Here is a 288,358-nt window from a genome sequence, read left to right as displayed (position 1 = left end):
ATTTGCTGCAAAAAGACAAAGTACTGTTGCGTTATAAGTGATGTATGTTTTGGAAATAGTGACCTGTTGACTGGGATACATGGTGAAAAATGTTGTTGACACATTAACAGCCCACAAGCAATATAGAGTGTGGGTTGCTCTTGCAGGACAAATTGCGCAGGGAGCTGCACTACACATGACATGTTTTAAATGCACTGAAATAAGTGGTTATATTCTGGCAGTGGTACAACAGAATGAAAAATCTGTGTGTGATAAGACAGCACAAAGATTTAGTGAGTTGCGGGTTCTTTTGAAAGATCGCACATTGCATTGGAGTGAGTTTGTGAAGCCAAACTACAAGGTTACGAGGAAAAAGAAAAATGTATGCCTTTACAAAGACATTTTGCAAAATTACATGGAGTAGAATCTGATGACAAGAAATGTGTCTCCTTTGAAAATAAGACTCTTGCTGTGCAGAGCTTGTGCCTTGAAGATAACTTGGACTGTCTTGGGCGAGGTGCGCTAAAGAAAAGAAAAACTGTTGGAGGAAGGCAGGAAAGCAAAATGCCGCGCTCCTGTTCAGTAAAATGGTGTTTATAAAAGCTGGCAGATATGGGAGCTTTTCTGAGTTGCTGAAGCAGTGCAGGAAACAGTGAATCTGAATGAACTGTCTGAAACGATTGCCTTCCATTGAAGCCCCAGTTTAAGAGTTATAGGCAAAGAGATAAACAATGACATTCCTGCATTGCATCCCCTGTGAGAGACACCGTCAGTGTGAGCAAAGACTGAGGAGGGGGGTGCAAAGACAGAATGCTGAAACAGAACTGAAGGCAATAATTGCTGTGAGTGAGAAGATGAAAAAGAGCGCAATCTACCTTACACATGCTGATGTACGCATGCTTTCTGACACTGGCATGCAATAACAGAGCTGATCAGAAGTAAAGAATTTGCCCAGCATCAACACTGGAAGGAAAACAAATGCTGCATGCAGAATGGCAGTCTGGACACATCGCATCTGAACATTTTGGGAACCTGTGCATCTGTGAATGGGCTAAGAAAAGACAGCTGCCCATTTCAAGAGACATTGCCGTGCGAGCTGCATCCCCATGCGCCATGTGATGTGATGTGAAGTGAAGAGACATTGCCGTGCAAGCTGCATCCCAGTAGTCCATATGATGTGAACTGAAGTAAAGCGCTGTGCACTGGAGAAGAAACCTCTAGGCGCTTTAAGAAGTGAAAATACACAGCTGGCAAAAATGCAAGCTACATTGCCAGGGCTGGAGTAACTGACAAAGACATTATGGCGTTCCAGATGGAAGCAAAACTGACAACGGTAGCCGTTTTGCAAGAAACAACATGCAGAGCGGGGCTTTGGAGTATAACATGAACACTGCACATTAGCCATGATCCAGAAGCTTCACGGCTTAGTGCAAGAATGAATGATTTGTTGAAGCAAATAAAGAAACTGACTTAGACTATCGCGCTCAAAGGGGTGGCCCAAGAAATCAGCAGACACCCTTTGGGACAATGACAAGTGGAAAACCAGAGGCTTGAAAGACACTAGCTGTATGGAGAAAAATAAACAAAGCTGCTTGTGCAACTGCAGGCGGTATTGGACTGAAGGACTTTACCTTTGAAATATGGAGTGATGCCAGCAGGGCAACCTAAATCAAGATCATGAGACACTGGAAGCAAGTTGGCACCTGGCATTCGTGATCGCTTTGGTAAAAAAGAAAAGCATTGATCCATTGAGAAGTGCGACCTGGGTACTTATTATATGGCTTTTGTAAAATCACAGATCAGTCTGAAGTACCATTGACCAACTATGATCGCATTGCACAAATGTGTTTGTGATTAGGCAGTTACACCCTGTATGGTTGAGTGCAAATAATCCCCCAGTAACACAAAGAAGGGTGACCAATAATTGTGGTAGCAATGATAAAGTGTGTAGTTACCTGATGAGCCTTCTGAAGGTGGGGGTGGTGTTAAGGGAAGGGGGTGGATAACGCTGATATTGTAGTTTTGATGACATCCTGACGTGAATAACAATGACATTGTACTTTTGATGAAATCCTAACATTTCTTTTTGTATTTTGCCTAGGCAAAAAACCAAGACAGTTGCGTGCCATGATTGGGGTAGATGTGTGCAATTTGCGGGTGACACTGATCAGTCAAGCAGACGCATTCTCAGAGAAAGCGAGTCACTGCGAGATGATATGTGAACTTTGAACCTGTCCTGCACCGTACTCAATGCTGCTAACATGCATGACGTATGAGGACATTTGTTCTGCAACCTACGAGAAGTGTCCAACAGAGTAATAACTTTTGCTGAACTGACACGGTGCAGACTTGGCTAGTTATCAAACATTTGATGCTGCACATTCAAATGATTCAGTTGCTGGAAATAACCTGGTTGATATGTTTTGCATTTTTTGTTTAAAGGACAATGGGTTGTGGACTGTGACATCATGCACCACAAACAGCTGTGTGACACCGCACTTGAATGCTAACACATTGAAAAATGGTTTTTAAATGCATTTTTGAGATGAATCTGAAAAAACGAAATGTTTTGCTCTTCCAACTTAATTGCTTTAACCAAAGATATTTTGCCTTTTCTAAAACTACTACGTTGCACGCAGGCAGGAAAATGATTCATGAATTGTTGGGGCAGCAGGATTATGCAAGCAGGAGCGTAATATATTTTGAGATAAAATGAGTGCGCACACCAAAGTTAGCTGTGCGTAGGTTAAGGTTCTTAATTTGTAGAATTGTGCCACTACCTGGAGACCCTGAAACTTACCTTAACTGGAGCTCTGTTTACAGACCGGCACTGCAAGTCGCTCCTCGACTCTTGCCGCCGCCAGCCGTGCCACACGCTTCCTGGAGGAGACGGAGCCACGCACGGCACGTGATCTATCACGTGACTTTGGGAACAGCCAAAAGACACAGGCTGCCTCCCGCTCCGTGAATTGTGGCACTACCTGGAGACCCTGAAACTTACCTTAACTGGAGCTCTGTTTACAGACCGGCACTGCGAGTCGCTCCTCGACTTTTGCCGCCGCCAGCCGTGCCACACGCTTCCTGGAGGAGGCGGAGCCACGCACAGCACGTGATCTAACACGTGACTTCGGGAACAGCCAAAAGACACAGGCTGCCTCCCGCTCCGTGAATTGTGCCGCTACCTGGAGACCCTGAAACTTACCTTAACTGGAGCTCTGTTTACAGACCGGCACTGCGAGTCGCTCCTCGACTCTTGCCGCCGCCAGCCGTGCCACACACTTCCTGGAGGAGGTGGAGCCACGCACGGCACGTGATCTATCACGTGACTTCGGGAACAGCCAAAAGACACAGGCTGCCTCCCGCTCCGTGAATTGTGCCACTACCTGGAGACCCTGAAACTTACCTTAACTGGAGCTCTGTTTACAGACCGGCTCTGCGAGTCGCTCCTCGACTCTTGCCGCCGCCAGCCGTGCCACACGCTTCCTGGAGGAGCCGCAGCCGTGCACGGCACGTGATCTATCACGTGACTTCGGGAACAGCCAAAAGACACAGGCTACCACCCTTGCGGCGTTAAGCCCGACAGGGGTGAAGGGCGCTGACTGTTTTGTGACTGTTTGGTGCTGTGGCGCTACTCTCAACTTGGAACTTGAGGAGGTGAGCTATTCATAATATAAACCTATAAACACAGTGTTTCGGTGTGCTTTTGCTCTTACACATTGGGGAATCTGATTCAATCGAAGCGAGACAGTACATACACGGCTGTACCTATTTCTCCATCACTACCTCTCTTAAGAAGAAGGGTGATTAAAACCCACCAAAACCCATGGCCAAAACCAGGCAGAACAAAACTCGATATAACCTACGTAAAGGCCAAGAAGGGCCTAGGGACCTTCTACTGCAGAAAGATAATAAGAATATCAATCCTACAGAGGAGGTGGGTAGATTGATTAAAGGGACTATTCCAGCTATGTTTGGGAAAATCCACACCAAGGCAACTATCGCTGGGGATAAACCAGGAACGGAAGCCAGTAATTTTCAACCGCCATTCCAACATAATAACAGTATCTCCTTGGATAATACTAATTTTAATGATATTGACAATAACTCTCTTTTAGATCTATGCTTATCAATTCAAAAATCAATGGCCCCATTAAACAATCCCCCTACTGTATCCAACGATTGTCCACTTGTGATTGAGGCACAGGTTCTAAACGCAGCCCAGGGGGGGCAGAAAAAGCCTGGGAGACTTACTAGCCAAAGACAACCAGGCAACTCAACATCAAATCTATCGGGCTCTTTTCCTATGCGCCCCTCCTCTATTTCCTCAGTGGTGTTGTCAGAGGAACGGCTATCAACTTCCCCAAATCTCTATATAAGCTCTGAAGATCCGGAACGTATGGACAAAGGAGACAGTGGAAACTCCGAAGTCTGTAACAACCTAGCCATCATAGATCGGTTGCCAGACATTTGGTCGAAAAAAATTGGTCGACTGGACACCCATAGATCAGCAAGCCTCAGTGGCATCTCTTCAATTTGCTATGAAAATACTGCTAAAACTATGCGGGAGGATCCACGCAAACTTGATAATACAGCTGGGGTTACCTAATCCTATCATTCCCAAGGGGCAAGATCTACCTAACCAACATCCCCTTAATGGAGATGAGGGACTGGATCCACAGATGGCACCCGACAATCTAGATAAATCTACAGAGAAAGCCTTGGCAATACCTCTGACAAAAAAAAGCGGCGTCAACAAAGACGCCTAGCCTCAAAAAATTTGGTGGCTGAAATAGCCTCCCCTTTACCTGCCACCAACGTCCCAGCAACATGTGCTAAAAAATCAAAACGCAAGAAGCAAAAAACCAAGAAAAATGCTAAGAAAGGAATGAGGACCCTAACAAGTTGGATCATCCCGGATATATCACAGGAAATCACCAGCACGATTATAGAGGACCCGAACTCTGACCTCTCTACTAGCTTAGCTGAAGTGGACACTATATGTTCGCACCAAGATGGGAAGCATAAAGTGGACAACAAGGGACCTCCTAATCCACTGGAAACAACAGAAATCGATATTCCTAATACAAGTAAAATATGCATCATCAAAAACCTAAATCAAAAGAAGAAGGACAAGTGGCTGACAAGAACGGAGGTTTTGAATAAACTGCATTTGATTCCACAATTGCGGGTAATCCGTTCGGAGGACTTCTCTTTTGTGGAACCACTTACTGTATGCAACCCCAATGTGACAACCCTCCATTGTTGTGTCCTGGCATCTGCTCAATTGATTTGATCTCATAAACAATGTCAGGTGGGGGTGGAAGTAGACGCGTGTAAAGAGAAGAAAGATCCCTTACTTCCAAGTGCTGAGCCATCGGCAGCCCCAAATAAGAGTGGTATACCCACTCAAAAAACGGGAAAGAATGTACAGATGTCAGATATCCAAAATACACTGAAATAGCTGGCAGATTCGCTGCCTATAGTTTTACAACAATCATGAGATCAAACCCTGCTAAGTTGGAATACACATGGTCATCAGCATTTTCTTACCAACAAGGGCTCTCTATCAATGATAGGTAAATATCCCATCTTTCTATTACAAGACACGTGGCTGCTGCAGCAGACAGCCATGGACGGGTATACTATTTATCACACCCTTGCGAACAAAGGCATATGGGGACGACCTTATGGGGGCCTAGCTATAGGGATATCCAATAAGTTGAAAAGTAGAATGATCCCAGTGGATAGTGACTATCTGTGTGCTGCTGCTTTGACCCTCAGGATTAAAGCGAGATGGGAAGGAATATTATTAATAAACATATATAATCCCCCGGGCGCAAAGCATAGAGAAAGTATACAAGATACCCTGCATAATCTCTTAAGTGATTGGAATTTAACCAACGGTAGAGATTTTGTAATTTTGGCCGGGGACCTAAATTGTAGAATCAACAGTGGTGGTGGTACAAGTAACAATCAGCTTCTAACAAGCAATAGTATATAGAATCAGGCTTTTACGGATATAGAGGGGATGTGCTGGAGGGGCTTCTTTGAATGCTGGGACCTTGAAATAATTAATGGTCGTACTAGAAACGATAGCCCTGGTAAATTCACATGGAAGAATGGAAGCAGCGAGAGCACCTTAGACTATATCTATACTAGTGTAGAGATTGCGTTTATTGTTAAAGATATGAAGGTGAGCGAATACAAATGGAGTGATCATGACCCCTGATATCATTGGGACACAGCCACCCTGATGCTGCATTTGTAAATTTGGGAGACCTCGTAATTAATCATTCCCTAAATCGCATTTCCTGGTCAACGAATAATATTCTAAAGGCCACAAGGGCGTCCGAAGAGTGGGGTATCGAACAATTAAATATGTTTATGCAAAAGTCACCGGAACAAATAGAAAACTGGATAAGTAAGTTCTGAGTTACACGGTTCTCGTAAAATGGGCCTGATGGTGGGCAAGGCTTCAAACGAATTAAAATATGACCGTGCGATCAGAGATAGGAAACGCAAGCTTAGAGGAGACATGAGGTATATAAGAAATGGCCCTGATCCCAAAAAGGTGATTGCTCTCAAAATAAGAAAGCTGAAGACCACCTACCAAATATGGTTAAAAAACACAAGGAAGGTAGAGAGGTGGCAACCTACAGTCAGAACATTATGTGGTAAGAACACTCGCAAAATTTGGTCCATATTGGGGAAGGCGAAAGGGAAAACCCTACCCAGTATGGTTAATCCTATAGGATGTGATAAATGGATCTCCTTTTTGGAAACGAGAAACACTGGGAGCTGCCGTGGGACTTATATTCCCAAGGCTAGCAAACCCCCTATTCCCCCATTCTCTGTTTCTTTGGAGGATCTACAGATAAGAATTAAGGCTTTAAACACCTCACGAGCCCCAGGGCCTAATGGCCTTTCTAATATGGTGCTGAGGAGTAATCCCCTTTTTTGGGCAAACCTCTTGAAAATATTGTTTGATAAGGTACTGCATGAAGGTTGTATACCGACATCTTGGCAGGCAGCCATCATCATACCTGTCTTAAAGAAAGGTAGCAGGTCCGATCCTATGAACTACCGGCTCTTATCTATGCTGGATTGCTCTGGGAAACTGTTTGCAGCACTTATTTTGAAAGAATTGCTAACATGGGTAGAGAAAGCTGGGATCTTAGATCAATTCCAAAGTGGTTTTAGAGCAGGCTACTCTATTTCCAACAATATATTTATTATGAATACTCTGAGAAATAAGGCTCTGTCTCGTTCAAATCCCCCTGTATATGCACTATATATAGATTTTAAGGTGGCTTTTGACTCGGTCAATCGCTTCCTTCTATGGAACAAATTGAGGATTCTGGGCTGCCCTGAACCTCTATTGTATTACTTGGAGCTATTACATTCAAATAATACTGTTCAAGTTAGGTTGGACAATTTGGGTTTGGTGACTAAACCCATCCCCCAGAGCCGAGGAGTAAAGCAAGGATGTGTCACTGCCCCAACATTGTACAACTTGTTTATTTCAGATATACCCAAATGTCTCCTAGGGATTAATAACTGTCCCCCTAAAATAGGTTCCTGCCACTGCCCACTTCTAGCTTATGCAGACGATTTGGTGATCATGGATCACACTTTTAGTGGCATCCTGAGATCAGCCAAACAGCTATGGCGTTATGCAGAAAGCAATGAATTAGTCATTAACAATAGTAAAACTAAGCTGTTGTTATACACTGTAGGTAGAGTGGCTAGACCAAGAATGATGATGGGATCGATCGGAATTGAATATACGTATATGTATAGATATTTGGGGGTAGAGTTTGATAATAAAGGAAACTACTTCACTTGCATCCAAGGGAGCAAAACAAAAGCTGCCCAACTTACAGCTTTAGTCTATAAATTCACACGAGAGCAATGTGGATTCTCAATATGGGCAGCACGTCAGTTATATATTCAATGTTTGGCTCCTATGGTGACGTATGGTTTAGACCCACTGATAAATATGAACTTAGGATGGCTACAACTGATAGAGGGTAAGTTCTGGAGAAAAATCCTCGGCCTTCCACAGTGTATCGAGCTAGGAATCTTTTCCCTTAGAGCCATGGTATTAAGAAAGAGGATGGAATTCCATATCAGACTTAATAATAAACCAACAAACAATCTATTACTGACGATCAGGGAAGATTGTGCGGCTGGTAGACAGGCTAAATTTGAAAATCAGATTCGGTCTTTGACTGAAGAAATCAGCTGGTCACCTGAATGGGGCCGGGAAAATGAAGTCCTGATAACCAGCATACGCAATCGCCTCAACCTGTGGGATTGGCAGAATAATTTTAATCATTTTAATAGTCTGAAAAGCTATAGCTTCATTCTATTTGTGCTATATACCTATGGAAAGGCACAACTCTATCTAAATCAGTGCCCATCAGAACATCTGAGGCGGTTTATTCTATTAATGCGCCTCAATCATCTACCGGTTCTATCTACCCAGGGCCCTGAACTGGGGCTAAGCCTAGCAGAAAGATATTGCAGGATTTGTGATCTCCCTACTAAACCTGAGACGGCTCGACACGTGTTGACGAGTTGTTGCAGGATGAGAACAGAGTACATTAAGTATCTGGGTGAATTTGTTCATAATACAGACTATATGGGCCAGGCAGATTTTTGGAAGCAGTGTGTTAACACATATAATCCTAAATTGCATTTAGCACTTTTTCAGGTTTGGCGAGTGGCAGTTGCTCTCATGAAATTAAACTCAAGCGGGTCTTTCCCCGATAAGTAATGACATTTTTGTTGTGCAAGTATGAAATGTTTTATTTTAATTATGAATTTGAATAGGATGTTTCCTCATTTCTTTTAGATCTTGACCCGAATCCATATACAAATTAATTATTTAGAAATCGTATCAAGGATTATATCAAGATTTGGAATTGTACTGTATTTTATTGTATTGTATTGTATTCTTGCATTTTAGATATTTGATGTTAATATATGTGTAAAGTTTTTTACATTTGTTTAAAACTGTATCACATTAATGAATAATAATAATAATAATGTGTAGTAATGCTGCCAAGTGTGTGAGCTCTAATTTGAGATGGTAATCTTTGAAACACTGGATACTTTTACAGCCAGCCTTAAGGCGGGTAAATGAAACCATGACTGACTTGATGTTTGATTTTATGACACATAGTGTGACATGTTTTTTTGTTAAACCAACCAGTTTCATGTTTCTGTAGGGACGGCTGTCTCCAGCACACTAATGCAAAAAGTCACCTTTTGATTGTAGACATTTAGAATAATTACTTGGAAAAGCGCTACAAATGAGTATCCACATGGAATTGCTAGCGCACTGGCCTGGCACATTGTCGGGCATCTTTTGTCACTGACTCATATGACTGGTGCTTATGAAATCCTAGGCCCAAATGTTTCAGTGAATGGATCCAACGATTTGTTTTTCTGGCCAAGAACTGCAGCAAGTGTTCTCGCCAAGATTTTATGGACTATAATTTGACTAAATGCATTTTACACAATGTTATGATGAAACAGCCACTGCCGGATGGTAGTATGGTGTTTGTAGCTAAAACTAATATTGTATATGGTAGGCATCCCACTTGGAGAAGGGTATTCTCCAAGTCACACAAGGTAGAAACTGTGAACATGCTAGATTTCCCAGTAGTAAGGCAACATTTAAATTGTAGGCTGGTAATGCACACCTCTATTTTTACAGTGATACACTTAGACATAGATTTATCACGAGGCAATGTTTCCTTAGTACTACCAAGCTGCTACAAATAGAGTCAATTTCTATGGCCCATCACCAAAGTGCGCGTAGCTAGGGAACTAGATTCATTAATTGCGGGAGCAGCGGGGAGTAACAGGAGCTTTATATGATTTTGACATAGAAACTGTGCACAATAAGCTAGCCACTATGGGTTCTGATGCCAGCTCTGCTATAAAACTTCTGGCCTAGTGGGGCCCATTGATACGCCCAACACTGCTACAAGTATTGGCAACCACTGGAGATGGCAGACTTTTAGGTATGAAGAAATGTTTTCTGCCATATGGCATGTCAACAAGACTGCTAAATACACATGATGCATTTTATGGTAAACATTGTTTAATCAGCAGGTGTTGGCTTTTCGCTCCGAGTGGGGGCGGCCATCCTCAACCCACTGGCACACAGAGCTACAGTTACCAGAAAACATATGGATCAAATTGCTTGCTTTTGATTGCATGAATAACACATGCCATGCTTTAATGCAAATTAGTAGAATTGTTTTTATTTAGATAACCTGGTGCCATGGGTTCACCTTGCTCATGAAATTAGATGGTTTCTGGTTGGGTTCCACATACATGGGGGAAGTGTCTAATCACACAGCCCATAGTCACGTTTCAATGCCCTGGGATCAGGGGGAGGGTAAGCCCTTAGAGTGAAAGGCTGCCAGGTTTAGAATTGGTAACCATACATAAATGCAATAGTGCATTGTAGATTAGACTACACGGGATTGCCTTGACATTCTAACTGCATGCTGCTTTTTAACTGACAATCAGTTATACAATAATTATTTAGGTATTTTTGTGTAGGCCAGGTTTTGGCTAGAGTAAATGTCCATGTTCACTTTGTATAGGTATTTTTGTGTAGGCCAGGTTTTGGCAAGGGTATATGTCACTGTTCACTTTGTGTACATGTTTGTTTAGGTAGTATTTTAACAAACCTTGCATGCCACGCTGACTAACCGCTAGAAGATAGTTTGCTTAAACCTCTTGCAAAGCCCCAAGGTCTTTATCGATGCACTACATACTATGTTGATGGGTATTAGCCAGCATTGTCGCACACACTTTGAATAGGGGTGGAGTGTAGTGATACACAAAATTGCAAATTTGCCAATCAGGGCTTTAGATGACAGCATTAGCCGCTGAAAGCCAATAGTTTATTCAAAGTATGTGCCAAAAATGCTGACAGTAGTCTGGTGTAGCACCTCCGTTACGCAGTAGTGAGCTACAAGGAATATGCAGGCCTAGTAGGAGTGGTAGGTCACATTATGCATTGTAGATAGACAGGCAGGGTGAAGGCCCCAGTTCTGTAGCTAATAGACATTATTGGAGTGTTTGGAACATTATGGCACCTATATAGCGCTTAGATAGCCAATCTTAAGCACTATGAACACTAAGCCATGAGTGCATGCCTTTTAGAGCTTGCTCACATAGGGTTAATTCATCTCGACTTCTCTTAGAATATTCTGCCTTTCTAACTGTAACCCTGCATGGCTTCGTAAACAAATCCTCATTTCTCTGGGAAGGCACTGATAAGTCATTCCTGAGTTTTCGCGCAGATGGGCTCCAAGCAGGGAGGGGCACAGAAAAGGAGCACAGTGGAAATTCACAGAGTTGGGTTTTTCCATGAGCAAGCCTATATTTTGCACAAGGAAAGTTCTGGAACTGTGCGTCATGGACTGACAGGACGAGATTATAAAAATGCATGCCCACATGACTCAGGTGGGAGATCGATCTGTGGACTTGGTTCGAGCAAAATCGAGTGTCAGGAACCTGCTGCTCTGTTGGCACCCTTCAGCGCTGTCCTCTGAGCAGGGCTGGCTACAGCTAGCTTATGAGGGCCAGGGTCTCCCAGTGCTGATTGAAGGGGCGTAAGACTGTGTTTCTCTATGTTTTTCTAAGTTCTATGTTTCTCTATATTTTGCATTTCTCTAAGTTTTGTATTTTGTAATCTTCTCTAACTTGAATCCCAAGATGTTGCTGAAATGGGTAATTTTTGCTCTCAAGGGCTGGTCCCGAGGAAGATTTTCCCAATATCAAGACACCAAGCCTCAATGGTGCGGCCCTCCTGTGGCACTGTGAACAGAGGCTGACGAGACCTGAGCCGCAAGATCCTAGACCCAGAAAAGGACCAGACATATGGTCCGGGCAAGCACAACGGATTGGAGCACAGGGTGTGCACGCATTGAGGACTACGACTCCCCCCTGCTAAGGAAGCCAAACAAAGGGGAGTGCACCCCGGAGAGGCAATCACACTGCCTGGTGCTCCACCTGGGCAGTAACAATGAAGCCCAGTTGCAGAGACAGGGGCCACCTGGGAGCACCCCTGCCCCAGGCTGCATAAAACAAGATACTGCATCACTGCTGCCACAGCAAGCGACTGGGCAACATACTGAGCATGTCAGAACCCACGCCAGCCCCAAAACCCTTGTGCCACGCACAGGACAAGACCCTTGATAACCCTGGGCACAAACTGCACTCTTCCCACCTTCAAACAGCTACCAACACCACAGCTGCGAAACCCAACAGAGAAATTGCAAAATGCCAGATAAACAGCGCAGAAGCAAAGCCAAACAGACCAGCATGGAAACTTAGGCTTGCAAGAGCGAAAATTGCCCACACACCTCTACAGACACCAGTGCAAAGCAGTCAGACCTGCAGACACAGCGCCAAGAAGATGCCCCCATCCTAGCGGCGATCGCAGCACTAAATTCTGCGCGAGAGCACAAAATGGACGCAGTAATTGTGGACGTGAGCCTACTACACCAGGATGTACAGGCTTTGGCAGACAGAATGGGTACCGCAGAACAACAATTGCAGGAATATTAGCAGCGCCCAAACCCAAATCTCGAACATGCTTGGGAGAATACAAACCTTACAACACAGAGCTGAGGATGCGGAAGGAGGAGCCCGAAGAAACAACATTCGCTTAATGGGTCTACCAGAGGGAGAGGAGGGCAGGGACACCACTGACTACATTGAAAACCTGCTGTTACAGGAAGTCGGCTCTGGCATGCTGTCACAGGACTTCACAGTAGAAAGGGCCCACAGATCCTTGACCAAGAGACCCCTTCCAGGTGCCCCACCGAGGCCTATGATAGCCAAAATCATTAACTTTAAAGACAGAGAAAAGATCCTCCCTTTTTCATGAGAAGGTGGCATAATCGCTAGAAATTCCTCGAGGCTGGTGATCTACCCTGACTATACGGAACTTGTACAAAAGCGCGAGGCGATGTTTGGCCTGACAAAGGAGCGTCTCAGGAAAGTGTACCTGCAATACATGATGTTATACCCAGCCAAGTTAAAAGTGCTACATAACGGAAAATCCTACTTCTTCGAGACCACCGATGAAGCCCACTCCTGGTTGGACAAGCAGGGCATACCTCAACTGGCGGCTAGGCATAACAATGACAACACAACGGAGCACCAAACCATGACGACAAGCACCATGGGGCCCCAGCCAAAAAAGCTGACCCTCACGATTGACAAGATATGAAGACTGACATGCCCAAGCAGTGGGAGGCAGAGAACGGGAACCTCTCACACAGGTATCAGCTGCCCGACAGCTGCCACTGCAAGCAACCCCAAGACGTTTGACAAAGTTTAGATGCCAGTTAGAAGGCATTGTGCTGCTGCACGCCTCTTTGAGGAAGATGGAACTGCGCAAGTAAAGCAGCTGAGCCTGAACAATTTTAAAAATGTTTTTAAATTTCTTTATTGTTTTTTTATGAACAACAACAAACACATAACATACAAACAACTTTAACATAGATGGCTTATTGGCAATTCATACGGATCTTGTCTTTCCATTGTGGTTTCATAGTTTTCCCAGCGACCATATCAGTTCGGTCTGGACCTCCCGTGGAGTCGAGCACCAGGTCTGGTACGCAAAATGTTCTATTCTTGGGCTTCGTGCTGGCCTTACTATTTCACCCATGGATCCTCTATATCCGAGGGATCTTCAGGGTTTCCTTCCTCAGGGTGGCCAAAGAGGTCTTGTATTAGTGTGTTCCATGCAAACAACTTGTGCGCAGTTTCACCTTCCCCTCTTGTCACTGCTCTTGCCCACACCACTGTCTCTGCCTGCGCCCACTTCTGAAGGTCTGACCACCATGCCACCACACGCGGACCCTACTTTGACTTCCATGTCATTGCTATCCGTCTCTTGGCCAGTATATTTATCAAATCTTTCTCATGCTTACCCCCTCTCGAGAAGAGGCCCAGTAGGTACTTTTCGGGATGTTGTGCCTGGATTCGAAGTCCACTTCCTGCTATCTTGAGTCTGATCCCGTCCCAGAACTCCTGTATCACTGGGCAGGACCAGAACATGTGTACCATGTCCGCTTCTTCCGACGAGCAGCGGGGGCACCCGCTCTGAGCCCCTGTATGGACTTTATTAATCTTTTTGGGTGTGAGATACGCTCTATGCGTTACGTAAAGCTGCGCCTGCCTAAACCTTGCATTTCTGGATACCTTTTTTGAGTATCGTAAGGCCCTAGTCCATTCTTGATCGCTGAGGGGCCTCCCCAACTCCTCCTCCCAACGCTGCCTCGTGTGTTGTTCCTGTGGGTCCTTGGCCTTCAGTCGCTGTTCGTTCAACCTAGAAGTTGTGTGCGTTCCCTCTGCAATGTCATACCATACATCTAATGCTGTTTCCTCGTCCTGGTCTTCCCAATCTGGCCATCTTCCCGTGATGTTTCTCAGCATGCCGGTATATAGGATGAATTGACCCATATGTATTTCGTATTCATCTACCATTTCGTGGAAGTCCGCCCACCTTCCCTCCCTTCTCAGGTCTCCAATTTATGCTACCCCTTTACCTTCCCAGTGTGCTCGGTATGTTGCTAATGTATTTGTGTTCCCTCCCAGGAGACCCACTAGTGGGATTTGCGTTGACTGCGGATCCTTTTACTCCTTGGAGTTTCCACACTCTTTTCCATAAGTCCACTGCAATGTTAAGCATGTTCGGCAGGGTTCTGAGCCGGGGTCTATAGAGCCATAGTATTTCCCTTAGGTAATACTGTTTCAATGCAGGTTGGAAAATACGAGTGTCTATTGTTTCGTCTTCCCCAGCCATTTTACTGCAAATTGCAGCTGCCCCACTAAACAGTACTTCTCAAAGTCCGGTAGTCTGATACCCCCTTCTTTGTAGTCCTTCTGCAGGGTCCTTATTGCGATCCTATTTCCCCCCCCCCCATGGGAATGAGCGCGTTATTGTATTTAGTTTGGTGAAAAAGGCCCTGGGTTTGTTGTATGGGATGTTCGTGAGGAAGTATAGTGGGGCAGCACCACCATTTTCAGGAGGGCTGCTCTTCCCATCATTCCCAGTGGTAGTGTCCCCCAGAAAGTCATTGACCGCTGCGTTCTATCTAGAGCGACGAGCGTGTTGGATGCATGGGTATCAATGGTATTATGATGTATCCCTATACCCAAATATTTAAAGGTGCGGGGCGCCCACGTCAGACCCAAGTCCGGCAAACAATGGGGGGGGCGTGTTTCAGTCCTGCCAAGGGGAAAGGCAGGGACTTCTCTTTATTAATCGCTATGCCCGAAAGCCTAGTGTACGCCCCGATCGCCTCTAGGAGGCAGGGTAGGTTAGTGGTTGGCTCGCGTACGAATAGGAGCATATTGTCCGCGTATAGCGTAATTTGGTGGAGCACCCCATCTATGTCCAGTCCGGTGTCTCTATATTCTGCTCTAAGGAATACCGCAAATGGCTCTAGAGCCAGGATATATAACATTGGCGATAGCGGGCACCCCTGCTTGGTTCCCCTGTGTATCTTCCACTCCTCGGAAATGAATCGCCCCGTTTTCACCCTTGCTCTGGGTTCCCTGTATAGTAACCTGATCCATCGAGGTACCCCTGCCCGATACCAAAGTGGGCGAGTACACCCATCAGCCATTCCCAACGCACAGAATTGAAAGCTTTGACAGCATCCAAAGACACTATTACACTCTCGTCTTGCAGTCGATTTGTCTCATCTATCACATGGTGAAGTTTGCGGAGTTTCCAGGACGTGTTCCTTCCCGGAACGTAGCCCGTTTGGTCCGGGTCGATCAGCGTGGGTATTACCTGTTTTAAGCGGTTGGCCAGGACCGCTGTTAATATTTTGCCATCCCGATTAATAAGGGATATTGGCCTATAGGAGGCGCATTTCCTGGGGGGCTTCCCTGTTTTGAGAATCGGGACAATTATCGATTCCAACAGGCTTGTCGGGGGACGCATGGTCTCGTATGCGTCTTGGAATGTCTCAAGCAATTTCGGGGCAATGGCGCTCTTGTACGTCTTGTAGAATTCCCCCGGAAGCCCATCCGGGCCCAGGGTTTTGCCGGTGGGAAGCTCTGCGATCACCATCTCTATTTCTTCCACCGTGAGGGGTGCATCCAGCAGCTGGGCCTGTTCCTCTTCCAGCCTCGGCAACCCTATTTCTACCAGTGCATATGTTATGTCCTCCGGGTCTATTTCCGGATTCGGGGTGTACAGTTGCTCATAAAAACACGAAAACATTGCGTTAATGTGCCCTTGGTCCCTGATCTCTGCCCCGGTGTGATCTTCTAACACCGTTATGGGATCTTTTTTATTCTCTTGTCTGGTAAGCCAGGCCAGGAGCCTGCTAGGTGTATCCCCTTCCGCGTGTAACCGCTGTAGGTACCTCCCATAGTTTAGCCTCCCTAGTTTTTCCCAGAGCAACATACATTCAGTCCGCAGCTCTATCAGCTCTACAGGTTCCTCCCCCTCTAGTCCCGCTCGTTGTTCTCTCAATTCAATCACCCTCTCAAGTTCATTCAATTCCCTCATGGTCGCCCTCGTCAATCCTCCTGTTTTGCCTATTGCCGCTCCCCTTATTACCACCTTGAATGCGTCCCATAATACGGCGCCACTCTCAACACTGCCCTCGTTTTGCTCAAAATAATCATCGATCACCTCGCGGAGGTGTTCCTCAAACTCACCCTCCCTCCGGGCCTCTGCTCGAAGTCGCCACGTTGGGATAGGGGCTTTCCTATTGGTGTGTGCCCATGTCGCCACTACAGGGGCATGATCAGAGAGTGTGCGTGCTTTAATGGTGATTCCCGTGATATCTTATAGTGATTCCCTGCCCGCGAGTATGTAGTCTATACGTGTAAATGTTCCATGTGGTGCGCTGTAGTGTGTATAACGCCTCCCTTCCCCGTGTACCTGCCTCCATACGTCTTCTAGCTGTAGCTGGTCCAGTATCCTACACAGTTCTTTGGCTGGAGGCGCCGGCTTCTTGTATTTATTATCAGATCTGTCGAGGAGGGGATTCAAGGTGTAGTTGAAGTCGCCGGCCCAGATGAACGTCGCCTCCCTATATTGCGCTAACTTGGGCGCTAGCTTTCTGAAGAAGTCAGTTGCATCAGTATTTGGTGCGTAGGTGTTGACCAGGCATACCTCCTTGTTTTCTAGCATGCCGTGCACCAATACCAGCAGTCCCTCTGTGTCGGTCTCCTGCTTGAGTAGCTGGAATGGGACCCCCAGGGCAATCCATATTAATACACCTCGTGCGTAACTTGAATATGTGGCGCTGTAAATCTGTCCTCCCCATTTCTTGTCCACCTTGGCCTGCCTGTCTCTTGTGAGGTGTGTCTCCTGTAACATCGCTATCTTGATTTTCATCCGGTTTAGCCAGGCATAAACCATAAGTCTCTTGACATACGCATTGAGTCCTCTCACATTCCAGGTGGCTATCGTCAGTTCATCCGGTTCCATGAACTCCTTTTTTTGCTTGGCTTCCTTGTCCCACTGCCATGTCCTTGGACCCTGCGCTTTATTCCTCTCGTGCCCATCTCCCTCGGTGTCCTGGTCGCGAATCTATGCCTCTTGATGCAGCGGCTGCTGCTGTCACATGGGTCCTGTCCCATGTTGCTCTGGTCGCTTATTGTCTGTATTATTTCAGTGTTCTTTACAATAGTCCTTCCGTAGTTTGTGCCTTGTAAAGCCCATTCACTCCATTCAACGTCCATAACTTCAACAAAAACTGAAAAACTAACGCCCAGCCACCATCCCCCTGCTCGGGCTCCGCCGCTTCTCTCGCCATGCTCCTGTAATGGGCGCAGACTCACCGCAGCGTGATGCCTTAAAACTGACATCCAAACTGATAGTTCATTCTTCTCGGGGGCGCCGCTTCTCTCAGCCAATGCAGCTAGAGTGGGGCCGATTGCTCCTCCATGCTTACTGCTAGCTTCATTTAACTTGCCTAATGCTTATTTTCTTGTTCCAGGCTGCCTTGGTTACTTCTCATCGGGGTCTATTTCCAGGATTATTAGCATTTCTCTGCCTTAACTGGGGGAAGCCTTGTGAGTCCATCCAACTGTGGGCTTCTTCAGTGGAGTCGAAAAAACATGTTTTGCCTTGGTGTATCACCTTGAGTTTAGAGGGGAACAGGAGCATGTATTGATTTCCCCCCCTCCTTCAGAACGCTAGTATTTTCTCCCTGTCTTTGTAGTTCATGATCCTAGGAATCATCGCTCTTGTGGGAGCACCCGGTTGGGGTCTTCCAATCAGGGCTCTTTGTGCCCTTTCTACCACAAAGCGCTGGGATAGTGCACCTACTCCGACCTCCTGGAGGAGCATGCTCTCAACGTATTCAGTGGGGTCTTTACCCTCCTCACCTTCCAGAATTCCAATTATGCGGATGTTGTTCCTCCGTGCTCTCCCCTCTGCGTCTTCTGCCCTCCTTTCTAGAACCTTAATTCTCTGTAGTACCGCTGACATCTGTGTCTGCGTTACCGCAACCCCTGCCGTATTTTGCTGCACCTGCTGTTCCGTCGCCGTCACTCTTTCTGTTAGGTTCCTCGCATCCTGGCGGAGAAGGCCCACATCTACCATTACTGTATCCAGTTTATTTTCTAGAGATGCTTTCAGGGCCCCGATTGCTGTGTCCATTTTGTTTTCGAGTGATTCTTTCATAGAGGCGATTGCTTCCAGTATCGTGCCTTCATTGGCGGGTTCCATTGGGCACGACGTGTCATCCGCGGCTGCTGCTTTGTCCGCCGACGGCGACAGTTTATGTCCGAATGCCATTGTAAAAGTCTCCATGCTTAGTTGCTTGGTTTTCCCCTCCGCTTTCTTGTTCGGGATCGCGGGGGAGCCGCCCTCTGCCTGCGTCGCCAGTACCGGTCTTGGCTGCGCTCCACGTGCCGTAGCCCTTGCTTCTTCCGCCGCCCTGCTCCCGGTGTTTTACGGGTCTCTCCTTATATTGGGTTTATTGCACTCTTCCGGCGGATGTATTCGTTAGGCCCTCACTGCGGGCGTCGGTTCGGGTTCAGGCCTTCCCGTGCCTGCTGCGTATGTCGCCTCACCGTGTCAGGGGCCTTCCCGCTTCCACCGGCCGATCTCTGTCACGGGGTTGACTCAGGCTCGGGTCTACCCCGCACTGGTTTCTTTGTTATGCACGTGATGTGTCCCTCTCCTGTGGATTAACCGGTTCATTCTGTATTACGCGGCTGGGGTCCTCCCACAGCTCGCGCGTCCGCCATTTTGATTTCGCAGGGCGATTCCCCTCCGGCGGTCTATCTCCTTTTCCACCGCCCGGTTTCCTCCGCGGGCTTTGCCGGGTGGGCAGCAGGTGTTCCTGTCTCTGTGGGGAGACTTTGGCGGTCTTCTGGAACCAATTTATGCTAGTTTTTATCGGATTCTGTCAGGATCGCTCCGGAGCTCCTCGGCAGCGCGTCTCACTACATCGGCCGCCAAGCCATGCCCCCTGATATGATAGTTTATTTATAATTTATTTATATAGCGCCAATACACAATGTTGAAGTTTGTTTGTTGACAGTTGAAGTGGAGGCAGGAAGATACATCCTCAACAAAGAGCAGACATGGGTCACACTCTAAGCCATGGAGCTGGTCAGACCTACCCAGTACCTTACAGTGCAATTGCAGGGAACACAAGGGTAAATCCTGAGGTCAGCAAATACACCGGGGATCACTGAGGGGAGAATAACTGACAGCGAATATGAGGAAACAGGCAGGCCCATGGGAAGAAGACACAGGCCCTTGGACGGACTGCAGTGACACGTCTTGAAGGTACAATCAGTCATATGGAACGTAAGGGGACTAAATAACTATGTTAAATGATTACGAGTGTACACATGGTTGAACAAAATGAAAGTGAAAGTAGCCTTGCTGCAAGAAACACAGTCCATCATCACAAGAAAATGGGCGGTAAAGTATATGGATCAACCTATTCTATCTACACGAGAGGAGTGCTGATGTGGGTAGCCCCCAATGTCCCCTTCCAACTCCTAGAAGTCAACAAAGACAGAGAAGGAAGGCTGGTGATACTACATGGCCTACTCAAAAATAGAGACATGTGCCTGGTAAACAACTATGCACCCAACCAAGATGCCACCTGGTTTTTCAGATCATTGGGCCCCCAAATCTCACCATACAGGGGAGCGACATACATTGGGATAGGGATTTAAAATGTACACTCAGTCGGCTGCTAGACAGATCAGACACCAAATTCAGGAAGCCAGCCCCACCAGCGAAAACCTTAAAAACCCTCCTGAGCCATTTTAGTCTGGCCAATGTCCTGGAGGGAAAAGCACGGTGAGAACCGTGGCAAGGAAAAATGCTGAAGTGTCCTCCAATCGCACTGTGGTCGCTCTGTGGACTATGGACCACAGTGCGATTGGAGGACACTTCGGAATGAGGTGGGATTGAACCCATGACTTCTAATTTCTCTGCATTATGCTGTCATACACGAACATGAAAGTGGCCTGGATTTGAAAAAGGCATTTTTCCTTGCCGGAACACATGTCATCCAATAAGGATATAACACTGGAAACTTTTCAATAAATAAGAAAATACTCAAGCAATTTGCTCAAGATGTCTTCATTATCCTATGGCGCACCAACCATTGTATGTTTACCCAACCACTATTAATAGTAAATTTACTATTCGGCCGAATACCGAATAGTTGCCCAAAAGTATCCAGCCGGAGCCGAATAGTGACCGAATAGTAGATTAATACTGGAAATGTGTCAAGATATGAATAACAAGCCAAAATGGTTGGCGTTGCCATTGCTTGTTCTAACAGGACTTCAGTGAAGGACATGCATACTGCTTATAAATAGATCATAGCTTTAGAAGGGGAGTTTTATTATTGATTGCTTTTGTTGCCCAATAAGAAGTTCAGTAGGGAACTGGGGCTATGTGGGAGTTTTTCAGTCGAAAACGTTCCATCACAAGTCAATTACTTAAACATCTGCATATTGGAATAAGCACTGCTATATTAGCAAAGAAACCAATTAAAAACGGATTGTTGAAAAGTGCCCAATGCGCTGGTCACAGTCCTCAGTGTCTTCCCAGTGCTGGCTGTTGAAGTGGGCCTGTCATCTGGCTCCTATTGCGCTCCCCTTTTTGTTCCTGCCCAGTGCTCGGCTAGGGGAGGGAGGTATGCCCAGCTTTGATGGTCGCCATGCCGTGGGGGTAGTTGTGACACAAGGGCCTTCATTTAAAGGCATGGTCTAGTAAACATTTGTATTGTCCCTACGGGTCGGCCATGTTTTTTTAAGCCTAAGTGGCTCGATTTTAGAAAACTTTCCTATGGACCTTACCCGAGTTTTCGTCCATTAAACGCACGCGAAAACAAGCACCAGGGATCCGCCATTTTCTGATAATCCTATCTTTTCCCCCATCGCCCTGGCTGACCTGCTTTTGGGGCACTAAATCAATTCCCCCGCTCCTGAGCCTGTCATCAGCAGACTCGTACCGCCCATTTCCCAAAGCCAAAGCACGTCTCGTGTCAACATTCGCTGCGCTTCAGCTAATGACGTATCGCCATGGAAATGGCAGGACGCCTCTTTCCTCAATAAGTATAAACAGACCGTTTCACAACACACAGCAGCAGATTTTCGATTCCATTCCTCTCTCTGTGTTACTTTGAGTATTCTGTGACTCGTTTCAGTGCTCTGGTCAGCTACCTTCGCCGCTTGTAGCCCGTGTGAACAGATACTAGTACCACCGCTATAAATTATTTTAGTTTGTTTAACACACAATGGCTACAATAATGCCCTACATGTACGAGCCGGAGTATACCGAGGAGGAACTACTGGAAAGGGAAGCATGCGAAAATGATGGGGATTCGGACGGCAGTTGGCAGGACGAATCAACAGATGAAGAGCCTGGGCCTAGTCGAATGGACGGCGTCTCCACCTGGTGCACATGCAATCGGTGCGAGCTAATGCCAACTGAGGACGAGAACTGCTGCTGCCGAGAAAACTCAGGATGCCTGGCCTACATTTTGGAAGGCGAGCCACGACCGCAATGCATCACCGAGCTGCCAGACTTCAGGGCAGCCTGCCTCACACGGGCCGTGTTGAGAATAATGATGGTGCTTATGCACGAACTTCGCGCAACTGTTCGTCCTCGTAATCCAAGTAACGAGTAAGTATACTCTGCTTGTCATGCCACTCCTATTTCATGTTCTTCTACTATATCCAAAATTACATCTAAATATCATTGTAACGCATGTAAGTCGTTCAATAGTGTGCATTGTCTAGATAGCATTTGTCCGTGCAGAATGCCATTAGTTACAAGAATTGTCATTGGCAACAAACGTTTATTAAACTTATCTTGGTCATTTAAAAACAGTTTGTTTCATTCATTTTCACAGGTGGTACAGGCTGGTGGCCTATCGTTCCTTTACATGGTGGCTCCACGGGAGGCTTGGGCACCGCGTTCGAAGAGTGATACCTGCCTGTGCCGTTCGTGCCATTAGAGAAATGTTCCCGAGTGACAGCGGTCAGTACAGGGGATTTTCTCTCGCTGTGCTGCAACCTGAACTGTACAATGTTTAAAGTCTTGTATTTTTGTGTCATCAAAATAAGATACAAAATAAAACACCACATATATTTTAACAACAGTTGTTTCGATTTTTTAAATGAATCAAGTGTGTCTCCATTCAAGGATGGACGTCAGACATCTGTGCTCCGAATGGGTGAAGGTCTGGTCGCTGTGAAGCAGGGTGGTCACTATCTATCTAAGCTAACATAACATATTCTCGATAATGCATGCACTAAATAACACTTGTTCAAAGTCTTTCAGTGGGTTATGTCTCTATAAAAGTCACACATATGTCTATACTAAAAATTACCATTGGATTATACAGGCCTTGGGTCTTGACCACTATAATACACCGGTTGAAGTGTGGGTCTGTGCTCACAAGAATCTCCGGTATGTGGCATTTTTTATTGATAAGCAACGATATACTATCATTGATTTAAAGACGATATACTATATATTGATATAAAGGCGGTGCGCGCTGGCATGGGGGCTGTCAGGGGCGCAAAAGGCCAAGGTGCCAAACTACATGTACACTTCAAAAGGTATCCCATGCCAAGGGGCCATCGGTCACATGGCCTCCTCAGACCCGGTGTCTCCAGCCAGGCCTCCCCTTGAAGCAGGCCGCCCCCCTGCAATCCACATAAGTGTGTCTCCATTCAGCATTCTTCCTGTGCCTTATCTGCACGCCCCAGGCCCATCCATCCCACCCCCCTGTATCAAAGGCGGTTTGCGCCGGTGGATGCGCGCTGGCATAGGGGCCTGTCAGGGGCGTGAAAGGCCAAGGTGCCAAACTACATGTAAACTTCAAAAGGTGTCCCACGCCAAGGGGCCATCGGTCACATGGCCTCCTCAGACCCTGTGTCTCCAGCCAGGCCTCCCCTTGAAGCAGGACGCCCCCCTGCAATCCACATAAGTGTGTCTCCATTCAGCAGTCTTCCTGTACCTTATCTGCACGCCCCAGGCCCATCCATCCCACCCCCCTGTATCAAAGGTGGTTCGCGGTGATGGATGCTCACTGGCATGGGGGGCTGTCAGGGGTGCGAAAGGCCAAGGTGCCAAACTACATATACACTTCAAAAGGTGTCCCACGCCAAGGGGCCATCGGTCACATGGCCTCCTCAGACCCCGTGTCTCCAGCCAGGCCTCCCCTTGAAGCAGGCCGCCCCCTTGCAATCCACATAAGTGTGTCTCCATTCAGCAGTCTTCCTGTGCCTTATCTGCACGCCCCAGGCCCATCCATCCCACCCCCCTGTATCAAAGGATCAAAGGCGGTTCGCGCCGGTGGATGCGCGCTGGCATGGGGGGCTGTCAGGGGCGTGAAAGGCCAAGGTGCCAAACTACATGTACACTTCAAAAGGTGTCCCACGCCAAGGGGCCATCGGTCACATGGCCTCCTCAGACCCTGTGTCTCCAGCCAGGCCCCCCCCTTGAAACAGGCCGCCCCCCTGCAATCCATATAAGTGTGTCTCCATTCAGCAGTCTTCTTGTGCCTTAACTGCACGCCCCAGGCCCATCCATCCCACCCCCCTGTATCAAAGGCGGTTAGCGCCGGTGGATGCGCGCTGGCATGGGGGGCTGTCAGGGGCGCGAAAGGCCAAGGTGCCAAACTACATGTACACTTCAAAAGGTGTCCCACGCTAAGGAAGGGGTCATCGGTCACATGGCCTCCTCAGACCCCGTGTCTCCAGCCAGGCCTCCCCTTGAAGCAGGCCGCCCCCCTAAGACCACGACATACATACGTCATTCATTCACAAACACACCCCTGTTTCGAATACTTTATAAACCACTTGATATGTCTCATGAGAACATCTTTGTGCTTTGCAAGTCAACTCCTGAACGTGTTACCTGGCAACCACTGAGATCTACGCTAATCTGCTCGTCGTCGTGCTATCCGTGAACTTCTGTGACCGCTTAGAGCAAACCCATCAGTGTGCTACCTGTGGCCACCCACCTATTCTCCTGCAACATACTGCTCTGCTTGCTGAATCCAACTGTTTGTTGGTCAAGGTAAGGCCATGTATCCTAGTCATATTTCGCAGATTTTTAAATTTCTATCCATTTGCGAGTTGAGTACACAATAGTGCTAGGTTCATTGGTCTCATTGCTATTGACTTGAGTTTCCATTGCTATGCTATCAATAGATCTATTTATTTTCATCTGTGTCTATTGTCATCGAATTGCACCCTTCGGGGGTCCAGTCTATAATGTAAGCATGTTTCCTTCTCGTGCAATATAGAACATCCAAGGGATGAGTCACATGTTCAGTTTTTAGTCACATCATTTATACATTTCTGCAACTTATGCAAATACTAAGCCGCACATAATGAACTGGTATAGTTCCTGCGACCAAAACAAACCTTGCATTGATCATTGTATGATTCATTTACTTTTGTATCAAATCTTTATTCTTGAAGATTGTATAATAATGTTGATATTTACTTTTCAGATTTATCAACAATGCCTGCCTGTTAGATTAGCGGTTGCCCTTCGAAGACCCATGCTAAATCTGAGGCACTACAATGCATGTATTCCCGAAAACTGTTGATCGAATAAGAGAATGGGTCAGACAGTGCGGATATCCACTGGATGAGCTGGAAAGTAGAGTCCAACAAGTCTTACAGGACAAGAGGGGTGATCGATACCGCCTCTGCATCCGGCACTTTTCCTTGGACATGTACACAACATCTTGGGTAACAAAGAAGAATAAACGGCGAACGACACGGAAATTGCTCGAAAACGCTATTCCCACTCTATTCGTCCACATTCCGTCACTGGTGAGTCACGTGTCCGGATTTAGCTTTAGGCCTTGCGGTAGTGTGTAGGTATCCGAACGGATTAATTGATATTGTAGGTGTTCTATCCCTTGTAATAATTTCGATATTGATATGAGTATATAGTTTTTTGAATAATGACATTTACCAATATATTCTTTTTCGATTTCATAACCCACAAACGCAATGTATATATATGGGAACAGGGAACTGTGCTGTATTGAGCATTTTACAAGTATTCTGTCGCCTTACATGGCTATTTTTAATATTGGCATTTCATTATCAATAATTAATTTACCTTTACAACTTCTTGACTATCCCTTGAATCTGAAGCAAGAACATTCTACATCCTTGACGTGGTCGCAGTTATCAACCACTTCTAGCGCGTATCAGGTAATCGTACTAGGCTAATCCGCTACAGACTTGTTTTATGCATGTCAAGTAATATTTTTATTTTATCGTGTAATCATTTTACCGAATGTTTGGTTAGTGCTTTCCAATTGATATACACCTTAGTTATCGTCCACTGGTGTTTGTTTTCAGTTATAATTAGTGTTATCCATAATAATGCAAGTACTGTCTTTCAGGGAGATGCTGAAGCGTCCGCCACATCTACAACATTTCTAGATGTTCTTCAACAGCAGGAGGTATGGATACTGACAGCTCCATCGAGCGTCATCATCACAGCTGGAATTCTTGTCGTTTGATTGTTCTACACAATGTTTCATTCGTGGTTAGCCGTTGATATGTACCTGTGCTGTCGACCCCAGGTGTGTGTTATTGTCAGGTACTGTCAGGTTGGAGTGACATATTCTTTACATACAGTTTCATATACTCACTTACATTGGGTCAGGGGAGACACATATTTAGTATAGAAAGGTTTTAGGAAGTTATTATGGGTTATATTTTTTATACAGCCAATTTTGCCCTTAACCTTCATTGCAGTCTATGGAGATTGCCCCAAGCCAAGATGGAGGTTCTCAGTCTAAATTCTGATTGGCTGGAGATTGTTTATAGGGAGGACAATGAACATTCTAAACTGCCTTTCATCGTCCTAGCCCAGCTGAGAGGTCGTGTGCCTTGTTGCTCCTGCTTAACTTTGTCAAGGGTGACAAGTTTCTAGCGGTTGAGCGGAAGATCTGATAGTATAACAGGTGTCATGTTTGGAGTTTGGTGGAGACACAGGACAGGAGTCAGAAACTTCCATTTATTCTGAGAAAAGAAGTTTTCAAGTCTTATTCAAGATAAGTGACTTTCCAGATTTGTTGAACTTGTAAAAAGGTTATATGTATCTATGGGACTGAAATCAAATCTGTATCTAAAAAGATTGAAGCGCATACGTTTGTTTTTATCGCTACATGTCAAATCAAACTAGCGCGAGAGTTTTTTGTCCGTTACTTTTCGCCCGCGCGTGTGTCTCTGCGCGTGAGAGTGAAGCGCGAGCGTGTACTTTGGACTCGCGGTTACTGTTCGTTTACGCAAGGGGTTTTTTTCCGCGTGATAATATAAGCGCGTGTGTATGTTGCGCGTGTACGTATTAATTCGTAAATTGGACATTAGCGCAAGTGCGTTTTACCCGCGAATTGAGTCGTCAGCGCGTGTGCGTATTTCCCGCGACTTGGAGGAAAGCGCGTGTAATTTTTATCGCGTTTTGGACATTAGCGCGAGTGCGTTTTACCCGCAAATTGAGTCGTCAGCGCGTGTGCATGTTTCCCGCGACTTGGAGGAAAGCGCGTGTAATTTTTATCGCGTCTTGGATTTCAGCGCAAGTGCGTTTTACCCGCTAATTGAATCGTCAGCGCGTGTACGTGTTTCCCGCGACTTGGAGGAAAGCGAGTGAAATTTATATCGCGTCTTGGACTTTAGCGTGAGTGCGTTTTTACACGTGTGCGTATTTCCCGCGATTTGGAGAAAAAGCGCGGGATTTTTTTTTCTTCCCGTGGTTTCTGGATTTCCACGTGAAGATTCCAGCGCAAGTTAAATTCGTTCTTGAGAAAAAGACTCTCTACAAAGAAAATATTAAAAACAAATACCAGAACTAAAAAGAACTTCATAAATCTTACTTGAAGACCTTGTTCAAGAATCTTTGATTTGAGCAGACTAACTACAAAGTTAATTTACATTCATGGACCTACTGAGAAGGCTGAATTATCTATAAGATTCTGGTCCACAAGTAAGGAAGTCTTGTCTGCTTTTCACTTCTCTGGGCATTCTGAAGAGAAGAACCAGGTATGGTTTTTAAACTATTTTGATTAAGAATTTAGATTTTAAGGTTAGTATAGGAACCCATGAGTAATGAGGAATATTGCATGTTTATGTTTTAACTATAGGTGAAGAACCAGCGAGTTGATAGCTTCCAGCCTGGTGTTTGTTTCTTTGTCCCTTCCCCCTTTCCCCTAAAAGTGAGGTAAACTGAGCAGTTATATTTATGTCAGCTCAGAGTGCCACATTTTGGGTGGATTGTCGGGGGTTCAGCAGCTTCTGCAGACACCAGGTTCTCAGCATGACAGTTATGTTTTCACTATTGTAATCCTCACTAATGCAAGTACTATGTTTCAGGCAGTTGATGGAGCGTCAACCCCTGCACTTGATGCAGAGCCTGACATTCAAGTAAATCCAGGGGAAGTGGAAGCGGGACCATGCGTATACAAATTGGCGCAACAGCTTTCAGAAGTGCGCACTACATTTGCAACATCCATAGATATTCTTCCGCAGCATGAGTTATGGATAATGACAGCTCCATCATACGTTATCATATAAAGTGATTCCATTTGCTATACTTTCTTCCCTATTAACGCAAGTGCTGTGTTTCAGGGAGACTACGAAGCTTCCACTACAATCACAACATCCAATTTAGATGATGCAGATGTAAATAAATCGGAGAAATAAGTCGATGAAATGTGATCATATTTAGATTTTCCTTGATTCTTTTGGACAATGCATCATTTGCGGTTATCTCTTTATATGTACCTGTGCGTTCGACCCCAAGTGTGTGTTATGTTTCCAATATTGAAAACCATACTAATCCAAGTACTGTGTTTCAGGGAGACGACGGAGCTTCCACCACAATCACAACATCTCATTTAGATGATGCAGATGTAAAGGAATCGTTGAAATAAGTCGATGAAATGTGATCATATTTGGATTTTCCTTGATTCTTTTGGACAATGCATCATTTGTGGTTATCTCTTTATTTGTACCTGTGCCGTCGACCCCAAGTGTGTGTTGTGTTTCCAATATTGAAAAGCATACTAATGCAAGTACTGTGTTTCAGGGAGATGCGGATGCCTCCTCTCCAATACAACCATTCATGGCAGTCCATGCAGAGCCAGAGGTATGGATACTGACAGTTCCATCGAAATAGATCATCACTGGTCGAATACTTGTCCTTTGATTGTTGCACACAATGTTTAAATTGTGTTTGGCTATTGAGATGTACCTGTGTGTTCGTCCTCACGTGTGTTTTATGCTAACAATATTTTGATACATAGTAATGAAAGTACTATGTTTCAGGGAGACGATGGAGCCTCATTCCGTGCTGTCTATGCGGATACAGAAAATATAGTCGTTGCAGCGCAAGAGGAAGGGAGGACATGCGGAAACTAATCGGAGCTACAGCGTGCAGATGTTGAAGGTCGAGTCAAAAAAGTTGCAAAGAAAAAAAAACAAAAAAAGGTTAGTTACAAACAGTTCATAACTTTAAAAAAATGTTTGTGCTGGGGACTATTTTATGTTTTTTTTCAGTCAATTCTACTACACTCAATCTTGTGTTTAAACTGAACATCCCTTTTCTAATCTCTCCTCCAGTTACCCTTGGGTGTCAGAACTATACACACACAGACAGTGAAGCGAATGAGAGATGTGGCTTGCCAGACCGTGTACACTATGGAGGAACTATTAATTGAGGCGAGGTGTGTTCAGGCTCGAGATGCTCATGTCCAATGGCCAGAACATGAATTAACTGTGTTTGGAGACTACAGCAAAGTTGCATTGGACCATGGCTACAGTGCGACCGCACCACCACAAGAAGATGTTATTGAATGTATTGAAGATAGCTCTGAAGTAGTTGCAGATCAATTTACACAATCTACGCCCGCCAAAAATTTGCCACCAAAAAACCTGTCGACATTGTTGTGTTCTCCCATCAATGTTGAAGTAATAGATGTCGAAATGACAGAGAATGAACCAGCCGCAGCATCCATAGACGCATCAGAACTTGATATCAGCGATATTACTTTCCAATGTGTTGAAATCTCCACAACGTCACAGGCCGAAACAACGTTGACGCAGGATGACAGTCTAATGAAAGAGAGCAAATACATTGTATTCGACAGTTGTTTGATGGATATTATAAGTATGCTGAAATGTGTGCATTCCATTAGAGGGAAAGCATGTGGGAAGCCATTGATTAATGTGACTCATCAAATAAAAGGCAGTAACGTCAAAATAAATGCCGCCTGTAGATTAAATCATAGGTTCTCATGGTCTGCACAACCGATGCTGGGGAAACTGCCAGCAGGCAATATACTGTGTGCAGCTGCATTACTTTTTAGTGGCTCCAGTTTTAGAAAGTTAGAGGCTTTCTTTCAGTTTGTGGGACTCCATTTCATTTCTAAAGCGCTGTACTACATGTACCAACGTGATTATCTGTTTCCGGCCATTAGTGATGCTTGGAAATATTGAACAATTGTCTCTAGCAAGAACATTCAAAGGGAAACGATTCAGGCTAGCCGGCGAATGACAGTGCGACAGCCCTGGATTTTCTGCCAAGTACTGCACCTACCACTTTCAGGACATGGATAGTAAGAAAATTGTGAGTTTGGTGGTCGTGCAGGTAACACAATGCACATCGTCAGTGGCCATGGAGAAACTAGGATTTATAAAATCAGTGGAATATCTACAATCAAGGGGAATGCACATCGACCTCATAGCCACGGATAGACACGTTTCAATTGCCAAGACAATGAGAGAGCAGTTCCCACATGTTAAACATCAATTTGACGTATGGCTTCTTGCTAAATCAATCAATAAGAAAATCTCGGCTGCAGGGAAAAAAAAAGGTTTTGAAAGTATTTTGCAGTGGTCATATTCTATCACCAACCATCTTTGGTGGAGCTCAAAAACTTGTGAGGGGTCAGTGAAAATACAACTTGAAAAATGGCGGTCACTGATGCACCACTGTACCAACGTTCACCGCTGGACAGCAAATGAACATTTCCACCAATTTGAACATGGCCCTTTGTCCCCAGAGGAGGCACGAAGAAGAAGTGGTTGATTCCATCTTCACCGACACACAAAGCCATTGAGAAGATTGTTTTCGACAAAACTCTATCAAGAGATTTGAGAGGACTGACAGAATTCTGTCACACAGGAGATTTGGAGGTGTTCCACAATATGGGCCTAAAGTACAGGCCAAAGCGCTTGCATTTTAGCTTTCGGGGCATGAAACATCGCACTCTACTAGCGGTCTTGGCCCATAACAGCAATGTCGGACGTGAACAATCTAGGACTAGGGGTAAAGTAAGGATGCCTCGCTACACTAAGGTGTTTTCAAAACGAAGTAAGCAATGGGTGATCAAACCAGTCTATGATGAAATGCAGTTCGACTTTGTGAAAGGCCTTATTGTTGCTGTGTTAGATAAGCACAGATATGGAATTTTGGACGTTTCTGTGCAGAGCAGTGATCCATTGCCACCGAACATTGAGACTGTGCCATGCCCACCTGAAGCACAGCTGATTGTGAAGTACAAATCCCGGTTTAAATAATTGCAATACGATTGTCTTTTTGTAAATAAATGTTATTGTACAGTGTACCTGTAAACCTAACCCCTACCTTCACCATCATGGGTGGCGAACAAGCTGGGTGTCATCTTTGAATTCTCTCTATTCACCTCACATATGTGTATGTATATATTTTTCTCATGGCTCATCTCATGTAAATGTAAATGCTGCGCACTGTTAACGGAGGGGAGGCTTGCGTATTGCAAATAATAAAACAAACAATAAATCTCACTTTTAACTCAACTCCTGTGGTACTTTATACTTTCCCTGACCTTCCGCCAAAAATTAAATGTCTCAATTTGGGCTGCAAAGCTCGCAGACAACGGGGACAAAATTGGGGCACTTAGAACGCGCCAGCGAAGCGGGCCGTGGCATTCGGGAGAGAAGCCAGTTCGCATTTGCACATTGAGGCGCACTACATAGACGGATTCTAAACTTCAAATTCTCACAGATGCCTATACTACGTGATGTTGCAAATAAAGAATGTGAAGGACAGCGCCCAGATGAGGCCCACAAGTCGCACTGGAAGTATAAGGGTCTATTGTTTTTTGACCTTGAGACAGGGACCATGCCGAAAGAACTACATTTGAAGGGAGTGCGCAATAACGTAAGAGACGATAAGGCAGGAAATTCAGAAACTAGACCGAGTTTCATTTTAGTTCAGTATACGAAAAATCGTTGTCAAGAGCACGGTCCGTTTTACAGACTGCATTACGAAGAGACACAATGGAAATTTAAAATATAATGTTAGTAAATCTTTACACGCTTTTATACCGGAATGAAGATTTAATGAATGGATGCATGAATAAATGAATGAATGAAGAGCTAGGAAAAGCAAGTAAAACGTGTTCGTAGTGGGCACATGGGCATGCAGGTCCACTGGTCTCACCAATCTCGGTCCTTGGCCCAGCCACTTTTCCCTGTACTGCCTACCTGCACTACAGGACTGTCTCTGTATCCTTCAGCCCCTTCTCCCGGCATTTACCTTGCACTTGCCACCAGCTGGCCCTATTATTTAATTTGTATTCAACTAACCATGTACAGCCCTTCTCCATGCGCGATCAGAACGACACCTGGCTTAGTAGGATCGTTGTCTGTCTGCCCTTGTTCCCCACCTGCCTCGTCACGCCTAGAAACACTTGAGTATAGGCGCGTTACAAATGCCATATCATATATCATATCATTCCTCACACATGTAGACTAACTGTCGTTTATCATTGTGTGTTGGCCTCGATTTATTTCGTTACTTTTCGCATTGATTTTAGAGCCGAACATACTCCATTGAACTATCCTTGCAAGCAAATAGTTTCTGATCGGCTGTAATAAATAAAATAAGTAATATTAATTAAGATCGGCTGGCTAGACTAATTATATTTTTTTTGTTTTCATAACAGGTATTTGCTCCCCTTCTGCTACTGCCATCGGTTTGAGACACCAGCAGATGGCTTTTACAGTAGACACCTGCAGCTTCGTGTGAACTACTGGAGCACACTGACAATTTTATGGGACGATCGCCAAGGGCCCACATGCCCTTATGCTGTACTAGTGGCTAGAAGCAACATATCAACCTTTACGATGGACTAGTTCCTAGTTGATGGAACAGCCTTTCGGTTCACCGTGCTTCCAAAGTGCTTCTTTTAACGAAAAGCAACATCCTGTGTACCATCGCGGATACAGATAAAATAAAATAAATGGCTTTCGGACTTCATATGGCAATTGCTGAATATTCTCTAAACATTTAATGTAAAATACATGTACTTTACCAAATGTACCGTGTTGCTGTTTGATTTTAAAGTAAAGTATCATATTCCGAATTGTGGCACGCTGTGTTGTGAGATTGTCTGTGTTGGTTTCCGGGTTCTGTGTGGAGTCGCGTAGAAGACGACTGGGCGCGATTGCCTACGCAGCACAGTAACGTCACGGAGAGAGGCGGGGAATATGAATGTTTTGATAATGTCAGGCTCAGGGGCGGGGGAATTGATTTAGTGCCGCAAAAGCAGGTCAGCCAGGGCGATGGGGGAAAGATAGGATTATCAGAAAATGGCGGCTCCCTGGTGCTGGTTTTCGTGTGCGTTTAATGGACGAAAACTCGGGTAAGGTCCATAGGAAGGTTTTCTAAAATCGAGCCACTTAGGCTTAAAAAAACATGGCCGACCCGTAGGGACAATAAACATTTTTACTAGACCATGCCTTTAATGTACGGCTCGCGGTTTAGGAACTGAAAATAAAAATGAAAAAAGGAGAGGCTCTCAGGTCGCGGTAAGCATAGTCCAACATGACCGTGATGGTGGGAGAGTACCATTTATGATGGGGCCCTATGTCCTTAACCGAAGTCCTGTTAAAAACAAACATTGGCAAAGCCAACAGTGTTGTTTTGTGTATAAGTATTAGATATTTGCCCAGCACTGCTATTACATGCCAAGGTACACACACAATTTTGCACATGCTACCATAAATGGTCAGTTAATAGCACTAGGATGGTGCCTGACAAGTGCCTTTCCCACGCCTACACAAAAGCCTAAAACTCTTGACATTGCCAGTGCTGGTTTATTAGACACTTTTGTAAATTGGCTGGGGATACACCTAACAAATTGTCGTTCTGTTAATAATGTCTACATACAGTGTATGTCTTTGTTTCCCCAGGCCAGCAGCATGTGCAGGAGCATTGCCCTCGCCGCCGCTCTGAGGGAGAGGGGCGAGAGTAAGTAACCGACTTCAACATGGCACACCGCAGCGTGAACTGCAACATCATAGCAAGAGAAGGCTGACCGAAGCGATAGATCCACAATCAACAGAAGTTGGAAACATAGAGGCTGACATCACCCCAGCCCATCCGGCATCATCACTCTGCGGTATATCATGCCAGAAACTGTCATGAAGGAGGAAAATGGACATAATTCATTACCAGCTGAACAATCATGGAGGCAGCTGGCCCCCGCATCGTATCCCCCACTGATTGCTTAAAGGTCCCAGCTTTCCAGCATTGCCGGTTGCAGCTACAACATAGCATTGTACAAGCGCTGTGGATAAAGGCACTCTGCGGGTTAGCCTCCCCAACCCCTCCAGCCACATCGCGGATGCACCAGCTGGGTCTGAACAAGCTCAGATGGGGAATAATTTCAAAAACACTCGAGAATTCCACACCAGCAAAGTGAACGGCCACAAATGCACCTTTCTTGTGGACTTTTGGCACGCAGCTGACAGGACTAGTGTATGGACCATCTTCTGCGCACCAGAAGCCCACTCTGCATGAAACTTTTCTCGATTCCATTCACTGAGGACATTGGGCGCAGCAACAGCTAACAAAGCCCACCAAAGGCTGCATGAGCAAGAAGAAAAGCCACGCAAAGTGCTAGGCTGGGCACGGACAGCTGCAATAGCAGCTGCAGCTGATCTTGGGCACCAACGGTGCAAGACGGGGTGAAATTAACTTTTAAATCCCATGATTGCGGAGCGGTGGTGCTAGTTTACACATTGGATTGTGGGAGCCTCCTACACACCCCGAAAGAAAGCAGTGTAGAGCGGAAAGAGGGAAGCGCAGAAGCCCCAGTTCCGGCAACAACGTGGCAGATTGAGAAAGCCGAGTGACTGCCTCTTCGCCAACACTGCAGGCACTTTTGGTGAATCAGCCGGCTGACAAGCAGCGTCCTGAAATAACCTTTGTCAAAGAAATGTGAGCAGACACCAGTGCCTACCTGTCTCAGGCTCTGAGCGATTTGAGGGGGATGAACAAGAGCCATTGTTTAATGTCAGGTAGAAAACAGCCTCATCAATTCAAAATGTAAAGTGGAACAGTGGGAAGGGTGGTGCGTGGCAGTATCTCCCATCGCTTTTGTTGGTGCCTGCAGGCTATGCAGGCTATGCAAACTGCATGCCTTCATCCTGTGCCTTGTCAGTAATGAAGTTCTGCATAATGCAACAAAGGGAATTCATGTGCTTTCTGCAGCTCAGGGTCACGCTTGAGTGCCAAAGGGTACTGCTCCCAGGCGCCCCTCACCCCCCACCACCACCTTTCTCCTTCCTGTTAAATCCCATTGGGCCTCATTACACGGACGGCGGTAAGGGTTAACGGTCACCGTTAATGGCAACGGTGACCGTTAACCCTTACCGCCGTACTACGAGGTCCCTTTGCGGGTTGGAGGATTTAACGCCTGCTTCTTGCAGGCGTTAAAATCCAACCCGCTAAGGGACCTCGGAGCTAATTACGGCACCCCAAAATTGCAGTGGCGTAATTAGCGCCTTCCCCATTTCCATAGAGCCCTATGGGGCAGAAATGGGAATGGGGAAGGGCAATGGCGGAAAGGGGATTTACCGCCCCTCCAACCTTGGAATGGGGCGGTAAATCCCCTTTCCGCCAAGGCGGTGCCGGTATTTTAACGGCATGAGCCATGGCGCTAATAGCGCCATGGCTCACCGCCTACCGTGTAATGAGGCCCATTGTCTTGGACTGTTACTTAAGGAGGATGAGCTCTGTTCCATTCAATGTAAGGCAATTGCACCATCTTGTGGACAGCAGAAAATGTTTCCAACCAAGAACTAGGGGTGTAATCAACTTCGGCTTTGAGTAAGATTGCAGTAACTATTCTGCCGAATGCTGAATAGCTGATTTCAGCCGAACATCGGCAGAATAGTTACTCGAAGCCGAAGTTCGGTACACCCCTAGTCAATGTAGATGTAAGCTGTGACTCTGCCCAGGTTGACATCCAGACTGAGGTCTGTGTGCTAAAACGAAAAAGGTGCCAAGGAAAGTGATAAAGTGGAAGAATGGGAAAACTCAGGGAGACCCAAACATAGATTTACTCCCAATATGTAGAGGAATTAAAACATAAGGGTGAGTGATAGTGATTGTTGGGATGAATGTTTAGCAGTCAGTGTTTTGACAAGAATAAACATAATCAAAAGAAAGGATCAGAGCTTCCTTTATTGTCCAGCAGAGCTTCCAGGGAGGCCATTACTGGTGTAATGGAGGTATTACGTTAAGTGATATTGTGGATGTGTGATGGTATTAAGGTGTGTGCAAAAATTCCTAGGATTGTTGGGGGCTACTAACCAGATAACGATATTGGATCTCCGACGGAGGTGTCAGAGCCAGGAATTGGTTGCGTGCAGACTGAGTGCTGGAAAACATAAAAGGAGAGTTTAACAAAAAAGGATATGATACAATAAGTAATTTATAACTTGCCTGTACACGTGTTTCTAGGTGAGAGAAGGGAGGCTATGGAGGGAACACGAGAACAAACGATCATACTAGGCCTTGTGTCATTCAGATTGTGCAAGGGCAGAATGTAAAGTGCAGGGGAAGGGGTGGAGGAAGTGCAAGGGGGGAGGAAGGGGAAGTGCAAACAGGGCAGCATTGCTCTGAGTAAGTGGAGCCAGGACAGCGCGGCTCTGGGTAAGTGCAAGGAGGTGAGGAACTGTAGAGGTTACAGTTACAGCCCCTAGTGTGCGAGAGGCCCAGCCAGAGGCAATGCAGGGGTGACCAGTCAGGAGGAGCCAGGTACCCAGTGAGACTCTGAGGGTAACCCAGCAACCAGTCAGCACAGCAGACAGGAAGCTTAGCAGGAGAGGGAGGGAAAACTGAACAGAAAAGGAAGGTTTTGAGCTGCTTCTGGAAAAATAGGTGGTCTGGCTCAAGTTTGAGAGGGTCGGGGAGGCCATTCCAGAGGTAGGCACCTGCAAAGGAAAGTGATCTGCCCCCTACTCTCTGCCTGGGGAAGCGCCTGACCCTCAGATAGTTGGAGGCAGCAGAGAGAAGGGCTGGCTCGAGGCGGAAGGTATTTAGGAAGAGAGTGTTGAATGTAATTTAATTTTGCATTTTTAAAGTGCTCACACAGCCCGGGGGCATTGAGGCGCTGTTACAGGAATATGTCTCTTATTTGCATATGTATAATGCGCTTCATACCTGGAGGTTTTTAAGCACGGACCAGGGGATCGAACCTGTGTTGCTTTGTGTCATCTTGTTTCCAAGGTGAGCACGTTGCTGCTGAGCTAGTGTGGGCCCAGGCCCCAGAAAGCCTTGTGGACGATGCAGAGGGTCTTGCACTTGATCCTTGCTGCTTCCGCGAGCCAGTGGAGAGATTTCAGAGCTGGAGAGATACAGTGCCTTGGCTTGAGACCAAGGATAAATCTTGCAGTCCTGTTCTGGATTAGTTGCATAGGGCGTAGTATAGAGGAAGGCAGATTAAGAAAGAGGCTGTTACATTAGTCCAGCATAGAGAGAACCAGGGCTCTGGAGTCAATGAGCTTCTGGGGGAATATGAGAAGAGGAGAAGTACCTCTGAGGAGGTGCAGCTGGAAGTGGCCCTTCTTGGAAAGGCCTGTGATGTGAGGAGAGTGTAGTCGAAGATGACACCAATGTTTTTTGCCTCACAGGAAGGCGAAGGAAGAGGGCCCCTGGAGGGCGGCCAGAGTGAGAGAAGGAAAGCGGGAGCAGGGGTCCAGATGAAAAGGATCTCTGTTTTACTAGCCTTAAGGCAGAGATCAATTGAGGCACACCAATCCTGAATCACGGATAGACATTCTGGAATGTGCAAGAGAGAAGGCATGAGGGAGGCAGAAAGAGAGCTGCGTGTCATCCGCACAACACTGAAAGTTAGAGCAGAAGGTGGAGATAAGGTGGGACAGAGGGGACACGTAGAGATTAAAGAGCAAGGGAGAGAGGTTAGAGCCCTGGGGAACACCACATGTGCAAAGAGAGGTGGTGGAGAGAAAGGACCCAAGTTGGACCTGGAGGGGTCGGTCCAGGTGGAAAGAGGTCAGCCACTCCAGGGCTTGGTCTGTGATGCTCAGATTCTCACAGAGTCGGTTGATCAGGTTGGTGTGATTGACCATGTCGAAAGCAGAGGCAAGGTCAAGGAGGATGAGAACAGAAGGGGTGCTGGTGTCGAGATAGGAGAGCAGATCTTCATGGGTGTTCAGGAGAGCAGTTTCCGTGCCTTTGGCTGCTCTGAAGCCAGACTGGTGTTCATGGAGACAGCCAACAGTTTCAGTATGGCGAATAAGCTGGGAGCTTTTCCTGAAGTTTGCCCAGGAACGGAGTGATAAAGATTGGGCAATAGTTGGCCAGACGGGTAGGATCGGCAGAAGGCTTTTTAAGGAGTGGGTGCAGAAGGTAGTGCTTGAGGAGAGAGGGGAAAGCACCAGTGGCGAGAGAGTGATTGCAGAAATCAGCCAAGGCTAGAGCACAGGTGTCAATGTGGTCATTGATGGTTCCAGAGCAGCACGGCAGCACCTGTTTGGACGACAGTTACATAGATCACACTTCTCTAGAAACATTGTCCGGTGTTATCAGAGAGAAAGAGGAGAAAGGCAGAGGAGAGGGAAAGGTGGCCGGAGGGGGGCTGAGAGAGGTGGAGGGAGAGGAAGAGGAGATATAGGACAGGATGTCCTGAGTTTCAGTAGTGAAGTGTGAAACCAGGGCTGTACAGATGGCCTGGGAGGTAACAGGAGACGGGGAGACTGCAGAAGGGTTGGCCAGCTCCTTGCAGATTTTAAAGAGTTAGGCAATGTTGTTAGGGGCTGCAGAGACACATGCTTGGATGCATACGCTCTTCTTGGACAGGACAGAGAGTCTGTATTGCCTTTAGAGCAGGCAGCAGGCCAGTTTGTCAGAGAATGACCCAAAGCCCTCCTCTTCCTCTCCGCCACCCTGCACTTGCGTTTCTGAGGGGCAAGATCGGAGTCATTCACTTGGAGGTTGCTTTCGTATGGATTCTCATGGCAGGGGCAAGGATGTCCAGAGTGTTGGAGATGGCATTATGCGGATTAGAGAGGACAGCATCAGGGTGTGAGTCCGTCTCAGGAGTAGGAGGAGCAGAGAAGGTGAGGCAAAGGCATCAACTGGCACACGCTTCATGGGCCGAATGACCAAGAAGGTAGGTGGCTGTGCTGGGGTGGGCTTTGACTGGGGGATAGAGAGTGTCAGGTGAGACGACAGAAGAAAGTGGTCAGTCCAAGAGAGAGGAGTAGTGAGAGGATTAGAGAGAGGGATGTCTGAGGAGATGAGAACATCCAAGATGTGTCCGGCAGTGTGTGTTGGACCACAGGTTAGAATATAGAGAGTGAGAGTTGCAGAGGTTGCAGAAGAGCCCCGTGGAGGGATCAGAAGCATCCAGGTGGATTTTGAGGTCTCAGGATCACTGTAACCCCCAGAGCTCCCCAATTCTAGCAAAATCGAAATCTTGATTTGTGGCAAGACTGCACTCCTCCCTCTGGCCGCCCTCCCCATGTCCCCTCCTGCAGCATCCACCTCAGTAAAGAACCTGGGATACACCCTGAGCTCAGAACTTACACTCTCCTGGCACAGTAATACTGTCTCCAGATCATGACACTTTCACCTCTGCATTCTCAAGCAAATGTACCCCTATCTCTCCTACCCCCACAGAATCTCATCAATTCTGGCCATCATCCTCTTTCACCTAGATTACCCCAACTCCCTTTACCTAGGCACTCCTGCTTTTCAGCCCAGAAAGCTCCAACGGATCCAAAACTCTGCAGCAAGACGCCTCCTGCCCCTGTCCTCTAGAGAATGCATATCCCCTGCTCTCAGTGTGCTCCACTGACTCCCAATTAGCCGACGGGCCACTGTCAAAGCCATGTGCATCACCCACCATGTCCATCACAAGAAAGGCCTTGAATTCCTCCTACACAAACTCTCTCGCTACCAACCCAATAGAAACATCAGGTCTGGCTCTGCAGACCTCCTGGTGGTCCACCCTTTCAATTTCACCAGATTAGGAGAATCCTCCTTCTCAGTCCAAGCTGGAACGCCTTCCTTCTTGACCTCCGCCCCCTAGGGCACCATCTCACCTTCAGGAAGGCTCTCAAAATCTGGCCTTTCGCTCCAGCAGCTTGGCTTTTCCCCTCCAATTTGCGCCTACATCGTGATACCCAGACCAGGACACCTTGCCCATCCGCCCTGGTCTCGATTTGATTTGTGACTGGAAGACTACCGCTTTGGTGACTCACCCAGGACAGCCTCCCTGAGCAGATGGTTGGGGCATGTTGCACGGGGGCAGCTCCCTGGGGCGCACCCACCTTTTCTGCCCCCCTCTCCCGTTTGCACTTATATGCCCGTGGACAACGGACAGAGCAACCTACAGCGATAATCGAGTAAGGTGGTATGGGCAGGGAGCACACAATTAGCATACAAGTTCCACAGAACAGCTACCCTACTTTCCCACACGAGCCGTGGATATTCACAAGTGAGAATATAGGGATCTTGCTTACGTTATTTAGACAGTGGCACATGGATCAGTGATAAAAAACATATTTTAGTGAGCATACACATTGTTTAAAAAAACATACAAACATCTTAATAAAATACATAAAACACAATCGTTGTGTCTAACTAACACACGTAATATCCGATTGACATATGTACCTCTTCTAAATCTCTATTTCTAATTAGAGAGACAAAGGTGAGGTTAGTATTAAGGGTGCGAGGCTTATTTACAGTACATGCACACATTTTGACCCTCTCTATTTTGTGTCTACTCAAAGTGCTGTTTCTGGATCCGAGAGCACACCCATGACTCAATCTGATTTGTGGGCTCCCTCGGAACACTTGATGTTAATAACATGTGTCTCACTTCCATGTGTCTTCAAACGCGTGTTCACATGTGCGTCGGGTACTTCAATTGCTTCGTCGTGTGCAAAGTTAATTCCCCGGATCTCGTGTTCATGCAACTATCCGGTGTGTTCCTCCTACTGCGCACTGCGCTTCACGCTCAGAGTGGTAAATTGGTTTTAGCGCGTATTTGCTCTGGAGTAGAGAATTCAGCAGACTGTTCCAGCTTGCCGGACTAACGACAAGCTGTCATATATATTGTTGTATAGGCGGGGCAAGCTTTTGTTCATTCATCCTGGGTCGCATTCGAGGTGACCATTTCTATCGGGAAACTGGGCAGGGAGCACAGCCATCACTGTGCTCTGGTAAAACCCTGCCACTCCCAATTCACTACCACCTGCTCTTTACTCTTTGTTGATTTACACTGTGCTCTTTAGTTTGCCATCATACTGCCTATACAACTCTGCACTTAGAAGAGTTGTTGGGGTGAACAAGGTGTTGCGCTTGACGGGGACTGTGTGGGCAGGTAATGTTATTGCTCTTAAAGACTGTTTTGAATCTAGGTGCTTTTTTCACACAGCGAGTATTTTAAATCCAGGTGCATTTATCACACAGCTAATGTTTTGAACCTAGGGGACTTTATCTCACAGCTTATGTTTTGAACCTAGGGGCCTTTATCACACAGCTAATGTTTTGAACCTAGGGGACTTTATCACACAGCTAATGTTTTGAACCTAGGGGCCTTTATCACTCAGTAAATGTTTGAACCTAGGTGCCTTTAGCACACAGCAAATGTTTTGAACCTAGGGGCCTTTATCACTCAGTAAATGTTTGAACCTAGGTGCCTTTAGCACACAGCAAATGTTTTGTATCTAGGGGCTTTCAGGATACAGACTGCTTTTGACTCTGAGGGTTTCTAGCACACAGTGAATGTTTTGACTCTGGTGGCTTTTAGAACACAGTGAGTGCTCTGAATCTACGGGGCTTTAGGACACAAAGAATGCTTTGAGTCTAGGTGCATCGTTCACGTAGCGATTGTTTTTGAATCTGGGTGTATTAATCACACAGTGAATGTTTTGAACGTGTGTGCTTTTTCACACAGCTAGTGTCTTGAATCCAGGTGCATCTTTCACACAGCGAGTAGTTTTGAATCTAGGTGCATTGTCTGCACTGTTTTTTTTTTTATCTGGGGTGGGGCTTGTAGCCCTCGGAGAATGTTTGGAATCCAGGTACATTGTTCACACAGCGTGTGTTTGTAACTGGGCGCACTTATCACACAGTGAATGTATTGAATTCAGGTGCTTTTCACACAGCAAGTGTTTTGAATCTAGGGTCTGAGCAGACAGCGACTGTTTTTTAATCTAGGGGCCCTTAGGACACCGCACATGTTCTGATTTTAGGTGGAATTGCACCCAGTAAGTGTCCTGATTCTAGATGCATCTAATACACAGTGAATGGATTTGCACCCAGCAATTGTTTTGAATCCAGGTGTATTCAATACCCAGTGATTGCTCAATCCAGGTGGTCATACACACAGTAATTCACACATCCTGAATGCAGCTTCTGTATTGTTATTAGGAGAAAGAAGAAGGTAGCCTTTGTTTGAACCCCAGGCGAATGTAGAATTTAGCCTCGATAATGATTTCTAGATGAACCAAGAATGTACTCATTGCTTTGAATCTAAGAGTATGTAGCCAGGTAAGGAATCTAAAATAATGTGTACATTGTGCCCTATCTCGAACCCCAGCCCTTGTAAAGTGTAGACAGTGATTTTACCTGGTGACTTAGAGTGTAGCCATATTATCACTTCTAGGTAACTGTTAGAGTTAGCTGATGCATTGAGCCTGTCGCACTCCATGCATATGGAATATTAGCCGAAGGCAGGGCCACCGACCTGCACGCATCTGCCATCACACACCACTCAAAGACTTTCCGCACAACACCTCTGCCATAAGAATGCAGCTTCTGTTTACGACATGAATTTGATAGGTGGCTGCACACATAATGTCTATCCCGCGCTCACATACCCCCGCTAGACTACCTCTTACCACACATCCACATGCCAGCTCAACGTGGGTGGCTAGCAGGGACTCGGACGCCCCTTCCTACCTTTCTATTGGCCAGTATGCATACACGCATACGAGCACGCCTTCGAACTTCCCATACCTGGACTCCGCTCCCCCGAGGGCGGACAACCTACAGCGCATTGTGACCATACCAATGGTGAAAGGCTCTATGAAAATGACGTACTACTGCTACTATGTGGTCCTTTACCTGACCTGAGTGCCGCTAATGTGCATCATTTAATTATTTGGGGCGGGACAGTGCTGTGGCACCTTCCAGCTGATTCACAGCCCTTGTCGGCTTTGTACAATGCAACACATGAAAATGAAAAAACAACATAGCAAAACATGCGATATTATGGCATTACATAACTCAATGTATCATGATGTGCTCGTATAACAAATCCACTGTTATGAGCTGAAAATTGAAGGGGGTGGGATAAGTATTCATTTACACCAACATTAATTCATAGCGTAGGCATTTTGCAAGCAGCACAGAGAAGCCAATTTTAGTTAAGTCGGTCAAAATATTTGTATGTGAACAAAGTGGGACATAAACCAGAGACACAAAATAATAGGTGACTTAGAAAGGTAACATTAACCTAGGGGACGTTCAAGTGCTGTAAACTAAAGAGGAGTACTGTACCAATGTGATAAAATGACATTGTTAATCATCGCTGGAGGGAGTGGTGGGGTCAGATAGAGAGGATGGGGAGGGAGAAGGGATCTTCCCTCTTTGGCTAGTAGGTGAACTTTAGCCAAGCTTTGAAGAAATCCACTGGTGGGTTTGCTTTGATTGTGATGGGCAGTGGTTTCCAACAGAGCGGGGTGAGTAGGGAGAAGGAACGGGAGCGAGACGAGGCACGGGGAGTGGAACAGTGAAGTTGAGTGCAGATGAGGAGTAGAGGCAACAAGATGGTGAGTACTGAGCCAGTCTGGGTGGTTTGCTGGCTAGTGGCTCCTGCCTGCATGATTCTTACTGGCCCATGGCTGACCTCACGCCTGCGCATTGTGGGAGGCACGCATGGGCACCACCCCGCACATGCCTTAGTGTGATTGCATGCGCAGGTTCTGAGGTGCAGCCCAGGCCGCCGGGCGGTCATGCCTCTAAAAGGCTGTTATTCCTTCGAGCAGCGCTGACCAAATGTTATTCACTGCCAGTCAGTCATGTGGTCGTTTCAAGGGCTGTTTCCTTTGTAAGACTGGAATAGTATCAGTCAGACTTCAAGAGTGGAGTTTCTGAAAGGCCAGTCGGGTTGGTGAATAGTCAGTCACATGTCAGTCTTCTATTTGTGGATGGGCTTTTGTGAAATCTCACCTTCTCCCTGCTTCCCACTGCCTGCAGGTGTGGATAGATGCTGGCATGCATATTTTCTTTGCCTATGCCATCGGCCTAGACTGTGCCATCACAGCGCTGAGCAGCTACAACTGCTGCAAAAACGACTGCTACAAGTAAGTGCCCATTGCTGTCACCGAGACAGGATACCTCCTGGGCCAGAGCAGGAGCTGGCATAGGTAGCAATCTTAAAGTTTGAAACAAAATTAAACCTCGAAGATGGAAGTTAAAAAAACGTACCCTGTGGTATACTTTTCATTGCTATACGTGAATGTGTAAAACGTAAGTTTAACTAATGAAACGGCCTAAGAAAATAATATTTTCAATGTAAGTTTGGGGTGCTTTGGCACTTTTTGGGGACCCATGTACCAGGGATGTCATTTGGGGGATGCTAGGGATCACATGCACGACCCCTGTGGTCTCCTTTGCTACCCCTGTATTAAAATAAAACACACAAAAAATATAAGCATATTTTTTAAAACAGAAGCTCCTGGGCACAACAAAAAGCAGGGGCCCCTGCGGTGCAGGGGGCCCCGCCACACCAAGTCTCTGGTTGCCCCGACCCAGTCCTCAACCATCAGATAGAAGGCTGAGGCTTGCAGCACGGGAAGGAAGCTCTCAGTAGTGGTTGGCTTTCCTAGCTTCCTGGTTCCTGTTTGTGAGCAGCACGAAGGAGCTGAGGATGGCCTGGAGTGACGGACTGAAGCAGGTAAGAAGGTTTTTTTTTCCTTAATGTGATGTGAATTTTGCATGTGTGAATTGCGTGTTGTATGTTTGTGCTATGGGTCAGTGAGTGGTGGGTGAATGAGAAAACATGTGATAGTGTGTGTGTTTGAATGTTCTAGGTGGGTGGGTGTGTGCCTGTGTAGATAATGCTGTGAGAGTGGATTTTAGAGAAGGTGTATGCGTGAGTGGCTGGTGGGTGAATGAGTATGAATGTGATGGTGTGTTTCAATGTTCTGGATGGGTACATGTCTGTGTGGAGAATGCAGTGTGAATGTGGATGCGAGAGAAGGTGTATGGGTCATTGAGTGGTGGGTGACTGAGTAGGAATGTGATAGTGTGTGTTTGGGTGTTCTGGGTAGGTGGGTGTGTTCCTGTGTGCAGAATGCAGTGCAGGTGGACGTGAGAGGTTTATGGGTGAGTGAAGATGGCTGAAATGATGGCTGAAAGGAGAGCACCTGGAAACACGGGTGTTAGATGCATCTGAAGATCGTGTGCCATCACTTTCTGTGATGTCACTTGGGGTGGGGGTCAAATGACATCACTTCCTGTGATGTCTTCAGAGGTCAAGGGTCGTGTGGTGTCACTTCTGCTACCCCAGGCATTTTGGTGAAATGACGTCCCTGACATGTCCAGTCCTCCCTCCATGCCTCTAATTTACATTCTTCACCACATAGTCATGTGTGTGCCTAGCACATAGGAGTTCTATCTGACTAGGCTGAAGATTTATCTAGAACTGAGCACGTTATACGTCCCTGGGGAGCCGTGGGTGAAAACCCCCATCTACCCTGGTCCCGTCGGCACTCCATTATCATGGATTATAGCCCTGAAAAGGAGCACAGCCAAAGCAGGCGAGATGCAATGTTTCCTTGATGAACACCCACTTGTCTTTTAAGTGATTTTAAGCACGGATAATAAAGCTGCCACTTCCTAACTGTTGGGCAGGGGGGGCAGCCACCAGAGACGCGTAAGGGTGTGATGAAGTACCCAGGGGCCTAATCTCACAATTGGTTGGGCGGGGTAAGAAATATAGTTCAGAAATTGGGGGTGCACTCTGTCTAGGAAGATCCCACATCAATCTGCGCCTCATCCAAGAAGGCAGTAAAAGATGCCATGACAGATTGGGAAATTACTTGAAGATCAGATATTTACACAAAGGGTGAGTACATGAATGTGTGGGGCCTAGACTTGTACATGTACGAAATTGAACCCTTTTTAAAAAAAAAAAACATTTCTCTATTGCGAATTTCGATTGGGGATTTTACCATTGGTTGATTTCAGTGCATTATGGGAACGCGACAATGACCATTGCTGCCTGTTTTATTCCAGGGTTAAATGGTATTGTACAAAGTTACCTACTCCCAAAAGTTCGACCCCCAATTTTCCCCATATATATATATATATGTGGGGGGGTAAAGTGAATAAAATATGTATAGGGGTAAGGTGGGGGGTTTTGGGGGTCTCCCCCATATATATATTTGCAGAAAATTGAAAACAAAACAACAAACAACAGACTTTTGGGAGTCAAACTTTTCGGTTCAGTAAAATCACATAGATCCGGATAAACATGCGTCCTGAATCTATTTTGTTGCCCACTGTACAAACTTCCCAGACACCAAAGGATGAAAGCTTAGCTGGTTAGCTCAAAGGTGCATTAAAAAGTTAGAACCTGCACTTTACTTTGTAGATTCATCTTTTCCTATTGAGGTACGAGTGTCATAGTCACTTATAAAAGTAAATCATGGCAGGTGTGAATGAAGTTCATGCAGAAGACAGATTGCCTTTTTAGTCTATTTTATTCCCGAAGGATGTACTGGGTTGATGGAATGATTTGCCTGCATGATGTATTTGGTCTGCTAAGGGGGTTGCTGCGGGAGAATTATACATTTTTGCTTCAATAACTAATATATTTCATGTAATGTGTATGTTCTGGGATGTTATTTGGAAGTCGCCAGGGGTTGTGTGTGTGTGTGTGTAGAATGCAGTGAGAGTGGATGTAAGAGAAGGTGTACGAGTGAGTGGCTGGTGAGTGAATGAGTAGGAATGTGATAGTGCGTGTTTGAATATTCTGGGTGGAAACACGGTGTTATACCCATCTGAAGGTTGTGTGCCATCACTTCCTGTGATGGCACTTGGGGGTGGGGTCAAATTATGTCACTTCCTGTGATGCCATCAGAGGTTACGGATCATGTGATGCCACCTCTGCTACCCCTGGCATTTTAGTGAAATGACGTCCCTTCCATGTCCAGTTCTCCCTCCATGCCGCTAATTCACATTCTTCACCACATAGTTATGCGTGTTTTTTACTGTTATGGTTGTTTGCTCTCTTCATCCTGCCTATTTTTTTTTTTTACTGTTGCAGATTCTTAAACTTTTCAGTTTAAAATGTTCCTCTAAGATGTAATATTACGTCCCTGACGTGTGTATGTTGTGCTTTCATGGAACCTCTCCGAAATTAAGCTGATATGAATAATAATAACAGTAATTAATGTTAACAGTCATCATTCATGTATTGGACATAACAAAGATGGCGTGTGGCTTACGCCTGGCAACTTCTTTTAATGTAACGTCCCATGATGTCCTCGGCTATGAAAAAGTGATGTATGTATCACTGGAAGTGACATATGCATGAACAAATTAGGGGGTGCCGGACATCTGTTCTCACACTAGACCTTGCAAAACCTAGGTGCGTCCCTGTTTCTGTTGTCTTCACCGCTTACTATGTGCTTTCCCCCAAACCCTCGACCCAGGGAACAGTGGCAGAAACGGATACTTCAAAGAGCGTTGATCAATTACGTGACAGGTACCATTCAGGCTTACATAATTGTTACTCATTTTTAATTTGATAGGGCGGTTAGTCTGAGTGCAGAGGACCTTGTTTACACAGTCGATCAGAGGAGATAATCTTCTCAGGAGATCGTGACTCTACCATGAAACAATTGCGTATGGTAGTAGTGGGCTGCAGGGATGGGATTGGATTATAGGAAACTATGGATAGGTACCTGTTGGCCTCTGCACCCAGGGTCTCTTTTGTGTGGTCTCCCATTTTATTTCCAAATGTTGTCATAGAAAAGGGTTGGGCTTGCTGAAAATGTGTAATATGGGGCCACTTTGAAAATCGTTTCCAGGGCCTCTTTTGGTTCCCAGTCCACCCCCCAAAGCAAGACCATTGATAGCTTTGTAGAGTAGGAGAAGAGACTTGGGAAGGGAGTGGTTGTGCACAAAGAGCTGTCCAGCACAGTGTAGGTAGGCAGAGGTGGGGGAGGAGCTGGCTATGTGTTGGAGAGTGCGTGTCATGAAGTTGAGGATTTTGTCTAGAGGAATTTAGGGGTAGAGAGGAGGGCCAAAGATTAGGCATGAGCAGTAGTTGAGTTTGCAGAGCACGAGGTTGGAGATTACAGCTTTTGTAGAGTGGTGAGTAAGAAATGGGTGTGTTTTCCTGATGTTGAGAAGGTTAATATGAGCAGCAGAGGCAGCAGTAGTGACGAATAGTTGGAGTCAGATGTGGCTATCAAAGAGGACCCCAAGGTTACGAGCCTGGTGCGAGGGAGGAATAAGGTCATGCGGAAAGGAGATAGAAGAGGGGATGAAAGGAATGGTGTTGGAATCTGGGATAAAGACGACTTCCATTTACAAAGAGTTGATAATGTGGTAGTGGAGGGGCCCTCCAGTGACAGATTGCAGTGAGAAGCTGGGATGGAACGGGTGAAAGAGGGAAAGGAAAAAAGATTTGAGTTTAGTCAGAATAGAAGTGATTGCGAAAGCCAAAGGACTAGATAAAACGACCTAAGGCAGAGATAAAGAGCAGAGGGGTCCAAACACTGATCATTGGGGGGACATTGATAGAGAGAGGGGTGGGATCAGTGGTTTGCAAGTTCAGGATATTTATAAGCAGCAACCGTCCAGGTAGAAAGTAATCCAGGCTATAACAAATTGCAAAAACCAAGGTCCTGAAGAGTGCGAAGGGCAGCAGCATGGTTCTCAGTATTAAGTGCCTTTGAGGTCCAAAATGATGGCAATAGATGAGCGTTTGAGGTAGGGTTCATCAGAAAGAAGTTAGAGACATGCATGATATAGGTGGAGAGCACCACAGAAGCCAGATTGAAGTAGATCTCCAAACTCATCATCCTCATGTTACTTAGTGATCGGTAGAAAGGGGTAGGATTTGCAGGAGGCTGGGAAAGTTCCACGATGGAGCAAGAGTTTAAAAGAGGTGAGAGAAGCTGATTGGGACTGCATTTCTGACCATTTGGGGAGCAAACTGGTCGACTGCGGGGAAAGTTTTGCTGCAAAGGATGGGTGCTGATTTCGTAGGGGCTAAGCATTCAATGGTAGAAGTTATAGGGGAGAGGTGGTGGACAGTAAGGGGGGAGGACTGTGTCACACATTTTATAGATTTGAGAGGAAAAGTAGTAAGTCATTAGCAGGGAGTGAGGAGGCAGCAGATAATGGCTTGGTAGGTGCGAGCAAAGTGTGGAGGGCAGATGTGTTTGAGGGAGTGATTGAGAAGGGAAATTAGGTTTGTGATGTAGGAAGAAGAGGTGTGCAAAGGAGAGGGAATTTCTTTAGGCTACGAGTTGGGTGGGAGCTTGGGAATTGCACCAGAGTTGCAAGTCCTGCTGCGTATTTGTTTTGAGGGTCTGGATCTCAAAGGAGCTACGGATGGAAGCGGGAAGGTGTGCACGATACTGTTGGTCAAAGAGAGTCGCACACGCATAGTGAAAATCAAAAAAAGCATGGTCAATGGAAGAGGTATGAATAGGGGGAGAGGGCCTCACATCATCAAGATGAAGTGCAGAATCCCACCAATGAAATCATACATATATGAATATGACACGTTAATTATAAGATTGATAATGTTTAAATTGTAGTGTTTACTACATTATCGGCATCCCCAGTTTTGGTGAATTTATTCACCAGAAAGTTCTTTTTCCCTTTGTTTTTTCCTGGTTGAGTGTTATCTGGTTTCTGAGAGACGCCTCGAAATTTTAATAACGTATATTACCTTTTGATGTACAGAAGTGGTGCCCGCCCTGCCCTCTTGTATGCTTATTTCTAGTGGCATCATGGGCATTTCAAACCTCAGTGTATTGTTAAGTGGGGATATTGGCACAGCTAGCATGGACACATTTTCTTATAGTGGCATGGAAAAAGCAAATATGCGAGGGTCCTAATGTCATGATGCTTGCCATTTATTGGTGCCGTCAGCATGTACATGTTTTCTTACAGTGCCATTATGCGCAAAGCAAACATGAATGCATTCTTACGCGGGCATTCTCACATATATTGGCACGGCGTGGACACATTTTCCTACATTAGTATTGGTGATATTATGGGCAGTGCATTCTTCTGTGGAGATATTGGGATTTACTGGCGTAGCTAACAGGGACATATTTCCTGATAGTGGTGTGGGGAAGGCAAACGTGTGTTCTTATATCATGTGACTGTCCATACATTGATGCAGCCAGCATGCAGCCCTTTTCTTACAAAGCATAACCGGCTTTATTAGCAAAGCAAGCATGAGTGTATTCGTATGAAGGCTTACTGCCTGGCCATGCATTGGAGCATCCAGCGTTCACATTTTTCTTACATCTTCATTAGTGATTGTGTGTGCAAAGTCAGCATCACTGTGTTCGTAAGTGGGAATATTGGTGCAACCAGAACGGACTTGCCTTCTCACATTTGCATTACTAGGATAATGACCAAAAGCTTCATCGGGGTTCTTAATGTGGAATACTGGTATTTATAGGTGCAGCCAGCAAATACATGCTTTCTTAAAGAGGCAGCACTAGCATTATTGGGCATTACAAGGGCAGAATACTGTCTTATAATATGCCCAACAACAACATTTAAATGCAATGGAAAGGGCGTCTGCATGCTTTTGGGGACCCTGCAGTTACTTAATTGTTCCCCGCAAAAAGCGTGCTGCCAAATAAAGCACCATGTTAACCCATTATTTCGAAAAACAATTAGGGGGAGGGGCGGCACCTTTTTTGTTCAGTTGCTTAAGAATATTCGTGGGACATATTACACCCCCTCCAAATAAAAAATCACCAGCCCACTGAGTGCAAAAGGAGGTAGCCAAATGAGTTAACTGCTGGGCATCTCTGACGTTTCCCCAGCTAGCTCTGCTGCCGTTTCTTCCAAACATCAGTTTATGCACTTCCTCTTCTACTCTTTTCCCGCCCTCGTCTTTCGCTCATCCGCAGTTGCTGCTTTTTCGCGCTGCGGCCTCTACGTCGCTGCGTGGCGTGGTTGATCTCTCTCCCTGGCCTCCCACCAGTTCCGACTCCCCTCATTTTCTGCCATCCCGCTCCTGATGTGTGATGACGCCACCCCGCCACCCCTCGGGCCTCTGCGAAGTCAGCCCACGCTGCTGACTCAGGAACCGCAGGCTTCTTTGCTCTGATCAGTAAATATCAGAGGCCATTTTCATCGCAGTGAGTCATGGCTGGATGCAGTTCTCAAGGAGCCTCTGGGATACACACGACGTGATGGCCACAGATACTTATTACGCAGGCTTCTAGGTCTCCTGGCACCACTTGAAACTCATTTGCTATTATAAACACCTTTATCCGACACACCAAAGTTGACATTTCAGAGACGATGCTGCCCTTCTTTCCTAGTCATAGTTACTTTGTGGAAGGGACATCAAAAAGCCAGCATTGTTTTTCAGTGAATGCAACAATCCGAATAAAGAAAATCAATTAGGGTTTAGATTGGGCCTACAGTCATACATTTTAATACAGTTTCGTCACCATACCGACCTTCTTCATGCATTTATTAGGAGTCATGTGACATGTTCATAAGGTGGTTCCCGAACAAAGTTAGTGTGTGTGTGTGTGTGTGTGTGTGGGGGGGGGGGGTCTGTCTGTCCAGTAATAGTCAAACGGAACCTTTTTTCCTGTCAGATTGAGAAAACCTGAACTGGTGGAGCAGCTTTGACTTTTTCATGACACAGTTACTGTTTAATCCCTGGATACAGTACTCCCTGTGCATGGCCAGCACCTTGGTGGACTGATGTAACACAAGGAAGGACGTTTTGAGGGAGTGACAGAAACAGAGCTCTTTGTAGACATGCAAGTTAGTGTCTAGTTGGTTTGCTGATCGATGGTTGGATCCATAAGTGATACATGTTGCTACCTCATAAGGAAGAGGATGCGATCATTGCTAGCCTACAGAGTGCACTGATCCACAAATCCTCCTCTCCAGCACCCTGGCAGGTGATTCATTGCACTGCCTTTGTCTCGATCATCAGACAGTGTACCCAAATTGGTGGATTTTCCACTGTGCTCTACAGACTGATCGAACAAAACCTCCTTTGAGATGAAAACCTATTCTGTTTTAGTCTCGGACCTGAGTTGGTTCCCACTTCTACAGCAGAAACCATCTTACCGCAGTCACTTTCAATTTGCTTGGGCTCAACCAGTTCAGAGTCATTGCAAGATTCACTAATCTCACAAGTCCAGTGGCATGCTTGTCATAGAAAGAAAGGATCTGGACAATAGGTCCAAGGGGCTCATCAACATACTCTCAGTTCGTCTGGACCAACACTGGCATAGTGCCCGTGGGATGTGTGTGTGCAGCCACACCTTCTGTAGAGTCAGGTACCACTTCAAGTAGGTCATGCATGGATAGTTGAGTGGTGACTGACGCTTCATAACCCTTGGACCATGTTGACCTGGGGGCCATGGGTGCTGGCGTTTCCCCATGTTTCTGTGGTCAAGGGCTGAATCGGATATGGTATTGGGTGAGTTGGCCATTCAGGCCTTTCAGTGATAGGAGCATCAATCCTATGTCAGAACAGTCAACAAAAAGCGAGAGTCACTGTCCCTCCCTATGGATCACTCCATGCACATTCCAAGACAGACCAAGCTGCTGATCTACCTAATCTGACAGGTTGTTGCTGGGATATGACTACCAGATATCCCAATGTATATTACTAGTTACTCCCAGGGCGAGGTACCAGTTATGTTTGGTGTAGCATTTAAGTCTTGTAGTGACAAAATGTGATATTATTTATGGTAGGAGGCTGAGAAGGTTAGTAGGGTGCAGATTAGATGCAAAACATCAAAAAGGAGCTGTGAAGAGACCCGGGGGGCGGCGGGGCATCTAACGCACAAGCCCCCTGGAGGGGCACCATCGTGATATTGCAATCTCTGGAACAGCCACGGTTCCCAAAGGGGCCATGTAAGGCCAGCAACTTCTGCCATTCACGAAGTAGGAATTTGGTTGCGGGAAACGAGGGAGAACTGAGTAGAGTGGTGCCAGCAGCAGTGACCTGGTGAAGAGACCCCAACAGCATTGTACGCATATTATAGTGGATTCTCCAAGTCAGGATTGACAACCCAAGGAAGCCCGGAAGTGGGTCAGGAAACTGCTACCAGGCGGCCCAGGCTCCCTCACTGCAACAGGAGGGATAAAGAAAATCCTGCCCCATTTTGTGAGTAGGTGCACAACAACATACTCTGGCAGATGGGGAATGTATTGAAGGAAAAGCATACAGAGGGGCAAAGGTTGCCAGAGGGGTGAATGCATTAATATAAATGTTAGGCTTTATGATCGAAAGAGCAATGAGGATTTGTGAATGAATGAGTATGAGGATAGATGCAAAAGGATGGTGACAAAGGAGAACGGCCGCGATGAAGCAGAATGACTGTGACAAAGGTGGAGGAATGTGACAAAAAGGAGGGCTATTACAAAGGATGTGATGAGGAAGGACTATGATGAAGTACTGTGATAAAGGAGAAGTTCTGTAACGAATGAGAAGAACTGTGATGAAGGAGGGGGGTCATGGCTTGGTGGCCATGGGATAGAGTCAAGCTTCTTGGAGCTCCCGCATGATCCGATGATAGATATGATAAGCTGACACACAAAGCGAGTGAGAACTTCAGAAACCAGAGGAAAGGTGCCAGAAGGAAGAAGGCACAGCAGGAGAAAATCTGAGAAGAAACACCGGGACAGAGAGGAAGAGGGACGAGACCCGGCGCGCGCCGCCTTGCAAAATGGCGGATGCGCAGCGTAGCTAAAGAACCCCTGAGGAAGAGTCCCCGGGCAAGGGACGAGAAAGCCAGGTCAATAGCAGTGCCGAGGGAGAACAATCACAAGATGCGACTGCTCCCCAACGTTGGTGAGGGGCAGAATGTGAGCACCAGAGGTAGCTAATGGCGAGGGCCAGCTGAGGGCGAGGAGAAAGCCAGCGGAGCAGACGCCAGGCGGGGCACACCCGAGGAGACCAGCAAAGCCGGAACTGCAAGATAGGAGGAGAAGCAGAGAGCAGGACACCCGCTCATGGACGTCGCAGTGCGTGAGGCTGGTGACTCTTCCCGGGAGCCAGGTGCTGACGCTGAAGGAGGTGAAGGGAGGCCAGAGAAGAGGGACCGGGCTCGCCAGGGCGAGATAGTGACAGCACGCAACACAGGCCCCCGGACTAGAGGAGTGGTGAGACTGCCGGTGCTTCGAGGGACACACGAGGCACGGCCGTGTATCAAAATGAGAGAGGAAGAGCAGGCAATGGTGGGCACACGGCACACAGTACCCTAAACTGGAAGGTGTGGTCCCAGAAAGGCTGGGATGCCTCCAAAACGAAAACACCTGGGGGAGAGAGACATTGAGAAGCGGACCAGAGGGTCGGCGGAAGACTGCGGAGCAAGCTGCTGGGCCTCCTGTGGTTGGCCGAAGAACGGAGATGGAGCCATAGCCAGTGCGACCGAGGGCGCTGCGGCACCAGTGCTGAACCCCAGGAGGGGAAAGCCCACAGCGGGCTGCATGGATAACTACGGCATAGGAAATGGGAGGAAGCACTAGGGCAATGGAGCAGTAAACACGAGAACACGCCATCAGAGCAGACGGGGGCACTGGCTGTCCTTACAAGGCGGTGGATGGAGGCAGAAGGACCACCGACCCAGCACTGAACCCCCAGGAGCAAGGTGGGTGACATGTACAAGCCCCCTGGCGCACAATAAATAAGGGGTGTCACGCTCCCACCGGTAGATGAGACCGTGACTGGCACACCAGTGGTAGAGGAATGACTGCAGTATGGCCGCATACAACCCTGCACAAACCAGCATAGTGAGTGGGCCAAGACTCTCAGGGGCCCGGAACCAAGGCCAAGTAATACACACTAAGGCAGCGTGAGCAGAGGCCCGGCCGACACTACACCTGGGCAGATCAGGCATTGACAATAACAGCACGTACACGGCGCAGGGCACAGCCCGGGCAATCAGGAAATCGCAGCCCCAGTCAGGAGGAAAGCCTGCTAAGACCTAGACTACCTCTGGAAGATTGTCAGGAGGCCTGGGAAGGGCAAGCGCCCAGAGCTCATACAGCAGGGGGCAGGCTGCAGGATGACAGGTGGCGGGTTAAGTCAAGAGAAAGTGACCCTCACCACGGGTAAGCGGACGGGGAGTGGAGGTAAGACCTGAGAGAAGGAAGAAGTGCACGGAACAGGGGTGGAAGGAGACCCCGATGCTACCACGATGCAACGGTCCACTCAACAATGTGGAGGAGGAAGGAGGTAGTGCTGAAAGGCCAGGGCGAACCGGACCGATCAGTGGCGAGGAGCCCCACTAAAGACCTGAGCACGAAGGCGTCAAGACAGGCCATAAACAGAGAAGCCAAGCCCAAGCCAGGTAAAGGAACAATGGTAGTGGGGCAACAATAAGAGAGGGGCACCCAAGGCAGTGAACACACAACATTGACAAGCGGCCCAAGGCCCACACTAGCAGACGAGGAGGATTGTCGGTGCAAAGCAAAACAGACATTATGTGGGAGGCCACAGTCCACAGGCCCACAACCATACGTCGGCTGGCGAGAAAGAGCGAACTGGGTATCAAGACAGGGGCAAGGCCACGCCAAGATAGGGGTCTACAAGAATAGAGGCTAAGCCCAGCAGAACAGAGTAACACAGAGAGAACCAAAAAGGTGCATGAGGGCGGGCCCGAGACCCCACCGCATGTCATAAGGAGCCCCAACACAGACATCCAAGAAAAGCAGAAAGGGAGAAGGGAAAACAAACAAGTATGGAGGCGTTTTCCTGGAAAACAGACACACCCCAGGCAGAGGTGCCAGTGGCTGGCTCCAGCAAAACGGAAACTGCACAAACTGAGAAAGGGAAAGAAGAGGGACGGGTTTTAGAGGCAATAGCGGCACTGAGAACTCACTCGAATTCAAGATGGATGCAGTGATAGTGGATGTCGGCTTCTTGTGGCAAGATGTGAGGAACCTGACAGAAAGAGTCGGCACGGCAGAACAGCAGGTGCAGACTAACACAGCAAACATCTCTGCCACCCAGAGCCAAATGACAGAGGCACTAGACCGAATACGGACCCTGGAACAGAGGAGGAAGGACGCAGAAGGCAGGGCCAGACGCAACAACGTGTGCATAGTGGGACTGCCGGAAGGCGAGGAGGGCAGGGACCCCACAGCATATATAGAGAACCTCCTAATACAAGAGGTGGGAGCAGGGAACATGTCTCAGGGCTTTGTGGTGGAAAGAGTGCACAGGGCCCTAATCAGGAAACCTCGACCAGGGGCGTCCCCGAGACACAAGATAGCAAAGATCATGAACTTCAAGAACAGAGAAAAGATCTTGACATTTTCGAGAGAAGGTGGGGTCATAACAAGGAATGCTGCCAAAATAACTATACATACAGACTACACGGCCAAAGTGCAAAAGCGCAGAGCACAATATTGGCCAACGAAGGAACGTCTGAGGGCCGCCAAGATGCGATTTATGCTGCGCTACTTGGCCAAATTGAAAGTGTTACGCAACGACGGGGCGTACTTCTTTGAGACCATGGCAGGAGCCCAAGAATGGATGGACCAACAAGGAATCCCACAACTGAGAGACAGGGATGAGCGGGATAACAGGAACCCCCACCCTGATGACCCAGTAAGAAACGCAATGTATAAATGAGTGACAATTCAGAGATTCAGATCAGCAGTAAATTAAACGCGGGAGCCCGCAATCTCTGAAGCAGGCCGCCAAGACCCACAAACGAGACCCAGTCCCAGTAGAGGAACAGAATTTATGATGCCAGTTTCAAGGCATCATGCCGCAATGAGTGCACCCACAGGAGGGTGGGGAGCATCTCGCAGTGGTGGATCCTGAGTAGGGTAGTGAGGCTGGGCGTTTGTTTATAGTTGTAGGAGTTGTGTGGTTAGTTAGGTTAGGAGAAGGCAATAGTGGAGGAAGGAGTATAGACCGACCAAGACACGACAGAGGAGAAGAGGGAGAGCAATCAGAACTACGCCAGAATATGGAGAACCAGAGTGAAACACTGGGGATGAGACCCCGCACGGAATGGATACGGGAGGAGCCCACCGGGGAGGGGAAAGACCGACACCACCCTGTCGTGTGGGGTCGAGTGGGGACGGGGCCAGAAGGACCAGACACAGGCAGAATAAACCCACAGGAGCCCATGGGAATGGACGGGCACCCAAACACAGCGGACACACAGGCCTGGAGACATTAAACGAAATCACATGGAACATCAAGGGACTAAACGCATACATCAAAAGGCTGAGGGTCTATGCCTGGTTAAATAGAGCAAAGGTCCATATAGCCATGCTACATGAGACACACCTGACGGTGGATAAACAAGCAAAGATAGCCAAGAAGTGGGGAGGCCCACTATACAGCTCAACATATTCAAACTACGCAAGGGGGAGTGCTGACATGGATTGCCCCGGGGATTCTGTTTCAGCTCACAAAGCAAGAAAGAGACACGTGCTGGAAAACCGAGAGGTGTGCCTGGTGAACACGTATGCCCCCTACCATGATGCAACAGAGTTTTTCAGGACACTTACGCCCCGGCTGGCCCCATACAGAGACATATCGGTCATCTGGGCTGGGGACCTCAACTGCACATTAGACCCCCGGCTGGATAGGTCGCACACTAATAATAAGAAGCCAGCGCTGATGGCCAGAGCGCTACCGAAGATATTGGAGCAGCTCGAGCTGGAAGACATCTGGAGAGAGGTACATGGGGACACCAGGGCATACACACATTATAGCGCCCTGAACGGGACATTCACTCAAATAGATTACCTATTCATGGGCAAGGAGACATTGGGGAGTTCACCGGGGCACACATCCATGCACGGACATTGTCTGACCATGCCCCACTGGGAGTGACATGGGCACATATTAACAGGAGAGCCCCTATACCCACATGGAGACTGAGGGCAGAAACACTGTTAGATGGAGAGTTCCAGGAGTACATTCAGAGCACGATAGAAGACTATTGTGAACATAACATGGGGGGTGTGAACAGTACCAGAACAGTCTGGGAGGCACTGAAGGTGGTGGTGAGGGGGGTGGCAATAGGGAAGACGGGAGGCTTCAAGGGAGAGATCTTAGTTGAACTAGAGGGAGTAGAAAGGTCGGAAGCACGAGCAGGCGAGAGGGGAATAGAACCGGTAGATCTCCTTACTTTGAGGCAGCAGTGTATGGCTGCCTGGGAGAGACTGAGGAAGCTGGATTATGCGAACTATATACAGAGGCTACATGCAGAGGGAGACAAGCCCGGCAGGCTCCTGGCCTGGCTAACCAAAAAGGAGGGCAGGCGGGAGCCAATAAATGCAATCAAAGATAAACAGGGAGATGTGATTAGGAGCCAGGAAGGCATTAACACAGTGTTCTCGCGATTTTATGAGAAACTCTATACCCGGGTCCAGGAGGCAGAGATGGGGGACATAGCTGATGCTGTGACAGAAATCGCGCTTCCCTGACTAACGGAGGAGCAGGCCCAGATGTTGGATGCACCCCTCTCAGTGGAAGAGTTGGCGGCGGCTATTGCCCAGCTCCCAACCAGTAAATCCCGGGGGCCAGACGGGTTACCGGGTGAATTTTACAAGAAATACAAAGATATCTTGGCCCAGAAGCTGCTGGAGACACTGGAGGAAGCTTTCGAGAGGGGGGGGCTTCCGAGCAGCATGTCGGAATCAGTGATAGTACCAATACAAAATCCAGGGAAACCGCCTCTGGAGTGCGGGTCCAATAGACCAATCTCCTTGATAAACCAAGATGCCAAGATACTTACAGTGGTACTGGCCAACTGGCTCAAAAGGGTTATACCCACGCTGGTGCACCCAGACCAAATGGAGTATTTACTGGCAAGGAATACAATGTGGAATCTTGGCAGACTCCACTATGTTATAGACATCACGAACCAGGGTGAGGGGGAAAGCGCAGTGGCATCGCTAGATGCTCTGAAGGCATTTGACTCAGTGAACTGGGACTGGCTTATGGGAGTGCTCGCCCACTTTGGGATAGGTGAGGGGTTCCGGCGTTGGATTATGCTTTTATACAAAGATCCAAAGGCGAGGATGAAGACGGGCAGACATGTCTTGGAGGAGTGGAGCATAGCACGGGGCACGAAGCAGGGATGCCCGCTGTCCCCGATGTTGTACATCCTGGCCCTGGAACCATTTGCAGTCTTCCTAAGGGCGGAGTACAAGGACACAGGAATAGTTATAGAAGGGGATGTACATCAGATTTCTATCTATGCAGACGGCATGCTGCTCTATGTCCAGAATCCACTGACTCATTTGCCAGATCTGCTTGAAGCCCTGGGAGTATTTGGCAGGCTGTCGGCCGTCAACAAGGGAAAATCCTCGTTATTCCCCTTAGTGAGCCGGATAAGAGAGTCACCAGACCGGTTACCGGATTTAGGCCTCACATGGACCCCACGTACCTTTTGGATATCTAGGAGTGGATATATACCACAACATTAAAGAGACACATATGGGTAATACACAGGTGGCACTGGACAAAATAGGGAAAGCCATGAAGTTTTGGAGGACACTACCTCTGGGGATGATAGGAAGTACAGCCTTGTTAAAAATGACAGTCCTGCCCCGCCTTTTGTACTACTTCACGAACATCCCTTACTACATCACGGGGACGTTCTTTAAACAGGGCAGCACTGACCACACTACTAATAGACTAAGACTTTGAGCGGTATTACCTGGCAGCTCAGCTCCAATTTGTCGTGCAGTGGCTTGGCAACACACATCCATAGACTCAATACTATTTCGATCACCGCTGCAGCGATATTACTTGAGAGAGCTCCTGTGGATAGACACTGCCCAGTGTCTCTGTTCGGCTAAAACTCTCCCCAGCATGGTCAAGTTGGGCTGAGCCCTATGGAAAAGAGCATGGAAAACTCAAGATATGAGAGACCCCTGCTCCAGGCAAATTCCCCTTGCGGGACTGGTTGACACCCGCATCGCCAACCTGGCAATGTTCAGAACACAGTGGGAAGACAAGGGAGTAGCCCAAATAGGAGATCTGTGGCAAAATGGGCACTGGGCAGACTTCCAGACCCTGGTAAAGCAACAGGGCATACACAAGGGCCAGTTCCTAGTGTACAATAATATGGTACAGACGATAAGGAAAAGGTGGGGGATCCTAGCGGAGGACGATGAGGCTGGGGCGCCACTGGACTCATGGTACGACGCCTCTGAGGGAGGACATAGTGTCCAGGCTCTATGAACAACTACTAGGAGCTAGCAACAGGTGATAACTACAAGTATGAGGGAGAGGGAGATGGGAAGAGGAACTTCAGAAACCCTTCACAGATGAGTAATGGTACAGGGCCCTCCGGTACCCCAAGAAAGTATCTAGGAATGCATGGTTCAGACACATGCAGCTTTATCTCACACACAGAGCATATCTGACGCCGGAAAGAATGTTGAATATGGGGAGCAAACAGACTCAGAGCTGCCAGCGCTGTGAGGAGGAACAGGTGGATATAGTGCACATGTTCTGGTCATGCCCGAGAATAACAAACTTTTGGGACACCATTAAGGAAAGAGCGCTAAAGGGAGGTATCCAGATGCAAGTGTGGTCGCCAGCCTCCTATCTGCTGGGCCTGTTCCCGAGAGCAGACAAGCAGAGAACACAACTGGCAAAAATGAAAGTCTTGATGACGATATTGGCAAAACGCTGCATAGCAATGGCGTGGAATACAAGCACAAGCCCTTCGCTGCAAGGGTTTTGGGCGGACTTGAACAAATTGGCAATAGCCGAAACATCAGTTTGGACAAGGACGACACAGAGGGGAGAAGACAACAATGGGGCCAAGATAATAGCATGGAACGCACTTCTGCAGGAACTGTTTGAGAACAATACAGGAGATAGCATGAGCGAGGCAGACAAGGACGAAGGAGGTAGCTCGGAAATCACAAACCAGAAGGAGCCAGAGGAGAAGAGGCTGACCCATTTGCATCCGGATGGATTGCACAGTGTGGTGTAGAAACATCACAGACGGTGGAAGAAGAGCCCTGCCGTGGAGGGTACAGATGAGAAACGATCAGGACTCCAACGCGAATGTGCCAGTAGAAATGTGTGGTAGTTAGAATGGTTATTTGTAATGTTTTGTGTTGAAAAAGCAAATAAAAACGTTAATGAAAAAAAACTGTGATGAAGGACTGCAACAAAGCACTATGAAAATGGAGAAGGAGTATGAGGGAGGAACATTGCAACAAACAAACAAACAAACAAAGCCTGGGATGAAGGATTGTGATGAACTGTGATGAATTAGAACTGTGACAAAAGAGAATAATAATGGCTATTAACTATGATGAAGGAGAAGGACTGTGACAAAGGACTATAATGGAGAAGGACTATGACAAAGCTGAAGAACTAGGACCAAGGACTAGAAGAATGAAAGACTGGGATTTTGTATTGAGGACTGGGCTGGTAGGGAGAGGAGGGACCAGAGGGATTGGAATGACAGTCACATCCACTCAATCAGGGTGTGCCTGACACTGTCTTGTAAGGGTCAGGAACCCACCTGATTACATGAATGCTCTACAGGAAGGACACAGCAAGTCCACACATTTCGTAGCATTACACAAATCAAATCTGAACAGCTCACATACATGGTAATACTTTGGAAACATTTCAGCTATCAGCTAAAACAAAAAATGGGTACATGTGCATGCAGCACAGGCAAAGCCGGGGCAACCTCCCCTCTCAGGCACAACTCGCACAGCACGGATAGTGTCAGTTTCATTTCCAAAGAACAGCTATAGCTTGGTTGCCTGCTCCATGCAGCCTGGCAGCTCCAAAGCATATGGAGAGCTTTGCCTTCACACAATTCACTCCCCCAATCAGCAGCTCGTACCAGTGACAATGTACTTAAGAGGGGCATGTAGAGGGGGGCAGACTGTACATCCATGCCACTCTTTCTCAGGAATATCTTGCTGCTGGTCTTGAGTTTTGAGTGGAACGGCCAAATGGGACGGTAAAACCCTCACATATCTTTCTCCCTCTCACTCTTTTTCTTGCTCTATCTCACTTTCACTCACACACACTCTCTCACTGCGGCCCTCACCATCTCTCACTTGCTAACATGCTTTCTCACTAAAGGGGACATGGCCCAACAATGCAAATCTCGTATCCAAAGTGGTCAGCCTGGGGGTTAAAGGGAGTCCTACGAATACAGGACAGTCCAGCCTAGCAGCAGCACAGATGGCTCTTTGGAGCACAGGTCTACTGCAGGCTCATACCAACACCATCCCCTATGTTCAATGTTTCCCCAACAGAGCTAGTATTTGTTCTGGCCCTGCTTTTAAGTTACCATAATGTTATCATCAAATTATCACTTTTATGCAAGGGCGTTTCCAAATGTTCAGTAGTTTAATGCCTTCCACTTTAAGTTTGATGTTGGACCAGTATTTTATCTTCAGACTATTTATCAATGTAGTATGAAAGTTGCACAAATAAATATACTTCAGTTCAGGAGCAAATGCTGCAGCAAAGCTATCATCAATCAATTGTAGGGTCAGTACGCAGCGATAGCCCTTTTAGCATCTCCTAAAATGTTTTATCTAACAGGTTGTTCATGCTAAAGGTTAAGAGGAAAGGAAATGTACTGGAAGTACAACATGCGTTGGCCTCTTCTGATTCTGAGATTTAGTGGAAAAGACCATTCATTTCCTTGTTGCTGAACTGGCATGAGACACCTACCCAAACTCCCTCCTACCTGTGAGGTGTCTGCTTTGGCTGGCCACTGCTGTCCATCCTGAAATTCCACAAGGCATCTACCATGACTTTGACCGGCCTGAAGTGAGTGACCTGGATCTCACCATGTTATTCTAAGATTGGCTCCCAGAGAGTCATGTGAACAAATAATGTTACTAAAGTTTTGTTTTGAAGTCTTAATTGCCAATTCCTTCATTCCCAGAGGATCCTGTCCAACATCTTATGGTCCAGTCTGAAAATTGACGCTCCTCGTGCCTATGGCACACAGAGCCCAATCTAGTACAATATGCATAAAACGTTGTTGGGGGGGGGGGGTCTTCACTCAGTCTCTGGCTTTCCACAGCACATTCTGCTGGCAACACTCTACTTGTTTCTCCCTCAGTTTCCCACAACCAAATTCCGACTTTGTGGATGGCAGAGGTGGTGGGCCTTACATGGCCCCTTTGGGAGTCATGGCTGTTCCAGCGACTGCAACTTTCAACACTGTTGACCACTCCTCTCACCTCACTCCCCAAAACCTTGGGTTTTGCAAATTTGCTTTAGCTTGGATCACCTTCTACCTCCATGGTTGGTCCTTTACAATCTCCTGGACCTTTCAAACCTCTAAACCTAACCCTCTCCATGTACGTATGTCCCAAGAATCACTGCTTGCACCTCTGCTCCTCACCGTCTATGCCTGTGCCCTGGGAAGACTTACCTTGTCCTTTGGCTTTCACAATCATCTTTTTGCTGATTACACTCAAATGTTTGTCTTCTTCCCATCCCTCAGAACCTGCCATCTTGGAATAGATTATGAACGGTCTCAATGCAATCCGTCACTGCGTGTCTCTGCTGCCTCATGCAGAATTCTTTCAAAAGGGAAGTCCTCCTTCTCCCTGCTTCCAATGGCATCTCTTCCCTGTGCTCCCCTATTTCCTCCCACCTGGCCTTCTTGCTCCCTCACCCAATGCCCTGTGTTTCCCTCTTGATAGTTCCCTGACTGCAAAAATGCATCAGACCACCACCTCTGCTTCTTGTATTAGCCTCCTCAAAAATCAAAAAATGTGTCAATTTCCTACTTGCCAAAAACTCTAATAGGTGCCCCTGTGTTCAACAAACTTGATTACTGCTTGATTCTACTCCTTGGTCTCCCTCTCTACTCTTTCCTTCCCCTAGACAAATTACTGGCACTCTCTACAAGCTACCCAGATCATCCCCCACGTATACCTACAACACCATGCTGGCTGGCTCTCCATGCACAACCATTCCCTTTGCAAGTGCCTTCTCCTAGTTTACAGAGCTATCACTGGTGTTGCTGCCCAGTACCTGTCTGGTTGTATAATATAACCACCATCTTGTTCCTTCCTCTCCTCTGTGAAGTCATAGAAATATCTGGTATCTGATACCAATACCTGCCATATAATGCACATATCACAGCGATCCCTGGGAAATAATGGTATTAGCTGTTAGTGCATTCGATGAGAATATTCGGCAAGAGTGTGATTACCCAGGCATATGATGGCAATCTGTGGCCAGTGCTTATACAAAAGCCACACCTGTTGGTTTTAACAATACTTGTCATTTTCTGCTGAATGTACAAAGCTGACAGACAATGAGCCAGTGAGGCAGACAATTTGAGCACTGGAAAAAAGGGTACGAAACATACATGTGTATATATATATATATATAGAGAGAGAGAGAGAGAGAGAGTGAAATGGAAAGACAGAAAGACCAACAGATAGTGATAGAGTTAAATAGAAGGTGAGTTCTGCTGAGTCTGTACTGCATAGAAAGAATAGAAAGAGAACTAGAGACAACTAGAAAGAGAAAGCCGTATAGTACGTGTGCCGGAGAAGAAGAAAATTGAGTGTGTCCGGTGGAGCAACACAATAACATCACTCTGATAATATAAGCTATAAAATAAAGTTTTATTTCAAAATAACAAAATAAATATTCTAATGTACACATTTTTAAAAGAAACAAATTGCTACTGCTCTACATTTTAAAACCACACGGCCTCGTAGGAGGGCAATAAGGGCAATGGAAGGGGGCATTGTTCGGGCTCTTACTATGATGCGTGGTGGTGCAGTCATTGGCTTGTCCTGTCTCCCCCGCCCCCACCTCCTCACAGACATGAATCTCTTCCAGGGGCTCCTGCTGTAAAAGGCTTGGCAAGACACGGCCATCTTGAAGATCTAAAGACATGAATGGTCACCTCATGAATTGACCATTTAGGTCTCTTAAGTGCCCCTTAAATGGGCCCAGTTATCCCTCAGACTCATCACTAGCATGAATGTGCATTGTTTTTCTTTATTTCCCCTGCTATAGTTCTATTATTTTATTGACATACCTTTCTTCGTGCCATGAATGACTAGCTGCCTAGCTTTCCTTAAGGATCAAGCATTGGTTCCATATAACTTTTATCTGACCTGATACCTACCAAAATTAAAAACAAATAAAATATGCAAAAAAATAAATAAAAAGAGCTTACCTAATAAGATAACGTGGAAATACCTAAAGATTTCTTTGACATAGCCAGAAAAAGACAAGTCCATTCTGGAGATTCTGCTTTTTTCCTGTTGAAAAATGGCCCCGTGAAATGTATATATGAATAGAAGGTAGGTACATACACAACAGCACATCCAAATACACATTTTATAATTCAAAATCATTTTCAATTTATTAGAAATAGATAAAACACAATTAAACACAGTTAGATTAAAAAAGATTAAAATAAAGTACTTGTGACAGTACAAACTTCTAATGTAATAGCAGGAGGTCAACAATGATACAGGTATGACATCACCCAACTTCAGAATCAGACCTTGCTAAACTGTTAAGCTGAAGTTTAATCAGTAAAGATCTAGATATATCTCCAGTACACGCAATTACTAGGTCTTGCCCTGGCCACATTTGCGTTTAGAATCCCGGCCGCGAGAGAAAAAATTCAATCTCTCATGGGCAGGATTCTAAACCGCTACACGGAGCGAATCTGGCCAGGAGGTGCATGAGAGACCATGCCCAGTTATAGCCCAATGGCCAAGATGAAGAATGGTTCCGTGTGAGGCTAACTGCTTACCTACTTCACGGGTAAACGCGTCCGGGTAATCTGTCGGCCACCTACTCAATTTGGGACGAATAAACACGTCGCTGCAGTGGGTTTTTGAATTCCATCACTGCAGTGGGTTTTTGAACTCCATCACTAACCGTCTAAACTAGAGATTGTCTCCACCCCTTGCAAGTCCCCAATCAAACTCCAGTGGGGACACAAGGAGACTACTCCATCCATTTGGGAACGTGAGTCAAACTGAAGGATTCCTGATTAACCCAGTTTCTTTGTGTAGACCACCACCACTCCCAGGCGAGCGATCCTATTGTATATGCGCATTTATGGCACCTTTGGAAAGATCAATCTAGATCAACCATAAAGTCCAAGTGATTGAAAACACTATCCTCCTGAAGAAAGTTCTGAATGGAAATAGCGAACTGAAACATGTTGAGGGCAAACCTAGTAATTGCATGTACTAAAGATATATCTAGATCTTTACTAATTAAACTTCAGCTTAACAGTTTAGCAAGATCTGTTTCTGAAGTTGGCTGATATCATACCTGTATCAGTGTTGAACTCCTGCTATTACATTAGAAGTTTATAGTGTCACAAGTACTTTATTTTAAAGTTTTTTTTAATCTAACTGTGTTTAATTGTGTTTTATCTATTTCTAATAAATTGAAAATGTTTTGAATTATAAAATTTGTATTTGGATGTGCCATTGTGTATGTATCTACCTTCTATTAATATATACCCTATCCGAGCCCCCAACCCAAAAAGAGGTAGAGAAATCACTATCTTTTGTATAGTGGCTTTTGGGTTTCCTCCTATCATATATACGCTCATGAAATGTATTACACAATGAAAACCTACGCATTATACAAGGCACCAGATTTGGAAATCAGATAGTACTCCAACAGCGTCTAGTGTGTATCGCAAGCGTCAGTGGCTTGCAACGTAGTGTAGGTGCCAGAAGGTGCAGATTTAGGGGAGTATGACGGAGTGCCTACAAGGTTTTGGTTTGGGGCATTAGGAGCACATTTGATAACGTACTCATTCATAAAACCGAGCTAACAAATGTTGCAACTCATTATCATGATGGCGGCCACGATAGAACAGTGAAGGTACCCTTTGGCAAAATATATTATCCAATCGGTTGCACGTGAGCCCCTTTTTCAGTAGGTTTGAAAACTAACTCGGATAAGTGTGGTTACCAGCATTTTGGGGAATTGTAGCTCATGGTTAACTGAACGCCTCCAAGTCACCCCGTGTTCATTGTTGAACAGCAATTCTGAAAGGACTGTGCCTGCTTGGTCATAGCTTGCTTAGTTTTCAGCAAATGTTCCATTTGAGCCATTTAAGTACATACAATATAACCCACAGCATGAATTTCACACGGGGACAGAATACACAAACTCAGGATTCTCCCATTTGAGAAACAAGTCTATAATCTTAAGCAGTGTCTCCAAAGCCCCGCCTCCCTCAAATTCTGCAACAGTAATGACGCCATTATTCTATGGGACAAGGCCATGCCTCCTACAGCACCACATTTGCCCATACATTTAACAATAAAATTCTTCGGTAGGTGGAATGAGAGGTCTGAAACGCAGGCCTCTTCCCTCCGCTCTGCAACACATGGGGAACACATTACAGACAAAATTATTGCTAATTATTAGACAACTTTTCTGCAACCACCACATCCTGCATCAGTGTGCCCCTACAAACCTCCATGACTTCCGATATAGTTGTAGTGAACGAGACATGTCAACCTGGACAACCCCGGCTTAGAAACAGTGGCGAGAGCTGGATATTGAACACGTGGCAGGGCTGTTAGCTTCTTAAAAGAGCAATCACTTATTAGATAGCAAAAGTAGTCAGTTATTGCTGCTTTGTAGAATGCAGGTTACTGATTGTTTTTAGATTTTGAGTGCACCAACCCGGAGAGTTCCCTGGGATTGCAGAAGGGAAACATTGGGGTCAGGCTAATGCATTCACCCTCATAGCGCACTCGAGCTACTATCACACTCAAGCCGGTGCACCCGCTTTAGAGTAGATGGGAGCGGGTCTGCCCGATTGCTGAGGAATCTTCATGACTGTAAGCGCCGGGCTTGAGATGGATTTATAGGGTCTATGAGTGAACCTTGCAAGTAACAACGCCCCGGCGTTGTGGTAGACATTGCTCCATGTATCTTTTATGCATTGGCCGAGGGCATACACGAAGCACACCATGCATGTTCTCTATAGTGCACGTGCACTTTGGATCCAGAAAGGTGAAGCGCCATCACAATCAGGTTCTGACCTGGTCTCCACATGTACACGCAGGCAGTGGTATGTCCTGTAGCCGTCACAGAAGACTAGTGTTGCTAGAACCGCAGTTATATGGCACAGTACCACATTTCCATGGCAAATGGTCTTGTACCTTGATTGAGTATGGCATATTGATTACACATATCTAGTAACATCTAGTATTGATAACGCTCTTCATGCTGGATTCCTTCCACTTTTAAGCCCTTTAATAATCCTATTATATTCCAATTAAATGGCATTCAATTTACTGATGCTGTAGGGACGAAGTCTTTGAGGATACAAACTTGTGAAGGTCTTGCTGGGGCTATGTCGGAGGCGAGTGCTAAACCTTGGTCTATGCAACTGCTGCCCTACTCTCGGTCCTTCTATCTCTGACCACTTGCCTTATTCACTTGCACTGCCTTCATTTACTAATTTCTTAACTTGGCTCTAATATTTGCTGGACGCAAGACCTTCTGGTAGAACATCTCAATGCACTGCACATGGAGACGAGTGTCTTGATCTTTGGACTCCATGTATTTATCCCTGCTAGTTGTTCAGGGATTTGCATGGGGTCCCAATGTCACTCCTGGTCTTGGGGAAAAGCCTGTGGGGGACCCCACCAACCAGCATGCCTGTCCGGACGGATTCCTGGTTTGATGTTCTGGTAGCGGTGTCTGTGCAGACTACTCTACTTCCTTGATGTGAATAGAAAAGGTTTCCATTATCATGCTATAGTTTACCCACAGAGCCATACATCCTGTAAGGTAGTGGCCTGCAACCTTTGGCTCTCCAGATGCGCGCCTGTATAGTCAAATCTGAGCGACCATGCGAGAAATAGTCCTAAACATCTGGCGTGCCAAAGGTTGCTGAACACTGCTACAGAGCCGTCCATTTCTCTTTATCCAGATATCCCAGTACCCCATCACAACTAGAGGGCTTAGTATGGCATGCCCTGACACATGTGTCTAGCAAGAGGAGTTTAGTGGCACCATTTGCTGGTATTTTGTCCTCTGTCTTCTGCGCCAGCATCCGATCGTCCTTCCAAAGGTGAAGTCGAAGAATGGTCTCAGCAGGAGTCTTGCCATTCACCAGCTCCATTTGTTTTTATGTTCTTCGTAAGAAACAAGTGGGAATGTAAAGAAAGTAATTAAGTCAACCGGCCCTTAAATAGTAACCTGATATTAATGTGCTTACTTTAAATAGAAAACATTCTTCCTGTGACTAAGATTAAGTGCTTTTGGACAAGAGAGCGCATGTTTGTTCCCATTGGATCTCACAACAAAGGTGTGTGTGTGTGAGTGTGTGTGTGTTCAGGTGGAACTCGACCTCAGAGGTTGCCCATTTAATAGGTATTTAGTGGAACTCATGCCCACGCTGACTACCACCATCACTCCATTGGAAGCCACCTTCATACTGGGCACCTCTAATGCATATGATCTTCCCCACTAAAGAAGACACCAGAGCCACACCAGATGCCTCGCCTGACTCATAGCTTAAGTTCGTCCCTAAAAGCCACCCGACACAAGCTTGACATCACTGTGTTATTGTCCGCTGGCACCCCTCACTGGCGGCTGGTCTCTTCCTCTCCTTTGGCGCTGTTCCTTCTCATTTCCAGCATACCACTCTGCACCGCACTGGCCTGGCATCCACCCATCACAGCGTCTTCAAAGTCTAAGACAGGAACACATGAGGGAGAAGGTGACTATCCATGGAGCAACGAAGGCATGTCAAAGTCATACAACATCTCAGCGTCCAGCACATACAGAGGTAGCACACACAAGTGCCTTGCTTTCGGTAAATGGAACCTGCACACATGAATCCGTCCATGAAACACTGCAATTCAAAAGTGAACATTAATTCAACCCCAACATTTCCAGTGCGAGTTTATGTCATGTTTGACATCTTGTAACTTTAGACTCCTTGTAGTTCTCCAACATTAAAAAAACGGGCATCAGAACCAGAAGGGGGCAATCACTTAAGGAATTCCAGAAAGGAACACTAGTTAACTGTGAAAAATGCAAATAGACCAGTGTGTCTTTTATTCAAAAAGGTTTCTTCTTTTAAAAGTAAAACACAAAATTAAAGGCCAGAAAATCAATTCAAATCAGAATTTTAAGCAGACTATAATCGTACCATTTAATAGGGTTGTTCATCTACATTTTTCTTCTGATCCTTTACGTTTTATAAACATTACAGACTTGACTTGTTCCCCAATTAATTTAAAAATATGAGCACGGGCAATTCTCAGTCGCACTGCGCACAAGATTGCAATATAGGCATGTATTGCAAGTAATTGAAGAGAGATGTGGTTATAAGTCCAATGGATTTATTTGCAAAGTAGCCTGACACGTGTTTTCGAGTCTAAACTGACTCTTCATCCGAGGCTGTAAATGGGAAATGGGACCTAAGATAAATTGAATGAAGGACAGTGCCAGAAAACTCTCTCACGGCTTCGCAATTGCGGTAATTTCAGCACAGCAGGAAACGCCAAAGTGATGTGAAAGGAAGTAGGGGCTGAAATTACCGCAATTGCGAAGCCGTGAGAGAGTTTTCTGGCATGGTCCTTCATTCAATTTATCTAAGGTCCCATCTCCCATTTACAGCCTCGGATGAAGAGTCGGTTTAGACTCGAAACACGTGTCAGGCTACTTTGCAAATAAATGCATCGGACTTATAACCACATCTCTCTTCCATTACTTACAACACATGCCTATATTGCACTCTTGGGCGCAGTGCAACTGAGAATTGCCCGTGCTCTAATTATTTCCACAACAGTGGGTTGTACTTGGCAGTACTCCCACACCTCTCAGGCACCTGCAGCCTATGTGCACTCTTAATATTTATTCATACAAGCGCTGTGGTTTTGTGACTTTTCTTCCAAACCTGTGTTTTTCTTATAATTTAAAAATATAAATTTTTGAAAAATGCCTGCATATCAGAGTTGTTCACACCAAACTAATTTTGGCATAGCTGGCACATGGACCTTCAATAATCTTTATTTTAAGGTGAACATGGTGATAATGCCACTTGCAATGGCATGACATTTGCCACAATGTCATGCTATCACAAGTACGAATGTGATCTTCAGAGAGGTTTCAGTTATCCTGGCTTGAAGCAATAGCTAGAAGCACAGTGCAGTGTATACAATAAAACTACTCTCAACCTACAAGACTGTGCATGAATTGGTGATTTTATTTTTAACAAAGAGGCGACGAGGACAAAAAGAGCAATCAGCCTTCAAAATGGTACTACTTCCTGGGGAGGAATGTTCCATACTAGTGTTATCGGCGGGAAGTGGCAACAAACCTGTAAAACCAGAAATCAATGATGACCATGTGCTACTTCAAGGAATCAAGCATAAGTAAATATTTTAATTTTTATTTTTATTTATATATTCTTTTTTCTAGGTATGCAATATGACCTTGGGAAGGAACTCAAAAGGCTGTGCAAGGTCAATATAACAGAACCTATAGAATTCTGAAAGTGGTTCTCCCCAGGGGTTATTGTGAGGAAACCAAATAGTACCATTTGCATGTGTGTGGACTTGATTGTCCTAAATGCAAGCATATAGGTTGACAGACATCGCTCGCCAAACGTTAGTCAAATGCTGGAAACAACAGAGTCAGCATGAGGGTTCCCCATGATGTACCTGTCCTTTGGCATATCATTGGGGCTACACTACTCATGACATATGGCTATCACAGTCTGCCCTTTGTGCTTTCAACGGTTGGTGCAACAATTGTTTAGAGAAAAGGAAAGGACATAATTCGTTCAAAACAACAGACTGGTGACCGGAAAAAATAAAAGAGAACATGATGCAAGGAAGCAGGGGTCGCGCTAAGTGTCAAAAAGCAAAGGGTCGGGTCGGCCACCAGGGGGCGCCGGATGAAGACCTAGCTCCGCGTCGCTCCGCCAGGGCTACCTAAATCCTTCAAAATCCTGCCGTTTCTTCGGTCCCCTTGCCGACCTGCAATACATATCTCTGCAGGGGAATACACCAGCATCCCCCCCGAAAAAGCCTGGCGGAAATCGGGCCTGCCTGAGCCTCCTGCACCGTGTGAAAGCCCTGCCGGTGACAGAGTCGGCGGGAAGGAAGCGCCGCCATCGGCAGTGCCCATCAGAGCCCCGCCGGAACTACGCCTCGTGCACCAATCGATCCCCGAGGCTCCCGGGAGAGCTGCCGCGGGACCGGTGTCGTCGCCCGGCGAACTGAGAGGTGAGGACTTGCCCTACCCCTCCCACCCCGGGCCTCCGCTCCAGCCGCTGCCGCCACAGCCACCGACTGGTCCTGAACCCGGAGGGGCGCCCAATTGCACCTGGGGCCGCCTCCTCCTCCCCCCCCTGCACAGCACCCGCGCTGGCTCTCCCTCCCCGGCCTCCGCCGCGGGCGGGCCGCCTGGGTTGAGGGCTGCCCGTGGGAAAGAAACATCGAGTGCGGGGGAGGCACTCGCGGCAGCTGGAAGAGGGGGAGGGGACATCTCGGGGCGGTCGGCAACGAAGACTGAACACCAGCGGGTCGGAGCGGACCTGTTGGGGGATCGCTCCTGAACCCAGGCGTTGCACCTTGAGGTTGCCTCCTAAAAAGAAGTTCAGCCCAACTGGAATAGTGAAGGAGCTCACACCAAACACCAGGAAAAAGCACCCGCCACGCACTGGGAGAGAGGCCAAGGACTCGCCCCCGGACGCCTGGACCCAAACTTGCCATCTCGGCCGGAGTAAGCACGCCGACACATCCGACTGGCGCCACCCTCACCGCCTGCATAATCATCCCCCCCACCCCCTGAGCTACACGATAAAACATGCCCAGGGCTGGGTCACACTGGACATAAGGCCAGACTGCGCGGGCCAAGGCTCGACAGGGGGCAAAGCAACACGCTGGGAACCAGGGATAAGGCCACCAGTCGGCAATCCACCGGAGGCCACAGAAACGGATCGAAGGCCTAAGGACCCCCCAGGAGGGAACCTCCGTTCCAACGGAACACACCTGCACCCAGTGCCACCCCGATAGGGTGAGAATGGGAAAGGATCAGCCCTGCAGGGGAACGACCCAAAACAAAATAGATAAATACACGATGAGCACCCCGGCGGCTCTCCCGGACCCAACTAGTAGGGCGGACAACGAGTCAACGAAGGGGGATGCGGCCCAAACGCTGTCTCTCACCGACATCATGGCAGCAATCAACGACTCCAGAACCTCGGTAGAGACCAAAATAGACGGCTTGGCCTCCGAGGTGTCCTTTGTGAGGCAAGACTTAAGGAACCTAACTACCAGGGTTGGGGAAGCAGAACAACGAATATCTGACACCGAAGACACAGTTAAAAACCTGGGAGGCCGCCATGAACAAATGGAACGGAAAATCACCACGCTCGAAAATAGAGCTGAAGACAGTGAAGGTAGGTCCCGCCGGAATAATCTCCGCATACTCGGCCTTCCCGAGAAAGAGGAGGGGCCCTCCATGGAGCTCTTTCTGGAAGACTGGCTAGCAGACTTGATGGCTCCCAAGCAACTCTCCAAATTTTTCTCAATAGAAAGAGCACACAGAGTTCCGACGGGCAGACCAGTCCCGGGGGCCCCCTCACGAACGGTAATCGCAAAACTCATGAACTACAGGGACCGAGACACACTGCTGCACATGGCAAGGGCGACTGGCCCCATCACATACAATGGTAACCGAATTGGGTTCTTCCCCGACTATACGAGAGAGGTCCAGAAGTCGCGACAATCCTACTACTCCATTAAAAAGAAACTGTCACCCCTGGGCATTAAATACGCACTCTTCTTTCCGGCAACATTCAAAGTATACGCAACAGCAATGTTCATGTGTTCTACAACCCCTGCGAGGACTGGGAGTGGTTAGAAACACAGGTCCTCTCTACTCCATGCCCGAATAGACCGGGTGGAAGCACACCCCGCAGGCACGACGGAGACAACGACCACCCCGCTGGACAGGTCACCCCACCACGTGAAGAAGCCGGAAAACCCGGATCTCCGATCAACATGGGACACACCTGAAATTGTGCAACTACTGATCGACAGGACTAAGGAAACGGTATGAGATCCTCACAGCCGGCGGCCCTGGAGGGGCTGTGGGGGAAGTGGACAACTAACACCTCTACGCCCCCTGAGGGGGACTCTTCACTGTTAGTTCTACTTTACGTTCAGTGGTTACCTTGAACCACACGAGTTGCGGGGTAGGGTCCTTCTGACCCCTCCCCCCGCCACCGAGTTGGGGCCTCTGCCCCTTTAGTAGTTTAAATGGTTAGGGGAACAGGTACTTCTGGTTGGGGGGAAGTGCAGGGTGGGGGGAGTTTGGGGGTTTTCTTGGGGAAAGAAGGGAAAGGCCTCATGTCACAAATACCAGCAGTAATGGTCAGCAAAACAGAAACTCAGAGAAATCCTTGCATGAGATATGAGAGGGACCGAAACGTCCCCCCCACTGACCAGCATATACCCATCTACACGGACATGGCCTACGGTTCACAGGTTAGGGTTCTAGAGTTTGCACATGTAGTACACAAAATTGATCATCAAATAAGAACAGCAGAAGGGCTCAGATGTCAGTTACGCCTCAAAACGGCCGACAAAATAGAAGCACAGGAAACACACCGCATCCTTCCATATAACCCCGAACCAAGACTCATGCCGATATAACACAAAAGAGACAAATATCTCTGTTGACCTGGAAAGTAAAAGGCTTGGGGTCGGGCATGAAGCGTAAACTGGTACTTCAATACCTTAACCGCCATTCCCCAGACATTGCATTCATAACAGAAACCCACCTGATCAGTACCAATAGTGGGCTCTTTAGAAAAACAAACTACCCACACACATACCTCGCCGGGTTCTCCAGAGGTTCTAGGGGAGTCATGATCCTCCTACATAAAAGATTCTCGTTTATCACAAGGAAAGTCAAAGCAGACCCTCGGGGCAGGTTTGTGATGGTATTGGGGGAACTGTGGGGGGAGACTTGGGGCCTCGTGGCAGTGTATGCACCTCCCACGCTTACAGCGGAACTCCTTGTTGAGCTCCAAGATATGATACTAGAAGAGCAGGCGGACTCATGGGCAATAGGGGGAGATTTCAATGAGGTCATGGAGATAGCCTGGGACAGAACACACGTGGGCATCAGAGCAGCAGACACCCCGACCAAACTCTGCACCTTTGCAGAAGCTATGGGGCTATCTGACACATGGAGGGCAGCCCACCCCACAGATCGGGGCTACTCGTTCTATTCCAATGCACACCGGTCCCTATCCAGACTTGATTATATCCTCACCCCTATGAACATGGCCCATCGACTATTATCTGCAGAACTCCTGGCGAGAGGGATCTCTGACCACTCCCCCCTGTTGGTGAAACTCAAGGGTTTGACAGCAAAACAGGAACCCACCTGGCGCCTGAACACCTACTACTTAGGGATACCCGAAATACTGGAGGGGCTTGCAAATAAAACATCGGAATACTTCGACCTAAATGGGGAGGCTGTGGGCTGCCCAATAATAAGGTGGGAAGCATACAAGACCGTCATAAGGGGGGAAGCAATTTCCTTGGTGGCAGCTCACCGAAAACAGGACACCGAGGCAATCTCCGAAGCAGAGGCCCAGGTAACTAGGCGAGAGGAGAAACTCCTCGAAGAGGGAACCGAGGAGGCACATGAGGCGTTAGTAACAGCCCAAACAATCCTGAAAGACAGGGCCTTAGACAACGCCCGAACCGCCCACTGGCTGGTCCGGAGCCAGATATACGAGAGGGGAGACAAAGCCACCAAAACATTAGCCTGGCTGGAGCGTAGAGAGCAGAGTAAAGGACAAGTACGGGCCATCCAAACCCCGGACGGGGATTTACTAATGGGGGACACGGAGATTGCCGGGGAATTTGCAAACTACTACAGAGAACTATACTCCCCGCAAATACGAGAACCCCCAACAAACATCCCAAACTTTCTGGACGCGATCACGATCCCCTGCCTCTCTGAATCCCAGATAGAACAGTTAGACACAGCCATCACCGAAGACGAGGTAGGGGAAGCCCTCTCTCAACTGCAAACCGTGAAGACCCCCGGCCCCAACGGGTTCCCGGTAGAACTGTGGAAAAAACTGAGTGTAACCACAACGAAACATATGCACACCATGTTCCTCCGTAGCAGAGAACAGGGCACCCTCCCGCCAGACCTCCGAAAAACGACAATAGTGGTGATCCCCAAAGCAGGGAAACCCCCAGAGCACTGCGCCTCCTACAGGCCTATCTCTTTAATAAATGGGGAGGCCAAAATACTAGCCAGAGTCCTCGCCGGCAGACTGCTGGGGGTGATGGGATCTCTAATCCACCCAGACCAGTGTGGATTTATGCCCGGTAAGTCCACACGAATGAATCTCCGCAGGGTCCAGATTGCTCTTGATCGGGCGGACGAGATCCTGTCCCCGCTGGCCCTCCTGGCGGTGGACTTTGAGAAGGCTTTCGACACGGTGGGATGGGATGCCCTGTGGGCCATAATGGAACGCATGGGCTTTGGACAATACTTTATGTCCTGGGTTAAGCTCCTTTACTCCCTCCCCGAGGCCTCTGTAAGAGTCAATGGGAAATCATCTGCCACATTCCCGCTGAGTAGGGGGACCCCTGCTGTTTATCCTCGCCATAGAGCCTTTGGCAATCCGGTTGAGAACTGATACACAATGGACAGGGTTCACCTGGCCACGGGGCGGGGAGGAACGGGTCTCGCTGTATGCGGATGACCTTTTGATATATTTGAGCAACCCAATAATCTCCTGCCCGATAGTGACCAGAACCCTGGAGGAATACCAACACTTCATGGGGCTCCGGGTCAACACACAGAAAACAATCTACTTCCCGGTACAGGGAGGAGAGGAAGCAATCCCAGATCCCTGTCCGTACTCCGTTTCAATTCTGGGCTTCACCTACCTAGGCATAAGAATTAATAGGACACAGGAGGACTTCCCCAAACTGAACCTGCACCCGATAATGGAAAAACTGGAGAACGATGTCGCCCACTGGCACTCCTTCCCACTTTCATTACTCGGGAGGGCAGCAATTTTTAAGATGCTGGCACTCCCGAGATTTCTGTACATCCTCCAAAATGCCCCGCTCCCCATCCCGGCCACAACATTCGCAGATATCAACCGGACCCTCCGCACACTTCTCTGGGGAGGGAAACAGCCACGCATTGCCCTAAAAACGCTCTACCGCTCTGTGTGGGAAGGGGGTATAGGACTGCCCAACATTCGCACATACTACTGGGCGGCACAAGCGGGGGTGGCGAATGAATGGCTACACGGAGACCCGCTGCTACCACACATTCGAGTGGAGACAGGGGACACTGGCCCTCCCTCCCCTCTGCATATTCTATATGATAGCCCAAGGAACCTAAAAGCGGCACGGACCGGGTCCCGTCACATAAAGCGAGTTTGGAGGGAGATACATAGATACTTAGGCTGGGAAGACAGACCAACCCTGATCCAACCCCTCTGGCGTAATGCACATCAGTGAAATACAAAAAATGGGCCACTTTGAAACCTGGGAGAGGAAAGGGATTTCCACACTGGCGGACATTGTCCAGGAGGGGCGACTGATAGACTTCGAAACCCTACAGACGAGGCACGGGCTGTCACCCATGGACCGCTTTAGATACCTCCAACTCACGCACGCCATTAATACCCAATTCCCGAACCTGGCCGATATACCCACCTGCTCTCCCTTGGAAACAAACATACGCCCACAAAGTATCCCACACAAGGTACCCTCCACCCTCTATCAGGCAATTAACTCCTTTGGATCCGGGGAGCTCGTCAACCTCAGGGATAAATGGGAACAGGACCTAGGGCGACTGGAGACAGAAGAGTGGGTGGAAGCCCTGATGTCCCCGCGGGAAATTGGGATCGATGCCAAACTCCGGCTGATTCAGCTCCGAATCCTACACAGGTCTTACTATTCCAGAACGCAAATGGCCACTTGGGGGGGGGGTGACAACGCAGAATGTACCCGATGCAAAAGGGCAGAGGGTACCTTCTACCACATGTTGTGGGAATGCGGGGTGCTGCAGGAGTTTTGGACCGTGTGTTTACTCCGCCTCTCCAGAATACTTGGTACCACAATCCCGAGAGACCCTAAACTTATCCTGCTGGGTATAGGAGGCGAAACTGACCTTAATAAACACAAAAGAATATTTCTAGGAGTAGCACTTCGTGCGGGAAAGAGACTCACGGCAGCCACATGGGGCTCGGGGGACAGGATAACTATTGACAGATGGTCCAATGAAATGGACAGATGCGCCTCCCTGGAGAGGCGAATTTATAATGCAAGAGGTGCCCCCCGTAAGTTTCAGAAAATATGGGGAAAATGGGAACTATAAAATGTTAAGGCTACAACAAGGGGCAGCGGCGACGCCCTGCGCAGCCACCGGGCGGGCGGAGCGGATTCTCGACCCCCACCCTGCCCTCCCCGCCGTACCACACAGAAGTCAAGAGTTATGTTATGCACTGCTATCTACTGCGACCTTGTTGTTGGGTCTCCTAATGTCTTCTGTGTACTCACGTTGAATGTGCTACCGTCTCTTTTTTCTTTTGTTCTCTGTTCAATAAACCAATAAAAAAGATTTATAAAAAAAAAAAAGCAAAGGGTCTTACTCTCAGGTATGACAAAGCTGCATTGCTGGATGTCGGTAAAATAGCTCAGTGGGTTGCATGCTTGCTGCTGTAATCTGTGTGTGATTCGCAGGTTCGAATCCCAACATGACCAACTCAGCCTTTCATCCTCTTCAGGTCGTTAAATGAGTACCTACTTAGTTGGGTCATAGTGCATGTAAATATGTTCTATATAAAGAGATTTGGCAAAAGCGCTATATAAATAACACGTCATTATCGTTGGGTAGGAGAAGTGACATATGTGCTGAGCGAACAACACCAAAAATAATTGGGTGGACATGATGTTAAGGGTCTCGCCAGCCATAGATAAATATCAGCTACGATAATCTTTCAGCATTATCAATTATTCCAAATTTGTGGTGAACTTTGCCTTCAAGACGAGTTGTTTGAGAGAACTGATGAAAACAAACGCACAGTGAACAGTAGAATGCCTGGGGAAGTTTAATGCTCTGAGGGAAGAGACAGAGGGCCTATCTTAAGGAGTTTTGACGCGTGTTTACTTACCTACATAGCCATGACCACCAGCAACAAGCGTCTGGGAGGGGTTCTAACCCAGATTTCACACAGAAAACAAGTTACCAAAGGCTTTACAAGATGCAAACATAAATTACTATACACTAGAGTAAGAGATCCTCTGTGTTTTCTGGTGCCTGAAGCAGCACTTTTAATTCTTTAATATGGGGCTTACCTATAACAATGAAGACTGACCACAAGTTGCATAAGTGATGAATAAGATGATGTGGTTGACACACAAGCTGATGAGCTGGCGAAGAAGTCCATGGGAGTTCACCTCAGCCCCAGTAAAGGATGAGAAGTTTGAGTGGAACCTGGCAAACAGGACAGGGTGGCAGAACTTACATGGGAGGTAATGAAAGAGTGTTGGGAGGCTGTAAAATAAGAGATCCGTGAATTGAAATAAATATTGCCAGAACAGAATATATGGTAATGGGGGATTATGAGAGCGGAAATGTTAGCTCCGTGGGTAAATGTCTGAAAATGTATTAAAGGATTGCCAGAAGAAGCACACATTGTCCACAGTATGACTAAATGGAGAAGAGACACAAATTATTGATGGGCCGGGATGCACACTGATATTCAAAATCTGGTCAGAGATTGCCTGCCATGTGAGCTCAGCGAGAAGAACAAGCAGACCACATTTCAGGTTGTGGAAAATCTAAGAAAAGTTTATTCGGATGTTGCAATAGATATCATAAGCCCATTGAAGACAGTGGGACACCCAAGATCTAGTCAGATGGCTGGTGGAGTATACCTCCAACGGAATGCTATCTCCCAGAATGTGACTGAGTTCCTGTCTGCCATTTTCAATAGGGAGCCTGACGAATTAACAACAGGAAATGCAATCCAGTTCCTTTCCAATGAAATGTGAAAATTAGATAAGGGCCACAATGTAGTGCACTAGCACACAACCCTCTATCATCCCTCTACTAACGGTCTGGTGGAGTGGCTGAACAGATTCCACAAAGGGAGCAACAAGTTAGCTCTTGCAAGCTTCCTCAACTGGAAAGTGGTGCTCAAGGAAGCGTTGTGGTCGTTCAGACTCGTTCCACATTCATGTACAGGGATGAAGTGTTCGTGCTGATTCAGGGACGGAAATCAGCCAGTGAGCTCACCCGACCTGGTATAGATAAAGGAGGCAAAGTAAAGGTCGAAATGAGATTTGTTCTAGAAAGAGTTAAAAGGAACTAAGATCAAGATCCTGCTTATCATGATTAGAGAAGAGCCGCCGAGGAGTCCAGTGCAAGACATGGGCACTATTTGCAAGTGAATGATCCTAGATTTCTGTCCAAGTGTTTATCCATATTTCGTCTGCCAAAGCATGTTGCAGCCAATGCAATGCGCACCGTTAACCTAGAAAAGTGTGCAACACCATTGTGAGCAGCATGCACTCTGTTGCAGACAGCGGTGACGGTAGAAGGCACACCGCAATCAAGATTATATTTACTATTAATCCCTTTTTCTTTTCTTTACCCCATATCTCTTCCTCCTTTCTCAGGGTGCTGCAAGGGGCAGATGTTAAGGTGAGGCTGGTGTTGCTGTTACTGATAGAGTCATGCTGATCTTTAAATCTGGTTCAGTTATCCTGCCCCTAGGCAGTGGCTAGCAAAGTGACTACAATAAAACCACTATTTCACCCACCACAGTGGGTATGAAGGGGTTATTCCTAACACGCGATAGTTTAGATGGCTAGCACAGAATGTGGCAATGACATGAGCCAGCAATCATCCCCAATAATGAAAGCAGGCGTGGTGTTAACTCTGCTTGCCATATCACAGATTGCTTAGTATTTTGGCATGGATTAATGCTGCACAGGTCAGAAAGTAAGGTTTGAAAGAAAACACAATTTAATCAGAGCAAAAGTATAGATTGATTTCTGAATCTGGCAAAGGAAAGGGGAGGTAAGCGCTTAGATATACATGCACATTTGTGTAAGGAGCTGCTGAGTGGTGCTTTCATTTGAGGGGAAGGACACCTCTGGTCCTTACTGAACTCTTTTTTTTAAATTCACATATTCATAGAAATGTACAACAGAACCAACAGTGAATCCCCTTACCCCGAAAACCAAAGTCACAGAGTTAGTATTAATCCAAAAACCTGCCCCAGATATTCCCAAACCATTTCTTTTTCTTCTGATTACTCGTTCCATCTCCGCCAGTTTAAACATCTCATCCATCCACGTACGCTCCTTAGGGGAACTCGTTGACTTCCAATGTCTCAGAATCAGCTTCTTGCCCATCAAGGAGCCCCTAAACAGCCACTTCTTCTCTGCAACAGTTAAGCCTTCAACAAGTTCATCATCACCCAATATCAGCGTCACAAAATCATAATCAAGGGCTAACCCTAGCACACTGTTGAAAATAGCACATAGTTTCACCCAAAAATCTCTCACCTTGACACATTCCCACAGAATGTATTCCAACATCACGGCTCTATATGTGCACCCCCAACCTTCATCCGCATTGGTCATGCAACGTTTATGCAGGTGCTCTGCCATCCAATAGACCCTCTTCAGGATTTTGACCTGCCTGGACCTCTCCCCCAAGCTGACAGGTGAGAGAGTCACATTCCTACAGACATTCACCCAACATTCCTCAGTCATTTCATTAGGCAACCTTGCAGACCACTCCCGTAATAAAGTTGTATTGCTAGTTGCTGATAGCACAATCAATTTGTAGTACTTGCTTGCTAGATGGCCTTCCACCTCAGCTAGAGCATTCAATTGTGCACAATCAATCCCACCCATCACTGAGATCTAGCCAATTGCTTTTTGTAGAATTCAAAACGCCTGGAGTGTGCAGTGTGGAATTTGCCAGGCAGCCCACAATTAATAAAACAAAAGCCATTTCATCCGGAACCACTGAACACTCCCAAGGAACCATTCTGGCCAAAACAGCATTTTTTTCCTGTCTCTGATGGCTAGGTTGTAACAGACTGAAGAGTCAAGGCGGTTCAATGCGCTCCCTCCCAGGAGCTTCTTTTGGGAAGCCCTTTGAAATTCAGTAGCTGGCGCTGTACTTGATGGCCGCACTGATTTCATTGTTAAAACTGCCTTTGATGCCAACAGCCCATTTAAGCTTGCCTCTGCTTTAGCCCAATCATCCGGCTCTGATTCCAGTAGTGAAACCAAGTGTCTGGCCGTAAAAACCAGATGATAGGCCTGGAGATTTGGGACCCCCAGGCCTCCCCTGTCCACCGGTAACTGTAGCTTCGAAAGCCTTGCACGTGTAGGCTTACCATGCCATAAGAAATGATGTAGCAAAGTATAAAACTCCAACCACACTTTCCTACCAACAGGTAAAGGTAAGATGCCAAGGACATAAGTAATTTTGGGAGTAGAATTCATCTTTAAAGCATTAACCTTACCCCACAAGGAGAGGTTTAAAAGGTTCCATCTCTCCAGATCAATTGTTTTGACCCGATAGTAGTCCCCTCATTTTGTCTGGAACAATCTTGTCTAGCCTTACGGAACTCTTAATGCATCCCGATGCCATGCTTATAATTCACAACACAAATACGTCATAACGAAACAATTATATTGTCTCACTCCAACACACTCACGATTAAACTGGACATAGGACTTTGAAGTGGCCTTTAGGTCGCTCAAGCGCTAAATGAATTATCTACAGCATTTTGAAAACACTGCAAACGCTTCAGCAGATAGGAGAGAGCTAGCCGAATCAGCATCACAATTTACCCACTGTGCACTCCCAGAAGGCAATGCACATAGGCACTCATTGTACTCTCGAAAATGACAATGATCCCATCACCCCAAATCACCTGAAATCTGTGGTTTGCCCTGAAGACGAGGGCTCAGGCGCCCTTTTCGGTCATGAGACACCAGCCTTGCTAGGCGTAGACCCTCATCCATCAGGGTCTGCTTCAGGAGGTGCTGGCTCCATGGTCCGTGGGTGGAAAGGCTGAGGGGGCCCTCGCTGGGGTTCACTGGTGTGGGGCTGAGCCGCGGACATGACCCTGGAGCTGAAAACACATAGACTGGTTAAATGTGTGGGGGGGTAATTAAGTCATCATTTTAAGAGGGAGTAAGAGGAAGAGTGTGAATCAAATCATAGGTCATGAAGAAATACATGGGCCATAACATTCCTGAAAATTAAGCTTCATATGTAAAGGCTGGACTGGCCAAGCTAAAAGGTTTAAGATTTAAAGAATGTGTCCCTACTCAAATCAGAATCCAGGAGTGCTACTCCTCTCACGCTGCCACATGTAGAGTTCTTAATTTCAGACTGCTCCACAGTTATACAGGGGGTCTGTAACCTGCAGTTTTCCAGAAATGTTTCACTACATCTCACTTGGTTCCTCAACATTGACTAAGTGGGCTAGGGTTGATGGGAGTTGTAGTCCAAAACACCTGAAGAGCCAAATGTTGTTGGCATCTGCTTTAGGGGTTTGGGGTCTGTTGCCATAGAATGTTAAGATTCGGAAAGATAACCTTGACAATGATTTTACTATGTGTCCAGACCCTGCTCCCTTCACAACTTGTTGGGAATTTCCTGCCTAGCAAACATGGTGGGAAAAGGTTTTTTTCTCCAAAAGTTGTTGTTGCTTCAAAACCTTCTTAAGTGTGATTAAGGCACATAGCATGTGCTTCGAGGCAATGATAGGATCGATGTTGTGAAGGACAGACAGCAAGGACCTAAAGTACTGTAATGACCATAGAGGTCATTTTTCCCTTCTTCTTTATACTGCTCGTTCTACAAATGATAGAGTCAAAAGGCACCAAGAGGCGGCAACAACATATGCCGACCAGGCCTCAAGCAAAACAGCTACGTAAATGTTTCTGGCAAAATGAAGCCTTCCTTTTGGAGAATATATCCAAAGCATAATTCTTATAAAGAGAACGAGGAGTGGCACACATTGCAGCATGCACCATCCCAATATGACCACTTACCTTTGGAATGCTACAAAGAGTGTCCTTGTTCCGGTGACATGAGCAGGAAGTCTCGGAAGGAACTGAGTCCCATACATTGTATAACTTTATAAAAACCTGGTTGCCCCGAGTAACTCTAGATTGCATACTAACTCTAACTCTGAGGATGTGCTAGACCTGAGCAATCTCCTGGTTAATACATAAATCTGTGAGAACCTATCAAATGTATTGCTTGTTACGCGCCACTCGCCCAAAGGACTCAGTGTGCACATAAAACACACACAACATAACAGCAGAAGGTGGCAGTACCCGTGGAGCCAACACCCAAGTTCATACGATGAAATAAGAGGGAGGTCGAGGACTATGGGGTCTCCCAAATCGCAGAGTTAAAAAGGAATGCTTTCACCGCTTTCTTAAATTGCGTCATGCAGGAGATCACGCAAAGTGTGGAGGGAAGCGTATTCTAAACACTCTGCGCATCGAAACGTGTGTCTCCGAATCTCTTAAATTTAAAGCGCTGCTGACAAATCTTGACAACTTCATTAGAGCACAGTAGTCTCTTAATTGGGACATCTTTTAGTCGGTCTGAAAAATAGCATGGAGCATTACCGGACCTACGTTTGTGGATTAGTGTGAGGATTTTATGTGAGATCCTCTACAAAACAGGCTACAAGTGCAGGGCAATTCTTGCCTCGGATGCATGCGCCTTCCTACACAGCTCCCGAGTGGCCCTACCTGCTACATTTTGGGTGACCGGGAGTGTTTTCAAATTAGTCAGTGAAGTACCCTGCCAACAAACTATGCAGTAGTACAATTTTGAGTTAGTAAGAGCACAGGCATGATTGCTCCATTTTCCTCTAATAAATAGGGACTGATCTGTTTGAAATGTTGGATGGTATATATATGCACAAGAGGATCGCAGCAGGTAAGAGATATGCCTTTTCATGGATAGCTGGGAGTCCAAGTATACTCCTAAGGTTTTGACGGAGGAGGCAACTGGAATGATATAGTCAGCTATCTTTAAAGTTGACTATACCGGGCCCCAGCTTTTTTAGTCATGCACATCATCCTACCATTAACAATTCAGTCTTATTGTCATTCAAGGCCAAGGAGTTGAAGGTCATACAGGACTGAATCATAGTGTAAATCTGGTTAATGGCCTCAAGATCCCAGAGAGTTCAAGAACTGTGACTGCAGAACTGTCTAAGAGATCGAAAAGAGGACGTGTATATATATTGTAAAGTGTCGAGCCCTGAGGAACTCCACCCAACAGTGGGACAGGGCGAGCCTTAAACTCTCCGACTGAGACTCTATCTGACCAGGGTCCAAGAAATGATACTATCCATGCTGTTCAGGGACGTCATTTAGGGGTTGCACCAGCGACCCCTGAGGTCTCAATCCTACCTCTAAAAACAAACACATTTTTTTTTTTAAATGGAAGCTCATGGGCTGGGGCCAGCAACATGTGGCTATTTGTTTCTGGAGTGGCTGGCTTTCTTGTTCAGGCCTCTTAAAAACCGTGAGCCGTGACACTAAATAAGAAAGAATAGGAATAACAAATAATTTGTCTTTCTGCAATTCTATACAAACATTGTTAGACTCATTAAAGGTTTATTTCTAGCACACTTCAGTGGGTGAGTCACTGATGTAGTCTGTTCTTAAACACCTCGAATTCGCAATACAGCCAAAAACTTCCATCACAAGACATTCTATCCCGGTGTCCTCGGTCACTTGACAAAATCCTTGTGCATAAAAGCTTGTGTACATTGTAGAAATGTTTGACTATAGCACAAAAAGTGGCCCTTGATTTCATTGTGCCACAATGAATGCCTTGTTGTAATGTGTCTATCTTTCCTATCTCCATGGCATGCTGTTCAGGATGTTCGTTTGCATGTGCCCAGAGTACGGGATGCCGTGTGAGGCCAACCTTTGAAGCATGAAAAGTAGATCCACACAGACTTGACATGTGGCCACCTTTGCACCAGACCTGCAGATGAACTGGCCTGCTGTTAAATCTGTTAGCAGTTCAATGGTATCCACTACAGAGTGTAATTTGCTTTCTGACTTTGAGAACATTCAGACATATAATTGCTCTTTTTACTATAGCCGGCAAGATAGCTCAGTGGGTTGAGCGCTCACTGCAGCGATGTGTGTGTTATCAGCAGGTTGCAGGTTCGAATCCTTGCAAGACCAACTCAGCCTTTCATCTTTCTGAGGTTGATAAATGAGTACCAACACAGGTTGGGTGATATTTTATGTATATTAGCTCTGTATAAAGCATGTAAGCGTAAGTGCTATACAATAACACATCATTATCATTTGGCCTTTAACGTCTGCTTGCATTCACAGTAATTTGGCAATATGGGCCTTTACACACTGATATAAACAAAATATATGGTGATCCATTCTTGCATGAAATGTACATCACATTACAGTGATAATGTAACCATATTTTTCGTAGTGTACGTAGGACCAATGCTATGAGCTGCCACTTCCTGTTTTGTCAAGGGGTGAAAGGTTGTGTTGCATCGCTTCCTGTGATGTCACTTTGGGGTGGGGTCAAACAACATCACTTCCTGTGATGTCATCTGAGGTCATGGGTCGTGTGATGTCACTTGCACTACCCCTGGCATTTCAGTGAAATGACGTTGCTGATGCATCGTCTGAGCAGTTCACGATCTCGGTGAGCCTGTTAATTAACAGGCCATGGTCAGCTAGATCAAATGCATCTGAATGATCAAGTAGCATGAGCAAGGCCATGTGGCCATTCTCCACAATTCCTGAGAGGTTGGTCTTAAGATCGATTAAGGCTGTCTCAATGCCGTGCTTAGCAGGAAAGCCCGACTGCCAGCAACCAAATAGTTAGTTAACCTCAATATGCTCCTGAAGCTGAAGATATGCTACCCTGCCAAAATCTTCAAAAGCAAAGGGACGTTGGTTATGGGGCGATAGTTAATGGCCACTTCAGGATCCAGGGTTTCCTTCTATAGTAAAGGTGTGATCCATGCCGCTTTTAGGGAATTGGGCCTAAATGATGCAGAAAAGAAGGAGTTCACAATCTTAGTGATCCAAAGAATAAGGGTGTCTAAAGAATCCTTGTTCACATTAGGTGGACAGGTATCCCCCTGACAGGATGTGGGTTTCAGGATTTTCACAATTTTGTATACCTCCACCTCATGACCTGTTTGAAGGAGATCTCCAGAGGATTAGATTGCACCCTGGTATGAGACAAATAACACTCCAATATCATAAGGGAGGGGCTAGACTTGAGGCATGTTTGGCGCATTTTAATGGCTTGATGCACATCGATTTTCTTAATTAATTCGGACTGAACATTCGGACACAGATATCACTTTTTAGGAAGTCAGTTTTGGCCATCTTTCTCCCTTCCAGTTCTATCAAAATAGAAAAGAGTTCCCTCTGAACTTAATTTGGCACTTGCTATTCTGGTGTTATAATCTACCAGTTTAGCCAGGAGAATGTTTTTTTGTAGCCTGCCTTGCCTTCTCATAGGCAGTTTCGGTCTCAGGGCACTGATCTCTGTGCCAACTGCTTTTGCAGGATCTCTCAATCTTTCTATGCAGAATAACTGTCAATAAACCATGTATTTTTTTATTTTGCTCTCTGTTTTTATAGTCCTCACTCTTTCAGGCGCTAGGGTGCCTATGCACACGGAAGTTATCATCAGAAGCTGGTTGACTAATTTGCCGGTATCAATGGTAGGTGCCAAATTGGCAAACATAGGTTTAGCAAGGGCAGAACATGCCTCAATGCTACATTTTTTAAAGGTTTCTCGCCTTTTATTTTAGCCTGGCATTAGCATCCATACGCTGTAGTTTTGCTGGGAGTTGCAGATCAAAGGAGATTAAAAAGTGATCTGACCATGGGTAACGAGTGACAGTGTTCTAACGTTATATTCATTAAGCAGCAAGTAACAGCCACCATCAATCACAAAACAGCACATGATCACCCTTCCTTTCCCCTCATACCTCATCACCCGCTAAAAGCAAAACCTGCATTGGTGGGATCATCAGACTGGGCGACTACTGTCAGTATTCAAGTACTTCCAGGCTTTCATCAATCTTTGGAGAGGTAGATTCAGACAATAGGTTTTCCAAAAAGCTAATTGCTGACGCAAACACAGAAAAGTCATATCTAGAACCAGTGAAAGAGACATTCAATGTGTCTGGAAGCCCCACTGAGGCTGCAGCTTCGGCATTTCCTCTCGGGGGTCTCAGGACTTTAATACGAGCTCTCGGGGGTCTCAGGACTTTAATACGAGAAGAAGAACAGCCTGCGTCCATCAACAGATATCGCTTTGTTTAACTCGGAAGGGGGCACAGGTGTTTAATGTTTTCTGGCTTTGGGTGAGTAGTACCAGTTTGTGCGCTCAGCCCCTGGTTGAATTAGTTAGGTATTTTTTGTAGCTGACCTGTCCACATTTAATGGGGGGTATTGGCTGCATGGCTCAGTAGGGACCGATATTCACCAGTCGGTCTGATTGTTACAAAGGATGACGTTTTTTCCCACTGAGCATTTGCGTTTTCGTTGTCCCCACAGCTTTCTGAGTTATACAATAATTTGTGAGGTACACACTTGTTAGTGTCTGAATATAGGTTGCACACTTTTATTTCATATATTTTTCATTCATGTAGTTCACATAAGTTAATTCACTTTATGCTTATTCTATTGTGTTTCACAGGTATCACTATTACACAAGTAAATTCACTTTGTGTGTTCATTTATTACATTAATTGTGATTGGTGCGCTATTGCTTGATTTATTTACAAAAAACATTTCTGCCAATTACATAGGTTTGTAGACATATAAATTAGGTTATTTTCATTAATTCCTTTTCTTTTTCAAGAGAGAAAACTTCAGTGGTTCTCAATTTCAGGTAAATCCACTGTTGTGTAGAGGGTTCTGCATTCACATGGTCTGTGTCCTTTGATCTCTCAGTTGTGTATTCTTATATCAGGCATATATGTAAGCCCTGATGGCTGGTTACAGGTGTTGTTTCGCGCGTGAATGCACCTGCGCAGAGACTCTTCATTGGACTGCATAGCGACCACCAGGACCATCACATTGGTTGGTCTGGAAAGAAGTTCTATGTCAAAAGAAAGTATCTGCTCAAAGGGTTTATGCATGATAAAAGCCAGGACAAAGTGAGGACCCCACTGTTCTATACGGGCCCCATTGAACCCATTCATGCACTATACAAGAAACGGAAAACTCATAACTCCTCGCTCTGACGTCACAACAGTGAAATATAAATGTCATATTTCACAAGCGCTGGAACAGCTTCACATAGGTCCTTCTCCACACCCCGCCCTCCAACACCTCAGAGCAACCCGGGGCTTGCCTCCAGCCCGCCCATATGCACACAGGCAGTGCTGTCCCGGCAAGTGGGAAATCTCTAGAAGGAAATGACTCTACCCTTGCTCTGGAATATCTGCTAGCCAACCATATACAGAATCAAATTACATAAGGGTGACTATCAACCAAAGGGAAATATTCCACCTCGGGAATCAGAGTCACATCATAGACAACCCGAGCTTCTCTCTCATTGCCTATCAGCCATGTCTCTGAACTCCTGGGCTCAGCCATGGTGCAACGAGATGGCAGAAGCTGCCGAACCTCCTCCAGAAAGAGGTATTTCAGTCATGGAACTCTGTGGCACAGATACGAATCCCCTGTGTCTGTCATTGGTCAGGCAGGCAGTATTTCCAACACTGTGTCTTGGTAAAGTGCTTTGTGTAAGTGTGAAACATGTGTTGACATTTTTCATCGTAAACAGCATTCTCTTAAACTAAAACAGATGGTACACCAGCAACCCTGGCCTATCGCCACACAAATCAACTCAATGCTGGATGTTTTAGAATCCCTTCCAGACGTGACGGTGCCAACAGAGGTTATTCTATTTGAATGTTAATCATACTGGCTGAGTGTTTAAAAATACCCCAGCAAAAACATACCGACTTCTAGAAAATTCCACCAAGCTCCTGACTAGCGCAGACAAAGCTCATCAGATCTTCTCCCATTCCATCTACAATTATATATGTGTACCAGCTTCCTTATAAAGTAGTCCAACTGTATGAGACCCTCAATATGATGGTTCAAATTACCATCTGCCCTATTGTGAAAGTCCACAATAGCTAAGAGGATACCTTTACAGGGCTCTAAAAATACTCCTGTGCAAGCCTAACTTAAGAGTTACACACGGTTGTATCACTCACTGGTGCTAAAATAGAGTAGATTATCTTAAAGAGCCCAGTGATGAACTGGCAACAAAAAAAAAACAGTTTGTTGAATTAGATTTTCAGACTCGAACAACATTTCCAGATGAGGGTACATGGGAAACATATCAATTCAAAACTGACAACAAGGCAGAATGCCCCATAGGTACTGCATCGGCTTTGCAGCCTTCAGACCACGTATCCTAGGCCACCTCTAAAAGAGACTACATAGAGACGACCGCACGACGCTTCGAAAGCCTTTACCAGCAGCTTAGAAGCTGGAAGTTGATGGTCATCGGGGAGCAGGTAAGTGTGTGAGAGGTCCGGGGTGGGCGAAGAGGTGGCTGACGGGGTTGGTAGGAGGACCAGGTTTGCTGCGGGTACAGTACATGGGGAGTGGGGGCGTGATGGAGAGGATGTGGCAGGGAAGGGAGGGAGGTGGGGGTGTGAAAAGAATGTATAGGGAGTATGGGGACATGGGGGAAACCCTCTGATGGGCAGCAGATTCCCATACATTGCAGGTTGCTCCAAGGTAGTCTAAAAAAAGGTTGTATACGAATTGATCGTTTTACAAATGCTCGAATGACAATTGACCTTTTCACAATTGACCGAATTGTGAAGGTCAATTGTACCATATATGTGGGGGGAACCCCCCCCACAACCTCCCACCCAATGCCAAACCCCCCAAAACCCATATATATATATATATTCGGTCAATTGTGACCCTTTAAATTCGGTCAATTGTTCATTCGAACAATTGTAAACGACCAATTTCGGTAATACCTAAAAAAAGGCAGTCTTTGGAGCAATCTCCAACGAGCGGGCTAATGACCCCAAACCAATGTCTCGTCCTACACAAAAAGAAACATGCAAGACTCAACGAGACACACAAGAACACGAAGACCGACAGGTAACAGGAATAATGAAAAACAGAGGTTAGAAGGAATGGATGGGAGAACAGGTCAGGCACCCTGTGAGGAATGGCTCCTACATATTTAGTCCGGTGGTCGGTCAAAATCTCGAAGCAAAAATCTCGAATAACAAAAAGATCGAAAAAAAAATCTCAAAAAAAAAAGTCAAATTACTCTTTTTTTAATTATATATTTATTTTGGGGTCCGGGATTAAAAAAAAATGGTAAAAAACAAAAAAATGCGACTTTTTTTTTTTGACCTTTTTTTCGACCTTTTTGTTTTCGAGATTTTTCATTTCGGTTTTATCACTATAAACCATTTAGTCCATCAGACCACCGAAACAACACAAAATCACGCCACCATCCCTTTCTCCCACCATGTCACACATTCCCCTCCCCCAAATTCTTTTGAACTTTCTGGTGTTTTTCCTTTAATGGCAGATCACTTTATCATGTGACCAAACGGTATCAATTTCCACAACCCAATCACATACCTTGGGTTGGGGGCTGAACCATGCTAGACCCGTATAAGAATCCTTTTTCTGTTAACCACCACATGGATCAAAAACTGTCTGAGCCCCCAGTTCAAGTCTGCGATCACTCCGTCCCATAGCAGGGTCACTCTGCCCCATAGCTGGGTCACTTCTCCCCAAAGCAGGGTCACTCCGCCCAATAGTAGGGTCACTCCGCTCCATAGCAGGGTCACTTCCCCGCATAGCAGTGTCACTTCGCCCGATAGCAGGGTCACTACGGCCCATAGCAGGGTCACTTCCCCCATAGCAGGGTCACTCCGCCCCATAGTAGGGTCACTCCAGCCCATAGCAGGGTCACTTCCCCCCATAGCAGGGTCACTCCGCCCCATATTAGGGTCACTCTGCCCCATAGTAGGGTCACTCCGCCCCGCAGCAGGGTCACTCCGCCCTATTGCAGGGTCACTCCGCCCCATTGCAGGGTCACTTCCCCCCATAGCAGGGTCACTCCGGCCCATAGCAGGGTCACTTCCCCCCATAGCAGGGTCACTCTGCCCCATAGCAGGGTCACTTCCCCCATAGCAGGGTCACTCCGCCCCATAGCAGAGTCACTTCCCCCATAGCAGAGTCACTTCCCCCATAGCAGGGTCACTCCGCCCCATAGCAGGGTCACGCCGCCCCATAGCAGGGTCACTTCCCCCATAGCAGGGTCACACCGGCCCATAGCAAGGTCACTTCCCCCCAAAGTAGGGTCACTCCGCCCCATAGCAGGGTCACTCCGGCCCATAGCAGGGTCACTTCCCCCCATAGCAGGGTCACTCCGCCCCATAGTAGGGTCACTCCGCCCCATAGTAGGGTCACTCCGCCCCACAGCAGGGTCACTCCACCCCATTGCAGGGTCACTCCACCCCATTGCAGGGTCACTTCCCCCCATAGCATGGTCACTTCCCCCCATAGTAGGGTCACTCTGCCCCATAGCAGGGTCACTTCCCCCCATAGCAGGGTCACTTCCCCCATAGCAGGGTCACTCCGCCCCATAGCAGGGTCACGCCGCCCCATAGCAGGGTCACTTCCCCCATAGCAGGGTCACTCCGGCCCATAGCAAGGTCACTTCCCCCCAAAGCAGGGTCACTGCGCCCCACAGCAGGGTCACTCCGCCCCACAGCAGGGTCACTTCCCCCCATAGCAGGGTCACTTCCCCCCATAGCAGGGTCACTCGCCTCATAGCAGGGTCACTTCCCCCATAGCAGGGTCACTCCGACCTCATAGCAGGGTCACTCCGCTCCATAGCAGGGTCACAATTCCAACAATTAAAGGTGGCCTTCTATCTAGAGTGATATCTAACTCTCTTGATATGTCTTGCCAGAATGCTAGCACATGTGTGCAAATCCCCAAAATGTGTCTCAATGTCCTATGCAGCTTTTCACATGCCCAGGAGTACTGTGAACTATTTCCTTGCACCCTCTTTTCTGGCCGCACGCATAATAGATATATTCTCTTCTGGTACATCAAAACTAGCCATGTCAGAGGAAAGGGGTTTGAAGAGTCAATCGACACCACAAGTGAGCGAACATTCTGTAAAGGGCGGCACACACATAGCTGCACACAAACGTTCAACCGTAGTGTGTGCATGGAAGTATCTGCACAACCTGTTAATTAAAAAGTGTGTGGAACTAGAATTCTGGGTTTCTGCTAAATATTCCTGAGCTTGACCAAATAAAAGGTTTAGAAAGTGTTATACACACATCTAAAATGATTTTAATGCTTAACAACAACTACCCAGCTCTCCCGCCCCACTCATTACTCATCTCTTGCCACTCCTTCCTTATCGCAACACGTTCTGAAGTTTTTTAATTCTGTAGTTTTGGGGGCGGAATTGTGTCCAGTGATCTTCTGTTTGGAGTATTTGTCTACAATCCCCAAGGTACTCTTCCCCTGATTATCTTGTGTGTAATAGCTATATGATATGATAGGTTATTTATAACGTGCTTAATAGCCAGAAGTTTCTAAGCGCGGCCCCGGTGATCGAACCTGTGGTGCTCCGTGTCGTCTTGCTTCCATGACGAGCACATTGCCCCTGAGCTATCCACGCTCCCCACCTCCCATATCAGCGTGATTACTTAATACGTTATGAACCCATAGAGTGTGCTCTGTTTTAGCCTCTGTGTCACTTTTGTATTAGATCCAAGGTCAGGCCTGCCCCCGCCCCCAAAGGAAGTGGTCCAGATGAACTGCTAGGCCACCTTCCCTCTGTGCGTGGGCAGACGTAACCCCATACATGTTTTGACCCTTTTAGGGCTTGTAAGTGGGGTGCGGTTTGAGTGGCCAGGTTCATCGAGTGCTAAACCCTAATTTGAAGATATTCCTTCAGAGACGTAACTCTCAAGCTGGCTGCGCCAGTGGACCCAAGGATTTCTATTTATTACTTTTAGTTTTGTAGCCAGTCCACCTCTGTGGACTGGTGCATGCCTGAAATGGCCTCCTTGAGCATCTGAAGCGAACATGGCATCACAGTGTCGGCAACACTGCTACAGTTTGGGGCCTGCATGAGGCCCGTTTTGTATGTGATTACACCCGTCTGTTTTGACATTGGTAAGTTGTAAGTCAACTGGAAACTTTGGGCTTACCTGAAAAAGTGACACACAAGCATTCTCTGTGCCCCTGGCTCCAAATGATTCCTGGTAGCGGGGTCGGACTGGGGTATACAGTTGTCTCGGGCACCAATGAAAAAGTGGCCCACAGTTGCAAATGGCAATTCATTCCTTTTGGTAAAGACGGTCTGAATAGTACCCAAGGGGGAGTTCTTTTGATACAAATGTAATGCAAATTGTGCAATTTAAGGAATATTTATTCAGCTACAAAGGTCAAAACTAATAGCCGCATGGTGAAGTAATTCATCAAAGTGGCCCACATTGGCCAACAAGTGGCCCTCTTCGACCAAAAAACTGGCCCACACTAGTATTTAGTGTTTTTGGTTCGGGCATTGCCCTACAGGCCCGTCCGAGCCTGCCTGGTAGATAAAGGGATCCTAGTCAAGAGGGCATAAAATGTCTCAAGCATATGTCCTAGATAGTAGAAGCTTCCTTTCTGCTTGCATGTGCCACTGATTGCAAAGTTCCGCTGGCCTCTCGAGCTCAAGGACAGACGAGGAAAGACGAGCATGGAGTTTAGAAAAGGATTTAATGGGAGATGTGATTTGCTATGTTCACTAGAAATGTTTCCTAAAAAAAAATGCACATTTCAGTAGCTCCAAAGAAACTAACATTGCATGGCATGGGAATCGCCGCAACATAGCACCTTCATATGAGGGCCCCATTCCTCTTGCACACTGATAATGGCCTACTTATTTCTTTGTTGGGTGGATATTTTCTCCTGATCATATGGGAATAAAAGGGATTGAAAAACGAAGTAAATGATGACTATTAGAAGTGAGGAGTTCTGGCCAGAAACCCCCAAAAATGTAATTCCGAGTTGCTTTTCTAAAGTTGGTAAAGACCTGGCGGAGAAAATGCGGGAGGTGTTGGGTAATGATGACTTGCTGCCTTTTGGGTCTTCTGGGGGTTTAAACAAGAACCAGCTTTCCATCCTCTCTCACAGCAGAAGAAAGCAAGGGATGGGATTGCGGATGCAGTCACAGGGCTGATAGGAAGGTCAGATCCTGTGACACTCACAGAAATTTAGCTTCCCTCGGAGACAGCTGAGGATCCACAAGCAAATGAATCAAGAATGGTTCCACTGTACGCTTCCTAACCGGCATCCCGGCCTGTATCTCTCTGTACCCCTCTATCCACAGCCTTAAAAGACTATTCTTCTAATTGTATCCTGATTATGTTACCATATTGTCCTATTCCCTTCTTATACAGCACTTGTAGGTTTTCACCATTTAAAATTCAGCACTGTCATCCTGCCCTCTTAGCTTTTTATAATGGACAATTTGAGGAATTAAAAAGTTGACAATAGATGAAACTGTTGTGGGGTATATTTGACCCACATGAAAACTGAATTCTAGGGACTCTTGATGTCAGGTTTTTATGAGCGATGGAAGCTGACCAATAGAGTTTGAATCCACCTTTTTGCTTACAGAGATAAATGTCATAATGATATGAACATTGGGTTGGAACGTTTCTCTAGAAAATAGTCAAACTGATGTAATGGATTGTGTAAATTCTCTTTCCTCGCTTGTAAATGCTGTGTTTGGCGTGACTCTATTTGTACATAGCAAGTTTAAAGGTCGCCTTGTGACTTGTATATAGTAAAGTCGCGGTGGCGGTAGTTCCTGTACACACCACCCAACTTTAATCTACATCACTACAAAAAAGAACGCATAATGTTCCTGTGGCGTGCACTGCACAGGTACCAACAACGCAGACCCTGAGCTAACCTCATCTGCCTTAACAAATGGCTTGCTTCAGTTGGAAGCAAGAGTTTGATTAAAACAGAGCCTTGACCAAAAAAGGGGGTGATGATGATCGCAAAGAGGCTCAAAGACTGAACAATAGCTCCTTAGAATAGAAGGGGCAAATCCTGATAGTTCCGCAATTGGGGACCTCAGATTCCATAAGCGATGCACACTGATCATGACAAATGTCTACCTTGAGGAGGCGGTGGTTCACTTACACCGCCAGCCCGCCCATGCTCACCTTGGTGTTGGCCATCCATACTTTCACTGGAGAGGCTGCCGTTGTCCTCTTCTGGGTTGTGTCGGTATGAGGAGCTGTAGGGATCGGATCCGACCTGTTGCAATAACTCTGGACGCCCAGGCTCCGTCACCTAGGAAGGCAAATACATTGCATTATATATTCCAAGCAATACACTGCTGCTTTGTAGTTCCATTGTGCACATTCATAATCTGAAACGAAAATGACAAAAAATTTGAACTGGAGAGGTGTGTTTGTTCTTCTGCCGTCTAGCAATGCACCCCACGTAGCTCACAATATCGGCCACGTCGGCACTAATAAACACCTCTGTGTCAGGGACGCTGACCTTTCCTTAGCTTTATACTACAACCGCTTGTAAATCTCCCTTCTGTTTTTTACCCTCTCTCAAACATGTACACGCATACATAATTCTGAAAAAAAATTGCATTTTCAAAATTTAGGGCCGACATGATATGGAATACAAATTTTGAAAGACCAACAGGATTCAGATCAGAACTCAGGTTGTCTATATGGCGATGATGGTAACTTGGTTGGTCCGATTGGCAATGGCCACCTGACCCAGGGTAATGACCAGCAAACTTAAAGACTTCATCACTGATACTGTTATGGCCTCCAGGTTGCCAGCTTCCATCCCCATCTTGTCTTTTCCTCTACCAAAACACTCAATACCATCCTGGTTATCAACAGGCTGGATTAGTGCTCCAGTCTCATGCATCACCTGTGTACTCCTTTGACTCCTCTTGCAATAAGAAATGAACTTGATTTACTACCTGTTCCCTAGACAACCCTTCTCCTCCCCTTCATCCTTGCACACCTCTGTGCATTGCCTCCTTGTTGAGAGCCTATTAATGCAAAATTGCTCCCTGTTCAAATTCTTCCTTCTTGTGTTTATATCCATTCAAGGGTTTGCCCCCTATGCCCTATCCGGCGGAACCTGCCAACCGATGCTCACCCCCCACTCTCGCTACGCTCCCAGTCCCAAGCTCTGCTCAACCTAGCAATCACCTCGCCCGCCCTGTAATTTCTCTCACCTTCACTTCTTCGCTATCCGGCCTCCACCTCATTAGAATTAAAGGCATCCCAATACTAACTGGCATCAGGATTGCCCTTTTACCCCACTGAACGAATAAACATTTGTTGTTTATTCCCGCCAAATGTAATGTGGAACGTGGTCACTTCATTTATTGATACAAAATGTGAAACTAAAGAGAACACAATTCCCTGAGGAAGGGGAGGTTGGTCTAATTAAAAATACCAAGCGTTATAGATTGTTTGTAGTATTAATAAAAAGTTACCAATGCTAAGGTGAGCAACAATATGAGAGGGGTATCTTGTCTTAGGTCGAAGGTGCTAGAATCATAACTCACGTGGCCCATGATGGTGGCAGATGAGCCTGTGTGCTTGAGTGAAGGACTTTCCCGGGTGTGTGCTTTCATGTATGTGTGGGAGGGGGGTTCAGGGGAAGCTTCTGTGCTTTGATGAAGCATGGTTTCCAATGAGGGGTTATGCAAAACAGCAATACAATAAAAAAGTAAACTGAAATGGTTCCACCCCATCCCTAAACATCCAGGCAAGTTTTGTGTCAGGGGCGAGTGCGGTGGGGGGGAGGGAGGGGGGAGCAGTGTGATTCCATAAATATTTGTTGAGCACAAGATGGAACATTTGAAGCTTATTTTACCTCTTGTTTAATCTTTTTGGTCAAGGGTAGTATCGCGCTGCTGTCCTCAGAATGCAGTCTGAAAAGAGAAAATCTGTTAAGATTTGAAACTATGAATCACATCTTCTTTAAAAAAAATACATAGGGCCACATTCAGGAAAGGGCGGGACAGCTACCTGCGACACTAAATGGAAAAAACCGCCAAAGGAAAAATATCATTAAATATGATGTAGTTGCCAAATCTGCTTTGGTGGTGTTAGAATTAACACTCGTAGCAAATGCATGAACGCTGGCGGTAATTGTGTTATCACCAGAAATATTACATTATAGTAAAATGTGGAAACTTAAAACTAGTAATAATTTCCATCCCAAATGAGATCAGCTCTGAGCTTTTTTCATTGGTAGTGTAGGTGTGAGAATATGTATATATATATTCAGAAAACATTCAATCGCAGCTACTGCCTACTGTAATTGTAAACAGATGCATTAACGATTGAACAAAAATGTCAGAGCACAAGTGTCTGTTAAAGTGCAAAAAAGAGCCTTTAATTTTATTCTTACATAAAATCAGCAATTTAAAGTTCAATTAAAACCAACATGGACTTACATAACCGCGCATGCAGTCTTTTGCTTCTACGCCACGCATTTCAGCCCCAACACGGGGACTACAGTTAGAACACCCGCTTGTACTAGACACGTGCACCGCTTTTGTGGGAATTCTTTATTTCCAAATGTATATATCGAAACCTTTTTAAACCCACCATAACTTTCTTGGTGTTGTGAAAACATGGCCAAATGCTGCAACCACAAGGCTGTTGGGACCATTCTGCACAGATGATCTCTAATAAGGGTGAGCCCATGTATGTAGTTGTCCTGGCAGCCTTGAAAATGTCTGTCTTGGGTTGATTAAGCTATGTATAAAGTAGCACTGCCCTCTTCAACAAAGACAATTTCCTGGAGAAAAGGGTTTGCATTTGAGCAAATTTGCATACCCACAATGCCTTGCTCTTGTGGCTCAGAACTGAGGTGAACTTCCAACGATGCTACTAGGTGGCGTTGTGGAATGTGTGACTTGGCTCAAATGGACTTTCCTACTTTCACATTTCGGGTGGAAGTTTTTTTTCAAACCTTTTTAAACCCACCATAAGTTTCTTGGTGTTATATCTATCATGTTAAAATTAGCTCAAGTAATGATGGGAACGTTTTAAGTCTAAACTACCATCATTGCTACTATGCAGTGCAGTAACAATGGCCGAGCAGTTATTTACCACCGGTGAAATTTCTTCTGCATCGTAGGCCATACAGTTATAGATCAGGACTTCAGTAATTCTACACCATCCCAACAAGAATAGCAGCACGTCTCTGCTATGGTGAACAACGCTGCACAAAATGGCTATTATAGCTTAGAAATACGGTTGCCAAAGAACAGATAAGCAACTCTAATAAGGTTATCCCGCATCGCAATGCACAGCTATGCCGGCCTCCTTCATTTTCTAAAGGTGTTTATATAGCCCCAGTTTGGCGCTTAACCATTACTTCTGAGCTAAGTATAAATAACAGACGGTTTCAGCCGGCAGGGCGTTCATCAGGTTATAAGCAGAGCCGCAAATTGACAATCTCTACATGAAGAGCTTTGAGCCTTTCTGCTGTGCCCCTACATTTTTCAATTTAAGGACACCGTAACCGCACCTCAGATTTATTAATTTGTTGGTTTGTATCATGCTGCATGCAAACAAGATGCTTCAGAGCGGTGTGGATGATGAGGATAGGGTGGGGGAGGGAGAACCGGGTACAGGGAAGTGACAGAGGGGGGGAAACAAACAGTAAGCCAAAAACACAGATTTGGTACTCAAATCAGTTGAATATGTTTTACAAACCCCACAATAGGGGATGTATTCCTCCCACTGGGACATACATTTTGCAGTAGTTTTTGGATAAATAGCTATTAGTGGAAGGAAGTCAAGAACAGGTGGTCGTTGGCTAGCAGCTCAAGGAAGCCCCTTGCAGAGTGAAATCATGTCTGGGGGAACACCTTCTGGAAAAGCAAGGTGCTCAGGCTTTGCTGGCCTCGGGTGGTGGTTGGGTTCCCATCACAGGTCCTGGGGAAGGGTGCTGTAGAGTTCCGGGCCACTGGCGGTGAGCCTTTTTCCCTGAGCTTTTGCCTGCCTGAAGGGTGCTGTATCAGTGCATTTGCAAAGCTGGAACATAGGGCTAAGGATGGGTTCCATTTTTTTTTAAATAGAGTAGGTAATGTAGGTATGGCCAATGTTCCATCCCACCTTCTTCACAATGCACAGCACTTTGAATTCGATGCGGTATTATCTGGGCAGCCAATAGAGGTTGAGGAGGTCCCCTAAGGCATGATTTATTTTGTTAAGCACAGGAACCATGCAATCAGCTCTGCTTTCTATCGCCTGGCAGATTGGTGATGCATTCTCTGGAAAGCCGCTGCATATCATATAAAAAATGTTAAGGGCATAGTGCACGAGAAAGGGTTTGGCGCCGTGCTAGTCCAGTTTTAAAATCAAGCACTATCCAGGTTTTGATACCTTTTATTGTACTAACAAAATATTATGTTAAGATGGTAGCTCAATAAGCTTTAACAATTGGATTTTGCTTGAAGGCATAGTGTAAACGTGTAGAGCAAAACCAGGCACAATCACCTTTACTTTTCAGTATTACGCTGCGTCATTTCAAAAGTTAAATACCGCCTGCAAATTTCGCTTTTCAAATGGCACTTACTAGTGGATTCCTATATGCTACATGCAATGTGTTTGCTACACGGGTGCTAAACGGAGGCAGATTCCATAGAAATCCATTCATTTTGTGCCTGCATGAAAATTACAAGCACATCAAAAATTAAGTTATGTAACCTCTGCTTTGTGCCCCTTCTCCGCTGTGGATATTAGCATTGGAAAATGTACTGCAGCGGAAAAAAGTGCTTTTACGATCTTATTTTCTGCACCGCCCACTATAAAATAACCCGTATTGTGTTGCCCTGTTCCTGGTATCATTGGACTAGTGCCAATAGGTTCACGGTCTTTGACCTCTTAAGTCCACCTCATGACCTCTGTGTTTTTTCTACACCATGTTTGGATTTTATGCCTGCATACATATGAAGGGTGACCTTTTTGCATTTGGGAAAAAATCACTGGGTTTTGTAAAGAATTCCCAACTCAGTGATTTTGCACATTAAAAACGATGTGCACGAAGCAATCTACCAAATATATCCGCTTAATGAAGTCATTAATTGTGCCGGATGACTTCAGGTCAGTTTGTCCAGGCCCTACCGTCATTCAGGCTCAACTTTGAATGGTCTACCCAAATCCTCCTTTGATAGCTTACTGGGGGTGCTTCATTCTGTCTTGGCAGGCAAAGAACGATGGTGTGGAGGGTTGCCCACAGCAATGCCAGAGGTTTAAGATTAATTCAAAATCTTCCAGCTATCACCTCTTTTGTTTTGCTGTAGTCCCCCGAGTGGGACGAGAATGCCCAGACGTGGGTCCCATGCTTGCTGGGCCTAGAGACCCAAGCATCTCCTCACTGATGAGGCCCAACAAGGCTGAAACATGTTTGGGGATGCATGTGGTCTCGTGCAGAAGGGATGTCACCAAGCAGTTCGGGCAGGACTGCCCTTTTTGGGGTGGGACCAAGCCTGATTTGCATATGGTCTTTCCTCTTCTGTAATGGCTTGGCATGCGAAGAACAATGGTCTGGCAGCTTGCGCAGAGCAATGTCAGAGGTTAAGATGAATTCTAAGCCTTCCAACCACCAGCCCTTTGTTTTGCTGGTGCTTCATTCTGTAACCAGGCTGGGCTCTGGAATCAGGAGGTTTTCACTACTACTCCAGGTACACAGGTAACACTAGTTGCTGGCCAGGACTGAACACTGGTCACTGGTGGCACAAACCTAAAATCCCTGCGGGAATATCAGGTTGCGCATCCAGAACATGATGCATCTGGAAGAACAAAACGATCAAAAGAATACTTCAAGCAAAGAGGTAAGAAGTCTCCACAGAGGCTCGCCACCCATTCCCAGGAATCCCAAACACACCAAACTAATTATATTTTCCATCCAATCTGCTGATGAACTTGGTTAACATCCAATGCAGAACCTTAATCCAGAGAGAGTGGCTTGTGCGTGCGCGGGTTTGGATGTGTATGTGTTGCAGAATGTGTTTCTTGCAGTGTGCGTTTGTGGCCTCGCGCAAAGGAATCTGTGTATATGTGTACCATCTATGACGGATCACTGAATGAAAACGAGAAGTAAATATTCAGTTTTAAAGTATTTATTTTGAAGCTGAAAAGGGGTGTTTCTCATTCTTTCAGGGTGTCAGTGAGACCGCACTTCCTCTCGCCTTCCATCAGTGCTTTTTAGTCCAGAACTTCCACGTGTCTTAGGCATTTCTTCCATGGGAAGATAGCACAGGGGCATCACGCTCGCCTTGGAAGCAAGACGATGCAGAGCAACACAGGTTCCATCCCCAAGTCTGTGCTTAGAAACCTCTGGGTATTAAGTGTGTTATAAATACATAAGTATAGAGTGCCCGTTTCTTTGCCTCCCTTCCATTCTAGTATCCCTATCATTGACCAGTTTCTTAGGCAAATGTTATCCTCTTCACTCCATGTAGGAGGTGGGCTTTGCCAACTTCCCAGTTGTGAGACTCCAACCATCTCAAGGACTTTATCATCCCTCTCAGGATGGACCGCAGCATCTGTGAGACTCCACCAGAGTCATGGCTTTTTTCAGCCCTGTCAGGTTGTAGGGTAGGAGTCTCAATGTTTTGTTCGACTCCCTCTGGGATTTGGGGTAGGTGTGGTACCACATGCAGTCTCAAGTGTTTCTTCAGCTTTTTGTAGGGGTGAGAGTCCACAGTCTCTTTGGCAGTCTGCATATTCTCATCAGGCTCCCAAAAGGATCCCCAACTCGAGCGCCAAATCCAGTTGCCTAGCAAACTGAAACAGCATTGCAGAGTCCCCTGCTGGCGTTCTCTGGTCCGGAACTGCACCAAACCCTTCCTCCTCTTGTTCTCGCACTGGGCTATTCCCAGCCTCGACCTTTGGGGGCTCCCTGATTGGATTTGTGGTCTTCAAGCAGATGCTGCTGTCTCCTAGGGCCAATGGGTGTGATGTCACAAAGGGAGGCGGAGACAGGGAGGGCTAAACCCCCTGTTATGTTAACGTGGAGTTGTAGAGCACTGTGTCCTTTACACCAGGACACCACATGGAGCGGTAATCAAAGTCTAAGCAAAGGCGATCAACTACTAGCTAAGGTGTGCACAGTGTCTGAAGCAGTTTAAAAGTTTTGACTCAACAGGAAGGTTTTTTGTAACTTCCAGAATGTCAAAGGATCCTTTGTGATGTTTAGCACCTTTGGGATCGAATTCCTTAGCTTAGCTGTGGTATATGCAGGGGCCTTGCCACCAAGCAGTGTTCTGTGTACTTTAGAAAGCAAGAGACTATCCGAGTGCTCCGAACCTAGGCTGGCCAGATTTTAAAGAGGGACAACCGGGAGGACCCACAACACAACAGAAGGACTACCCCCTCAGCCGCTCGATGTGAAACCCCGTCCCCACCCCCTTCATCACCCCACTTCCTTCTCCCCCTACCTGCACCCAATCCCACAGTATTTTGACTGCGGATGCAATCATGTTCCTTGTAAAGAGGTTTTTGCTCTGATTGATATGAAAGGCCTTGCCCCTGTTTATTCCCCAATCGGTCTCGCAAGGGGTTAATGCCTTTAGATGCTTCCTGAAAGGCTGGAGGTTCGAGACCGTGAAAATTCTGTTAATATTTAGATGTTTATTTAGTTTATAATTGTTGCAGAGCAAGGTGTCAGCCTCCTTTGCCCCCAAACAACGGGACTGGATTCTTAAATTAAAAAAAACTCTGGGCACTGGGGGACAGAGAGACAAATTCCGGGCCAGCCCTGGCAAAAAGGGGACGTCTGGTCACCCTAACCAAACCTAGACAGCGTGTGGGCTGATAACAGGGCCGGCCTTAGGGCAGGGCGGGCTGGGCGACCGCCCGGAGCGCCATGCCCCGAGGGCACTATTTGCCCCCTGCGGGAGAAGGCGTAGAAGGCAGCTTTTGTTATTAAATGCCCCTGCGGCGGCCGGCACATTTAATAACAATAGGGTGCTGATGCTTTGCATCAGCACCATATTCAGATTACCTCCCCGCTCCAACGCAGGAGCGAGGCGGTTAGCATTGGAATTGGGAGCTCATGCATTAGCGTGAGCGTCCTATTCCAGTGATCAACTCCCTACCAGGCGCTGGAGCGGGGAGTTAGAAAGAAAATGTGGCGCTCCTTCCCCCACACCCCATCCCTCACCGCGCCAATTCTTTAACGGCGCTGCCTCCGCTAAGGCCGGCCCTGGCTGGTACAATTAAAATTTTGACCTAATAAGTTCTGGTTCCTTTTTGCTGATTGCCTTATGGACTATAGATTGGGCCTTAAATTCGACACGAGCTGCAGCCAGAGGAGGATGGAGGGCATGCCCGGGGAAATATGTTCACTTTCCTTTAGTCTCAAAAGCATTTGGGCTGCAACTTTCTGGATCCTTGCAAGCTCTGCAGCTTGTACGTGGGAAGGCCCGCGCATGCGCCGTTAGCGTAGTCCACATGTGACAGAACTATTGGCAGGTCCGCTTGCACCCTGCACGGAAAGTAAGGCACGGAAAGTAAGGAAGGGAAAGATGTGTCGAAGACATTTTATTTATTTTTTATATGTGTATGTTATTGCCCTTTTACAAGCGCTTCATTGCGAGCAAGCCACTTCAAAGCATAAAATACATACATTAAGGAAACCTCTCTTAAAAGACACCTAGACCCGCCTTTTCGATGTCCCCTTCAGCCATGGCATACAAGCTCCAGTCTTCTCTCTTACTCTGCCGCGTGGGGCAACTCCGTCGTTCACGAGACTGCGCCTCTGTGCGTGGTTGTCTCACCACCCTCAGAGCAGAGGGGCAGGTGCGGTGTTCCGTTGCCACGCCCATGATGCCACTTATCACCGAGGCCTGACTCAACCCCAAACTTCATGGCGCCAGCCTGCAGACAGTGTACAGGGCTGGTGCTATGGCAGGCAAGACAGCATAAACGCAGTGTGAGTTAAAGCAGCATTTTGCCGCTCTAACTAACATTTTGCACATTTAGGCAATAGCCTAACCTTGCCTAGTGATAGCACCGGCCCTGCAGTGAGACCGCACTTCCTCTAGCCACCCATCAGTGCTTTTTAGTCCAGGCTTTTCTTCCACGGGAGGCAATGGGGAGTATCTGCTCCAGGGCAAATGCTAATGACACGAGATCTCATACAAAAAAGGGCTGTTCCGCTCCACAGTCTAGGTGAGTTTGTATGTGTGTATGTGCTTTGCATAGAGTGACCCTAGCTAGAGAGCAACAGAGTGTTTGTACGAGAACCGTTTCTGGTGTGTGGGTGTTGTTTGCTGTTCCCAGAGACTGTGCTGTTTGAACTCTGCATGCTGTGGCACACGGCAGGTAGCTATTGCACGTGCTCATTGAAGTGTATTGTCTTGTGGAACCTGCAGCTAATCGGGCTTATGCCTGGTGTCCTCAGCCACGGGTTCTATTTGTGTTGCTGACAAACTAATTCAAGCAGCTGCAAAGGAGAGTTCTTAAATCGAAGTCATTCATGCAGTGAAGGATAAGGCACAAGGAGAGCTGTTGAAGCATGGCTCACAGAACAGGCAGCGGGTACGGCAGTCATCTTAGCAGTGAACGCCCCTCTTCCCTTTGTCTCCACCCCCCACTTCCTCCCATTCTAATGAATGTGTCCCACGGGAATTCCGTGTTCTGTTGGGTACAAGGCTGCAATGAGCATTAGCAAGGTCCAGTTCCACTGTCATTGTGCACGTACCCGGCATCTCACATGAGGGGGATTTTCTTTCAGGATGTGATAGCTTTTAATTCCACGAAGCGCTGAACCCCCCTGTCCCCCACGCACCCTCAGCAGCACACGCATGCAAAACATGGGCTGCTGAATGTTGGCGTAAAAGGACAAGCATTGAGATTTTCATGACCAACCTCCTTCACTTGCCCTTGATGCAAACAAAGCAGAAGCATGATTTCTTTCCTGCACTCCGTTGTGTGGTCAGACTTACGCCCAACGAATCGCACTAGCTTCTAAACTGGGCCTTGGCGATTCTCTGTTTGCTACGCTGTTCCCAAGAAGTTCCACTTCCAATATGGCGCTTGTAGTTTTGCTTTTACCTTTCCATGCGTTGGCCGACTTGTATGCAAAGTGCTACTGATGACAAGCAGGCAGGGTTAGGTGAGACACTTGGCAAGTTCAGTGAGTGAAATCATCGGTTTGCACCACTTAAACCGGACCCTTCTTCAGCAGAGCTGTAGGGTTTGGTGAGGGCTGGTTGCTATTTTTTGAATTGAGAAAACTCCATTTGAGTTTATGTGTGGAGGGCATAGATATGTTGATGAGGCCCTCTGAATGCAGCTGGGCTAGGCTAAAATCTTGCTGTTGGTCCATTCAACTTTCAAAAAGATGTGTAGGTTAAATGTGGAGACTAAAACACACTGAAACACTTGCAAAGCTCATCTCATGGTCTACCAACGTATGTCATCTTCCACCGGTCTCTAGGGTCATAAACCATGGGCCTATCATGTATACTCTAGTCAGATGGAATCTGTGCACATTGCGGATAATGTGAGCTGCAGTTTGACATTTCCATCACACTACCCTCTGGGTTTCTCTAATATAGCGTTAAGCACCCGTTCCAAGGGTTGGAAGGTGCTAACGGTCGGGGCCAGAGCAAAGCAAGGGCATTTAACAAAAGCCCATGGATGTTGAAACTCGTTCCAGCCCTTGGATCAGCACCCCAGGATTCCAATTCAGAAACACGGGGTGCTAAGAAAATTGCATTTTCATTCAACAAATGGGATGTCCCTGGTGTCCCGTTAATTAAATGAAAATACTGTTTGAAGATGGCTGCTATGGATATGAAAGGTGGGGCTCGAAATGGAGCCCCTCTTCCATTTCCATGACGGTGACAGAGCGGCAGCAGAAGCGTGGTGCAGCAGAGGGACCGCCTATGAAAAGAAGTACGTGGGGAGATGGGGTGAAGGGAACAGTAAAAAAAAAAAAGATAGGGCATGGTGGGAGGAAGATGGCGCTTTAGGGCAGGGGAAGCAGCCTCCAGGTTCCATGTAACGCAGGCTGAGATTAGCAGTTTTCTGCCCAAGATCCAATGAACCCGATTGGCTGCTCCCCCACCCCGGGTGCTAATATGCTATATTCGCAAAGGTACAGCAGGAAAGTACTGTTTGTCCATATAGCTCAGGCAGACTGGGTGTCCCAGAACCAGACCATCTTATTTAGAGTCAACTTCATTGTTTTACATTTCTGAGCCCTATCAGTTTGTGGAAAAATACTTGACGTTTTGATGTCACTGTGGCCTAGATCTTCCCAAATCCAGGTTTAATAGTTGGAATTATATCATATTTGTATGTACACCGCTTCATGTTCGACTCTTCCCACTTCTAAGTGGTGTAAAAATAGGTGTTATTACTACCAAATGTGATAGTACTTAATTTATCAATCTCAGAAGCATGAAGGGCAGATTCATCCCTGCTGAGATACGAACCTTGGAAAGTGCAGGCTGGCCCATGTCCGAGTTTAACGTTCAACTTCCTGAGCTATCCAATGACAGCACAGTATGCTTCTTTAAGGACAAACCAGTCCTATGAAGGTAGAGTTTCTATTTCAAATAGTCTGGTCAATTCCAGTGAATCGGAATTTGAGAATTTAGTTGAATCTGAAACCTTAGTGAGATTATGCCTGGTCACAGTTATCAGAAAACCTTCATTGATCAGATTTCGTATTTCTGGACTCGATCTTCAGATCGCGGGGAATGGGCCCCATACTTGTTTTGTTACCGTTTACAGGAATTATTGACCTGGCAATATTCAACTTTGCTCCCATTTGAACGGCTATGATTGTGTGCAACCATGTGGTGTGATCATTGAAGGTTTTCCGATAACTGTGGCTTGTCCTTACAGAAGCATCTACTTTGAATCCTGATTCAGGTCTTGAAAACGTCCAGTGGGTCGAAACACATGTCGGCTGTTCACAATTTGGAATAAATACTATACTATTCTGAAATTATTTGTCCTAGCATATCATATTTCAGATGATTAACACAATTATAACCTAATTTTCCTTGAGCGCAATTCACCTTCCCACACCCATAATCTTTTGTATATATTTCACCATCTGCAATCAATGTCTGATCAATGATATCCGAAACATACCATGCATTTGCATATGATTCCATCATGCCATGATGTTTCGTGTTAGTGAAGTCACCTATAATGACGCTAACCTAAAGTTTGTTTTATCATTAGAATTTGCACTATATTTGGGACATTTACGTAAGCAAGGATTGATGTGTGTTACGTAAGCAAGGATTGATGTGTTTATTTTATTGGTTTGAGTTACCGTGTGCATTTGAAGTCCATTACCATTCTTGGTGTCTGCACTTAGTGTTTTGGGTTCCTTGGAAATGTGATGCTTATGTGCATTTGCACTTTATATATAACTTCCTGAGGGAGACATCTGAGGGTCACAGGAGTCCGTTGCATCAAGTGCACTTGCACCATTTGTACTTTATTGCTTTTTGCACATGCGTGTTCGTTTTATTGATAGAGTGTATTTAATTACACGATGCAGGGCTGGATATCTTATCATCCTGTAAATATGGTTGGCGCCTTTTTAACATTTTAACATCCGAGCACATGCATTTGTACTTTATTTGATTTTAGATCTATGATGATGTATATATGGTATGTATTTTATGCATTATTGTACATGTACATTTGTTTTACATCCATTATCGATGCAACAGCCTATTAATGTAAGCCAAGACATTGTTTCATTGTCAGCACTTGCACTTTATTCAGGGCACTTGTGTACACATGGTCTCATGCATGAATATTATTGGTTGGAGGCATTGCATGCAATTGCAGTTTATCCCTATCTTTGGCGCATCTGTATGTCTGATCTCCTCAGGGTGTTACTTGAGGGTTATAGGAGCCGGTTGAATTATGTGCTCTTGCACTTTATTGCCTATTGCACTTGCGTCTTATGCTTCTAGGGTGCAGGTCTGCATATATTTTTTTCAGTTTATATATCTCTGCAGCCTGGAAGTATCACTGGTGTTTCTTCTGCATTACTGCACACGCGTTTGCCCTTAATATGAATTTCAGATCTATGACGATGCTCCGTGTTTCATGCCTAAATGGTCTGACCCCAATTTTAATTGTGGAGCCACTTGGAGATGCATCATTTGGCAGAGTATATGTATGATGTGCCATATGGAACAGTAGGTGTCCATCACTGTAAGATTGCTGCCTTGTATGACATGTTTATGTATACAGGGGTTGAGGACCATGAACATCAAAAAGGAAAGGACCATCACACTTATATATTGGTCATGATTGTTTGCATTTGTGACTTGGACGAAGCCCGGGTAGGGCAAAACGCATTGTCATTGGGGGACCTCCCTCCTGCTTCTTGTTTTTGGCTTTGTCTCTAATAAATCGAATCACTGCACAAGAACTATGGTGTATGGAGCTGTGTGTGCCATTGAGGGTTTTCCCTGTGTTGTCATATATATATATATAAATATGTATGTGTGTGTGTATATATATATATATATATATATATAGAGAGAGAGAGAGAAAGAGAGAAAGAGAAAGAGCTGACTTTTTTTAATGTTATCATCAAATGTAAGTGCCCACCCACCAGATATTACTCCCGGACAGACCACTGTTCTGCCCCCCCAACCCATCTGGTGGCCATGTACCAAATGAGAAATACCTACAAAATAACTCCTCTGGGCACCCTTACTCCTGAAAACTAGATAAGGCAGTTGGAGGCGGAAGGTCACAGACAGGAATGAGTTCAGAGAACATGCAAAAAGCAGGCCGTCCAAGTACGCTGCATAGAGTCCAGGTCGCAGGGAGGCGATCTCTGTATCCATAACAGCCGAAAAAGAGGCAGCTGTCATTCTCCTTTTGTAGCCGGCGGCCCTCTGACATGCGTACATAAGGTCTGGGGCGTTCGGTCACAGACCCAGGGCAGATCTTCTAAGCAGCCTGGATTCTCCTTCGACCCTAAGTGGTGACGTATACAGGAAGAAACTTCTGCAAGACTAGTGGGCATGAACACAGCCCCCACTGTTGTGGGGATTTTCTCATAGGCATCAAAGACAGACCAGGTTCCTTTATCAACAAAAATCAACAAGAATATATATGGAAACTCCTTCACAGAAAGGCTTAGGAATACAACCCTGCTTTAACCCATATGCTCTTCAGAGAAAAGATGCTCAGCTTGACATATGGACACCAAGGGTATTGAGCCCACGTCGTGCAGGTAGGTCCCTTCTTTGAACAGGAAGCATGTGCCTGGGAGTGGAGACTTTGTATTCTGGAAAGGACAGGTCATTTGAAACACAAGGCTGTGGAGGTACCTATTCGGCCTGGTCTGTCAGAAGCCCTGTTGACCAGGTCAGGGGCATAGGAGACCCATAAAATCTTGGGGGACAGGGGACACCTTGGGACTTTTCTTTTTTTATTTATTTATTGTTTTTTAGTGAAAGAACTCGACTTGTCGCAAAATTAAAATAGCAGTACGTATTAAATCACATATATATATGTTTAGCTCTTATCTCCACTTCCTCTGTATCTCTCATTGACCCCCTACACCTTTGTTGGTATTTCCTCCTCCTTCTTCCTATAGTTCGTTTCACTCTCCACTTCACCACTCCTTTTCTTCTTTCCCATGTCCTTTGCCTCACTTCTTTTATTTTATGCCTCCGCCTTACTGTTCATCTCTGCCCCTTCACACCCACGATACTCCTCCTTCTCTACCACCTCATCTGTAGCCTGCTCACTGCACCTGCACACATTAGTCTGCACTATCTATGCCTCACTATGCTCCCACACCAATCCCAACCAACATCGTGTCATTTGTTTTATAACCCAGCGGGCTGTTCTGTTGCCATCTTGACACTTGAGTGCATGATTACTTTAATCTGGGCTGCGCGTTGGCACATTGTCCTGCCAGCGGGACACCTTTCCCGTTGGGAACCCTCATTGAGGTGCCGAACCAGGGAGGTGTCCCACTGACAAATGTCCCGGTCTGGCTCCTAGAAGAGCCGGGGGGGGGGCAGCTTGCCCCTGTTACCCCACACCCCACTCGGTATGTCATTGGGCATCCGTCGTCTGTGGGCAAATGTTAGGAGTCAGGACACATTCTCGGGTCTTACATGAAAACATATCTCAGGTGAACATGATATATTTAGTTTTTTTGTTTTATTTAGGTTTTGGAAACACGCAAAACTTGCACAGTTTCGGAGCGTAGTGTGTGCACGAGGATAGGTATGGCATAGGCCAGTGAAGCAGAGGAGTAGCCAGGATAGCATGAGCAGGGTGCACCTGGCAAACTATAGAAAAAGCCCTATTTTCAGTTTTTGCTTGGAGGGAGATGACCTGTGAGGCGGGACACACAGTTTCTAGTGGTTGTGTGGGAACATGTATCCACCCAATGACTGCCTATGAACATGCGGTATGCAGTGATACAAAAGCGGCAAAAATGTCACCTGTACAAAGAAATCGCTGCAAAAATGCTGTGGTTTGACCCATTAAAGGTGTACCCCATTACACCATTTAAGGGGGCTGTGGGCTGCAGGGGTGTCCCCCGCTACCTTTAAATGGTATAATGGGTACAGGGTTGCGGGGGTATCCCATGCATCCTTTACATGGATTGCGGTGGCAAAACCACAGCCTTTTTGCTGTGATATTTTGTGTCCACTGCCATTTTGCTGCGATTTTAATACATGGAACCGAATATGCTAATCCTTACGCCCATTACCGCTAACTGCTTGCCCCTCCCTGCCCCAAACACATCCCCCTGGGATTCTTTGACCTAGATCTAGCGAGCAGTTTTGTCAAACTGTCAGTGTAATATGTAAACATAATACGTAAACAGTCTGCTAAACAGTCTGCTGATAATTAACGCCTTCATTGCAGCTGTACTACTGGTGTAATAAAATATCGTAATTCGTAACCAGGTGTCCCTTCGGACACTTGATATAGTGCTGTTCCTTGCACTGAAGTCCCGCTAAAAAAAAAGCATTGACAAGACCAGCAGTTTTGTCTTGTGCTTAGGTTTTAGATGGGCATGTGCCAGGTGCTACTGTTTATGCTCACCCACCCTCGACCCATCCTTTCCCTCCATCTACCATCCAATTTCTCATCTTCCTTTCCTCTCAAAACTGTTAGAGCGCATCTTCTATTATCAAGTCTCTGACTTTCTGCATTCTCACTACTCGCTCGCTTCCTCTCTAGAGTGATTACTTGCGGGCTGTTACTTGTTTTAATCAGACCCTGAGTTTCCACAATGTGTAGTATAAGAAAGGAGGGAGACCTTAATGTTACTGCAGGCAAGAAGTGTTGTGAACAGGATCCAGACCATGAATTAAAGCCCTTGGAATGTAATGGGTTCTGAGGACATGTATTCGTAAGCGGTCCACAAACTCCCAAGTAGTATATGCAAAACTGATGAGTACGTGTACATGTCTTCAGCATTGTGGCAACTATGTGAAGTGGCTTCTGACTCCGAGGTCCACTCTTCTCTGAACTTTGTGTGCCAAAGTTCCATGCATGTGCAAGCCAGTTCTCGCACATGGGGTGATTGTCTCGTGCATATACCTGATGAGAAAAGCTTGACTAGTACATATCTCTCTTTTATAACTATAATAGATGATTAGATCTCAGATCCTTTATACTCGTATGGCAGCTTCTTTTGACTCTTGCTGTATCTGGTATTGGGTACATCATGTGTAGACAACATCATTTCCTCCTCTTCTGAACTTGGGCAAGCACTGTGACTGTGTGTTTTTGCACCTGGAATGTGCAACCCAAAAAAAAAGTGTGCTGAATCTGGGGGTGCACCGTGCGGCGGCCGTACGGCCCGAAAATATACCGTGTTAAAAACGCGTTCTAAATATAGAGCAGGTCGCCGCTGATATATTCAGTGACTTAATTTACATTGGATAATAAATAAATACGCATATTGTGGCAGCAATTTGACGCGACATTAACACACGGATACTGTCATCACCTAAATATCTCGGAGGCCACCAGTTGCTGGCACAGGTGTCGGGCAGGGCACACGTGTCTCGAATGGATTCTCTTCTCACAGTCGATCGCAACTAACACTATTATCGGGTTAACAACATAACATTTGTGCAGCACTTTACCAAATATTTGCACTATACAGGACCCAAGGGAAGGTAGTTGCTATATTCCCAACTGGACGGCCTCTATTTTAACAAGCTAAGAGCCTCCAGCAATGGGCCACTACTTTTGATTTACCTACCTTGTAAGAGGTCTCACTGTCGAGTCTCTGCCTCTCAGTTGTCGAGTTGACAAAGGACCAGTTGGACGGTCCAGTTGGAGACGACAAGTCACACTCTCAGCATGCGGCGCTGCGCTGCCTGGCTTCTGAATGTGAGGGGGAGGAGGAGGCTGCATAACTGTGCACTGCGCACTCAGGGCTGGGCTGGAACGTGCTGTATGTTCCCTGGTCTTGCCTGGGCACACGTGACGACGCTCCAATGCGCAGGCGCGGGGGAGGTGACAGGGGGACGCATGAGTTCTTGTTGTTGTCTTCAATACCTGTGGGAGGAGGGAGAGGGGGGACGCACTGTGCACAACACGAGTTCTTGTTGTTGTTCGACAATACCCATTACCTGTTGCTGCTCAAGCAGCTGAACTGCGTGCAAACTAAGTCTTAGTCAAGTTTGCACGCAGGCATCGGATTACTGCACATGATTCTGCACTCCAGAGACACACACACACATGGGGGGAACTGGGGTGGGATAAATGCCATTGTATCCCCCCCACTTGAAATTGTAGTTGGGATTTGTCCACCCCTGCTCCCCCAATGCCCTACGCCCATGGTTGACCTTGAGGGCTCAGCTACTCGCAGGGACTATGTCCAGCCTGGGCTCTTTCATGGCTTTACTCAAAATGAGCTATGATGCCAGCTCCCATCCTCAAATAGGGGAAAAAGTGGAACAGCTTTTTCATAGGGAGTCCGGAAGACTCCCCATGAAAATGGGGAAGTATGAGTGTCAGCTTCTACAGGGCACATACATGGACAACACCTGTGTACCATACCAGCCTATCCTACCAGGCATCGTCTTCTGAACTAAGTGTCCTCAGCCTGACGTCACAATATCAGACGATTGCTGGGCTGGATTTGGGAGGGAAGGGAGAAATGGGAGGTGGGGGGACAACTTGGACGTTAAAGCACTGTGAGAACTGAGAATGTGTGGCAACAGGGGTATTATGCAGGCTGCCAATGTGTTGTAATCATGACACTGTGGATGCTGTAAATGTGTGGTAAGCAGGCAATTATGATGCTGCTAATTGGGGCCATAATACATGAGACCAGTGTGTGGAACTGGCATATTATGCAATCTGCCAAGGTGTGGTAGTTTTGTGGGGTTGCGGGCATTAGGGAGGTGGCCGCCGTGGTAACTAGTATATTATGGACTCGGCCTATGCAAGGAAACATTATTAAATGACTTAATGTGTGCAATTGTGATATAATGCCGACTGGTTAATGATCCAATCAAGGTGGGCAGTATGCTGATTCTCTTTGGTCAATGGGCTAGCCCGGGCAGGTATGTGCTATGAAGAAGTACTCTCCGGGCTAGTACACCCTAATAGCATGAAGCAATAACATGTGAACATTGGGTTGTATTTTTAGAATAATGAGCAATATGCATACTTGAGCTTCTAAGGACCAACGCATTTTGAACTTTGAATGTTGGTCGCTTAGGGGCTACTATTCCTGATTTTGGGGTTCACAGTGTGGGCATGCAGTGATTGGTCACTTGGGGATGCTGGCAGAGATGCTGTTGCTCTCTATCGGGCACTTGCCCTGCTTATGGCTCACAGTGTGAAGGTGCTGGGGATCTTTAGGATTTACAAAATACAATTGGCTGCTAAGCTCCAGCCACTTTAGAAAATGACTGAAGCACATCCAGTTTTCATCACTGCTTGTGGCTTAAATGTGCCTTAAAAAGCACCTGCTTTCCAATACATTTCCTAACCATTTCTTGTGGGGACAATCCCAAGCCCATCGTTTAAAGTGGTCTAAAAATATTATTTGAGTTTTGACCAATGCTCCTTAGAATCATCTCCGGTTCTGGAAGCACCTCAAAACCTTTCTCTGTGCTTCTGCTTTTTCTCCTCCTCTCTCTTACTGACTTCATGGCTGAAACTGAAACTGCACTGGTTACCTGGCCACCCTCAGATCTCGGGCCCAGGTCCCATCCCCCGCCAGTCGCACACCTGCACTGCCTTCCTAGCATCCCCCACACTTGGGGACTGTTCTGTACCCCTACAGTCCCACTACCAGCACTCGACACCTGATGTCTGCACTTACCCTTGCACTTGCCACCTGCTGACCGTACTTTAACTTATTGTTTTATTTATTCTATTATCCCATGTACTGCACTGTCCCCTTCCCCTTCCCCGCACTTTCCCACTTCCTCTTTCCCATGCACTTGCGCGATCTGAATGACACCTGGCCTAGTAGGATTGCTGTCTGTCTTCCCTCTGTTCCCCCTCCCTTGCCTCGTCACGCCTTGAATCACTTGTGCGTTACAAATGCAATATCATATCATATCACATCATACATTATACTTATCTGTTTCAAAAGTACCTGAGAGGTCCAACACCTGCTATAAAGTGGCTCCTCGATAAACCTACCCTGGATCAATGCTATTGGCCCAATGTGAGTCAGATGCATGCGGGGTCTTTGGGGCATCCCCTAATTCTACACCTAAAGTGAGTTTTCAAACCTATCAAAGTTTGCGGGCTTTGTGGACCTGAATTCGAAGGATTGTTGGGCACCTTAAAGCTCTTGCATGGGAAATGTGATCGAACTGCACTTAGGGCTGGAGAGGGGAATGCGCTGTGAACCTCTCAATTAGGAAAGGTGCCAGGAAAAGGTGCTTGCTCACGCATCCCCTTTTAAACTAATTTCTTAAAGATGTAATGGCTGGTTGTGCAGGGTTGGGGCTCATAACCCACAAATGGCTGGCATAAATGTGCCCGCGCTAGTATTTGCAGATACCTGGGTGGTACTGGCAAGGACAGGAAATGGGCTCTTTAAGTTAATATGAGGCTTGAAGGCCTATTGTTGTGAGAAGGGCTTTACTGCCAATGCACAAAAACTAAGATCATGATAATAATGGGCCTCCAGAAGAAATGTAATCATAATATCCTGCTGGAAAAATACTCCTGTGAGATTGTCAGATGGAATACATATTTGGCCGGTTGTTTTTCAGTATTGCGTTCCTGGCCACAAAAGGTGATCAAAATCACTATCCCTTAAAAGCAGGAAGCCAGCAGTATCCTGAGCATTAATAGTACATTTGTGGACTTACATTTGAGGACATTGGAAGCACATTTGAGGACACATATAAAGCTAAGGCTTTTGCTAGTTCCCTATATGCAAGCGAGTTGAAAATGTGTTTCAGAAAAAGTTGCCAAGCCTGCCCATGGCTGCATGCAATTTTATGCCCCATGCCGAATTATGGGTTTGAAATTGACGGGAGCTGGGAACTATTTAGTTTCTGCTTGTAGCCTAAAAGAGCCTGGTTATCTTGACGCCAACAGCTAACAAGGGTCTACTTTTGGCTCCTCAGGTCAATGGTTGCTGAACAAACACACCTATGTGAAGTTAATTCTGCGCGTTTGGGGCAATCTATAAACATTGGGGCACATCGATATGACATTTAAAGTATAAGGGGTCATAAATATTTGACAAAGTAATAGGATTTCATCTCATATGGAAATCCGATTTGCGGAACACTATGTACTAGCTCCTGGTATTCCAGTGGTAGCTTCTGGTCACTGGTTAATGCTGGATACCCAGGAGCTGCATTTAGCTCCGCCTTATCAAATCTCAATTTAGATCCCAATGAGATATCGTAAGTGAGGCAGCACTGAGACCTGCCTATATCCGTATCCGTATAGTATGGATTTTGGCCGTTCCACACTTCACAATTCCCAGATCACTCCTAGCCGAAGTAAAGTCTTTACACGGGGCAAGGATGCTACCATGGTTGTATGTTATCAGGAAAAGGATGGGTAGGGTAGTATGATGCACGCCTGGGAATGCCAGGAGCTGCTAACAAAAGACAGCTGTATGGAGGCTAAGTGCTCTATAGGGTGGGAACAGTGATCTGATAACTCAGGGACTGGTCAAGTCAGAGGTGGCGCCATGCACGGAAAGTAAGAAAACCTAATGTAGAGAAGTTTGCCTTAATGCCATGGGAGAACAGTGTTTACAATTTAGTTTAAGCATTCTTCCCTTTAAAACTGAGTAGCCAGGTTGACTTATGTCGTACGTCACATATCACTGTGTGGTTGAGACGAAAGTATGGTAGAGACACAAATCCCCTTTTGAATTTTGTGTGCAAAGTACTATCAGCTGAGAAGGAATGGTTGAGACCACTCATGACCGACTTTGGCACCTACGGAACTCAGGTGGTACTGACATGGGCAAAAACACGCTGTCCTCCCAGTGATTTTTGCTGTTGCCAACCTGGGCGATCAGGGGCAGGTGTACCCCAGAAACCAAGTGTGACATAACTGCAGTGGATTGCGAGTAGTGGTTGTACTTCCTTATGCCAACCGCCCTGGGTAGGAGACGTTTTACATTGAAGCTGTTTTACTGATACAGATTTTATGACTATTAAAGGTTTGGAATATTGTCATTGTTAATTTGATGTGAAGTGTGATTTAAATTGTTATTTTAAAACATGGTATTGTGAGTATACATTTTAGAAATGCTTGGTGTTATACCAATACATTTCATGCTGGAAGTGCAAAGGTTTTATCAGTGGTTCTGGCCTAATATGGTATAACATATTGCGTCCAGCTACCCACGGGTTTGGTTTTGCGCTATATTAAATAAACAAACAAACAAACAAACATCCCAGCGACCACACAATTACATTACTTTATCTTTACATGTCGTTAAGGGAGGATCCCAAGCACTCCTTTAAAACTCACATTAAAAAAACACATAATTTCTTAGCATATCTACCGTCATTAATCTGAGCCTTTGCCCATGGCACAGGCAGTGTAGTGCACGGTTATGGCTTGGCAACTATGCAGTGATAACAGGTAACCTAACTATTGTTATCAAAGGCCCCCATTCCTTTTCTTTAATAGTGCAATGTTCAGCGCCCATCCAGGCCATAGACAGAATACTGATGTCAGTGGGGCCCCTTCTGCAGACAAACCTTCACTCAATGCCGGAGAGCATTCCTCCACAGAGAGGGCATGGCACAAATGAGCATGGAAGCCAGACTATGCCCTCACAGTTGTCTCATGCTCTCTGTTAGGAAGCCTCACACGGACGACTAAGTCACCTCAAGGCACCATTGGTAGATCAATCCCACAAAAGAAAACAGCACTGACAGTGACAGTGACATAAACCCCAAACCACAAGGAATTGCAACAAAAGGTCCTCAATGTTATTCGTTTCTTTGACTAGGAATCCCTGACATGAATGCCCTAACGAGAAGTCACAACATCTGAGTTGAAGCTCAGGTGGGGTCTATAAGCGAACACAGCAGCATTGAGGCGTGAGGAATCTGACATGAAGCACTATCAGTGATTTCATTAGTATTATCCTGGCGAGCAGACACAATCCACTTGTAAATGCTCCAAGGCACCAACACTGCCAGTGCCAATTTTATAGCAGGGAATGAAAAGCAGGTACACATTTCCTCAGAAGAAGGCGCCCTTTACTGATTTAAGTCTCTCCTTAAATCTTCAGCTGTTGTCCAAGAGCAGTCTCAGTTATTTACTGTCCTTTTAAAGATGAAGGAAGGGCACAAAGGATGCTGGTTGAAGGTGGCTAACTAGAACATGGGCTCCAAGCAGTGAAGAAGCAGACATGGCCCAATGAAATACACTGCCATTAATCACAGGTCAACCTTACAATTCTACAAGGCCACCTCACATAGCAAAAGAGGGCTACTGTGGGCAACACGCACAAAGCCAGACACTGAATATAAATGACCAGAAAAGGCGTCCCTGGCGGACACCACATGGACTCCATGCCCACTGTGAAATAAAATAATCCAGTTTCGAAGCCTAGAACCCCGACTCAACCTGATCCAACATGATAATTAAGGACGAGAACCAAGAGTATCCTTATGCAGAGAGGCTGGGGAATGAAAAACACAGAGACTGACCAGCACTCTCATGCATGGTCTCTCCACAGAGAGGGCAAGGTATGAAAGGTTATGGAGACCTCTCTTCTGTGATATTTCTGTGGTGGACACTTTAAGGAAAGGCATGAACTATTGATGCGTTCCTGCTTTGTTCATAAGCAGAAAATAAAAGATTGTAGTGCAGCTTGGTGGAATTTGGCAACAGGAATTCACAATACAGTTTTAAAATAGTGAAAGAATAAATGAGTTTGACAGAGCTGGGTGCTTACCTGGAACACTTGAGTGAGTTGAGGTAGGTGCTCTCCCGGGCCACCTGCCTGGACAGTGAGAAGAGCTCCACGCGGCGCAGGAGCAGGGTGTGGTCCCTCATACAGAACTGGGCCGCTGCCTCATTAATGGTCAACTGGTGGGTACGGAACAAGGAGGAGAAGGAGAGAACAATAGCACAGTATCATTCATGGGTCACCGAAAGCAAATGGATTTATGTCAAATTGCTGCAATTCTGTCACCGCAAAACAAACACAATGCATGCATTGTACTGCATCAGTCAGAGTGGGGTGAAGACAGCCATGAACCCTGGGTGAGTTTCTATTCCTTTTTCTAGGAGTCTTCTCCAACCCACACACTCTGCCAATGTTGACATTTCCCTCTTCCCAGTCTCCCCCACTAATGGCTCACTGCGTCCCACTGCTCTTCCAGTTTGGCTTCCAGTCTAGCCTGCTTGAGCAAGTTACTAGCAGGAAGACAGCAGGCAGAAGGCTGTATAAAGCATGATCGATGTGAAGACCAGAGTTCCAGGGGGGGAAGGACATAGAGGAAGCAAGGAAGCCAGGGTGCCACCAGGGAGGGTGCTGAGACTGCATTTAGGTGACATTGTTTTGAAAAAAGTTGCCAAGATAATAAAACAAATATATAACAGTCGTATCGTAAGGCTTCCACCACGCTTGAGGCTAGGATCATGGGATTTATATAGTCTGTAAAACATACGGTGAACCCCAGATTCTGATAGTTCTAACATCTCCTTAAAATCCACGTGTCCTCCTTAAGATCAGAGTTCACCTCTTTCCCATTTCACCTAGACCTTGTCACACCTCAAAATCGCTGTAAGCACATATGTCTTGCACAGATTGTTGCAAGCGCCTAGTAGCTTCCACTTCCTAAAATCCTCTCTACCTTTTATTTCTCCACTGTATCCTCCACTAACTTCCAATAGTCCTTAAAATAGAGGTTTTCACAGCTCAGGTTCACGTCGTACCTTAGTAATCTACTTAAGATAATCCATCACCATTAACTTTATCATCATCTCCAATGTCCCCTAACATCCTTTCTTGCACAGCTTAGACGCCTTTTAACACCCCTGTAAAAGTCAGACATTTTCCACAGCACATTTAGCGTAAGTGCAAATTGAATCAATTGCGCTATCCAAAATACTCTTCTGCTCTGTCGGAGGCAGCCTGATGTTCTAGGGGGATTTCCTGCGCTTAGTCTCTATTACACCCTACTGGTTTGTATTGGAATATGTGTGCAGAGTGGTTCACCATGTCAATATGGGTATATAAATCTGTTGGCAAGACTTTTGCCAAGAATATGCATCAATGAAACTCTTGTTGAAAATCGAATATGTCATGAAACAGATAAGGGTGAAGCAATGTAAGGTTGTTTTGTTATTTCTTGTCAATATTCAACTTAGTTGGGGATATCATTTATCTGAGTCAGTGTTCACGTCAGGTGATCAAATGTGACGATTTTGCTGGGCATATGCACAGCTTTCTTTTTTATGTTACATTTTATTAAAAAAAGATTCATAATACGAATGTATATTACTATAATATAATTGTGAACTAAAGCAGCCCTGGAAAAGTGAATAATAATCTTTATTCATTTAAAAAAAAAATGTCTATCCACGTAGGTCTTATTTACGAGTGTAAGTAAATTACCATGAAGCGCAATAACTGTGCAGCGACAGGGAGCCCTTATACCAAGATAACCTTGCATGGTGTCCGGTGTCCGAATAACGCAATAGTTGGAAAACCTTTAAACGTGTACGCCAGAGATGCCGAATAGATTATCTGCAAGTAATTTACGTGACCGAAAAAATTACATGGTTAAAGTCCTCCATCAAGCCGTGGCTTTTAGTAAACAGTGAGCGGGTATCCGAAGCTCTGTACAGGGATTTTTGAAATATTGCACTGTATGCATATCACTAGGTATTTAGAGATAGTGGTATTTAATTAAATGACTCTTGAGTAAAATATTTTTTTTTAAGATGAACTTACTGGTATATATGTAGGTGTGTAGGGGATTTTCTGCCGTACAATCCTTGCTGGAAAACAATGATGTGCGTCCAAGAAACTGGGGCAACACAGAGAGAGAGTAAGCATGCGAAGCAGGGGAGGGAGGGCGAGATGAGGGCAGACTTGCAGGCGATCAACGGTATCCGTATACAATTTTTAACCAAAAAAGCATGAATGGTAGAATTGTTCGAATTTCGGCTGTACCAAAATTACAGACAACCGAAAATGTCAAACAAGTCTACCATACGTGACCACTATAGCGAGCACGGGAAGCGGGATGTTGTGAGGGTGTCCCGCGCTCCCTTTTTTGCTATAATGGCATCGAGTGTGTCACCCGCTTCCAAAACAATAAAGTAAAAAGAAAAAAAGGACCTTGCGGCGCCGCTTCCCATCCACATGAGTGAAGGGAATAGGCGTTGCAGCGATACAGAGAGTCGGCGGTACACGGCGAGGTATGCCATCAACAGGTAAGTAAGGGCATTGCGGGGGAGCAGTTTCCAGAAATCTCCTCGGGAGAACAAACGAAAGTAATTTTCGTTCAAATAACTTCCGTTTTTTTCCTCCCTCTGACATTTTTCATTCGATTTTTTCATGGACATCCGCAATCAACAGGCGTCAATGAGTTGCTTTGGATAGCAGGGTCTTCAGTTAGTTCCTGAGTAAAGGCGCGATGTGGCCAGTATCTCATTCCAGATTCAGAAGGATCTGCTCCATTTTTAAATGAGATGGATACATGTTGCCATCTGCGTTGACAGCAGTAGAGGTGTTATGACAGCAGTAGAGGTGTTATGACAGCAGTAGAGGTGTTATGATAATTTAATCCATATGAAGCAACACTAGAGCAGCAGATCTGGAAGACATTGAAAGCATACTGGGTAATATCCAATATACAGAAAGCTATAGTTTGCACTTCATATAGAAGTTATGTTTGCAGAATGGTATGTGCAAGCTCCTCGGCCTGCAGAAGTAGGCACTTCTTAAGCAGGGATTCCCGATATCCATGGGTAACTTTTCACTCCTGCTCATTAAATCTTTATTCTGATCTCTGTTCCTATACTACATTCCTTTCATTTGAGTTTGGCAACACTTTGGATGCCCTAGGACATCATTCCATGGAACACAGACTCACAAACACCATGGGCAAGGTCAAGGTCAGTAGCAGCTTATACAGTGTGTATAACTAGATTAAATAATATCAGGGATAGAGTGCATCTATGATGGGGTGTTCTTTAAAGAGGAAAACTATTGGGCATTTTCCTGTTTATTACCGAAAACGCTGTAAGGGCAGAGTACAACACAGCATTAGAATACCCTGGTGTAGACCAAATCCTGCTAAGCTACACGGTAGAACACATCCAATTCACCCATTCAAAGAAACTGGAGATTCCTGATCTTCTGTGATAAGTGGTGAGGGTCGTGAAATAATGTCACATTCTAAGCAATTTACTTTGGTTCTTGGGATGAGATTGTTCAGTAAGGGATCTTAGCACAGCACTGCTATTTTAATATATATTTGACTATTTGTGTTTCATAATACTGGTTTTCAAACGGCACACGTATCCGCTTCCGTTTAAGGTTTTGGAATTATGCAAACAGAATCATTTTGAAGATTCAGGGAGGGCACTGCCGGCTTCATTCTGCTCACATAGGTTCACTACAGGGACACTACTGCAGATGATATACCTGTGTAAAGCTACAATGAAAATGTATCTAAACCTGAGAGTATAACACCTGCAAAAGATCATTTATAATTATAGTTATAATTATAATTGTTCTTCTATAATGCACTTAATACCAGCGAGTGGTTTCAAAGCGCGGGATCGGGATTTGAACCTGTGTTGCGCTGCATTGTCTTGCTTCCAAGACAAACACGTTGCCCCTGAGCTATCCTTCCGCCCTGCTTCCTGACCGCATACCCACGGCTCTAGGATCAGTCCACCTGCTTTACAAGAGAAGGTACACCTTTAGTCTAGTTGTCGCAGCATGAATGTTTTGAATCATGTTCTACCCCATGCATGGATATACTTTCTATTGGGAATTAAACTGCCCTATGAGATAACCATGCATTAAATAGGAGAGCACCATCCTAATGCTATGAAAGCGCTCTTAGATTGGATACTACACAGGTTACTAGAGGGACTAAGAAGATGGCAATCTGACTACAGAGCTCCCAGGCCTTTAAAGACCCTGGACCACACAACAATATGAAAAATGGCCTGAACCGCCACATGGGTTTAAGTATTTAAAGATGAAAGACATTGGAACACTCAGCAGAGTAAGGCGAAGTGTGGCATGGTGTCTGATGCCTAGGACCACCAACATTGCCCCTTCTGGCATGTTTGCCAGTGAAAAGAATGGTGTCCTGAGAGGATGATTAAGCCCTTCAAATGCCCCAGAAAGGGGAAAAGGGCAGATAACAGCCCAGTAGAGAAGGAAACAAAATGGACTGACCTCAAACAAACGTAAGCATTGGAACAAGTGTCTACCAAGGAGTGATTGGCTTGCAGTTTGGGAACAAAAAGCAGAGGAAGGATAGCTCAGGGGCAACGAGTTTGTCTTGGAAACAAGGTAACGCAGCGCAGCACAGGTTCGAATCCTTATCCCACGCTTAGAAACCCCTCGCGCTTATTATAAATGAACAATAACATAAAAAATTAAAAAACATGTACAGGGGCCATAAAGTTGAAGAGGCAAGATGAGCATATGTCTAAAGTTGTAGCTACTGGGAAAGAAAGCAAATAGAGAGAATCAAGGGAGAAAGAAGTTGGCAAAGGCCTACAGACCTTTTTCTGGTGAGCAAAGAGGAGCAGCTGGTAGTGGGCACATGTGGGCATGCACCATGACCTGCCAGTTAAGGGGTGCTGTTGAAACCAGAATAGAGAGGACTCAGCCACCCCAATGGTATCCAGAACCCGAACCGTGACGAGAGAGCAGAGATGTCACCAGAATGAAGTTAGCTCTGCAGTTAAGAGAAAAGAGATAGTACCTGGGCCTTCAGAGACATTAAGTACAGAGGAGGTGGATATCTTTTTCATTGGTGTGAACTATAAAAAACTGGAATGTGTGAGGTTGGTAACGCAACAGAACCAGGATCCTGCAATATTTGAGAGGGCCTTTTTGGTTGTAGTCCTTGACAAGATCTTAGGCTGTTGAAGCCGACCAGGTGGGACTTGAGTAGAACCTTGCGCCCAATTGCCATTTTGTCACAAGGTTTTGATATATGCATCCTTTTTTGAAGGAAAGACTGGTTAAAATCACCAGAGCCTTAGGCTCCATCCAAGGAGTGTGTTGGAGAGAATGTGGATAGTGGAATTGATCAGTAAGACACTGGAGGGCCTAGTAATGAAAATGACAGGGGAAATAGGTGAGGTGAAGCAGACAGCAACCTCATGCCCCAGAGAAAAGGAGGGAAATGAGCACTGCGTTGAGGCAAGAGAGAGTAGGGTGGATGTGAACACTGAAAACATCCACATGAATCCTGAGAAATAAATAAGTACAGCTTCTGGCATGGGGACCCTGGCACATTGGGATTTGGGGTAGAGAATGAAAATAACAGATTATGTGAAGGGTTCCATGTGTTAAAATCACGTCAGAAATTGATGTTTACAGAAATAATCGCGGCAAAAAGGCTGTGGTTTTGCCACTGCAATACATGTAATGGATGGAGGGGACATCCCTGCAACCCCCGGACCCATGATACCATTTAAGGGGAGCGGGCGACACCCCTACAGCCCCTACTCCCCATAAATGGTATAATGGTATAATGGGTACACCTTTACCTGGCGATTCTTTGACGACATTTTTGCCTTGATTTTATTACTGCACACCATGTGAAGAGGGTGAGTGAGCTGGCTCACAGGAAAAGACATTGACAGGAGGATGTGGGGGACCTTTGGACACGCAGGAGCCCCTTCGGCAAGTGTTAGCTTGTTGTTCAGATAATCTTCTAGTGAGGTTACAGGAAGCACTTAAGTGGTAGCACAAGTGAAGGGGAAAACCAAGTGCTCTATAGCACAAACTTTGTCGTCTATTGGTGGGTGACAGGGTAGGCAAGGATGCAGAAGTAAGGGATGTCACTATTCCTGGGAGAACCTTCAACTAGAATAGATGCGCAGGGGAGAAGAACAAAACCCCTTTTGGTGGAATTAAACTATAAAAGAGTGATCCATGAAGAAATTAGGACAAGGAGAACTGAGATCACAGGGCCAATAACAGACTTGAAGAATAAAGTTGACATCTTCCAAGGACATTTCAACACATTAGAAGGAAGCCACCCAGTAGCTAAAGGGTTTGACATTAGGGAGGATAAGGGGTCGGTGGTGGAAGAAGGCCCTTCCTGTATGATAAAGGGACAAAGATTATATGAAAAGAGGCCATGGAACATTGGAAGGTAGAGAAAGGAGGACACATATTAGAGCGTAGAGAAACAACGTTTATGGAAAGAAAGTGTCATCTCACTATAATTAGGTTAAGGACAGGGAAACGAGCATGTGATTGAGAGGCTGGAGAGGTATAGGGAATTCTCAATGATCCGTTCATATCCTCAAACTAATATGATATAGTTGGGAGTCAGGGTAGCCTGCAAGGAAACATGGATTCTGAGAGAAATCATGTTTTAAGGATAGACTAGCAGGAGAAAGACGTTTTCCAGTGATATTTTCTAGGTATTAAATGTGGGTTTGTGGGTAGATGTTCTGTAATAATGACAAGAGCGTGTGGCCTGCCAGGAGAGACTACGAAGTGCTTGATCTATGGCATTGATTTAGTCATTACCGCTGCAATAGCTAGCTCCACTACAGAAAAATAAGTTTTAATGCAATCATTTATTATTATTCAGCATTATAAGGGTTTGAATGAATTAAGCCCTCACGCATCTTCCCACGTCACCTTTTTTCCTGCACCCCACTTCCTTCCCAACTGCACCAGTCACATGAGGTGTCATGCTATTGTACTTCAGTGCTTTTCTGTAAGTGTCAGTTGCGCTTACTGTCGATTATTTTTAGGTATGTTTTAAGAATTTGACCCTGATGTGTGTTGCTTACGAAAGCTCACTGGCTCCATGAAGAGGTACGTTTTCAAATGGCGATACCTCAAGCAGTATGTCCATCTATTCCTTGTAAAAGCTGCCAGTCACCTACTTCCAGTGCCTCTTCACAATGCTCCTTGCGTTAGCTGAAGCCAGCTGATGCCCTTATGTTGTTGAATTTGTAGTTCTGTGTATGTTGACAGTATTCATGTCATGGGGGGTCCCATCTAGCTCTTCCTCCGAAGCCTTGTCAATGGCCTGCAGTACCCTTTTCCAGAAGCTTTGCATGTTAGAGCATTTTCACAGCATGTGTAAGAACATGCCACATTGGTGCCAGCAAAGGTCTAGCATTTCACAATGTATTCTATGAATTAGAGGGTACCCGTTATCTCTGTAGAATTTGGTATGAGATGAGTTTGGTCTTAGCATCTCTTGGGCATGCTGCCCATGAACGAAGGCCATCTTCCTATTTTTCATGCATGTTCTACTTAAGGACATGTTGGCAAGTCCCTCTGGCGAAGGTTGTGCAACCATCTAACCTAAAGATAGAACAGTGTTTCACCCAAAAGGAAAGAGACCAGGCTCTCTAATGGTAGCTGCAGGCTTACTTTAGAGAGGGTGGAGGACTGGCAGAGACGTACAGTTATTCTGACTAGTCACCCCCAAAGAACACACTTGCTGGTATACTGACAAATATACACTTTTATTACAAGGTCACACATATAATAACTATTATTTCAAAATACGTATTCAGGTTAAACATATCACCCAGTAGAGCATAGTGCAGTTATGCCACAGTGCAGTGGCTACTAATGCAGTAAATCAGCTTGCAACCCTGTTGAAGCCAAAAGTAAGATACTGCTGCCACCAGCCTACTGACAAAACCAATTTGGGGTGATAAAATCACCAAAGGGCCTAAAGGGGAGGCCCTTACAAAGTACCCCTTTACTAGGACTATTTACTAGCAAAAGGATTGCAGTGTCAGGGGGACTTCAGCAGACGTCCCTCTAATCACGTAAATAAGCCAGCGAACCTAAAAACCATATGTGAAAAAGCAAAAAGAGTAAGGGCTCCATAAAACGAAAGTGAAGAACCCCCAAACATGGAGTTCTGCCCAAGCAATGTTCATGCTTGAGGTCATTCTTCCAATTTTCTCTTAATTTATGGAAAAGTTGTCCTCCATTTGTTTGCAGCTGCAGGACTAAGTAATACAGTGCCTTCCTCCGCCCAACGATCTTATGTGTCTTTCCATACAGATATTTTGAATTTTCTTTTCCATTTCATCTACACTTCTCTTCATCTCTTCCATTACCGCGTCTGTCACTATTTGGTGCGCATATCCTATCCTATGTTCATCCCAATTGTGCCAGTATATCAGGGCTTCTCCAGCACAGTGGTGTTGGGTTCATCCAGATCAGTGATATTTCCTTTAGTGGGACGATCAATATGTTCTCTTTCATGTTGCACTCTTCATAAACCCCTGGAGTGTTCCAGAGCCCTCATTGTCCTGGTGGGGGAGCTTGTTGGCTTGCTCCATAGTGGAGGGCTAAAAGGCATTACCAGATATTCCTGCCTGATAGCCCACATGTAGAGTCAGACATTCTGTGCAATGAGATCTCCCACCGCCTTGGCCTTCTATATTGCTTCTATCCTGATCTGCATCTTGAGCCCTTGCCACGGGATATCATTAAGTGCCAAGGACGAGTATGCTCATCCTTTTTGCATAGACTTGCATAATAGCCTGGCACTTAAGGGGCTAATCAGTCTGGCCAACCTCCTGAAAAGTAGGATTGGAATTTCACAGGTGTGATACTGAATCGATCATTCATTCCTGGCTACCAAGATTTTCCCCAGCTGTGATATGGGAAGTACCTTCCAAAACCACAAGCCTTGCTTTGTCTGGTCCCACGGCTCTCCAGAATTCCATTTTCTTTTCTTTTCTTTTTGCCGGTTTATCATTGGAGAGGTGTGATTGTTCTTTGGTGATGTAATACTATTCTCATGAAAGATCGAATGTTGGTGTATGCAGGTTAAATGAAAAGCTACCTGAACCTTGGTAAATTTGGGATAATTTTCAAGAATGAGAGCCTGAACTGACAGAGAAGCTATTTAACACAAGAGGGGAGACTTCAGTCTCTTCTGGCTAGAAGGTTCATCTCTTTCATTACGTTGTGTGTTACTGTGCACATCCTTGTGAATCCTTGCTGCTATATTTGCTTACACTGCTTATCCTGTTATTTTATCTTGTTTAACTGGTTCACTGGTGCCTTTTAGAATTTTTCATAATCAAATATATAATCTTTTAACTATATTAATTTGGTTGAGCACATAGCCTAGACGCAATCTGAATTTTATTAGTAGACCTTTGATTGTTGCTGTTCCTTCTGCATTTTTTAAAATTGATTTGATGTTGTTTTAGCGCACAAACTACATTACCAAGCACTCCTGTAGTTTTCGTGCAGTCTTTTAGACAATGTCAGGCGTGTCAGCGCCGGCGCGTCAAAGCCGGTTTGTGCCGGTTTGTGTAAGGTGAGCTGGTTATCTAAGTTACATCTTGTTGGAAGTGCTTCAACTACCAACCTTTTTGCATGTCAGCCCGGTGTGAGCTTATAGCTGAAATCCAGAAGAATCGTAGAACTAGGCTATCAGCCATGTCGGTTGTTCCTTTCCAAGGTAACTGCGTCCCCACAAAAACCATTACTGATTGCTCACCTGACTTAAACAACCCAACTCCAGTGTTAGTCTCCTTCAGTAAATATAGTTCAGAATACAGTTAACACCTATGGTTGTTGAAACAACATCTGCCTGTGCAAATGGTGACTCTACACAAACAGAAACTAACTCTCTTATTGAACTTATTTTACACCCTTTCAAATATGCACTATTAAATATGCGGTCTCTGGATTTTATTTTGCAATTTAAGCTTGATGTGTTGGCAATTACTGAGACTTGGCTTCATGAAGCTGCACTCCATGCTATACAACTGGTAGCTCCTGATGGATATTTTATTTTACATACAGACCGTGTTGGGTCTAGGGTAGGGGGGACTCGCCTTGATTTTTAAACAAGAGCTTCAATTCTACATTTCTGATCTACCTAAGTTTGATCATTGTGAGGCTATGTTACTGAAATTGAACCTCAATGCTGTTAGTACTCTTAGTATATTATTACTATATAGACTTCCTATGGTGATGCAACTGTTTGAAGAACAGCTATTGGCCTTTCTTGATGGTATTTCCAAACACTGAACGGCTCTTTTGGTGTTAGGTGATTTTAACTTGTGGGCTAATAACCTTGACAATCACAATGTTACGTCTTTGTTACAAACCTTTCAATCTATAGGTTTTGACCAGCATGTTAAATCCTCAACCCATAAAGGTGGAAATACACTGGACTGGATCTAACAAAAAAATCTGAACGTATCTGAAATTCTATTAGAGGATTGTATCTGGTCTGACCACTATTCTCTTTTTTTCGAGGTACCTCTCCTTCTAAATAGAATTTCCCAGCTGGGTAAACTATTGGCTCCTACTAGGAATTGCTGAAAGGATACAAAGGAGGCTTTTGAGTCCTTATCCTTAGTTGTTCCATCACTACCTTCTTTGGATGATAATATTGCGCTGGCAGAATTTATACATGATTTTAGATCAGCAACCAACCAGGCTTTTTTTTATACATTAGCTCCCATGCGACTTGTGAATCAGAAAACATCGGCCAAATCCAATCACTGGTTCTCTCCTGATATCCTTGATGCTAGGACAGCTAAACGGAAGGCAGAGCGCAAATGGCGGAAACATCTGTCTAATACTACTCTGCATAGCTACAAGCTTGCAGCCAAGATTTTTAAAGTTGCAGTTTTTAAAGCTAAAGAAACACATTTTAATGCCAGAATAACGATGGCAACATCAAGACCCAAAGAATTGTTTGTAGTATTAAAGGAGTTAAGCGGAACTGTGGTTGAATCCCCTATTGTCATTGACAATGATTGGTGCCAACGTATACATGATGGCTTTATCCAAAAAACCTTACACCATCAGCAATGTATTCTAGCTCAGATAGGGCCAGCTCAGATTCTAGAGGAGTTGGTAACTCTCTAGTACATTCCTTTGCTCTGGGCGCCCCTTATTTGTCTTCGAAGAGGTCTCAGAAAGTGAAGTTACTGGTATTGTCTCCAAGAATAAACACATCATGTAAGGGTGATATTTTCCCTGCCTCTCTGTTTGAGGACTTTATTAAGACCCTTGTTCCAAGGGTCACTAGATTTGTAAATGGCTCCTTCCAGGAAGCCTTTGTCCCTGACAATATTAAAGAGGCCTGGAGTACACTCCTCCTGAAAAAGGAAACTGAATCTAGCAGATCCAGGAAATTATAGGCCCATCACTAACGTCCCTTTCACACTAAGAATAAATGTATAGAACAACAAGATATTCTTGCTCCCAGACAATCTATGTTCCGTGTGAATCATGCGACCAAAACCGCACTTCTAGATTTAAAAATCCAATATTGCGGAAATAATTGATAGAGGTGGCCCAGCACTACTGCTAATATTGGATTTATCCACCGCCTTTGATTAAGTCGATCATAAACTCTTGGCAGATAGACCTAGTGCAGCCCAGTGGTTTTAATCTTTCCTGGGTCCCAGAACCGCTAATGTGGTCAAGGGACGCACTCAATCTTATAGAACTTTCCTCATTTGTGGTGTACTCCAGGGGTCATGCTTGTCACCACTACTCTTTAATATCTATTCCAAGCCACTGTGTGACCTTCTTGCCACTCTGGGGTTCAATTTGCAAATTATGCAGAGGACAACCAGATTGTGATTGAATTATCAGGGTTTTATAACACTAAAGAGTAAATTAGGTTTTTCAGGCAGTTCAGTCATGGATGGCTGCTACCTTTTTAGATCTGAATAATTCAAAAACCGAGCTACTTGTCCTTGGTACCCAGCAAAAGCTGAAAAAACATGACCAACAATATAAAAGCTTTTTAATTGCTGGAAATCTCATTCAAGTTTCTGAATCAGTGTCTTCTTCGATCCTTACCTATCATTTAAGAAACAAGTATCCCATTTTAAGTCCTCATGCTCCTATTATGTTAATCTTCTATAGCAGATTCGACCCTACCTCTCTGAGGCAAACAGAGCATTAATTGCGGCAACCATCGTCAACACGAAACTAGAATACTGCAATAGCTTATTGGTTGGTACTTCTCTAATATAAAGAAGATGCAGGTGTTACAAAATGGAGCAGTGTGAGCCGTTTGTGGACTCAGTCGTAGATCTCAGGTGTCAGAGGCTCGTAGGAAGCAGCATTGGCTTCCTGTTGACCAGAGAATTCCGATCAAGGTCTTCTTGATGGTGTTTAAATGCTTAAATGGCAAATCACCTGTATAGCTTTCATCCGGAGTTCAGAAAACCCAGTTCAGTTGCACCTTACGTTCCAATAATCACATCAGACTCCTTCAGCCTTGAGTACTACTGAAAAAAATGGGTGGTTCAAGTTTTAATGCATGGGCATTGGCCCTTTGGAATGCTCTTCCCTCAGACCTTAGAGGCTGTATATCGACCGCACAATTCAAGAAGCATCTTAAAACCTTAATGTTTGATAAAGGAAAGGAGTACATTTGTAAGTCTCTCTCCGTTCATCTGTTTTGAACGCCCTTGCTGACTCGTTTTTTTTTTTTGTATGTCTGTCTTGTGAACATCCTGAGGCCTATGTGCGAGTGGCGCAATAATAATAATAATAATAATTTGGCATTTATATAGCGCTACAAACCCTCAGGCGAGTGCTGCTTATTATTACCCACGTGTCTGGTGCTCATTTATCGACCTCGGAAGGATTATCGACCTTGGAAGGATGAAAGGCTGAGTTTGGCCCTGCCGGGATTCGGACCTGCCATCAGCAGGCTCTGCACAGATGTCAAAGTGAATGCTATCAGACCGGCAATAGAAGGATGGATAGATAGATAGATAGATAGATAGATAGATAGATAGATAGATAGATAGATAGATAGCTGAAGATTCCCTCCTAGTGAAATCAACAGTTAAGTGTGCTTTTCCCTGAGAAAGAAGTCGGCTTTACGTGCACTTCACAAACAATGCTAGGACACGTTTCCCCACTTGATATTTTTTCCTGAGAATGTCTGACTTCTGTTCACGCAGTAAAAACAAGAGGCTATCTGCCACAGGAAGAGTTTGCTGCGTCATCACCCACCAGTAAGATAACAATTCCACCCACATTACACATCACACAGCTCAGTGCCTCGAGGGAAATAGTAAAAAGGATGGGTGAGAGCAGGAAGCACTATCTGTCTCGTTTGCCAGTGTAAAGGAGGGCACGATTGCTTGCCCTGCATTGATATTTGCTTTCTGAGCTGAGGGTAAATTCATCCATCAGTATAGACAGGGCCATCCAACTCTGTGATGACCGACAGAAAGGCTGGGTGCCCATGCGCGTGGGAAGCGTCATCAATGAGGTGGGCAACACACCTTACGCAGCCCATGGATGCTCAGGCCCTGATGATTGCCACTTGAACTGGGTTAAAGTGTGCTTTACTATGTCTGCATTCCGCCCGCCATCATTTTCTGCGCGATTTTCTGATCAAAGTTCAAGCGTATGGCTCGGTATAGCTCCTGCATTCATTTTGGGCCCTTGCCTTGCGTGTGTATGACGGTAATTGCTGTTTGGTACATACTGGGTTTTTATCTTGCCGTCGACATTTGTTATACAATTTCTTAAGAAAGGGGGCGGCAAAGTTACCTAGAATTGCTTGAAGAATGTAATGTCATCTCTTCGGTGAATACTGTGGTCAAGTCCCCCAACTACTCTTCTGTTGGGTTGGGAAAAGTTAGCTTTTGGAAAATATTTGCTCTCATTGAGTTATGTGTGGACTTTCACCTCTACAGGGCCTTGTAAGAAGTCACAGACTTGTGCAATGTTTTCTCTCTGATCCACAGTCAGCCCTCGATTGCCCATCAGGGGGCCAGGCTGTGAACATATTGTTATGCCCTTTGTAGTTGGAGTAAGGCCGGCATGGTCTGGTGGACAACTATTGTTGCTACAACATCCTTAATTGGTGATTCCAGGGCCTTAAATGGGTTCATAGACAAAAAGTCGAAAACTTAATGTCGAAAAGCAAAAATGTCGAAAAAAAAATGTCGAATGCAAAAAAGTCGAAAACACATACATATAATAGGAAAAGTCATAATTTCGAAAAAAAAATGTCGAAAAAAAAATCGAAAACCCAAAACACTTTTTTTTTTTTTTTTACACAAATACTAACATTTTTTATGGGGGGGGGTCCCCCCCCCAACCCCCCCCATCCCAAACCCCTACCCCAACCCCCCCCCTCCTCCCCATCCCCCCCACCCCCCATAGATATACCTTTAATTATTTTTAAAAAATCTTTAATATAATATTAAATAATTAATTAATTATTTAAGAAACCCATCCCAAACCCCTACCTCCAACCCCCCCTCCTCCCCATCCCCCCCACCCACCATGGATATACCTTTAACCATTTAAAAAAATTATGTTTTATAAACTATAATTAATTAATTATTTATTTAAACATTAATTCGAAAAAAAATCGAAAAAAATTCGACATTTTTGTAATTCGACATTTTTATTTTCGATTAAATATTTTCGACATTTTGTCTTTCGACATTATTGTATTCGACATTATGACTGGATACCATTTATTGTTTATCTGTTGTGAGTTTACTTTACGAACAAAAGGTAGAAAAATACGTGTCTGCTTTATTGTGGGCAAATCTGTGGGCTGGAATCTTAATGACTGTTCTCCATTGCCCAAGGAATGGACTGGGCACGGGAGAGAACTGGGGAGAAGAAATAACAACAGTTGGCACCCATGGAGCCTGCTGGCAAATTGTCAAACAGGCCGGGCGGGCCCAAAACCAAAGACCTCATGCATGTCCAGTCAGGGCAAGCACTGAGGAAGAGTTCAATGTCCTCTTCACTTTGCTAGCTACTTCCTTGACCCTTTCTCTTTGTTTGGTTTTCTCCCTCTTGAATCTTGTTTGATATCTCACTCTATATCATATCTCTCAGTCTTAAGAGCTCACAAATCACTTCGGGTGTGCCTTTTACAAGTATTCTCTGCTTCCGTAACGGTATTTTCAGTATCATTGGTGTATCTTATTGCTTTTGAGTCTTGGTTACTATAATTAGACACATTGGTTTTCCTAATCGTGATTCTAACACGAGTACACCCTGTGATATTCACACATTCTCATACACATTTGGGCTTAATCGTTCTGCTTTGCACTATCGACTGTATGGTTCAATATCTACATTGTTGGGACATTCAATTACTGACGTTGCAATGTATCTTATTTTATCTGTTTGTTTCTTTGAATTGTTGAATACAGTCCAATTTGGCCTTTTGAAGAAGAGGAATCCCTCGAAACGCTTCGGCTACTTCATAATTGAACAGCACCTCCTGTATTATTTTGGCTTCTTCGCATTTCAAAAATATTAACTGTATCCAATTTTATGTTTTAACTTGGAGTACCTTTGGGCATCCCCACTTTTCTCATGTCTAATAAACTGTTATTTTCAAATTTAAATAATATTGATATGCCTATCTGTTCAGGAGACCCTTTGAGGTATCTGTAAGTAGTGTGCAGGGGACGGGAGGACCCCAAATCTTTGGGTCCTCTTTCCTTTTTTCTTGACCGATTTAGGCTTTGTGCCAAGCCCTTTTTTCCTCCCCCGCACCTACAAACCCTTGCACCAGTACCTGCTGGTTTTTGTTATATGCATTGAAGTTTGTTTGTGCGTAGATTAGGTGTGCACCACTTCTCTATTTCATTTGTCAAGCACTGAGGAACATCTCTCTTGGGCTGGGTATGCCAGGAGCGTCCTGGGAGAATGAGGGAGCGGGCACAGCATCCAAGTCCACCCCACCTGGTGTCAGGCAGGTTGTGCCGTGAAGGCCGCAAAGTCCCAGACCACCTAGAACAAGGTAGTCCAGATGAAGAAGGTTCCAGTGCCTATATAGTTTGAAATGCATATAATTATGCATCTCTTTATGTGTGCATGTTTATGAATATATATTGTTCTTTTAGAGATGCATATCGAGTTAGGTATTTATATAGGTGGGGGTTTAGGTACGGTTAGGGATAGGAAGTAACCTGGCAAGATGGTGAAGTAGACTCCCTCTGGTTCTGTTGTCATATAAACTGCTGTCTGGAAATAAATCCCTTGCTTACTTGGGATATAAGCAATTCAATCAGCGAGCAAATCACCTTCATTCTGTAACTAAATGACCCAGGGTCAGTGTCCTTGATAGCTCTTAAGAGCTCATTTAGGGTTTCAGCTCCCCCACGGTCTGCTTGTCCCATGTTAATCTGTAGCTAGACCTTCCTTTCAGGGGTTTAATGATACTGTGCACATATTCCATAGGGAGGCACCTGTTTTCTCAGCATGTGTTTTGCTGTCTCAAGACAGACCTCAAGGTGTTAACGTATCGCTGACATCTTCACGTGGTCCTGGAATCACCCAGGAGAGCACACGTGTGCAAGGGGAGAAAGACAAGGAGCAACACTGCATGCTACTTGTTTTTTTGCATGAAATCAAAGTGCATTTTGGGAAGATTAAAACAAACACAAATGTTTATATATATGACAAATATGTGACAGTTATTCAAGCCCCTAACCTTTCTGTGCAAATAAATGAAGTTATCAGAAAGGCCAATGTGCATTATGTTAACACCCTACCACTAAAGTGACAGCAAACTACGAGTCATATGTACACATTTAGAATAGTTATCTAATAAGATGGAGAAGCGCCTGCGTGGGTCCGCCCACGCACCCGATAATTAAGAAGAAGAAGAAGAATAGTTATCCTTAGAGTTATCCTTGGGGACTCAAGGGCGGGCTGTCCTGTTTCAGCAGACAGACAGCTTCCCTGCACACAACATCCCGCACTAGCGCACGCATAGGAGTGCTCTTGATTAAATCGGGAGGGGTGCTAGTCATGGGGGACTAATGGAGCCCCAGCTCAAGGAGAGTTTTTGGAGAAGGCTGGAGTTTTGATCCGGCTAGCCCGGGCCCACTTAAAGCCATGCCCACATACACATTAGCCTGTTAGTGGTATCTAATGACAATTGGCCTGTTGCAATGGTAACATTACGCTGCTTCAAACCCACCACCAACTGAGAGTACAAGATCATGTTGTTTAAAAAGGAGATAATTGGAGTTCTTACGACAGGTACTGAAAGACTAAATTGAACCCAACGGCACGGAACAATTTCTAACTGCACACTTTATGAAATGCTGCCAAGACAGGGGTAGGGGCATGGCAATTATTAATGTTTCCGTAAAAGGGAGGAGTACATTTAAGGGGTATCCAGTCATAATGTCGAATACAATAATGTCGAAAGACAAAATGTCGAAAATATTTAATCGAAAATAAAAATGTCGAATTACAAAAATGTCGAATTTTTTTCGATTTTTTTTCGAATTAATGTTTAAATAAATAATTAATTAATTATAGTTTATAAAACATAATTTTTTTAAATGGTTAAAGGTATATCCATGGTGGGTGGGGGGGATGGGGAGGAGGGGGGGTTGGAGGTAGGGGTTTGGGATGGGTTTCTTAAATAATTAATTAATTATTTAATATTATATTAAAGATTTTTTAAAAATAATTAAAGGTATATCTATGGGGGGTGGGGGGGATGGGGAGGAGGGGGGGGGGTTGGGGTAGGGGTTTGGGATGGGGGGGGTTGGGGGGGGGGACCCCCCCCCATAAAAAATGTTAGTATTTGTGTAAAAAAAAAAAAAAAAGTGTTTTGGGTTTTCGATTTTTTTTTCGACATTTTTTTTTCGAAATTATGACTTTTCCTATTATATGTATGTGTTTTCGACTTTTTTGCATTCGACATTTTTTTTTCGACATTTTTGCTTTTCGACATTAAGTTTTCGACTTTTTGTCTATGAACCACAATAAATAGAATGCTATCCCATCCTGGTGTCTTTATCTTCTTTCATTTTTTGATTTCCCTAAGGGGACAAGCCATGTAGCCCTCACTAGCCGTGCCTCAATTGGGCCGGGGGCTACATATGCACTTTTGGAGCATTTGCATCCCACTGACTGCCTTCCACAGGAACCTTCTTACTGCTAAGTGAGCTTCTCGGCTCACCATTAATATACAAACCAGGAACTGGGGGGCTGGTCACTTCGGAAGCAGTTTTTTCCCCCTGAAGGTTAATAAATGCACTGGGGGTCTGAGGTTGGTGCATACCAGGGCCCATGGTTCCCAGGCAGCTTCCTGCTCTTTGCGACATTTCAGAGTAGTGCTTCGTTTTTTGTGGACTACCCTAAGCGTGCATTCTCATTCATAGTCGGTTATATGTACACTCTTGGTACCCGGCTCTGTGTATCCTGCACAACAGCTTAAATAACCCTCTATGTTTCGCTCACAGCCAGAGGTGGCGTTTTAGTGAGATGTGTGCTTTCATGGTTGGAGATCTAACATGGTCTGCACTGTGCTGCACTGCATTACTGCAACTGCCTATTTGCTTTCTCGTCTATCCTGAGCCACTATGAGGTAAAGTAATCCAATGTGGCAAGGATGGCGAGCCCCTCTTTCATCCAAAAAGGTAATTATTATGCTCCTATATAGTTTAAAAACAAAATAGGAACGACATGATGTCACCACTCTTTTGGCATAGTCATGGAATGTGAGAGCACAGCAGAACACAACTCGCAGGTGCTCAGACTTGTCATTCTAGTTTCTCTTCATCCATCTATGGGTACACCTTTAATCCAGTACAGCCAGTAGAAACAGGTGAATAATGGGTCCAAGTCACAGGTTGCCACTGGTATTTTCCTGCATGCACAGCAATTCCGAACAGCTGTGCGCACAGCCGGGAATTCACCTGGTGCCAGCAGGTGGTGAGGCCTTGCAGGCCCTCATGTCAGGTGCCATCCTGTATTGAGGCCTCTGACTCTGCACACATTTGGCGGTGCATGGGAGTCATGTTCATAAGAGGCCATGAGGGTGTCTATGTAGACACTATCTTCATATCCTCTGGTTCGATGCGCGATGACAGCCCTCAGAACGGAAGGTTTCAGTCTGTGCTTCCTGTGCACGGATAGGCAGGGAGTGAGAGCACAATCCAAGGGACCGGGTGGAAAAAACATAAATGCAAAAAAAGTGGTTTTGTGTATATGGGAGTTTTGTGTTACATGAGTGTGTATGTGTGAGTGTATGTACATCTGTGTGTGGGGTGAATCAGGGATCACCGTGGCATATACTGTGGGGTGCAGGCCCAATGAAAATGTTTTTTACAAGGCAATGCTGGCATAGTTTGTTGGGCACATGCATTCTGAAAATGTGTTTTACAGTGGAAATTCTGGAATACAATGTTCATACAGAAGCCATAAAATGTGTTTTACAGTGGCATATATTGGGCAGTGACTGCATGAAAAAGTGTTTTACAGGGCAAGCTGGCATATATTATTGACACAGGCATTATGTTTTTCCTTTGGACACAGCTAGCATGTTTTTTTTTAAGATGAAAATGCTGGCATATATTGTTGGACATTGAGATGACCCCATGAAAATTGGGCACTACTGACATATTGTATTGACCTCACAATCTGCTTTCGGAACAGGCCACATAAAAACATGTTCTATAGGGCAATGCTAGCATACATTGTTAAGACAGTCTTCATGGGTTTTATTTGGGCACAGGCAGTGTGAAAATGCACTACATACATTGTCATGTGTACTGTTGTTGACCTGGTATCTAGCGTTTCGTGTGTTCCTATACAGAATCGATTTTACAGCCTTTTTACCCATTTTCCTCTAGAATGTGTGTTTTCAACCCATAACTTAAAATGAATTCTCTGGGGAAGAGGACACCTGGTCCGCACTTAATCATTTGCACTCGCTCACTATGCTCACAAGTGGCAAAAACAGAGAAAACATTTACACCCCTTACTTCAAATTAAAAATGCTGTAGCTGACACTATGTACTTACTGAGAAGGAAGGATAGGCCAGGGGCAGTGCGCATCTTCTAAACAAGACTACACTGAGCAGCACAGGTTCGATTCCCGGTCCTGCACTTAGAGGCTGGAGTCTCGGCATGAAGCATAATGTAAGAAATCAATTTATGTAAAAATAACTGGAAACCTGCAATATCACTATACAAGCTAGTAAATAGTTTTAGTTTAGTTTTAGTTTAGTTTATTATTTGTATGGCGCGCCATACCCTGGAGTATCAGGGCGCAAACAGACAAGGATATGCTCAATTTAGTTACAGATACATAGAAATCAGATGAAAGTACAGATGCGCTGAGCTTGGTTACAGATATGCTCGGCTAATTGAAAGTACAAGGAAACGGCAGGAAGTGTAGACATAGACATCAGCAATATTACATTAAGCAGATATGAACAGGGAGAAATCAAGGACAGGGGAGCATGGAGCATGCTCCTTCCTGGTCCTATTCACGTAATATATAGTTATATACAGTTATGTACAAAGTGACACGTGGAATAGTTAGCTGTCATTGGCTCTCAGCCACCTAGTGAGGTTTTGTCTAAATTTTGCGAAAGGCTGGGTTTCTCTGACGTCATGGGGGAGGGAGTTCCATAACTGCGCAGCCTTGACCGGGAAGCTATTTCCTCCTATAGTGGCAAGTTTGAAACGCGGAACTTGGAGGCAGTTTGCGTTGGCTATTCTGGTAGGTCTGGAAGAAGTCCTTTTGCGTAATCTATCCATGAGGTAAGGTGGAGCTTTGTTATTGATACATTTGTGGGTGAGGGAAGCGATTTTGAGATGAACTTTGTCTATGGTGGAGAGCCATTTGTATTCTCTTCTTGTAGAGGATATATGCTCATTTCTATTAATCTTGAGTGCTGCTCTCAAGGCATTGTTCTGGAGCACTTGAATTTTGTGGATGGTCTGTTTATTTGCTCCAATGTACAGTCCATTACAATAGTCTAATTTGGATAGTATCAGGGCTCTGGCAAGTGTAATGCAACTATCTGTGGAGAGGAATTGTTTGCTCGCTCTGATAAGTTTGCATGTGTATGCTGTGGCAGAGTCTAGAGAGTTAACTTGTTTGGTAAAGTTGATTGGTGGCGTCTAGGTAAAATCCTAAGGTTTTTACTTCGTAAGCTACTTTTATGTTGTTCCCATCGATAATGAAGTTGTCGTAATCAGGGCTGAGTTTGGATATATAGGTAGTGGTGCCCAGGATGATAAGCTCAGTTTTATCATCGTTCAGGCATAAGCCGTGTGTGGCCATCCATGCCTGAACGATGCTATAGATCCTGTTCACTAGGCCCAGGTCTTTGGCGTAGTCACCTGAGAGCGGGAGGAGGATCTGGGTATCGTCTGCGTAGTTGGTGTAGGCGATACCCAGATGATCCATTTCATCGAAGAGAGGCTTCGTGAAGACATTGTAGAGTGTGGGTGACACACAAGACCCTTGTGGCACTCTGCATGTTATGGGAATTGGATCTGCTGAGGCTGATGAAGCGAAGACTCTCATGGTCCGATTATTCAGGAATGACTTGATCCAAATTATGGCCTCTTTTGAGAAGTGGGCTGCCGAGTCGAGGTGACTACAGAGGACTGTGTGGTCTACTAAGTCGAATGCCGCTGATAGGTCCAGTAGGAGAAGTAAGGCCGCTTGACCATGGTCTCTGCAATCGACTATCTGGGCCTTGAGGTTAATTAACGCTGTCTCAGTCCCATGTTGCGGGCGGAATCCTGATTGACGGGTTCCAAGTAGGTGGTTAGACTCTAGGAAGTTTTGAATTTGCAGGTAAGCTATTTTATCTAAAATTTTTAGAAGAAAGGGCACAGTCGTGATGGGCCTGAAGTTAGTGGGAATGGCAGGGTCAAGGTTTTGCTTCTTTAGTAGTGGCAATACCCAGGACTCTTTTAGGTTGATCGGTACTGAACCTGAGGTAAAGGAGGAGTTAATTAGCTTGGTAATAAATGGCGATAGTTCTATCGCAGCATCCTTAATGAGTTGTGCTGGGCATTGGTCGCCTTTGCAGTTGGCGGTTTAAGTCCCAGGATGACTTTTTCTACCTCTATGATCGATACCTTAGAAAAGCAGAATCGGGATCCCAACTTAGGCTGTGGCGGTGGCGCTGAGCACTGAGGGATGTGTGGTGTTAGCGATGCCTTCTTGATGGCATTTTTGGTTTGTAGATTTGCTACTTTGTTTGTTAAAGCAAGTTGTATGCTAGAGCACCATTTTTTATCCTTGGTACAGTTGTCTTGGGGTACAATGAGTGTTTCTAAATCTTTCAGAATGCTGAACAGTTCTTTGACACTAGATTTTGAGTTGGATATTCTAGTATTGTAGGTTTCTTGTTTGGCTAATAGTATTTCTTGTATTGGGAGGAGGCTTTGGAGAGGTTGAGTTTATTTTTGACTGATGGGGAAAGTCTCCAAATAGTTTCAAGTTTTCTTTTGGCCAGCCTGAGATTTTTTAGATGGGGCGTGAACCAAGAATTGAGGTGTTTTTTTTGGTTTGCTATTTCTTAGTTTGAGCGGGGCTATGTGATCCAGGGCTGAGGTCATGGCTGCATTATAATGTTCAACTAACAGATTAGGGTCCATGCTGTCAGGTAGTGAGTTCAATGTAGGTATTATAACAGGCATCAGATTTTCTGCTGTCATTAGTTTTTTATTTCTCGTTGGCAGAGGTGGGGCGGGTGAGGACGGGGCAGTGGCCCGGTTGGTTGTCACTGTGAATAATAGCAGGTGGTGGTCAGTCCAGATCTGCGGTACAGAATCCGTAATATTTACTTCGCAATTATGTTCTGCTATCCAATCAAGGATGCAACCTTTGTTGTGAGTGGGTAATTCAACTTTTTGGGAGAATCCCAGCTCTTTCAGGATCAGAGCAATCGCTGTCGATTGGGTGTCCTTCTTGTCATTATAGGCTAGATTAAAGTCTCTTAGCACTATTGTTTGGGATGTATTTTTTAGGTTGTTGGACAGGGATGCCGAGATGTCCTCAGCAAAGGTTCTGATAGGACCTGGTGGTCTGTAGATGAGGATGTTGTTTAGGGTTTGGGAGTTGGCGATGGCTATTTTGACCGTAAGGCATTCACAGGATTGCATACTGGTAGTAGTGATGATCCTCATGTCCAGGCTAGTTTTAGCTATGATTGCTAAACCTCCACCTCGGGAGGTAAGTCTGTCCGCGTGTAGGATTGTATAGTTGTCTGGGACTGCTAGTGATAGGGCTGGGCCAGCCGCATCATGTAGCCAGGATTCTGAGATGGCCAAAAAGTCTAGGTTGTCTGTGGCAATGATATCTGAGATCTCTGTGGTGTGTGCGACTATTGACCTGGCGTTTATAAGTGCACCTTTGAGATATGGTTTGTGGTCTGCTAAGTTAAGGCAGGTGGTGTTATGACTACCTTTGGTTGTCTGTTTGGAGTTGTTTATTCTGGGTCTGTTGGGCTTGGGCTGATTCCTGGTGGGTTCTACAATACCCTTCAAAGGTAACTGTATTTTATTTTGGAATTTTAGTAGTTCAGCTTTCTTGGCTGGTAGCTCATGCAGTTTGGACAGGCGAGCACGTAGTCTTAGGTTTCTGTCTGTAGTGTTGCATGGCTTTTGTAGAGTGGTGCTATCTGGATAGTGGGTCATTTTAAGTCCAGTATTGGGTTGTTGTGTGTTGAGCATGATAGGGCAGGTGCGATGGGCGGAATAGGAAGAGGTGTCTTAACTTTGGTGCTTATTTTGGGTGGTTGTATTCCTAATGTGATGATGAGGGCGATATACAATGGTAGCCAGGGTGACCTGTAGGCAAGACCCAGGAAGTACATGCTAGGTGACTGAGTAATAGTCAGTTAGGTGTAGTTTCAATAGCAATAGATGTGGCTAAGACTAGGCAGGCTAGATGCAACTATCAGGCTAGGTACAGTTTCAGTAGCAATTTGAAATGGCCAAGAACAGGCAGGCTAGATGCAGCTGTCATGCTAGGTACAGTGCCAAGGCACAAGGGCACAATGCAAGTCAGGTGTGGTCTATTAGCGACCCTAGGGCACAGTACAGATCAAGTGTGGTCTATTAGCGACCATAGGGCACAGTACAGATCAAGTGTGGTCTATTAGCGACCATAGGGCACAATGCAAGTCAAGTGTGGTCTATTAGCGACCCTAGGGCACAGTACAGATCAAGTGTGGTCTATTAGCAACCATGGGGCACAGTACAGAGCAAGTGTGGTCTATTGGCGACCATAGGGCACAATGCAGTAATTCAAGCAAAATACAGTGCCTCGATTTGAGTTTCAATGAGATGCAGGCAGAGGCTAATGTTGGCCGGACACAGATATGCAGCGATTCAAACAAAATGCAATGCCTAGATTCGAATATCAATGAGATGCAGGCAGAGGCTAATGGTGGCAGGACACAAATATGCAGCAATTCAAACAAAATGCAGTGCCTAGATTTGAGTTTCAATGAGATGCAGGCAGAGGCTAATGTTGGCAGGACACAAATATGCAGCAATTCAAACAAAATGCAGTGCCTAGATTCGAGTTTCAATGAGATGCAGGCAGAGGCTAATGTTGGCAGGACACAAATATGCAGCAATTCAAACAAAATGCAGTGCCTAGATTCGAGTTTCAATGAGATGCAGGCAGAGGCTAATGTTGGCACAACACAAATAGGCAACAATTCAGTAATAGGCAGAGATACGGTGCAGGCAACGTGCCTCGATGCAATTTGCAAAGTGTGGATGGGAGGTGCACAGCAGGGTTGGCGTTCGGCAGTAGGCAGAAGACAGCGCCTTGGGAGCTGATAATAGTAGATTAACATCAGGAGTGGGAGCGGCGTGAGCTTACTTCTTCATACATTATATGGTAAGCATAAAGTAGCCGCACCTATGCGTGTCTCACATATTACATGGTGGTTAGATGGAACATGCCTAGTAGGAAGTCAGAAGTCGATCTTGGCATACCAGATCTGGGGCCGGGCTTCAATGATTTTGGGAGTTCACTGCTGGTATTGGAGGGGGGAAGGCAGGCATATACATATACAGGGGTAAAGGACGAGGCTCACCTGTGATGGGGATACAAAATGGTTGGGGTCCGGCACAATCCGGCGAACAGGAGGCAAACAGGGCCTTATCCTCGGCCTTTGCCGCAGGACGGCTGCCGCCTTACGGTGGAGCGGATTGGCTGATAAACTAGGGGTTGCCTAGTAACTGAGGGAAACAGCCTCAGTTTCAGGCTGCATTGCGCCGGCCATCTTGGGTTGGGCAGGGGCCTGGCTGCGGCGTAACGAGCTGCAGGGGGAGTGAAAGAATAGCACAATTCGCGTGATGGCCGGTAGATTAGGCATGATGCATGTGCCTTTGCTGGAAAGGTGAGCTTAGGCACAGAGCAAGTGCAGCTGCTAGGGATGCAGCAGGGTAACTCTCACCCTATGGATTGGTGATCGTGGATCTGCAGTGGCTTCTGCACGAGGAGGTCGCTGGTCGCTGGAGGTCTCGGTGGAGGGGGGAGGAGGGCTCCTGCCTGCTCCGTCGCTGGTGGGTCTCTGACTCCAGATGGAGGCAAACAGGGCCTTACCCTCGGCCTTTGCCGCAGGACGGCTGCCGCCTTACGGTGGAGCGGATTGGCTGATAAACTAGGGGTTTCCTAGTAACTGAGGGAAACAGCCTCAGTTTCAGGCTGTATTGCGCCGGCCATCTTGGGTTGGGCAGGGGCCTGGCTGCGGCGTAACGAGCTGCAGGGGGAGTGAAAGAATAGCACAATTCGCGTGATGGCCGGTAGATTAGGCATGATGCATGTGCCTTTGCTGGAAAGGTGAGCTTAGGCACAGAGCAAGTGCAGCTGCTAGGGATGCAGCAGGGTAACTCTCACCCTATGGATTGGTGATCGTGGATCTGCAGTGGTTTCTGCACGAGGGGGTCGCTGGTTGCTGGAGGTCTCGGTGGAGGGGGGAGGAGGGTATCGTAGTGATATCACTACTCAACTATAATAAGAAAATAACAACACTACTATACATGTAATACTTTTTACAGTTTAGTTCTGAAGTAACAAAAGCTGCTGCTGATGCCAGAACAGAGCAGAATTCTATTTGCCACTGGAGCACTTAATGAAGTCAATGAATAGCTGTTAAGATTTATCTCTTTCAGAATACTTTTCTATGATACTTTGCAGCCAGGAATTGATAAGCAACTGCTTATAATACTATGATTATTTTGTGCGTGCTGGTGGTTAATACAGGAGAATAAGAATTTATATGCATGTTATCACTTATTTTAAACGGAATCCTATAAATGAACGGGAAAAAAAACGCATGGGATATTTATTTTAATTTTTTTAATAGATATCCCATTCGGTTCTATTATAGTGAACAAGGGAAGCAGTGGTTGTGGGGGAGTCACCCGCACCTTTGTTCACTATAAAAGCATTGTGGGTTGCAAGGGTGTCCCCCGCGACCTAAACAATAAAGTTTCAAAAATGGTTTTATAAAGGACCCTGCAGCACCGGTTCCCATGCACGTAAGTGAAGGGAACTAGCACCGCAGAGGAATGGAGGAGTCGGCGGCACACAGCAAAGTGTGCCGGCGTAAGGTACATAAGGAGGTGTGGGGTGCAGGTTACCAGAAATGTCTGCGGGAGAGGGGGGGGGTGAACGAAAGTCAGTTTTGTTTAATGACTTTCGTTTTTTCTCCCTAGGACATTTCTGATTCGATCTAATCATGGACAACAATTTTAAAACCCACAACAATAACAATGCATTCTATTAAACTGCTTAAAATATTTTTCAAAACTTTACAAACCACCTATTAGTATGTCTTCCTCTGAACAGATTCTACACAGATTTTATGCATCAGCAATTGGAAGATCTCTTCAATTAGAGCAAGCAAGAGACGAAGTACTAAAGGTGATGGCGGTGTGGCCATTTATCATAAGGAATAAACGGCCCCGTACCATAGGTAAAAAGGTTACAGAAAGTCACCTTGAAGTTGCATGGCCTCATAAAGGAATCCAGCCTTTGTTCCTCTTCCTATATGGTCACGAAACACCTTGGTGACTTGCAACATGGTGGGGGTATGTTATACCATATATTTTCTCACAGGGTGATAGAGTGTACCAGCAGACCCGAATCAACAGTTATTCGCCAGACAAGGTACACAGAATACAGCACGCTCTCCGGATCACATTTTTTTTTAATGCATCTTTATTTTCTGTTTTTGGGAAAGGAAAAAACATCTGGATGTTTCGTCGGACGCCACCAGCTTCTTCTTCTTACAAATAAAAACCATGTGGCAGTGCCAGAGCATGAGAAAAGAAGTGAGGAAACGTGAGAGAAAACTAATACACGCCGAGGAGGATCAGAAGAAGGCTACAGAGACAGTAGAGCGTGACAAGGGAGATGTCAGGCCTTTGCACAAGAATGATGTAAACAGAAATTTGATTCCTAAAAACAAAAATGTACTGAAAAAAGGCGTTAGGCCTACAGATTATGGAAGCAGCGGCTAGACAGTGATGAGAGCAAAATGTGGAAAAAAAAGGTCGATAAGTCATGACCAACCCTACTTCCCCCATGATACCTGTTATTATACGTGTCCTGGAGAGACAGAGCCTGGAAGGACACAGTCGCTTATTAAGAGGGGTTAATGATTTCTGGGATGGGAGATGAAAACCATGGAGTCTGCAGGTGTATTGCAGGATTGGGCCAATAAGCTACTGCCCAAATATATGACAGAAAGCAACAGTTCATTCATTTTTTTCCAAAGTTTGTTGAAGGGTCTATTTCCTTCAAAACAATTCTCCAGCTAGTCTTCCACAGTGACCAAGTGAGACTTCTTGGAGTAGATAACATAAGAAAGATACTGAATCTCATACAATGGGGCCAATTTAGGGAAGGGCAATCCACTCCTGCGGTCTCTAGACATGAAAGAGCCATTGCCCTGCAACAAAAGACCTTTATTGAAGGGGGTGCTTGTGAAAGTTGAAGTGGGTCAATGAAATCTATAAAAGTCTGGCAGCCTAGTGTCTTGGGGAGGGATTGTATCGTCATTTATTCTTACGATTGCGACAAGCTGGGAGGGCCCCCTATCAACACTCTGGTTGGCCCTCACTTTGGAGATTCTGATGTCTTTAATACGAGCCAATGATAGATTATGGAAGTGATTTCAAGGATCTGTTGGTTGAACTTTAGCCCCATTGCAAAATCTCAGGGTTAATACCCTTGGGTCCCGAATACAGGGGTTTTAAGGGCAATGCCAGTGGCTTTCCCTTCCCAGTGGTTCTTAGGGAAAATTAACCTTCTGACTATTTTGAAGACTAATGATGTCTCACACCTATCACACTTTGACTTCCCTTCTTTATGGCCGAAGATCAATGACGGTGTGGGTGACGGGGAACTTACACAGCACTTTAACGTAGGAAGATGATCCCATTTCAAATTAATGTTATTAGGATGCGCTTGTTATTTCTTCATCCTGCCACCCATAATAATTTTGGATTCATATTATACGTAGGCAGCTCTGATAACGTGCCATTTTATATAGTGAATGTATCCATCAGATAGTAGTGACTTTATCGGTTCCATGTGATATTTCTGCTGTTCCCAAAAAATTATTTTGGCTGATTTTGTACGGCCTTCAAAAGCAGAAGCAACACACTTCTGGGGAGTAAGGATTTCAGCCTGCCCCAGCCCACAGGGAAGTTGTTCCCCTGAACCACCCCCACCCTCTGCAGGGTTGCCTTAGAAATTCCACCCTCCAACTTCTGCCCTCCCCCAATGACTCCCTTCCCCGCCCAAAGCATTCCTTCTGAAACTCCCACCAGAGACACACTGATTCATACACACAAACACACTCACGTTTGCATGTTTGCCCTCTCCTTCCCCGCCCCCTCCTCCCCACAGAGACAAACTAGCAGACACACCCAAATCTCAAAATACTTACCTCAGACGCCTGCATCTTCACTCTTCCAGCCTGGAAGCACCTGAGTTTCGCGCTGTGAAACACTTGTGTATGAGCGCGATATAAATAAAATATCATATCATATCATATCTGCCAGCCCGATTGCACTTATGTGCGTCCAGAGGCATGACAGTTCAATTTAGAAAGACCACTCGGAACGATCTCCAAGCAGTCTTTCTAAATCAATCTTTTTTATTTTGTTTAAAAAAAAAATAAATAAATAATATATATATATTAACTTAGCACCACTTCATTCGGTTTTATTAAAGTGAACAGAAAGCCTGTTACGTGGATGTGATATGATATGATAGGATATGGCATTTATAACGCGCCTATACACAAGTGTTTCAAGGCGTGACGAGGCAGGGGAGGGGAACAAAGGGAGGCCGGATAACGATCCTACTAGGCCAGGTGTCATTAAGATTGTGTAAGTGCATGGGAGGGGGCCAGGGAATGTGCAGTACATGAGAAGATAATAACAATAAGTATGGCCAACAAGCGGCAAGTGCAATGGTAAGTACATACATTAGGTGTCAAGGCTTGGTAGGGTGACTGTAGGGATACAGAAACAGTCCCCTAGTGCGGGGGATGCCAGGTGGGCAGTGCAGGTGTGTGACACTGGCGGGGGGACCTGGCCAGAAATCAGAGGGTGTCCAGGTCGCCAGTGCAGTTCCGGTAACAGCCAGGAGGTCAGCAGAGGAGAGGAGGAGAAAAGTCAGAAGCAAAGAGAAAGGTTTTGAGGTGCTTCCAGAACCGGAGATGGTTCTCCTCGAGTTTGAGGGGGGCAGGTAGGCGGTTCCAGAGGGAGGCCCCAGCCGAAGAAAGAGATCTACCACCAACTCGTTGCTTGGAGAAGCGACTGACCCTGAGGGAGTTGAAGGTGGATGAGCGGAGAGCTCGAGAAGGAAGATATTTAGGAAGGGAGAGTTGAAGGTATTGAGGCCCCAGTCCCCAGAAGGGCTTGTGGACGATGCAGAGGGTTTTGAACTTAATCCTCGCAGCCACTGGGAGCCAGTGCAGAGATTTCAGTCCTGGAGAGATACGATCCCTGGGCTTGAGGTCAAGGACAAGTCTTGCAGTCCTGTTATGGATAAATTGCAAAGGGCGGAGAGTAGAAGCAGGCAGATTAAGAAAGAGGCTGTTGCAATAATCCAGCCTAGAGAGAAAAAGAGCTCTGGAGACAGTGAGCTTCTGGGGGAAGGAGAGGAAAGGAAGAATACCTCTGAGGAGGTGCAGTTGGTAGTGTGACTTCTTAGAGACGTCAGAGATGTGAGGAGAGAAGGAGGGTGTGGAGTCAAAGATGACCCCAAGGTTTTTAGCCTCAAAGGTGGGAGCAGGTGAAGGGCCAAGAGAGGCCGGCCAGAGAGCTACAGGGAAGCAATTAGGACCATCAAAGGGTCCCCAATAAATAACAATCTGATAGCCTGTAGGCAGTATAGCTACGCTCAAAGACAGTGACACACAGGCTAAGGCCCGATGAGAGACAAATTAGGAATGATATGGAGCATCTAAAATTAACAAAGTTCGACATTAATGGTGGGTCACAAGAGCCTTGGAGGGGCTCTCAAGATAACCATCTCCCCTCAGTTTAATTTAGCTTAGCTTAATCCTTAAATTGGCTTGATGCAGGAAAAGAGAGTGAGGGCCAGCTAAGGAAAATTGGAAATTCGTAATGATCAATGACCTATGACCTGTAAAAGCACCTGGGACCAGGATTGGTATAGGTGTTCCCCTATTTGTAGGTGAGGAGAGTTTTAAATTATGTTCAGTTATTTCACAAAGAGCCTCCTGGGAGTTTACAGCTTCAGACAATGGTAGGCAACTAATTAGAAGTGTCCAATGTTAAAAACAATTAAATGGATATTTGGGGCTACACTTAGATAACATATTAGGAACAATATTTAGGAAGATAATTTCCCCAAAAAGTGAGCGGGATGGAGGGAAATTCAACTGTAAAGCATTAGGCATTTAGGAATGTATTGGCTATGTTTTCTGGCCTTTCTGCTTTCATTTTCAGTTTTAATTGTATGGCCTGTTTTTTGGGCATGTCTAGTCCTATTGAGAAATCTGTGCTGTAACCCTTACATTGAGATACAAGAATAATCTTGCTTTGATATTCATTTTGACCATAAAACTCGACATGGTCAGATTAGGGATTGAATAAATGACACCCTTTTCTAGGCTCTCCACATGTATAAGTGGAAAGAAATCGATACATCATCATTTATCACTTTGACTTGAACGCAACTTTGTCCGAAATTCAACGATGTACGGAATTCTGGTGTGCATTACAGCACACATCAGGTATTGTACACGCCCAATCTCAGTCTCACTTGGAGTAAACTGAGACTAAATCAAAGGCATTGGATCACAATGAAGACATCTTAAAATAGAATATTCCTAGCCGATATCAAGATTCAGTAGAAATATACAATTATTAAGGCAAAGAAAATGTTTTACTCAGTGGCCAGCAAGGAAGCATTTAACCAATAGATATATCAGATCCCCACAATTGAAACCAAGCCCAAGCCTTTCCCATGTAATCCAATCACAACTGAATGGTGGCAGATTAATAATTCTTTCTTTGATGCTAAAATGTAAAAGATTTGTGATCGCTTAACAGCTAGTAATCCGACCTGTAATGCAAACCCTGAGCCTACCTGTTCTAAAGTAGTACTTGCAGTGTTATCAATACCATGGCCAACAGTAATACTAGTGCCACTACTCCTCCTCATAACAGTACCACTCTTACTACTAGTGGTACTCCTAGATCTACTACTCCCATTACTGGTAGTAGTACTACAAGCATAAATACTACTACTACTGCTACTGTTAGAGGTTTTACCATTTTTGGAACATGGCAGGCACTATATACAATGGATCCCTATGGGGTCCGCCTGCTTTATGCTTGTGAATAAAGAAGGCGGACCCCATAGGGATCTCCACTATTTGCACCAGCATGAAAATCCATGTTGTCGCAAATGCTGTAGCATTTGCATGGCCGAGAGTAAAGAAGGTGGCAGGAATGCAAGTTGTGTTTTGCCCCCCCTCTCCACCACCTAAATGACTGAAAATGTCAGTGAAGGGCATAAAGGGTTACGCAAGGCTTTTTTTTTACGTCTTCCATTAGCGTTATGGCTCATACGAACATGAGCTCCTGGTTTGTGTTACTTTCCACCACCAAGTTTGGATTTCTGATATTCCAGACCTTTTAGAGCCTGGTGGTCTTGCTATGTTATGTTATAGGGGTTTAATAAAGCACTCGATCATAAATGTCTTTTTGTCGCTGGACAAAAACCAACTAGAAGGGAACAGCCTGAAGGGAATTAGAATAGAAGAGATTTCAGCAAACGTCTAAACGCTAAGTGGTTCTCAGTAGCTCTGAGATGAAGCGGCAAAGCATTCCATAGCTTTGCGGAAGCAACTGCGAAAGCCCAGCTGCCCGGCCTTGACACCTGAAACCGGAGACCCTGAATCAAACAGCCAGCCATCGAACGCAGGGAATGGCCAGGAATAAAGGACTGACATTTCTCCCGCCAATATTCACCAATCCTAGTGCAAAAGGCCTGATGGACAATGCACAGGGCCTTGAATTCGACCCGCTTCCCAACTGGGAGCCAGTGAAGGCTATGAAAGACAGGCAAACTATGAGCCCCAAACGGTGTACCCATAGCCACTCTAGCCACCAGGTTCTGTAGAAGATGAGAGATGATGGATGAGATAATGAGGTTGGGCAAGATATAAAGAATTGCAATAGTCGATCTGACTCACTACCAATGAAGCCACAAAAGGAGCATGAACCATTAGAGAAAGAAAGGGTAAAACTTTCTGCAAGATTTTAAGATGGAAATGCCCCGATTGGCAAGTGGTAGCAACCTGAGCCTCCATCGATTGAGTGGCAGAGATTTTCACACCCAAATCTTTGACCATAGCCACCGGGGAAGGAAAAGGACCAAAATAAGGGGGCCAAAAGAGTGGAGTTCTAGAAAGCAGAGGCAGATGGGGAACCAGCAAGCAGGACCTCCGTCTTGTCTCCATTCAACTTTAGCCAGTTGCGGCTCATCCTCTGAACCACAGCCTCCAGGCTACACCTAAACTGAGATTCAGGTTTAGGTTGAGCCAGATTAAATTGAACAATAATCTGGGTATCATCAGAAGCCGTGGGAGCGGATGAGACCAAAAAGAGGCTATATCTATACATTAAAGAGAATGGGTGACAAGGCAGAGCCCTGGGGGACACCACAGGAGAGAGGAGTGAATGAAGAATGAAAGTGTGGGAGGGAAATAATTTGACCTCTATCTGCCAGAAAAGATTGAAACCATGACCGGACAGGGCAGGAGAGACCGGCCAAGGATAAACAGTCCAACAGAATAGAATGGTCGACCGGATCTAAGTCAGCTAAAAGGTCGAAAACAATAAGAGTGCCAATGACCCCTTGATCAACCAATCGAACAAGGTCATCCAGAACTGAAACCAAAACACTCTCCATGCCCCTTACAGGACGGAAGCCAGATTGAAAAGAATCAAAAAAGTGAGATGCCTCTAAAAGGAACTCAAGAGGGGAGAGGTTACTCTCCGACAATTTACAACATTTTCTTGTAATTACATTTCTACCTAAAATCCAATAGCATATACAGGTCAAGCTTGCTTCCCGTGATTAAAAAACACTGCATGCGATTCATCGCCTTTTCATCAAAGATATACATATGTGGCAAGAGTTTGCCACTGCCCCCATTACAAGTACTGTGGTACCACAAGTGCTAGCACTAACACATGTACGGTAATACCATTGTGAATACTACTACCACCACCACAACACCACTACTACATCTAATACAGGTGGTGGTCGTATTGCTGCTGGCACCAGCACTACTGATGGTAATAGGAATAGTCCTAGTAGAAGCAATATTGCTACTACTACAATTTCTACCACTGCTGGTAATATACTACAACTAATGCTAATATTACCAGTACTTTTGGTACTGCTAGTAGTAGTATCAGTGCTGCAACTACTGATAATAGTACTACAAATGGTATCAGCAATACTAAGACTACTCCTATTGCCTCACTACTAGTAATACCTGCAGTAGTGCCAATACTATTACTACACTGCTGCTATTGTTACTTGTAGCAGATGCGTTGCTGCTACCATTACTACTACTGATGATAGTAGTATCACTAATATTACTTGCACTGTTTCATTAGCATGGCCAACACTATTAATATTAGTACCACTACTACTACTCGTAATAGGACCACTATTACTACTACTGACACTCCTAGATCTACTATTTCCACTACTGTTAGTAGTACTACTATCCTAAATACTACTACTGCTAGTGGTTTTACCATTATTATTGACAGTACAAATTATGGTAGCAGTATTACTACTGGACTAATTACAGTACTACTACTAACCGACTACTTATGTCAGTGATAGTGCAATAATAACTACTAGTAGCAGAGCAGCTATTAATAGTAGTTCTTACCAATAGCACTGCTACTACAGGTGGGCCTGGATTTCTAGTTGCGTAAACTTGTTGGTGGTAAGTAAAACAAAACACTATTTAATGTGCTCCTTTGTGCCTATAATGAATCTGCAGGCTGAACTTTGTCTTCTTTGATGACACTTCCTGTTTCAGACATTGAAGGACGTTAAACAAAGTAGAGGACAATCTAAGTAACATACTTTCAAGATTGTTTGAAACAAGTAGGATGGATAGTTCTGCCCAGGGAAATTAGATGAAGATAAACATTAATAGTAGTGGACAACTTTATATGCCTGGAAACAGGAAGGACTGGCACATTTTGGCCAGGGGGGGCAAGTACAATTTTCTGGCCCACGGTACAGTGGCCCAAGCCCACAATCCAGCGTCCCCGATTTCCCTAAAAAATACACTTAATACCAACCTTTCCCCCACCTACTCATTGTCATTTCTTTTCTTTTATGCAACATATCTTTCAGTTATGTTTGTATTTTCTTAGATACCCAAGCCCTAGGGAACCTCTCCCACATACCAGACCTAGTAAAATGATTTCACCAGGATAATATCATTTGGTGAAATGAGAAACGTGGGATTTGAGCTGGTCAGCAGGCTACATCTCCATTGGTAGATGTGAGTCAATCGAATAGCTAAACACGCGCTGGCATGTCAAAAGATCCATGGTAGCCCCCAGCATCATTTCCATTTTCTGGTGCTGGGATGAGGCTGGGTGATCTGTAGCATTGTAAGTAAATTCCTAAAAAGTATATTTATTCCACATCGCGTTTGTCCCCGCAACCCCTCCCTTGTTTCTGCCGTTGTGTGTCCTACCCTCCCCAAACCCCCTGCGCTCCTATTGGCTGGCCCTTTTTAGCAGCCACCCCAGGCCGCCCAAGTTGTGGCAGCCCTCTCAGTGAAGGGCCTGATGCTAAGGGCAAGTGGTGTCTGCCGGTGGCCCCCATGGTAGCAAGAAACCTTTACCCGTCAACCTGCTGCGACTTATCAGGTAAGTTGAATTTGGCTGTTTTGCATTGTGCTGTGCTAAAAAAAGTTGCCTTTTTTCCATCTTCTAGGAAAGTTGAATTTGGTGTTTTGCATTGTGGTAACTTGGGCACTATTCCTGGGTCTCCTTTGATCTCTCCCACTCTAGATCCGCTCCGCAAGGCGTGCTGTTCACTGTTGCGGTTACTTGTTTTCCTCCTGTGTCTTCCTTTGTTGTGACTCGGCCCCCTCCGTGCATCCTGAGCTGTGTGGCACAGGGCTGTGCGGCTCTCTGTCTTCTCTCACGCCCTTCTCCTCTCAGCTACCCTCTTCATACCCTCTATGGTGCTCTTTGTTTCTCTCATCTTCTCTAACTGCTACTCTATGTCCTCATCTATCCCTCTCACTAAGTCTGGAAGGAAGAAGTTCAAGAGGGACATCCTGGTTGCCAACCCTGGCCTCCCTATCAATGATACCTACATCAGTGCTTCCTCCAGACAGACTCTCACTGACATCCTGTTTGTCATTCCCACACCGGACCTATGGACCCTTCATATAGTCTCAGGTCTCTCTCCAATCTCCTCCTCGCCCAGTAATGGTGGCACTTGTTGGGAGGTCTTCTTGGCCTTCTTCCACTCCTCAAAGACCATCATTAATGTCTACTTGAATGTCATTGTCTTGGTCCAGGGTCCTTGGCCCAATCTCCTCCTTTTCAATAGGCGCATCGCGTGTCTTATCAACTTCCTCCCTTCTCATGCTACTCCTTGCGCCTCATGTCTCGAACCGTCCTCTTCCGCTTCCCCTACTTCTTCTTCTTCTTCCTCCTCTGCCCATCCTTAAGCCCCTCTACCGCCTGTACAGGGCGTACCTCAAGCCTGTACCCCTCCACGGAAGTCTTTCAAATGTGGCAACCTGCTTCACATCGCTACTATCAACTCTCATTCTGGTATCAAACACTAACATCTGTCACCTCCTTGAAGAACTTGACCTGGATGTCCTTACTCTCACCGAGACATGGTTCATGGACAGCTCTGTCACAGGTTTGGACACCCTCCTCCCAGAGGGCTACAAGATCCTCTCCTTACTCAGAACCAACCAACCTGGAGGTGGAGTAGCCCTGATCTTCTGGAGTGGATCCCTGCCTCCGTCATCCCCACGCAGGCCAACTCCTCCTTTGAATGCCTAGTATGTAGGCTCTCTATCTCTCCTGGCCTCTCTCTAACTGTGACCACCATCTACAGGTCACCTGGCCAGGGTACCCTCTTCCTCTCAGAATGGGCTGACCTCTCCTCCTCCTCTTCCCTTGCCTCTACATCTCAATGTCTCGTACTTGGAGACCTCAACATCCATCTGGATGCTTCCAATCCCTCCCTGGGGTTCTTTCGCAATCTCTGAAACACTCTCTCTCTTTCTGTTTACCCTCTGGCTCGATACACTCTGCCCGGCACGTCTTGGATGTCCTCATCTCCTCTGACATCCCCCTCTCTAATCCTCTCACCACTCCTCTCTCTTGGACTGACCACTTTCTGCTCTCCTCCCACCTGAAGCTCTCTGTCCCCCAGGTGAAGCCACCCCAGCACTGCCAACCTTCTCAGTCATCCAACCCATGAAGGGTGTGTCAGTGGGGGCTTTTGAAACTATTTTCTCTCCTCCTCCTACTACTGGGTCTGACACACATTCTGACACAGCCCTCTCAAGTATGCATCTTTCTATCACTAACCCTCTTGATGTCCTTGCCCCAGACATGAGAATCCACCTGAAGTCTACCTCCAAGTGAAACTCTTGGTATGACTCTGACCTCACCACTCTAAAGCGCAAGTGTAGGATGGCAGAGAGGAAGTGGAGGGCATCTGGTGCATCCTCTGACAAACTGGCCTGTCGCCTGCTTCAAAGGCAATACAGGGTCTCTGGCCTGTCCAAGAAGAGAGCTCACATCCAAGCCCATGTTTCTGCGGCCTCTAACAACACCTCCAAACTCTTCAAAACCTGCAAGGAGTTGGCCAATCCTTTTGCAGTCTCCACCTCTCCTATTCCCTCCCACTCCCTCTGCACGGCTCTGGCCTCCCACTTCTACACTAAAACTCAGGACATCTTGTCCTCTCTCTCTACCTCTCCTGGCCCCTTTCTATCTGCTGCCTCTCCCTCTCCTCCTCCCTTCTCCCCTTTTTCTGTGATAATTCCCGATGATGCTTCTAGACAAGTCTGATTAATGGAAGTGGCATTCAAGCAGGTGCTACTCTGCTCTCCTTCTCATCCTCCCTTCTCCTCTTTTTCTCTGACCACTCCTGATGATGTTTCTAGACAAGTCCCATCTATGAAAGTGTCATCCAAACAGGTGCTCCACTGCTCCTCTAGAACCATCGAGGAACACATTGACACCGTTGCTCCATCCCTGGCCGATTTCTGCAATCACTCTTTGGCCACTGGAAATATTTCCCCTCCCCTTTAGCACTCCCTTGTGCATCCCCTCCTGACAAAACCTTCCACCGATCCTTCCTGTCCTGCAAACTACTGCCCGATCTCTATCACTCCTTTCTTGGACAAACTCTTGGAAAAGCTGCCCATCTTCCAGCTAATTTTCCCCACTGAATCTGTTGGTTCTCTCCATGGCCATCAGTCTGGCTTCAGAGCAGCCAGAGGCACGGAAACGGCTCTCCTGAACACCTGTGAAGACCTGCTCACTAATCTTGACTTTAGCCCTCCTTCTGTCCTCCATACCACCCTGATCAATCATCTCCAGTTGAACCTGGGTATCACGGATCAGGCCCTCGCCTGGTTGACCTCCTACCTCCTGGACCATCCAACTGGGGTCCTTTCTCTCCTCCACCACCTCTCTCTCCAAATGTGGTTTCCCCATGGCTCTAACCTCTTACCCTGGCTTTTCAACACATACGTGGACCCTTTGGCCCACCTCATCTCTACCTTGTCTTCTAACTTTCAGTGTCATGCGGATGACTCGGCTCTCCTTCAAGCTCCCTTCTGCCGCTTGTCCTCTCTCGCTCATTCCTGACTGTCTATCCGCGATTCAGGAATGGTGCGCCTGCAATGATCTCTGCCTCAATGCCAGCAAGACTGAGATCCTCTTCGTTGGGACCCCTGCTCCCGCTTTCCCGCTTTCACTCTGGCCACCCTCCTTGGGCCCTCTCCCTGCATCTTCCTGTGAGGCAAAAAACGTTGGGGTCATCTTCAAATCCACTCTCTCCTTCTCTCTTCTCACATCACCGACCTCTCAAAGCAGTCCCATTACCAGTTGCAACTCCTCAGAGGTATTATTCCTTTTCTCACTTCCCCCCAGACGCTCAACGTCTACAGAGACCTGGTTCTCTCTAGGCTGGACTACTGCAACAGCCTCTTTGTCAACAGGCCTGCCTCTGCTCTCTGCCCGCTGCAACTAATCCAGAACAGGATTGCAAGACTTGTCCTTGGCCTCAAGCCCATGAATCGTATCTCTCCAGCCCTGAAATCTCTCCACTGGCTCCCGGTGGCTGCAAGGATCACGTTCAAGATGCTCTGCATTGTGTACAAAGCTGTCTGGGGCCAGGGCCTGCACTACATCCAACTCCTTCTTCCTAAACATCTTCCTTCTTGAGCTCTTAACTCAGTTACCTCTAACTCTGTGATGGTCAGACGCTTCTCCAAGCAGAGAGTGGGAGGCAGATCTCTCTTCTCTGCAGGGGTCTCCCTCTGGAATAGCCTCCCTGCCCCCTCAGACTCGAGCAGGACCACCTTAGGTTCCAGAAGCAGCTCAAAACCTTCCTTTTTCGCTTCTGCTTTCTCTCTTTCTCTCCCTTGCTGACCCACATGTCTGATGCGCTGACTGGTCGCCTGGCTACCTTCTGAACCCTATGGGTACCAGGCTCCTCCTTGACCTGCAAGCATCTGCACTGCCTCTGGGCCTCTGCCCACTTAGGGGCTGAATCTGTTACCCTTCACCCCCCCCCTGCACTACCCAGAGCTGGGTCCACAGGCTGCACTTACTCAGAGCAATCGCTGCCCTGACCGCACTTCCCCCTTCCCTTGCACGATCTGAATGACACAAGACCTAGTAAGATTGTTGTTTGTCCCCTATGTCCCCCCTACCTCGTCTTGTCATGCATAGAAACACGTGTGTACAGGCGCGTTATAAATAACTCATCATATCACATACCTGGCTTCCTGCCTCCCCACAGTACAGCCCAAAAGCCATACCTGGCATCATGTTTACCAGCCCCCCACAACACAAGAACGTCACTTGGCATACTGCCTCCACACCATTAGACATTATATAATTGGTTAATATTTATGTATGGAGTAACACTATAGATTATGAACTCATATGAGTGTGACTTTTCCTGCAAACTGTTAATGAAAACAAGGCGCAGTGATGAAAAGTGATTTGATCAAGGTAACATAATGTGTCAATTGTGGTAGGCGGGGATTTAAGCCCTAGCTTCCTAGTTCCACGGTTTTAAACTTAGATGGCAGAGGAGACTTCTGTTTATCCGGTTACATCTACAATAATAGAATCAACAAAACGCTTTCTGCAGAGTACCAAATCACATGACAAAGCAACCTGACAAAATTTAAGAGAAGTCTTAATTGAAACATATGTTCATAACACAAGTATACATCACTTTATCAGAAAAAAAGAAAAAGGTTGAGCCTGGCCCACAAACGGGTTCAGTGGCATGCAGGTTAGAAACAGATATCAGGAACAGGCATTCAATGTGCTAACCTGCCTTTCCTTATTTGTACCTCTGTCTCATGTACCCTGTTTTCCTTGCTCATCACCCTCCGGTGTCCTTCCTTTGCACCGCATCCTTGATGCCCCTTCAGTGTCTTACATACAATGAACTTTCAGATGTCCTTTCCCCTTTTGCACCAACCCTAAACTCAATCCCCTTCCCTTGCTCCCCCTTTACTTGCCTACATTCCTCAATTACCAATTCCTTGCCACGTACCCCCTTCCATTGTCGTGGATCACATGTAGACAATAGACCACCTTGATTTGCTAATCAGCAACTGCCAGACAAGATGAAAATATGCGGTCCGAGTCTTGCTGGTAAATGTGGCTATGGGGTATGTCATTGGACAATGCACAGCAAAAGACACAGAGGGAACCTGGCTTTTATTGTGCTTCCAAGAGGCACTTTCTTGAAAGTCAGCTGCATATTTCAGTTCCTGGAACCAGAGCGAATGGCGAGGAGAGTTCATATGGGATCTGGTGATGGAGAAGGAGTAAGATTGACCTATCATGTTAATTTGTGTTTGACTGTGATGATATGGTTGAGTGTTTTTGAAATTGGGTAAATTATGTGTGGAAGGACGCATCTGTGTTCATGTGACTATGTATATATATGTGAAAATGTTGATTTTTGTATGTGTGTCTTTTGTTGGTCAGACAGAATGTTCTAGACAAGACACACAATGTGGTTCTTCACAGTTGGGTGGTAATGGTAAAATCAGTGGTATTCTGCAAATACCACTAATTGTACTGTTGGCCCAATCCAGATTTTCATCAAATACCACTGGCAGTATTCCATGGGAATACCAATGGCAGTATTTTAAGCTGAATTTCTGCTGTAAATCTGCCAATTTGTACCTCCACTTAAGAGGAGGAGTTAAAAAGCCAGACTGGACCCAGTTTTTTAAAGAAATGTTGTCTCTGTACAATTGGGAAGTGCAGGCACTTTCTTTCAATACAGTGAAAAAAGGTTACAAAGTGCCATGGTACTGGGGTGGAAGGTGGGCATCTCTGATGCCCTCCCTCACCACCTTGCCCACGTTTTGCAAAACATATTCAGAATGGACCCTTTTGTGCATGAACACTTTACAGTAGTGGTATAAACCACTAATGTACACAATCCATTTGCACCTTGACAAAATACCTGCCGAGGTATTCCAAGAATATCATCTATGCTGGTGGTAAACTCTGAATTGGACAAATTTGTACAAATACCACTGGTGGAGATGGTAACTTTCTCCAGCGGCATTTCATGAAAAAAGTCCACCCAACTCCGAATGACCCCTTAGTATGTAGTCTACTAATAATAAATACTTGAATGTTACATCTTTCTGTGTGTGTCTTTCAACTGTGCCCAATAGTGAGTTCCATAAACAATACAACAGCCATTCCTATGAGCCCCATATAGTATTACGCATAAGTGCTATTCAGGGTGCTATAAAAACAGGGATCAAGAAATTCATCAGAGTAAAACTGGGGACAAACTAGGATGTGGGCCCTTACTTTGTTGGCAAGTAGGAGTAGTGAGTAGCTGTGTATGATTGTGGGAGACCAATGGTGCATAGCTCACAGTGGTGCCAAAATTACTACTCAGGTTGACAGAATCTTGTCATTTAAATGCAGATTGCCGCTGGGCGATATGAACATGCTCTGTGCCTAGGCTCTTCTCGCTCTCGCCCACTATTGAGGGCCTTGCATGGGGACCACCCAGGCACATCTGCAACACTGATGAAACCAAGACAAGTGTTAGTCCCTATCTAAACAGAAGCCGAGCAGGTTTGAGAGCATTCGGTTCATTCAAGGCAGGCTAGCTTCTGTAGGATTTCACCTTTTCAATTATTATTTTTACATTTTGAAGCTCTGGCCCAGGAAGCAACAGCCAAGAACCTGAGGGCCAATTGCCACCTTGCCCCCCCCTTGCCAGTCTGCCCCTGAGAAATGCTACAGCATTTTCCATCACCTTGTGTAGTTAATGATCCACTGGTGGAGGAAATGCTATCTGATGTGCTTTGATGTCAGTAGTTGAGCTCAGAGTCATGTTTTATTTTCTCACACTTGACCACATTGTGTGATCCTGATCAATTGCTCCTTGTATATGAAGTCCTTTAGGTGTCAGGGGTGTCTTACTGTTGAGAGCACTTAGAAACAGACAGAATAGAAGTACAAATGTTCAATTAAAAGTATGATGCTTCCATTTACATCAATTTTACTGAAGTGTCCTACTTGACCATAAAGCCAATCATCCTGCTTATTAAAAACCATTGCACACATGTGTGTTATATTATCATTGTCAAATAGGCTGCTCATTACATAGAAAACCATGCATTATCTTCTTAGAGGACTAATCAGACTTCCTACCTTACTAGAACAACGTTGTTAATTCTACTTGGCAAGAGTATCATCACTTGGGACTACTGTGTCAGTCTATCTGGCTGGTGTGTGCACTTGAATATCAGTGTGATGCATAGTCTGAAGATAGAAACTACACCTTCCTTGGAAACCTTACAATGACAATGTACTCCCCCCCCTCCACAGCATGCACTAGAATGTGAATTCCCGAATACTAATCCTTCACGTGTAAGTAAGTGTACTGCGCTCCGCCACACGTCATAGTGTATAGAAATAGTTCCTGACCTCGTGCAGCGTGAGATGTTTCCCTTCCCTCCTCTTGGAGTCGAAACGTCCATAGATGATGCTGTGCTTTCGGATCTCCTCCTCTTTCTGCGGGTCCTGCTCATCCATTTCAAAGATATGGCCCACCGTCTTGGCAAGCTTCTTGTTAAGCTTAAGCAGGGCCTTGACCTCGGCAGTGTCGCTTCGCGGGAAGCTGTTGATCAGGCGATTCACACTTTCCGAGATTGTCTGTACCATTTCTTGGTCGAGCTTGTCGGGATTCTCTGAATTGAACTGGAATGGTGATGTCCCTTCTTCGTCCAGTGGGCAAGCATCTAACTCAGGGCTCCTACCCTTCCAAAGTCTGGAATCGTGAAAAGGGGAAAGTTTCTCTGCTTGATCAAGTGGGCTTTTGGGACTGAAGCTTCTAACAACTGGGATCCCAAAACCCTTGCTTGCATTTTCCATTGGGTTGGCATGACCATTGGTGATGGACTTCCTCCCTCCCGTCTCTGAGATCTTAAAAAGTGGTATGCTGCTAACCGGTATGGATGCCACAGGTTGGTTGAACAGAGATGGGTTAGTGGCCCATTCCCTGAGAGCTTTTTGTAGCCTCCGGACATGGAGAGGCTTGGTAGCCATTCCCACAAGGGACATTATTTCCAGGAATTCATCCTCCCCAGCTTCGCAGAGCTGTTGCACATCGTCGCCACCCTGTTGGATGAAGGTCTCGTAGTATGACAGCAGATTGGCCCTCTGGAGGACGCGGTAGAGCTGGAGCTCACCAAGGGTTCTCGGTAGTGACATAGTAACCTGGTCAGGGCTGGTCCTGCAGAATTTGAAAGACAAACAACATAAAATGTCAACTTGTAGGGTTTTAAGAGTAAACCGTAATATCCATTCTTCTCAAAAACAATTTAATCAAAAATGACATTATAGCTACTTTTTAAGAAGTTGGGTTTCAGCAATGCCAGTTACAAAACACGCACACATTTCTACAAATAACTTTAATTGAAGGGACTTTATAGTTTTAAACACACTTTCAAAAACTAAAAAAGTACAAAATAATTTAAAAAGAAATGTGAGCTATTATACCACGCTTCATGCCAGAGTCCAGCCTCTACTCCGAACCCAGGCTGATCAGTGTTGTCTTGCTTCCAAGACAAGTCTTCCCCTGATCTATGCTCTAGCCTACCTAAAATTGAAATTCACCTGTTAAGGTAGTTGTGCAGCCTCAACTTCAGCCCCACCATTCTGGAACTCATGCCCCAAGAGGATCTCGTTAGACCAGCGATGCATAGCAACATTAACTGGCCGATTTTTGCAATTAACTGTAATCTTACTATCTCTTCAGCTGAATATTTTCACAGGCATTTTCTTAACTTGCAATGGGGAAACTGACTGTTTAAAAAATAATATGAACACGCTTTCAAATATCTTTTTCTGTGGATTTCTGGGGTTTTGATATGCATTCTAAAACATAATTGTACTCTAGTGCAATCTTAGGGGAGATTGTGGGCGTATTTGGCACGGGAGTGGAGAGGGGAGGAAGGTACAACCTAGTGCCCATGGTGCAGCGGCCCCAGCCCCACAGTGCAGCAGTCACAAACCAGCATTCAAACTGTATTTTTGATATTCAGAAATGCTTGCAATGTAAAACACAGAGGAAACAACAATTAAGTGCTCTTTTGAACTAAGCAATTAATTTCAAGGGAAAAACTACAGAGAAGCACACCATACGACCGGCCCTTGAGGGACTATCAGATGATCCCCCGGTGATTACCATACCATTTAAAATATAACTCATCAGAGCCTACGCCAGAACGCCCCCTCCTACCTTATGCCCTGCATTTCAGAAAAAAAACTGCTATGCGCCCTCTTCGCTCCTCCTCCAGCCTCGCTCTGTTTACTCCCACATTCTCAAGCGAGCCGGGGGCACGAGCTTCTGTGTCACTGCGCCCACTCTGTGGAACACCCTCCCCGCTCACATCCGGAATGAACCTTCACATCTCACCTTCAAAAAACTCTTTCAAACTTGGCTATTCAATAAATATGCATCATTTGTATCTGCTTTACGAACACTGAATCGCTCTGTCTGTACCTACTCACTATGTACCAGCACCGCGATACCTCCGGGTCTGGGCGCTACATAAATGCAATAAATAAATTAAATAAATAAAGATGGATGCGCCACACTCCCAGCCCAATTGAAGTTCCAGCAACAATGTTTTGCCCTGGTCATGCTCTTCCTGGTCTGCAGCCCACACGGTACATAAGGCCGGCAGGGCTGTGCTTATACCAAAGGGCACCCCAGGCAGGGAGTATTCTCTCGTGTCGCCCATCCCCCTGCCCTTATTTGTACTGCATACCTTTTCATATTGCTTGCTATCCTACGAAGCAACAATAATTGTTTAAATAGATAATTTTTGGAACTATTTAAGAACTCACACTAGGGCACTGAACTGCAGCACTGCAAGCTGAACCATGCCAACAAACAAGGCAGAACAGAAAAGCAGTGTTTTTTTGGTTGTATATTGCACTTAGTTATTACAGAGGTTTCTGTATTATGCGCTCCTAATATTGCCAGATAAGTGGGCTGAGGAAATGAGGGATACAGTGATTTGCCCAGAATCACACTACTTTGGTGGTGTGGTCAAACTGAGATGTTAAATGTTAAAGGTATTTGTACCGCGCACCGTCACCAACGGAATTGGTCCCCAGGCGCTCTGGCGGATCTGCAAACGATAAGGGGGGATGGGTTAGTAAGGTGAAGAAGGAGTAGGATAGTGAGAGGAGTGGTGTTCTGTTGGCAGCTTCAACTCGGTATACACCGGGTGCTGAGCTTTGGTGCAGGTATTGGATCGGTGTCAGTCCGCGTGTGCTGTTGCTCCGGCTTATGTGTTGTTGCAGTGTTGTGAAGTGCGTGCGGCTTGTGGTGCGAGAGATGGTTGTGTGAGTTTTTGAGTGAGATAAGTATGCAGAGTTTGAGGTTATATTGGTTAGTGGGTTACCTGACCTTTTGCATGCTAACATTCACAGTATTGTCTAGGTGTGGCACTTGTTGGCCTTCACAATCCTATCTAGGTGCGGCGCAGGCCAATGTTCAGAGTTCTATCTAGGTGTGGGCATGCTAACATTCACAGCCTTATCTGGATGCGGTGCAGGCTGGTGTTCACCGTTCTGACTGTGGCACATGCTAACATTCAAGTTTCATCTAGGCGCGGGCATGCTATCCGTCAGTCAAAATCCTATCTAGATGCGACGAGAGCTTAACCAAAGCCCATGTTTCCAAATTGCACATTTCCTTCTATAACAGTTTGATGGAAAAATAAATGTCTACAGCATGCAAACTCATTACCAACTCCTCCACCGACCACCCCACACTCAAACAAATGTGTACAGTGCACTGGGTTGAAATTACTCTCTTTGTTTAATTAATCTGAGGGAAGGATGCAACATAACCTTCAGTCCTTTTTGTTGTTTCTTTGAGACTCTAGTCTTAAGGAGTGTCCCCACCCCCCCCGAAAACGGTTCCAGTTGTTAAAATTGTGGCAAAAATGGCCGTGGACACAAAATATTGCAGCAAAATGGCCATGGTTTTGCCGCTGCAATCCATGTAAAGGATGCGGGGGACACCCTTGTAACCCCCGCTCCCTTTAAATGGTGTAATGCGGTACACCTTTAACGGGTTAAACCATGGTATTTTTGCCGCGATTTTTTGTTCAGGCGACATTTTTGCCGCAATTTTATCACTGCATACCCCTAAAACATAGTAGTTAATTGTTTATGTTAATTGTCTATGAGTGACCAATTGCTTACAAGTGAAGTGGCCATGGCTGTGATGGAGCCTGTATTGGGCACTTGTTATGTGACCATTTATGGAGCAACAATGTAGTCTATTCAAGCAAGCATGAGTGAGGCTGTTTGTTGTTTAGTGCATGATTAACAAGATCAACTCTAGCTGCTCGCAATTTTGGCAACACGTGTGGCAAAGTGATTTGACCGCCAGGGTAACATCATTTAGCAAAGAAGGGAAGCCAGGACTTATTCCCAATTTCTCGGGTTGCACAGTTTCCAGTTTGGCAGGAGATTACACCTCCTTCCGCCGTAGCTTTAAAAACTTTAAGAACTCTACCTAAATGGATTTTTAATCCCCATTAGATACACACCTAGGAGTGACTCTTTTTGAACTAAGAACATCAGCAGCCGCTGATCATACCCATTTGGAAGTGGGTAAGTGTTAATATCTAATACTTTAACTCCCAACTTACTAACTTAATGGGTACAACCACAATTTAAAAATGTAAAAATATATCATAGGGGCAGCTCCTGAGCATTTGGGGACGTCTGTGATTGCAGTCCTTATCCACCCGACCTGGAACTAGACTATAACATCTACTTAAATAGGAAAGGCAATCTTCTATAGACTCCAAGGTAATTGCATTTTTTCTTTAATACCATCAGACTGTGCATGAATAGAACCTATCCTCTTGTCTCTTGCTATAAGAGACATATTAATTTCCTTATTTTAAACAGCTTATTTTTTAGGTTTTTTTAGATGACTTACCAATTAAAGATAATTGACATGCTTTGTTAATAAACATTAAACTTTTGATATAAGTGAATATCCATATGATCACTAGTGTGAGGTTGATTATGGTAACATGACAGAGTAGTATCTATACAGAATCTATAATCTAATTATAGCATTATATGTTATAGGTGATTGCTGAAGAAAAAACAAATGAAAGAATGAGCGAAAGTGGGTGAACATCTCTTGAAGAAGGGGATCAATCTAAACCCCTAAACGTGTCGAGAAAAAGTTTTCATGTTACTGACTTTTGTTTACCCACAAGGACCAATAGTGCCATAAGATAGCTGCATTTGTTCGAGTATGCTTAAAATACAGAAGTGAATGTTTTGTTACACTGAAGTGAAATGAAAAAATGTGAATTATAGTAACAATTTGTTTGAATACAGAATTTTTTTACTAAAAACTGGTTTTCCAAGTTATTATTTTCGACGACTACTGTAAAAATAACTAATATTGATTGTGTATGCAATAGAAAGGGTGTGCAGGGGACGGGATAGTTCCATATGTTTATGGCCATCTGTTGGTTTCGCATAGATTGATACAACCTAGTGTCAAGGTTGCTTTTCTCCCCGGCACCCCACTAACCTTCCTTTAAATACCGCCAAGAATTGAACCATTAGGTGTGCTCTGTGCAAAATAGTTTTTAGCACTGGAGCACTTACCTCATTCCCCCGTGGGGGAAGATGGCGGCCTCCAGCGGTGAGGCACCTTGGAGCAGGGGGATTAGTGCTAGTAATTCCCCCCGTTTGGAGCTTCCTCATTGGCGGAGTGGCCGCCACACCCCCCTCACCGTGTACTAATGAAGAATAATTGTCTTTGGTTTCTGCCAAATGTCCGCCAGGCAATAAGACTGAACTCTGAAATGCTGCTAATTTGTTTTCAGATTAAGTTTATTGTGCTAAAATGCTAGACAGTACACCACTGGAAATGGCCCCAATTGGGTATGCAGGCAGGACGCCCTCCTGGGTTAGCGTAATTCACACTTTGCAGGCAGAGGAGATGCCGCCAGGGCACTCTCCTGGGTTAGTGTAATTCACACTCTGCAGGAAGGGGAGATGGAGCCAGGGCGCCCTCCTGGGTTAGTGTAATTCACACTCTGCAGGCAGGGGAGATGCCGCCAAGACGCTCTCCTGGGTTAGTGTAATTCACACTTTGCAGACAGGGGGATGCAGACAGGGGGATGCCGCCAGGGCGCCCTCCTGGGGCAGTGTAATTCACACTCTGCAGGCAGGGGAGATGTCGCCAGGGCGCCCTCCTGGGTTAGTGTAATTCACACTTTGCAGGCAGTGGAGATGCAGCCAGGGCACCCTCGTGGGGTAGTGTAATTCACACTTTGCAGGCAGTGGAGATGTAGCCAGGGCGCCCTCCTGGGTAAGTGTAATTCACACTTTGCAGGCAGTGGAGATGCAGCCAGGGCACCCTCGTGGGGTAGTGTAATTCACACTTTGCAGGCAGGGGCGAAGCCGCCAGGGCGCCCTCCTGGGTTAGTGTAATTCTCACTCTGCAGGCAGGGAAGATGCCGCCAGGGCGCCCGCCTGGGGTAGTGTAATTCACACTATGCAGGCAAGGGAGAAGCCGCCAGGGCGCCCTCCTGGGTAAGTGTAATTCCCACTCTGCAGGCAAGGGAGAAGCCGCCAGGGCGCCCTCCTGGGTTAGTGTAATTCCCACTTTGCAGGCAGGGGAGATGGCGCCACGGTGCCCTCCTGGGTTAGAGTATTTCACACTTTGCAGGCAGGGGAGACGTTGCCAGGGCACTTTCCTGGGTTACAGTATTTCACACTTTGCAGGCAGGGGAGATGCCGCCAGGGCGCCCTTCTGGGGTAGTGTAATTCACACTTTGTAGGCAGGGGAGCTGCAGGGACATCCAGCCAGGGTGCCCTCCTGGGTTAATGTATTTCACACTTTGCAGGCAGGGAGATGCAGCCAGGGCGCCCTCCTGGGGTAGTGTATTTCACACTTTGCAGGCAGGAGAGATGCAGCCAGGATGCCCTCCTCGGTTAGTGTAATTCACACTTTGCAGCCTGGTGAGTTGCTGCCAGGGCGTCCTCCTGGGTTAGTGTAATTCACACTCTGCAGGCAAGGGAGAAGCCGCCAGGGCACCCTCCTGGGTTAGAGTATTTCACACTTTGCAGGCAGGGGAGACGTCGTCAGGGCACCTTCCTGGGTTAATTTAATTCACACTTTGCAGGCAGGGGAGATGCCGCCAGGGCGCCCTCCTGGGTTACAGTATTTCATCCTTTGCAGGCAGAGGAGATGCCCCCAGGGCGCCCTCCTGGGGTAGTGTATTTCACACTCTGCAGGCAGGGGAGATGCCGCCAGGGTGTCCTCCTGGGTTAGAGTATTTCACACTTTGCAGCCTGGTGAGATGCTGCCTGGGCGTCCTCCTGGGTTAGTGTAATTCACATTTTGCAGTCAGGGGAGATGCAGCCAGGGCGCCCTCCTGGGTTAGTGTATTTCACACTTTGCAGCCTGGCGAGATGCAGCCAGGGTGCCCTCCTAGGTTAGTGTAATTCACAATTTGCAGGCAGGGGAGATGCAGGGAGATGCAGCCAGGGCGCCCTCCTGCGTTAGTGTAATTCACACTTTGCAGTCAGGGGAGATGCAGCCAGGTCTCCCTCCTGGGTTAGTGTAATTCAAACTCTGCAGGCAGGGGAGATGGCGCCAGGGCGCCACCCTGGGTTAGAGCATTTCACACTTTGCAGGCAGGGGAGATGCAGCCAGGGCGCCCTCCTGGGTTAGTGTAATTCCCACTTTGCAGGCAGGGGAGTTGGCGCCACGGTGCCTTCTGGGGTAGTGTATTTCACACTCTGCAGGCCGGGGAGATGCCGCCAGGGTGCACTCCTGGGTTAGAGTATTTCACACTTTGCAGGCAGGGGAGAAGCCGCCAGGGTGCCCTCCTGGGTTAGTGTATTTCACACTCTGCAGGCAGGGGAGATGCCACCAGGGTGCCCTCCTGAGTTAGTGTAATTCACACTCTACAGGCAAGGGAGAAGCCGCCAGGGCGCCCTCCTGGGTTAGTGTAATTCCCACTTTGCAGGCAGGGGAGATGGCGCCACGGTGCCCTCCTGGGGTAGTGTATTTCACACTCTGCAGGCTGGGTAGATGCCGCCAGGGTGCCCTCCTGGGTTAGAGTATTTCACACTTTGCAGGCAGGGGAGACGTCGCCAGGGCACCTTCCTGGGTTAATGTAAATCACACTTTCCAGGCAGGGGAGATGCCGCCAGGGCGCCCTCCTGGGTTACAGTATTTCACACTTTGCAGGCAGGGGAGATGCCGGGAGATGCCGCCAGGGTGCCCTCCTGGGTTAGAGTATTTCACACTTTGCAGGCAGGGGAGATGCAGCCAGGATGCCCTCCTCGGTTAGTGTAATTCACATTTTGCAGTCAGGGGAGATGCAGCCAGGGCGCCCTCCTGGGTTAGTGTATTTCACACTTTGCAGCCTGGTGAGATGCAGCCAGGGTGCCCTCCTGGGTTAGTGTAATTCGCACTTTGCAGTCAGGGGAGATGCAGCCAGGACGCCCTCCTGGGTTAGTGTAATTCAAACTCTGCAGGCAGGGGAGATGGTGCCAGGGTGCCCTCCTGGGTTAGAGCATTTCACACTTTGCAGGCAGGGGAGATGCAGCCAGGGCGCCCTCCTGGGTTAGTGTAATTCACACTTTGCAGTCAGGGGAGATGCAGCCAGGGCGCCCTCCTGGGTTAGTGTAATTCACACTTTGCAGGCAGGGGAGATGCCGCCAGGGCACCCTCCTGGGTTAGTGCAGTTCACACTTTGCAGGTAGGGGCGATGCCGCCAGGGCGCCCTCCTGGGTCAGTGCAGTTCACACTTTGCAGGCAGGGGAGCTGCAGGGAGATGCAGCCAGGGCGCCCTCCTGGGATCGTGTAATTCACACTTTGAAGGCAGGGGCGATGCCGCCAGGGCACCCTCCTGGGGTAGTGTATTTCACACTTTGCAGGCAGGGGAGATGCAGCCAGGGTGCCCTCATAGTGTAATTCACACTTTGCAGGCAGGGGAGATGCCGCCAGTGCGCCCTCCTGGGTTTGTGTAATTCGCACTTTGCAGGCAGGGGAGATGCCACCAGGGCGCCCTCCTAGGTTTGTGTAATTCACACTCTGTAGGCAGGGGAGATGCAGCAAGGGCACCCTCCTGTGGCAGTGTAATTCACACTCTGCAGGCAGGGGGGATGGTGCCAGGGCGCCCTCCTGGGGCAGTGTAATTCACACTCTGCAGGCAGGGGAGATGGCGCCAGGATGCCCTCCTCGGTTAGTGTAATTCACACTTTGCAGCGTGGTGAGATGCTGCCAGGGCGTCCTCCTGGGTTAGTGTATTTCACACTTTGCAGCCTGGTGAGATGCAGCCAGGGTGCCCTCCTGGGTTAGTGTAATTCACACTTTGCAGTCAGGGGAGATGCAGCCAGGGCGCCCTCCTGGCTTAGTGTAATTCACACTTTGCAGGCAGGGGAGATGCCGCCAGGGCGCCCTCCTGGGTTAGTGTAATTCACACTTTGCAGGCAGGGGTGATGCCGCCAGGGCGCCCTCCTGGGTTAGTGTAATTCACACTTTGCAGGCAGGGGAGATGCCGCCAGGGCGCCCTCCTGCCTGCAAAGTGTGAATTACACTAACCCAGGAGGGCGCCCTGGCGGCATCACCCCTGCCTGTGTGCCCTCCTGGCTTAGTGTAATTCACACTTTGCAGGCAGGGGAGATGCAGCCAGGGCGCCCTCCTGGGTTAGTGTAATTCACACTTTGCAGTCAGGGGAGATGCAGCCAGGGCGCCCTCCTGGGTTAGTGTAATTCACACTTTGCAGGCAGGGGAGATGCCGCCAGGGCGCCCTCCTGGGTTAGTGTAATTCACACTTTGCAGGCAGGGGAGATGCCGCCAGGGCGCCCTCCTGGGTTAGTGTAATTCACACTTTGCAGGCAGGGGAGATGCCGCCAGGGCATAGTGCAGTGAGGAGCTGCAGGGAGATGCAGCCAGGGCGCCCTCCTGGGATCGTGTAATTCACACTTTGAAGGCAGGGGAGATGCAGCCAGGGCGCCCTCCTGGGTTAGTATAATTCACACTTTGAAGGCAGGGGTGATGCCGCCAGGGCACCCTCGTGGGCTAGTGTATTTCACACTTTGCCGGTAGGGGAGATGCAGCCAGGGCGCCCTCCTGGGTTTGTGTAATTCGCACTTTGCAGGCAGGGGAGATGCTGCCAGGGCGCCCTCCTGGGTTAGTGTAATTCGCACTTTGCAGGCAGGGGAGATGCAGCCAGAATGCCCTTGTGGGTTGCATTAATTTCTTTGTATGCAAGGTAGCGCAGCGGGCTGTGCCCCTCTATGAGGGATATGATATCAAACTACAGCTCTCAGAAATCGGTACAAGCAGCCTGAAGTTTGCTATATTATTTTGTTCTCGTTGGTTTCCAATGTGGAGGGTTGTTTCTTTATATTTGTACACCTCTCCCCCAAAAAACAGTAAATAAAAGAGGGGCAGGGCAAAGCTACATATACAGAGAGGAGCACAGTCTATAAGCCATACTGGAGTCACACTGTAGATTTCCACTTCCGTTCCTTGCTGCAGAAGAGGCTGCCTATGCAAACCAGCATGGCACTCAAAAGGTTCACCACAGCGGGGAAACCAGTTTGTTTTGTGACGCTCCCGACACACAGGCTGGTGATTATATAGGCAGAGGTGTGAAGGGGAACTCCCTTCTTAGAAAAAAAAGGCACGTTTTCCATTGCTTAACTGTATTTTGTTCTAGTGGGATAACTTTAGTCCCGACTGGGGTCCATGTTGTAGTAATGTGCTCGCTAAGAACTAGGTTAGGGGCATCTTTTTCCACTTGGTGCTCACAGTCAGGCCCGGCACCCAGGCTGTTCAAGGCTTCTATGGGAAAGGACGTTCACTAACGCTTGCACAATGGCTCTGTGTATTAACTGAGGCGTAGCCAGGATTGTCTACCAAGTGGGGCCTGAAGCTAATGTATTTGGGCCCACCAAGTAAACGCCCAAACAGCGTTGCTGAGTGGATATTTACAGATTTTGGGTGGGCCTTGCCTGCTCAGGTCCAACCCTGTCTATGCCTTTGGTTAACATCGATTACTGATAAGCCTGAAAGTGTTTTAGTGCAGGGGGCGGAGACATGCAGGGTGACACAAATGACAGCAATGACAGTAACATAAAGGAGGAGCCAAACGAGATGTAAGGTGGAAAAACTTTGGCCACAAGCTTTATTGTAACAAGACCTATGGTGCAAAAGAAAACCAACCATAAAACATCATAAAAAAACATAACACAAATATTGTGTTGATGGCTGCGGTCTCTTAAAGTGGGAGAAAAAAACACAGAACGGGTTATCATGCCATGTTCTTTCTAGGGAGGGGTGCCTGCTATCTTTTTTTAAAACAAAATTGCAAGGAACTTGGGGTTGGTCACTCTACGTTACCTGGGGGAACCCAAAGGTGGACCCCCTGCTTACTGTGCTCAGAGAGGCACAGCTCCACCTCACTTATGAAGCCCTACAAGGCGGACACATGTGTATGGGGTTGCTGTAGGTACTCTTGTTCAGAATGGAATTGCCATAGCATTACAGTGCTGGACTGGCCATGTGGGCGGGAGAAAGACTGATGTGCAAATGGGTATTTCCCATCTGTGAAAGGCACAGTGAGCAAAAAGCAGATGGCTGCGAACTCTCAAAGTGAGAAAAAACCACAGAACAGGTTATCATGCCATGTTCTTTCTAGAGAGGGGGGCCTGCTACCTTTTTTAAAAGGATTTGCTAGGAACTTGGGGTTGGTCACCATAAGTTACTTGGGAGAACCCAGACGTGGACCCCCTGCTCACTGTGCTCAGTGAGACACAGCTCCACCTCACTGTTGAGGCCCAACAAGGCTGACACATGTGTTTGGGTTTGCTGTAGGTACTCTTGTTCAGAGGGGAAGTGGCATAGCATTTCGGTGCTGGACTGCCCATGTGGGCAAGACAAAGGGCCTCATTACACGGTAGGCGGTAAGGGTTTACCGGTACCGGTAAGGGCACCGGTACCGGTAAACCCTTACCGCCTTACTACGAGGTCCCTTTGCGGGTCATCCCTTAACGCCTGGTTTTTCCAGGCGTTAAGGACGGGACCCGCAAAGGGACCTCAGAGCTAATTACGGTACCGCAATTTGCGGTACCGTAATTAGCACCTTCCCCATTCCCATTATGCCCTATGGGGCAAAAATGGGAATGGGGAAGGGTACATGGGGATTGGGGAATTACCGCCCCCGCTCACTTTGGAGTAGGGCGGTAATTCCGCCATCCACCAAGGCGGACTCGGTACGGTACCGGCGGCAACCATGGCGCTAATAGCGCCATGGTTACCGCCTACCGTGTAATGAGGCCCAAAGACTGATATGCAAATGAATATTTCCCATCTGTGAAAGGTACAGTGAGCAAAAAGCGATGGCTGCGAACTCTCAAAATGGGGGGAAAAAACACAGAACAGATTATCATGCCATGTTCTTTCTAGAGAGACAGCATAGATGCAGAAGTCAGATTAAAAACAAGGAAGGTGCATATCAACAGAGCATATGTTCTGCGTTATTTGTTTAGAAGCCACAAGGAGCTCCAATCTCTGCCCTGGTGGATACAGGGTAGAGATTGGAATCCATGAGAAAGGTTTACATGTTCTAGTAAAAATACAGAAAGGAAATGAGATGCTATGGGGAAAGTTCACATAGACATTTCATATTTGCATGGTACAGATTAGCAGCCTCACAGAATGTACCAGTGCTCAAGCATTATTATAGCACACAGACTGGAATCAATGAGTAATGTACACATTTATTTATTAGCATTTTTAAAGCGCTCACAAAGCCCGCAGGCATTGAGGCGCTGTTACAGGAATTGTTTGTTTTTTAGTTGCGTAATTGTTTTGTTTTGTCTTAGTTGCGTATTTATAACGCACTTGAATACCCAGAGGTTTCTAAGCGTGGACACGAGGATCGAACCTGTGTTGCTTTGTGTCGTTTTGCTTCCAAGGCAAGTACTTTGTCGCTGAGCTATCCCCCCGGGATGCATAGCACGGATCGAGGCTGCAGGTTAGAGGTTAACAGGAAGGTGTGCATATCCACACATAGGCGTATAGTAGAAGAGATCATGTTTTTCAAGTAGCGTTGCCCTGAGTAAGCAAAGAAACAAATGACTGTTTGGTGTTCAATATATGAATGGTCCATATTATTGTATAGGAAGGAACTTTAAAGCGAGTAAAGCACTAGCAAGGCTTTTTGAAGAGCGTACTATCAGGGCTGAGGGATTAACAGGCAACTCGAAACAAATGTATAGATTCTATTTCTTGTATTATTGTCCTGACAATGATTATGGAAAACAGGACAAACAGTGATGGGCTTAGAAATAGTGAAGAGGAATGGGGAAGCCTGCCACCTCCTCCAACTAAATTCATGACAAGAAATAAGGCCAGGAACCAGCACAATCACCCATTCTATTTCAGACAAATTCCCAATGGACCCATGATTGACAAGTATATCGAGAGGTATCCCCTCAGCCAGCCATCCAAGGACATACAGATCTATCCATGCGTGGATGAAGAACCCTTACGGCTAACCTGCACCCATCCATACCAGAACAAAGGAAACAGAGTTTTCATATCGGTATACAAGTAACCGGTACTTCCAAACTGCATCCATCAACACTACAGGTTTTCTGCATCTGCCTTTCCCGCTATTCGACTAACGAACCCCACCTGACTTTCTCACAGAGCCATATGCAGCAAAGCCAACATTAAGGGCAGAATGGCGCCATATAAGACCACTTATCTTACCAGGCTTTTTTCTATGCAGGCCTGGAGGCACGCGGTATATGGTCCCCAGTTTGCTTCCTCACTTTCTCTCATTTCTTTCTATTCTGAGTTCTTTAGGCAAGTATAGTGAGGACATATTGGCTTTCTCTATGGAAGCTCTGATCATGATACTATGGGTCAACATGTTTTTTTAGTTCAAGCACTCAGTTTATGGAGCCCCTTTCCACTCTCTGTATGATACTGGCAGTTCCTTACTTCACAAGAAGGTAAAGGCCCTATTGCTCTGATACCTGGTTAAGCTTCCGCGTTTCAGGTCAATAGCGTTAAGGGACCATTTGGTCCATTAGGTGCGCTCTGAGTACAATCAATACTGTTAAATGTGCAGTGTCTGGGCAAGTGTTGTCAGCACCCGGAGACAGCATGGCAAAAGCTGGGTATCTGAAACATTCTTTGTAGCCGACCATGACCCTTAATCTAAAAGATGTGATACATTATACCTAGAATGGCAAATGCTTATGTCATTGCCCTGCCAAGGTGTGGATGATATGTTGCTAACCCAACACTTAAAGACATTACTAGAAATAAATAAAAAAAAAGGTGTAAATGTGTGATTGGGGGTTATCAATGTAATGCTCTCCATCTTAAATGTGAATTTAACAAAAGTGCCATTTTTTGTTTTGTATAATTTATATATGTCACAGTAAGCTTCCAAAATGTTTTGGATCCATGAGAGTGAAACAAGAGTCAAGGGATGTTTGTACTGTGTTCCAGGTGGGCTTAGGTGGCATTTTATGAATCCAAAACCTGCAATACGTTGCCTAAAATGGCAGAGGCATATTTCAATTGCTGGCTCTGCTATCCGATGTGTAATGACTTTTGTCAAATTACTGACAATAATCAAGGCAAATCAGTGTGGCACAGGTGAGTGCTGTACTATGCCCTCTACAGAAAATGGGAATTTACCAACTTCTGGTTTGCAAATCAGGGTATATGATGGAAATACATGACAAATGATAGCAGTGCTGGCATACGTAGTGCCTGTACTATGCCCTCTACAGAAAATGGGAATTTACCAACTTCTGGTTTGCAAATCAGGGTATATGATGGAAATACATGACAAATGATAGCAGTGCTGGCATACGTAGTGCCTGTACTATGCCCTCTACAGAAAATGGGAATTTACCAACTTCTGGTTTGCAAATCAGGGTATATGATGGAAATACATGACAAATGATAGCAGTGCTGGCATACGTAGTGCCTGACAAATAATGACCATGAGCCTCAGTATAAATTCGGTGGTACAGAAAAAAGATAGTGATAATTCCGTACTGCCACTTTTTCTGCACCACCGAAAGCACAGCCGAAAGCTACGTTTTCAGTTTGCAGTGAAGGATTTACCTCCAACAAGAGGCTGGAAGTAACTCCTCAACCGAAAGGCCAAAAGTATGTGGGTTTACAGTGATTAAATTATCGCTCATGGTAAATCCCAAAATATCCATGAGGAGCATTATGGACACCACAAATGGGGATTTACAGCACCTTACCACCACTCATAATCCAGCTGTAATTCTGCCATTAATGGTAAACGGTTCGGGCAGTAATTTCGCAAAATTCCTCTAAAATTACTGCCAAACTCACAATGAGGCTCAACATCTAGTCATGTGATGGCAGGTATGGTCATATGATGATAGCACCTGGGTATAGAGTGGCATTACATAGAAAAATGATGTCTTTACCTAGGTATATGGTGGCACTGCCCGAGCACATGGTACGCGCTGGGCAAATGATGGCAGTACCTGGTCATATGAAGGAAATACCTAGACATTTGACCACAATACCAGGATCTCAGCAGCACTTGTCGCATAACTGCAGAACCCGAGCAAAGAGTGGTGGTGTTTGTCCATATGAGCGCAGTAACTGCGAATATGAGTGCAGCAATCAGCATATACTGGCAGTACCTGGGTATATTGTGGCAGTAGCTGAGCATATGATGGCAGTATCTTCTACATACGAAAGCTGCATCTCTGGTATACCATGTGTGTACCTAATCTAAAATATCATATGTAACTAAAACAGCTTTAGTGAGAATGTGCAGATGTGTTCTTGATTTTTCAGTTCAGTACAGTGATTTTTAAGCCATTTTGATAACACTTGATATGATGCTTTCTGGGTCAAAGGTCATCTGATGCCACTTTTTGTGTTGGCCTCAGGCTCAATGGACATGGCAAGTGGCATCGGGGGCTCTTTCACCATGCCCCTGATGCCACTTCCAAGGGTGCCATCGGGGGCAGGGTTAAAGCGCAAGAGAGGTTAATTTTTATACCCCTCTAATTTAGTGGCTTGACGCCAGGGTACACCAAAACCCAGAATTGAGTTGATCGAAGTTTTTTTTAAAGAATTGGAAATGTTCCACTACAAACTGAAACCCATCTTTAGTATAAAAGCCAACAGTAGTGCAATCTTTACCCGATTAGCCTCTGCATGGCCGTAATATCCAAGCACCTTCTCTGGCCTGCACGTGAGGACTCATAGGTGCTGGAGGCGTGTCTGCAAATACTACCTCTGCCGCCCAAAGAAACTCTGCAGTGACCCCCACCTGCGATAAGCAGGCAGCTGAGCCCTCACTGCTCAAAGACTTAAGTCATGTTACAACTTAAGCGATCTTACAAGCTGAGTGCCTAGGTAATTACAGAGAGACTCCCATAAGAGAGAGTACCCCACCATCTCCAGAGACTTGCAATAGATTTCGGGCGTGGATATGATGCTCTATGAAATGTCAAGGGTCGACTGGCCTATGGAGATGGCTGGAGGTTTCCCGGTAGGCCTCTGCACCCTGGGACTCTTTTGTTTGGTAGCCTATTTTATTTCCGAATTTTCTCATAGGAACATGGTTGGGCTTACTGAAAATATGTAATATGAGGACACTTTGAACATTATTCCCAGGGCCTTTTTTAGTTCCCAGTCCACCACTGGGTCACAGACAGGTCGGGTAAACACACAACAGCAAACACGCTGTTTCTGTGAGAGGCCATGCATTGTCTGGCTTGCATGTGGCCGGCAAGACAGTAGACTAGTGTTCTGCTCGTGGGTGGATGAAGGAGGCTGGACCCGCTGGTTCGCTCTGGGGGCCCGGCTGGCCACCTTCCTTCCCTCCATCTTCCTACAGTGCACATCCTCGTTCTATTGTTGGCCCCCTTCTCTTCCTGTAGCGCATTCCATCCCTCCGTGCTAGTGGGGCCCTCCCCGCTCCTCTTGTTATGCCTCCAGTGCTTCTGAGCCCCACTCTCTTTCCCTCCTGTGTGTGTGCTCCCACTCTCTCCTGGATTTCTGTTTCACTCCGCCTCGCCTCTGCACATGCCAAACCACCTACGGCTTCTTACTGCACGTCTCTGAGCCGGCCAGGCCATCGCAGAGGGGATCGGAGATGGCGAGACGCGAGTGAGCCTCGGCTTGGACTCGCTGGCTGTCCTCTACTTGGCTACCTGTGTTTACCTCTCCTCCCCAAGGCGGCCGCGCAATTCTGTACCCACGAAGGGCGAATACACATTGAGGATCTTGGGAATTATTGCCAAGGCAAATGGGCTCAATTTCTCAATTTCTGAAATCTCCCAGGAACAAAAATCAGTTCTGATGCCCATCTATAAGCATAGCATCCAAGTTCACAAGATTATTGGCAGGGCCTAGACTTGAGCTATATTAATGGGTGAAGAAAATATGGTCAGTTTTATAAACAATGCTTTAATGGAGAAGTGGGGCCATGAGGAGGACAGAGGAGACACTTCTTTCCAATATATTGCATTTTAAGATGGGACAGTGCAGTTTGTTCCGTAAAATACATTTTAACCAATAATGTGATTAACCTGCGAAGTAATGCATTCATACAGACATAAGAGTTTTATATGTTTAGTGTTCACCTACGCTCAGAAGACTAGACTGCTCTCCCCTACTGCGGGGAGCACATGTGAAATAGCAGGCACATGGGCGAGGTCAAATATAATAAACTAGGGGTTCTTCCTTGTTATCGGGTGGGTGCTTAATATGTTGTTATGTTATATGGCATTTGTATAGTGCCTAGGTGTGGCCTCAAAGCGCTGTGGCCATGAACGCTCTTCTGAAGCCAGTAGACAGAGGTTTGAGAGGTGATGAAAGGCGTTCTAAAATGCGTGTGTGCATTTTTCAGTCAGCACCAAGGTAGCTGGGGTGGCTAGGTCACCAACAGCAGCCCATAATGATCAAAAGAGAGGGCGGGTGCCGTGACAAGTTGTCAAGGGACTCAGGCTAGTCATAAAAGGGTCAGATTATGTGACTGGCTGAACTAAATGTTGCGTGTGACTTAGCTGTATTCTATTGGTGGTGTTTGCTTTGGGTGGGAGTATTCGAGCAGTGTTTATTGCAGATATATGGATATGTGTGGGCAAGAGAGAGCAAAAGCGCAAAACAGTAGCAAAATTAAAATGGGAAACCCACACGCTGGCCTCTGTGCGTAGAAAAATGCAAGAGCTGCAACACAAAACAGGAGCTAAATTCAAGTGGGGAACCCACACCCTGGACCCTATTGGGAGCAGCAGCCAGTGTAGCAAAACAGTAGCAAACGTTATGTGGGAAACCCACGCCTAGGGGAAGCAAAATGCAAGAGTGGCAACGCAAAACAGTAGCAAATTCAAAGCAGGTTGTTAAACATTTTACTGCCCATAATGCCAGATAATAGTGTCAGTTAATTTCCAAAGCACTTGCATTTTGCCAAAGTATACGAAAACGTGCCGTATGCTGTGTTACAACTATTGCAATATGGATGCTGGGAGCAACTGCATTTGAAAACCATCTTTCGTGAGTAATGGCTCATATGGAGTATTTGTAGCTGGATCAGTCTGAGTCCAAACAAGATGGCCGCCTGTTGATGGTACATGGGGCCATCCATCCATTCCTCTGATTCCAGAGGGCAGACATCCACATGCAACTTGGGTTTCACTTAAGGCAGAGTGAGGGGTAACCTATAAAACAATTTGGTAGAGCTGAAATAGATTCTTACAATATTTTTCAGTAATTAGGTTGCCTTTGCAACAGGGAGTGGGAACAGAATAGTGTTGACATTGGGACTACAAGGCATTCGTTTTATAAAATGATATTACTGAGGAAGGTAAATCAAACTTAAAATGGTAAATTCACCCTATTGCCTATAACGTCGCCTAGAACATTGTTTTTTCCAACCCATGTTTTGAATATACCCAAGTTTCTTAATTCAAATAAATCAGCAGTATTCCATAGTGGAGCACAGAGTAATCTTACCTGCCCAGTCGATGGCTTCATTTTTTACCCTAATAGTTTGTTGCAAAGACACAGGGAAGAAATGTTCTCAACAGCCATATTGTAGACTTCTAGATTTCCAAAGCTAGGGTGATGCAGCTCAATCCTAAAGCACGACATTTGGTTGAGCTACAACTATCAAATGAAAAGACCGTTTAATGCAAACAAGTTATGGGTATGTTTAAAATAGGGAAAAGGGGGATAGAAAGGGTCTGGGTTTGCCAATTCATTCCTTGTTAGGATGGGTGTAAAAATGCTTCCTGGCCTTCCATCCTGTGAGTCCTAAATATCCCAATAGTGAACAATAACTACAAATTAATATGGACCCATTGCAAGTGTTGCATATTTACACTTTTATCAAAACATGTTTAGATAAAGCTTTATATATAATCTGTGTAAAGGTTGTGATGTATTGCAAGTTACAGATTTTTAGCTCATATGTTGTATCCTAGTACGCGATTTGTAATTTTACTTCCCCACTACACGCAGCAAATGTGACAATGAAACGTGATGGGAGCCTGAAAGCAGCCCGATTCCCTCCACCGGGGCCATCTTGAGATGTCTAATAAGACCATCAAGACAATAAGGATTTTGCAATTGCTATTAAAAAGTGCAAACTTAGATGTTGCTCCGAAATTGCCATTCCCTGCTAATAACGGTGAAGACGTCAGCAAAGCAGTTCTCATCAGATTCTTTCAATTTTACGAGACCAAGCAGTACTTTAATCCTTTGAACTCTTCCAGTTCATCTTTTGCTGAGAGACCGCACCATATCTAAAAAAGGGAGACTTTTTAGGGTGCCACAGACACAACTGCTGCTCCACAGCCTGTGGGCAGTTTGCATTTAAAGTAAAGTATATTGGAGATCAGGGGTAGAGAGGAATCCAGATTGGAAGCTCCTTGCCAGGAATAAAAAATCACATGCCCCCTGCATTCTTCAAAGGTACACAGCGCAATTTCGTACCCAGAATCAGTTACCTATCACCAATGGCTAGTGGACAGTGCCCTTTTGAGGCTTGTATAGAGACCCACATATCATCTTTCAATTAAGGGGTGATTCAATTATTGTGCAGAGAAAATGGCAATTACTCTTAAGACCCTCGCAACATTCTTACCGTTTTCAGGGACATTCGACTTATTCTCGCCCTCCAAAGAGGCTGCTTGCCTTCCATCAAAAATCATTACAAAAACACTTTAGTCGCAATTGACATCCTTAGACTCTGATACTAAATATTTTACTTCAACCACAACAGACTCCGGGGTTGAGAAATGTGGGTGAGGAAGTCATGTTTTTCTTTTAGGGGGTGGAAAAAGCAGGACGCATGATGCCACATGTAGGTGCACATACCTCCTAAAGTTTGAGTACCCCAAGGAAAGTGGAGTCTGATGTTTTTGTAGGATGTCCACATTGAAGTCAATGAATGGTCTTTTATACTTTTCTTGAGGGTAACCAAGTTTTCATATGAGGGAGATCCCACTGAAGTTTATTGTAGTCACGGGACTTCCATACACCTAAACCTAACCTCTGGCAACAATGCTTTCAATGGTTTGAAATTTCCCACCTGTCCGCTCGCCAAAACAGTCACTTTAGGTAACTCGGCCTTCCTGTGATACGTAAGCCATGATGTGCAGTGCCATTCATGAAAGTTAGTGAACAAAAGGTTTGTGTAGGTTGTCTAAGGGAAGAGTGTTATACATGCTTTCCAGCTAAGCAATACTGAGAGGCAGTGCAGGGCAGGGCTGGAGCAGTGAGAGAGCGGAACAAAAAGGAATAACACAAATTTGATGTAGCCTCAATGATCTTCTGGTACACGAAGTAGGATCCTGCTTGCATTAAATCCTCGCGATAGTCACATCGCTACAGTACGTTTCATTGTCTTGCACCAAATTGGCTAAAGCCTGATGCCAGCATGGAAGAGGTCAAAGTGAAGTCCATCAAATGAGATCTGATTTAGCGGTCAATGTAAAAGTCTGAAATTACTGCTAATGTGACGATGCCATATACTAACTTTGTACTACTATTCCGAAACAATTAAGTGTTCTATGCTGCGAGCGTAGCTCTCCTAGTATTAGTTTTTATACAATGTTTAAGCTCTGCTAACACTGCTTTTGATGCATTAATGTCAGCTATGGGAGGACTTGCGTTTTTTAATGCTTTTTATTTTTTTATGCAATATTATGTATTTTATGATCTTTAAACCTGATGACTTTTTGTGTATAAAGGTTTTTCAACTTCTTAAGAATCTGTCAATACCTCTGCCACCCTCTAACTCGATGTCTATCCCTGACTACGATGTGAGAGGGTTATTGTTAGTCCCAAAATGGCACCTATATTCATTCCTTCTGTAGCGAACATTGAATTCTGACATACTAACTGCATGAATGGCGAACTATAAGCCTCATTACAAGTAGGGCGTTAAATTGGCAGGTCATTCCACCAATTACCAGTTGGAATTACTGTTACCGCAGTGGTTGTCTGGCGGAATTACCACCATACGTAATTCCTATAGAAGGTTGAATCGAGTGCCCACAAACCTTCGGTGGGAACAATAATTTTGTCCAGCGGAATTACCACTGAAAATCACCTTTGAATGGTAAATCTGCCACATTTTGGCACAATTACAGTTGCCCCTCAAAAATGGAAGAATTACTGAATGACTGTACTTCTGGTTTAATCGTGCGGAGGGGCCCACCTCTTGTAGGAAGCAGCATGGCAAATCATGGCTACATCATTCATATCATGAAGCTTGGGCCCACACTGGAGGATGGATGAGTTATTGCCTCTAGCAGCAGTTCCCATCTTATTCTTTCATGCACCAATCTGCACGGCTGGTAGACTGAGGGATGGGCGCCTTTTACTGCGATGCCTGCCAGGCTGCACACAGAACTCCCTCCGTGTGTGACCAGGCGGACTGGCAGGAACGATTTAATCTAACCTAGGCACTCTGCAACTTCCAAGATGCAACAACCACTTCTAGATTTCAGATCGATTACACTTTTGACATAAATAACGGAGGCCACAAACATTTCTTGAGGAGAATTAAAAGGCAGGTGGTTTCTTTTAATTTTACAATGTTGTCAACATTGGGAAACACTGTGGGAAGGAAATGGGAACTTTGTTTCACCTCCTATGGGATTGCCCATAGGTCAGGGATTATTGAGAAAACATTATTTTTTTTTTTTAAAGTATTTTATTGGTATTTATATGAATACAACACAACCATCAAACTGTAACACAACAAACAAACTAAAATAAAATTAACTAACTAACTACCACAGTCTTCATAGGCGAATATATTGTTCATAATTGTGGCGGCGGGGGAGGGCCTGGTGTGCGGCACACCCAAGTTCACGGGGGCTTGATCATCAGGTTGACCATTCCTGGGGTAAGTCACAAGCAAGTCTCTAGTGGGGGTGAAAGCTCAGGGGGGTTTGTGGTCTGAGGCAAACTGGATGTCACGCACCAGGGCCTTCCATGAGTCTAAGGTGTCGTTGGAGTCATCATCGTTTGAGCGGGTTCCATCCTGCCAGGCCCTAGTTTCAGCCTCCGTCCACTTTTCCAGGTCCCTAAGCCAACGTCCGTGCCTTGGGCCCCTTGGGGATTTCCATGCCATTGCAATGGATCGTTTTGCAAGGATGCAGGCTAGGTCCATCAGTTTGACCAGGTGTTTGTATTTGCTAGGCCTGGGGTGAGCTCCCAATAAGCATTCCTTCGGGTTCCACTCATATCTTGTAAGTCCCGCTGAGGTGCAGGTACGTTCCACCATGGACCAGAAATTTGCTGTTTTGGTACAAGTCCAAAACATATGGACCATGTCCGCTTTGTCATTTCCGCACCAGGGGCAGTTCGGGGGTGCATGTTTATTGAAAGTTGCGACTCTGAGTGGGGTCATGTATGTCCGGTACAGTACATTCAATTGAACCTGTTTAAATCTAATGTTCCTCGACACCTCCTTTGGGTATAGTAATATTCGCTCCCATTCACTGTCGGTTAGCGCAATCATTGAGAAAACATTATGACCAAGCTCTCAAGGTTGATGGGTCATACAATATTGAGTAACCCCAAAATGCTTCTTCTACAGGTAAAATGGGAGTTTGAAGGGAACCTAGAAGAGAAGTTGATGCACATGGCTGTGAGGGCGGCAGAAATGGATATTGTCACAAAATGGGTGAGCCAAGAAGAGCCCACAATTAAATGATGGGTATGGATGACTGCAGCCGAATGCAGGAGATTACATATAGGAATAGGGGGGCCATAGTTCCAGAACATATGGGGCAAATGAGAAGAAGATGGGTAAGACAAAGGGTAGGAACAAACAGGGGTCATCGGAGGGGGAAATAGGTGGGAATGAGAAGGAGGGGGAGGGAGAATGAAAGAGAGAAGTCAGAAGGGAGACCGAAAGTACAAGGAGGATTAAATGTGTATCACAGCAAGAGCAAGATGCATTTCTACATGAATATGTTGTTTTGGTTTTGTATTGGAAAGATTTCAATAAAAATTGGTTCAAAAATAAAATTGTGAAACACATTTATTATACATTTCAGTCAGTTCAACTTTATTTCGGCAAGCAATGCCACAAAAGCAAACCAAAGCACATAAAAAATTATACAAAATAAAATAAATAAAATGTGTAAAGACTCCTATAAAAAGGACTTCCCGCTCTACAATCCCATGCCCTCCCAAAAAAAATTGCAAAATACGCTTTTGACAAATACAATGTCTTAGCATCATATGCCAGTCCAAGACTGCATAAGCAAGACAATAACAGCCTAAAAATACAACACTCATAATAAGCACTACATTGTTAAGCACTTCATCCTAAGGGTAACTAATGACTGGTAGTACCACCTCTTTTACACACACTGTGATACAATTAAAAATAATACTCGCTTAGTTGGCACTCAGGGTGATCATACTTCTCCCAACTGAGTTATGGCACCACTGCGGACCTTCTCCAGGCTGCAAGTAGCTAAGTGCCTGTCGAGGGAGCTGAGCTGCAAGATTATCCGTAGCAGCACCGCAGAGCATCACAGCCTCTGCAGTGGTTGTGACAGTTCGAGTCCTAAAGACAGGTCGAAAAAATGCCCCTCCTAAATCTAAATATTGTGGGCAAATCATTACAAGTTGGACAGTACTTTCAGTTTCGCTGGAGCAAAATGGGCAAATTGGGAATACATTGCCATTCCATTTGTTCCTTAAGCGTGCCACGGGTAAAATTCCTATGCGCGCAGCTTAATGTATAGTGACCTCATCTGTTTTGGGCACATATAGTCCAGGTAGTCCTCATAACGCAAGACTGTTTCAGCATCCAATACCCGGCAGGAAGTACTGTCATCCCATTAAATGTTTGTGTTGCAAGAGACCTGGATTACATTTAAAGTGGAATTTGATGGGTATGTGACTTTCCAATCAGAGGCCACCAAGGGGGATCGTGGACGCTCAAAGAGTGGCCTCTTAATAGGAATAAAGTCGACATACAGCCCGAGATTGGTAAACGACCCTAAACCTGGTAGCAATGTGCTAGCTGTGGCATTGACTATTCCCGAGAAAGGAGGAAAGCATCAACACATGTTAATCATTGACATTTATGATCCTCTGGGCATATTGAAGACTGAGTCCATCTTGGAGCAGTTGGATGCCATATTAATGGACTGGGATGCTGATCATAAAAGTAGTCCTATTTTATTATGTGGGGATCTGATTGCTAGATGCGTGGATTTGGAAGGTTGTGGTAAATATGACAATGTATCTGATTACTGCCAAATGCCACAAACAACCTCTAATATCAAAGGCAAGGCATGGGTAGATTACATAAATGAATGGAAGTGTACAATCTTGAATGGGCGCACGACAGGTGATAACCCTGGCCAACCAACTTGGGTAATGGGCACTAAGAGGGATGTCTTGGATTATATGGTGGTCTCTGAATGTGTTTTGGGTAATGTCATTGGTATCCATATTGCTCCTAACACATATAGTGACCATGCCCCAGTTACCCTGACCCTGATTGGGGGAGGGGGAAAGGGACTTGGGAAGGTATGTAGTGATGTGGTTATAAACAACCAAGGGAATTGGATACGTTGGTCCCAGTTCAATATCGAAAGAATGAGGGCCTTGATTTTTCCCGAGGGCTGTTGTTTGAAGAGTGAACTAAGGGGGAAATCCCCTGAGGAGATTGAGGTTTGGATACAATCTCTCACGCAGTCCCTCTTTAAGCCTACTCAGGTTCCTAAAACTAAATGGAAAGCAGTAGTAAGGGGTACGTTTGATATTAAGATCCGGGATCGTAAAAGGTTAATGCGGTGAGAAATCCGAACCTGTAGACTGGCCACTACTAGCAATAGGAGCCAGCAGGAGAGGCTGACTGAGATCAAGTATATAAAGCAGCAGTACTGTACATGGCTCCATCACTACCGTAAGTCCCAACAACGTGAAAAATGGGAGAGTTTCATACAATTCTCATGAGCAGAAACACCCGAAGAATCTAGCAAATATTAGGAGAGGCAGGAGGGGAACAGGGCCTAAGAATAGTGAATCCTATTGGTGAGGAGCAGTGGGTAGCACATATTAAGCATAGGTTCTTTGATGCAAATATTCCCGCTTCAGCTATTGTACCAAGTACAAACCCATGGCCCTTGCCTCTAAGTCATAAGGTGATAAAGCAGGTTATCGAAGCACTCAAACCCTCTAAAGCCCCTGGCCCAAATGGGTTGGCAAATGCTGTCTTGAAAAGCGACCCGGACAATTGGGCACATGTACTTCTGACACTTTTTTCGCGTATTTGTAGGTCGGCTGTGATCCCGTCTTCATGGAGAAGGTCGCTGTTTATACCAGTGCATAAAAAAAGAGTTTGATGCAATGCTGGTAATTGCCGACTCCTCTCCATGCTTGATGTAACCAGTAAAATTTTTATGACACTTGCCCTCAAGGAACTTGAAATCTGGGTCACAACAAATAACATCTTGAACTATGCTCAGACGGGATTTAGACCTGGTTCTGGGACAGCACATAACATCAGGGTCCTAGATCTACAGATTAATAATACCCTGAGTAACAGAAATGCCACTTTGTATATAATTTTTGTCGACTTCTGTAGTGCGTTTGACCAAGTTAAGAGGGAGACCTTGTGGGACAAATTAAGCATCTTAAAGTGTCCTGGTTGGATACTACATGTATTGTTGAGTTTACATAGTAACAACAGTGCCAGGGCCAAACTTAATAACGAGGGAGAGGTCACAGATCCCATCTCTATTAACAAACAGTGCTTTGTCCCTGCAATCCTGTATGGCTTGGAGGCACTAGCGATACAAGATATGAACTGGCTCAATATATTAGAGGGACAGTACTGGCGCACAGTACTCGGTATGGGCCCGGCTTGTTCTGTTCAGTATCTTAGGTTAGAACTGGGTTTAACATCCTTGAAAGGCATGGCACTGCGTGCTCGAGGTGTGTTTTATCTGAAAGCGATTTCCTCCCCATCATGTAAACTACTCAGCTTGGCTAGAACTAACTTTGATAATGAAAAGTCACCTCAAGGTAACAGCTACAAACAGTTAAATGAGTCTCTCTTTGCCAATATAGATTGGTCCCATGGTAAGAAGCGGTTAATGCCATTAATCCATCAAAAAAATCTTTCATACAAAAAATGAATAGATGGGACTGGACTCAGAACTATATCCATCTGGCAAACTTGAAGGGGTATGAAGCTGTAATGCATGTAATACACAGATGTAGAAAGCCCCAACAATACCTGTTATTATGCCCACACCCGGAGGTGCGTCAATTTATGCTAAGGCTGTGTACAAATCAACTTCAGGTATTAGCGGTTACTGGGCCACGGCTGGGCATTCTACCAAAGGATAGGAGCTGTTGTATCTGTGAGAAGGGAGAACACTTAGAAACCTCCCTGCACGTCTTGACTATGTGCCCCCGTTTGGGTCCATTGTATATGTGTCTGTTGGGAAAGCTGGTAAACAATTATGAGACCATCACGGGAGAGGCGTTCTGGGATTATTGCTTAAACTCGGATTCAATTAGGACTCAGCTGGCACTTTATAGGGCTTGGGTTAAAGTTAAAAGTTTATTACCAAACCACCCGGCAACAGCGGAACCTTGAGCAGTTGCTTTGGAACCAGTCCCTAAACCTGAAGCTCGAGGCCTGGCCCTTACGATTACGATTGATACTTGTTGCTTAGTGCTCGGGGCATGTGCACTTTTGTACCAGGTATTTCGTGTGTTGGGTCGAATATGCTGTGTATGAAGTGTGACACACATCATTTATACCTGTATTGTGCCTATACATATATATATATATATTCAATTTTTATACAATTTTACATAATTCTTATATTTAATGTTTTGACTGTATGTATGTTTGCATTAAGTTATTATATGTATTTTTGTTATGGTTTGTGTAAAGTTCAAATTGAACTAATTCACAATAAATGTATAATTATAGAAACCCTAACTGCTCTACTCCCATGCTCTCTCATAAATGTGGCTTTCACGCCACATATCTAGCCAGTGTAATACCTGCCCTAGCTGTTTGTCCTCATCAACTGCAGTCCTCTCTCACCCTCAAGCCTAAATAATCATAGGAATCTACTTGCTCCATTGGACCTTCCTTCAATTCCAGCCTTATTATACATTTCACTACAAGCAGCCAGTTCTTTGAAGTTTCACAGGCTCGTCATGTGTCTGATTGTTCAGCCTCCCCCTTTTACCATTGCTCTTCTTCCACTTTAACTTCTGAAAACATTTCATTTCCCATAGTGACTACGCAGTTACGTAGTTGTCCTGACAGCCTTGCAAAATGCCTGTCTTTGGTTTATTTATTTATTGGTCATTTGTAATGCGCCTTACACAGCAAGAATTGTGTTTCGAGGGAAGAGAGGTACAGAATAAAAAACAAACTTTCCTAAAAGGTATTGAAACATTCGGAACGTGCAAGTGCTAAATATGAGTGCAAGGGAGGGGGTGGGGTAGCAGGTAGGAAGACAAAAACATTAAGCTATGTACAAAGTAGTGCTGGCAAGTTGCGCTTAGCTTTAAAGAAATCAATTCTCTTATGTCATACAATTGATTAGAAAGTATACATATTGAAGTTGTGGTTTATTTTGCTTATAAATCACACTAAATCCCTATTGAGGGCTGACATTGAAAATTGGGGGAGCGTTGGATCCTGGCTGGCTCTGCACTACACATATCAGAATTCCTTGCTGCTACAGACCAGTACTTCCCAGAGGGATTCAACCCGGAACACCTGAAACCAATCAGCCTCCCTGATGATTGCTGAGGCATGAAAGCACGCTAGATCATCTTTGGACTGTTGAGCAGATTGCTACTGCGACTCAGAGTTGTGCCCCTATCACCTCTCTTTTTGGTTGGATATAAACACACACACCAATAGAAAAGTCCATTTGAGCCAAGTCACAAATTCCACAACACTACCGCTGGAAGTTCACCTCCAGTTCCGAACCACAACAGGAAGGCATTGGGGTATGCAAATTAGCTCAAACGCAAACCTTTTTCTCCAAGAAATTGTCTTTGTCTAGAAGGGCACTGCTGCTTTATATATAGCTTAATCAACCCAAGACAGACATTTGCAAGGCTGCCAGGAGGCAGCCCATTGCATTGAAGGAGCTGTGTGGTGAAAGGGTTGTCTGGCAGGGTCAGCGACTCACGCAGGAATGTCTTTAACCACAGCTCCATAGCTGAGTTTGGAGGCTCTTGTTGGGCTGGCATGGCCTAAGCACTCGTACCTAGGCCACGCCCACGAACTAGAGCCGCCACCTCCTTCAATTATCACCCCACTTAAAGCACTGCAAGTACTTACAGTGGGATACAGCACCGTGATTGAAGTTAAAACCACAGCAGTTGACAAATGAAAACTACGAAGCAATAGCCACTCTACCTTTATTTCTTACAAACGCAAACGCGCTCGCAGTCACATCTCGGTAAATAGGGCGGACTCTCCCAAGTGTCTCGACGCTCGAGCTCCGCGCATGCGCAGTAGCTATCGCTCTGAACACCTTGGTGTAGGTTGCGGGGACCGCGAGAGTCAGGGCGCCCAGTGCTGATCGTACATGGAAGACACCACAGGTTCAATTGGAAGCACACTTGCGTAAGGCCGCTGAGGAGACTGTCAAGACCGACTCCGTTCGACTAAACTTTCTAAACTTGTTTAATTATGCGTGCATCCGGGGCCTGCCTATTTCAAACAACCTTGAAAAAAGTGCATTCTATACGCCATGCTGTTCCCCCTCAATGAAAACTCAGAAAATATGACAGCATGGTGGGCTCACTTTTCTGGATTTGTTTTAAGTGTTCCTTGCTGTTACGTTGATACCATGCGTTGCTCGACTTTGTAAAATGCTTTGCTAACATTTTAAAACCGGCTTGTACTTTCAAAACTTCAGAATTAAAAATAATCCGAGTACTAACATATTACATACAACAAAAGCCCGTTTGACCTCAGGGCCTCTACGTCGCCAGGGCCATCCAATGAACGTGTCCCTTGCCACCTTGTCCCGCCCTCTACGTGCTCTTTTAGACTTTGTGCGCCTCCTATGTCATGCCGTCCCTTCTCGATACTGTAATCACGGGTCGCCCGTCTAGAGTGGCAGCACTCCCAGATTCGATGGACACACGTCCTATAGCAGTAACCATCCCCAACCCACCCAGAACCGGACTTGCCTTGTTTTGGGCGCCTGCTTACAATCGTCCGAGCCGCCTGTCCTGACGGTTGTGTGAGATGAATTCTTCTGCATGTGGTAGCAAATAATCCCTGCTGCCGTGGGGAAAAAAGAGCACCCCGAAATCGGAAAAATAAGGGGCCTGTTTTGCAAGAGATTCTCTTTGCGCTCTCGGGTGCGGGCTCCCTGTTCCGCCGGCCCCCGGTTCTCCTCTTCAGCGCCTCTGCTCTTGTCTGCTCACTAGATGGGTTGTGCTGCTTTCCACCCACACAGCCTCTTTGCAGTGTAATCGTGGCGCTGGCTGGCTGGCAGGCTTGTGTAGGAGGCCCGGTGTGGGAGGAACGGCGCTCTTACTCTGTGGACAGCGATGGGAGTTTTAATCTCCGGACCATGAGAGAACACAACCTTCCGTGGGAGGTAGACGAGTGAGGCCGCGAGGAACCCTAGTGCGCGGTGGGGGAGGGGAAGAGGATTGCGTGGGAAGGCTACAATGTAACATTGAAATAGAGTTTAATAACTGGCATATTTTGAAATAGGAAATCGTTTAGTCATTATTCCACAGTGTAGGGAATAAAAGGTTGCAGGCTTACCGCTTACATTGCTGATTTCAGTACCACAGAAGACCACCCTTCCGAAGATGGCCTCAACATTTAACCACATTTGTGTGATCCTGGGCAAATCAATGGATTTACAAGAGCATCAGTTTCCTTATCTTCCAAAACTGGAAGTGCTAAGCGATTGGCTACTGCATACAAGACTTTACCGTTTGCAATTAGGGCCAGGTTCGGCTGAAGGTTAGCAGTAGTCATTTCAAAAGGTTAGCTTGGGGGGGCCACAAGCATAAATCCTGCATCATCTTTGCACCCCTTGGAACATTTGGATGAAGTTCTTTGTATGCACTTCCATTGTGATTCATACATGCACACTCACAAAACTAGTCCACTCTTCAATATATCCTACCTGCAATGCACCAACCAAAATGTTGTTGGTTAAGGAAAATAATGCAGCGAGGAAAACTCATTTTGCTATATTAAATAGAATGTCAAGTGTAGAAGCCTGGATTTAGGACCTGGTTCCATAGTTTACAACGTAAACAGCAGAGTAAACCACAACTTTCATCATCAGTTTTAGAACATACAATGCTTTCTGAGTAGGTGCTGAAGTAGTACACACTACAGTGACATCTGAGTTGGAATGATCTCGTGTTATACATGTGACGAGTCAACTTCCGGGGTGCCAGGGGTGAATGTTGGTTTCTAAATCCTCAATCAGCCCCACACCTCTAATAAATCAAAAAAGAGCCGAACAGATTGGAAGAACAAGAAATTATAAACCTCCTTGTCCAATTTTGGTAACGTGGATGGAACAGCAGGCTTATCTCTGAAAGGCCATTTATTGTTAGTTATGTGCAACATAGCGAAAATTATAACCCAATGATAAAAGGAATGTCCAGTCAAGGTTTTATTAAACATACCTACTTTATTAATCACAACAGACAGTCTAACAACACTTAAGCAATATGCCCTGAGCGGCGGGGGCATTACTGAGTCAGGAAGGCCCCAGGGCATTACCTGACTCAGTAATGCCCCGCCAGGAGGGGCATATTGCTGGTTGTACCCCGGCCTGCAAGATCTGCATTTCGGGACAGAAAAAAAACATGACCAAGAAAATGGCCACTGGGAAATGGAAAACAGAGTCCGTTTTCCCTTTCCATGGCGGCCATCGGAAGTGGACATGCTGTGAACAGATCTGTTCCCAGCGTGTCCGCTCCCGAAAGACAAGGGAAAAAAAAAGATGCACCAGAATCCCTGGCAGGGGATGACGGTAGCCTCCTGCCTTGTGGAGGCGCGGACGGGGATGGCCCTGCTTCGAGCCTCCACACGGCTGGAGGCTGCCACACCACCCGCCGTGGACAAAGGAGGCAGAAGGTAAGTGGGGTGGGAATGGCAGGGAGGTGGGAGGAAAGGGGAAGAAAAAAAAAACTTTCTTGAGTACCCAGCGGGGGGCAAATGCGGCTTCTCAGCTGTGGGAAGGCTCGGAGCGAGGATGGCCCCGCTTTGAGCCTCCTCATTGGCTGAGGGGCTGCCATGCCCCCGCTGTGGACAAGGCGGCTGGAATTTGCCGAGAATCAAGGGATTCTCAGCCGGGTAATGACCCGATGAGAGCCAATGAGAATGTGTGTTGCATTCTGCTTGACTCTCGCCGGGTACTAACACGAAATACAACCCACCCTGTTATGGAATGCATAGGACAGACAGTTTGAAAGAAGGAAAAGGGATGCACTCTGGATACTTACAGGAGGGTCACTGGTATGGATATTAACCACAACAGTTTATTAAAGTCTCTTAGCTTCAGCACAAAGGGAGCAACAGGTCTTAAAATGTCTCTAGGTGCCTTCTGGGAAGGAACAGGGGGACAGAACCACAATGTACCTGGTGCTGTAGGTGTTCTTGGCACTCGACAGGGTCCAGTCGGCTTCAGGGTGCTTTGCAGGCTTCTGCGACAAGAGTTCGAGATGGGAGTCGGCTGCGGACGGCAAGACGGTTCGGCGAGCGAAGCTGAACGAACAGCGGTGGGCTGTCCTACATGGCAGCTCGGGGCCAGGAATCGTTGTCTCAGTGCTGATCGGCAGTTCTGAAAAACTGGTCGGATTTCTTGGATGTCTTTACACGACTGCAGCTTGACAACGGCCAGTGTTGCAGTCGTTTGCGGTCGAGGAACTCGACTGGCTCGAAAATGTCCTTTAAGTGGCAGCCGTAGATGTTTGTCAAGCCCGGGGCTACAAACAAACAGAACTCGACATAGCATCAAATAGGGTCAGTACCCTGACACGAGAAACTTTGTTATCTACCCAAAATCCCAGAAATAAGAAAGAATTAAAAACACCGGTATTTGTTTCTAAATTTTCAACTCAGAGTAACAGGATTAAGAAAACTATTAGTAAGCACTGGGGGATTTTGAAGAATGATGTCCGAGTACAAAGTTTATTCACTGAATTACCGGTATTTGCCTATCAACGTAGCAGGAACTTGAGGGATGAACTGGTATATACTAGACCCCCCTTGAAAGAATCTGCAACCCAACGCACTGGGACATACCCTTGCCTCCACTGTACCAATTGTAATTCAGTAATTAAAGGAGACTCTATCAACCATCCCAGAACAGGGAAAAAGATTCCGCTCAAGAACTATGGTACTTGTGATAGCACCAATATAATCTACGGCATCAAATGCCCGTGTGGAAAATTCTATGTGGGACAATCCACAAGAATGGCTAAAGTGAGGTGGAATGAGCATCGCTCATGCATCCGGACTGCTAACACCAACTCTGCTGTAGCCCGCCACTGGATGGAGAATGGTCATAATTTGACCCAAATCAGATTTGTGATCTTGGAGGTACTGACTAAGAATAATCCTCACGAAGATTTGAACCAGCGGTTGAACCGAAGAGAGACATTTTGGATCGACAAACTTGGGAGTTTGGTTCCCCATGGAATGAACGAGGAGATCAATTATCACTGTTTTTTATAATTTTACCTTTTCTTTGATTCTATGGACATGTTTCTAGCTATTATATACTGTGAATTGCTTTATAGACATGTTTCTAGCTATTATATACTGTGAATTTCCATATGACTGATCTATTTGGGTCCTCCCCGCTACGTCTCCTGGACAATTGTCTGGGACCCAAGGTGGCGTTGTTTTGCGCCACCATAACAGTGGGGAGGCTTGCACCATCAGTGTTACTCCCTTTGGTGTCGCCACTGTTCGACACTACATTTTGTATGTTGATTGTAATTTCAGAATGTAATTCCACAACCATGTGTTACTAATATTATGTATACTGTGCTTAACATATTTAGCAGCCCGCCTCTGGGTTGGACACCATTTTAATTGCCATCTCACTTTCATACCTTTGGCTACTGCTTGTCTTTACTCTTCTTTACTTTGGCAGTATTTCTTCTATTTCCATGTTTTTCATTATTGATAATTTTGAGTCACCATTATTCCGTGATTACCTTTTGGTAGAATGTAAATTATTTTTTGACTTTGCACTCCCTTCCGGAGATCCACACACAGTCTGTTATCCCTACCCGCGAGTCCTTCGGGAACGCGGTCACGTGGTAGATTCAAGAGGCGTTGTCCTGACAACGCGCCGATGCGTGCATCGCAGTTTGAAGTGAGCTAGCAAGAGGAACAGTTCTATCGCTCGCTGGTCACACGGTAAGCCTTCTTAAAGATTTATCTATACTGATCGTACCTGTCTGCTTCCATAGCTTATGGTACTTTCATTACATTTCAGCCTATTCCGAAGGCTGAGCTACGGCGCTGACATTTTCCCGGGCAGTTCACTGCCGTCCACATGTTTTCGCACACCAAGCCACCACGCATGCAAGCACTTTACTACTCAGTCAGGTAAATGCTATTCGAATTTTTATTTCTTGCCAATTTTATATGCATCAGCCCTCTCACTGCTGTTTTCTTCTTCTCCTTCTGTTTCCTGTTATCCGCATCTATCAATTTTGACCTTTTCCACCACAACAATTATTGGTATGTTATTTACTTTATTCATTTAATTATTGTCGATACATTAATTTTGGAAATATTATGATATGACACATGTACAATTTGCAGACTTGCCCTGAAGAAGGATATATGAATCCGAAATGCATTGGCAAATGTTTTTGTCTGACATGAGATGTTAAGTGGCTTTTCCTTCCTCGCTAAGGAAATATTGGTAACGCCTCACACCACGAGGCAGATTACTATGCCTTCACGCAACTATTTGTTGATAAAAACTCTCTTTTTTTGAAAAATCAATGGACTAACGTGGTTATTATATGTGAACATATAATTTCGGAAATACATTAAACTTTTGATGAATTTGCATTATCAATGTACCCGGTTGGGTTTTCTGGAGAGCAGTTGAGTGACCTAGTTGTGTACTTGGTCTTTTGCTTTTTTAGTTGAGTTTAGATTTGGGTGTCTCCTCATTTATCTCAGCTGGCTCCCTCTTACAATTTTTGGACAAGAAATCACATAAGAAACTAATTTTCTAAAAAATCAGTATCCGAGTAAAGATTACAAAGTGGTTCCCACTTCTTTGCTGCTATTCGCTTTTTTGTTCCCCATTTTTGGCGAGACACATCACAGTGGAGGCACACGTTTTCTTTAACATCACCAAGATTTAGACTACATTACTATGTCATATGAAGATATAGAAGGATTATCGAACAAATGCGCAGAAACCTTAGGGTTCTCACCTGAGGAAGCAAACGCCATTTTGAAACTAATCAGTGATACATCAATTGGCACACATGGGACTACACCTAAAGATCCTGCGAAACAGATCAGACAGCTAGAATACTTAATACGTAAAGAAATCAACAGAAAATTACATGCAATTACATTAGGACGCTACTTCAAGAACCAACGCATTCCTAGAGGCCTACGTATACAACTTCGGCCAACCTTGTGCAAGGAAAATAAGGAGTTTGTCCGTAAATGGGAAGCTATTTTAAACAAATGTTCATTGGATCTGATTCTGTTAACCATCCAAGAACTTTCCAAGAACTTGATGACATTAAAGACAGAGATTGAAGATATCGAGAAAGAACTAATCGCTTCATTAGGAAAAGAAGAATACGATACTATCTTGCTAGATGTCAACACTAAGCTTGAAGACTACAAAGCAGAACTAGAACAGAAAAAAGTCAAAAAATGTAAACGTGATACCTACGATTACATTAATGATGAGGTATATACATGGATGGAACGGTATAGTTCTGTAACACCTAAGAAACCATTTAAATACACGTCAGATAATACCAGCAGCTCTGATTCGGAAGCTCAGAGAGAATCTGAAACTTCCACAGAACGAACCACGGAAGAGCTTAATACAGCTAGCGGCTCCACAACACAAGCACCTTCCTCTTTGCCTTTTTTAGGCGCCCGCCCAAAAGAACGCGCAGGGGGAGGAGGAAATCAAAAAAACAGACCACAAACCAGATTTCAACTAAGGAAAACTTAGTGATCAACATATCTAGCCGACCACTGACAGGAGCAGAGGAAGACATATTACAAAAAGGTTTGAGTTTTGTACCCACTTACGGTACTACTCTCTTCAACACAAAAATTGAGCTCTATAAATTCGTTAGAAAATTGAAATTGAAGGTCTTCTTCGAAGAACTTGAAGTCCAAGAAAAACCACCCATTGGTCCAGATTTTCAAGAATTTAGAGAAAAGAGTGGCTTCGTGCCACCCATAACTGTTCCTTCCATCGATATTTTTCAGAAACTAGTTACTCGTGACTTGGAGAGAATTAGCTATAAGAATCCTCCCCGTAAGAATCTGAAACCTCACGAAATGAGACTCATTAGAGACCTGTATGGCGATAAGAAAATAACCATTCGCCCAGCGGACAAAGGTGGAGCGTTAGTTATCCAAAACACGGTGGACTATGATGCAGAATGTAACAGGCAACTTCAGGACAGGTCAATTTATGCCACCCTGGACCGTGATCCTACCGTTACGATTAAACAAAATCTCAAGACTCTACTAGATAAGGCCTTCGAACTAGAGTGGATAAACGAACACACCCAGAAGTTTTTGCTTAAAGATCATCCAAGGATACCAAACTTCTATACTTTACCCAAAATTCATAAGCATCCCACCAACCCTCCAGGGAGACCAATTGTGGCTGGCATGGAAAGTATTAATCAACCACTGGGCGTCTATGTCGATTTTTTTCTACAACCTTTAATTCAGAAAACATCCACATATACTCGCGACACCACCCACTTTTTACAGAAACTCAACTCCATTATTCCTGAACAAGGGGATTGGCTGTTTACTATAGATGTTAGAAGCCTCTACACATCTATACCACATGATCTAGGATTAGAAGCTGTGGAATGGCTACTGCTACAAGCACCTGATATACGAGCACAAAAGGAGTTTCTATTAGCCCTCTTACAATTCATATCAGAAAATTCCTACTTTCAGTACCGTAATCAGTTCTATTTACAAACCTCTGGAACATCTATGGGGGCAACAATGGCACCCTCATACGCCAACAGCTTCATGTATAAATTTGAAACTGATAATGTGCTGGGTAATCAACGTTGGAAAAATGACATTCGCCTATGGACTCGCTACATCGATGATATCTTTGGAGTGTGGAGGGGCACCAAGACGGCCTTTGACACCTTCTTTGAATATCTCAACAGTATTGATCAACGCATCCAATTCACTAGAGAGGTTTCACAGGATACGATTACCTTTTTGGATATCTGCATTAAGAGAGAGACTACATCTTACAGTACCTCAATCTTCCGGAAACCGACAGATCGTAACAATCTGTTACATCGCTTAAGTTTTCACCAACCCAGTTTACTCAAGAACCTTCCATACAGTCAACTGCTTAGGGTTAAGAAGATTGTTAGCGACCCCGAGGATTGTGCAGTCCAACAACAGATTATGAAAGAGAAATTTCTAGCCCGGGGCTACAAACAAACAGAACTCGACATAGCATCAAATAGGGTCAGTACCCTGACACGAGAAACTTTGTTATCTACCCAAAATCCCAGAAATAAGAAAGAATTAAAAACACCGGTATTTGTTTCTAAATTTTCAACTCAGAGTAACAGGATTAAGAAAACTATTAGTAAGCACTGGGGGATTTTGAAGAATGATGTCCGAGTACAAAGTTTATTCACTGAATTACCGGTATTTGCCTATCAACGTAGCAGGAACTTGAGGGATGAACTGGTATATACTAGACCCCCCTTGAAAGAATCTGCAACCCAACGCACTGGGACATACCCTTGCCTCCACTGTACCAATTGTAATTCAGTAATTAAAGGAGACTCTATCAACCATCCCAGAACAGGGAAAAAGATTCCGCTCAAGAACTATGGTACTTGTGATAGCACCAATATAATCTACGGCATCAAATGCCCGTGTGGAAAATTCTATGTGGGACAATCCACAAGAATGGCTAAAGTGAGGTGGAATGAGCATCGCTCATGCATCCGGACTGCTAACACCAACTCTGCTGTAGCCCGCCACTGGATGGAGAATGGTCATAATTTGACCCAAATCAGATTTGTGATCTTGGAGGTACTGACTAAGAATAATCCTCACGAAGATTTGAACCAGCGGTTGAACCGAAGAGAGACATTTTGGATCGACAAACTTGGGAGTTTGGTTCCCCATGGAATGAACGAGGAGATCAATTATCACTGTTTTTTATAATTCTACCTTTTCTTTGATTCTATGGACATGTTTCTAGCTATTATATACTGTGAATTGCTTTATAGACATGTTTCTAGCTATTATATACTGTGAATTTCCATATGACTGGTCTATTTGGGTCCTCCCCGCTACGTCTCCTGGACAATTGTCTGGGACCCAAGGTGGCGTTGTTTTGCGCCACCATAGCAGTGGGGAGGCTTGCACCATCAGTGTTACTCCCTTTGGTGTCGCCACTGTTCGACACTACATTTTGTATGTTGATTGTAATTTCAGAATGTAATTCCACAACCATGTGTTACTAATATTATGTATACTGTGCTTAACATATTTAGCAGCCCGCCTCTGGGTTGGACACCATTTTAATTGCCATCTCACTTTCATACCTTTGGCTACTGCTTGTCTTTACTCTTCTTTACTTTGGCAGTATTTCTTCTATTTCCATGTTTTTCATTATTGATAATTTTGAGTCACCATTATTCCGTGATTACCTTTTGGTAGAATGTAAATTATTTTTTGACTTTGCACTCCCTTCCGGAGATCCACACACAGTCTGTTATCCCTACCCGCGAGTCCTTCGGGAACGCGGTCACGTGGTAGATTCAAGAGGCGTTGTCCTGACAACGCGCCGATGCGTGCATCGCAGTTTGAAGTGAGCTAGCAAGAGGAACAGTTCTATCGCTCGCTGGTCACACGGTAAGCCTTCTTAAAGATTTATCTATACTGATCGTACCTGTCTGCTTCCATAGCTTATGGTACTTTCATTACATTTCAGCCTATTCCGAAGGCTGCGCTACGGCGCTGACATTTTCCCGGGCAGTTCACTGCCGTCCACATGTTTTCGCACACCAAGCCACCACGCATGCAAGCACTTTACTACTCAGTCAGGTAAATGCTATTCGAATTTTTATTTCTTGCCAATTTTATATGCATCAGCCCTCTCACTGCTGTTTTCTTCTTCTCCTTCTGTTTCCTGTTATCCGCATCTATCAATTTTGACCTTTTCCACCACAACAATTATTGGTATGTTATTTACTTTATTCATTTAATTATTGTCGATACATTAATTTTGGAAATATTATGATATGACACATGTACAATTTGCAGACTTGCCCTGAAGAAGGATATATGAATCTGAAATGCATTGGCAAATGTTTTTGTCTGACATGAGATGTTAAGTGGCTTTTCCTTCCTCGCTAAGGAAATATTGGTAACGCCTCACACCACGAGGCAGATTACTATGCCTTCACGCAACTATTTGTTGATAAAAACTCTCTTTTTTTGAAAAATCAATGGACTAACGTGGTTATTATATGTGAACATATAATTTCGGAAATACATTAAACTTTTGATGAATTTGCATTATCAATGTACCCGGTTGGGTTTTCTGGAGAGCAGTTGAGTGACCTAGTTGTGTACTTGGTCTTTTGCTTTTTTAGTCAAGCCACTTCTCCCAGCTTCTTCAATTCTTGTGTCGTCCTTTAAGGCGTAGGGCCCACATCTGTGGAGTGTGTTGAAGCAGCTGCCTTGTCCTTGGTTGTAGGCTCAGAGACCTGGCATTTCCTATACAGGAAGCTTTCTGCAGGGCACGCTGTGTGCTGGCTTGGTACTGGTTCTGGAGCAGCTGGAGGGTCATCTCAGTTCTGTAGCTCCTGCTATTCTGTGACAGATGTTTAGGGGAGGGATTTTGCTCCCCTCTTTGGAGATCCTGGCCCTCCTTCACTGGCATAAAATGTAGGTAGACTGTACCTTCAGCCAGGGTCTAAGGTTTATTTATTGGTAATTTGTTAGGCCCTTATACAATTAGCAACAACTGTTTCAAAGTGCCAACAGAGTGGGGAAAGGGGAAGGCCGACTATGGACAACAAGATAAATAATTGAATTAATAGTACAAACAAATAATGAAAATAACAGGGAGGGGAAACTGACCTATTGTGCCTTAAGAGTCTTCAGAACGTGCAAGTGCAGAGAGGGGGTAAGGGATAGGTGCTGTGGTGCTCATGGATAAGTGCTCGGGGTGAAGTGCTAATAAGAGAAGAACGTAAGTGTAACCTCCCTAGGGGAGGGTGAGCTTAAGTGCAGTAAAAAGACAGCGGCTGGGATTAGAGATATGGGGGTCAGGGTCCCGAGGATACATAAGGGCCATGCACCTCAGTCAGGCTACTGTATGATCAGCAGGTAAGAGAGGAGGAACAAATAAAGAGAAAGGTCACGCCTTTTCGAAACTTCAGGAGGTCCTGATGCAGAGGGAGAGGAGGCTTGAAGGTTGAATTTTTCTTTGTTACTTCTGGTGAAGTCGTCAGATGGTCTGCCAAAAGAGGGGCTCTGCCCTCTTTAAGTGGGCCACAGTGATTGGTGTAGGCAGCCTACCTTAATTAATCGATCCTGGAGTCCCTACCAACAATTTCCTGTATGTGTGAGGTCATAACCAGAGTGCTTTGCAACAGGAAAGGTAAAGGGGGGAAAACAGGAACAAGGTGTGCCCCAGAGTTAAAGTGGCAGAGTCCTTATCTCAACAGAAAGAGCTCTGGCCACACTCCCTTGTGATACTAAGTCTAACTCATCTTCCTCTCTGTTGTTGATCAAAGAGTCTCTGAGATTAATGGATCTCCCTGTGGTTCATGATTAAAGTGGCAGATCTCCCTTGAAGCTGCAGCGAGACCAGACTCTGTGGCTCCTGCAAGCCACATTCTTGTACCTTTATGAATGCATTTCCACATGCAGGGTGGCCTACTGTAAACAGCAGACCCAGACATGACAGATCACTGCCCTTGATACAGAGAGGTGGGAGCTGGCGTCAGGTTGACACAGTTGCATATGCAAGGTTGTTGGGTTTCCTGCCTCCTTTGTTATCCTCTGCCACCAAGCCATGGGTGGACATGTTTGAAATACCCCCTATTGGTATGATAGCTTGTGTTTCCGTGCAGAGGGGACCTGGCCTGGCAATTCGGGCAGGGCTGCTCCCATTGGTGGCAGTACCTGACTGATTTGCATATGGCTGGACCCCTTTTGCTGTGGCACAGACAGGCTAAAAACGGTGGTGTGGGAGGTTGCCCGGAGCAATGCCAATGGTTCAGATTGATTCAAAACTTTCCACCCATCACTTTTTTTGGTTTCGGTATACAAATCGCTGCCACCAGCCGCAGGACCTAACAAGAGCAGAGCAGTTCCATAAAGCCTTTGTCAGTTAATCAGGCTGACCATGAGAGTGGGAACGTTGGTCCTTCCCCTTTCTGGAGATGACATTGTGTACTCCTGGCTGGCACATTCTAACTAAATATCACTGGAGCAGACTGTGCCTGTAGGCTATGTCCACGCCAGAGCACACAGATCTATGCTTTTGTCGTGGTGTAAGCATAGGAACGTGTGTAGCTTAGCCCCACACATTTTCCTGAGGTTGATCTACCATCATTCTATTTAATTAAAAATGTCAAAAAAGTCCAGGCGAGTGCACAACCACTGTGCGGATGGTCGAATTCCTCACAATACAAGAAATGAAAACAGGGTTGCAAAAACAAATGATTCCGTTCTGGATTCCGTTGGAGCCAGAGGAGGCCCCAAAAGGATTAAAAAAGGTGCAGTGTAGGTGTACAGATCTCGGCTACAGTACTTCGTCACATTTCCGCTCTGAACGTGGATACTCGGTTACAGCAGCAAGGCCAGGAATTCATGCAGTTAGCAGAGGTCCAGGGAACGTTCAAGCTGCAGAGCTCCACTTAGCAGTGGTGTTCAGACCTTTTTTCTACTGAGCTCCCCCACCCCCTGAGTACAAATATTGTTTCCAGCCCCCCTCCACTCAAGATGTAACTGCCTATAAGTTCTATTAAAATCAGTCACTGTAATCCCTTTTAAGGCGCCTCAATCACCCTTGGATATCCTTGGGGCACAGTTTGAAGACAACTGATTTAGAAAATTGTCAAAGGAAGTGATTTCTACAGGAGTAGACTGCAGGTGGGGAGAGTAGTACAGAAAGCTGCAAACAGGCTCCTTTTGGAACTGAGGCCCAGCCAGCACCATGCCAGGGTCCTGACGGAGATTCTGCAGCAATGTAGAGAAAAAAGGTGCTAACGACCAATGCTGTGGCTACATCAAGGTGCTAATATAATAGCATAGGAACAAGATCATAAACGCTAGCACTGCTGGACAGTAAGCCCAGAGTGAGTGGGTTCGGACTCGATGGCACCAGCGAGGGAGCCTAACATGCTTGCTGCAAAGTGGCCTTTAATGTACTGAGTTAAATAAGTATTCACTTTAAGAATGGTCTACCAATATGGGGGCTGCAGCTTAGTGTCCTCCCCGAGGCGTATTTAAGCTTTGCAAATATGTCCACATATGCTTTGGTGACTGGACAGAATGCAGTTTGGCACAGCAGCCCACGCTTGACTTCATATGCACACACCCACTGTTTGACACAAAGTAACTTGAGTCAAAAAAAGGCGCTTCTACGTAGCTTCTTTTAATGGAAGTTGCAACCGTATTCATTGGTCAAGGTGTCCTAATGAGCGGGGAAAAGTCAGTTAAAAGTGAACTGCTTGCACTTGCCAAGATGGAGGAGATGACATTTTCCAGAAGTAACTGTAATGGTGTCCCAGGGGTATCTCCACTACTCAACCTGACTGCCCCTGGCTCCCTGACGTGACAGATTGCAGTTCTTTGTCGGCCCCACACAGCGTATCATTTGTATATTGTGTATGCTGAAGAGAGCAAATTGCTTCAAACAAAAGCGCTGTACAAAAGTATTATGGGCAGAAGCAGTTATCCCATTGCTGGGTGCTTACCTCAGTTACAGCAAAGTATAATGGAAGGTACAGAAAACGTCTGAGTGGAAGGACCATGGGATACTGAAAGCAGGCAACACAGACGGAAAGAAACCAGATATGATGGGCGACTAACCATGTTTAGATAGTTCCCGTAGGGGTCACTGCTCATCGAGGAAGGGGGATCACACCGCGGGTGTCATGGGATGGCTAAAGAGTAAGTACCTCTTTATTGTATTGTATTAGTGTGATTTTGGGTCCTGCTACTGTGGGGTTCTTAATCTCTGGGGGTTCTCTTAATCTCTAGAGTAGAGCGTTCCCATGATTGAGAGCTGTCAGAGCAAGAGGAAATAGCAAAAGAGATGGGGAGGGTGAGAAGGTATTGGGATATAAGTGTGCAAGTGGGAAAGAGGTGTGTGACGGAGCCAGAAAGGTAGGCGGGTGAGTCAGTGGATAGATTTAAAGATCAAAACAAGGAATTTGAAAATGCAGCAGTAGTGTAGATAGAGCCAGCCAGCATGTAAGCCATTAGCAGAAGTGTTAGAGAAGCAAGAAAGATGTATGAGGGTGTGGGTGGCAAAATTAATCACTGGGGACAGAGCAGCAGAACATATTGAATGCTAGAAGTAATTGCAGATGAAACTTTGGAAGCCATCAAGGACCAGGAAAAGGAACTAGAAGGTGGGTTGGAAAATGTTCACAAATCGTCCATATGGTCTACAGAATGAATCCCTTAGAGGCGATGAACAATACTGATCCCTCCTGATTGCAGTCTCCTCTTTGAGGATCTCCTCCTGGTTTAGGGGGATCTGCATTATCTGTCGTTCCATGGATTCCTTTTACATGTTGGTTATTGAACTGAAACATAGAACACAATATTCTTGAAAACAATATGGCTCTCATCAGAGTCAGTCCGTGAAATCTGCAAGGAACAAGCCACTTAATTGTTTGGAAGCATAGCCTGAAATCTTTGATGTTGTTTAGCAGTAATGAAATGTGGACATTTTCAAGGGTTCCTCTTCCTGTCCTTAAATGCTGTGATGTGGTGGTGAATCAGGTGGGCCAGGACCCAAAGTGTTCTCAACTCTGGCTGTTGTGGTAGGCATCATATTGAAACTTTGTGCAGCCCTTACATTTGTTGTTTTGAGGGATTGTTAGGGAGGGAATTTGGAGTTGAAGGGATTGAGGAAAGGGTAAAACGTAGGGGCATTTTAAAGGAGAGGTTTATACTGACCGCAAAAGACTATAGTTAAGATAATTTCTTTGATAATCAGGGGAGTCAAATTATACAATAAAAAGCCAAGGTTGATACACCTTCCTAAAGTATTCTGGAGCAGAAGTAACATTGACACTTAAATGTATCTAAAACAAAAAGATATACATTGCTTGAAACATATTGTTTCTCAACACAAAGAATGTCCTGGGCCCACAATAAGACTGCTGGGGTGGCACTATATTGCTGCAAGGGGTCTCTGTTAGTGACAACCTATTCTTTTTGAGATCCAAAAGGACATTACTTGCTAACCATGGGGATGTTTGGTGATAAGGATGTCACCTTAGTCTTAGAGGAAACTTAAGTGAAAGTATTGGACATCGATCTACTTCCTGAAAATAAGATCTGGTCGCAAATAGATGGATGGATGTATGTCTACCGCTCAGCCGGCAGCCACATTCTCCAAACATCTGGCACAAACTGGTGAAGAAGATAGGAGGACCTTATCAGTGTGGGCTGGAGAGCTGGGAGAAATACTGAGACCCCGAAGCTGGAAAGATGTAATAATAACAACATTAACATCACTAGACTGGAGCCTGAAGGCCTGCCAGATCAAACTGTTGCACCAAACATACTGGATACCAGAGCAAATGCATAGGGGGAACTTATTTGACAATGATACATGCTGGAAGTGGGTAAAGGAAAAAGGAACATTCAGTCACCTAATCTGGTTCTGCCACAAGACCAACAAATTCTGGAAGGAGGTGTCGGAGAGAATTAATTTGGTGCTGGAAGCTGAAATACCCATGAAGGCTTCTTTATTTATCCTGGGTGATGATAAAGTGACACAAAGGATGGCCAAATCAAGCAAGGCTTGGCTGTTAAGGCGGTGCATGCTAGCGAAGAAAATTGGCATTCATGCCTGGAAGTCAACAAACTGCTTGAGCATTGAGGACTGGATCCAGGATCTGCTAACCGTGTCAACCTTTGAGTCGTATACAGAAGCAGGGGTATTCAGACACGTTACAGGTGATACGGACTTCCTTTCTGGAGGTGTGGGGCTAAACTTTCAATCTACTCTATATGTCAATATCCACCTTTTCTCATCTCTTCCATACTCTCTATGGAGGATTGATGATAGAGTTGTATATCGTTCTTGCCTTGCAATCCTTATTATACCCTGTTTTCTTACTTACATTATTTTAGGCTGGTAATCTACACCTTACTATTGACAAGGAACTACACCATTTCATGGTCCAAGTGTACAGGCAAAATAAGCCTTGGCGCCCCTCTAACAGGGGTTTTCCAAAAACAGGAGACCTAGATACCTGAAGAGCTATGTGCAACAGGGAGATTTATTTTCTCTTTTATTCTCATGTGCACCCGACAGGTACCAGAATAGATTATCTGTTTATCTCATACACAATGAGTCTTGTGTTATGTCTTGTGTTATGTTATGAGAAAGGATTCATTGGGGAGCGCTACAATATCAGACCATTGTCCAGTGGAACTCGATCTGTTTCATAGGCCGTATTGCCTGTCAGTAAGACTTTGGACGTTGGGGAGTTGAGGACATTTGCCCCAGAATTGCAGAACCTCTTATGGCAGCGGCAAATGCCTCCTTTATGTCAGCTCGCATTCCGAGCTCTCTTAAGCATGCTCTCACTCTTCCTCTGCTCAAAAAACCTGGTCATGACCGTTCTACGCATTTGAATGTCCGTCTTAGTTCTCTTCTCACTTTCCCGATGAAAATTTTGGAAGCTTTGGTTACCCCTCTTCTCGGTTCTTTTCTTGAGGACTCATGATGCTCAACCCTTTCCAGTCCGGATTTCATCCCGGCTGTGGTACGGAGTCGGCCTTAGTTGCTGTGGTTGATGATCTGGTCCAGATCATCGATCAGGGGGATCTTCCACCTTGATCCTGTTAGATCTCTACACCGCTTTTGACACTGTCGATCATGAAATTCTGCTTGAACGACTGTCTGAAGTCGGTCTCTCTGACCTGGTCCTAGACTGGTTTGCTCTCTTCCTCACGGGTCACTCCCAGTCTCTATCCTTCCTTTTCTTCCTGTGACGAAACCCTTCACTTGTGGTGTTCCCCAAGATTCTCCTCTTTCCCCTCTTCTCTTCAATCTGTATATCCGCCCTTTGGTGAAGCTGATTCACTCTTTTGGGTTTCAGTGTTTCTCCTGTGCTGACAATATGCAGATTTTGGTGAGACTTGACCCCTCCTGCCTGGCCTCTGCAGAACATTGTCGCTCCTGTCTGCTCGCCATCCACACCTAGATGAGCAGAAATTGGCTTCGTCTTAATGGCGATAAGCTAGTGATTCTGGCGGTGACCTCCTTGCTGGCCTCTTTCAGAAGGTGCTCCACCTTTTGGGCTTCCGTCCTTGGCCCTCTGCCAACACCCTCACTCGTGGTTAAAAACCTGGGGGTAAAGCTCTCAAATTCTCTTTCCATCCAGAGCCAGATCAGCGCAGTTTGCCAGTCAGTCCATTTTAAGCTTTGTGTACTGCATATAGTTCTCCCATTTTTCCCTGCTCACCTTGGGTCCATGGTGGTGACTTGTCTTCTGGCTTGCTGGATTATTGTAATGCACTCTATTTGGCTCAGCTGGCATATTTTCACCAGTGGCTTCAAGTGCTGCAAATTCATTGGCCCGGCTTGCAGTAGGAGCCTCCAGGTTCTGTTCGGTCTCTCCTATCTTGTCCAAACTGCACTGGCTTCCTGTGGCGAAACCCATTAAATTCAAGGACCTGTGTGTGGTTCATCGTGCTTTTTATGATATAGGTTCTGAATTTCTACAGGTCAAATTTCGCCCCTATGTCCATGCTAGGCATCTGCGTTCCACTTTATCTTAGAGGATCACAGTCCCGCGTTTCAGGTTGACTCACATGGAGGGGTCGTTCTTTCTCGGTTGCAGCTGCCTCTTTGTGGAACGCCATGTCGTTATCTCTACGGGCCTTGGAAGATCATCTAAAGTTCTGCTGTGCCTTACAAAGTTTCCTCTTCACAGCTTAGCTGGCCGCTTCTTCCAGTCTGTGTTTCCCCAGCGCCATGATCCCCTAGTTGGTGTAGGAGCGCTTTATAAATTATTATTACATTACGTGGACACATTCCAGACTATTATTGAGCTACCCTGTGGCAGTTGCAGCATTTCAAATGAGATTAATGAATCCTTTCTTTAAAAAAAAACAAAACAGATGACACCTCATTTAACACTAATTGGAAATCGGTTAAGGTGGTTATCATGGGTAAATGTCATGCATTGGCCAGTGTTAGGAAGATAGAAGTGGGAGCGCTTTCAAAAGAACTGGGTATGTTAGAAGCCCAACACAAGCCAACAGGATCCAGAAAAGTACCACAATTAAAAAATATATGTTTTTTAAATTTACAGCTGTATTTGTATTTTATTTATTTGTATAGCGCACAAGGCCCGAGGGCAACCGGGCGCATTATTTAGTTAGAGGCAGGTTATAGTCAAAGTATTTACATTAAAATATACAAAATATACATGTTACATAATCGAAGGTATGCAGGTTACACAGGCTGAACATAATACAGAGTGAAGAAATAATGCAAAAGGCCTGTGATGCTAAGATTAATGTTACAGTCAAAGTCATACATAGTTGTGGGTGGACAGCCACGCTCTGCCATTACGCTTGAAGGCAGGGAAAGAAGGTTCAGCTCTGAGTGGGTTAGGTAATGTGTTCCACAACTTGGCTGCGAGGACTGGGAAGCTGCGACCTCCAGATTTTTGGAGGTTGAAGCGTGGGATGACAAGGCAGTTAGAGTGTGCACTTCTAAGAGGTCTCGCAGCTGAGTGAGATGTGAACCTGTTAGATAGGTAGCTGGGGGCTTGGTTAGCGATACTTTTGTGTGTGAGTACCAGAGCTTTAAGAGAGACTCTTTGGGTAACTGAGAGCCAACAAAGGTTCTGTCTGTATTCGGAGATGTGTGAGGTCCTAGGGATGTTAAGGGCTGCTCTAATAGCATTATTTTGGATAATTTGAAGTTTTCTGATATTGCATTGGTTGGTACCCAGATAAAGGCCGTTGCAGTAATCAATTCTGGAGAGGACCAGAGTCCTGGCTAGAGTTCTACAGTTGGCTGGAGACAGAAAGGGGCGTCAGGCTGTGATAAGCTTGCATGTGTAGGATGCGGCTGAGGAGACTGCATTGGCTTGTCTAGATAAGGAGAGGGTGGAATCAAGGTAAATACCTAGTGTCTTGGTGTCATTGGCCACTTTGATGGAATTACCATCAATGGTGAAGGACTTGAATGAAGGGTCAAGTTTACTGAGTTTTTGGGGTGAACCTAAAATGAGGATCTCAGTCTTCTCGTCGTTTAAGCACAGTTCATGCTGCGCATCCAGGCCTGGATGACTTGATAAATGGCGTTGATAGCTAGGGAGTCAGTTTTGTGATCACCTGTAATAGGAATAACTATTTGGGTGTCGTCAGCGTAATTCGTGTACGTGACGCCCATACGGTCCAGGATGTCAAATAGGGGTTTTGTGAAGACATTGGAGAGTGTCGGGGACACACATGATCCTTGGGGGGACTCCACATGTGATAGGGGAAGGTTCAGCAGTGCGGAGGGGGAAAAACCCTCATGGATCTATTGTCCAGGAAGGAGGTAATCTAGGCTGTAGCTTTCTCAGAGAAGTTGGCAGCCGTTTTGAGGTGGTGGCATAGGATTTGATGATTGACTAAGTCAAATGCCGCGGAGATGTCTAATAAGAGTAAGAGAGGCAATTTTCCCTTATTTTTTAGGTCCCCAATTTGCGTTTTTAGGTCTAATAGCGCTGTTTCTGTGCCATGGCGAGGAAAAAGAAATGGCACCGTGGTGATTGGTCTGTAATTGGTGGGAGTGTTGGCGTCCAAGGTTGTTTTTTTCAGAAAAGGAATAACCCAAGCATCCTTGAGGTTGTCAGGGACGATCCCCGACCTGAAGGAGGAGTTTTTGAGTGTGGTAATGAAAGGCGCCAGGTTATGTGAGGCCTCCTTTATGATAGTGGCAGGGCAAGAGTCTCCCTGACAATTAGTGGCTTAAGGCTGTTAATGATGTGTTCAACTTCAGAGGTAGAGAGAGGTAAGAAGCAGAAAGGTTGCAAGGATGCAGTATTGGGTTTGTAGATAGTCTGAGGGTCAAGCTGTGATATAAATGAGTGCAGGCTGTTTTTTTTCTCATTCATTTTAGTTTGGAGCATGGTGATTTTTCCTAAAAGAGCCTCTTGGATGTTTGTACACCAAGTGCTGTCTTTGGAACTGGTGTCTGGAGGAGTGGCAGGGGATTCCAGTCCCTTTAAGATTTTAAATAGCTCCTTGGTGTTGGATTGGGCAAGTTCAATATGTTTATTATATGTCTCTTTTTTAGCAGACAGTATGGCTTCTTTGTAGTTTAGAGTAGCTAGTGCCATGTTTGCTTTATTTGATTCCATAGGGTGGCTTCTCCAGTGAGTTTCAAGGGTCCTTTTTTCCTTACGTAAGATTCTGAGCTGAGGCGTGAACCAGGAGTTAAGGTGAGCCCTGGGTTTAGGTTTACGTAGTTTGGTGGGAGCGATAAGATCAAGTGTTTTTAGCATAGTCTGATTGTAAGTGTCAACCAAGACAGTAGGATCCGAGCATGCAGAGGCAAGATCATTGAGGGCAGGGAGGATGAGTGGGATCAGTTTGGCACAGGTTATGTTGCGCTTGTTCCTGGTGGATGTGGCAGGTGCTATGTTAGGGATGGAGTGGATGGTTTTAGTGGGGATGCTAAAGGTGATAAGGTGATGGTCCGCCCAGGCACATGGTAAGTTGGAATTGACCTTAGAGTCACAGTTAAGGTCAGCTATCCAAACTAGGATTCCGCCCTTAGAGTGAGTAGGTGCGGTAACACGTTGTGTGAAGCCTAGGTTGAGTAGTAAGCTATTGACATCATGGGCAGATGCATCGTTGGGGACAAGGAGGTCTAAATTGAAATCACCTAATACGATGATTTGAGAGATAGTATTGGTGTTTTCAGACAGGGTGTGGGCGAGAGCCTCAGTGAAGGTGGATATGGGGTCAGGGGATCTGTATATAATGTGAATAGTGATGGTCTGGTTTGGGGAGATGGCAAGCTTAGCTGTGTGGGATCCTGCTAATTTGAATTGGCAATGAGTGGAAAGACGGAGATTTATCGCTGTTTTGTAGATAATAGCTATACCTCCTCCTTTGGTTTGAGCAGTGTTGCGGTCACTTCTGATGATAGTGTAGCCTTCAGGGATTGCAAGGGATAGCAGGGGTCCTGAGGCCGCATGGAGCCAGGTTTCCGTGACAGCTATAAGGTCCAGGTCGTGAGTAGTGATAAGATCAGCCATGTCAAGAGCATGGGCAGTGAGAGACCTGGAATTGATCAATGCTGCTTTGATACTTGTTGAAGATTGTGAAGTGGGCGGTAAGGTACATGAGTCAGGGGTGGGATCCGGCAAAGGTGTGTTCATAGAGGGGGTGGGAGCATAGTATTGGGTGGCTGCTGTAAGCTTGATGTCAGATGGTTTAGCTAATTGGGCACTGATAGAGCGGTGGTAGGAGAAGTGAGGCAGTCTGGACCCTAGTCTAGAGTTTCTCAGTGAGACAATACAAGGTTGGTTAGGTGTAGGTTTCCTGGCGAAATTTTGTAGCCAGAGAGCCAGATGGTTGAGGTAAGGGTTAGCCAGAGGGACGTCCATGGTTGAGTAAGAAGGCAGTTGTTGGTGTATGTTGTCAGGGGTACCGCTGAGGCGTTGTACGTGCACGGTAGGGGGCATGTTGAATATGTGTTGTGAGGTGCAGGAGGATGACAGGACGACGTGAGTGTAGTTCTGTGATGGTGCTACTAAGGCTACTATGGGGGTGTTAAGGCAGGGCAATGCTGAGTCTAGATGTGCTATAAGGTTGATTAGGAGGCAGAAGGCAAGTTGACGGTAGGTGAATGCTGCACTCTGGAGATGCATAGTAGCGGGAGAGTAGGCAACGGGTTATGAGTCACTCAGTATAGGTGCACCCGGCAGATGATAGTACAGTGCAGTGTCAAATGCAAAAATGCAATGCAGATGAACATAGCGGTTCTGGGCAATCACACATTGTACGTAGTGCAGGCCAATAACAGCTCAAAGGCAATGCAAATGGTCAACATGACATGGGTGGTCGAGTGATTTCTGGGTCACAGCCTCAGGATGTGGGTATCACCAGGGGGTGGTGGGGGATATGCAGGGGGTGGCGGTTTTCAAACCCCCTTCTCGCCAGTTCGCTATGTAGCAGTTCTCCTTTTGGGCCCCCAAGGGTTCCACAGAGAGCAAGGGGGCTCCCGGGCCGCATGTTATGAGGGGGGGGGGCGGGCAGTTGCCTCTGTTGGTTGGTGGGGGGTGAATTAATTCAATTATTTGGCGATTAACAGGTTAGAGAGGTTTTTATTTCAGCTAGAACATTTTATGAAAAAGTATTGAACTGGATAGACCTTTAGAGCATTATCCTAAGGCCAGAACTAACCAGGCTCACACAGGTACATGATAAACTGTCTAAATTTCAAACCTTCCAAGATCTCCAAAGAGAATTATATTCCTCAGAGCCACCCCTAGAAGCCCAGTAGTGTTACATTGACCAGGCTCATATGGCACGGATCTTCTAGGTGCAGAGAGCGGCTCCGGAGGAGCCCATGCAAGAGGAAGAAGCATTGCACACAATCATATATTTAAAACGTATCATGGCCCTTTGTCCAGATAGCCCGGTGGGACAATTCTAAAAGCTCTTCTACTGGCAGCATTTGACCTCAAGAGACCTTTTCAACCCATTACATTTTTACCGGGTGGTACGGTACTCTGAGTTCAGCCTTTCTAAACCCCTTTTCACACAACCGGCTACAAATCTGACAAATGTGGTTTGTAATTGAATATATCTTTTGGCAGTGTAAGCATATTCTAAATAATGTTGCTAAGGTGGCAGGATACACACGTGTGAGAAAATACATTGTTAGTTCATTTTTTCCATATTTGCCTAACAGACACACTTTTCAAAATGGATTTATTTATTCTGCAACAATAGGCTTAATACTGAATATAGAGATCTAGTCTCTCGTGAAACAAGATGCTCTTTGCACTTATATTTAAATTCACTTACAAATATATTTCCCATCTACCTTTATTAAGCAGTCATTTGCATATTTGCATTTTCCCTCCACAGTACAGATCCACCCCCCCCCTGCTGAATTTGGGCACATGTTTTGTTAACATTTTTTCTTTACGATTTTATATCCATTCTACTTGAAGTAATTCACTCAGATCAATCAGGACCTGCAAGATGTAAAAGGCAGACCTTTGATAATGTCAGGAACATAGCTCACTTAATGGCCAAAACCTGTTGGTTCCCGAAAGGACCTGTTATCCTTCAATGCACACTAAATGCTATGGGATGTGGGGAGAATGCCACCTGCGAGGTTGTGCAATACTGAGTTTTCTATGCAAGATGATGGTGGTTTTCCCTCTCAGAAAGTGTGTTCTGTGAAACAGTGCCCACTTTCAAAATGCTCGCTACTGAAAAGGAGGGTTCATACATGTGTACTTTACCTGATCCTTCCTACAGACACATCTGCAGTTGCAATGTGATTGGTCAACATGGAAGCTGTAGAGTAATATGTGCCTTTCTAAACAGCCTGCTTGATCCAGGATGAATTCCAACAGCTATGGGCTGCCTTTAACCTTGCCTGTTACCCATATTCATAACACTTTTACCTGCATAACCTAATCTGTCTGGTGGCAGAGCATTGGCTAAAGATACATCTAAAGCTATATCTGGTTTCATATAGTGGCAGGGGATTCAATAAAGTTCCAACCCAAATCTGATGTCATTTATTATTTCCATTTGGTTTGCCCTGGACCTGTAGGCCAGAGCCATGTGTGTATTGTTTCCGGCCTGGAAGTTGCATACATAAAATAGGATGGGCCCTGCCCAGAATACTCTTTTTTTCCACTGCTGGGAATCTTTGATGCCTTTCTCAGAAAGACAGGACATGCCTGCTCTAGGGGTGGGGTGAGAGCTGCAAGCTTCAAAGGCACCCCTGTAACATAAAGGGAGGTCACACCAGGGAGATAGGAGTCCTTTTGATCTGAGGTAGACAGGGGATAGGTAGAAGGTCAGTGTAGCTGTGGAGGACCTTTACACTGAGAAAGGAACCTGCCGTCTTAGATTTCCCAGGTGTTCAGTTCCTTCTTGAGACCACTCCCCCAACTTCCTGCTCACAACGCAACCTGGGAGATGACATCAGAAGGAATAACCCTTGTTACAACAGCAAATATTGGCCTCAAACAGAAGGCCTGCAATGGACCAATCCACTACGGCTAAGTAACTATATAAGCGGATTAGCCCCCCCCCCCCCCTTAATTGAATCTTCTTTGTGCTTCCTTTGGGGAAGCATCTGGAAGAGCCATCTTGAAGAATCCTCTTGGAACCATCTAGAAAAAAAATTCACTGTAGACATTTTGAAGTAAAGGTTGCCCAATGTCCCCATCTGTGGGGTGAAGACAAACATTTCCAAGGAGGGTACAGACCCTCTTCAGAACTACTTCTGGGGAACAGTTGAAGTGTCCTGTTGGAGGGAAGCCTGAATGCTGCTGAAACACTGGTTACGAGTTGAAGTACGCATTTCATGTTGGGTTCTGACATTAACACATAAAGGCCTTTTTGGTAATAGCCCAAGTTATCTTTTAAAAAGTATCACCTGGCTACCTATTCGTAGGACTCTACGATCATTCGGCCAGTGGTCGAATTGAATAAAAATAAGTAGTGGAACTATGTTCCCTACTGGCCTGCCCCCACTCCACACAAACCCCATCACCACAACCCCTCCCACGCACAATGCAAGCCTCAAATACACGCACCTGCTGTTTAAGGGAACATTCAGTGCAGTGCCCTGAAAGGACACGTTTTAACGTCTTCCTCCACATTTATTTTAAGACAAAACCATTCCAGAATGGTTTCTTTTAATAATACAAGTATAGGAACAGTAGAAGAGCACTGCTCCCAATCGCTCACACCCACTTCGACCACTGAATTCGACGAACGTGTTGCTGGCCCCATGAGCAAATGTGGCAGCAGTGAACCAGGGAGCCCTTTTACATTGCAGCACCTAGACCGTAGAATACATTTCCACCAGATTTGAAGGGCTGCAGTTCCCTGATTGTGTTCAAACAAATCAAAACCTATTTGTGTAAATAACACATGATGTACTCTCTCATTCTTTTTCTTCTGGAAATAGTTTTACTTGGCTAGGAGTCATTTATGTTTATGTGTTGTCCGTTGGTGTGAGCGCTCTGATGCCTCTGGGCTTGCCTGTTTGTGCTACATGTTATGTTATGTTAGCGGTACTTGTATAGCGCACCACCACCAACAGAATTGGTCCCCAGGTGCTCTGGCGGATCTGCAAACAGGGAGGATGGTTAGGGTTAGTTGGTAAGAAGGGGAGAAGGAGAGTGGGAGAGGTGATGTGCTGTTGGCAGCTTCAGCTCGGTATACACCGAGTGCTGGGCTTTGGTGCTAGTATCAGATCGGGCGAAGGCCTCGGGTGCTGTGGGTGAAGTTTATGTGTTGTTGATGCAGTGTGGTAAAGTAAGTGCGGATTGCTGGGAGAGAAGTGGTTGTGTGGTTTGTGTGGGTTTAAGTATGTGGAAGATTGAGGATTGGGTTAGTGGGGTCTGTATCCTGATTCAGGTGCTTATGGTTCTGTTACAGTAGTATACCTGTGGATTGGGATGTTGCTGGTTCCTTGTGGGCCGACTCGCTTTGGTAATGTTGCGCTGATCCAGCTGTATCCTATTGAGTATAGTTTGGATTGGTAGGTGTGTCTGAACCTAATCTTTCGGTGTGGGACTGGGTGGGTAATAGCTATTCTCAGGTTATCTACTGTGATCCTGGTCGGTTAAGGCTTTGAATGGTTCAGGGTCGGAGTCGTGTTGGTGTGTTGTCCTGGTGGATCCGTATTGGTGAGCCTGTGTATTCAGATGTTCGTATCCTTCTATCCTGACTGGTTCTTTGGTTTCCGTGGGGTGAACATCCTTGGGACTATTGTTAAGTTGTAGTTTTGTGTGGTGGGGCGTTGTGCTTCCTGATTGTGTATTGGTGGGCAGCGTGTAGTGATGAAACATTCTGTTTTTTACCCATTGCATTGGGGCCCGTGGTGCAGTGCTTCCTTACCCCCTCTGCATTTTGTCCTTAGGGCTGATGGGGAGGGTAATAGTTAAGGTCATGGTCCTCTTGATGATTCGTTCTAGTCTTTCTGTCTTAGTTTGCTATGTTAACTGTCTTTGGTCGTATTGCGGCTGTCTCCCGTTTGGACCTTTAGTATGTCGTGGGATGTTTACCTTGGCTTTTCTCAGTGATTGATCGGTGTGTATTGCGGTCGCTCTACGTTCATTTATATTTTTTGTTATGTCGATGCCCCTGTGGCCAGTCTTTCTAGTTATGACGTGAAAAGCCAGGTTTTCAGTAATTTCCTGAATAATAGGTGGTTTCTTGTGTTACGTATGTACTTTGGGAGGTCGTTCCAGGTTTTCTGGGCTTGGTGAGAGAAGGAGGATCCTCCAAGTTTTCTTTTTTTGTAGGGCTTCGGTTCCAGGCGGATGTCCATGCTTGATCTGAGCGTTCTTGTCGGTTGATGTAGGTGCAGTTTGTCTCTTAGGAACTCAGCGCCTTCGTTGTGTACTGCTCTGTGCGTAATGCACATTGTTTTGAATTTTATACGTTGTTTTATTGGTAGTCAATGTAGTGTTTTCAGCGCTGGTGCGGTGTGTTCTCTTCGGGGTAGTTTCAGAAGTAGTCTGGCTGCTGCGTTTTGAATGCATTGTAGTTTTTTTAGGAGTCATTCAGGCATGCCTAGATATAGGCCAATGGCGTAGTCTACCTTGGACATGACGAGTGCAATGATGGTGGTTGTTTTGTTGGTAAGATTCTCTTTGCTGCTCGCAGGAGGAAGAAGCATTTCTTGATGAGGGCGTTTACTTGTGGCTCTAGCGTGAGATTATTGTCCATCAGAACCCCCAGGTTTTTTACCATCGGCGATGGTGCTGGGGTTGTCCCGAATTCCCTTGGCCAAGGGATGAATTGGTTTTCTCCTCCATTTTTTGTGACGATCATTATTTCAGTTTAGCCTGGGTTGATTTTGAGGGAGTTGGAGTTCATCCAGAAGAATACATCGCTGAGGCAGTTTTCTAGCGTTGAGTTTCTTTCTGGGTTGTCTTGTATTTTGAAGATTATTTGTGTATCGTCAGCATAGTTGTAGCAGGTGAGTCCATGGCTTTTGATGATTCTGATAAGTAGATACAGGTAGATGTTGAATAGTAGAGGGGAGAAGGATGATCCTTGTGGTACTCCACAGGTGGAATCTCTCGGGCTGGATTTGAAGGGTTTCATCCATACGGTTTCCGTTCTGTTTGTTAGGAAAGATTTGATCCATAGTAGGGCGGTGTCTGTTATTCCAAGTCCTTCTAATCTTGTTATGAGGGTGTCATGGTCGACTGTTTCAAATGCTGCCGATAGGTCTAGGAGTATCAAGGCAGTGCTGTTGTCTGAGTCTGCGTTGAATTTTAGATTGTCCCATATTGAGAGTAGAGCTGATTCTGTTCCTCTCATTGATCTGAAGCCAACTTGTGCCTACATAAATAAATACATACATAAAATAAACACTGGTACCCAGAACTCTGCCTGCTGATGTGGCAGACCTGAAAGAGCTCCCTGAAGACCATCCTAACTGGGAAAGGCCTTTCGCTCTTTCTGCAATTTCGAGCTGCAAGTGCTCTGAGCACCTTTGTGCCACTGCAAAGATCCAATGGAGCTGCCTTTGACATTATCTCAACTTTGAGCCGCTTTGAGTGCCTTTGAGCTACATCAACCCAAGAATTGCCACCTGTTCCAAGCTTCCTCAAGCCAGCTGTATGTCGACCCCCACCACATTGTCAGATCCAGTTTGCAGCTGAAGCTGAATCTCCACCTTTCTCACATCGAGACCCCCATCAAGCCTTCAAGATACAGTGACTCAAATATCACCAGCCTATCTCACGTTTCTTCAAGCCTTGGGCCATTGCCACTTCTTGAATCTTACTGTCTTGTTGCATCCCATCAAGCCATCTCACTAAGTCAAATGTGACATGAAGCACCAGAAAGCACCCAGAAGCCCTGCTCAATGCTGTGGAGACCCTAAACTGAAATAAGATATAACCGTTCTCTTCCCCTGACAGTGTTCTATGGACCCTAGTCACATTTAAAGACCCACTTTATTTTTTAAAGACATAGAGCCTCATTGCTAGTTCGGCGGTGTGGCCAAAAACAGTGGTAATACAGTGTTAACAGAGTTACCACTGCATAACCACCCAGCTGAACTATGGGTTTGGAGGTAAGGTGGATGAAAGACCTCCAGCAGAATGCTGGAGATAATTCCTCTGCTTTACAGACAAGAAAACAGCCAAAATCAGCGGAATTACAGCCAGTGGTAATTCCACCAAAATCCCCATGGAATCCTATGGACTCCAGTAAATGGTGACTAGCACCACCTACCACCACTTATAATCCAGCTGTAATTCTGCTGGATCAAGTGGTGGTAATGGATAATCTATTTGGTGGTATCACAACTGCAGAGATACCACCAAACTTGTAATGAGGAACGATCATGAGTACAATGGTGTGGGAAAAATCAGAGGTAATTTGGTTGTAATTCTGTTACTGCTGTGTTACCCCACATTACTGCATCACCATACTATATGGTTGGTGGTAAGGTGGCAAATAAAACCTCCAGCAAAAAGCTGAATGTAAATCTGCCACCTTACTGCCCAAAATCGGCAAAATCTGACTCCAATATGGCGAATTACACTACCCTACAAGCACTTTTAATCCTGCGGTAAATACACTGAACCAAGTCGCAGTAACGGCAATTCCATTTGGCAGTACTTCAGTGGGTATACCACTGAAGTACTGCCAAACATGTAAAAAGGTCAATATTGTCGAACTTGCTTTACTTTTTCAACTATTTGCCTGCAAGCTCCTGTTCGTCAATTCCTAGATTCCCTTTTTCTTCCAAAGTCTGCATTCTTTTTGTATCTCATTATAGGGGTGTTTTTTTCAGCACTTTCCAATCCTTTGCATGTCCTTTTCATTTAACTAAAGTCTTATCTCTACAGAAACCTGATTGGGCATTTCTTTTATTTTGGTATTGTTTTGGGTGCTTCTATGCTGGCTCACACCCTCTTGTTTTGGTAAGTTCCTGATACTTTCTACTGATTTTATGCTTAGAGGAAGCATTTTTTGCAGTTATTAAATGACTAAATTGGAATATATGTACTGTTTATTATTTTGTAGGAACTTGTGTTAGTCTTCATTGCTCTACTAAGTAGACCATTCGGTCGCCCAGATATCAAATGTTGCTATGTGATATTAATCATGATGTGAGGCCATATATCTTTGTACACATGGTTTGGGATAATGTACAGAATGTTATATGACATTACAGCACATTTACTTTTCTATCATTTCCATTTTCCATTCTAGAATTCTTGTCTTTGTATAGGAAAACTGGTATGACATTTTGTCTGTGTGTTGTTGTTGCAAGTTATGGCAAAAGCTGCATAGAAATTAGGTGAATTAACTTGTTAACTCTTGTTTGTTTTGAATGCTGTCATATTACGTTTTGAATCATGATTATAGCTTTGGCCCATATGACAGACAATGGGTCACATTCTAAGTATGCCGGTCCAGTACCAACGGTGTCGGTAGGCTTACCGGTGCCATTGTTACTGGACCGGCATAGCACGACCTGTACGACCAGGGTCAGACCTGGCAGGCGGAACGGCACCAACCTGCAGAGTTTCACGGAAGCACCGGTACCATTATTAACAGTGCCGGTGGTTCCCATTCCCATTTGAGTCCTATATGACTAAAATGGGAATGGAGATTAACATTTACCAGCACCTGACTTCCTGGAGCACCGGGGTCCTAATCTCGCAGTGATTCCGGCAAGCCAGGCGCCGGTAAATATTGCAAGTCATGCGGCAACCCGCCGGTAGCACCGGCAGGGTTACCGCCGGACTTTGTATTGCGGCCCAATGTCTGAAATGCATCGGCCCTAGTTCTGTCTAATTCCTCTTAAAACCTGCAATGGATATCATTGTATTGAAATCTGACCACGAAAGATCTCTTGGAATATAAAACTTCTTTCAAAGATCTATCAATACTTTAATTTTATTGAAGTAGCTTGTTAGTTAGATTTTGTGAGTACACAGTTCATTGGAAATGTTCTCTGGTTATATGTAACCTTTATGCTGGCCGGAGTGTCATGGATATTACTTTCATGCTCCTCGAAATTGTAATAACGGAGACCTAGGATTTATATCAATTGTGGTGGTGCCCATCCTTCCTTGTTAGACTTTGGAAGCAAATTGGTTACTTCCCCTTTTTACTGCCCTGCCATCATCGTAATGACGCCCAAAGCCTTGAGATATTCAAACGTCTGCATTGTGATAGCTGCTGCTTAGAGCCAGAGTATTGCATGGTCCATCCTATGGCTGAGATCCTGTTCCTGGTTGCCAACAGTTTAGCAGATGTACTTTATCACGGACTAGCAAAGGTTTGCTGAATGTGCGGGTCTGTGAGGTAGTCTTATTTCGAACATCCTTGGGTAACTCCACTATAGAAGGGCTCACCTTGATCTGCCACAGGATTAATGGAGGAATGAATGCTAAGTCTACATGGATAGAAGAAAAGGCCACCAGTACATGCTTGACTACAGACAAGTTCCCCAGCTTTGCTTCTTTCAACTGTATCACCCCTTTGGCCTGCTTCAAAGCTAAAATGAGAGTAGGGCTTTAGTATCCTGTCCATAAGATGTTGGAAAGTGCCTGGGGCCCATGCAGTCGAAGAGGGAGGACTTTGAATTGGAATAGTCTCATTGGTGTCGGGAAAGCTGTCTTTTCCTTATCAGGTCCATGTACGAACGTGGCATTTCCAAGTTTATCTATTATCGCATCGATGCATGGCATAGGATAGTCATCGAAGTCGGAGATGGCATTAACCTGCCTGATGTCTATGCAAAACCTCCAAGAATTATCGGGTTTCGCGACCAGCACAATAGGGGAGGACCATGGACCCGAAGAGGGCTCAATAATGTTGGCCTTCAGCATTTTTTTTAACTTCCTCAGCCGCTATTTATTTTCATGTTTCTGGGTGTTAATATGGTTTCAAATGGACCACTTTTCCCTTTGGAGTTAACATATAATGATAAGTACCATGTACTCTCCCTGGCTTCTCTCAGAATTCATCAGGGAATGCGATAATAAGTTTTTCAAATCTTCTTGTTTCTGTTTAGATAGTTCTTGGGGAATAAGTTCAGAGTTGTCTATCTCCTCGGGTACCAAACAAGACAATATAGAGGAGGTGGTGGTGCAAGGATTTTCTTTCCTCTCCTTTCGGGTCTTTTGCTTTCTATCAGGTTGTGCTATTTTATAGGTACAGGTTCCTGTTTGCTCTAGCACCTCATAGGGCCCATGCCACTTGAGACCAGTATATTTTCAGAGGTAGGTAAAAGGGCTTATACCTTCTGTCCTACTGAAAAAAATCTTAAATTCACCTTCTTGTCATAGGTGGACTTCTGTTGGGCTTGAGCTTTCTCCATGTGAGTGTAGACTTGACTCTGGAGGAGTTTTATGTGCTCTCGCAATCAGATATCTTTCTGTGAGAGGGGAATGCGTGCCTCTTCTCTCTCCTCCAGGGTCACCCGAGGCATGTTTAGAACATCTATTGGTTCGGTACCATAGTAGAACTCAAAAAGGGGAGAATCCGGTGGATGCCTGAGGGGTCTTTCTTACTGCATATAGGGCCCATGGGATCATGCAATCCCAGTCCTTCCCACCCTCATCTACCAATTTCCTCAAGATCATTTTAAGGGTTTTGTTAAATCTCTCTACCAATCCGTACATTTGGGGGTGGTAAACTGAGGTTCTTAAGGTGGCGATGTGTAGTCATTCCTTGACTTCACCCATAAGCTTACTCATGAAATTGGATCCCTGATCCATCAGAATTTCCTTAGGGAAACCAACCCTAGAAAAGAATGGTAGGAGGTGTTTTGCTGGGTTGTGGTGTTCCACATGGGAAAGGCTTCTGGGTACTGGGTAGCGTAATCAATGATTACGAGAAGAGATTCATTACCCAGTCTAGAAGTTTCCAACTGTCCAATAATATCCATCCCAATTCAGGAGAAAGGGACTTCTATTATTGGTAATGGGTTTAGAGGGGCAGGTAATGGAATATCTGAGCTGGTTTGCTGGCATATTTCACATGTCTGAAATTCTTTACGTCAGCATGGATACCTGGCCAGTAGAATTTCCCACTAATGTGAACTTGGGTTTTAGACCGTCCTAAATGTCCCCCTGTCAAATGAGAGTGTGCAATCTCTAGTACAATCTTGTAATGGGTTTTGGGTATTACTGAGTTTTACTTATCTTAGTCTGACTTTGCCAGTGAAGCACAGTCTTCAGCTGCACTCCACTGGGCTTTCGCTCACTTTGTTATGGGGAAACTGACATGCTCTTAAAGACAGTCAGTATCCTATCCTAGCGGATCCACCCATTGTTACGCATGAGTGTTTCCTGAGGGCCACTCTCCTTTCCACAGATAACCTGAGCTATCAAACCCTTCCCAACTCCTGGAACCTGTTCTGCCCTTTTGGGGAGACCCTCCACAAATAGTAGGAACATAGTCTGCATCACCCCACACACCTTCCTGAGCTGCTACAGACCCTACAAAAGACCCTGTTTTCACCCTTCTGCACTATTGCGTGCACCAGTATTTGAAAGTACATTGAGCGCTAGGCTCCTATCTTCATAGGGACTGGACTGCCTCTCAGTTAGGATTTGAACATGCTACCTTGATTGGGCTGGCTTGTCCAGAAGGTTACCCTGTTCCAAGAAATTAGGGTGGCCTTCTGAACCTCTGCCCACCAGGTCAGAGTTCAGAAATCCATTTTAACAAACTGGTGTACATCGGTGGGATAGGACTGAAGGTATCCCGTTTTTCACACTAGTGAAGGCATTTCCGATTACCCCTACCCAGGACACATAGGGACCTTAGTAGTAAGTAACTGTAAAGGCCATAGACCTATCTAGAATAATGGAAAACAATTACCAATAAGACCCTGTTTTCACCCTTCTGCACTATTGCGTGCACCAGCATTTGAAAGTACATTGAGCGCTAGGCTCCTATCTTCATAGGGACTGGACTGGCTTGTCCAGAAGGTTACCCTGTTCCAAGAAACTAGGCTGGCCTTCTGAACCTCTGCCCACCAGGTCAGAGTTCAGAAATCCATCTTAACAAACTGGTGTACATCGGTGGGATAGGACTGAAGGTATCCAGTGTTGCACACTAGTGAAGGCATTTCAGATTACCCCTACCCAGGACACATAGGGACCTTAGTAGTAAGTAACTGTAAAGGCCATAGACCTATCTAGAATAATGGAAACAATTACCAATATAACCTTAATGCTTCAAAGTCTAAAACATTGAGAATGATGTGTACTGAGAGAGGCTTGCCTGCTCAAGGTATAAAGATTGAAATTATCCAAAGGATCATGGAATGGCAAGAGTCCAAACTTGAAGCCATAGCACCAGACAAGAGTGCAGAAGAAGGTGGGGTTGCTCTCACTGACAGAACTGACAGTTATGCCGCTGCCCTCATCCATGGTGCCCATGATGACAGGGATGATGTAATGTCCCAGGTTTCCTCTGCCAGCTCTGATGCTGATGCCAGGTTGGAATTCAAGAATCAAGAGCTGCTGTTTAAGCAGAAGTAGCTTGAATTCCACATGGCTAAGCTGCAGATAGAGCCAGCAGAAAAACAGAAGGACAGGGATCACCAGTTGGAAAAGGCCAAGCTTCAAGTTTCAAATGGATCCAAGGGATCTGGACATGGGTCTGGGTTATTCTCTCATCCAAGATTTCCTAATGATCTGCTCAGTGTGTATGATGAGAAGAATGACATTATGGACTGGCTGAATGCATTTGAGTATGCATGTGAGGTTTAAGAGGTTGTAAATGCTAATAAGATTGCATGGTTGCTCAGCAGACTACCCAATTCAGGCTGCAGTGCTATTATGGAAATGTCAAACGCTGAAAGAGTAGATTTTGTAATTGTGAAACAAACTCTCATCTTAAAGTTTGGAAAGACTCCTGCCCAATACTTGAAGGGGTTTCGAGAGTACAAAAAGAAAGAAAGTAGTACTTGGGTGTCATATGTGACTGATTATTTAAAGAACTTGACTGGTTCGGTTGAAGGCTATAAGGTCTCCACCTTTGAGGGTCTGATAAGTCTTGTCGTGCTTGAACATATTTTTGCATCCTGTTCCCCCTGAGCTTAAGCAGCATTTGGAAGAATCAAAGGAATTGGATCATAAGAAGCTGGCCATAGCAGCAGATTTGTGGGTGTCGTATAGAGTGTCCCATAAGGACAAGACTCACCCTGGCAAGGAGGGGAAAAAGTCCAAAGATAAAGAGGGTGGGGGGTCTGATAAAACATCCTCCCAAAAGAGCCAGAAAAATAAATTTAAGGGTAAGTCACAGGAAAATACAGTGTCGTGGAAGTTATCCTTCCAAACAGGTCTCTGATTACAGTAAGCCTCCCTATGGCCCAAGATCCAGTGGATCTTGTGTGGCTTGTGGAGCAAGTGACCATATGAAGGGGGACCCCAGATGTAAGGTCAAAACCTTGGGGGTCCACTCTGCGAATCTGGCCTTCTCCTCCTATGAGGAAGAAGAGATCACAGGGGCATCCTTCTCCACAGACTCCTTCCCCAGTGGGATAGAATCTGAAGTAGTTTTAGTTTCCCTGTGTTCATGGGAGCCTAAAGTCTCAAAGGCTTATTCTAGAATTCCTGATAACACCAAGCGCTATTTTAAAGACAGTGTGCTGATCAATGGAATTGACACTCCTGCCCTTAGGGATAGTGGGGCCAGCCGAACAGTAGTGGATTCTACCTTGGTAGACCCAGAGGAAGTTGATGGAGCTCCTTTGTTGCCCACTAAGTTAGCTGATGGTCCCCCTCTCAAGTTCTCAGTTTTGCCTGTAAATCGTACTATAAATGGTACAGTAGTCAGGATTCCAGTGAGCATTTCGAGGCAAGTCCCAAGAAAGGTCCTGCTAGGGAATGATCTCAGAGCTTTAGGGCTTGTGGGTGACACAGCAGGGAGACCATGCACAAGGACACAAACAATGGCTGCACTGGCCCAGTCCAATGCCAAGCCCGAGCCAAAGGGGAAACCCAAGGCTAAAGGAGTAAAAAAAAAAAACAGAAAAGTGAAAGAAAACATTCCCCCTAACTCACCTACCACTGAGTGGGATGGGGGGTAGTTGGTCAAACAAATGAACCTGATGAAGAAGAGGTGTTGCCCGAAATCCTCAATCCCCATGACCATCCTGAACTACAAAGTTTGTTAGTGGAAGGTGGTCCTGACAGGGTTGAGTTCAGTAAGGGCCAACATGAATAACCATCTTTAGAAGGCCCAAGGAGACAGGCCTGCTCCCAGCTTGAGGGTGAACCTCCTGGGATGCACAGGATTTATTGGGAAGATGGGCTCCTCTACAGTGAGCCTACAGAGCATAAGGAAGGGGACCATAGGAGGTTGGTGGTTCCCCTTGCTGTAAAACCCTTCCTCTTGCAGTTGGCACATGAAGTCCCACTTGGCATCAAGAGAACCAAGAAAAGGTTATCCATGCACTTCTACTGGCCCAAGAGGGGGGTGCAAGTAGAAAGCCACTGCAGGAGTTATGGCATATGCCAGTTATCTGGGAAAAGTGGCACAACAATCCAAGCTCCATTGGTACCACTCCCAGTTGTGGGGGTACCATTTGAGAGGGTAGGGATTGACATTGTTGGTCCCCTTGACCCCCAAACATCCTCAGGTAATAGGTTTATCTTGGTGCTGTCGACCACGCCACCAGGTATCCTGAGGCCATCCCATTAAAAACGGTGACTGCCAAGTCAGTTGCAAAAGCTTTACTTGGCATATCTACTAGGGTTGGCTCCCTAAAGAAGTTGTGCCTGATAGGGACAGCAACTTTATGTCCAAGTACATGCAGGCCATGTGGAAGGAATGTGGTGTAACCTATATGTTTTCATCCGCATACCACCCACAAACCAATGGACTAGTTGATCTGTTTAATAGGACCCTTAAGAGCATGATTGGGGCTCTGGAAGAGCCCCAAAGAAGAAAATGGGATCTCCAGTTACCATGCTTATTGTTTGCCGTCAGAGAGGTACCTCAGGATGGTATTGGCTTCGGACTCTTTGAGCTTCTTTTTGGTCACCCTGTAAGGGGACCCTTAGCAATAGACAAGGAGAGATGGGAGATGCCCACTCCCTCCATCACTACCAACATAGTAGACTATGTGCTATGACTCAGGAAAAGAGTGGTTCTCCTGATGGGTCTAGCTAGTGAGAAGTTAATGGCTGGGCAAGCCTTGTTGAAACATTGGTATGACCAGAAAGCTGCCCTCATCAACTTCACACCAGGTCAGCAAGTCCCGATCATAATCCCTATATGGCCTAGAGCTTTACAGAACAAATGGTCAGGCCCTTACACAGTGGTGGAGTCACAGGGTGAGATCAACTATTTAGTGGTCCTTGGAATGGCTGGACAGGCTCCAAAAGTGTTCCATGTAAATAGGATGAAGGCTTTCATCCCAAGAGTTGAAATAGCTGCACTGCTGCTGGCTTCAGATGTTGAGGAGCAGGAGTCAGAACCTCTCCCCCACCTGTTCCAGGGCAGTTCTACAGATAGCTCCATTGAGGGTGTCAAAGTGGCCCCTAACCAGACTTCTGATCAACAAGAGGGGGTGAGAAATTTGCTGAGGCAGTTCGCCCCCTTGTTTTCACAAGCTCCTAGTTTGACACCTTGGTGCAAACATGATATTTGCACAGGAGATAGTGTACCTACTAAATGTAGGGGATACAGAATGTCAGACAAAGTAAGGTCCTACATTAAGACAGCGGTCAACAAAATGTTGGATCTTGGGGTGATTGAACCCTCTAGTAGTCCTTGGTCTAGCCCTGTGGTTTTGGTTCCAAAGTCAGGTACCTCTGAGCTGAGGTTCTGTGTGGATTACAGTGCTCTGAATGCTGTCACCAAGACAAATATACACCCCTTGCCTAGAACAGATGAGCTGGCGGATACTTTGGGTGCCTCCAAATACCTCAACACATTTGACCTCACTGCAGGCTATTGGCAAATAGCCCTTGCAGAGCATGCCAAGGAGAAGACAGACGGCTTTCTCAACACCAGAGGGACTTTACCAGTTCAGGGTAATGCCTTTTGGGTTTAAGAGTGCACCTGACACTTTTCAGAGGCTTGTGAATCATGTGTTGAATGGGTTGGACGAATTCTGTCTTGCATATCTGGATGATATAGCAGTTTTCAGTGCCATCAGGGAAGACCATGTGAAACACCTTGGGATTGTGTTACAGGCTCTTCAGAAGGCCCACTTCACCATAAAGGCCAGTAAGTGCCAAATTGGGCAAGGATCAGTGGTCTACCTTTGACATGAAGTAGGTGGAGGGAGGATAGAGCCTCTACCCAGTAGGGTGAACGCAGTACAAGACTGGCCTACCCTCAAACACAAACCCAGGTAAGAGCCTTTTTAGTACTCACACAGTACTACAGATGGTTCATGGCAGGCTATGGCAGCATAGCTGCCCCTCAGACTGCTCTCACAACTTCTACGAACCCAAGAAGGTGACTTGGTCTAAAGAATGTGGGAAGGCCTTCAATGGCTTAAAAGACTCCTTGTCCCAGGCCCCTGTTCTCAGGGCTCCTGATTACCAAAGACCTTTTATTGTGCAGACAGATGCCTCTGACACTGGGATAGGAGCTGTACTATCACAAGTAAATGAGAAGGGTAAGGAACACTGTATTGGATTCTTTAGTTGCCAGGTTAAGGACAGAGAGCTCAGGTGGTCCACAGTAGAGAAAGAATGTTTCTCTGCTGTGTGGGCCCTAAGGAAGCTGAGGCCCTACCCCGACGGGGCCCACTTCACTGTGCAAACTGACCATAAGCCTTTAAAGTGGCGAATGAACATGAAGAGAGAGAATCCAAAGTTGCTCAGGTGGTCCATAAGCCTGCATGGGTTTGACTTCACTATTGAGCATACACCAGGTATCCAACATAGCAATGCTGATGTGTTGTCCAGAATGTTTAACTGACCTGAACATGAGGCTCATCCAGGGGTGGATTAATTCCCGGGTGGGGCGAGTGTTAGGAAAGTTTCCCATTTATGTGAAGTTTTCCCTCCAGTTGTGTACTCCTCCAACTTTTTGCTGCTGTTTAAATACCATAGTCTAACTTTGCCAGTGAAGCCCAGGCTTCAGCTGCACTCCACTGGGCTTTCACTCACTTTCTTATGGAGAAACTGGCATGCCCTTAAAGACAGTCAGTACTGGGAGACTTTGTTTTTCTTAGTCCTTTCCAATGTTGCAACTTTTCTGCAACATGTAACAAGTGCACAATGTACCTTACAGTACATTGCGCTTGGGTCTTCCTATTGTTTTCAAAGGTCCTAGACTCCCTCAAAGGATTTCTCAGGAGAAGTGCAGATGTGCCTTGGTCAGGGCTGGTGGTTCGCTTTATTTTAACCCTTTCTAGCCATGCAAACCGCATTTGCCACGGTTGGCACAGGAAGGTGGCCTGGCTCCAAAATGGCCATGCCACGAGGTTCTTTGTCCTATCTTGCCCCTTTGCCTTCTCCAGGTTGAGCCGGCCCGTGTCAGTCCTTATTTGGGTATGCATTCTCCTGTGAAACGCCAAGCTTTGGTGGGCTTCTGCATGCCTTGTGTGTGCACTTCCAGGATGAGGGCTAGCCTGTCTAGTTCCAATACACATCCTGGGTGCCAGAGAGTCTGGTGTGCTGTGAATGACTGGGACCACAGTAGTCTGTGATTGGTCCACGTCTGGTGTGCCTGTATGTGAGCAGATCTCTCATTGGGTCCTCTTCGTTTTGGTGCGAAGGAGATTCTGGATAAAAGAAGGCCCCAAACACCCACACCAGGTCGATCTCCTGAGTTCTCACTGAACCTAGGATAGGATCCAAGCATCCTGAAACTAAGAAGCTGAGTCGAGGAACCACTGGTGACCTGTTGGAAGGTTTGGCACCCTGAGCCCGCTGTCGTCGCGCTGGACCACTCTGCATCTGATCGAACTAGAAGGTCTGCGAAGACACTTCGACCCATTAAAATAGTGGACCCAACTATTCTCGGCATCTTCATCAAACCCTGCAAGTAGGCCTTCTCAGAAGTGTCCCTGGGCCAACCAGTGGGCTGACCAGCTTGCGCAGGACCTTTGCTCTGACACCACCGCCATTTCGAGGAGACCCTTGTAACTTGGTACCTCGCAAGCTCTGTATTCACAGCACTCTAACACCGAATTTGTACACTTGGGATTCCCAGGTCTGGGGTAAAGAGAGAGCGCCTGAACCGGAGTACACACGGTTACTGTGTCACCCAGTCATGGTGAAAAACTTCACAGGTGCCTTGCTACTGTGCCCCTCTGTGCCCTGAAGCCTGCTACAGTGAAACCGGCCTGATCCATCCACCAGGAGCAGAGAAATCACCACTGTCCTGTTTGGGAATCAACACTGTAACTTCGCTGCTGAAAGCCACAGAGCCGCATGACTGCTGCATTTGAACCTGCAAACAAAGTGGACTTGACTGCTGAAGTTTGGTCCTTTTATACATGAGTGTCCCCTGAGGGCCACTCTCCTTTCCACAGATAGCCTGAGCTATCGAACCATTCCCAACTCCTGGAATCTGTTCTGCCCTTTTGGGGAGACCCTCCACGAATAGGGGAACTTATTCTGCATCACCTTACACACCTTCCTGAGTTGCTACAGACCCTACAAGAGACCCCGTTTTTGCCCTTCTGCACTATCGCGTGCACCAGCATTTGAAAGTACATTGAGCGCTAGGCTCCTATCTTCGTAGGGAATGAACTGCCTCTGTTAGGATTTGAACTTTGCAGAACTGCCTAATGTGTATTTGCACTATTTGCCTCCTTTCCTTTCAGGTTGTGGGCCCATTCTGTGCTTTTTACCTTTTAGGCCACTTGGAATTGTAAATATTTATTTTAGTAGGATTGTGTTGGTTTAAAGGTATTACTGTTGATAATTACTGTCTGGTGAATCTCAAAGGCCTTGAATAAATGTATTTGTATTTTAAATATATATATACACACCTGACTGGGAATGATTTGTAAGTGTCTTTTACTCTGTGTGCTCATTGAGGTCTTTCAGTCACCCTCACCCCTCTTGAGACCTAGTCTTGACCGCCGCCAATGCTTCCTTAATTGGTCTGGCTTGTCCAGAAGGTTACCCTGTTCCAAGAAATTAGGCTGCCCTTCTGAACCTCTGCCCACCAGGTCAGAGTTAAGAAATCCATCTTAACAGTATGCAAAGGAAAATCAGTTTTCAAATTAATAAACCAGTAGCTAATCAGCTCTCTTCCCCACGTGAGACCACCCAGAGTAAGACGGTTCTTGTAGGCAGGATGACACTCTGGCTCGGATTTTCACTATACTAAACAGTTCCAAAACGTTGGTCGAAGCCCGCCTGACCTTCCACATTAAAATCTTGCGTTCAAACCTCCGAATTATATTTCAACACAAAGTTCATGTAGGTCCCCCTCTGTCATTCTCAGACCTCTCTAGACAAATTTCAGCAAATCATACAAAGGGGCTCCCTTCCCCAAGTTGATCAAACTTTGGGTCTCCCTAAGCCAGGCTCAGACCACTTTTGGGTGTTGAAGACGTTCAAATGTGCATGGCTTTCTTTACAGACCTCTGCAGGACCACTTCGACTAAAGGTTTAAGATTTCAACTTCCACTCTCCCCTTCTCTAAAAGGTAATTCTGTTTACTCTTTTTTCACTTCATTCGCTTTATCCCTAAAAACAATGCACCTTTCACAGAGACCTTTGAGTGGGCTACTTCCCTTCGCCCGACCACTCTGTTACTCTGTATTGCTGATCTCACAGCTGTCTTTTACTTCAAAGCTCATTCACAGGTCTGCCTTTCCTCGCGTCTCATCCACACGTGGGCAGCCTTCACTTGCGATAGAAAGTTGCCACTTCAAACTTTACACAACACACACTGGTCTCTCAGGTCGCTTGCCAAATCACCAGTTGTGTGCGCTTCTTTCTTAGTTTTATGATTTCCAATTCACAAGTCAAGGTTAGTACCACAGGCTTGGCCTCACCTCGCCAACTCTGCTGTTCACCCGGGAGGGTCACTGGAATCCTTGAAACACAATGCAGTCTTCACTTGCGGGATCCGGCTTCTCCATGTGTTTTTCGGGGCCTGTCGGAGGCAATGACCTCCGGTAGGGAACTCTTGGGGTTTTCGACCCGCTGCTGTCCTCCCCTGGTCCGTCGCTCTGCTCCAGTAGGTGTGCATTCACCTCAGAAGTCCTGCTAGTACTTGTGTTCCGCCTTGCTCAGAGTGTATCTTTAGTAGTTTCCTTTATCCATGTGAGGAGAGCTAATTGATGTCAGGTGTATGCACTTGAAGTCAAGTGCCTGACTTAGCCAACCCAATTAACAGGACATGTCCAGTACAATGTATGATAGTTAGTGTTGTTACTGTCAGTCACCCTCTTCCTCAGCCCAGTGTTTGGGGACTAGCGGGTGATACACCCTCTGGTTTCTCACATTAATCTAATGCCCATAATAAAAGTGGAGAAAACCGGGCACCTTAAATCTAATGGTCTTTGTTTCCTAGAGTTTATTTTGATAGGAGTTCTATATTACTACTGGACGTACTATTTTTGTATTAGTAGGTATTTGGATCATATTTTAGAGATTTTATAGGAACCAAATGAAATTGTGTAATTATGTCATTTTAATTTTATACTGTGCTGCAAACTTGTCTGTATTGTATTTATTACTTTTATCATTTGATTGACCGAAATAAAGTTGATGTGACTGACTGGCATACATAGGTAAATGTTTTCTCTTGTGTGACACAATAATCTGCATGCAAAGTTATTGCTGAGTGTGGAGGTGGAGACCTCCTGAATCTAGCCACACTTAATGCTCGTTCAGCCATCAAACACTCTGCTGACATCTTCCTCCTCCTTGAAGACATTGACCTCTACATCCTCGCTCTTACCAAAATGTGGTTCATTGCCAGCTTAGTCACTGCATTTCACTCCCTTCTCCCTGATGGCTACAAGATCATCTCCAAGCCTCGCCCTAACCGTGCTGGCGGTGGGGTTGCTCTGATTTTCCCTGAGTGGGTCCCTTACTCCCTTATGCCCACCCAGCCTTACTCTTCCTTGGAGAGCCTGGTCTGCAAGCTGGTCATCTCTCCCTCCTCCTCTCTGACCATTGCCACTATCTACAGGCCACCCGGCTTACCACCTTATTTCTTCTCTCTGAATGGGCCAATTTCTTCTCCTCTCTCCTCACAACTACCACTAAACTCCTTCTCATGGGGAATTTCAAAATACATTTGGACTCCTCTATCATGGCATCCTCTATGTTCCGTGACCTTTGAACCTCGCTCTCCCTCTGCATTCTCCCTTCTGGGCCGACCCACTCGGCTGGACACGCTCTTGATGCACTCATCCACCCTGATCTTTTACTCTCCTCCCCATTGATCACCCCTCTCTACTGGTCAGACCACTCTCTCTTCTCCCCTCGGTCCTCTTGGCCCACTGACCTCACCTCCCCCAGCCGTCCAATGAAACAAGTGTCAACCATTGCCTTTGCATCCACCTTCATCCCCCATCACCCCCCTGTGCAGATGCTACCACTGACTCTGCTCTCAGCAACCTCCACCTGGCCATTGCTAACACTCTGACCATTCTTACCCCAGTCATGAGGATCGCCTGAAACCTGCCTCTAAGCGAAACACTTGGTACAACTCTGTACTTGCAGACCGGAAACACAAGTGCAGAACTGCAGAACGGAGTGGCAGTCTTGTGGGCCACCCTCTCACAAACTGGACTGTCGCCTGCTCCAAAGACACTACAGACTTTCTATCTGCGCCAAGAACAGGGCCCACATCCAGGTGTGTGTCTTCAGTGCATCCAACAACATGGCAGAACTTTTTTAAATCTGCAGGGAACTAGCCAACCCACCCATAGTCTCCTCCTCAAATCTCCCCTCCCAATTCCTCTGCAACATATTGCCCACCCACTTTACTACAAACAACCTTGTTATCCTGAGCACCCTTGCATCTCTCTCTCCCCCCTTACCCTCTATGGCCTCCCACCCTCCTTCTGCCTTTCTCTCGTCCTTCTCCCCATCATACCTGATGATGTCACCAGAGTTGTCTGCTCCATGAAGGTCTCCTCCAAACAAGTTTCCCCCATCTCCTCCAGAACCATTAAGGACAATATTGGCTCTGTTGCCTCTGCACTTGCTGATTTCTGCAACCACTCTTTTGCTACTGGATCTTCCCCTCCTCTCTCAAACACTCCCTTGTGTGCCGCGCTAACTCACGAAGAAACCTTCAGCAGACCCCACCTGTCCAGTCAACTACCGTACATTATCCATCACGCCCTTCCTTGGGAAACTCCTGGAGAAGCTGACCCCAACTTACCTCATACACTGAACTTGTTAGCTGTCTCCATGGCCATCAATCTGGATTCTGAGCATCCAGAGGCATGGAAACAGCTCTTCTGAACACCTGGGAAGAATTGCTCGCATCTCTGGATTTCAACTCCACAGCTGTCCTCATTCTACTTTATCTCTCTTTTGACACAGTCAACGACTCCATCCTCATAAAACGGCTCCATAATACTCTGGGTATCTCGGAGCGGGCACTGGACTGGCTGACCTCCTTCCTCTGTGACTGTCCGCCGCAGGTCATTCTGAGCACTTTCTCTGCCCCACCTCTTTCTACACCTGTGGTGTCCTCCAGTGGTCCAACCTCTCCCTGGCTCTTTAACACCTACCTTGCTCCACTGGCATACCTCATTTCCACCTTCTCCCCTAACTTCCAGTGCTACGCAGATGACAAACAACTCTTCTTCAAACTTCCCTCTGGCCCTTTCTTTACTTCTTCCATCATTCCAGACTGTCTGCAATTCAGTCCTGGTGCACCTCCAACGATCTCTGCCTCAATGCTAGCAAGACTGAAATTATTCCTATTGGGACTCCTGCTCCTTCTTTCTTCCCCTTACTCTGGCCTTCCTCTATGGGCTCTCCCTCATCGCCTTCATCTGAAGCCAGAAACCTCAGAGTCATCTTTGACTCCTCTCTCTCCTTCATCCCTCACATTCAGGACCTTGCCAAGAAGTCCCACTATCAGCTCTTCCTTCTCACAGGAATTCTCCCTTTTCTCACTTTCCCCCAGAATCTTAAAATCTCTAGGGCGCTGGTTCTCTCTAGACCTTGCTATTGGAATAGCCTCTTCCTGACAGGTTCGGATTGGCCCCTCGGCCTCTCAGCCCGTGGCCGGGCCAAAATCGTCCCTGGGGAGTGAGGGCCAGTTTCTGCCTACACATGGGCCGGTTTGGTAAAACAAAACGTTTTTTAAAAAAAGAAAACACCTGCAATGGCATAATTCATCAAAGCAATGTAACATGATTGATTTGCATGCATGATATGTGCATCATAAATTATGATGCATGCATCATTCACATGCTGCTGCAGCATGCAAAGTTGAGGGGCCGGGGCAGCCGGCACGCCAGCACATGCCACTGTGCCACCACTCCAGGAGGGCAAAGTGCCAGCTGGAGTGGCTGTGCTGTTGTATTAGTGATAAATATGTATTAGTGATATTAGTGATAGACGACCAATTTTAGAGTAGAATAAGCAGCCCAGTTGTGGAACTCCCTCCCCCCTCCACTGAGAGCAGATCAAACCTTTCTGAACTTCAGACGTAACATCATTAAATGGCTTAGAGATAATGACCACTAACTCGCCCAGAACTGACCGCCATCTCTATGCCCCTCAGCATCACCCAGCTGATCTCACTGTATATAGATACTGCTAAATTGGTACTTGTTTTACGTTAAACTTGTTATTTTATACACTGTTTATTCCCTGTGCATGTATATTTATAACACCATTTGACTCCTTATTGTATTTTACCTGTAAATTGTAATCTTCGTTATGTAACTGTGTAACCAAGCTGAAAGTATGCATGTCTTTTCATGTTCTTCTACGCCCTGCTATCCCTGGGTCTGGTACACATTACAAATAAACAAACAAACAATAAGCATTCATTTCGGACTATGGGCCTCATTACGACCCTGGCGCTAAGGGATTACCAGTACCGGTAAGGGTACCCGTACCGGTAATCCCTTAGCGCCTGATTACGAGGTCCCTTTGCGGGTTGGAGACTTTAACGCCTGCTTTTTGCAGGCGTTAAAAACCAACCCGCAAAGGGACCTTGGTGCTAAGTACGGTGCCGCAATTTGCGGCACCGTACTTGGCGCCTTCCCCATTTCCATTGAGCCCTATGGGGCAAAAATGGGAATGGGGAAGGGCCATGGCTGCATGGACCATGACAACCTCAGAATGGGGCGGTAGTTCCCCATTCCGCCATGGCGGAGTCGGTAAGTTACCGGCATGGACCATGGTGCTATTAGCACCATGGTCCAACGCCAGGGTCGTAATGAGAGCCTATGTATTTTGCCTTTCGCAAATTGAAGTAATAGCATGTTTTTTTTCTGCCATTGTCTCTGTTATGATCATCACAAGACATTCCATCTCGGTGTCCTTGGTCACAAAATCCTTGTGCCTAAAAGCTTCTGTACTTATTTATTTGCATTTATAAAGCACACAACAGCCTTCGGGCATCGCAGCGCTGTTAAAGAAGGCTTACTTAGTTACATAAGTGCTTGTAAAAACATACAGACATGCATGTTGCCTAACCCCGTGTTGCAGGGGGCGGTACCCTCAGTTACCAGAGGAATCCAGACGTGGACCCCTTTTTGCTCACTGTTCTCAGAGAGGCACAGCTTCACCTCACTGATGATGCCCAACAAGGCTGAAACACGTGTATGGGGTTGCTGTTGGTACTCTTGTTCAGGGAACAATTGCCTAGCATTTCGGTGCTGGACTGCCCCTGGGCAGGACAAAGACTGATATGCAGGGATATTTTTCCTCTGTGAAAGGGACAGTGAGCTAAGGACTTGGTTGAGACTCTCCCAGAGGCCATCCACCCAAGAACAGGTCAATGGGCCGTGTTCGTGCTGGTAGAGCGACTCCCAGACCCCCCTTTAATTTGATATGAAATGGCATTTGTAATGCGCCTATAAGCAAGTGTTTCAAGACGCGAAGAGGCAGGGAAGGGGGAAACAGAGGGAGGACTGAGACAACTATCTTACTAGGCCAAGTGACATTGAGATCGCGCAGGGGGATTGAGATTGCGCAAGTGCAGGGGAAGTGCCCCTTCATGACTTACCCTTTTTATGCCACTGTCCTCAATTACTCCAATTTGGCTTCCACTGCCAAGACAGCCTGCATTGTGCCTGTTTTACTATTCAAATCTGCATACTGTGTGTTTAGGGAGCAAAGTAGTGTACTATTTTAACTCTTCCACATAGCTATTGGAGTCCAGAGGCCTGCTCTATTCTATCACTGCCCACACTTTTCTGCTCGGATCAGTACCCCAATTGAGGCAGCACTGTTTCCGCCTGAAGAATCTTGGCGGAATGAAAGTGACTCCAACATGCCCTGAGGAATCCACGTTCTTTCAGGCCACTAAGGTGGGCCAGTGGTGGGAGAACTGAGGAACAGCAGCCATCCTCAGGCACTGAGGCTTCCTTGATGAAGCCTGAGTTTTGTTATTGGAGAGTGTCAGGGGCATATTTCTGGATCATATTCGCAAGAATAGTTCCCCAGTTAGATGCCCGGCTTCTGTCAGAGATCAAGCCCTGTACCTTTGATATATAAGGAATGTCTGGATGAACATAGAAAGCAAAACATTTCAACAAGAGAATAACAGCAGGGGGGGGCACTAAGCAAACCAATGAAAAGGGTTCCCTGCATTTGTGCTTGAGCGCATACATTACCACCAAGCCCAAATATATGCCAGCATAATAACATGCCATCCCATGCAGACATAAGCACCACTGGAAGCCATGGCTAAAAAAGACAGGATACTTTTTGGTTCCTCAAAATACAGTTTGAAGCATGATTTCTCAACAAAGAGAGAAGCCGAGAAAATGAGAGCAGGGGAGAAGCGGAGCTTAACATATTTGCAAAGTAGTGCAGTGCACATTGTGGGACATTAAAGAAATGCGCTTTGAGAAGCCCCAAATTGCCCAGCAAGAAAGCAAATTTGTTTTATCCGTAACTGTAAAAAGGCCACGGCAGGCACAAAAAGACTAGATTACTCATAGAACGATGCGATATCGGTAAAGGGCAAGCTATAAAGGGTTTGAAAGCTAGTCATTTGGGAGCTCACGTGAATGATTAAGACACACAAATTATATGTTTATCACCCATGTTCACAGAGGGTCTTCAGCATGGAAGAGGTAGAGCAAAGGCTGCTGGCGCTCTCTCACGTTGCCCTCTGTAAAAAAAAAAATACTTCAAACCCGTGCTTCGGTTTATATTTTCCCAGCTGCCACTTCTACCTCAAGAAGCGTTGCATCTCTTCTTGCATCTTGCAACCTGACAGTCCAAGGCCCTCTTCCTGACTTTTCTCACCCACTCTCTTCAACACGCCTCAGACGCCGGTTCTAGTTTTTGAGCGGGAAACGAGGAGACCGCTGCACGCTTAAACCCCTGAGGATAAAACCACAGACGCTTCCTCTTCACAGGCCTTCAGCGCAGAACGGACGCTCTAGTGACGGTGTTACGGCATGCAAACGTGTGTGTGTGTGTGTGTGTGTGTGTGTCTTTCCCTTAAACATGGGCGCCCCCTTACCTTTGATTATTTCTGTCCTCCCTAGTACGCCTCATGCAAACACAAGTCTGTGCACACACCAAAAAAAAAAAACACACGCCATGAGCGTAATGACACACAGATCTTTGGAGTCATTGGAGGTCTGAGTGTGTGGGCACTGCGGCTGGCTCGCTTCGGTTCTGTGTGGGCATGACTTGCCGTCAGCCAGCAGGGACCGACTGCCAGGAGGACTGCGGAACGTACAGTTCTACACACCGTGGCGCTTTATAAACGCTTTATTTATATTTTCCCTGGTATAGAGGATGCTGAGCGGTTGCGTGGTAGGTAGGAAGGCCTGTAAGAGGTGGGGGAGAGTGAGAACGAATGGAGCATGCGGAGGAGGTGAGAGAGGAGAATGGGAACAGAAGAAAGTGGTGTGAGCAGAAAAAGAAAATCTACGTATTATATGCAACTGTGCAGGTCTGGCTTGTTTTACTGTGAACATCTTGTGTGTGCTAACCGTGAAGAATTATTGGGTGCAGTGTTAGTTAATAATTGTGTGTGTGAGGAGGAGGGTCTGTCTGTCTGAGGAGAAGCACACATTGAAACAGCGTGCAGGTATATTTTTACGCACCAAACAAAAGCATCTGAGAATCAGTGCCCTCCAGGACATCAAATGAAATAAGTCAAAAAGGCGTAACATGTTTTTTAAGGGATTTTCCAACTGCACCATTGCCGGTCAGATGTCTGCAGATGAGCAGGTGGGTGCCTCTTCTCTAGTCCCCACCCTTCACCACTGTCCTATTGAAGCAGCAAAGAGCTACAATTGGGAATTTGTGCACAAGTTTATATGACATTTCCATACCATGTCGATTGTACGAAAGACGATAGGCACTCAAGACAGCCATTCAGAAGACACCCTCATGTTGAGGTAATTGAAGGAAGTTACAAAGAAGGATGTCCATTGCTGAACTCCCGGAATGCAGCTATGGGAATCATGGTCAAACTCTAAAGAAAAGGTTGACAACTGTAATATGAGGTCATGAAGAAGATATATTAGCCTAAATTAAACAATATGAAAAAACCTAAGACTGACGATGTAACAGAAGCATTAGTAGAAACATGTACCAAAAGATGAGGTGATCGTAAGAGTAAGAAGATGAAGTAACTTGTTGACCAATAACTGTAAATACTCTGTAACGCAAGATAGATAAAGCGAGGTATAAAAAGAGGTATATATATAATGTTTAGGCTGCCCATTGGAAGAAAATGGACGACGGCCTGTGTTAACAAATCAACCCAGTTACCTCAAAATGCAAAGCTAGGATTGAAAATTGAAGAATTAATGAAGATGTCCTCGTGTGCAGAATAAGGGCATACGTTGGCCTGAAGTCAAGGAAGCTATTTCGAGAGATGGGTGCAATGCACAAGGGCAGTCGAATGAACAGACCATGTGCGCAAGACATATTTCTGATAAGATTAGGAGAGCAAGGACATTTGCTGATGCCAAGTATTGGACAACCACAAAGGCAAACGCCTGTGTAAGGTGGAGTGAGCAAGTCTCTTAAGGCCGGAGGGGGTAATGGCACCCTGTTCAAGAAAACCAAATGGTAGTAATTGAGAGGCTGAAATTGACAACATCATGGTCTCCTAACATGTGATGAACTTAAACCAAGGGCTATTCATTAGAGCTCTGAGTTAAGATAGTGGTGTGGTCATACTCCCGCACATGTCCCAGAACAGTGAGCAGACTACGAGGTCAACCACAAATGATAGACCTTGGCTAAGGATCAGGTCAATGATATATGATGGATTAATTATAAAAACAGAGAACAAGTCGACGCAGCTTAAACACCTAGGTTCTGTTCTGTTCATGTGCTGCTAAACTAAGCCGAAAGTCCAAGGTTGAATAGGGTTGCCAACAAATCAAAATGCCTGTCACTCACTTTCATATACAATGTTGCAGTTATTTGCCTGCTGCCATATTCTCTATTATAATCAGTATGTGGCATACGTAAAAGTAGCTCAAGGCGTGTCGTACAGACATGGGGCAGCCAATGAGATATTAACACTTATATAATTCTATAAGCAGACATGTTGCCCTAAGCCAATCCCTCCCCGCGTCATATTTCAATGAAATGCCACATAGGATGATGTAGAGGAGGAGCCAAGTACCTCTACCGGAAGGTCTGCCCCTATTCTGCCTAAATGTTGGCAACCAGAAATTGCGACATGCGCAAAGCCAATGATGGTGCCTGTATCGCAAAATGCCTTGAAACAAGGTATCCATTGAGAAAACCCTACATGTATCCACAAAGACATGACGGTCTCCTGAAGGAAATTCCAGAGGAATTGTGAAAATGAATGAAAGAGAGGATTGGTGATGTCACATGAAGCAAACGGGACACACCCAGAAGAGAGACGCATGAAGAAAGCAGATAGACCTTATAGAATCTGATGATGAAATAGTGAAGTGAGCAACATTTCGGAAGCAAAATGAAGAATGCATGTGCGGAGAACCACTGAAGAAAATGCAAAACCATTTTACAATTGTACAGACACATTAACGCAAGTAGACTAAGTAATCATAAAGCTGGCTACATAGTGAATAGATTGCAGGCGAATCTGGATGTTCCACAACGCATTTTAGCAAACCTGGACCCAGTGAATGAAAGGGCTGAAAGTGTGGCACAGCAGAATAAGAATAGCTGACGGCGAAGGAAGATTCGAGAAAGGCTTGCCTGGCCCAGTGTCAAGAGTCAGGGCCGCCGAGAGCCTCGCCATGTACTCGAAAAGATACAGTAACGTGAGAAGCAAGCTGAGCACCTGCTTGAGGTGGAGCAAAAGTCACTGAGGGTGCCAATATTTCTTCATTTAATAGCATTAAAACACAACAAAGAGCTCAAAAACGTGGTCTCCAGTCACATGGTCAGATGAAAATAGACTTTGGCCGAGCTACACCGAGACCAGAAGATAAGGCCATGCCACACTCCCTTTTATTCTCAGGCAGAGTAAGCCTCTACAAGGCATAGTTCAAAGAAGTTATTTGAATGGCAGACCGCAGGAGTGATAATGGATGTTGGGCTAATTGGGTGGGGAGGCATGACCAGGCCAAACCCCCACCACCTGGGGTACCAGCTTGCATGCTCATAGCAAGTGGAATATTCCAGAAGGGTACAAGCATGCCAACCAATTATAGAGGGCCACGTATTAAGGAGCCCTATTGTTTGAGAAGCCAATAGTATGTTGTGTAATTAGTCTGACACAGAAGATGACTTGCACTTGGGGTGGGCTTAACTGTCCACCTGATCTTAGAGACCCAATCACGTCCCTGTATCCCACAGAAAATATATGTAGATGTTCCCCGTTGACCAACCACAACCCCTAGTAGGTTTTCTTATTTGCCACATAGTATGACGTCACTTATGACAAATGTTTAGTATAAAAGAATGTTTTTTATGATATGTTTTTGAGAGAGAGAACTCGTTGAGCAAGATGTGCGGCATCCATTGATGTCCGTTGTACTCCATGTTTTAAAGACTTGCTATTAAAACAGCTTTGACTTTTGCCATCTTCCTGAGTCGGTCTGATTATTGATGTATGAGTAAGATCTGCATCCTCATCAATCTCAGATACGCTTACCTCGTTTTAAAGGACTTGGTTCCCTGGATTCACTTTAGAAACTGTGGGACGTCCTCTGCCATTTAGCTGGAGGATCGCAAGGCTTCCTGTGGAGAGCGACTGATATAGAAAACTTGCAAGTAAATAAGATACAGGTGGGACAGGCCCCCCTTCACAAAATCCCCCCTTGTTTCCACAGGCACTGAGCGGACCGAAGGCAAAGGTGGCCCGTTGGAGGAGGAGACAATCCAGAGTGTCAAGAGCCAAAAGGCGAATGGTGAGTGGATTGAGCAGAATGGCAAATAATGTGGAAACAGGGGATTGTGGTAATAGTAAAGAATAATGGGGGTTGGTAATTAAATGATATAAGACGAGCAGCGTCAAGATGCGGAGCGTTTAGATAAGCCAGATTCCTACGCTCAAGGAGCGTCTAGAAGGAGTTATTCCAAAACCCAAAGTGGGTACTTAAGTGGCACACGGACAAGGCCTGTGAGAGGGAATAACTCAAACTCCAATCGGAGTAGTTTAGGGGCAATAAGTAACAGCAAAGAGCGCTGAGGAAGTACATGTCAGAGTCAACTAGTTTGTCTGTGTATTTTATGTATTAAAGAAAAGTGAAGTGTCGAAGATGAACAAGGATAGGTTGTGTTGAGTGGAGATCAAAAGTTTTTATCTATCTGTTTAGCCATTTTCGGCGCAGACTGAAAAAAGTAGATTGGATTAAAAAGTGAAGTAGAGGCTTTGAGCGGCGACTGTTGGTGCAGGCTCATATTTGTTATTTTTCTGAAACGTATTTTGTGTAAATCAACGGTAAGTATCGACTGTCAATTAAGACTTGTCACAGTGGCGGATATCACTCCACTGATGCATCTTTGCGAACAACTGCCAAAACACGCACCCAAGCTTAAACAGTATAGTGCGGAATAGGTTAAGGGTACCACAGACACAATGTTCATGCTATGGCCACAAGGGGGATCTCTGTCAAAAGCGGTTTTACAACAAATGACCACATACTTGCATGCTGCGTACACAGGGAAGAAATTGGAGAAAAGGTTAGCGAGCTTAGAGCTTTGGAAGATGTACCAGGAGGAGCGAGAAGATTCACCTCCTGAGGACTGGATGCTTAATCAATGCCAGGAGGAAGGTGTTGAGCCTTCTGCTCCCCCTAGCACGACTGAAGTAAATGGTGATAGTACAAAAGATGAGGGAATTTATCCATTAAGGGAATTAAAAGCGGCGACAGGATATGGTAATCCAATATATGAATCATCTGCTTATAGCAGTGACGAGAGCCCAGAAAAAGAAAGGGCTAAAGGAAAGGAGGAGACTCTTAAGGTCCTACAAGACAAAGAGGAGAAGAGCAAATGACCAAATGTATCTTTAAATATAGAACAGGAGATTAAGAGATGGAAAGGGGAAAGGAATAAAGCTGACGAGGTTACTCTCGCGAGAAAGAATGGATGGGTGGACAGATATTGCTCAAGCTTGGTGGGAAAAGCGTTGAGGAAGTATAATTCAGCATACAAGCGTGCCAACCAATTATAGAGGTCCACGAATTAAGGAGCCCTATGGTTTGAGAAGCCAATAGTATGTTGTGTATTAGTCCAACACGCAAGATGACTTGCACTTTGGGTGGGCTTAACTGTCCACCTGATCCTAGAGACCCAGTCACGTCCCTGTATCCCATAGAAAGTATATGTAGATGTTCCCCGTTGACCAACCACAACCCCTAGTAGGTTTTCTTATTTGCCACGTAGTATGATGTCACTTATGACACATTTTTAGTATAAAATAATATTTTTATGATATGTTTTCAAGAGAGAGAACTCGTTGAGCGACCTGTGCAGCGTCCGTTGATGTCAGTTGTACTCCCTGTTTTAAAGACTTGTTATTAAAACAGCTTTGACTTTTGCGAACTTCCTGAGTCGGTCTGATTATTGATGTATGAGTAAAATCTGCATCCCCATCCATCTCAGATACTGTTAACTCATTTTGAAGGACCCGGTTCCCCCCAGGTTTAATGACATCATAGATGACGTATGTGAAAGTATATAAACTCTGTACAAGCAAACTTAGGTGTGAATATTTTGAGCATCTACTTGATAGCTATATTTCTCCTTGCTTACTTTCATTGAGATTAAAGCAGTATTTGACCCTCTTCCTTTGGTCTGTCTGATTATTTGGTCTGTGATAATTACTGTTAATTCCATCTAGCACAAAGAAGACGCTTCAAGGTGCTAGCGCACATTTTGTAGTGGTGCGTATGGTTCAGGTCTAACGACCTAGATCCAGGCCCAGATCCAGACCCTGGACAATCGTCGGCTCCTACCATTAGCCAGATGATCACTGAGTTTCCTGTGGAGAACGGAGCGTAAAGAATCACATGATCACGATCCAGTTTTCCAGGTTCCCCCGTTGATCAAATTCCTGTCCGGTCCCCGCAGGCACCCTGCGAACTGAAGGCGAACTGGTTGATTGTGGGATAGTTGATGGTGAGGTATTCGAGCTGAATAGCGGATGTGAGTAGACCATCGAATAGAGTAAAAGATAAAGGGGGGAGGGATTGTGTTGTGGTGTGTTGAATGTATATATATATTTATAGAAAGAGTAACTGGATTTTTAGGCATTATAGAGAAAAGAGGGGATACCTCGATTTCATGGGCCCATGAGGGACAGAGAGAATTTATGCCGTAACTCCATATAGGAGTGATAAAGCATTCCTGAGGCGTAAAGCCAATAAGAAGGACATGTATTAAACTCTGCAATGTAGTTAATAAGAGATGAGAAACATTTACTAAGAATAGTAATGGAAGACATACGTAGGGTAATACATTGAAGTGCACATGTGTATGGGGTATGATATATGTTACAAAGTTTTCTGCATGTTTAAACTGGTAGATATAAAATGACAGCAAAAATAAATACAAATTAATTTTGGTACACTTTCTTAAACAAATGATTGCCGTCAATCACAAGGTTAAAATCAGATGAACGTAATATACAAATAAAGAAGAGAACCTTAAGATACTAAAAAACCAAGAACAGTATAAAAAGAATTGATAGAGAGTGTAAACGAAGGAGCGAGAAGATTAGTTGTGCAAAATGTTTTCAAAATATTTTGATTCACGGATTACGAGTGGCGGCGATTGATGGTGCTTGCTCAAAAAGATTAAAATATTTAATAAACTTAGAAAGAAGAATAACAGACTTGGTTAGTATTGACAGTCTGAATTGCATTGTAACCATGGAAGACACACCACTTTTACACCTATGCATACCACTGCTGAGACATACAGCTAAAATTAGGAAATATTCCGAAGGGGTCAAGGGCACACATAGTAAAGCACTTATGTCATTGCCTCAAGAGGGTTCATTATCAAAATCCATATTGCATCACATGACGACATACTTCCATGCCACTCAGAAAGGAAAAAAGTTAGAGAAAAGGTTGGCAGTTTTAGAATTCTGGAAAATATATCAAAGTGAGAAAGAAGATCTACTTGAGAGGGAGTGGATGCTTAATCAGAATAAGGGAGAAGATGTAATACCTTCAGCTCCTATTTTACCTCCTGAAAAGCAAGATGTAAAAGTTGAAGAAAAGGGATTTTATCCTCTAAAGTAATGAATGGCAGCAGTGGGGTATGTTAATCCAATATGTGAGCCCCCTGCTTATAACAGTGAAGACAATACAGAAGAGAGCGGGAACAGAGAACGACAAAATACATCAACATGCGATGAAAATAAACAATGTGATGAGAAAAAAGAAAGGCAAGACAAACAGAGATAGAGGAAAAGGCAGAAATACAGAAGGGAACAAACGATACAGCTAAGGGCATGACAATAGTACAGAACGAATGGATGGGAGACAAATACAGCACAAACTAGATGATAAGGTCAGTGATGGAGTGCAGGAAAGAGAGGAAAGGGAGGAACAAGAAAAACAAGAGAAAGAAGAAGAGAGAATATACAAAGAAGAAAGGGACAAAGAGTGTAAGCAAACGGAGGAATGGAAAAGATGTGAGATGAGAAAAGTGAAGGAGAGATTGGAAGAGGAGAAACAAAAAGATGTAGAAACCCAAAGAATGAAAGTATGTAGGTTGCAACGAAAGCAAGAGGAAGAGGAGTTAAGGGAATTAAAGTGAAGAGAGGAAGAAAAGGATAGGAATAAGGGATAAAATGATCATGAAATAGAATATTCATGCCACAGAAGCAAAGTGCACATAGAAGTACAAGAACAATTGGAAGAAGCAAGAGGGTCCCAAGGAATGCCGCGATCAGCATGGGCTAGTGGGCAGGACACCGAAGACATAGAGCAGAGACTTGGGAAATTATATTGGCAAATGAGGGGCAGAGAAAGGTATGAGACTCAAGAGAATAATAAAAGTTCCCGATTAAAGGGAACTAATGGTAAATCAGGGGACATCATGACAGACGATCATAGAGCGATGTCCTTAAGTAGGTTAGATCTTGACGATATAGAAGAAGATAGCAGCCACACAAGTTGGACATAGTGATGTCAGATGAAAAAAGAGAGGAGAAGGAGAGGGTGCAGAAAGAGGGTGCATGTGGATTTTCAAGGGAATTGAGCATAGATAAAGCGGTAAACCTTTCAGATTTAGAAGACCCCATAGAAAAAATATCAGGATCAACACCATATGTTGAAACGACTGCAAGCACAGTCACGTAGTGTGGGGGATATATCCCCACCTTATACAAGCAGGTTAAGGGCATTAGAGGACGAAGACAAACTGGTGCGAACAACGCTGCTTGGAAAACAAGGAGCGTGGGAGGGTATGGCTATGAACCATGATTGTTCCAAATGACCACTTAAGAGAAAGGCGGGGGGATTGACCACAATATATTCCATGGCCCCAGATGGTTAAAGAGAATTTAAAGAGCACACTACAAAGTTTAACTTCAGCTGTGGCCAAGTGGATTTCTGAGCTAGTAAAGGGACATCAGGAGCAACTTTAGCTATAGGCGATATTAAATGCCTATTATCAGCCATCCTAGGGGAGAGAGCTGACAACTGGAAAAGAGCAGGGTATCCGAAAGTCACTGCACAAAAGACGGTGCATGATGGAGCAGATGTATAGCGATCACTGAGAGTACAATATCCTGATAAATCGGATATTGGGGCAAAAATAACTAGGAGACTGAAGACCCCATTGCCTTTATTAAGGAGATTCAGGACAGATAGAATTTGGAAACACATGAATCATGGGATAAGACGGTAACATTATTTTATCATATTTTATGTCAAGGGCTGCCAGAGCTGGTGCAACGTCAACTAAAGAAACAGGTAGGAATGGAAGCAAAGCCATGGCCAGAGATACAATTGGCAATTGTGCCCTACTGTAGAATCTTAATGGAGAAAGACAAAAGGAAAGCAGAGGTTAGAAAACAGGAAGAGGCTAAGCTGGTGCAGAAAGAAATTATCTAAATACGCCATAGCAAGAGTGGTATTGACAAACAAAGAGGGAGCAACGGCACAAACAGTGCAGTTGCCACAACAGAATAATGCAGCAGAGTGGGTATAATTTTATGCTGAGAGGAAGAGGGAAGTAGGAGGCGGATTTCAAAACCCTCAAGGAAGGGGAGGATTTAATGGCGAACAGCCACTGCAGTGTTGGAGCTGCAGTGAATTAGGACATTTAGCAAGAGTACGCAGAAGTATGGGAGGCAATACAGATTCACAAGGATATTCTGCCCAAGATCACACGAAACTTCAGATGTACGCACCGCAAGTGCAGCAAATACAACAAGTTTTGATGCAGATGCAGCTGCCAAAAGGACAACAACAGCGATTGCTTATGCAGGCATGGTACCGATACAACCAGTAAAATATATTCCAATGCAACATACAGGTACATCACAATGGCCCATTAATACTGGAGCCACGCAGGTAGTTACACCCAAATCGGGGAATATGACTGTGGTCGGAAGAAATCGTTTCAATGGTATGGGAATGGATTTATATCCACAATGGGACAGCCCACAGAAGGACCTGATGTGTTCAGTTCCATCTATAACACCGGACCCCAGAGATGAACCAAGGGTCAAGGTGATGAAAGGAGGCAAGACGTTTTCATTTCCTGTGGACACTGAGGCAACTTGTTCCTTTGTCTGTGAGGGAATATATCCAATGTCAGGCATTGTTATGAATGTGCAGGGATTTACTGGGGCAACACATGTAGTACCATTTACAGACAAATTACTGATTTCTATAGGTGGACATGACATGTGCATGCCATTATTATATTCCAAACAAATGCCAGTAAACATACTAGGACGCTTCTTAATGATGAAACTTAACATGATGATATCTTTTACTGCTGAGGAATAGAATGTTCCACTCCAGGAATATACTATTTAAATGTGATGGAGCTCATACTAGCATGTACAGGTAAGAAAGTTCTACAAGGAGTATCTCTAGACGAGGAAGTGTTTTTGTATCGAGCGACTATCTTATTACCATGGTTGCCTAAATTGATCTGCAAGATGTTGAGGATACCTGATGCATTTTTGTTCAGGCCAGATATTTCTATGAATGATGAAGAAGGGCAGGGTATCCCTTTAGAACTAGAAGCAGCACTAGTAAGAGTAGAAAGGGTAATGCTTCATGGGACAGATGATGAGGGAAGGGGATGGAGAGCAGTGATAGCCCTCGATGAAGGATACAGGTGGACAGATATGACAGACGAGAAACTATTTAGGGATGCCTATTCAAATGAAGAGGCAATATTTTTCATGAATCTTACTTATTGGATTAAAGTAGAGAATATAGAAATACCACAGAAAAAGACATTGCTAAAAAAGAAACTGCCATTTTTTCAGGAAGACTTGGGAAAAGTGGCAAGTATCTTATGGACTACAAGTACATATGACATGGCAGTGGGAGTGTTACAAATTAAGCTGAAACCAGGAGCAATTTTGCCACGTGCAAAACAGTATCCCATGTCTAGAAACCGATGCAGGTATATTCAAAACCATATCCGCTTTAATGAAGAAAGATATTTTGTTACCCTGATTCTCTGTGTAACACAGCCATGTAGCCTGTGGTGTTTTTTCCAGGACTTGAGACCCCTAAACAATATGGTTGGAGCAGAATTTCCTTTAGTTCCGAACCCTGCGACAATATTGTGCAATATCCCGTCAAAAGCAAGGTATTTCACTGTTGTAGATTTAAAAAATGATTTTTTCTTAATTCCCCTTCATGAAGACTCACAAGATCTAATTTCCTTTTCATAAAGAATGATTCGTCTGAAACATACTCATTTGGCTCAGGGGAACTGTGAGTCCCCCTCAATTTTTTAAAGAATACTTCAGATGGACTTGGGTAATGTTCAACTTGAAAGTACCATAATTCAATATGTTGATAACATTTTAGTGTGTAGTGAGACCGAAGAAAGATGCAAAGAAGACTCTGTCAAGCTTATGGCTATATTGGCAGAGAAAGGGTCCAAAGTTGATAAGGAGAAAATGCAATATTGGCAAAAAGAGGCACTGTATATAGGACAGTTGATTTCACAAAAAGGGAGAAAAGTGACACCTGAAAGGGCAGAGGCTATTATCAAAACTGAATATCCAAGAACAGTGAGGCAAATGCAACCATTTTTAGGCCTATTAAGCTGTTGCAGGGCCCGGGTCTTCGATTACAGGACAAATATTGAATACTTTTAAAAGGACTCAAAGAGGCACAGATGGCTGTATTACGGATTCAAAATTATTATGAGAAATTGTATTCTCTCATTGAAATGGAGAAGTCATGACGGCAGTGCTCACACAGAAAACAACATTTTGTTTTTCTTTATTGTGTTTTAGTCCAAAAGAACGTTTCACAAAGAATGAACATAGACAGAACAATTAAATAAGGACAGAAAGAGAATAATAACACAGTACACACTCATTAGCCAATAAAATACAATAAAATAGTAACTGCATTTAAATGTGTCACCAAGATATAATATACATTTAAAAAAAAAAGGAAATTAATAGCTTTCTTTGCATGAACTAATTATAAAATACAATAGAACAAACAAAACACACATCGCACCTAAATACATCTAAATCTCATTCAATTCATCAACTAGGAGAAAAGGATGACCATAATAGAAGCATCGTAACTTAATGTGACCCCAACTCATAAAGAAGAAAAATCAGAAATAATTATAATTCTATTCGTAACTTCACATTTTCTTCAAACTGCCTAAGGCGAAAATTTGCCACCTTCCATATCTGGGTTGTTGCAATTATTAAACTCCTATTCCATCCTGTTAACCATCTCACCCAAACCTTTCACTGGCAATGTAAGCCAGATCATAGTCATATTTTTCCAAATATTTTTCAAAATATTTCTCATAGATGGAACTCATATTCTTACAGCAGGTAAGCACATGTCTTATGGTTTCTTTCTCATTTTCGTTACAGCACAGTCTGCACATTCTCCTTTCCTCCAGGATATTTAGCCAGGTACCCCATACACCCAGAACATTTAGTCGATTTAACCTCATATCCAGGAAAAGTTTCCGATTTACCTTCGAGGGCAAAGGCTTTAGGTAAAACTGAGTTTTTTTTATACAGGAAAGGTAGTTTTGCAAACGACCCTAATGAGCCAAATTCAGCAACCCTATCATTGCTGTAGGCCCAATCCCATTTTTCCAAGGCATTTTACAAGGACTTCAGTACCGCCCCCTCACCATAATCGCATTTTAGGACAAAAGCAATTCTTTCAAAAATATCCTGGATTTTTCTGGAAGTTATTCAGGTCCCCATATTTCCTCCCTTTAGACCTTGATGTAATATATGCAGTAATGAACCTTGCTGTGCGTACCTTATTTTGATATATAACTTTGCTCTGTTATAATCAATTTGGGTAGATAGAGAAATCAGCCCCATTTCTAACCGGATGGCCTGTATAGGTGTATAGTTAGAGAGACCTAATATTCTCCTCCATATCAAACCTTCTGTCACATCCGCCCATTCAGACCAGTCAGAAAAAGAGGCTTCCAAGGCATACGGAAACATTGCAACCAACTTTTGCTTATAGATGTTGATAATTCCGAATAGGCTGAAGCCCACTGTTTTCTTAGAAAAGCTCACTACTGCAGCTAGGGTTGCCATTATCTTGGTTCGTTTACTCTTTTGGACTAATGGTTTCATTTTCTTCCTTTCACCACATATTTCCTGGGCCAAGTATTTATAGCTGTTACCTTTCCTTATTGCTCCCAGTGAACATAATATGGTGGTTTTTTTTTACAACAATGAGCCCCAAAGCTCATAAATTGTGTGTTTTTTTCAAGTTGATTGTGAGGCCCTTTTTTTCTGCATATTCACACAGGGCAGATGCACTATTGGAAATTCCCACGTAAGTATTGTCCATGATTATGATATCATCTGCATAGCAGATCCACCCCACCTTATGTGAGCCGATTTTGGGAAAGGCGTTCATTTTATCTTTAAAGGTATTACCAAAATCGGACATGAACAGATTGTAAAAAGTGGGAGCTAGCGCACATCCCCGTTTTACGCCTTTAGAGATGTTAAAGGGTTCAGATAGGGTATCTCGATTGTCTAGGCATATCCGGGCTTTGCTGTCATCATACATCATCATACAAAAGTATAACAAATTTGAAGGCATACCACAGGCTTTAAGTTTCATCCAAAGTCGCCCCCGCTCAACCGAGTCAAAGGCGGAAGTAAAATCTACAAAGAGTACATATAGAGGTAGGTTTCTATCTTGGTTAGCCTACTCAATTAATGTGTTTAGTATGAAGATATTGTCTACCGTTGCACATCCTTTCTTAAAACCTGTTTGGGTTTTATCTAGGATGTTTTCACTAGCAATCCACGTATTGATTTCCTTTAGAATCATAGTGCAGAAAATCTTGCTAGGGTCATCGGTAAGGGCTATTAACTTATAATTCTCGGGAAGATTGCGTAAACCACACTTAAAAATAAGTATGATATTAGAAGTCTTCCAGGAATTAGGCATCTTTCCCGAATCAATAATTTTTTGATACATTATTGATATGATATCCGCCCAGATTTCCGGATTTTCTTTTAGAATGATATTGCATAGTCCGTCGGGTCCCGGGGCTCGAGAACTCTTTAGCTTCTTAATTGTTAACACAATGTCTTCCCTGCATATGTGCATGTTGGTTATAGGACATAGTTCTAGCTTTACAGATTCTCCTTTAAACCTTTTGTTAGGAAGTTTACCCAAGTATGGCTATCAATAGGGATTAACAGCTCTGGGTTACCTACATTATTCATGTTTCAAAAGGAGGCCCCAAACTTCCTAGCATCTCCTTCATTTAGCAATCAAACCATAGATTGCCAGATGGCATTCCTCTCTGATGTCCGATAGAGTTTGATCGCATTAGAATACTTACTACGAATCTCCCTTCTGCCTTTTTGGCTTGCTTCAGGACTCAAACACAGCTTATTAAATTGTCTCAGATTTCTTCGCATCTCCTTTTTCATATCCCTTATGTTTTTATCAAACAGTCTATTGTTAATGACCTCATTCTTTAAGGGACACACATTCCCTGGGATTGGCATCAGAACAGAGAGATGATTAGAAAACCAGGTTATTATAATGTCCACGGAGGCATAGAGAAACTGTTCTGGATCAATCGTTTTGCACCACCTTTTGGCTTTGGCCAAGTTAATATCAGACCATCGAATTCTAGTGCCATTACTACAGCTGTGTACCTCACCCACAGCATCTCTCACAGGAGGTGCTATATGCAATTCCATTCTACTTTTCAGAAGATAGTGATCGTAAAAGTATTACTCAGAGTTTCAAAGCTTTTAGTTTGGCCAAACATGTTATCGCTTAGACATATATAGTCAAGTGTAGAGGTATAGGCATTGTTGGTCCATGTTACAGTGTTAGGGGATTTGTCACAGCTGTTTCCGTTTATCATTCTTATTGTATTTTCACTGATGAATGTTCTCCAAATAGCTGCTTTAGTTAATATGCCCATATCCTCTGTTAGTAGATTTACATTAGGGTCACCTCCAAGTATAATATTCAATTCTCCTTCTGCCATAATTTGAGTAACCAGAGAATCAGATATTGTCTGTTGAATCTCAAAAGTTTGATCCAATCCTGGGGGATCATATGCATTAACCAACAAGATTTTACAGTTATTGGGCACATCAACCACCACCATCAACACATTTGAATTAATTGGAGACAATATACATTCTTGTGAAATCAGTCTATTAAAGACTAGGATAGTAAGGCCTCCAAACGGGCAACCCTTTTCTCCTTTTTTTGCAGCATTATGATACGATTTAAAACCATCAAACAAAGCACCCTTCAATAGCCATGTTTCCTGTAAAAAGACAATTAGTGCATCCTTTAATAAACCAAAGGAACCATTTTCAGCAAAAAGGTGGGAATGGCCCCTAGTGTTCCAGAATGTAATGGTAGAATCTAATCATTCTCCATTAGATACTGGAGGCAAAAAAGAACATAGCCATTCCCAGTCCAGTGTGATTTATTTATATCATTGCCCTTCTTAGGTTCCTCTGGCTGTTGGACATTTTTAGCACTTTTGTTATACACAGATTTACTATCTTGGCATCCTGCCTTACTTTCTTTAGCGCCCAGAAAATAACCATTGCTCCTTAGTTCTTCCTTGTATTCTCTTCATAGATGAAGCATCAGCGTCATCGACAGAGCCATCACTACTGTCCTCACTCACAGATTCCTCTGGTTGCGCATTAGCCTTCTTACTAAAGCTAATTTTTTTCTTATCAGTTTCAATAACCCAAGATGTAAGAGTGCCCTTTTTTTACCACTCATTTTTTATGCATGCTTTCTTGCATTTCTGGCCGCCGTTTTTCTCTCTCTTTTTGTACGATTCTTCTTTACTGCTTTAGCTACATTTTCCTTATCGACCAGGATAATCTCATCCTTTGCTGTGTTTTGTATTTCTCTGTTTCTCTTTCGTTTCTCTCTTCTCAACAGAGGGGCAACATTCTCGCTCTCTTCCTCGCTCCCCGCCAATATTTCTACCAAGGTGGATTCTAAATTGACTTTAAATGTTTTTGTAGCTGGAACACTTAATGTTGGGGCTTCCAATCTTATATTGGCTTCTCCCCGCTTATTTGGAATATTAACCTTAACTAATTCTTTTAAGACTTCCGCATTATTCCTAGTTTGAGCAGCTGTAGTATAGCAAAGCCTTAGTATTTTAAGTATTTTTAGTATTGCAAAACTAGTAGCCATATTATGGGCATCCAGATCTTTAAGTTTAGAGTCAATATTACATTTACCACAGTAATGGTTTAGGATTGCCGCTGCGATATCCTGAGCCACACTGGCATCTTCATTTGTTGCATCTGCCAGTCCGGTCAGACGAGGGGAGCATGAGAGTCTTTCCTTGTTTGTATTTGGTATGGTATTTGTAGAGATGTCCTCAATGTTGGAAACTGGATTAGCAATGACTTCAAGTATCCTTGCCGGCACTGAATTCCCAGACCTCTCTAAATGTGATATTTGACCCTCAAGACTGTAGCATAGATTTAATAGAGAGTTATTATTATCAAACTCCACTGGGATAGTTATCTCATCACTCAAGATAGGGGTGTTTACAAGTAGTTTAGAATGGATTTGCGCCGTCACTGTCTGTTCCCCAAAAAAGTCTGTGATCTTTTTTCCCTTATCAGTAGTAGCTTGAGGGCTTTTATCGCTTATAGCCACAGGATTCCCCTTATTTGTAGATTTTTAGTTGGCTTTGGTGTTTTTCAGTTTACTCCTGAGCTTCATTGTATCAATCAGGCCGCATATTCTATACACAGGCAGCTGCTACAACCCGGCGGCCTGTTTGCTCAGGGAACGAAGGGAAAGAAAGAAAAATGCTGGCTCAAAGGAATAATTCCGCAGTCACCTACATTCACTCATATGGCGCTTCCCGGATTCACGTGATCAAAGGAGTATTCACTCCCGCAGTCTCACTGAATCCACAGGCTGTGTATAGTATAGATTTTAGTTTTCCTTACCTATAAGGTTCTAGTCCTTCTGGAATCCTGTTGGGGAATAGATAGAGCGGAGGATGCCCTTGCCCGCAGCCCAAACAGCCAAAAGAGTATTTGCAATTATATCGCCCTTGACTCCACTGACGGGCTTAGCGCCGCGAGGGCGCGTGGCTCTGAATTTATTCAGATCACTTCCTGGTGGGCGTGCCCAATGGTACGAGCAGCCTTAAAGGTACTGTAATTCAGCAGGCTCACAGGCAACACAGGCAGGGGAAATGTACAAAGTCCAGATGCTCCTTCTTCAATGCAACAGCCAAAACAGTATTTGCAGTTATAGCGTATAAAACAACATTAGAACATTGCCATAAACCATTGGCTTATTACAGTGGGATCTTATATCCAGTCATGAAAATACATTAGCCTTGTGAGCAATATTTGGCAGCAGCTGCCTTTGCAATTGAAAAGGCCTCAAGGGTGGCCATGGGGTGGTCAGTGACGTTGTTCATAGAACATGCATTTTTCACAATTCTGGAAATACCTAAAAATACATTCACCACACAAAGAGCATCAGGATATGAAGTAATTATCTCAAACCCTGCAATCAAAATTGTTAGGCGTAGCATAGTGAAGCCAGCAATGTTTATAGCTGAAACAGTGGGAGAAGATGATGATATGCATGATTGTACAACGTATACCGAGTGTTATGATGATATTCCCCAAGTTAGAGAGACTGCTCTAGAGAGGGGAAAAGCAGTTTCCATTGACGGGTCCTCGAGAATTGACCAAAAGAATGGGGTGAGACATACTGGATCGGCAGTTCTAAAACTGAACTGAGAGGGTACATTTGAGGTAATGATCAGTAGAAGATTGTCTCCAAATTACTCAGCACCGGCTGCAGAATTAGCCTTGTGTATTGATGCGCTGTGCAGTTTAGAGGATGAGGAAATGACGGTGTACTCTGACTGCGCCTATGTGACATCAACTGGACATGCAGACTTGTCACACTGGAAAAGGAGGAGGTTCCTCCGTGCAGATGGCACTCCAGTGCAACATGCAGGATTATTAGAAAAATGTATTGAAGTGCTGAGTTTTCCAGAGACCATTGAAATCACGAAATGCGCAGCCCATTCAAAGAAAACAGATTTAATCTCTCACGGAAAAAGCTGCCTTTTATCCAACTATATTTGAGAGTGAAGTAAAAAATATAAGGCAGCCAACAGGGAGATGCAAGCTGGTTAAGGAAGGATTCAAAATGACGTCCATTGTACAGCTAATTGAAATACAGGGACGAGCATCACTGGAAGAAAAAGACTTATGGAAAAAATGGGGATGTTCTCTGTCCCTTACGAGGCAATTTGGAGACAGCATTGCACTGGCAAGCCAGTCATTCCTCTACCATTAGTGAGGGTAGCGTTGGCGCAGCTGCACTACCCAGCGCATTTGACTCGAGAGAGTCTAGCTGCTACTATTGCAGAAGAATGGGATGTGTAGAACCTATGTGAACATGTGGCACAGTTCATTATAAACAGTATTGTGTGCCAGAAATGTACTGCAGGACACACTCTGTGAACAGTTAGATTAGTAATTCCCAGACCAAATGGACCATTCCAGCATCTGCACATAGATTATGTATATATGCTGCAGACTTGCAATGGATATAGGTATATGTTAGTCATAGTATGTCCCTTTTCAAGATGGATCGAGATGGGTCCATGCAGGCATCCTGATGTCATGTGTGTCACCAAGTTCCTTGCATGCAAAGTATTTTCAAGATGGGGTGTGTGTGAAGTTTTGCGATCTGGCAATGGATCGCGCTTTGTAAATGAGCAATTCGAAAATATAGTTCTGCTATTAGGCATTAGGCACAGGTTTGCTTCAGCTTATCATCTGTAAGCAAACAGAATCTGTGAGAAATTAAATGGCCTTTTGAAAGAGAGAATAGCAAAACTAAAAGCCACTTTTAAGAAGGGATGGCTTCATTGCCTACATCTGGCGCTATGTGCGCTGCAGATCATCATCTGATGCCCCATGAGTTGGTGACTCGACGCCACATGAGAACTCCTCTCACTCCCCCAACAAGGGCAAATACAGATACCCACAGTGTAGCAAGGGCTCTAGGAGATGAAATGCATGACTATTTGAAAACAATGACTGAAAGTGTTTCTTTTGTGTCCCAACAGCCCCAGAATCGACAGGAGGACTAAAGGGAAAATAAGAAAGATCATTAGCCCATTGATTTGGAAGAGACACTCAAACCGCTCAGCCTGTACCCAGGAGACCAGGTGATAGTAGATCATTTTGTGTGTGCCTGGAGCACCCCTCGTTTTGACGATCCCCTTGTAGTGAAGGAAGTGGGGCCTACCACTGTGAAATTGCAAGGTATGCGAGCGTGGTTACATCTACATGATGTTAAACCCTACAAAGGAGAAACCTTGACCTCTCCTGCAGCTACCCTTACCGAAGCAAGTGAAGAACCTCAGAAAAAGCAAACCAGATTCTGGACCAAAAGCCAAGACAAGGCAAAAGAAGACAAAGCAAAACATTTAGATTAGGGTTTCTTAAGGACTGATGGTCGTGCAGTGATCTTGGAACACCTTCCCTAGAATAGCATCAAGAGAAAATGGTACAAAAGCAGTAGAAGTCAGAAGAAAAAAGGAATAGTTCATTTTCTCATGCAACCTATTGTACACACCTGCTTACTTGCAGTCTTTTCATATATATTACAGTCTTACCCAGCATCGATAAGAAGACATACCGATATAGTGATGTTTCTTGGAAATCCTAAAAATAACATTATGGTTTGTAGAATTATATTGGTGACTATTTTACCGTTTTTGCTAAATTCATAAATAATCGATTAATTGACACATAATAAGAGAGATGGAAATGTTCCAAGAGATAAGAACTGTAGCTCCACGAAAAAGATGTGCTATGCATAGGATAAGGTAGACCAGCCAGAGACAGGAAGGCTTGGGCTCAATGAGTTTTGTGGCATTACGATTCTAACTGTTATCCTTATTACGATAGCATTTACACACATTATAAGTAGTGAAGAGCCAGAAAACAAAACATCTCCCACTGTTCCCATTATCCCCATTGTCCCTATTAAGAGTCCAAAAACCCCACTGATTTCTTATATTAAAAGACCGTTTTCTCAAGCAAAGAGAGATGCTGAGGAAGACAATGAAAGTATAAACACATTCTTAGATGAATCGGCTTATATAGCTAATAATTTATGGTACCAGCACATGAAAGAGGTGGGAGAGAGAACATCAGAAGAGAGTTGTTATGTGTGCTCATTAATACTGTATGCCATGAATGCAGCAAGAACATTTATTGCAAGAGAAATGTCTCCACACAATGCAAAATGTCTCAGTCATCTGGCAATATGTACCACCAGAGGACAATTCGAAGGAAAATGGGCAACTTTAAGATGGCGATCAAGACAGACCTTTCCATACGAAGATACATATGTGAAGACAAAAAGAATGGAGACTGGACTAGGGTGGACAAATAAAAAATGTATCTATCCCTCCCACTATGGACAAAAAATACAAGCTGTAGAAATGCAAAGAATTAAATATGACTAAAAAATCAGGAGAGCCAGGATGCTGGGAGAGTGCACAGCTGTTGGTGTATGGGCGTGTAGCAACTGGTAATGGATGAAAAAAGATGGACTAATATCATGCCCTGCACATCTATTGAAGAAAGAAACAGTACGCAAGGTGCAAAAGGTGAATGATGAATGCCTGGAATCATGGGCCAAGTATGCACGTTTATTAACCTGGGTTGACAACGGAGCAGGACCAGTGCATATAGTACAATTGTATAATGCAACAACCTGCTTCAGGAATGATGGCAAGGTCTATGTTGGAAGGAACAAAGGTTGCAGAGAAATAATTGAAGTACCAGGAATTAACAAAAGAACTGCAGTTCTAATGGATCGATATTAGGCCTGCGGATCCAAAACTTACATGGAGTTGCATAAAGATTGGGGAGAAGTGTGATCTATTGTAAATATGTACTTCTCAGGGCTAGTGATTCCCCAGAGTGTCCTCCATATCTCGGAGTTCCCAAAAATGAATACATTTAACAGAAGGAAAAGATCATTTCATCTTCGTTGACTAAAAATAGAGAATTATTTCTCATCGAAATCAATAAAGGCTTATGAAGACATTCCTGATGAACACAAGTTATTCAGCATGACCGCCATGATAATGACACTTATATTTATACCAGGACTTCAGGCTGCAGTAAATGGCAAGTGGTTGCAGATCACTAGGTGGGAATTGCGGCAAACAATTAATGCAATGATAAAAGGATTCAATGCAATAAAAGAATATTTAAGAGGTATCAGGTTGATGACTCTCCAGAACAGGTATGTTCTGGATCTTATAACAGCAATGGAAGGATGCGTCTGTGCCAAGGTTGGGCCTTCTAGCTGTACATTTATACCATCTCACGATGGAGAAAATATAAACCTGACAGAAGCAATAACAATGTTAACAACCCTGCACACAAAAATGGAAGATGAAGCTGATGAAGTGGCAGGGGATATCATGGATTCCATTTTGATTGGCGAATGCTTTCAAATTACTTGGAGTAATACTCCTGTTGGTGTTGCTAGGATTCTGTCTCTTAAGGATCATCTGGGGACAATGTCAGAAAACAGCCAAGCAAGCTAGTGTGATTAAGATAATGATTGATGTTAATAGTAGCATTGGAGAGAAAGTGCAGACTGAAGAGAGTACTCGAGGAAACATCAAGAAGACTTCTCTTACAGCTCCAGGAATAAGTTCTACTATTCCCCAAGATCAGAAGAGCTATGTGGGACGGTGGATATTCTGTTCACCAGTAGGGGTTTGTCACTATATGAACTGGAGTGTGGATGAACACATCAAGAATGTGGGTCACCTGAGGGGGGTGACGAAAATATGGGTTCCAAAGAAAAGGAAATATGATGAGATGGTGGAGAAAGATGAAGCAGGAGTTGTGGAAGAAGAGGAAACGAAGAGCATGGTCACATTTTTGATCATAGGGAGAAATTTAGTGGTGGATGCCTCTTCTCTAGTCCCCGCCCCTTCACCACAGTCCTATTGGAGTAGCATACGAAGATCTTCAATTGGGAATTGATGCATGAGTTTACGTGACATGTCCATGCCGCATTGATTGTATGAAAGACAATATACACTCAGACAGCCATTCAGAAGACACCTTCACTTTTGAGGCAATGGAAGGAAGTTACCAAGAAGGATGTCCATTGCCGAAGTGCCAGAATGCGGCTAGGGGAATCATGGACGACAGTAATATGATGTCATGAAGAAGATATATAAGCCTAAACTGAAACGATATGAAAAAAATGAAGACTGACAATGTAACAGAAGCATTAAGAGAAACATGTACCAAAAGATTAAGTTATCTTGAGAGTAAGAAGATGAAGTAACTTGTTGACCAATAACTGTAGATGCGCTGTAATGCAAGGTACATATAGCATATAGAAGCTTGCTAAATAGAGGTATATATTTAAAACGTTTAGGATGGCCATTGGAATAAAATGGACGATGGCCTGTGTTAAAAAAACAACTCAGCTACCACAAAATGCGATCCTAGGATTGCAAATTGGAGAATTAATGAAGAAGCTGTTTTTGTTTGTCGAATAAAGGCATACATTGTCCTGAAGACAAGGAAGCTATTTCGAGAGATGGGTGCCAGGCACAAGGGGAGTCGAATGAACAGACCATGTGCGCAAGACATATTTCTGCTGAGATTAGGAGAGCAAGGATGATTCCAAGTATTGGACAACCATAAAGGCAAAGGTTTGTGTAAGGTGGAGGGAGCAAGTCTCTAAAGGCCAGAGGGGGTAATGGCATGTTCAATAAAATCAAATAGCAATAATTGAGAGACTGAAATGGACAACATCATGGTCTCCTAACAAGTGATAAAGAACTCAAAACGGGGGCTATTCATTAGAGCCTTGAGTTAAGATAGTGGTGTTCTCACATTCCCTCGTATGTCTCAGAACAGTGAGCAGACTACTAGGTCAACTACAAACAATAAACCTTGGCTAAGGATCAGGTCGATGACATATGATGGACTAATTGGAAAAACAGAGAACACGTTGACGCATCTTGAACACCTAGGTTTCGTTCTGTTCACGTGCTGCTAAGACAAGCCAAAAGTCCAAGGTTGGATAGGATTGCCAACCAATCAAAAGGCCTGTCACGAACTTTCATATACAATTTTGCAGTTATTAGCCCGCTGCCATATTCTCTGCTATAATCAGTATGTGACATATGTAGAAGTAGCTCAAGGCGTGTCCTAAAGACAAAGGGCAGCCAATGAGATATTAACACTAACATAATTCTATAAGTAGAGATGTTCCCCTAATCCAATCCCTGCCGGCATCAGATTTTTATGAAATGCCACATAGGATGACATCATAGATGATGTATGTGAAAGTATATAAACTCTGTACAAGCAAACCTAGGTGTGGAATATATCGAGCATCTACTTGATAGCTGTGTTTCTCCCTGCTTTCTTTCATTGAGATTAAAGCACTATTCTACCATTTTTCTTTGGTCTGTTCCATTATTTGGTCTGTGATAATTACTGGTAATTCCATCTAGCACAAAGAAGACACTTCAAGGTGCAAGAGCACATGTCCCACCCATGATAAAAGCTGAAAAAACCTGCTCCTTGTTTGCACTCTCTGATAAAGTGACCCCTTTGACTCCATAAGATGTTACATTGTTTCAGTACAATTAGTGCGAGTTACATATGAAATAATCATTATTACAGTTTATATTGTGTTGCGCTTTCCACATGCTAAGTTCTTGTTCCAAGGCTCTCCTTCCCCTTTTCTCCATGTTCTCCCTCTTGTGTTCAGCGGCCTTCCTATGTTTATGTGCTTAGTCCTTCCTTACATATGCAATAATCGTAATCGAGCTACATATGCAATAATCGTCATTGCAATTTATATTGTGTTGCGCTTTCCACATGCTAAGTTGTTGTTCCAAGGCTCTCCTTCCCCTTTTCTCCATGTTCTCCCTCTTGTGTTCAGCGGCCTTCCTTTGTTTATGTGCTTACTCCTTCCTTCTTCACTGTCGCCCTTTCTCCATGTGCTCCCACTTGTGTGTAGCCCTTACTTGCTCCATGTTTCCCCCTTTTCATCTCTTGTGCTTGACTCATGAGCATACTGTCCTCTTTCTCTCTAAACTGTCCAACGCTCTCAATCTGCCATTCCCGACACACCTAACCCTCTGAACCTGATCCCCAGCTATCTTCAGTGGTTGCTACTTGTGCTGTCTTTGCATCTGTGTCACTATACATATCCTCTTTCCATAAATGAGCATGTCTATCCCAGTATCCTCTGGCCGACAGTGCCTGAAGGACCATGTGTAAAACCAGTGCCTCCCCCACCCACTGTCCCTCTCTGCCGCCAGCCTAACCTAACGCTCAGAAGGAACCTGCAGAATAAATCAGAACATATATCTTGGAATTTGTTGGTATAATTTGTGTCCCGTTGTAGCATTAACTCCCTATAATTGAAAACGTTTGGGGCTCATTACGAGTAGGGTGGTGCAGGAAAGAAGTGGAGTTAATTCAATTTACCTCCATTTGTCCTGCACCGTCAAACTACAAGTTTTGGGTATTCCCCCTGATGGAATTACCAGATGGTAATGCCTCCGTTTTTTGGAACTAAAGTGGAGGAGTCAACCCCATCTTCAAGATGGAGTTAACTCCTCCACTTTACTTCCAAAAATTGGTGGTATTGCCATCCTATAATTCCTCTGGAGATAATACTCACAAAAATCCATAAACTGGGGATTTACACTGCCAAACTGCCACTCGGAATTCAGCAGTATCACCGCAGGAGGTGATACCTCCAGTGATAACACCACTGGACCAAGTGGTAGTAATGGTAATTACTGCCAGCGGTAGCGGTGTTACCGCCAAGATATCATCAAACTCGTATTGAGCCTTATCTTGTAAAAGAAAGAAACAGAAAATGTCAATGCTCTCACTCATATATTTTGAATTCCTTTTGTGGTCAAACCTAACCACCTTTATAATGTAGACAAAACATTTCCGCTTTTTTACATTAGAGAATGCACTTTAGCAAATAAGGAACAATTCTAATTTGACGAAATAAATATAGTAAGCACACAAACCTTTGGATATGCTATGCTCACTGTTGTGGAAGCGCATGGACATTTCGAGATAATAATCTCACATCTTTGAACTAAAACATTCATGCAATAAGGTGAGCCGCCAGCTTGCTTGATGGACCTTTATTTACATTCTGCTCTAGTCCTCTTTAATCAGGACACTTGGTATATTTCTGTAATTGTGAGGTTGTATGTGGCTGTTGCCTCATCTAAAGAATAATTGAATGGGTATATGAAGACAGCTAGTTTAATTGACTCTTACGTAAATTCTGCAACAGTTTCTTTCTAATCTTGTTACTTGGCATATGTTTGTAATTGAGTAGCTCTTTGGCGCTTCCGTGTCGTGACAAGAGCAATGAAAAGGAATTCATATGCTATAAACAACAGTATAAATTAAGTATGTCCTCATGATGCACACAGATTATAACATGTTCAGTTTACCTTTAAGAGGGCTACCATTATTCATGTATTTCAACAACACTACTTATGAACAGTAAGAGTGATAATTGTGTTTTAAAATATAGTAGTGGCCTTGAATGTGTATGCATAAAGTGTGTATAAGAATACTAGACCACCGCTCTCAAACTGAATACAGACAGCATGATAGGCTGATCAATGGTTCCAGTATTGCAAAAATTAGGATCATATCACTTTTGTTCTAAGGTAAAAGGTGTATGTTAGGCGATATATCTTTAGGGTCAGAATGACCCAGGAAGTGGAGGGTGTCTCAGGTATTACACGCACATCATGAATATCTAAAAATATGTTCTGGAAACTGGATAGAAAATAAGTTATGCTCCAAAAGTAAATTGGGTTGCCGTTTGGTAGCGAGGCTGAACAAACAGAGATATTTTCTAAGATGGATGCCAAATATAAAGTGGCATCTTGGGAGCAGGTATCAAAAGGCCTGACTCATTCTGATGTGGAATATTCAATTTGAGATAATCACGTCTGGTGTGGTATATTTAGAATTTCTTGGCAAGAAAAACAGACAATGATTGATAGTAAATCAGATAAGGGCCTGGGAAAATTACCAATTAGACAGAACAGATGCTTCCTTAGCAACAAATAAGATGAGCTCATGAAGTTTTTCACAGTATAAACTGCCAAGTAAATTTCGCAGGTCCTAGAGGGCAGATAAGAACTGTTTCTTGGCAGGAGTTTAAAGATGTGTAATTATGATTAGCAGATACTGGAATGGGCTAATCAGTCTATGTGTCAGTCAGACAGAGCATCCCAAAAATGAGCAAATGTGGCTTGGTGAGCGACAGTTAGGCCAACCAATCAAAGAAAAGAAGGGGCTTATTTTTGGCTGAAGGGACTTATCAGATATGTATTCTGAAGTTGCATCATTCTCAAAAGGCCCATAAAAGGCAAGCTGATTGTAGGAGCTCAGAGAGCTTCCAGTGTATCTTTCTGAACTTGTATTAAAGATGACTGTGAACCATCCGGGCGTCCGTCTTCCTGCTTTTCTCCAGTCTCCAGCGCCAGAGTCTACAGATGTCAAAGCTGATGGAGGGAAGAGGGTCCCCCTTTACACATGGTGACATACGAAGGGACCCTAAAGATCTAAATTGTGCCCTAATTCGTCGGGGGAAGTCTCCCTATGGCTGTCAGCATAGTGTGGCACACTTTGATATCTGTGGATTATGGTATGTATTGAAAGGGGACAGGCAAAGTGGCAAGTAGTTTAGATAATTAATGGGGTGTATAAAAGTAACAGGGGTTGTTTAAGAAATAATAAAGAGCGTTTATTTGTATGTGTAAATAAGAAAGCGAGAGAAGTGCCCAAGGGGGTCAGAAGAGGTCGTCTCACACTTCAATCAGAGTGACCTTATGCTGCGTGTAGGACAGGTCCACATGAGGAGACGAGCTAAACTCCTATTGGGGTATATTTAGGGGCAGATACCATAGCCCCGCTTACCGTCTGTAAATTGAGGGATTGACCCTCTCAGCCTTGTTTTACGGATAAACTCAAGGCCCTACAGGCTAAAAAACGGCAGGCTGAGCAGAAATGGTCAGAGAACCTATTCCGCCAGTACTAAGTCAACCTTTACTCTGATCTGTAGGACTACTTAGCTTGCCATTCAGATGCGCAGAAGCGCCTTTTATACTTGTAAGGTTGAAAATGCTATCAATCAACCTAGAGAAATTTTCTTTGTTGTCCGGTCACTTTCTTCTCCTCTGTATACTGCTTTTCAGGTCAGCCATTCAACATTTTCTGTGATGATCTAGTGCCATTTTTTTATTAATAAAGTTAATCTGATACAGGATAGCCCTGAGCAGCCACACAACATATTAAATCAAAATTTAAAGCTGACAAGTCATGATGTATCATCACAACACATCACAACACATCGCGGATACATCCAAAATAATGCAATGTGAAACTATCCAATCCACTATGACTACATCATACTGCAACACATTGGGGCTTTAACCCAAACAAAATACCTCTATGGCTGCAACACACAATCATGAAAATCAGCGATTTGACAACCTATCACAAAAAGAACATCTGAATTAGGGATATAATAATCCACATATGATTGCAACAGGATACAATTTGGTCTGGTATTAGACATAAGGCATGAGGCATCATAACCCATTTCCAATGCGGTAAACACCGTCTGAAGATGGCGTTCAAATAACACCCTCTGAAAGTCTGTCTTCTAATATATTTGGACTATTCGCCGGTGCGCAAGCATGCTTGTATCCAGGGTAACGAAAATCAAAATTCAGAACACGTAGCACGTGAAGGAGAATGATCCCACAGTGAACTCACTAAAAGTAAGATCAAGACTCTTTCATCTCTATCGGTCTGCGTAGTGTAACAGCAAGCCCATGTTAGACAAAAAAATGCAAAACAATACCCTCTCGTTACAGACAATACATAATGCGATCGAGAGAGACGCAGAGATCCTAGTGAATGCACAGCAGCATTCCCAACTAAAGTAAAGCGCTCCGATTTGAATGAAGATATAATGAGGTATGAGCAGCACAGATGATAAGGTATGACCATTCATGTCGCATAATTAAAAAACAAACAATACAACATTTCAACAGACTTCAAGCTAAATATAGGTTGTCTCCTCCAGGGTTATCCAATCATCAGAATTTCCCACATTATACAAGATTACAGATCTGCGATCTGTAGCAGATTCAAGATTCTGGACTTCAGCAATAACTTCGGCTTAACCAGAACTCGTATCACGAGGTGAGCACTTTTATGCAAATAAAACATGTGTGCAAGAGAAGAGAAGGAATGAAGGGCTTAGAATTGGGACACAGTGCTATTATGTAGTGACTGGTCCCAATTCTAGCCCACCTTTTATGACCAAACTCATGAAGGACTTTTTTCATTCAGATACAGCTCCACGAGCAAGAGGAGACTGATATGCTTTTTAACGCAATCTCCTAGAAAGACTAGCCAGAATACAACGCTAGCACTCTAAAGTCTGTAGATTTTGTTATGGAACTGGATCAAAAATATTAAATGTTTCTAGTCTATTTGTAAAATATTAGTCCCAAAGAAAACAGACATTATACTTTTTATTTAATTTTTAGGAACATTGTGAATTTATTTTGAATAGTCCACACCTGATGAAGGGCAAATTCAGCCCGAAACGCGTCGTGTATAGAGATAAGATATAAAACTGAGGTCAGCTATATGTACATCAGAAAGCATCTCACAAATGGACTTTTAACTTTCTTGGTTCTGATTGAATTTGATTTATTCAGTGAATTGCAACAGTCATGCATCAGATTTGATTTGATGAAAAACACGTTATCTTTTGTAAAAATTGTAAAACATTGTATACATCACACAAAGCAGTGTGAATTTACTGTGTGGACACCGTGATTATCATAATTGCAAATTAATGTATTTGATTTATATTTACTTCAATAATATTGACACCATTAAATACGGTATATTTTTTACATTCAAATTGTTTTAGCACCGATCTTGCTATAAACGTGTGCACAGAGCTATAGTTCCACCGATCTAGGGGAGCTCACCTCTTTTCTATTATGTAAACCGATCTTGTAGCCATTGATCAGCATCTGTTGCACCTAAATACCATAAAAGAAATATTCAATATTGGATTAATCCATGTGAGAGCACAGAATAACCTTCTACACCTTGAGTGCCCCTCTACACTGTTATTTGTCCTCCAAGGATCAGCCTTGTCACCGTCCCTCTTTAACATCTATATTCAGCCTCTTGTTTTGCTCATCTGCTCTATCGGCTTCAGGTGTTACTCCTATGCTGATGATACGCAAATCATCATCTGGTTGAATTCTACCCAACCGGGCCTCTCATCTCAGTTTAGGAGTTGCCTGATGGCTGTGATTAAGTGGATAGGCAGCAACTGGCTGAAATTGAACAGGGACAAGACAGAGGTCCTGGTGGTGTACCCCCCACATGGCCTCTCGCATTTGGTCCCGCGTCTGCCTCGACTTGGTCTCCAGCCTTTTGGCCTATGGAACTCAATCCTTGTTCCTCCCCGGTTTTGGAGGTAAAAATAAGTAATTTTCTCTGCTTCTCTGTCGATGGAGGGACAAGTTGGGGCCATTTATAAAACAGGATTCTTCCAACTTCGAGTGCTTTGCAAGGTTCTGCTGTTCCTCCCTGTCCGACTGAGGCCTTTAGTTACAGACTCCTTAGTTTTAAGTCGGCTGGATTATTGCAACTCTCAACCTCTGTATCTCCTCCACCATCTACTGCTCCTTCAAAATTATGCTGCACGCATTTGCACTGGTACCCCATATGGTGCCCATATCTCCCCCATTCTTCTATCACTGCACTGGCTCCCGGTTCTGCAGCAGGTTCAATTTAAATTGCTAGTGATAGTGCATCAGGATTTTTATGGCTCAGGTGCTGAATGCCTCCAGAAACATTTTTGTCCATATGTTCACTCCCGTGAATTGCGGTCTAAGGACTCTTGCCGCTTCGTGATTCCTTGCTACCAGTTTGAGCGGGTGGAGGGCTGCTCCTTCTCTGTGGGGCCGCTAAATTGTGGAACTCCCTGCCGATCTCATTAAGGGCTACAAAACATCTTCTTACTTTTTATCGGCTGTTAAAAACCTATCTGTTTTAATACTCTTTTTGCTGTCAGCTTGCTCTTAAATCCTTCTAGTTTATCTTAGCGTCAAGATGCTTCGGCGTGCGTGCTCTCTATAAAATCAATTAACATAACATAAGATAAAGCAAAGAGCACTGAGAATGTGAAAAGTTGACTAGTTTGTCTATGTGTCTGTTTTAAAATTAAGGTGTCAAAGAGTGAAAATGAGTATACAAAATTGAGATAAAAATCAAGAAATTATATTATTTATTTAGGAAAGGTGATTTGCACCAATCCAAAAATAGGCAGGGTTCAGTGAAACCGGTAGAGGTTTTGAGCAAGCCATTGATGAGGGCACTCATATTTGCTGTCCGAAATGCTATGGAGAATAAATCTGGCAAAACAATGAATTGCAGTCAAAAATGGTGGCTCCTTTGCACCCTTGAAGTGGGCGGGTGACGGCAGCTAGAGGGTGAATTTTTATATATCTACATAGTTGACAGCTTTAAGAGACCAAAGAACCTTGCACGGTAGAATTCCACCAAATGCCTCATGCAAGCGAAGAACAGATAAGATAAGACAAGTGAGAGACATTAATCTTGCCTCAGACAGGCAACTATGCAGTTAGGAAGAAGGGATAAATAGGGGTTTTAAATCAAATTGACAATAAATCTGACATCAGGTTCCTTCCCTCCAGCAAAAAATGAAGCTATTATGATACATGACATGTTTTAAAAATAAATGTTCACAGAGAGATGATCACGTTTGTATGCAATACGCAGCTAACAAAGGCACGTGCTGACAGTGCACAATGAAGATTTATGGTCAAAACCGCGCTGAGAATAGTGAAAAGCTCTTGTTCAAGGCTGACGATAACCGTTGGCAGAGTAAAGAGAATAATTAATGGTTGTAAGAAAAAACAGAAGCTGCTTTTGAAGTTGAAAAACATAAGTCCTGCGAATAAGAACAGCTGTGAGCTAAGCTTTATATATAAAAAAGAGCAGTCTGCTGCTTGTGTTGGCAGGAATGCCAAAATGTGTGTGATTAAAATAGAAAAATGAATGAAGATTTATGGAAATGTGACCAAAATTAGTAAGGATAAAGTTGACACGTGCATACGTTTGCAAGAAAATCTTTTAGTGATTCATTTGTGTAGTTTTCAAAAAATTGGGTGTTTTTGGTGCCAGGCTGAAATTGAGCCAGGGCTGTCCCTGACTCCTATGAAAATGTAGAGTTGACGCCAAACTGTTTAAATTAAGTTTGTCCTTTTTGGAGTTTTCACGGTACATATGTATATTGTTTGTGTTTCATAGTAGGGGCGCTCAGTTAGGGGTAGAAATGACTGATACCTGCTGAGTAAATTGACAAATAAGTAGGTCTTTTAGAAACAGCATTTCTTCATGGCATTGGTGTATAACTGTTGAAACCAGGTGCTGAGAGAAGAGTATATTATTTTGCACTTAGGAGGCTGCTCCCAGTTATTGCATATTTGTGAGATGTGGAGGCTCCATTGAGTCACTGTTTAGGGTTACACAAGTCACTTCCTATTGTAAAGGGGGTTGTTGGTTATTTCTGGGATTGGTGGTGGATATTTCCTTTTTGGGCACACAGTGGATCACCCCTGATTTGTTGATTTTATGTTGGGCAAGTAGCCGTACCTTGTTGGTGATTGATGGGAATTATTTTTGGACAGAGTATAGATCATAAGGCATGCATGGGCTAACTGTGCAGATGAGGGAAAGAGGAAAAATGTTTGTTAAGAGGTTTTCAGTGTGCTATACAAAGAAAGACAGATTGTAAAATTAAAACACAGGAGGGTGTTCTAGGTGACCAGATTGGTGAGAATATTGGTAGTTGGGGACAGAGAGAAGGCATGAGATATGCGCTATAATACAATATAGAGTCATGGTGTGTCAAACATGAAGGATTAAGCATGTACACCAAGACCAGAGCAGATTGTATAGGCTCTAAGAAGGGGAACAGTGTTTCCCTCACCATACAGTATAACTATGCAATATAGGGGCATTTGAAGAAAAAAAGGAATAATGTGTCTCAAGTCCCACAAATTGAGAAGCATGGTGCAGAGAGTAAAAAAGCAATTATGAGTGCAAATTACAATAAAAGGTAGGCTGATGTAATAGTGAATGACCTTGAACTAAGCACAGTGAATATTTATAGGGAATAGCAAGAATAAATAAGATAAAAACACCTTTTTTGGCAAAGATATTAGAAGTGCATGTATTAATGCAGAATTTGTATTTAGAATGAGGAAGCAGTGGGTAATGAGGGGAAGTGCTCGCAAGGCACACCGGGGCTAGGGTCAAACACAATATGGACAAAGGGGGATGATATATTTAAACAGTTCTATTGAGAAAACATTAGGTTAAACAAGTATTTTTTTATAGAAGCACACACCCTGATGGAAGCACACACCCTGATGGTCCAATGTCTAAGAATAAGGAATCCACTATTTAGGGGTTTTTGAAGGGTTTTGTTGAATGAAAATGTAGTTATGGTTAAGTGCAAGCAGATAAAAGGAAGAATAAGGGAGGCTTGGCACAATTATTGAAGCACAACAGGACAGGGATTATTAGTATATGTGATGAATTGATTTATTGGGGAAAGAAATAGAGATGATTAAGGTTAGAATCTCTGTCATGATATGCTTACAAGAAGAGGGAGAGTGATACATGCACACATGCATACACACAAACATGCACACACGTGCATGCATACACACATGCATGAACACGCACACATGCATACATGCACACACAAGCATACACATGTGCACACATGCCTACACACGCATGCACACATGCATGCGCACATGCAATGCATACACACATGCATGCACACACATATGCATGCACACACATGCATGCACACACACACATGCAAAGGCACACATACACACATGATCTTGTGGAAGCACATGCAATCAATGAATTATAGGAAATGCACATAAAAACACACATAAGTAGTCAGAAGAAGGAATTCAATATTGCAATGAGAACACAAGCACACACCAGATACTTTGGTTTTATATTCAGAACACCAGTTAGGGATATTATGATTTGCTAACACATGATACAAACAAAATTAGATTTTATTGCAGAGTATTATTAAAAGAAGAAGATGAAGATCTGCTTGTTTATATTCAGGGGCACTGAACTCTTGAAGAGAGCGAGCAGAGGTGAAAATAGTGGCAGTATTATTCCAGATTTTATGTCAAGGATTGCCTGGGCAGGTACAGAGGCACTTGGAAAGCAAGTGGGAATGGAAGTGAAGCTGTAACCTGAGATACAGTACTATAGTGCAATCGCTGTAGGCTGTTAACGGAGAAGGATAAAAAGAAGGAAGATGCTAGAAAACTTGAAGAAGCCAAGTTAGTTCAGAAACAAATGGCCATAAAAGGGGCGGTAGTGACAAAGTGAAGAAGGACTGGGGATACAGCAAGCAATGGGTGCATCACAGGTGAATAATCAGTGCCAATGGATCAAGGAGGTAATGGGTTTGTGCCACAAGGCAAAGGAATGGGAAATAGAGAAAGAGGTGGTTTGTAGAATAACCAAGGCAGTTTTCAGAATATGCAGAATGATAATCAAGGATCATTAAACCAAGGAGGTCTAGTCAGAGGGGCTCCTCCTATGTATTGGATATGTGGGCTGATAGAGCACATTGGGCCTCATCACGAGTTGGGCGGTAACGCCGGCAGTATTAGCCCTACTGCCAAACCCCCGGCGCTATTAGCGCCAGATCACGGGTTTGGCGGTAATGGAATTCCCCATTCCCCACTGGGCCCATTCGGGAATGCCCCATTCCCCATTGTGCTCAATGGCGAATTTTCGTGCTCTCACCGTAATAGTGCGAATTTTCGGCGGATTTCCCCCCAGCTCTGAGCTGGGGAGAAATCTGCCAAAGCCCTGATTTGGCCGACCCTTAAAACCAGCGGTAATAGCGCGACCGCCGGATTTAAGGATCACCGCCAAACTCGTGATGAGGCCCATTGTGCACACATGTGGGAGCCAAGGATATGTATAAAATGGCCAATTCTCAAGAGGGGAGACTGCTTATCCTCCAGCATATAACTCAGAAGTAAGGGAAGGGTTTACCCAGGATCAGACATTATATCATACAAGCACCAAGAGAGCAACATGTTGAGCAAGGGCAAATTAATTTACTACAGGGCCAATTGCAACAAGCCCCCATTCAGACTTAGTGAAATACAAACACAGGTAAGGCGTTGACACCCAGGATACGAGGTGCCACTATGGTAGGAGGAAATCCTTTCACAGGAACAGGGGTGTGCATGCATCCACAATAGGATAGCTCACAGGACTACTTGATGTGTTCAGAATTATCAGTAATATTAGACCCACAAGAGGAGTAAAAGTTTAATGTGACGGTAGGAGGTGAAGCCTTTGCTTTATTAACAGACACTGGGACTGCACGGCCATGAACGAAGGAGGAAAGGTGTCCTATGGTGGGAATTGCCATGGGTGTTCAGTTATTTCTGGAGCTATGGGTTGAGTTCCTTTTTATTGATGAATTACCAGTCTCTATTGGAGAGTGTGGCATGACTGAGCCTTGCTATATTCATGACAGACACTAGTTAAATATTTTGGGAAGAGATTGGATGACGAACCTCAAACATGAAAATGTTATTTACTGACCAAGGGATAGTGTGTTCCAATCCTGGAATACACTATTCGAACATTGATGAATGTATATTGGCATTAAACAGGGCAAATAGCTGTGCAGGTTGTTTCAGTGGAGCCAGAGGTTTTTCTTATCATGGGGTGACCATTTTATTAACATAGCTGTTTGACCTAGTGGAGAGAATGTTGAGCATATTTGATGAATGTTTGTTTGTGCTATAGATACCTAACGACAAAGAGGGGGGACAGACTATCCATATAGAAGTAAACGCAGCCATAGTACAAGGGGAAATGGCAATGCTCAAAGGAATGAACAATAGGAGTAGACCATGGAGGACAATGATAGCTCTTGAAGAAGGGTCTAGGTTGATTGATGTCATTGATAATGACATATTTAGAGAAGACTAAACAAATGAAGTGGTGGTTTTTTAGGAGCATCACACACTAAAAGAGAAAAGGGAAGTGTCTCAGCGTATGGCAAAAGGTGCAGTAGCGCTCAGTATATTTTCAGGAAGACTTGGAGAGAGTGCCAAATGTCCCGTGGACCACAGGCACTTGTGATGTGGATCTATTGAAACAAATAGGAAAACAAAATAAGAAAGTATACACATGAAAGGGATTATAATATGAAACATATAATGGTTTGCATTGTAATTAAACTAATTAATGTAAGCTAATCATAAATAGATGAGGATAAAAGCACAGAAGTAAGAAGTTCAAAATTAAGAGATTGATGACAATTCAGGGGCTGAAATAAATAAATAGATAAATAATGGATATTAAAGCAGTGAAAAGCACAAGTGGATAAGATATCCAGATTTGTAAACAATAAGCTCAACGCATGGTGCTGACTATAAATGAATAGTGTAGTCTATTTTAATAAAAATGAAATATGATTAGTGAAAGGCCAAAGGAGTGTGGATGGCCAAGATTGATCTAACAAATGGGAAAAACCTCTAGTCGAACTGCATGAAAGAACATATGAGAGTAAGTAACAAAAACATTGTTTGTATGAATATGATGATGTTGATTTATGTTTTACAGATGAACATTATTATCATTTTTGAGCACAGGAGGAATGTCTACATGGCCTTAGCAGAGTATAGCAATATAATGGGAAGAAACATTATATTATGTCAGGGGAAAGTGCTAGTGGACAAGTAGAGATAGAAGAAGTGTCAGTTCACACAGCAAGTATGTGTAACAAACTATTGATCATTATAAGAAGTAAGAGGACCCTTGTGAGTACAGAACAAAAAAGGCAGTAAGGGATACAGTCCTTTTAATAAAGCAGCATTTTCCCAAGAAAGGTGCAAACAGGTGTGGGCACAGATTAGCATATGTATTTACAAGTATGGCCACATCTAATGACGAGAATGAAGAAGACTTTGGATAGAAGGTGGAGTAACCTTTTTGTAATTCTTTTAAGGGTGAAATGCCAAATGGGTACATTTAGCAAAATGCATGAAGTATTTAGGCTAGGCAAAACAATGTATTTCATATGTCACACTCACATGCACTCAGTAGAATCAATGCTGGTGTCCCAAAAACTTGGGTAGGCAAGATTAGAGAAGGTAGGACGATGAAAAATGTCAATTATGCCTCAACAGGATGAACACGGCAAAGAAAGAAGAAGACCGCAGTCTCATGCTAGCAGGAGGAGGACTTCAAATGTACAGAGAAAATGTTCGGCGTGGTAGAAAAAACGAAAGAAAGACAGGCCTGATTGCAAAATTAATGATTAATCATTTAAATGTGCACCAGCGATTCTTTTTAACTTTGCAGAAGATCAGCTTACAGTCGAGTGGGCTGAGAATGCCAAGGAGATGATCTCAGTAAAACTATTTTGAGAAAAGAGCAAAGGTCTAACCTGAGTAAATAATTGATCACTTTGCTAACGTAAAGAGATGACTGTACTTCTATTTCGGTTTTCTACAAAGAGCAGGAACCCACGCCAGCCTCTTCTTCTTCAGCTACGTATGCACCAAGAAGAAAGAAGGGGAGCTATTGAAGAAAACACATCCTTTTTTTAAAAAGTGTTTTAATTTGTTATGTTGTTTGTTCTATCATTTATTATTTTCATTATAAAGAAGGAGACCGATTGACTCTGTGGTTTGAGAATGACAACCACAGAGGAAAAGTTTCTTTTATTATATTATGCAGTTTTTGGAAAAAGGAAGCACATGAAAAAAAGAGGGCAATGCCAGGAAAAAGGCAAAGATGCATGTTATATGGTCTCAGGTTGTCGCCAACCCCAGGTGTCAGCCAGTATGTATTTAGTATAATGTAACACCAAGATGTGCAAAAAGAGAGAAAGTAGCAGCCATCCTGTTATATTAGAAGAAGAGAAAATGCAGTAGAAATTGTTTAGGAGGCAGGAGTGTTTAACAACATATAGGTATTTTAAAGATTGGGTTTGGGGAGACAGTACTGATGATAAAGACACACTTATTTTTCAAAAGAGACTCATTCTGTTTTATATTACAGCTGGACGAGAGATAGCTGCACACAAGATGATTGACGGCAGCCGATCCTGCAAGCAGGGAGAAAAGATCGAGGGACCCAGCCCGATGCCCAGTTGTTGTTTTTAAAAGCTTGTCGTTACAAGACTCTCCCATCCTTGTGTTCCCCAGAAACAATCGAATGCCCCCCAACTACCTTATTCAAATAGAAAGATTGGGAATCCGAGTACTTTATGATGAAATTAACAATGAACTCAAAAGGACTGGCCTATGTGTAAAGGGCCTGGAAATTGCTGCAAAGCAGCCCAAAGAACAAATAAAATGGACTGAGCTTAAACAAAGTCTGTGGATGCGGAATAAGATAAAACAAGATGAATCAGGTTGAAAATTTACAGATGGAAGAACATGTGTATGGAGAGAGGGCAGGAAACAAGGAAGCGTTGTGGGTCGGAGGAAGGAAAATGTTTACAGTAAAAGTTGCACGTGGACAAATAAAGAGGAAAATGAGCTGTTGGGTTCCCTCGAGTAATGGTTTTTCTCGATTCTCGTATTGGAAGAAGGGAAATCACCTGATATGTATGTTATGTTTACATTTAATTGGGTAATGGGGATGGGATCCAGACAGGAGCAAAATAAAGTTACTTTTTCAGGATACACGCATAAAAATTCAAAGAGGGTGAAACATTGCAAATAATCTTTTGACAAAAGGAGACACTGTTGGTTCAGTAGAAATGTTTTCATAACACCTCCCATGTTGAGATAAATCACCACACTGAGGGGGGTGATTGGGACAGGGATGCATAGATACACTGAATATGGGGGATGGTGGAGAGTGGGTTTAGTGGTCACGGATGGTGGAGACGGGGTGTAGTGGTCATGTATTGAATAGTTGTCTAATACAGACCATAGGGGGAGTGTATAAGAGTACTAGAACCCAACCTCCACAAAACTGAATACAGACAGCATGATAGGCTGATCAATGGTTCCAGTGTTGCAAACATTAGGATCATATCGCTTTTATTCTAAGGTAAAAGGTGAATGTTAGGTGATATATTTTTAGGGTCAGAATGACCCAGAAAGTGGAGAGTGTCTCAGGTATTAGACGCACATCATGAATATCTAAAAATATAATATTCTGGACACTGGATAGAACATAAGTGATCCTCAAAAGTAAATTGGGTTGCTGTTTGGTCGCGGGGCTGAACAAAGTGAGATATTTTCTAAGATGGATGCCAAATACAAAATAGCGTCTTCGGGGCAGGTGTCAAAAGGCCTGACTCATTCTGATGTGGAATATCCTTTGGCAGCATTTCAATGTGAGATAAGCACGTCTGGTATGGTATATTTAGAATTTCTTGGAAAGAAAAGCAGACAATGATTGATAGTAAATCAGATAAAGGCCTGGGAAAGCTACCAATTAGACAGAACACCTACCTATTTAGCAACAAATAAGATGAGCTCATTAAGTTTTTCACAGTATAAGCTGCCAAGTAAATTTGGCAGGACCTTGAGGGCAGATAAGAACTGTTTCTTGGCAGGAGTTTAAATATGTGTAATTATGTTTAGTTGAGACTGAAATGGCCTAGTCAGTCAGATGGAGTATGCCAAAGATTTGCTAATGTGGCTTAGTGCGCAACAGTTAAGCCAACCAAAGACAGGAGGGATTTATTTTTGGCTGAAGGGACCAATCAGATATTTATTCTGAAATTGTATGAAATGTTGCACCATTCTCAAAAGGCCTATAAAAGGCAAGCTGATTGTAGGAGCTCAGTCTGCTTCCAGTGTATCTTTCTGAACTTGTATTAAAGATGTCAAAGCTGATGGAGGGAAGAGGGTCCCACTTTACAAATGCAATATATATCATTCTTTTCATATTCTTCTTCTTCTGACATTTCCATATTGTCATAATTGTTATGCAACTATTTGGTTTCATTTTCTGTACAAATTGTTAATATTATGTAGCCCAGCATTGATAAGGATCGTAATATGGTCGAAACACGTCTTGGTTTCAGGGCATGGAATTTTTCATTTTTGGCTTTAGAACCCTGAATCTTTTTAATTTGGGAGACTTGAATGCTTACATGTGCATCGTTAAAGTAGCTTTTATCACAAGTGCTATTCTCCATTGATTTGTCAGGATAACTAATCTGCTCATACACAATCTGACTACACTATTGAAATTGTATTTCTCCTTAGAACTCAACAATCTAATGGACATGCGTAAGGGCAAGGGTGTATTAATATTGCTTTCTAATTGTCTATAAGTTACGGTTTAGGCATATAGCAGCAGTCCACCCATATTTTATTATGGTAGCGCAGCAGTCTGGATATTGCCCACTTTCTAGTCTATACTATCTTGTAAAAGGTGTCACATTTGTAAAGTTTTCCTTCATTAGACTATGCATGACTTGTGCTGCTATAAAAGAAAATTCTCCTCAATGCCTGAAAAATGTTATGACTGGGGACTGTTGCTGCCACTCTCACAGTGCACAGCAATGGGCAAATATGCCTCACCTTTTCTGCAGCAAATTCCCCAAATTTGCTGTTCCTGAATGTGGACATCTAGGTTATATTGTGTTTTTATTTATTTGCTTAAATGTAAATGTTTTTCTTGTTGATTGTTTTAACAATTTGTCAACAATTCTTCAGTGTTGCTTGATGATTGTGTTAAATAAAGTACTTCTAGAAGCAGGTGATGGGTTCAGGAAAATATTACTTGTAGTCTCTTGTGAACATAACTTCCTGTGCATTTCAAGGGTTAGTGGCAGCCATTTGTAATAATTACCATTTTGTCAGGGCGGCTCTCAGAACTAGTTTCACAAATTGATGCATTTAATGGCAAAGAAAGTGGAACTTTGGCAGGTGATCTTCCAGGGAGGAAACAGGCATTGGAAACATATACCTGATGCATAGTCTAATACTATTTGCACCCATTGTCATGAAAGGAGGTTCATGGAAGATGTGGTCCCGGTGGAAACTCTGCTAGTCCTGTTTCTATCTCTCTGCAACTATGTATCTCTTCCCCTTTAAATGCAGGGAAGCCACGCCCCCTCAGTGCGTTGCAACTGTGTTGCGGTTTCCTCACTCTCTGGTTCTCTCGTAGTTCCAGCCCTCCTTCGTTTCTTCCTGAAAGCCCTCCGTAGCGTTCCTTCCAGAGCTCATTTCTTCCTGCCTATCTGTCTGCTGTTGTTACCTTTATCTGCATGCAGTATTCGAGGGTTCCTGACATTGTTTACTTTCACTTTCCGTCGCGGCGCTCGCCGCATTTCTTACTCCGCCTCTTTCAGTCCCTTTGATTACCTTACCTTCCTTACAGGAGTTCCCAGGTATCCTGACCACTTGCTCCCGTTTCGGTGCCTTCATTCTGGGGGTAAGAAGTTTTCCACTTGCAGAGGTTTCTTTTTTGCACGTTAGTACGGTGACCTTATGCGCTTGTACCATTCTCTCTTTCTTAAACCAACTTAACCTCCCTCTATCTTTTCCCCTGATATTTTCCTTGGTTTCCTTTCTCCTTCTATTTTTCCACCGAAGTTTCATCTTCCTGTTTCTGGTACTCTTCCGCCCTCCATTTTTCTTTTCTTCAGAACCACAATTCCCAGTTCGCATCTTGCCTTCAGAGTTTTGTCTCTTCTTCGTCCGCTGGATCTCCATCACACCAGCCTTCAGGATCACACCAGCCTTCAGGATCAGATTTGCAGAAAGAACAGTTACTTTTCAACTTACCTGATTTATTCAAGTCATTCTACTGGATCGGACAAGCCATCATCTCCACACCTTCCTGCCATTCCATCTATAGGGGTTTTTTGTGCCACAGGCTTTTTCCCCTCCGTGGTCTGCACAGGGGGATTGTCATTTCTGTCTGTGACTGTTACTCAGCACGACAATTGTGGCGAGCTCCCGGAACAGACCTTACCTCTTCACAAAAAAAGGAACGCCTCATCTCTCGGCAACGATTCTTTCCGGATCCGACCTCTCCTCCGGCGAATCGGATCTCGAAGCACAGGTGAGCCCCACTTTTGATGACAGTTTGCAACGCCAAAAGATGGCTATGGCAGAACAGGTCCAGGAGTTGCTGAACGCAGTTCAGACCCTGTCTATGGAAGTACAGGGGGTTAAGGCTGAAAATGCAACTCTTCGCCAGATAGTCGCGGCCAGAGACGCCCACCAGACTGATCTTCCACCCTTGTCTTTAGCAGTTGGGAAGTTTGATGGAGCACCCAAGAGAGTCAAGGAGTTCCTGGATGCCTGTATGGTATATTTCACGTTTACACCGGCTACCTACGCTTCGGATCGCACCAGAGTGGGGTTTCTCGTCTCTAACATGATTGGAAATGCCCTGGCCTGGGCCACCCCATTGGTTACATCCAATAATCCGATTCTACAAGACTACAATGCCTTCACTATGCTTTTTCGACAGACTTTTGAGAGACAAGAGATCGGAATCGCAGCAGGCGAAGCCTTGTTTGATATTAAACAGGGTACAATGGATCTTTTGTCATATATCTCGAGTTTCAAACGACTGGCTGCAGAAGTAGATTGGCCTGAACCAGTCCAATATACAGCATTCAGAAGGGGCTTGCATGAGGATCTGAAAGACGAGTTGGCGCGAGTACCCAGACCTACTACTTTGGCTGATCTTTTTACGCTGGTACTCCAAATCGAATACAGGATATCGGAGCGTAGATCCGAGAAAAAGAAGAGTCGAAACCCAATGTTACCTGTATCCGGATCTCCTTCATCCCTACCACTATCTTCAAACCGTACTGGTGACGAACCGATGCAAATCGGCACGGCCAGGGGACCTTTGTCATCTACAGAACGAAGCCGACGCCGGGACAAGGGTTTATGTCTTTACTGCGCCTCTGATTCTCACCTGTTGAGGGATTGTCCTGAGGTTCCTCCACGGCGTCGGGGAAACGACGGACCCCGGTCTTAGAAGGAGCCGCTTACCGGGGTTCAGTCAAAGGCTCACCTTGTGCTCAAACATCAGAAGAGGACTCTCGCCTCATGGTTCTTCAAGCAACCATATCCAAGAAGAACCAACAAAAAAAAAATGTCTTAGCCCTTATTGACAGTGGAGCTGCAGGAAACTTCATTGATATCCATTGGGCCAAACAAGAAGGCATCCATCTTGTTGATAAACCAGAAGAACAGAAGGTACAAGGTGTGGATGGCCGTCCGTTAAGATCTGGACCCATTGTTCAGGCTGCAGTGGACCTTCAGCTTTGTGTCTCCCATCATCATGAAACCCTCACTTTTGATGTTATAAGAGCAGCTCACTTCCCAATCATTCTGGGAATTCCGTGGCTTCGCAGACACAACCCGACGATCAACTGGTCTCTCAACACCCTGAAATTTGAATCCGAGTACTGTGATCAACGATGCAGAGTTTTCCGAAGCGAGGTTTCCAACAAGATTAAAGAAGCTGTGGTGACTTTTCCGTCCTTCTCATCAGATTCCCTTTCAGTCCATAATATCCATTCTATCTTCCAAGAGTTTGTCGACGTATTCGAAGACAAGCTACCTAAGACTTTGCCTCCACACAGACCCGAGGACTGTGCAATTGACATTCTGCCTGGCTCTTCGGTCCCATTTGGACGCATGTTTTCTTTAACCATTCCTGAAAAACAAGCACTAAGAGAGTATTTAGACCAAAACCTTCAAAACGGTCTCATCCGGCCATCTAAGTCTCCAGCTGGGGCGTCTTTATTTTTTATTTCCAAGAAAGATTCGAAAGAATTACGTCCTTGTATTGACTATACGGGCCTGAATAAGATCACAGTGAAGGATCGCTACCCAATGCCTCTAATAAGGGATGTATTGGAAGCCATAGAAGGATCACGCTTGTTCAGCAAACTTGACCTCAGAGGTGCCTACCACCTTCTCAGGATTAAAGAAGGGGACGAATGGAAGACGGCGTTCCGTACTCCCTTTGGACTGTACGAATACCGGGTGATGCCCTTCGGCCTAGTCAACGCCCCGGCAGCCTTTCAGAGGTTTATGGACCACCTTTTTGCTGACCTTCTGTTTGTCTCAGTTATTATATACTTAGATGACATCCTGGTTTTTTCGCGAAACCCTCATCAACATCAGGCTCATCTCACGGAGGTCATGCAGCGATTAAGACGTCATCAGCTGTTTGCAAAACCGGAGAAATGTCTCATTGCAGTATCTTCAGTACCCTATCTAGGTTTTATACTATCCGAACAAGGAATTGAGATGGATGCCAAGAAGGTTTCCGCAATTCTTGCCTGGCCCTCTCCTTGCAATGTGAAAGAGGTACAAGCCTTTTTAGGTCTTTCCAATTTTTACAGGAGATTTATCGCCAACTTCTCAGAGCGGGTACTACCTATCACAGCCTTATTAAAGAAAGATGTTCGGTTTGAATGGAATTCTTTAGCAGAACAGGCATTCTGCGGGCTTAAGCAAGCCTTTTGTTCTGCACCCATCCTGAAACAACCCGATCAGAGTCGACCTTTTATTGTTGAGACTGATGCCTCTGCTGGAGCTCTAGGAGCCGTGATTAAGCAAGAACATAATGGAGTGGAACATCCGATCGCATATCTCTCTCGCACTCTATGTCCCAGCGAGATCAATTACTCCGTAATTGAAAAGGAATTGTTGGCCATTAAACAAGCCTGCTCTGAATGGAGACATCTTCTCCAAGGATCAAGACATCAGTTCGAGAAACGCACCGATCACAGCAATCTCAAGGTGCTTCAAAACATGGAGTGCAGGAATTCCCGCCAAGCCCGATGGGCATACTTCTTTGCTCAATATGATTTTTACATAACATACCTTCCAGGAAGTAAGAATATCCTAGCCGACAGTTTATCTTGCAGTCCCAACTCCTTCAATAATCCACCTTTTGAAGGCGAGGTGTTGTTTCCCAAAGTCCGTTTTATACAGGTCATTTCAAAATTCTTGATAGACGTCAAGAAAGCCTCTCCAGAAGCCCTACTTCCGCTTCCCAGAAGTCTATCAAGCCGATTAACTACCAAAGAAGATCTATGGTTTTACCAGGGGAGATTTTTCATTCCAGACACTAGGTTACAAGCATGAATCCTTCATTGGGGTCACGATTCTAAGATAGCGGGACACAGGGGTGTCACCGCCACATCCGAACTCATAAGTCGGATGTTCTGGTGGCCGAAAATGCTTACTGACATCAAACTTTATGTACATTCATGCCCTATCTGTGCCAGAAGTAAGGGATCCACATCTAAACCGGCGGGTTTGTTACATCAACCAAGACTACCTTTGACTCCATGGTCTCATGTCTCTACTGATTTTGTGGTGGATCTTCCCAGGTCAAAGGGATTCACAGCGATCATGGTCACAATCGACAGTTTCAGCAAGATGTGCCATTTTTCTCCCTTAAAGGGGATACCCTCTGCTCCCGAAATGGCACAAGTGTTTTTGAGAGATGTGGTACGTCTCCATGGTCTACCAGAAACGATCCTGTCAGACAGAGGTTCACAATTTACCTCAGCATTTTGGAAGACTTTATGTGCTCTTTTAGGTGTAGAAAGAGCTCTTACTTCCGGATACCATCCTCAGTCCAATGGCCAAACGGAGCGACTCAACGCAACCATGGAACAATATCTGCGTTGCTTCGCCAATGAACAACAGGACAATTGGGCATCTCTCCTCCCCATGGCACAATTTTCGTACAATAACACTGTTCATTCTGCTATCAAGATGTCGCAGTTTTTCTGTGTTTTTGGTCGTCATCCTCGTTCTTTCCCTTTGAGTAACATCCCCAGTTCTGCTATACCTTCGGTGGACTCTCTTCTGGATGATATTGCAAGGATACAAAAGAATTCCATCACTAATTTACAGGAAAGTCGTCTCCGATATAAACTCCAAGCAGATGTTCACTGCACTCAGACTCCAGGATGGCAAGTGGGAGATAAGGTATGGCTATCAACAAGATACTTACCTAGATGGACTCATCCCTCCAAGTTGAGCCCCAAGTTTTTGGGTCCCTTCCCCATCACGGCCCGCATCAATCCGGTGGCTTTTCGACTGAGACTGCCTTCTCAGCTAGGCAGAGTTCACCCAGTCTTTCATTCCTCCTTGTTAAAGACCTATCTCCCGGATCTCCACCATCGGAAGAAGATCTTTAAGTTGCAAAATAAGAAACCGGAGCCAGAAGTCTATGAGGTGGAACGTATTCTGGACTCTCGTTACCATAGAGGTAGACTACAGTACTTGGTTCATTGGAAAGGATACTCTCACGCGGAAGACTCTTGGGAACCTGTAACCAACATCTGCGCCCCCAGATGTCTACGACAGTTCTATGCCCTTCACCCAGGTAAACCCGGGCCCGTTGCCCCAAGAAGGGGACATACTGTCATGAAAGGAGGTTCATGGAAGATGTGGTCCCGGTGGAAACTCCGCTAGTCCTGTTTCTATCTCTCTGCAACTATGTATCTCTTCCCCTTTAAATGCAGGGAAGCCACGCCCCCTCAGTGCGTTGCAACTGTGTTGCGGTTTCCTCGCTCTCTGGTTCTCTCGTAGTTCCAGCCCTCCTTCGTTTCTTCCAGAAAGCCCTCCGTAGTGTTCCTTCCAGAGCTCATTTCTTCCTGCCTATCTGTCTGCTGTTGTTACCTTTATCTGCATGCAGTATTCAAGGGTTTCTGACATTGTTTACTTTCACTTTCCGTCGCGGCGCTCGCCGCTTTTCTTACTCCGCCTCTTTCAGTCCCTTTGATTACCTTACCTTCCTTACAGGAGTTCCCAGGTATCCTGACCACTTGCTCCCGTTTCGGTGCCTTCATTCTGGGGGTAAGAAGTTTTCCACTTGCAGAGGTTTCTTTTATGCACGTTAGTACGGTGACCTTATGCGCTTGTACCATTCTTTCTTTCTTAAACCAACTTAACCTCCTTCTATCTTTTCCCCTGATATTTTCCTTGGTTTCCTTTCTCCGTCTATTTTTCCACCGAAGTTTCATCTTCCTGTTTCTGGTACTCTTCCGCCCTCCATTTTTCTTTTCTTCAGAACCACAATTCCCAGTTTGCATCTTGCCTTCAGAGTTTTGTCTCTTCTTCGTCCGCTGGATCTCCATCACACCAGCCTTCAGGATCACACCAGCCTTCAGGATCAGATTTGCAGGAAGAACAGTTACTTTTCAACTTACCTGATTTATTCAAGTCATTCTACTGGATCGGACAAGCCATCATCTCCACACCTTCCTGCCATTCCATCTATAGGGTTTTTTTGTGCCACAGGCTTTTTCCCCTCCGTGGTCTGCACAGGGGGATTGTCATTTCTGTCTGTGACTGTTACTCAGCACGACAATTGTGGCGAGCTCCCGGAACAGACCTTACCTCTTCACAAAAAAAGGAACGCCTGATCTCTCGGCAACGATTCTTTCCGGATCCGACCTCTCCTCCGGCGAATCGGATCTCGAAGCACAGGTGAGCCCCACTTTTGATGACACCCATGTATACAGATATGATGAAAGAATTGCCTCTTGTTTTTGAAATAGCTGTTTCAAATAGGCATTTGTTTTAACCTCATCTTTGCTTGGTTCTGGGGCATGCTGCTTGGCAAATGTTATCATCATTCCATTGCTCCTACACATGACATCTGGAGCATGGCACGCATGACAGCTTCTCTTTTTTCTGTTGTTTATTGTGAACAGATTGTTTGCACTCTAGTACCTTATTAGAACTCAGTTGTGCCACACAGGAATATTTCTTAAAGGACATCTCAAGTGTGGGAACATCATTTACAGCAGATAAGACAGCTCAGTGGCAGGTGTACCTGCTGCAGAGCCCGTGTTCACAGATTGTAATCCCAGCTGGGCTAAATGATTTATTGATCTGCCATCTGCAATTGATATACCAGTGTATCATTCTAAGTAACATTAACACCTGCTGTGTATGGTGCTACATACATCATGCATTGAAGTGTATTTGTTCCTTAACATCACTGCCTGCATTTACAATAAAATATTTATCTCTCATCTGTGTGTGTGTGTTTTTGTTTGTGTGTGTGTGTGTGTGTGTGGGTGTGTTTTGGTGGTGACTGTGTAGGCCAAGTGCCTCCCGAGCGAGTAAATGTTGGGGCCGGGGGCCGTATGGGGAGGGTCCCATGGTCATCCCACTTTGGTCCCAGTCACATGGCAGGGGACAATCACAGTGCCACACTAAAGGCCAGAGACTAGACTTTCCACACTACATTAATAAAGTAGGTCTGGCCAGACCTGGAAGCTTGGCCCCTGTCTCAACCCCTTGTGAGACCTTGCAGGTTGATGTTGATCTACCCTTCCTACTGATAGAGCATGAAGCTCCCCATAAGCAGACCCAAAGCTCCACAGCAGTAAAAGAAAACGTTCCCTATTTATTGCGACACTAATAGTAAGTATACTGTTTTCTTCTACATTAGTTACATCAAAAAAAAACTCTCAGTGAGTGTGTTGGACCAGAAGTGAACTCTGTTGTCCTTTGGATACAATGGGCCTCATTACAAGTCTGCCGGTCCGGAATTAAGAGTTCCGGTAGCAATGTACCAGCACCCATTCCGGACCAACAGACTCCAACTGTGTCTGCCAGGGCCTCTTCACCCGGCAGGGTTTGACCTGTCGGGTGCATCGGCCCCGGTAGGCATAGTTTTCACTGAAGCACCAGCACCGTTAGCAATGGTGCCGGTGTTTCCATCTCCCCAGTCCCATAGAGTCCTATTGGACTCAATGGGAAGGGGGACTTACGATTTCCGGCACCTGAGATTCTGTCCTGCCTGGACTTGTAATGTCTCTGTGGCACTGGGATCTCAGGCATCGGAAACAGTGTTAAGGGTTACTGCCAACCTTGTAATGAGGCCTAATGTCTTGACTTCCCATGCTGCAGAGACACGTTTCCATGGGAAGAGATTCTCACGCCGGGATACAATGTTACCAATTCCCCGCACTCTCAGTGAAACAAAGTATTCCTAAAGCTTACCCAGTGTTTTCCCAGCCAGTAAATTACACTCTGAAAAATTAGGGATCTCAGCACAACACAAGCAGTTCCTGGGATAGTCAGGGGAGAAAGATTAAAACTCCAGCCACCAGAAAGGCCAATTATAGACTTGGTCGAGCCCCTTGAACTAAAGCAGCCCTAGGTGCTTCAGAGAGAACACCCAAGCACAGTGCTCACAGAGTTACACAAGCTGGATACAGATTCCCACAAGAAGAGCCACCCTGGGGGGAAGGGAACACACTATAACAGCACACAACTCCAGTGTGGGTTAGAGGAGCAGGAAGCTCATGTTTGGAGGAGGCTGGAGAGTTGTGAAATATGCTGAGGGTGGACAGTAGAGAGATCGTAGCAGTGGAGAGCAGGAGGCGGTTGTGAGAGCCAAAGGGACAAAGAAGAGGGGATAGCATTAAAGGATGAGAGTGGACAGAAAGGGGTGGTAGCCAAATGGGAGGTGATAACGTCAGAGTTTTAGAGTGGACTCAAGGTGGTGGTAGCACAGGAGGAGGTGGCAACAACGAAGGGTGAGACAGGAAAGAAGGAGATGGTGTGATAGAGGAGCCGATAAAATCAAGACAGGAGAGTATATGTAAAAGGGAGGTGACAGAAGCCAGGCTGCAGGAGGAGGTGGGGAGATCTAAAGAGACAGTGACAAGATCAGAGAGTGGAAGTAACACGGATGAGGTAACATCAGGAGGAGAGACCGATGTGGAAGAGGCAGATGTTATAGCCCCACAAGTAGATGGTGGCAACAGAAGTGGCAGACAAGGTGAGGCAAAGAAGTTGGGTGAAAGAAGCTCAGGAAGAGAGAGGAAGGCTGAGATAAGAACGCCAGAAAGGACCAACACCCAGAGCAGGAAGGCTCAGTCCGGCCTGTTCGCCCCTAGGCAGGAGAAGACGACAGGTGGAGGAATGAGTCAGGCCCGGGGAGATTAGGATGAGACTAGCCAGGTGGGTTGAGTTAAACCAGGAGGGGAGTCTTGGGAGGATAGCTCAGGGGCAACATGCTCACTTTGGAAGCAAGACGACAAGGAACAACACAGGTTCGATCCCCGGGTCCTTGCTTAGAAATTTCTAGATATTAAGCACGTTATAAATAACCAATCATATCAAGAGAAGCCCAGCTTCAACCACAGCCCAGGTTCCCCATTCAGGCTTTGCCTGCCGGCTACGTCCGGAGAGCCCCAAACCCACTGAGGTGAACAGCATCCTCACCTTTGCTTTGTTTCAGAAGATTCCCATTTATTTTAACCCTAATAAAGACAGTGTACTCTGACACACAGTCTTGGCGTCCTCTTTGATCCAGGGTGAAATCCTGTGACAGAGTAAATACGAGTGCAAAAGAACGTTAATGTGCCTGAGTGGGTGTATATATTATATGTATCTTCATGGCATTTCATCTATCTTGAAATCATACTCAAATGGCGTAAAGATGTGATGTACTGAAATTGTATATTTTTCTGCCAAAAAGAGAAATATAG

The 288,358-nt window shown here is 45.1% G+C and overlaps 1 protein-coding gene across 3 annotated transcripts; it reads right to left on the bottom strand.

The window, feature by feature from the left end:
- Positions 1–66,509: 66,509 nt before the first annotated feature.
- Positions 66,510–192,300, bottom strand: NAB2 (NGFI-A binding protein 2). Of its 3 annotated transcripts, none has more exons than XM_069653554.1 (7): positions 191,862–192,297; positions 162,509–163,316; positions 119,681–119,814; positions 98,129–98,186; positions 96,433–96,562; positions 83,068–83,268; positions 66,510–69,783 (listed from the first exon to the last, which is right to left on the bottom strand). In XM_069653554.1, the coding sequence occupies exons 1-7, from the start codon at positions 191,933–191,935 to the stop codon at positions 69,674–69,676; spliced, it is 1,515 nt and encodes a 504-aa protein (XP_069509655.1). In that variant the 5' UTR covers positions 191,936–192,297; the 3' UTR covers positions 66,510–69,673. The 3 variants fall into 3 exon arrangements, with proteins under 3 accessions (XP_069509655.1, XP_069509656.1, XP_069509657.1); XM_069653555.1 differs by lacking the exon at positions 191,862–192,297 and adding an exon at positions 191,080–191,167; XM_069653556.1 differs by lacking the exon at positions 83,068–83,268 and having other exon boundaries at positions 191,862–192,300.
- Between the last annotated feature and the right edge of the window lie 96,058 nt (positions 192,301–288,358).

Source organism: Ambystoma mexicanum, chromosome 3q, assembly GCF_040938575.1.
Source record: "Ambystoma mexicanum isolate Mex_15411 chromosome 3q, UKY_AmexF1_1, whole genome shotgun sequence".
Taxonomy (NCBI): Eukaryota; Metazoa; Chordata; class Amphibia; order Caudata; family Ambystomatidae; genus Ambystoma; species Ambystoma mexicanum.
This window is presented reverse-complemented; position numbering and strand designations above follow the sequence as displayed.

What these genes read in the sequence shown, in the direction of transcription:
- NAB2 (XM_069653554.1), bottom strand. Translation starts at nt 191,935, where the DNA reads ATGCAGAAGAATTCATCTCACACAACCGTCAGGACAGGCGGCTCGGAC. An exon ending in AACATCTCACGCTGCACGAG is followed by an intron (nt 119,815 to 162,508) that starts GTCAGGAACTAT and finishes CGTACCCACCAG; the next exon opens with TTGACCATTAATGAGGCAGC. An exon ending in CCAAAAAGATTAAACAAGAG is followed by an intron (nt 96,563 to 98,128) that starts GTAAAATAAGCT and finishes TTGCCTTCCTAG; the next exon opens with GTGACGGAGCCTGGGCGTCC.